Below are 288,358 nucleotides of genomic sequence, written 5' to 3' on the forward strand. Positions count from 1 at the left end.
GGAATCCCAAGCAGGCTCCCCACCAACAGCACAGAACCCCATGTGGGGCTCGAACCCATGAACTGTGAGATCATGACCTAGCGAAAACCAAGAGTCGAACACTTAACTCACTGAGCCACCCAGGCTCCTGATTAGGTGATTTTTCAACTTGCAAGCTTTATGAAGGTTGCCATTTATATGATGTTTCAAATTTTCTAATAATTTGTATCATATGACATTGTTTTTCTTCCTATTGTTTGGTCCTCTGTGAGCCCTTTTACTTGAGGTCACTCATCTCTCTTTAATCCTGGGAAACATTTCCATTATTTTTTTATACATATTTCCATCTTCATTTTTATTTTCCTCTCTTCTTAGACTGTTGTAATCTGGATGTCTGCACCTTTATTCTAGCCATTTTACGTTTAGATTTTCCACTATATATGCTCTTTGTTTAGGACTACTGCTCTCTGGTAAGTTCCTAAACTGAGCTTTTAGTTTAAAATTTATTCATCATCTATGTCTGTCCTACTATTTATCTGAATTATTTTGTTCTCCAATTCAACTGCTATGTTTTTCATACTCAATATTTTTACTGAGTTTAGATTTTGTGGTGTTTTGTTCTTGTTTTCTGTTGCTATTATCGTCCCTATCTCCCAAAGCATACTTATCATGCTGTGTTTAGATTCTTGGTCCATCTGTTCCCATAATTATGTTTCTGATACACATATTGTCTCAAGACTCAGGACTTGGACCTCTTTCTCTTTCTATCTACACTTTATCTCTGGTGATCTTATGCTGTTTAATGGCTTTAAAATATAATTTTTAAGGTTATGAGTTGCAAATTTGTGTATCTGTTAGGAACTTGTCCACTGACTTCCAGACTCAAATACCCACCTGCCTACTTGATAGCTCCATTTGGCTGTCTCATAAGCATCTTCAACCTAAATGTCCCAAACTAATATCCACGCCCTTTCCACATACACCAACTCCTTCTGTAATCCTCTCCATTTCAATTAAGATGTTCCATTCTTGGGGTGCCTGGGTAGCTCAGTTGGTTAAGCCTCTGACTTCGGCTCAGGTCATGACCTCGTAGTTTGTGGGTTAGAGCCCCACATCAGGTTCTGTGCTGACAGCTCAGAGCCTGGAGCCTGTTTCGGATTCTGTGTCTCCCTCTCTCTCTGCCCCTTTCCTGCTTGCACTCTGTCTCTCTCTCAAAAATAAATAAACATAAAAAAAGTATTTAAAAAGATGTTCCATTCTTGGGGCACCTGGCTGGCTCAGCGGATGATGGAGTGTGTGACTCTTGATCGTGGGGTTGTCATTTTGAGCCCAACTTTGGGGATAGAGAGTACTTAAAAATAAAATCTAAAAAAAGAAAAAAAGAGATGTCCCATTCTTTCAGTTGTTTAGACCAAAAATCTTTCCACTCATTGCATCATTGACTCCTTCCTTGCTTACATACCCCACCTCCAGCTGATCAGAAAGCCACCGGCGTTACATAACCAATATATCCACAGCAGGACAGTGTTACACTTCCTCCACGGCCTTATCTATGCCTTTTCTTTTGCCTGTTTGTCAGTCTTTCTATGGGAATCTTGCCCTCTTCTACTCAACATGGTAGACAGAGGTACCCTGTTAGAATGTCAGCCAGATGGTGTCCCGCTCACATGTTCTGCTAGCTTACCATCTCACTCACAGTAACAGTCAAAGACCTACCTGTGACCTATGGGCTTCCATCTGATGCCCCCTCCCCCACACTCTTGAGTCAACTCCCAGACCACTTACTCTGCTTTTCTTCTTCACTCCATTCTACCCACACTGATCTTCTTGTTCTTGCTTATATATGCCAGACTTCTTGCAGGAGATGATCTTAAAAATCATCTTTGCAGTGAGGCCTTCTCTTTCTTCACCCATCCTCAGTGAATTTCACAGTTAGCCGTTTTATGTCTCCTTTTCCCAATTCACTTTTTCTCCCTTACCAACCGTTGCTACCTAATATTATATGTACTCATTCTAATTTTCAATTAAAGTTTCATTTACATGCAGTAAAATTCTCACCTTTTAAAGAACAGTCCTGGAATTTTGACAGATGTGAATAGTAGTGGGACCACCACCAAAATAAAGATATAAAACAGTTCCAATGACCAAACAATTCTTCCATGTCCTTTTGTGGTTAAAATCCTTGCTGGTGCCTCCAACCCTTGGCAATCAGTGATTTGTTCTTCCTCACTATAATGTCACCTTTTGCATAATGGCATATGCATGGCATCATGCTGTCACTTTTTGATTTTGGATTCTTTCACTTGGCATAATGCACTTAAGATCCGACCTTACTATTGCACGCTTCAGTGTGCCACTCCATTTTACTGCTGAGTAGTATTCCGTTGTATGGATGTACCACTGTTTGCTTACCCATTCCCCATTTGAGGGACATTTGGGTTCTTTCTAATATTTGGTGATTACATAAAAAAGCCACTGTAAACATTTACATATAAGCTGCTATGTGAGCACAGTTTTAATTACTTTTGGAAAAATATCTCTGTGTAGAATCTTTAATTATGTGGTAACGACATGCCTAACTTTGTAGGCACTCTTTCTTAAAGTGGTTATAACACTTTTCATTTCCACCAACCATGTACAAAGGTTTGGAGTTTTGGTTGCTCTGCATCTGCAGCACCAGTCAGAACTGTGGGGGGGTTTTTGGTTTGTTTTTCTGTTTCTTAGTCATTCTATTGGTATTTAGTGGTATCTCACTGTTTTACTTTGCATTTCTCTAATCACTAATGACATTGAGCATCTCTTCATGAGCTTATCTGCCATCCTGATATCCTTCCTGATAATGTGTGCAGAGAGATTATCCATTTTCTTCTTTAGAGTTTTTCTTTTCTTATCACTGAGTTTGAAAGTTCTATGGATACAAAATATTGATCAGAAATAGGATTTATAAGTACTATTTCCCAGTGCATAGCATGAATAAAATTATTCTTAGTATTTTTCTTATTTTTTCTTATTTATTTATTTATTATATCTCTTTTTTTCTTTTTTATGCCTATATTTGTTTATTTATTTTTTAATTTACATCCAAGTTAGTTAGCATATAGTGCAACAATTATTTCAGGAGTAGATTCCAGTGATACATCCCCTATGTATAACACCCAGTGTTTATCCCAACAAGTGTCTTCCTTAATGCCCCTTACCCATGTAGCCCATCCCTCCTCCCACAATCCCTCCAGCAACCCTCTGTTTGTTCTCTATATTTAAGAGTCTCTTATGTTTCTATATTATTTTTGCTGTTTCTATATTATTCTTCCTTCCCTTCCTTATGTTCATCTGTTTTATATCTTAAATTCCTCATATGAGTGAAGTCATATGATATTTGTCTTTCTCTGACTAATTTTGCTTAGCATAATTCCCTCTAGTTCCATCTATGTAGTCAAAAATGGCAACATTTCATTCTTTCTGATTGTTGAGCAATACTCCATTGTATACATATACCACATCTTCTTTATCCATTCATCTGTCGATGGACATTTGGGCTCTTTCCATATCTTGGCTATTGTTGATAGTGTTGCTATAAACATTGGGATGCATGTGCCCCTTCAAAACAGCACACCTGTATCCCTTGGATAAATACCTAGTAGTACAATTGCTGGGTCGTAAGGTAGTTCTATTTTTAACTTTTTGAGGAATCTCCATACTGTTTTCAGAGTGGCCACACCAGTTTGCATTCCCACCAGCAATGCAAAAGGGTTCCCCTTTCTTCACATCTTTGCAAAGTCTATCATTGCCTGAGTTGTTAATTTTAGCCGTTCTGACTGGAGTAAGGTGGTATCTCATTGTGGTTTTAATTTGTATTTCCCTGATGATGAGTGATGTTGACCATTTTTTCATATGTCTGTTCACCATCTGGATGTCTTCTTTAGAAAAGTGTCTTTTCATGTCTTTTGCCCATTACTTCACTGGGTTATTTCTTTTTTTGGGTGTTGAGTTTGACAAGTTCTTTATAGAATTTGGATACTAACCCTTTATCTGATATGTCATTTGAAAATATTTTCTCTCATCGCGCCGGTCGCCTTTTAGTTTTGCTGATTGTTTCCTTCACTGTGCAGAAACTTTTTATTTTGATGATGTCCCAATAGTTCATTTTTTGCTTTTGTTTCCCTTGCCTCTGGAGACTTATTGAGTAAAAAGTTGCTGTGGGCAAGATCAAAGAGGTTTTTGCCTGCTTTCTCCTCGAGGGTTTTGATGGCTTCCTGTCTTATGTTTAGGCCTTTCATCCATTTTGATTTTATTTTTGTGTATGGTGTAAGAAAGTGGTGCAAGTTCATTCTTCTGCATGTTGCTGTCCAGTTTCCCCAGCATCATTTGCTGAAGAGACTGTCTTTATTCCATTGGATATTCTCTCCTGCTTTGTCAAAGATTAGTTGGCTATATGTTTGGGGGTCCATTTCTGGGTTCTCTATTCTGTTCCATTGATCTGAGTGTCTGTTTTTGTGCCAGTGCCATACTGTTTTGAGGATTACAGCTTTGTAATACATCTTGAAATCTGGGATTGTGATGTCTCCAGCTTCAAGATTGCTTTGGCTATTCAGGGTCTTCTCAGGTTCCATACAAATTTTAGGATTGTTTATTCTAGCTCTTTGAAGAATGCTGGTGCTATTTTGATTGGGATTGTGTTGAATGTATAGATTGCTTTGGGTAGTATTGACATTTTAACAATATTTGTTCTTCCAATCCATGAGCATGGGATATTTTTCCATTTTTTGGTGTCTTCTTCAATTTCTTACATGAGCTTTCTATAGTTTTGAGTGTATAGATTTTTCACTTCTTTGGTTAGGTTTATTCCTAGGTATTTTATGGGTTTTGATACAATTGTAAATGGGATCAATTCCTTGATTTCTCTTTCTGCATTTCATTATCGGTGTATAGAAATGCAACCGATTTCTGTGCATTGATTTTATATCCTGCAACTTTGCTGAATTCATGAATCAGTTAAAGCTAATGGAATCTTTTGGGTTTTCCACATAGAGTAACATGTCATCTGCCAAGAGTGAAAGTTTGACTTCCTCCTTGCCAATTTGGATGCCTTTTATTTCTTTGTGTTTTCTGATTGCTGAGGCTTGGATTTCCAACACTATGTTGAATAACAGTGGTGAGAGTGGACATCCCTGTCATGTTTCTGACCTTAGGGGGAAAGCTCTCAGTCTTTACCCGTTGAGGATGATATTAGTGGTGGGTCTTTCATACATAGCTTTTATGATATTGAGGTATAATCCTTCTACCCCCACTTTCTTGAGGGTTTTATCAAGAAAGGATGCTGCATTTTGTCAAATGCTTTCTCCACATCTATTGAGAGGATTATGTGGTTCTTATCCTTTCTTTTTATTTATATGATGTATCATATTGGTTGATTTGCAGATATTGAACCAGCCCTGCATCCCAGGTATAAATATGTGATCACCCACCTGATCATGGTGAATAATTCTTTTAATGTATTGTTGAGTATCTTGTTGAGAATTTTTGCATCCATGTTCATCAGAGAAATTGGTCTGTAGTTCTGCTTTTTAGTGGGGTCTTTGTCTGGTTTTGGAGTCAAGGTGATGCTGGCCTCAAAGAATCAGTTTGGACGTTTTCTTTCCACTTCTATTTTTTGAGCAGCTTCAAAAGAATAGGTGTTAACTCTTCTTTAAATGTTTGGTAGAATTCCCTTGGAAAGCCATCTGGTCCTGGACTCTTGTTTTTTGGGAGATTTTTGATTACTTATTTGATTTTTTTACTGGTTATGGGTCTGTTCAAATTTTGTTCAAATTTTCTACTTCTTCCTGTTTCAGTTTTGGTAGTATATATGTTTCTAAGAATTTGTCCATTTTCTTCCAGATTGCCCAATTTATTGGTATATAATTGCTCATAATATTCTCTTACTATTGTTTGTATTTCTATGGTGTTTGTTGTGATCTCTTCTCTTTCATTCTTGATTTTATTTATTTAGGTCCTTTCCTTTTTCTTTTTGATCAAACTGGCTAGTGGTTTACCAATTTTGTTAATTCTTTCAAAGAACCAGCTCTTGGTTTCATTGATCTGTTCTACTTTTTTTTTTTTTATCTTGATAGCACTCATTTTTGCTCTAATCTTTATTATTTCCCATCTTCTACTGGTTTTGGGTTTATTTGCTGTTGTTTTTCCAGCTCTACAAAGTGTAAGGTTTGGTTGGGTATCTGCCATCTTTCTTCCTTCTTTAGGAAGGACTGGATTGCTATACTTCCCTCTTATGACCACCTTTGCTGTGTCCCAGAGGTTTTGGGCTGTAGCACTATCATTTTCATTAGCTTCCATGTATTTTTTAATTTCTTCTTTAATTTCTTGGTTAGCCCATTCATTCTTTAGTAGGATGTTCTTTAGTCTCCAAGTATTTGTTGTCTTTCCAATTTTTTTCTTGTGGTTGATTTTGAGTTTCATAGCATTATGGTCTGAAAATATGCATGGTGTGATCTCAATCTTTTTGTACTTGCTGAGGGCTGATTTGTGTTCCAGTATGGGATCTATTCTGGAGAATGTTCCATGTGCACTCAAGAAGAATGCGTATTCCACTGCTTTAGGATGAAATGTTCTGAATATATCTGTTAAATCCATCTGATCCAGTGGGATATTCAAAGCCATTGTGTCCTTGTTGATTTTCTACTTAGAAGATCTGTCAATTACTGTAAGTGGGGTATTGAAGTCCCCTACTATTATGGTATTATTATGAATGAGTTTCTTTATGTTTGTGATTAACTGATTTATGTATTTGGGTGCTCCCACATCGGGGCATGTTCACAACTGTTAGATCCTCTTAGTGGATAGACCCCTTAATTATGATACAATGCCTTTCTTCATTTCTTGTTACAGTTTTTATTTTAAAATCGAGATTGTCTTATATAAATATGGCTACTCAGCTTTTTTTGGTGACCATTAGCGTGATATATGGTTCTGCATTCCCTTACTTTCAATCTGAAGGTGACTTTAGGTCTAAAATGGGTCTCTTGTAAACAGCATATAGATGGATCTTGTTTTCTTATCTATTCTGTTACCCTATCTCTTTTGATTGAAGTGTTTAGTCCATTGACATTTAGAGAGAGTACTGAAAGATAACAATTTATTGCCATTGTGTTGCCTGTAGAGTTGGTATTTCTAGTGATATTATCTGGTCTTTTCTAGTCTTTGTTGCTTTTGGTCTTTTTTGTTTTGTTTCATCTTTTCCCCCTTCAAAGAGTCCCCTTAAAATTTCTTGCAGGGCTGGTTTAGTGGTCATGAACTCCTTTAGTTTATACAGTCCTAGTAGTACTGAAACCTTCTCCTTTCTCCTTTCTCCCTTTCTTGTTTAGTCAAGAAACTTCTCCTTTCTCCCTTTCTTGTTTAGTCTTGTGGGGGCTTCCACTCTTTCTCTTTCTCTCCAGCTACTTTTGGGGGGAGTGCTTTTCCTAGACTCTCCTCCCTTTATCTGTCCTTTCTCCATGAAAACAGCTATCCTCCACAGCTTCTCTCTCCCCCAGTCCACCTCTCTGCCCCATGTACCTGCTGAGTTCTGGGCTCAAGTTATACAGATTATTATGCTAATCCTCAGATCAATTTTCTAGGTGTGCAAAACGGTTTGGTGTTAGCTGCATTTCAGGGATGAGAGAAGCTGAGAACTTCCACATTGCCCTGCCATCTTGGCCTCTCACTATTTTCTTAGTATTTTTCAGAGAACAGAGGTTCTTATTGATAAAGTTCATTGTTAACTTTTTTCTTTTATAGATTCGGTTAAAGTTTATACACATATAAAGTGTGTATATTTAACAGAAATATACACAGTAAGAAATATATGTATATCTTTACATTTCTTTATCTTTTTCTCTCTCTTTCTCTCATTCACAGCAAGAGAGAACAAGAGAGAATTACTACAAAAATTAGCTCACACAGTTGTGGAGACTGGCTAAGTTATTTCAAAATATGTAGGACAGGCAGTTATGTAGATGATCATAAGCAGTTTTGAATCCACGGACATGGGTGACAGTAGTATTCCATGGGTAGAGTATCTTTTCTCCAATTGTTCATTGCTACCATATAGAAATCTGATTGATGTTTGTGTACTGACCTTATGTTCTGCAACCTTAATAAATTCACTTATTTGTTCTAGTAGGTTTTTGTAGTTCCACTGGGATTTTCTACAAAGACAGTCATGTTGCCTACAAATAGTGACCATTTTATTTCTTTCTTTTCAGTGTGCATACCTTCTGTTCCTTTTTCTTCATTTATTGCACTGGGTGGTACCTCAATTAAGAGGTAAATCAGAGCAGTTTGAATGTCCATCCTTGTGTTGTTGTTAATCTTATTTTTTGAATTCCCTTGCTCTTTGCCAATGTCAATGCCATAAGACAGGGCCTGAAGGTAGGGTTATTTCTTTGTATGAATCTTTGTTTGATCTCCAATGCCAATAATAATGCTCTAGTAATCAAATATTTGATGAAGAAATTATTGTATTGTTTTGTTTGCATTCTTTCTCTTGAGATAGTTTTAGTCCATGTTTTGGTATTTGAGACTAAAAACTCAAATTCTCATGCAGTGTCAAGTACTGAGGACTAGACCCCAGTCAGATGAGTTTAGGAGAAAGAGGGAGGATGATGTCCAGGCTGAAGAGCACAGGCACCCCAGAATCACTGTGTACTAATCAAGCACATCTTGATACCCCTAGAGGAAAGTGGCATGGTGCACACGTAGCCTTCTCAGGTTGACATGCACTCATTCAGGGATTTGGAGGAAGCACGCGGAGGGTGAAGGTTTCAGAGTGGGTGGCTATTCTCACTGACTTTTTTCCCCAGCGGGAATTTCTTGCAATTTTCATCTTACCCCAAGGGTACCTGTATAGGTGTCCTTAATATTTCTTTGTCCTTAATATTTCTGTAATGTAGGCTCATGGAGAGAAAGTTTAAAATTATCTTCCTCAACCCCTTTACTGCTGCATGAAGCTGCTGTGCCTAGCTAATCCCATTCACTTGCCACTCTTGCCTCTTCTCTGCTACGTCCCTTTCTCTTTCCTTTTTTCATTTGTCAAGTAAAAATTTTAACTACAGTAAATTTCAAATGGGTATACAGAAAATAGCATAGTGCCCCTCATATACCCTTTACACAACTTAAAAATATTAGCTGATGGCTCTCTCTCCTGGCCGATTCGGAGAGAAACCTCAGACTTGGTATATGTGGTAGATCTGTATTGTGTCACTTTAGCAAAACCGCTCCAATGCTTTCCAGAATTCTCTGCTCTGCAGAGCTCCAGGTTACTGTGGCCCACAAGAGACACACATTAGATTTGGAAGGTAGAGGAGAAGCTGCAGCCGTATTTATTTTATGTTTGGAGGGCCAGTTCAGATCATGAGGTGCTACTGCTGCTCAGGATGTTGTCACTTTTCTTCTGTCGTGCTGGCAGCTGGGCTTGCGTTCCCTTATGCTCGGCCAGACCCTCCTTCCACTTCTCCCATTTCTGGGCTGGGTGAGCGCCTAGCTGCCCATGAAGGAATCACCTTCTGCAGGGTACAGTGTCATTGAGACTGAAGGCTTGAATGTGGTGAGAGAGCAACATGGCCCTACAAGTTCTGATGTTGTCCTTCTTCACTCACTGTACATCCATGTTCCCTTCTCAACCACCCTTCTCGCTCTGAAGACTTCATTCTCTAGCACCAGCCACAGAAACAACGGCCTCACATAGGCTGTGTCATGTCATAAGGTCAAATGGAAGCAACACTTAAAATGAGCCTTCAAAAGTAATATGCTGAATGAGACAAATTATGGAAGATAGGGCAGGCTGGGCCCTTACTATTTTTATCTTCTAGTGGTCTGCTTCCCTGATTAAACCCCAAATGAGACATCTTTTCATTTATAAGTATCTGTATATGTAAAAATACAAATGAGAAAATTCTGTTAAATAACAAAACTGCTGGGTGCCTGGGTGGCTCAGTCACTTGAGCATCAGACTCTTGATTGCACCTCAGGTCATGACCATGGTTTGTAAGATTGAGCCCTATGTTGGGCTCTGTGCTAACAGTGTGGAGCCCACTGGGGATTCTCTCTCTCCCTTTCTCTGTCCCTCTTCCTCTCTCTCTCAAAATAAATAAACATTAATAAAAAAACAATTCCATGCCATTTTGTAGAACCAAACAAAAATAAAAATGATTTCTCTTGGGGTGCCTGGTTGGCTCAGTTGGTTAAGCGTCCAACTTCAGCTCAGGTCCTGATCTCACAGTTCCTGAGTTTGAGCCCTGGATGGGGCTCTGTGCTAACAGCACAGAGCCTGGTTTGGATCTTCTGTCTGCCCCTCCCCCCTCCTCTCTCTCTCTCTCTCTCTCTCTCTCTCAAAATAAATAAATAAACATAAAAAAAATGAATCCTCTCCAGTTCCTCTCCTGTCCCCCTCCCCACCCCCATTTTGAGAATATATCCTTTTACAGTTTCACCCAGAGAACTGATTTTGGGAAGAAATCCATGCTACTTTGGTCTCTTGCTAGCTCACTAAAATATATATCGTCTGATGAAATTTTGTTAGCATTTGATTGCTTTAAAGATTTCTATCTTCAATGAAAAATAAGAGGCCAGAGAGATTATAATAAGATACAGTATTACAAGTGATTTGTGAAAAGCATTCTTGATTTGCTCCTTTTAAGTCACTTTTCAATGTGTTTATTTCCTAATGATATTAGAAAGTTAAGGCATTAATGTGATGGTATGGGGTATATACCTACACTAGTATAGAAACAATTATGCTGATAACAATAACAACAACAACAAAGAAAACCCACCTCTTTTTAGAAACTCTAATGTATTCATATTGACTATGTTTCTTGATAGAAGTCTCTGGATACTGGTTGTCTACTAATCCTTGACTGTGAATTTATAAGCCCTAAAAAAATAGAATAGAATATGAACCTTTTGACTTAGCGATAGTGATTCTATTTGGCATTAGAAATGATTTTTGAGCAAACCAGATTATAATTACTAACTTGGTAATCAATTGATTATAGTTCATGGAAATTAGGGTAAGATTCCTCCAGAATCATAAACTGAAATAGAAATTTCCCTGGTATCTTTTTATTTTTATCAATACTAGTAATGCCAAACTGATACTTTCTGGCAAAACAAAGCAATAAAACAAAAAGGAAAGGAAGAAAAGAAAAGGGAGGGAAGAGAAGGAGAAGGAAGAGAAAAAAGCCCTTTTGGAGTCTGAAAGAGGTTTTACAGTCAGTACCTATAGTTGAAATAACAATCACAAAAGAACCAAGGATGAGATTAAGCAGCAGGTCAGAGATGGCATTAAGATTCCAGTAAGTACTTAACATATAAATCTTGCCCTGTCTGAAACACTCACATATATCAATAACAATAACAACAAGAACCTGCAGGTAAATTAACTTCTTTGTGATTTTACAAGACACACACACCCACTAACATAGCATATTTGCTTGTAAGCTGCCGGAAGTAGTTTTCTTTGTTTTATAACCAAAACTGGATGAATACCTTGAAATAATTTCCTCAAGGAGGATGAAAATATGTTTATATGGATTGATGTTGATGCTAGTAGTTAAAGACTTGACTCCTAAATCATCATGATATTTACACCATTTCTGTGTGACAAGGACAGCAAGGAGACTGCTCCACAGTCTTCGAGTTCCAGTATGGGACTATATTAGGGTGTTGTCTGAAATAAATAATTATTTATTTTTCACTGGAAGGGGAAAATAGAAACTTTCTGAGAAGCCTTTTCTGAGAAGCCTAGAAATTAAAATTAAGATCCCATAGGGCAACGTAAGATAATTATTTTCCTCCAATATCCATCCCTGATTAAATTTCTAGCCCTATTAAAATGTATGAAAAATTAGCCATCTTATTAATAATTATTTCAACTTGTTCCAGTTTTGAGTTAAACTGATTATGTATAATAATTTTTCCAGTTTTAAATTAGGAGAGTAACATCATCGCTGCTACTAAAAAGCAAACGAAATTCATTGAATCTCCTTATGTACCTGAACAGTTCCAAGCATATATCCTTAAAAAGGAAAGTATTCAAATTTTTTCCTCAAAGTTTTTTTATTTCTGTTTACTATAAACTTTTATAGAACTTAGATAATTTGGCTATATATTCTATTATTTGATTACTCATCAGAAGGATAATGTAAAGTTGATGTTTCAGTATTATTGAAACATAGCACATGTTCTTTAATAAATTAATGGACACAAACATGGTATGATTTTTAAGAGGACCTATGTATATATTTAATTTACCAATTAACTGTTACATAAAAGCATTACATAAAGTGTCATGATGTCAATGTAAATATCTCAAATCCATCTACTTATTAAATTCCTTCAGAAAGATTTTAATTATGTTAATTTATAACATCCAACATCCTTTTGAATTTATTCTAGTTCATTAATCTAAGGACATCCATATTATTAAATACAGGCATCAGCACTGCTCTTGCGGTAAAGTTATAAAGGAAAAAGCTATTGTGTACTTTCCATGGCTAAATAAAACTTATAGAGAACTGGGGATGACTTAATGTTTAGAGGTACATGTGGATAAATAAAAACAGAGTTTCTCTTATGCTTTGCATTATTTTTCACTCAAGTCTAGGGGAATTGCAGCCATCTGATTGAGATTCATTCGCAATACACTATAACAAGGGAAATAGAAAGTTTATTTGGAATGACTTTTCGTTCACAGTTTAATTTACTGTTGTTCACATTTGTATGTCTTCTCTAGCTCATGACATGTCCCTCCAGGTCTAAAGTAGGATCCCCGGGGAAAAGCAAAGTCAAAGAAGATAGATGTTAATGTTCATATTTGCAAATGGGTTGAATTCCCCCAGGGAGAAATGAAGATATACCAATCTTCAATAGTCCAGAGTGGGGTGCCAACATTATAGGGTATCAAGCATAGTTACACTATACTTTGAAAGCTAATAGCCACTGTAGAATTCTATTCACTGTAAGGATAAACTTTCTCCTGTAATATAACATAATGTAACATAACAGCATCACAGAGCATAGCATGCCAATCTATGATCCAAGTAACAGCCAAAGGAACTACTACTTATTTTATATATATATATATATATATATATATATATATATATATATATTTCCTAGATATACAAAATAATTCAACATTCCTAAAAATTTCAAATAGCTCCTAGTTTACAGCAGTTATTTTATTTATTTTTTTCTTAATTTTATTTTTTAAAAAATTATATAAAAATTAGTTAGCACATAGTGCAACAATGATTTCATGAGTAGATTCCTTAGTGCCCCTTCCCATTTAGCCCATCCCCCTCCCACAACCCCTCCTGTAAACCTCTGTTTGTTCTCCGTATTTAAGAGTCTCATGTTTTGTCCCCCTCCCTGTTTTTATATTATTTTTGGTTCCCTCCCCTTATGTTCATTTGTTTTGTCTCTAAAAGTCCTCATATGAGTGAAGTCATATGATATTTGTCTTTCTCTGACTAATTTCACTTAGCATAATGCCCTTCAGTTCCATCCATGTGGTTGCAAATGGCAAGATTTCATTCTTTTTGATTGCCCAGTAATACTCCATTGTATATATATACCACATCTTCTTTATCCATTCGTCCCTTGATGGACATTTGGGTTCTTTCCATACTTTGGCTATTGTTGATCATTACAGCAGTTATTGTAAATATTACATTTAAGTCTGACTGAAAAGTATAATTTTTGATTGCCCAATGCTTTCAAATACGAAGCATTGGCTAAGCCTGCCAGGTAATTTAAAAAAATACAAATGTAGTGTTTTCATTGTGCACAATGGGAACTTAAAAATCATTATATAATAATGATAAATTCTAACTAGATAATTCATATAAATTAGAGTTTTTGATCAACAAATTTTGGGGGTAAAGTGGGTATAGACTATCTCTTTATTAACAAGTTTATTCAAATAAAAATGTAGTGAAGGAATTCTATTATTTTTTAATTCATTCAAGTGTATATATTGATGTCCATGATTGGCAAGTAGTCTGTTAGGAGCTTGATATTATATTACGGTCAACAAATAATTAAAAATTGTAGTTTCTGCTTTCAGTGGAGTTTAGAGTGTAATGCAGTTTATTTACATACCATAATTAGTGGTCTCTGTGTGTGTGTATTGTTTCCCTTCCTTTTATCTAGAACAACCCCACCACCACCACCATATTATCACACTAAAGAGTATACCTTTTTTATTCCTCTTTCCTCATTTCTAAAGGATTTCAGAAAAGTGATGAGGGGCCAATTTAGGGTGACTAACTTCACTGCAAAAGACAAATAGTCACCTGTTCCCATCCTTTGACAAGAGGAAGCACTGTATCCGTTGCATGGGTGGCAGAACCTTTAAAGGGCCGTTTCTCTACTGATTTACTTACTACAGCCTAGGATCCAAACACAGTTTGGATATTTGACTGAGCATTACTAGCTCAGAAAAGTTAATTGTATCTTGCAGAAAGAAACTCAGATCATCATAGATCATTAATTATTTCTATGAAAAACGTTAATATAAAAATAATAACAATAGGGGTGCCTGGGTGGCTCAGTCGATTAAGCGTCCGACATCAGCTCAGGTCATGATCTCATGGTTCTTGAGTTCGAGCCCTGCCTGGGACTCTGTGCTGACCTCTCAGAGCCTGAAACCTGCTTCAGATTCACTGTCTCCCTCTCTCTCTGCCCCTCCCCTACTCATGCTCTGACTCTCTCTCTCTCTCTCTCTCTCTCTCTCTCACTCTCTTGTCTCTCAAAAAGAAACGTTAAAGAAAAAAAAATTTAAAATACAATAACAATAGAAACCTTTTATACTCAATCTCTACTTGTCTAATTTGCTAGATTAAACAAAACTTTCACTTCCTTGAGATGTAAAACAGAGTATCTCAGTATACTGACTTAAGTCTGCAGAACAGTATGTAGGTATGGCTCCTAGACCTCCTCTAAGACTCTCATTCTAGAACCACCTGATGACCAGTGTGCTGATAAGAGTCAGTTTGTTCCCAAACTGATTTGTGCTGGTTAGATTTCATAATTATAAAATTTCATTAAGTATTATGTAAGTAATAAAAAGGAGTTATTTTTATAAAAATCAAGAAAAATTTATTGGAAACATTGGATAATGCAAATAACTAAAAAAAAAAAAAAAAGATTAGAGGTATATGAGACATATGTAAAAGAATAGGAAATGAGTGTTAAATTCCAGACAGATTCTGCACTAAGCTTGCTTCTTACGTGGCTCCCCATTAAAGGAAGCCAAACTTGAATTCATAGATGATGAATTATGGTTTTATTTTATGCTGGAAAAATAACACCAATAAACAATCAGAAATCACATATGAAAAAGGCCTTGGTCCTATGTCAAAAATTTGGCTAATGAATGTGAATTTATTTAAGTTAAAATAATGTGTTTAGGAAATGTAGGTATATAGGTTTTAAATTATCACTGCTTTTACCACATAGTTTCAAATATATATACATATATTTGAAAAATATATATATATATATTTGAAATATATATATAATCATTGAGAGTTTCAAATAAAATTGTTTCAATGAGACAGTCTGAACTAATTTGAATAGTAAAAGCAGTGAATACTTGGATTAGAAATGCTAAGTAGCTACGGTGAATAAATACTCCTGTTTTAGAATTCAACCTTTATGGCTTTATGAGTTATTTGAATCAAAAGGAATTTTCTGTGTCCAAATAAGAGCTTAAAACAAAACAAAATAAATGAAGAAATATGCCATCAAGAAAATGAATTTTCTACATTTCCATCTCAAGAAAGGAAGTCTTGGTAGGTAATTTTAGGGGCGCCTGGGTTGCTCAGTTGGTTAAGCACCTAACTCTATTTGGGCTCATGTCATGATCTAACAGTTTGTGGGATTTAGCCTCATGTTGGGCTTTGCACTGACAGCATGGAGCCTGCTTGGGATTCTCTTCCTCCCTTTCTCTCTGCCCTCCCCAGCTTGTGCACTCTCTCTTTCTCAAAACAAATAAATGTCATAAAAAGAAGATAATTAAAAAAAAAATCTTCTAGAAAACGGACAGTATGAAAGGAAGTTTTTTAGAGTTTGGAAATAGAGTCATCCGAGGAAGGAATATATTTGTGGTGCCTGCTGCTATACAATATTGGAGAATCTAAGGAAAGTAATACAAAATTATAAATTCTAAATTATATATGAAAATGAATATTTATTTTGAGTAGGAAAAGGAATCAGTACATATATATTTTCAAAGTTGACAAATATCACAAGCATTATATCATACAGAGAAAGAACATTTAGTAACTATTTGACACTCCTCCACATTACCATTTCCCCTTGCATTTGTATGCAATGCTATTTATATTTCTTTCCTTTTTTTATTGCTATTTATAGTTTCAAATAAGAATTAAAAAGTATTTTCTAGGGGACAATGGAAAGAATGTCTTGCTTCTTGTCTGATCAAAATTTGATCTTTAGGAAGATTTCTTTAAGTTTCATCATTTGTTATTGGTAATGCCATGTAAAATTTTTAGAACTGTAAACATTTGGAAAACTTGTATCAAATTGTTTTCATATAAGAACTCTGAGATTCAGAACCATTTTGCTGTATCAATAACAGTTTTGCAGGTCTCTTAGCGTCAGACAAAGATGGATCTGAAATGTTGAGATCTGGAAAAATATGTGACTGCTCATATAGTCACACAGTTGTGCTTGCTGTTTGCAGCATTGTCACAAATGTTTGCTTTAGAATTGTAGGAATTCAGATAAATTTTATTTTCTACAATTCCCATCCAACAACAAAAAAATAAGGATATGTTTATAATTGCTTAAAATTGGCCTTTGGGTGCTTGTTTTGACAACACGTTGTACTAAAAATTAGAACGATATGGAGAGGATTAGCATGGTCTCTGTGCAAAGATGACACACAAATCTGTGAAGTGTTCCATCTTTTTATCACTAGGTGATATATGGAATTATTGAATCACCATATTGTACACCTGAAATTAATATAACACTGTATGTTAACTATACTGGAATTAAAATCTTAAGAAGCCAAAAATAAAAAATAAAAAATAAAAATAAAATCGGCCTTTGGAAGTGTACCAGGCAATAGATTGCCCTGATACTCAAGCTTCATTAGATTCAATCACTGAAACCCAGCTCTCAAAGTCAATCATTTACAGATAGTGAGGGAAGGAAGTAGGTTCAGATGAAGAGCATCCAAAGAAACCTCATGTTTTACCAATGAAATATTAACTCATGCTGTTTGCCCAAGGTTGATGGCAATGACTACGACTTTCTTACATTCTGTAGACGAAGCACAATTTAAAAAAAAAAAATTTTTTTTTAACGTTTATTTATTTTTGACACAGAGAGAGACAGAGCATGAACGGGAGAGGGTCAGAGAAAGGGAGACACAGAACTGATACAGGCTTCAGGCTCTGAGCTGTCAGCACAGAGCCCGACACGGGGCTCGAACTCACAGACCGCGAGATCATGACCTGAGCCGAAGTCGGCCGCTTAACCGACTGAGCCACCCAGGCGCCCCTGAAGCACAATTATTTACTGATTGTTTCATTTGATGACAATTATAATTCTCCTTAAAGTCACACAGTGCTTTTTTGATTTTTGTGGGATTTATGCATATCATCTCATCTGGTTTTGCTTTGTTGCTACATCCTTTTCAGGGATGTGGAGTAATGCAGTGAAGTGACCCACCTAAAGTCCTGTGTTTTTTAAAGCAGGGTTTCAAACCAAAACTTTGCAACACAAATCCGGTGTTTGCTCTAGGCCATACTGAGTCCTTTTCTGTACAATATTAATGACATCATGACATTTAAACGCATTCTTAAGTGTTCTGGCATATTAGGCAAGTTAATGTTACCTGATGTCACAAGTAATCTCAACTCTCCATAATTACAATAAATGCGTATTTCCTACTCCAGTGTTTTAAAGTACAATGTGAATATTTTTAATAGGATGGCTTTCAGGGGTGGCTCTGTTGCAAACATTTCCAGAAGGACCCAGGCTTCTTCTGTCTTGTGGTGCTGTCACCTTCCATCTACAGTCTCTGATCGTGCTGCAGAATGGGAAGACAACATGACGTATTAATCCTCATGACATGTGTAGCTGCTGTCACATGACACAATATTAGTAATGTGGCTGCAACTATGTGGAGTGAAACAGGGAAATACATTCCCTGGCTTGACAGCAACTTCCCATCCAGAGAATAAACAAAGAAAAAAATGGTTTATTAAAAAAATAGTTATTGTAGTCAAGTTTTTGAATAGGTAAATGCTATGAGAAAGGGAAGAGACAAAATTATACTTTATTTTCTTCTTGGCCATCACTCTAAAACTCTACTTTTTAAGCTTACAACATGAAGAAAGATTCTCAGAATGTAAGAATAAAGAGATATTCAAAGGACAGATTAAAAAATATAATTCTTTATATTTTTCCATAACTAGTGAAGACATTTGTGGTTTGAAACCTGAGATATAAATTATGAGTTCTACTATAATGGGTATTCTATTTCTTTAGAGACTTTTTACAAAAATGTTTATTTATTATCGAGAGAGAGAGAGAGAGAGAGAGGGAGCAGGGGAGGGGCCAAGAGAGAGGAAGACCGAATCCCAAGTAGCCACCATGCTGTCAGTGCAGAGCCAGATGCAGGGCTCAAACTCACGCACCATGAGATCATGACCTGAGCTGAAACCAAGAGTCAGATGCTTCACCGACTGAGCCACCCAGGCACCCCTATGATGGCTATTCTAACTTTAAGTCATGCATTTGTAGAAACATACTTTTTCTTTCATTTTATTCAAGGTTTTTTGTTTGTTCATTTTACATTTTGGGGGCACGTGATATGTCAGAATCCCCTGTAGGCATTGAATCTCTTTCAAGGAACTCGCAATTTAGTAGGAAATAAGCCACACGCATAGATGCAAATACAATGTGCACAATGAGCTACCCCATGAAAGAGATATACACAGAATACTTTGGAAGTCTGGGCAGGGGCACGTGAAGGGTGAAGGGGAGTTGACAAACTGTGGTGATGATGAGACAGGCTTGGCCATTTTAATCAAGGGCGTTTTCAAGTACTAACAAGTAGGAAAACATAAGTTTGCTGACATGGTAACAAGCTACTTTTCTCCATTTTCTTGAGAAATAATTGACATTTGTTACCGTACAAATTAAACATACAACATGGTGGTCTGACTTATATATACAGTGAAATGGCTACCCCAATAGGTTCAGCTAGCACCCGTTTTCCCCATACAGATGTAATAAAAAGAAAAGAAAAGAGAATAAAGGAAAAAGTATTCTTCTTGTGATGAGAATGCTTGGAATTCACTCTCTTGACAACTTTCCTATATATCATACAGTAATATTAACTAGAGTCATCACATTGTACATTACATCTCTGGCACTTATTTATCTTGTAACTAGAAGTTTGTACCTTTTAAGCCCCTTCCTCTACTTCCCCCTCCCCCTGCTCAGCCTCTGGTAAGAAGTCTGATCTCTTTTCCTATGAAGGTTTTGGTTTTTTAGATTTCACAAAAAACTATTTCTTGATAAAACAAATCACTAGTAATTCTTAATCTGTAAAAGTCCATCTTTCTGGAGAAAAAGATTTAGATGATATGTAGAATAGAAAGTAGGGGGAAAAACATCTTGCGTTGATAAATGTAGAAATTATGTTTGTATCACAAAGATCTTAAAGATAGGTTTACTAGTTTTGTGAACTATTATCACCTTCTCATTGTCTAATATGTGGAAATATTTCAAAATTTTAAAAAGTCAGTATTTAAGATGATGGACAGTTAGCGTGGCAAAACCTAAAATTTGACTGTTCTTTCTTGTCCCTTGCAAGTGTCATTAGAGTTTCTAAGATTGTGGCATCAGTATTCAGGTTTATCACCTGTGCCTCATAAAAAACAAACAAGAATACTTAGGAATAGTTTGGTAGATGGTAGTATTCGATCAGAGTAAAACAAAATGAGAAAGATCCAGGATAAAGGATTAAGTGTGCTGAAACTCCTTGGTTGACTTCTTAACAAGGTTTTTTGTCCTCAGTAGGGTTAATGAATTAATCATATAAAGAAAACTACACATTAAGCTGCACATAAATGAGCTTGGCCAAATGCAAAGCCATCTACTTCTGGCACCTGCCTTATTTCTGACCCCTTTTCCATGTCCTGCTGTGCTAGACTTGCTGAACTGCACAGGCTTCCAGGCTCAGCCCGTGCTGTTTCCTTCCTCTTGTCTGCGTTCAAGTTGTTCCCAGTCTGGAAAAACCCTCACTTACCCTCTGCTTCCTTTGCATCTTGAACTCCCTCTCAAGAGCCAGATCGCACATTGTTTTCTGCCCCTGATTCGACTTCCCTCCTGCTCATTAATTAAATAATTGCTGAGCACCTGCTAGACTTCAAGAGGTGTGTAAGGTGCCAAGGGTCCAATTGCTAATAAGACAGGTGTGTTCTGCTTCCCGGAATGTGGGATCTTGTGGGGGATACTCCTGGTGGCCCACGCCACCGTGAGCTCACTCTTTCTAGGCATTCTTCTGAGGGATTTGCCATAAATTCGCTGGTTTAATCCTCACAGCAACCCCATGAAGTGGGCACCATTCTCTTTTGCATATAATGCATGAGGAAACAACAACATTGCAAGCTGCTACCTGGACACTGTCAGACCCAGGTAGGCCTACCCCTTAAGGAACCCTGGGTCTCTTCATTTCCCAGGGACTTGTTTCACATTTGCTGAATGTCAGGTCCCTTGGATTCTTCTGCTCTTGACCCCTGACACGACGTCAAGCTTCTCATTTTGCTTATAGTGAACCTAGTGAGTGTGCAGCTCCAGCCACCCTGTCCCCGTAGCCAGTCATGCAGGGCTCTCACCACATCACTCTTCCTGTCACACTGTACTTCAGGTATGGGCCCCCTGTCTTCCTGTAACACTATAGAAATGAGACAGGGAGTTTTTTTCAATATTTATTTATTTTTGAGGGAGAGAGTGAGAGAACGTGTGTGAGCGGGGAAGGAACAGAGAGAGAGGGAGAGAAAGAGAATCCCAAGCAGCCTCCACACAGATATGGGGCTCGAACTCAGAAACCGAGAGATCATGACCTGAGCCGAAATCAGATGCTTAATGACTGAGCCACCCAGGCACCCCGGCAGTGATTTTTAATGAGCTCTTCAACAAGTATTTATGGAGGCTGGAGTACTGAAGGCTGGACATCATTCTAGGTGTCACAGATATAGTGGTGAAAAGACAAACAAGTCTTACTTTGTAGAATATGTCCTGGGAGGAAGATTAAAACCAAACCCTTTTGTACCTCATTGCTCCAGGTGAAGTTGTCAATACTGAGTCAAAAACAGAAGTTCTCCAGATTGGACCTAGAATAGTAATAAAAACTAACATTTCTTCTGTGTTTATAATGAGCCTGTCTTTTTTCCAAGACATGTATATTTATTCGTTTAATAATCCCTCAAGGTAGGGACCATTGTCATTCCATTTTTAAAGATTAGGGAACTGAGGTTCAGAGTGGTTTGAAGCCATGTGGCTAGTAGGAAGGTAGGACTTCAGATTCTCTCTCAGACATTGTGCCCAGATCCTGTGTGCCTGGCAAATATCTTTGAAAGCAACAAGAGGAGAGAAGAGGTGAGCTGTGTTGAAGAGAGGGGCCAGAATGATCCCCCTTACACAGAGAAGGGGAGATAGCTTTGCAGGCAGACAAGACCTGCCCCCTTCTCTCTGGGGGTGCCCTGGGAAATTGATAGCAGCTCAGAAAGAAAGTGTGCTGAAGGAGACTGAACTTTGCACAGCTTTTTAGCATTGACTAAAATTCTCATTTGCCCCGCATGGCACAGAGACAGAAAGCCATCAGACTAAAAGGGTCCTCATGACCTTGAAACCATGAAGTTGTCAGCTATGAACACGGAGGCTTAAGTTATGGACCATCCCCATTTCAAGTCACCAATGGGCTTCAGTATGATCCTTCCATGGGGAGAAAGTCCTAAAAATGTTTGTACTTAAATTTCCTACCAGCCCAATAAAATAAAGCCCAGAATAAGATTCACCTTCATTAAAGGAAATGAAGACATGGACATATCTTACATGTTTGAGTTTATGGTTTGAGATTCATAACTCTTATACAACAAGTATTGATGAAGTGCAGATCAGGATCAAGGGCTGTGCTACACGCAGGATGCACAGCAGTAAGTAATAAGGTCTGACTTAGTGAAGTCTACAGTTAAGTGGACAAAAATGGTATTGAATAAACAAATACAAAATTTTAAAAATACAAATTTTGGTAAGTTTTATGAGAATCTAGGACACTATTAAAGGGGATAACACGATACATTGGGCTTAGGTTAGGGACAGCATTTCCAGAGGATGAACATCAGTTACTCAAGCATGGGGTGGGGAAGAAAGATTCTGAGCACAGAGAATAGTACAAGCAAAGAGTAAGAAACACCCAAACGATTGAAAAGGGAGCCAGATGCCTGAGCATAGCAAGGGAGAAGGAAAGTACCATGCGAGTTAGAGCTGAAGACACAGGAAGTAGCCAGAAACTGAAGAACCTTGTTAAAGATTTATAGTTTACCCTTATCTGAAATGGTAAAGTACTGAGGGCTTTATAAAATGGAAGGAACACATTTAGATTTAATTTTTAAGAAATATCATTAGGGCACCTGGGTGGCTCTGTTGGTTAAGTGTATGACTCTTGATTTAGGCTCAGGTTATAATCCCAGGGTTCTGGGATTGGGCCTTGTGTCTGGCTCCACTCTGAGTGTGGAGCCTTCTTGGGATTATCTCTCTCCCTCTCCCTCTGTCTCTCACTCCACTCGCTCTTTCTCTTTCTCAAAAAAAAAAAATATCATTGGAATAGAGAGTGGAAATGGTGAGACCAATCGAGAAATCATTTCCATAGTGGCAGAAAGAGATACAGGCGGTGTGCACCGGGGACGGTGGTAATAGAAAGAGAACTGGGTACCCTAGACATTGATTTTGGAGTAAAACTGAAAGGATTAAGGGAAGTAGGAGGTAGACAAGGTGATGGAAAAGAAAGTATCAAAGAGATACCCAGATATATAATGTAGACAACTGGGACAATGGAAATGACATTTACTGAGGTAGAATAAAAACAGGTTTAAGGAAAAACCAAGAATTCAGAGGTGGACATGCTAGTTTTAAAAATATGCATGCAATGCAAGAAGGCATTTATCATGCTGACCAGCTGGGTAATTCTGCTATGTTAAGGTAAAACCTACAATTAACTTATATACATCACATAGATCTTTTGCTCTTTGTCTAAAGTAGGAGGAATTTGAAGGCCAACCTCATGCCTGCTGATTCTATCTTGTGGTATTGATATAAGCAACTGGAATGAATACATGTCAAATCCAAAAAGCTTCTGAAAAGTCCTAGAAAGGAAGATCTGCATCTGCAGAATCATGTGTACATGAGTCAGCAGCATTTTATTTTATTTTATTTTAAATTCTTTTTAATATTTATTTTTGAGAGACAGAGTGAGACAAAGTGAGACTGGGGGAGGGGCAGAGAGAGAGGGAGACACAGGAACAGAAGCAGGCTCCAGGCTCTGAGCTGTCAGCACAGAGCCCAATGCGGGGCTCGAACTCACAGACTGTGAGATCATGACCTGAGCTGAAGTAGGACACTCCACTGACTGAGCCACCCAGGCACCCCATCCTTTTTTTTTTTTTTTATATTTATGAGTCAGCAGTATTTTAATTGTTTAATTGCCCTACTCATCAGCCCAAGATAGATTTTTAAGTCTAAGCCTTAAAATAAGAATAATTTACAGTTGTTTTTAGAAAAAGAAATAAAAGTGTCCACCATTTGATCATCTGTCCCTAATCTGCCTCACCTTCAAAGCCATAAAATAAGAAAGAACATAAATTAAAAGTTTCCAAATAAATATTCACAGAATGGTGATTCATGCATAAATTTATTTGAATATAAAGCTCCAAGCTGGTTTCCCTCCCAATGTTTAGAATTAATAGGAGCTAGAGGTAGGTCAGCTCCCTTGGGAATGACCAGTAATGTTTTCTTCTATGTTACAATCTCAAATGCCATCTTCATTTAGTTATAAGGATTCTTCTTCCATTTTATGTATTTGCTCTCCTATTTTTATCTCCTTGATCTTAAACTGAATGCTGTGACCAAGTGAGAACTCTAGTTTCCTGTCTTTTGTTATCCCACACCATTTCTGTAACCTAATCAAAATGTGCTATTTTTTCCCAAGACATTGCCATATTTTTCTCTCATCATGACACTTAATTTGAAGGTGGCAGACTGGAAGATGCACTGTCCTGTGACAAATTTGTAAGCCACGAATTGATCTCTGCTCCACACACAGCAATATGCAAGCGTGGTATCTTGCAACTTATCATAAATCATGTTTTACTTCCTTGCTCATAGACTTTGTGAGAGCTGAATGCAATGTGGAGATGGATGGGGGTCAGTTCCTCACTGTCAGCCATAGCGGCTGGTAATTTATAGATAAGATATAACACCTGTGAGTTATGATGTCTTTTGTTTGCTTGAGTTATCCTGTGCTGAGCACTGCAATGCCTACATCATAATGTTTGAGGGTTTCCTATCATGTATTAAAAACAAACAAACAGACAAACAAAAAAACCAAAACCCCAAACCTCCACAACAACAACAACACCACCACCAACAACAACAACACAAACATAAGTCAAGGAAGCATGGCATTATACCCATGAGCTATTAGATTTATCCAATCAAAACGCCATTTCATCTTTTGGCATGATGCCCTAGGACTGATGCACAAGGAGGCTGCAGGTGTAATGACTACAAGTATGGCTGCTTGAACTAAGTCAAATTCTTCATTTCATAATCATTAAAAGAACTGCAAGGAACTTCATCACAAGTCTTCCACAGATGGAATAGTTCTCCACGTCCCCTAGAGATACAAACACACACACACACACACACACACACACACACACACACACAAATAATAAGAAAGAAAGAAAATACTGGCAGGAGGTACTGTGTCCATGTTGTTATGAAAATGTAATTTTTAAAAGTAAACATAAGCAACTGATTAAGAGAGATGGAAGGAAAAAGTATCTTTGTTCTATGAAACATCCCAACTGCCGGTTTATTCTCATCACATCATTTTAATTTGCAGAAGAAAGTACAGTCTGAAGTGTACTGACATTATCATTAATTAATATTAATTGGGTCTTACATAGTCTCCCAAGTGTTCCAGTTCTACCCTGATTGTAAGTTAAGCACTTTTTACATTCTTTATAATCATTAATAGTAGTATGGCAATGTGTATCACTGATCTAAGCAATGAAATGCAAATCGGCCACATCAATTTGGAGATGATGGATTATGTAGTAGTACGGGGGATCAATTGTTTATGAGTGATAGCAGAAAGAAGCGGCAATATGCCATAAACAAATGTTAGCAGCTCTTATTCCCACCCATGTAAGCATCCTCCCCTGGCAAATGCAGCTATGTCTTTCTTTCTGTTTTCATCATACCTGACACACGCATTCACTTTATCATACTAAGAGAAAGTTGTTGGTTTATACATTTGCTTTTCTACTGATACCAGTTTGGAAAGAATTAGGAACAGTCGAGGTAAGAACACTATATATATATAAACTTAAGTTATATATATATATATATAATTATGTTATATATATATTTTAATCTTATTCTTTAGAGTATAACTGAAGACTTTCATACAGTAGGCACTCAATTTTTAAGCAAATAAGAGAACAAATGAATGGAATTGGAAAACAAAAAGAAAAAGGGAAATAGAAGTATATACCTTATATGTTAATGTATAAGTCTATGAAAATGAGTATTAGTTTTCCCAGTTTTGTATAATTTAATACATTCAAAATAGAAACCACATAATGTGTTACATGGATGCCTAAAAAAGTATATGTATATATGCATATATATATATACACTTGTTTTATATATATGTTATACTATATATATATATATTCTGCATTCAAAATGCATATGTTATAAGCTATCAAAGTCAAATATGCTTCCAAAATATATGCTTAAATAGGGAAGTCTGCTAATATATGGAAACAACATGTACATAGTATTAATCACATCTCCTTGGAAACTTTTCATTTGAAAAATCCCAAGTAATCCAAATATCCAAAAAAGTATTGCAAATTCCCTGGATAGGGATTTATTTTTAGGAAAAAACTGCCATAGTTTATATGGGATAAATATGATGAGCTATATTTCTATTTGTTGTTTATTCCTATATTTTATTATCCAAAAAGACATATATGCAGAATAAGTATACTATATCTGATATTGTTTTATTTCAACAGTCGTGTTCTTAATTATAATTACAATAGCAATAACAAAAAATCAAATATAGATTTCCTCGTCTTAAATCACTACACAATAGCCTGATATTTTAATCTAATTACATACTTTATTATTTTTATTATTTCAGTGTATATAAAGGGAAAAAATGGAGGTGTGTAGACAAGAATGATTAGGCTGGTATACTCTTAGTGTGTAAATCTGTTAAAATGCAGGCACTGTGATATTTTCTAAATGAAGTTAATTAAAGTCTTAAGAATTAGCTTATAGAGCTAACCATATATACCATAAAAATGACAACCACTGGCAAGCTTTTATTTCTTTTTTCCATTTCTGGGCCACTTCAGGCTACTTTCCATTTTGGGAATTCCTGGATCCTAAGACACACACTTAGTGATTTCCCAGAACTTAACCTACTGTATAAAGGCATAAAATTATGAGAAATAAGAATGAGAATAAGAAAAGGCAGTAATTTTAAAAAGTAATGATGAGTCTATCTACAAAACATAATATTTCATGGAGTTCAAAGTCATGGTAAAATTCTAGAATGAATTTTTATAATATGGCTTTTGAGCTTTCAGAAAGCAAATGGTAATCATTTGGATATAGGATGGATGGCTAAGATGAAGTAATACTGAATTATCAAAAGTTTCTAAAAATAGTACTCTTGACCAGGAATATTTGGAAAATGCTATAAGCATAGTATATCTGAAATTTGATAAGAAATGTAACATAGAGGGGCGCCTGGGTGGCTCAGTTGGTTAAGCAGCTGACTTCAGCTCAGGTCATGACCTCACGGTCTGTGAGTTTGAGCCCAACGTTGGGCTCTGTGCTGATAGCTCAGAGCCTCGAGCCTGCTTCCAATTCTGTGTCTCCCTCTCTTTCTACCCTTCCCCTGCTTGCTCTGTGTCTTTCTCTCTCTCAAAAATAATAAACATTAAAAAAAAGAAATGTGACGTAGATATTTTTATGTTTATTTATTTTGAGAGAGAGAGAGAGACAGAGGCAGAGAGAGAGAGAGAGAGAGAGAGAGAGAGAGAGAGAGAATCCCAAGCAGGCTCCCTGCTGTGGGCACAGAGCCTGATGCAGAGCTCTCCCACGAACCATGAGATCATGACCTGAGCTGAAATCAAGAGTCAGATGCTTAACTGACTGAGCCACCCACGCACCCCAATGGCATAGATATTTTTGATGGTCTTTTGGGCATGATAATAAAATGTGGACTAGATGGGTACCCAAGTGAATTTATAACTAACTGAAAGACAATATTACATGAAAGTAAATAAAAATAAATATGTTTACCGATGGTTCATTATTATCCTGGACAAATATCTGGGTAGCCTGCTGCAGACCTGTATCCACAGCCTTTTTGCACTTACTATTTCAAGGCATGATAATCAAAAGAAGACATGGAAACACCAAAATAAAAAGCTTGTTCACAGCAAAGGAAACTATTAAACAAAACAAAAAAGGAACCTACTGAATGGGAGAAGATATTTGCAAATGATGTATCTGACAAGGGGTTAATGTTCAAAATATATAAAGAACTTATACATCTTATATATCTGATGAAAAAATGGACTGAAGACCTGAATAGACCTTTTTTCCAAAGGAGACATACAAATGGTCAACAGACACATGAAAAGATGCTCAATATCACTAATCATTACAGAAATGCAAATTAAAACTACAGTGAGATAACACCTTACACCTGTCAGAATGGCTAAAATAAAAAACACAAGAAATAATGAGGGTCAGAGATGATGCGGAGAAGGAATCCTTGTGTACTGTTGGTGGGAATGCAGACTGGTGTAGCCACGGTGGAAAACAGTATGGAGCTTCCTTAAAAATCTAAAAATAGAATTGCCATATCATCCAGTAATTCCACTGTGGGGTATTTACTCAAAGAAAATGAAAATATCAATTTGAAAAGATATATGCATACCTATGTTTACTGCAGCATTATTTACAAAAGTCAAGATATGAAAACAACCCAAGTATCTCCATCCATCGATGAAAAAAGAAGTGGTATATATTCATATATATAAATATATATGTACATATATATCTTTTTATATATATAAATATATATGTACATATATATTTATATATATAAAGAAATATGTACATATATATTTATGATCATGATCACATATTTAGGTCACCTATATTTAGGTCATGATCTCATGGTTCCTGAGTTTGAGCTCTGCGTTGGGCATGGGGCTGTGCCCTGACAGTAAGGAGCTGGCTTGGGATTCTCTCTCTCTTTGCTCCCCCGCCTCTTTCTGCTCACATGCACAAGTACTCTCTCGCTCGCTCTCTCTCTCTCTCTCAAAATAAATAAATAAACTTAAAAAAAAAAAAAGAATCAGGCCTTGCCATTTGCAACAACATAAATGGACCTACAGAGTATAATGCTAAGTGAAATAAATCAAAGACAAATAGCCACATGATTTCACTTATATGTGGAATTTAAGATACAAAAAACAAAGACAAAAACAGACTCTTAAATACAGAATACAAACTGAGGGGAGGTGGGTGGGGGAGGGTTGAAATAGATAAAGGGGATTAAGAGTACATTTATCTTGATGAGCAATGTATAATACATAGAATTATTGAATCATTATATTCATACGTGAAACTACTATAACACTATGTTAATTATACTTGAACACAATTTTTTTAATTAAAGAAAACAAAACATTGAAAAAAAAGATGAAACCAATCTAATGAAATAAAAATAGGATATACACAAAAACAGAGTTGGGTGAATGTAATTTAAGAGTAATACTGTGAAAAATACTTGCATTTTCATACACTTACATACATTTTCATTCTTTTCCAATTTAGGTGCAGAGTTGTTCTTTTTTTCCCCCTTAAACACTTACTTAAGAATAGACCATCTGTTTTCTTGAACTGGCAGTGTTGTAGAAAGGTTAGAGCAAATAGCATCAGCTTCTAGTGTAGCTGACTTTGCGTGAGATTTTTGAACTAGAAAAAATAAAGTGTCATGTGTTTGTACCATTTGGGGAAAGAAGAAAATGTCAAATTCAGATATTTAATCATCCTGGATGATTGTGACTATTCAGGGTTGTGACTATTCTTCCATAATTCAAATGTGACTTCTCTTTTAAATATTATTCTTAATATACACAGTGAGTTTTCATTAAGATAAAATAAAAAGAAAAGAAAACCTTTTCAAGTCAGAGATTTAAGGTAAATTAGATACAAACATTATATTAATAGCTGTATGTACTTATATATTGATGAAACCCTCATAATTACATTGATTCATTAAGGAGAAATAAATAGATTCAGTAGAGTTACATACATTTCTGAAATTAAGTAGAAAGCAAATGTAGTAAAAAATGTTACCTGAAAGTGAGACCAAATCTTTTGCAGTAAACTACTTTTAATGGCTACTCATATTTCATTTTGAAAAAAGAAAATATTACCACATCTTAAATATAGTAAGTTCTAGGAAAATTTAATGAGAAAGAGTAAGTAATATTCAACAAAACTATAAAACCAATGATGTATAAAAACCATGGTGCATAAAATCGTAACACAGATTTTTATTCCTTTTGGTAAAATGCAGTTAAACGAAGAACTATCACATTAAGTTGGATTGGCATTGCCTGCAGGCTTTTCTTTCTTGAGTCAGAGGTTAAAGAAAGAAGTATATTAAGAATTCAAAATTGATTCTGAAGCCAAAAAGCTAGTGTCTCTCAGTAGTATTGACACAATTTGGTCATGTGGGCTGGGTGAAACTTGATTTGACAAAAAAGAGTTATGATTGGTCCAAACCTACATGATTTAGGCAGTAAAAGGTAATGCTAGGGTTTTCAAACATTTCTGATGAATAAAGTTTGAGGGGTGCCTGGGTGGCTCAGTCGGTTGAGCCACTGACTTTGGCTTGGGTCATGATCTCACGGTTTGTGAGTTCGGGCCCCGCATTGGGCTCTGTGCTGACAGCTCAGAGCCTGGAGCCTGCTTCAGATTCTGTGTCTCCCTCTCTCTCTGCTCCTCCCCATGCATGCTCTGTCTCTCTCTGTCTCAGAAATAAATAAACATTAAAAAAAAATTAAAAAAAATAAAGTTGGAAAAATAGGCAGATTGTCTCCAGGTCTACATTTAATTTTTATTTATTTATTTTGAGAGACAGAGAAAGAGAGAGAGAGAGAGAAATGCCAGCAGGGGAGGGATAGAAAGGAAGAGAGAGAAAGAATCCCAAGCAGGCTCTCAGAACGGCTCAAACTTACCAACCATGAGATCATGACCTAAGGTGAAAACCAAGAGTCGAATGCTTAACCAGGTGAGCCACCCAGGTGCCCCTCAAATTCTACATTTAAATGAAGATGAAGTAAAGATAGGAATTTGGTTAAATGCAGATGTATAAGGATGGTTCCATCTTTAAATAGGGCTAATTTCAGCTGCAACATTTTAGACAAAGGGCTGTGGAGAATCAAAATCTAAATCTGTACACAGTATGGCTCTACCTTCGTTTTCATCTCATTTTTGTTTGCTTTTTAGCTTTTGTGAATTTAAACTACATTTTTAATAAAGGCTCATAAATATTATCATAAGTGTATTTTCTTTCCTCCAAGACATCCTTTGACAATCGATTATTTATTATCTAGCTGTGACAAGTTTTTATCCATCTTTCTGACTATTCTAATTTGGATGACATCCTTTAACCTAATTTTAGTGAATTTTAACTTGACAATTAAAAAACAAAACAAAATGAAAGCTTGCATTAGGATGGGATGTAATGAAAAATCTGTGGATTAGCCCACATGTTATTTTACCTTTCATATTCAATTTATTTCTCTACTTCTTTTTTTAATCTACTTCTGAATAATTCAGTAAATTTGTATAAATCACTAGAACGAACAATACCTAAAACACAAGCTAAACACACACACACACACACACACACACACACACACACACACACTGGGGATTTAATAAATAATTCAAAATTTTAAATATAAAATAGCTTTATTGAATAGATTTGTAAGAAATTTGATTAACACAGGGAAATAAGTCACCCCAGTCCAAAGGCTGCCTCATGTAATACTGGTCCCTGAACAGTGCTTGGCAATCTAAGTAAGTAGCACATGAAAATTTTGGCAGGACACCATACTTCTTTTTTTGTTCTGAGCTGTGCCTTATATACCTATTTTGTATGTTTATAGACCGTTTCAGGGTTAAATCCACTTTTATACAGGAATACTAAATGTTTACAGAATTAGCTTCTGTGATTGGGGTACTCTCCAATCAGCTTGCAAGTATAGGCATAATTACAGTGGGGGTTAATCTTCCCTAGATGGCCAGAGCTGACATTTCAGGAGGGAGGATCATAACTGTGAATAGAAACCTAAAAAACTGGTCTCTATCCTGGTTGAGACAGGATGTAAAAGTGAAGAGAGGATGGTGTGGTGTGAAGAAAAAAGGTTTTCTAGTAGTTATGGTAGAAAAGAATATTAGAATGAAATGAAGTGTTACTATTAGTTTAAAGAATAATTGTCATATAGCCATGAGTGGACTTTTAAAAGCTTAATATTTAGAACACCATATTTTTAACACAGTGTTGGAAAGTTCTGGTTAATTGTCTTTTAGCCTTTATCTATCTATCTATCTATCTATCTATCTATCTATCTATCTATTTATTTTTTATTTATTTAAAATATGAAATTTATTGTCAAATTGGTTTCCATACAACACCCAGTGCTCATCCCAACAGGTGCCCTCCTCAATACCCATCACCCACCCTTCCGTCCCTCCCACCCCCACCAACCCTCAGTTCGTTCTCAGTTTTTAAGAGTCTCTTATGTTTTGGCTCCCTCCCTCTCTAACCTTTTTTTTTTTCCCTTCCCCTCCTCCATGGTATTCTGTTAAGTTTCTCAGGATCCACATAAGAGTGAAAACATATGGTATCTGTCTGTCTCTGTATGGCTTATTTCACTTAGCATAACACTCTCCATTTCCATCCACGTTGCTACCAAAGGCCATATTTCATTCTTTCTCATTGCCACGTAGTATTCCATTGTGTATATAAACCACAATTTCTTTATCCATTCATCAATTGATGGACATTTAGGCTCTTTCCATAATTTGGCTATTGTTGAAAGTGCTGCTATAAACATTGGGGTACAAGTGCCCCGATGCATCAGCACTCCTGTATCCCTTGGGTAAATTCCCAGCAGTGCTATTGCTAGCTCATAGGGTAGATCTATTGTTAATTTTTTGAGGAACCTCACACTGTTTTCCAGAGTGGCTGCACCAGTTTGCATTCCCACCAACAGTGCAAGAGGGTTCCCATTTCTCCACATCTTCGCCAGCATCTATAGTCTCCTGATTGTTCATTTTAGCCACTCTGACTGGCATGAGGTGATATCTGAGTGTGGTTTTGATCTGTATTTCCCTGATGAGGCGCGACGTTGAGCATCTTTTCATGTGCCTGTTGGCCATCTGGATGTCTTCTTTAGAGAAGTGTCTATTCATGTTTTCTGCCCATTTCTTCACTGTATTATTTGTTTTTCGGGTGTGGAGTTTGGTGAGCTCTTTATAGATTTTCTGATATGTCATTTGCAAATATCTTTTCCCATTCCATTGGTTGCCTTTTAGTTTTGTTGACTGTTTCCTTTGCTGTGCAGAAGCTTTTTATCTTCATGAGTTCCCAATAGTTCATTTTGACTTTTAATTCCCTTGCTTTGGGGATGTGTCAAGTAAGAAATTGCTGCGGCTGAGGTCAGAGAGGTTTTTTCCTGCTTTCTCCTTGAGGGTTTTGATGGTTTACCTGTCTTACATTCAGGTCCTTTATCCATTTTGAATTTGTTTTTGTGAATGGTGTAAGAAAATTGTCTTTTTGCCTTTCTTCTAATAAGACATTGTTAAGAATGCAGAGAAGGTATGGTATTCATCCTTTCTCTTGTTAACGTGATATAACATGTTGACTGATTTGTAAATATTGAACCACACTGGCACCCCCGGAATAAATTCCACTTGATTGTGGTGAATGATTCTCTTAATGTATTGTTGGATTTAGTTTACTGATATTTTGTTGAGGATTCTTGCATCTATGTTCATTAACATACTGGACTGTAGTTTTCTTTACTTGTATTGTCTTTATCTGGTTTTGGCATTAGCATAATGCTGGTCTCCCAGAATGTATTTTGAAGCTTTCCTCCCTCTTCTATTTATGGAATAGCTTGAGAAGAATAGGTATTAACTCACTAAGTGTTTAGTAGAATTCACCTGTAAAGCTATCTGGTCCTGGACTTTTGTTTGTTGGGAGGTTTTGATTGCTGATTTAATTTCATTGCTGGTAATTGCTTTGTTCAAATGTTCTCTTTATTCCCGATTCAGTTTTGGGAGGTTATGTTTCTAGGAATTTATCCATTTCTTCAGGATGTCCAAATTTTTGCCATATAATTTTTCATAATATTCTCATAATCCTTTGTATTTCTGTGGTGTCTGTTATTACCTCTTCTCCTTCATTTCTGATTTTATTTATTTGAGTCCTCTCTCTTTTTCTCTCAACGGATCTGGCTAAAAGATTCCTCAATGTTGTTGATCTTTTCCAAGACCCAAGTCCTGGTTTTATTAATCTATTCTATTGTGTTTTTAATCTCTATTTCATTTATTTATGCTCTAATTTTTATTATTTCCTTTCTTCTATTGGCTTTTGGCTTTGCTTTTTTTTTTTTCAGGCTCCTTTACGTATATGGTTATATTGTTTATTTAAGATTTTTCTTTTTCTTGAGGTGGCCCAAGGAATTTGGACCATTGTTTTTATTTTCAATTGTCACCATGTATTTTTTGTTTTCCTTTGGTTTTTTGGTTGATCCATTTATTATTTAGTAGTATGTATTTAGCCTCCATGTATTTATGTTCTTTCTGGATTTTTTCCTATGACTGATTTCTAGTTTTATACAACTGTGGTTAAAAAGATACATGATAGGGGCACCTGGGTGGCTCAGTTGGGTAAACCTCTGACTTCAGCTCAGGTCATGATCTATCTCATGGTTTGTGGATCCAAGCCCTGCATCAGGCTCTGTGCTGACAACTCAGAGCCTGGAGCCTGCTTCAGGTCTGTGTCTCCCTCTCTCTCTGCCCCTCCCCTGCTTGCTCTCTCTCTCTCTCTCTCAAAAATAAATAAAAACATTACAAAAAAAAGATGCATGATAGGGGCGCCTGGGTGGCTCAGTCGGGTAAGCGTCCGACTTCAGCTCAGGTCACAATCTCACGGTCCGTGAGTTCGAGCCCTGCGTCGGGCTCTGGGCTGATGGCCCAGAGCCTGGAGCCTGCTTCCGATTCTGTGTTTCCCTCTCTCTCTGCTCCTCCCCTGTTCATGCTCTGTCTCTCTCTGTCTCAAAAATAAATAAACGTTAAAAAAAAATTAAAAAAAGATGCATGATATAATTTTAATATTTTTGAACTTATTGAGAATTGTTTTGAGAATTGGCTTAACATGTCATCTATTCTGGAGAATGCCATGTGTACTTGAAAAGAATTTGTATTCTGTTCTTTTTGCATGGAATGTTCTGAATGTATCTGTTATATCCATTTGCTCCAATATGTCATTCAAAACCACTGTTTCCTTGTTGATTTTCTGTCTGGATGATCTATCCATTGATGTAGGTGGGTGTTAAAGTCCCCTACTATTATTGTATTTCTTTCATTTTCTTCCTTTATATCTGTTAATAGTTGCTTTATGTATTTAGGTGTTTTCATGTTGGAGGCATAAGTATTTTCAATTGTTGTATCCTCTTGTTGGATTATTTCTTTACCATTATGTAATGTCCTTCTTTACGTCTTGTTACGGTATTTTTTTTTTAAAGTTTGTTTAGTTTGGCATAAGTATTACTCCCCCATCTTTCCTTTTGCTTCTATTTGCATGGTAAATGTTTTCCATCCCTTCACTTTCAATCTGCATGTATCTTTAGCTGTAAAGTGAGTCTCCTATAGGCAGAATATAAATTGGTCTTGCTTTCTATTCATTCAGTGAGTCTATACCATTTGGTTGGAGCATTTTGTCCATTTACATATAAAGTAGTTATAGATAGGTGTGTACTTGCTACCATTTTGTTACTTATTTTTTGGTTGTTTTTGTAGTTCTTTGCTATCTTTCTTCTCTTCCTCACTTCACTTGTGATGATGGTTTTCATTTATGTTATGCTTGGATTCCTTTCTTTTCATCTCTTATAGGTTTTTGATTTGTGGTAACCATTAGTTTCATATGTAACATCTTATTTTTATAGCAGTCTATATTAAGTAGATGGTCACTTAAGTTTGAATCCAATATAAAAGCAAAAATTTTTACCTCCCTCCCACATTTTATGTATATGGTGTCATATGTTACATCCTTTTATTTTATGAACCCCTTGACTTATTTTTATAGATAAAATTAATTTTACTTCTTTTGTGATTTAACCTCCAAACTGGTTTTTTAAGTGATTAATATACTACTTTTATTATTCTTTGCATTTACCTGTGAATTTTCTTCCTTCTATAGATTTTTTACTCCTGATAATAACGTTTACTTTCCACTTGAAGAATTCCCTCTAAGTTTCCCATGAGTCTGGTTTAGTGGTGACAAGAGAAAGGATGAAAAACATATGATCATCGCAGTAGATACAGAAAAACAAAAAACAAAACCAAACAAAAACCATTTGACAAAGTACAACAGCCATTCACGATAAAACCTCTCAACAAGGGTTTAGAGGAAACATACTTCAACATAATAAAGACCATATATGAAAATCCACAGCTAACACCATACTCAATGGTAAAAAGAACTGAGAGCTTTTCCTCTAAGATCAGGAATAAGACAAGGATGTCCACTCCATCATTTTTATTCAACACAGTATTGTAAGTCCCAGCCACAGGAATCAGACAAAAAATATATGAAAGACATCCAAATTGGTAAAGAAGAAGTAGCACTTTCACTATTTGTAGATGACATGATACCGTATATAGAAAACCCAAAAGACTGCACCAGAAAACTACTGCAACTGATAAATGAATTAAGTAAAGTTGAAGGATAAGAATTAATATACAGAAGTATATTGCATTTCTCTACACTTATAATGAAGTAGCAGAAAATTAAGAAAACAGTCCCATTTACAATTGCACCAGAAAGAATAAAATACCTAAAAATAAACTTAACCAAAAAAGTGAAAGACCTGTACTCTGAAATTTTAAAACATTGAGAAAAGAAACTGAAAATGATATAAACAATTGAAAAGATATTCCATGCTCATGGATTGGAAGAACCAACATTGTTAAAATGTCCATATTACCCAAAGCAATCTACAGATTTAATGCAATCCTTATCAAAATGTCAAAAAAATTCTTCACAGGACTAAAACAAAGAATACTAAAATTTGTATGGAACTACAAAAGACCCCAAATAACCAAAGCAATACCAAAAGACCCCAAATACCCAACCCAAACATAGCTGGAGGTATCACAATCCAAACATGTAGGAACAAAAACAATGTGGAACTGGCACAAAAATAGATACACACATCAATGGAACAGATTAGACAGCCCAGAAAAAAACCCACATTTACAGGGTCAATTAATCTACAACAAAGGAGACAAGAATATATAATGGGAAAAGACATCTTCTTCAACAAATGGTGCTGGGAAAGCTTGACAGCTATAAGCAAAAGAATGAAGTGCATTTTCTTACACCATACACAAAAGCAAACTCAAAATGGATTATCAATCTAAATGTGAGGCCTGAAACCATGAAAAGAAAACATAAGTGGTCATTTATTTGACATACACTGTAGAAACATTTTTTTCTAGATGTCTGCTGAGGAAAGGGAAACAAAATTAAACTATTTAAATTTTTTTTTTCAACGTTTTTTATTTTTATTTTTGGGACAGAGAGAGAGCATGAACGGGGGAGGGGCAGAGAGAGAGGGAGACACAGAATCAGAAACAGGCTCCAGGCTCCGAGCCATCAGCCCAGAGCCTGACGCGGGGCTCGAACTCACGGACCGGACCGCGAGATCGTGACCTGGCTGAAGTCGGACGCTTAACCGACTGCGCCACCCAGGCGCCCCAAAATTAAACTATTTAAAACTACATCAAAATGAAAATCTTTTGCAGAGTAAAGGAATATAACAATAAAACAAGGAGCCAATTTACTTAATGGAAGAAGATATTTGCAAATGATATATCTGATAAGGGGTTAATGTCCAAAATATATTAAGTACTTATACAACTCAACACCAAACAAACAAAAAGCAAAACCACATAATCTGGTTAAAAAATGGGCAGAGAACCTGAATACACATTTTTTTCCCAAAGGAGACATACAGATGGCCAAAAGACACATGTAAAGATGTTCAACATCACTAATAATTACAGAAATGCAAATCAAAACTACAATGAGATATCACCTTATATCTGTCAGAAGGGTCAAGGTCATAAACACAAGAAATAACAAGTGTTGGTGAGGATGTGGAAAAGAAGAAACCCTTATGCACTGTTGGTGGGAATGCAACTGGTGCAACCATTATGGAAAAACAGTATGGAGATTCCTCAAAATATTAAAAATAGAAATGGGCAAAAGACATGAATAGACACTCCAAAGAAGACATCCCGATGACTAATAGACACATGAAAAGATGCTCAATATCACTCATAATCAGGGAAATACAAATCAAAACCACAATGAGATACCACATCATATCTGTCAGAATGGCTAAAATGAACAACTCAGGAAAAAATAAATGTTGGCGAGGATGCAGAGAAAGGGGAACACTTTTGCACTGCTGATGGCAATACAAACTGGTGCAGCCACTCTGGAAAACAGTATGGAGGTTACTCAAAAAGTTAAAAATAGAACTACCCTATGACTGAGCAATTGCACTAGTAGGTATTTATCAAAGGATATAAAAATGCTGAATCAAAAGTGTACCCTAATTTTTACAGCATCACTATCAACAATAGCCAATTTATGGAAAAAGCCCAAATGTTCATCAACTGACAAATGGATAAGGAAGATGTGATACACACACACACACACACACACACACACACACACACACACACAGGAATATTACTAGGCAGTCAAAAAGAATGAAATATTGCGATTTGCAACAAAATGTATGGAACTACAGTGTCTTATGCTAAGTGAAATTAGTCAGTCAGAGTAAGACAAATATATGATTTCACTCATATGTGGAATTTAAGAAACAAAATAGATGAACATAGGGGAGGGGGAGCAAAATAAGATAAAAAAAGAGAGGGAGGCAAACCAACTCTTAAATATAGAGAACAAACTGAGGGTTGCTGGAAGGATGTTGGGTGGGGGAATGGGCTAAATAGGTGATGAGCATTAGGGAGGGCACTTGGGATGAGCACTAGGTGGTGTATGTAAGTGAGATATCACTAAATTCTACTCCTGAAATCATTATTATACTATATGCTAACTAACTTGGATTTAAATAAAAAAAATAGAATTACCATATGATCCATTATTGGGTATTTTCCCAAAGAAAAGGAAAACTTCAATTTGAAAAGATATATGCACTTCCATGTTTATTGCAGCATTATTTACAATAGTCAAGATATGGAAGCAACCCAAGTGTCCCTCTATAGTTGAATGAATAACAAAGAAGTAGTATATATATACATTCAATGGAATTTTACTCATAAATCTCATAAATAAGAATGAGATCTTGCCATTTGTAATAACATGGATGGACCTAGAGGGTATAATTCTAAATGAAATAAGTCAGTCAGAGAAAGACGAATACCACATGATTTCTCTTACATTTGGAACTTTAGAAGCAAAACAAATAAACAGAGAGACAAAAAAAAATCTCCAAAACATAGACTTTTAAATACAGAGAAAAACTGATGGTTGCCAGGGGGGGAGGTGAGTGGGAGGAGCTTTGAAATAGATAAGGGATCTTGATTAGCACTTATCTTGATTAGCAATGAGCAATGTGTAGAACTGTTGAATCATTATATTTGTACCTCAAACTAATATCACACTTTGTTAATTATACTGCAACTGAAAAAATGCAGGGAGGAAATTTTTTTAGTTTTGGTAGCATATCCTAAGTCATATAATTTCTGAAAAGCATTGACATGTACAAAGCCAAGATGTGGGTTTTGGTGATAATGATGTCTCAAGGTAGGTGTATCTGTTGTAACAAAAGTACCACTCTGGCTCAGTATCTTGATTGTGGGGGTTCTGTGTGGATGTGCAAGATGGCTGTATATTGAAAATGTCTGTACCTTCCTGTCAATTTTGCTGTAACTCTAAAACTGCTCTAAAAACAGTCTAATAAAAAATAAATATCATTGTACCATTTAAAGGTATGTATGCAAATCCATTAACAATCTTGTTCAAGCTGATGCATTATCCAAGTAAACTCTTTCTGGTAGTATTCCTCTTCTCCAGTTTTAAACTTGGCTTCATGCTTTCCAGGCACTTCCCCTACTTGTGTCCATTGGTCCTTAGCTGGAAATAGCACCATCAAATTAAAAAAATTCTCTAGGCTGGGGTAAGTTTCTGACATTTGGATGGACTTGAATAGTGCCAATTACTTTTCCATTTATTGGAATGGTAAGAAAAGTACACATTTTGCTACTTATGTTGTTAAATGAGGTGGATTTAGTTTAACTTCAGCATATCACATTTATCTTCTAACAACAACAATTACTATTCTTTGATACTGCAGTAGATTGTTTTATGTGATTATTTCACTTATTTTTTATGACCAAATGAGTCAGATTCTATGATTTTTTTACAGATGAGAAAACTGAGGTGCAGAACATTTAAATAACTTAGCCAGGTTGGGAATCCCAGCTGGGATTCAAGTTCTTTTTTTTTAAATTTTTTAAAAAAATGTTTTTATTTTTGAGAGAGAGACTGAGCATGAGTGGTGGAGGGGAATAAAAAGAGGGAGACACAGAATCTGAAGCAGGCTCCAGGCTGTGAGCCTGAGGCGGGGCTGGAACTCGTGAACTGTGAGATCATGTCCTGAGCCGAAGTTGAGTGCTTAACCGACTAACCACCCAGGTGCCCCCCGAGCCGGGATTCAAGTTCTGATTTTAACATTAGATTCATTTAACCTAGTCAATAAATAAATAGTGGTTAGCAATATTAATGCTTTTTGCTTATTCTTTTATTCTACACAATTTAATGGGAATCTATCTTATCACAAGAACTATTTACCAGTGTATAACACTGCCAAAAATCTTTGCTTTTACTTAGCATATATTCTAAAAGAGGAAAATAGGCAATAAGAATATTCACAATGAATAAACAGATGGTATAATAAGATACAGGTAACTTATACTACTGATGCTACTGTTGACAATAAAAAACAGATCAGTGAGGCATCTGGAGTGCTGGAGAAGGTGTGGGAGAACAGGTTTCTGGGTTAAATAGAATGATTTAAGAAGGTGAGACTGGAACAAAATTGATATAGATACTTTCCATTATGCTAAAATAAGATTTAAATTGGCCCCCTTAGGCCAAATGCACCTAACAGAACATCCCACCCAACAGGAATAGAATATATATTCTTCTCAAGTGCACATGGAACATTTTCCAGGATAGATCACATGTTAAGTTATAAGCAAAACTTAGCAAATTCTAGAAGATTGAAATTATACCAAGTGTCTTTAAAAATAATTTTTAATGTTTTTTTTTTTTTTTTTTGAGAGAGAGAGAGAGAGAGAGAGAGAGAGAATGGGGGAGGATCAGAGAGAGAGGGAGACACAGAATCCAAAGCATGCTCCAGGCTCTGAGCTGTCTGCACAGAGCCTGACAGGATGGGGCTTGAACTCATGAGCTGTGAGATCATGACCTGAGCTGAAGTCAAACACTTAACCAACTGAGCCACCCAGGCAACCCTGTCTTTTTTTAAATGTTTGTTTATTTATTTTGAGAGACATAGAGAGAGAGCAAGGGGAGGGGTAGAGAGAGAGGGAGAGAGAGAATCCTAAGCAGGCTCTGCACTGTCAGTGTGGAGCCCAATGGGGGCCTCAAGATCATGAACCATGAGATCATGACCTGAGCAGAAATCAAGAGTTGGATGCTTAGCAGACTGAGGCACCCAAGTGTCCCCCAGATGTCTTTTCTGATCACATTGAAATAAAACTAGAAATCATTAGCAGAAGGAAAACTTGAATATTCACAAATGTGTGAAAATATAAGCAACATACTTGAGCAATGAATGAGTCAAAGAAGAAATCAAAAGGGAAATTAGAAATTATCTTTTTAAAAAATTGTTTATTTTTGAGAGAGAAAGTACATGCAGAGAGAGGGCAGAGAGAGGGAGGCAGAATATCTGAAGCAGGCTCTGTGCTGACAGCAGAGACCCCAATGTGGGGCTCGAACTCATCAACCATGAGATCATGTCCTGAGCCAAAGTTGGACTCCTAACTAGGGCCACCTAGGTACCCCTAGAAATTATCTTGAAACAAAGACAAAAAAAAAATAATGCACCAAAACTTAACAGGGTACAACAAAAGCAGTACTAAGAAAAATTTATAGCTATGAATGCTTATTATATTTAAAAAAGAAAAAAAAAAGATGTCAAATAAACAGTCTAACTTTATACTCAAAGAATGGTAGAAAATAAGAATAAACTCAGTATAAAGATAGTAGGAGGAAAAAAATAATAAAGATCAAAGCACAAAATAGAACACAGAAAAAATAGAAAACATCAGCAAATCTAAAAGTTGGTTTTTGGAAAATATAAAAACATTGACAAAGTATTAGCTAGACCTATAACAACAACAAGAAAAGAAGACTCAAATAAATAAACTCAGAAATAAAAAAGGAGACATTACAACTGATGCTACAGAAATAAAAGAGATCACAAAAGGCTACCCTGACCAAATATAGCCCATAAGTTGGATAACCTAGAAGAAATAGATAAATTCTAAGAAACATAGAATCATCTCAACCATAAAGAAATAGGAAATGTGAATAGATCCATAATTGGTAGGGAAATTGAATTAGTAATTAAAAAAAAACCCTCCCAACAAAGAAAAGCCCACGAGCAGATATTTTCACTCTTGATTGTGATCAAACATTCAAAGAATTAATGATAATTCTCAAACTCTTCCAAAAAACTAAAGAGAACACTTCCAAAGTCATGTTATGAGGCCAGCTTTACCTTGATACCAAAGTTAGAGTAAGACATCACAAGACAGGAACACTAAATAAAGCCCAGAGCCAGGAGAAAAAGGAAAATAATAAAGATTAAAGCAGAAATAAATTATATAGAAACAAACAAACAAACAAAGTAGAACAGATCAATGAAACTAAGAGGTGTTTCTTTGAAAGAATTAACAAAATTGATAAACCCCTAACCAGACTTACCAAAAATAAGAGAAAACACCCAAATAGATAAAATCATAAATGAGTGAGGAAAGATCACAACTAATACCACAGAAATACAAACAATTAGAAGAGAATACACATAAAAAATTATATGCCAACAAACTAGGCAATCTCAAGGAATGGATAAATTCCTAGAAATTCACAAACTACACAAACTGAAACAGGAAGAAATAGAAAATTTACATAGACCCATAACCAGCAAAGAAACTGAATCAGTAATCAAAAATCTCCCAACAAACCAGAGTCCTGGGCCAGATGGCTTCCCCAGGGAATTCTACTAGACATTTAAAGAAGAGTTAATACTTATTCTTCTCAAACTGTTCCAAAAAATAGAAATGGAAGGAAAACTTCTAAACTCATTCTATGAGGTCAGCATTACCTTGATTCCAAAACCAGACAAAGATCCCACTAAAAAGGGGAATCACAGGCCAATATCCTAATGAACATGGATACAAAAATTCTCAACAAGATAATTAGCAAAGCAAATTCAATAGTACATTAAAAGAATTATTCACCATGATCAAGTGGGATTTTTTCCTGGGCTGCAGGGCTGGTTCAATATTCACAAATCACTCAATATGATATACCACATTAATAAAAGAAAGGATAAGAATCATATGATACTGTAAATAGAAGCAGAAAAAGCATTTGACAAAAGACACCATCCATTCTTGATAAAAACCCTCAACAAAGTAGGGATTGGTGGAACATACCTCAGGATCATGAAGTCCATTTACAAAAGACCCACAGCTAATATCATCCTGGATGGGGAAAAACTGAAAGCATTTGTCTATGGCCAGAAAAAAGACAGTGATGTCCACTCTCACCATTACTGTTTAATATAAAATACTAGAAGTCTTAGCCTCAGCAATCAGACAACAAAAAGAAATAAAAGGCATCCAAATCGGCAAGGAAGGAGTCAAACTTTCACTATTTGCAGATGATAAGATACTCTATGTAGAAAACCTGAAAGACTCCATCAAAAAATTGCTAGAACTAATATATTAACTCAGCAAAGTCATAGGATTTAAAAGTAACATGCAAAAATAGGTTGCATTTCTGTACACCAATAACAAGGCAGCAAAAAAGAAATCAAGGAATCTATCCCACTGGTAATTGCAACAAAAAACAAGAAATCTGGGGGAGTGGGAGAAGATACCCAGGAATAAACCTAACAAAAGAGGTAAAAGATCTATACTTTGAAAACTATAGAACACTTATGGAAGAAATTGAAGAGGACACAAAGAAATGGAAAAGTATTCTATGCTCATGGGTGGGAAGAACACACATTGATAAAATGTCCATATTACCCAAAGCAATCTACATATTTAATGAAATCCTGTCAAATACCACCAGCATTTTTCACAGAGCTAAAACAAAGAATCCTAAAATTTGTATGGAACCACAAATGACCCCAAATAGTCAAAGCAATCCTCAAAAAGAAAAACAAAACTGGAGGCATCATGATTCCAGATTTTAAGCTATATTACAAAGCTGTAGTTATTAGGACAGTATGGTGCTGGCACAAACACAGACACACAGATCAACGAAACAGGATAGGAAACACAGAAATGGTCCACACTATATGGTCAGCTGATTTTCAACAAAGCAAGAATGAATATCTAGTGGAAAAACGACAGGCTCTTCAGCAAATGTTGTTGGGAAAACTGGATGGTCACATGCAGACGAATGAACCTGGACCATTTAAAAAAATTTTTTTAGGGTTTATTTTTGAGAGAGAGAGAGAGAGAGAGAGAGAGAGGGAGAGAGAGAGAAAGCATGAGCAGTGGAAGGGCAGAAGGGCAGAGAGAAGGAGACACAGAATCCTAAGCAGGCTCCAGGCTCTGAGCTGTAAGCACAGAGCCCAACATGGGGCTCAAACCCACAAACCGCGAAATCATGACCTGAGCCGAAGTTGGACACTTAACTGACTGAGCCACCCAGGTGCCCCAAACCTGGACCACTTTCTTACACCATACACAAAAACAAACTCAAAATGGATAAAGGACCTGAATGTGAGACAGGAAACCATCAAAACCCTAGAGGAGAAAGCAGGAGAAAACCTCTCTGACCTCAGCCGCAGCAATTTCTTACTTGACACATCCCCAAACTAAGGGAAATAAAAGCAAAAATGAACTATTGGTACCTCAACAAGATAAAAAGCTTTTGCACAGTAAAGGAAACAATCAACAAAGCTAAAAGGCAACCAATGGAATGGGAGATGTTTTCAAATGACATATCAGATAAAGCGTTAGTATCAAAAATCTAAAGACCTTAGCATACTCAACAGCCAATAAACAAATAAACCAGTTAACAAATGGGCAGAAGGCATGAATAGAAACTTCTCCAAAGAAGACATCCAGATGACTAACAGACACATGAAAAGATGCTCAACATCACTCATCATCAAGGAAATACAAATGAAAACCACAATGAGATACTACCTCACATCTGTCAGAATAGCTGAAATTAACAACGCATGAAACAACAGGTATTGATGAGGATGTGGAGAAAGAGGAATCTTTTTGTACTATTAGTGGGAATGCGAACTGGTGCAGGCACTCTAGAGAACAGTATGGAGGTTCCTCAAGAAACTAAAAATAGAGCTACCCTACAACCCAGCAATTGCACTATTAGGTATTTCCCCAAAGAAGACAAAATACAGATTTGAAGGGGTACATGCACCCCAATATTTATAGCAGAATTATAAATAATAAACTAAGGATAGAGCCCAAGTGTCCATTGACTGACTAATGGATAAAGAAGATGTGGTGTGTGTGTGTGTGTGTATATATATATATATATATATATATATATATACACACATAATGGATATAATGGAATATTAATCAGCCATCAAAAAGAATGAAATCTTGCCATTTGCAATGACATGTGTGGAGCTAGAATGTAGTATGCTAAGTGAAATAAGTCAGTCAGAGAAAGACGAATATATGATTTGATTCCTATGTGGAATTTAAGAAACATAACAGATGAACATACGGGAGGGAGGGGGAAAAGAGAAGAGAAAGAAACAAACCACAAGAGATCTTAATGATCTTAATTACAAAAAATTGAGGGTTGATTGAAAGAGGTGTGTGGGAGATGGGTTAGATGGAGGATGGGTATTAAGGAGTAAGTACACATATATCACTGGGTGTTGTGTGTAAGTGATGAATCACTGAATTCTACTCCTGAAACCAATATTGCACTGTATTTTAAGTAACTAAAGTTTAAATGAAAAAAAGACACCACAATAAAAGAAAACTGCAGGCCAATATCTCTAATGAATATAGATACAAAATCCTCAACAAAATACTAGCAAACAAAATTTAACAGCATGTTAAAAGGATCACATACCATGAGCAAGTGGAATTTATCCCTGGGATGCAAGGATAGTTTAATGTTTAACATATGAAAATCAATTAGCATGGTATATCACATTAACAGAATGAAGGATAAAAATCACGATTATCTTAATAGATGCAGAAAAAGCATTTGATAAAATTCAACACCTTTTCATGTTAAAATACTCAATAAACTAGGAATAGAGGGGAATGAACCCAACTTACATGAAAAGCCACATCTAACACCATACTGAAAGCTTTCCCTCTAAAATCAGGAACAAAACAAGGATGCTTACTCTCACCACTTCTATCTGACATGGTACTGAAAGACCTAGTCAGAGAAATTAGGCAAGAAAAGAAAAAAAAAGCTCTCCAGTTTATAAAGAAAGAAGCAAAATTACCACTGTTTGCAGATGACATGTATATATGTATATATACATGTAAATAAAACTCTAAAGGTGCTATAGAAACAAAAACAAAAAAGCCCTGTTATAATTAATAATTGAATTTAGCAAAGTAGCAGGATACAAATCAATATACAAAATCAGTTGTGTTTCTTTTTCTTTTTTTTTTATAATTTTCTTTTTTTTTAATTTCTTTTTTTTTTAACATTTATTTATTTTTGAGACAGAGAGAGACAGAGCATGAACGGGGGAGGTGCAGAGAGAGAGGGAGTCACAGAATCAGAAGTAGGCTCCAGGCTCTGAGCCATCAGCCCAGAGCCCGACGCGGGGCTCGAACTCACGGACCGCGAGATCGTGACCTGAGCTGAAGTCGGATGCTCAACCGACTGAGCCACCCAGGCGCCCCCAAAATCAGTTGTGTTTCTAAGCACTAACAACAAACTATCTGGAAAGAAAATTAGGAAAACAATCCCATTAACAGTAGCCTGAAAAATAATAGAATATTTAGGAATAAACTTGGCTGAAGAGATGAAAAATGCATACACTGAAAACTATAAAACATTATTGAAGAAAATTAAAGAAGACACAACCAAATGGAAAAACATTGCGTGTTCATGGATTAGAAGATTTATTATCATTAAAATGTCCATACTACCCAAAGTGATATGTAGGTTCAATGCAATCTCTATGAAGATACTTTACAGAAAGACAGAAAAGAATTCTAAAATTCATACAGAATCACAAAAAATTCCAAAGAGACAAACAAAGAAAAAACAAAGCTGGAGGCATCATACTTCCTGATTTCAAAATATATTACAAAGCTACAATAAATGACAAAATATTAAAAATATAAAAACCATGTGATCCAGTAATTCCACTTCTGGGTATTTATACAAAAGGATTAAAAACAGGATCTCAAAGAGATATTAGTGCTTCCTTGTTCATTGCAACACTATTCACAACAGCCCAAATATGGAAACAACCTAACTGTCCATTGACAGATAAACAGAATAAGAAAATCTGTTATACACATGGAAGATTATTCAGCCTTAAAAGAAAAGAACAAGAATTATGCAATATTAGATAACATGTACTAATCTTGAGGACATTATGCTAAGTGAAACAAGCCAGTTACACAGGACAAGTACCACATGATTCCATTTACGTGGACTATCTACAAGAGCCAGACTGATAAAAGCAGAAAGCAGAACGGTGGTTGCTAGAGGCCAGGGGTAGGGGCAAATGTGGAGTTACTATTCAGTTATATCGAGATGAACAAGCTCTAGAGATTTGCTACGTTATGATATTTAGATAAAAATACTGCTTTGCACACTGAAAAATATGTTAAGGGGGTGGATCTCATGGTCGGTGTTCTTAATACAATAAAACAAAAATGAAAATTAGACAAAAACCACAAAAATCTAATAAACATTCCATTTTTTTCTTGTCAGCTTACCTGTTCCCAGGTTGATCTAGAGGGCAAGCTACGTTTGCCATACTTCTAGGATAGAATGACAAGGTAACAGAGCATTTAAGTGGCTTCTCCTTCCCCAAACAGGACATTTCCACTTGGAAACCTGAGACTGCATGCACCAAACAGTCCTCCCCCCAAGATGTGTTTGGTCTTTCCGTAATGTGTGTCGACTCAGCTCCTTGTTCTTCAAGGTAGATTTTCTGCACCTCCAAGCACAAGATCAATGCCTATGTAATCTTTATATATTCGCATAACCCTCTCCAAAAGTCCCAGTATTTATGCTAACACTTTGTAAATAAGCACTTAGTAAATTTAAATATATTTCAAAAATATATATTTTTCTTTTTTAATGTAAAAAGTTTTTTAAAAACACCATCTTGTGGAAATTTTTCATGAACTCAACTATCAAATTGTGTGGGGAAATATAAATATTAGTTTAATCAGACATGTGCTAGTGTTTTTCTTTTTTCTGGACCAAGGTCTTAAAGTACAAAAGAGAGTGAAAAAGTCCCTAGGGGTTGAGATCACGAGGACAACTTTATTTCTGTGTTCTTCACAGTAATTTTGACTTCACTCTTCTGACTTTGCCAAATACAACCGTTTCCATATTAGGCTACTGTTTCCTATGATGAAACTCTAAAAATCCACCCTTGTATTTATATATAGCTTTAAATGAACTCAGACACATAGTTGTTTTAGAATGATGCAATTAATTCCTATAAAAAGCCATCTACTTCTGTAGCCAGGAAAAACAATGGCTGGAGCCCATGCTGTGCTGTATAAGAGAGCTGCTGAAAATACCCAGCTCTAAATAAGGTCGGAAATTTGTTGATTGGTCTGTTGGGAGTTTTTTTCTCCTTCATTTTCCAAAAGAAGGAGCAGACACATGTTCTGGCAATTTTCTATTTTTTCCTTCTCCCCAGATTTAGCTCAATGATTGCACAATTTTCTCAGGGCTCATCTTCCAGGAAAGTCTATAGCGAACAGGTATTTCCGTGCCAGTCTACATCAGAAGACAGTGGCCTAACAGGGGAATGCGTTACTTGCCCAGGGACCAATCCACTTGACTTAGTTACATGGGTAAATCAATTTAAAGAAGACAATGGTAATTACAGAGATGAATCAATGGTCTAACCCCCATGGTGCCCAGGAAGCACCAAGGAATGCTAAATAATCATCTGATTACTTATAAAAAAATTCCACTCTGAGGACTTTTACACCACACTTCAAATAAAACTATTGAATTACCTTAATGAAACACAGTTTGAACATTTATCCTGTTTTGTATCAATGGGTTCTTTGTTTCAAGCACACCATTTAAAAATTAATGCTAGGGTTCAGTTATGATGATACCTGCTCCAACACATTCTTGCATCAAGCATTTAGTAGTTTCCTACCACGAGCATTGCTTGTTTTTGTCTCCCAAGAGGAGTCATGTTTCTGGACCCCTGATCTAGAAATGAAATTGGATGCACATTTGAGAGTGGATTAGAATGCTGGGTATTTAATTTGTGGCAAGCAACAAAGAATATATATATATGTCACACCAATGGAACATGATAGGCAAGCCTAAGTCAGGGAGTACACAACTCTCTAATTCACACAAATTAAATGTGGTGATAATATAAGATGGCAGCCATGAAAGTCTTAAAATGTGCACACCATAAATTCCATTCTCTTTCCTACCTTAACGTTTTTCCTGGCTACTAGAATTAGAAGTGGAATGGCAAAACTGTAGGCAAATAAATGATGGTGTGTTTAAGACAGTTCCCAAATTTCAAAAAAAAAAAAAAAAGAGGTGGTCACATTTGAAACCATAACTCATCTGGGGGCAGCTGCCTTCTGATTTCCTTCAGGACTCTGGGGGAGAGAGAGAGAGACTGACTTAGAGAAATGCTGAGAGAAATCCTCTCATCTGTCACCTTCTTTGCATTTTTACTGCATTAGTATTAGTTCATGCCTGTGTTCTTTCTCATTTGGGTTTTTTTTCAGACTCCAGATTCTCCTCTTTTGACCCAAGTTTTTATGCAACTCTCAAATACTGCTTTCGGCGGTGGTGGGGCGGGGGGGGGGGGGGCGGGGGGTTGGGACACAGCTATAATAATCAGGTTCCTATTTTGCTTTAAAACCTTTTTTAAAAAATTTTAAATGTTTATTTATTTTTGAGAGAGAGAAAGACAGAGTGCAAGGGGAGGAGGGGCAGAGAGAGAGGGAGACACAGAATCTGAAGCAGGATCCAGGCTCAGAGCTGTCAGCACAGGGCCTGGTGTTGGGCTCGAACTCACAAATTGCAAGATCATGACCTGAACCGAAGTTGGATGCTTAACTGACTGAGCCACCCAGGTGCCCCTGCTTAAAAACTTTTACAAGTGGAAGTACCCACACAAGTATGATACAGATGTAAAAACAAATATAGAATTATAGAATAATTAGAGGAATAATTTATCATCTAGCAACTGAGATTGCTATCACTACGTGATTAACATATTTTTAGTGTTTTTGTACTAATCAAATATTCTACAATAAACTATTACTAATATAGTAATCATATATATAAACATTTAAATATAATTATGCTTATAATATATGTTTTCCTTTTGGGGGTTCTCTTTTATTTTATACAATGGGTGCAGTAAGATGTACCTTTCATATCCCAATCTTTGAAAGACCAAAAGGGTATGGGAGGGAAGAGGGGAAAGAAAAGATGGACTGTAGCTTAGAAACACCAAATACAGTAAATGAGATGTTTAGGGTTTCTAGGTCATTCATTCCAACTTGTACATAAGCAGCTACATAAAAAATTAGGACAGAAAAACGAACTAGTAATGACAAGTGTTCTTTTGCCTGGTGATGTCCTTTGGGCACAGATTCTTAGAGAACCAGTGTTGTGGTGGGGATAGGGAGCTAGTCAGGGATGTGAGTTCATGATCATTTCTTCCTAAGAACCACTACTAACAAGAAGCTTTGACCAACCACAGGGAAGCAAAACACACTTCTATGGAAATGGTATGATAAGAACCAGGAGAATGTGAAGGTCCAAAATAACAGACCAACATTTGAAGAACACAATTTCAGTCCTTAAGGTGGAGTGGATGGAAGACTACATCAGTAAGCATGGAACCCAAACTTGACTAAGAAAGCGTCTTGCAAGATAAGCCTCACCCCAGGGCTGCCATGTTGGACAGCCTCGGGGATATCATTCACATTATAGTTTATGTAACTAGTGCTCCTGAGGTTGTAAAGTGCAGTGGCCATACAGAGCATCCTGTCAAGTGTTATAAATGCAGTTCATGTTTAGGGGAAGGAGTGCTGGGATTGAGAGCTACAGAGTCATAGCCTTGAAGAGAGGAGAGAAGGCAAAGACAAGATTAGCAGTTAACTGTAAATGACATGGCACCAGGCACTGTGCAGTGATGTCAGGGGCACTAGATCCCTTGGTCTGGAAGAATGGTTTAATTCAAGGTAGGAGAAAAAAACCCTTAGATACAGTATATTTAAAAAGAATGATGGCTCTGGTCCCAAATTGCTTGGGATGGTTTTCCAGCTGTGTGACATGCCAAACTTTGTTTGACGTACTTAACATCTCTGGGCCTCAGTTTTCTCACAGGGTTGTTCTTGAATCAGTAAATACCCAGGAAGCACTTAGAACAAAGCCTGAGCCACAAAATGAGTCGATAAATGTGAGCTACCGCCGTCAGTACTGTCCATCTCTTTCAGGCTTTACTTAAGAAGCATAGATGTGAGTCTGTGACTGGACTGTCTCAGAGAGTCCAGCCAGGAGGCATTGGAGAGGAAGAAGCGAGGAAATTAGGTGGGGACTAACACATGAACATTTTACTGTAACACTTCCCCAGGTTCGTCAAGCAGGCTACTGGATCTTTTTGGAAGTTTAGAAAGAAATCTTTCCACTGGTCCTCCTCTACTACCTTGTGCCTTTCTGTGAAGAGAGTAGAACCGATGCTTAAAACTTGATCCAAGACAAGTTCTTTGTCTTCAGATCTTCTGGGTTGATGTTCCCATTTTACGAGTTTGCTGAGAGCAAACACAACTGTCAACATTACCTTTTGCTGAAAGATAATTTTCATAGTTTAATACAAGGTGGTTTATAGTTAATCAAAAGAATGAAGCACTGGGACAAAGATCATCATGTGGACAAGGCACTTCCTGGGAGACTGTGGGTTCTGCCCTAAGTAGTCCCTCTTCAATCCCTACTGCATAGGCTTTCTGGGTGGGCACCCAGCTTCTGTAGTGCAGGGTCCTCTGCTACTGGTGGATCTCTACACATTGGGACCATAGCATCCTCAAATGGTGACTGCTTGACTGTCAGTCAAAATGGCACTTGGTCCCCTAAGGATCGGTGTGTTGACACATATGATACAATTAACCCCCTTTGTCGGTCTTCCAGAAGACGATAACACAGGCTGCTATTGGCTGGATTTCAAGTGCTAGAAGAGCCTGGGATTGACTGCTGCAATTGTAGCATTAGATGGCAGTCAGTTAATGGGAACTAGAAAGATGTCACATAGTTAAAATTACACTCATTACCTTAAGAGTTCTAGGGGAATAGTATATTGCCAATAGTTCTTTCGTTTAAGGATCACTTCATTCTCCAGGTTCAAATGGTCAGAGCCATGGCAAAGGACATTCAGAAAAGGGAAAGGAAAACCTAGTTTATCTCTGTATATGTGTATTATAAGCTTATGAAACAAGAGTTGTGAGCTACATGTCTCTCAGAGTCCCTCTTCACCATGAAGATATAGAGAAGGTGAATTTAAATTGCTCTTAATGTTTATTCATTTTTGAGAGAGAGAGAGAGAGCGGGGGAGGGGCAGAGATAGTAGAGGGAGACACAGAATCTGAAGCAGGCTCCAGGCTGGGGGTTTGAACCCATAAACCATGAGATGGTGACCTGAGCTGAAGTTGGATGCTTAACCAACTGAGCCACCCAGACTCCCCTAGAGAAGATGAATTTAAAACTCCATTTCATATCTTATGGAAAGCTCAATTTTCTCTCCAATAATTCTGTGAATTTGTGGATATGAGTATGTGTGTGTTTATGCAAGGGTGTGTGTATGTGTGTAGGAGGTATTATAATTAATTTCTGAATCCTAATTCTTGCCTCTGTTAGATTCTTTGCTGCCATTCTTTTATTTTCATTTGATCATTTGTGCAAATTTTGAACTCACTCCTAACCTTGGGTTTCCACCAAAAACACAACAAAATGAAACAAAGAAAAAAGAAAAACAGTAACAACCACCAAAAAAGGTCTTTCTTTATATTCGACTATAAGCTTTTCTTGAAGATCTGGTAAGACAGAGGAGGAGTTTCATCACTGTAATGTGAGCAACTCAAAACTCAGCAGTAGGAACCCCTATTCTTAGATTAGATTGGAAGTGGTGCCCATGTTTCATAATGTGCTGTGCTCTTCTCCCTATCCTGCTATGTGGTAGAGCAGTTAAAATTGGTTCCTCTAGGAGAGTCTAGCTAGCTATTTATCAAATTCATTTCATTTTTTCTTGGTCATATGTTTTCTGGATGTCATTTCTCAGCTCCTTTGAAATTAAAGCATTGCTGTTTTATGCTATTGACCAAGTCTCAAATTGCTAGGACTGAAAATACGGCTGTTGTCCAATGCCTTTAAAGTGTTGTTTCATTTATTTTTACTGATTGTCTACTTATTTAAGGAGCAAAAGTAAATTCAGTCCCTATTACTCCATTTTGGCTGAAAGCAGAGGTCCAGTTTGGAATTTCTCAGATGGACCATTCTAGCTCCTGATCTCTCTGTGGCATGAGGTGAGTTGTCTTGGCAACTAATTGCAGTTCAATTTCTCCCTGACCTACTTACTTCCCAGACAGGTGTTACTGGGATCACTTGTTAAAAAAAAAAAAAACACATACATGCAAATCTTCATCTCTAGGTCTGGCCACGGGGGAACTGAACCTAAAATCCTTCTCATACATAACTCTGCATATTCTTTCCCATCCACTTGCTTCACATGAATATAGAAGGCAGGGTAGAAGATGATAGAGGCCAAGAAGAAGGGAACCTGGAAGCCTGAAGGAGAGCCATCTCCTTAATCACAAACAGCTATTTGGACTTGATGTGAATGAGAAACAAACAACCATTGGTGTTTGGGTATACACGAAATACATTTGAGTATAGAGAATACACACACACACATACACACATACATACTGGAATTTGTTAGAGTAACTAGCATTACTTTTACTAAAATAGTACTCAAGTCCCTGTCAGGCACTTGTAAGTGAGTTACAAACTTCTCAGGGACCTCAACTCCATCACTCAGTCACTCAGTCAGTGGCTTCCATTGAGCCTGAGCACTCTGGGACTGGTTCCAGGTTTTCTGGCATGCGTATGTCTCCCCTTTCTGAGATCCCGCCACCTTCCATAATGCTGCATGGGCATGAAGCACAGGGCTCAACACAGAAGAACCGCAATTTGACCTCTTATTCTCCTCCTCTTTGAATTGGGCCACTCCATTTCTGCTTTTTAAAAAATAGATACCCATTTTTTATTTTGTTTGCTTATTTATTATTTATTTATTTTATTTTATTTATTATTTTTTTAACGTTTGTTTATTTTTGAGACAGAGAGAGACAGAGCATGAACGGGGGAGGGTCAGAGAGAGGGAGACACAGAATCTGAAACAGGCTCCGGGCTCTGAGCTGTCAGTGCAGAGCCTGACGCGGGGCTCGAACTCACGGACCTCGAGATCATGACCTGAGCCAAAGTCGGCCGCTTAACCAACTAAGCCACCCAGGCGCCCCTATTTATTTATTTTAAATATTTATTTTGAGAGAGAGAGAGAGTGCACACCTGTGAGGGGTGGGGCAGACAGCGCGGGAGACAGAGAATCCCAAGCAGGCTCAGTGCTGTCAGCGCAGAGCCTGACTTGGATCTCCATCTCATGAACTGTGAGATCATGACCTGAGCTGAAATCAAGAGTCAGATGCTCAACTGACTGAGCCACCTGGGCACCCCTCTTTTCTGCTTTATAAGCAGAGAATCTTCCTCTAGTGCCCTTCCCTCCAAGTTTGATATTTTTTTTTTACTGCAGTCCCATAGTTAAGCATGAACCTGCTAACAAAAACAGTCAAACTTAGCTTCACATCATATTGTCATATGAAATTTCAGGTTCTAATTGGTTATAGATACCTCAATTTTTTTTTTTTTGGCTTGGAAGAAAAATACATGTCTCATGTTTTTGTTTTGTTTTCCGTTAATTATTATTACTTCAGAATCACTGTGCAAGTTAAACAAAAGGTATCTTGAGTTTGTATGAAATTTGCAATCCCTGGCTGAGGCCCTCCACTCATTGAGCCAATAGCTTTCCAGCCTGTTTTGTGGAAGATAGCGTCTTGGGGCTGAAAGTATGGCATGGCACAAAGCAAATGAAATTTCCACTCTTCCCATTTATATTTTAGACATTATAACCCACAAATTTGATTGTACTTGGTTTGCATGGAAAGACTGTGCTGTTGAGTCAAGATTTATCTTTTCATCCATTTCAGTTTCCTATTCTAGCACTAAGAACAAGAAAAGTATGACCCATCTTAATAGACAGTCCCACCTGTGGCTACAAGGACACTGTTTGAGAAGTAAAATTCCAACATAGCTTGGAAGTAGATGGAGAAAATGGAACTTGCTCAAGAAATAATAGCTTTCAAACACTAAATATCAAAGTGTATTTGTTGCTAAAATGTATTGAGTACCTATCAGATGGCAGGGCAGTATATAGACACTAATAACAGCAACCCTGAAGAATAGGAATTATGCTCATTTTCCACATGATGAAATGAAGCTTTTGGATGGCTTTCCCAAGGCTACATAGCTAACAGAGGTGAGGTTAAAACTCAACTTATTTCTAGATATTGCTGACTTAAGGAAAAAACTGAGGAATTTTACAAAAATTATCTAAGTTCATGTGCAACATCTTCCCTAGAGAGGATCTCATATTTTCAAGGAAATGCAGGAGTTCCAAAGACATCCTTTTCCTATCCTTATAAAAAGGCCTAATGGACATTAACTAAAAAGCCATAACTTCCCTCCAGTTTTGATTACATGTTTTTTTTGTTTTTTTTTTTTTTTTCAGCTCAAAGGCCGACAAATCATGGGCACAGGTCAAATCCAGCCCACTGCCTATTTTTCTGTGGTCTGTGGGTTGACACTAATTTTTGCACTTTTAAATGGTTGAACAAAAGTTGCAAAAGAATACATTTTATGACACAGGCCAGCTATATGAAATTCAAGTTTCAGTTCCATAAATAATGTTTTATTGGAACACAGCCATGCTTGTTTGCTTATGCATGGTTGATGGTGGCTTTCATGCTACAATGGCAGAGTTGAATACTTGTAAGAGACCTTATGGCTCACAAAACTTAAAATATTTACTCTTTGGCTTTTTACAGAAAAAATTGTGCCTACCCATACTTTATGAGAATTGGCTTAAGGGCTACTCAGCTCTCCCAAGAGCCCATTCAATCTTATTGCCATTAGTTCACTAGTATCTTTATTCATTTATTCTTCCATCAGAAATGTTCTGAGTCTCACTTTAGTATCAAGAATTATGCTAGGCACTGGGGTTAGAGGAAGAAGGAACAAGTGAAGGCACGGGGTGACAAAACAGTGATAATGATAATGACCATCCTGGAGTAAACAGCTAGAATAATCACTCATAATTTACATGGAACATGAAGCAACCATTGTGTGGAGCTCTTTATGTGATTACCTCATTAAATGCTCAGAGCAACATTTTCAGATAGATTAGGCATCATTTATCCAATTTTTATAGATGAAGAGATTGAAATTTAAAAATGGCTATGTAACTTATCCAAGGCATCTAGCTAACAGAAATTTAATAAGGATTCAAGCTTAGGTCCATCTTATTGCTGGGTAGATGTGTTTTTATAGGTACTGTAATGTCATAAATATCTAACAGAATATGTATTGTTATTAGAATAATTTTTTAATAATACACTAGTAGTCGAGTGCTTTATCAATAGAATCAAATTTTAACATCTGTGATGTCAGAAACGTGTGGGTTTAATTTATGTTTGGATTTATTTGTATTGATAGGGATATCAGGAACCTGAAATGTTCTTTCCTGCTAAGTAAAACCCTGTAATAATGGCAGAAGAGCTCTCCTTCTTTGTTCTATTATTATCTGCCCACATCCAGTCCCCATAGGGTAGAGAAGATGAGCCAAAGCCACTGGAAATGGGATTTTGGAGTATGGGTAAAATCCATATCCTAATTTTTCTGTGTAGATGTTTATAATGATTCCTCTTTTTCATTTTTTAAAATTTATTTTTCAGAATGTTCTAAGTAGCTACATGTGGAATTTCTGTTCTGTTACATCAAATAAGGTATTTTTTTAAGTTTATTTATTTTGAGAGAGGGAGAGAGAGAGCATGCGAGGGTGAGCAGGGAAGGGCCAGAGAGAGAGGGAGAGAGAGAATCCCAATCAGGCTCCGTGCTGTCAGCGCAGAACAAGACATGAGGATAGAACTCATGAACTGTGAGATCATGACCTGAGTCGAAAGCAAAAGTTGGACACTTAACCAACTGAGACACCCAGGTGCCCCAAGTGAGGTATTATTTAATTCAGTTTTATAAATACACCGAAAAATAAGACTCAGAGAATTGTAATAACTTGACTAACATCATACAAACTAGCCAGTAATATAAAAGGGGAGTTAAGACCAGGTTTGATATTATAAAAATTAAATAAAAACACAAACATAAAACCCTTTGTGCCTTAACATGTGATAGGCTGTATTCCATGAACAAAATTATGTAATGGTGAGTGTTTTCATGTGGCAGAGTGAAAGGCAGATGGATAAGAATGGTAGAAAATAAAGCCAGAGAAATAATTGGAGTACTCCATCATCTTCTTAAATCCTACTTTGAAGTTTACCTGGGGAAGCTTTTAATTTCAACTATCAAAACAAAAACCCAACTCATTAGTGAATAGCATTATGTGCATATCTTCATTTCTTTTTTTCCCCAAGTTTTTATTTAAATTCCAGTTAGTTAACATACAGTTTAATATTAATTTCAGGTGTAGAATTTAGTGATTCATCACTTCCATACAACGCCCAGTACTCATCACAAGTGTCCTCCTTAATCCCCATCACCTTTTTCACTCATCCCCACCCCCCACCCAACTCCCCTCCAGTGACCATCAGTTTGTTCTCTAAGAGTCTGTTGTTTGGTTTGTCTCTCTTTCTCCCCTGCCCGTGTTCATTTTTGTTTCTTAAATTCCATATAGTGAGTGAAATCATGTGGTATTTGTCTTTTTCTAACTTATTTCACTTAGCATAATACTCTCTAACAGAATCTTTTCTCCTTCTTTATTTTCAGAATAAGGAATGTTTTCTTTAAGAGTAATGCATTTCTTACCCTTACCTTCTTCATTAGCATTGTGGCTAACCTTGTTCCGCACACTGCTCTCTACCTTTAACAACGTTTAAGACAGGTAATTATGCCATTGATTAGAGGGAAGGGGAAGATTATGCAACCCTTTCCCCTCTATGCCCTGGAAGAATTCATTGTATAATGCTTCTTCTAGTCATTACATAGAAATGAGTTAAGATGTCTCATAAGTCAAGTTAAAACAGAAAGATATGATATGGATGGGATCTGAAGTGTGACTTATTTTAAGAGATCTGTACATCATTAACTAATAGGAAATACCTAATCCTAATTAAGTTTTCTATGGAAGTGTCTCTTGAAAATATGACGAAAGTTACAAAAATATGTTGTGACTACATCAAGTTCATTGTAAACGTTCTTAAGAAGAGGAAAAAAGTTGTAATCAAAGAGACACTGTCTATGTGGAAAAGGAAAAAATTAAAGCACAGATTTAGGAAGGATTAATTCATTTCTGTCCAGTGTAGGCATGGAGTTTCTGGCAGAATTATATCCTCAGCTGTGTCATAAGAATTTTTTTTTTTTTTTAATAGGGGTGCCTGGGTGGCTCAGTCGGTTAAGCGTCCAACTTAAGCCTGGGTCATGATCTTGCCATTCCCAATTTCAAGCCCCATGTTGGGGTCTGTGTTGACAGCTCAGAGCCTGGAGCCTGTTTCAGATTCTGTGTCTGCCTCTCTCTCTCTGCCCCTCCCCTACTCACACTCTCTCTCTCTCTCTCAAAAATAAATATTAACAAAAAAAAGATTTTTTTATTTTCAAATTTCACCATGATAATAAATATCTCTCAAGATTATCTTCCTTAATTTACTTGCAGCCCATGTTGAGTAATAAAGACTTCAAAGATTAATTCCTTTTCCATACTATATTGAGAACCCAGAGAGTGGATATCAGTGTTCAAGTAGCTAAAAGTAGAGAAATTTTCATCCTACTTAACCCTCATAATTCATTAGAGTTCACCTGTCTTATTGAGCTTATTCAATGCGGTGCTTCCTGATGAGTGTTCAGTTTTGGACAGGTCCCTCACGTGTGATGAGTCAAGGAGGGAGTGGCCAGCTGGCAGTGCAGGGCTGATAATGAGATTCCTTCCGTGACAACTCTGTGGCCCCAACAATACACTTTTACAATATTTTGCTTTCTTATCTACGTAGCTCTTTTGAATAACCATATTTAAATACCCACAACACTGCTGGCCAGTGTATTTATTTAGAAGGCCCATATTCTAAATTCATCAAAGAACATAAAAATACAGGACCTACTAATTTGTGCTTATTGCATTACTGATGAAAAAATTAGCAGGTAGACTGATGTATGTTCCATATTTAACTCCAGCTTTACAGACAACAGAATCGTATCTTAGTGATAAAGAGAGAGGTAGGCGGAAAGCGAAAGCAATCAGCTTTCATACTGCATTTCCCACTGAGGTGAAACCAAAGAGGTCAGGAGAACTTCAGCAGCGTTGTTTATATCAGTAGATGAACTATTTCAACAAGTAGCATTTAACTACATCTGTCTATTTCTTAGGATTTGGTATCATTTCAAAGTTCAGTTCGTAAGTTCATTCAATTTTGAACTATCCACATAAACTTGTTTTTAATGAGAGATGACCTCCCAGATCTCCCATACCATCTCACAGGATGTGACTGGAGTCCAATTTGAGATGTTCACATCAGTAAGGACTACTAGTATAGTTCATCAATCTTGTTAATGAGCTGACTATTGGCCTCTCTCTGGTGTCACATCCTGGCACCCTTGATCTTTTACAGAAAGGAATTAGTGCTGGCATTCAGTGGAAAGCTCCAAATGGGCTTAATTGGAAATTTTCAGGATAAGATAGAATGTTCAATTTTTAGCTTAATGATGATGCTGGGACTATAAACATACCAGATTTGAGTTCAGTTAAGGTAATTACGTGGGCAAAAATGAAAGTGCAATTAGGCTACTCCAGCCTCTACTAAGTGCAATTATTGAGAACACTAACCTGGAGAAAATAGGTTCATTCTTTGAATTTGTTCTTTAAATTTTAGCATGCCTCACAGCTTTGCTCCTTCTATTCTTACTCAGTGGGGGTCCCAGAAGGGGAGGGGGGAAGAACTACCCAAGACACTCCCCAAACAATAATTTCAACTGTTCTTCCTTTTACAAGGAACATGGTGCTAAAAAGTTCTAAAAATACATAAAAAAAAAGATAGCTTTCTTAAGTATTGTTTTTTTGTAAACAATGAAGTAAAAAATGAGAGAAGTGTATTTTTTGCGTAGAAGTTATTAGGTTGAAGGAAGAGTCAGGATGTAGAAGAGAAAACAAATTGTCATAAAAGTTGTCAACTTCTGCCAGGTTACTTATTTCCAAGTTAATTTTTTTTTTTTAATTAAAAAAAAATTTTTTTTAACATTTATTTATTTTTGAGACAGAGACAGAGAATGAACGGGGGAGGGGCAGAGAGAGAGGGAGACACAGAATCGGAAGCAGGCTCCAGGCTCTGAGCCATCAGCCCAGAGCCCAACGAGGGGCTCGAACTCACGGATCGTGAGATCGTGACCTGAGCTGAAGTCGGAAGCACAACCGACTGAGCCACCCAGGCGCCCCCCAAGCTAATTATTAATAAATCCATAACTTTGTCATAAAAAATTCTTTCTAAACCATTCCCAGTATCTAGACCACAACATGGTTAGTCTGATCACTTTGATTCTTGGAACAACTGAACGAGGCCGAGTTTATGACAAGACCTGGACGGTGGCAAAGGCTGTAAAGATTAAAATACATACCTGGCCGGGGCGCCTGGGTGGCTCAGTCGGTTAAGCGTCCGACTTCGGCTCAGGTCACGATCTCGCGGTCCGCGAGTTCCAGCCCCGCGTCGGGCTCTGGGCTGATGGCTCAGAGCCTGGAGCCTGCTTCCGATTCTGTGTCTCCCTCTCTCTCTGCCCCTCCCCCGTTCATGCTGTGTCTCTCTCTGTCTCAAAAATAAATAAACGTTAAAAAAAAAATTAAAAAAAAAAAAATACATACCTGGCCATTTTAGTTTGTCATACAAACTAAATTATATCCATTTCTAATGATATGCATTTCTAAATACAAAATTATATCTATTTCTAAAATATCAATTTGACAGAGTTGCTAGTTTAAGAAAATGTAAGTAGACCTTGGCAAGGAATTTTGAACTGTCTAAAACTTGGTGGTTGTAGGGTCTTTTATGGTAAAGGATCAATGCATGAAGAGGACATGGTTCCTCATAATAGTTCTTCTCCAACTATACCTGGTGCCAACCTATGTCTTCTCAGGTTCTTTTTGTTGTACCACCTTCACCTTTTATAAACATGTTTTAGGCGCGCCTGGGTGGCTCAGTCGGTTGGGCATCCGACTTCGGCTCAGGTCATGATCTTGCGGTCTGAGAGTTCGAGCCCCGCGTCGGGCTCTGTGCTGACAGCTCGGAGCCTGGAGCCTGTTTCAGATTCTGTGTCTCCCTCTCTCTCTGACCTCCCCCGTTCATGCTCTGTCTCTCTCTGTCTCAAAAATAAACATTAAAAAAATATATATATAAACATGTTTTATCATGAATTGTCTTATTGGGAGTCCTTTTCATACACCAATTTCAAGGACCTTTCCTAAAATTATATATATATATATATATATATATATATATATATGTGTGTGTGTGTGTGTGTGTATATATACACACATACATATGTGTGTGTATTTATATACATACTTATACATATGTATACATACAGTATGATGCATTTCTGTTTCAAAATTTAATATTCAAAGGAAAATATATACAAGCACATATACATCCACATTTATGTACATATACGTGTGTGTGTGTATGTATATATACATACACACATGTATTGTATCATACTTTTTTTCCCAATAAAATATACATTTGTCAAAATATAACAAGTAAGGAAGTAAGGCTGGGAAGCTAAATTATTACTTCTTCTAGATTACATACAGGAACATTTTTCATTTCACAAAATTTTTCATCCATTTTACTATTTTTCTGACATTATAAAAGATTTTGTTGGGGTGCCTGGGTGGCTCAGTCAGGCGTCCGACTTCAGCTCAGGTCATTATCGCATGGTTTGTGAGTTTGAGCCCCGCATCAAGCTCTGTGCTAACAGCTTGCTAGGAGCTCAGAGCTCAGAGCCTGGAGCCTGCTTTGGATTCTATGTCTCCCTCTCCCTCTCCCTCTGCGCCTCCACGGCTCATCCTCTGTCTGTCTCTCTTTCTCTCTTTTTCAAAAAAAAAAAAATTAAAAAAATATTTTGTCTACTGAATCAACTACATTTACTAAGTAACAAAAATGATAGTTTTCTAATTACCATGCACTGTATGCTTAATTTCATATTATTTTGTTTAATTCATGGAATGATCTTTGAAGGTAAGAAAACAATTTTCATTTTGTAAAGGAAAAAATGAAGGTTTATTAAATGTGTGACTATTAAGAGGCTGAAACAATGGGCCTTTCTTTCTCAGTTTGTGGAAGCACATACGTAGTTAATAGCTTGCACACACACACTGCACACTGTAGTTAGACTGAGATTTGAAATCTTATTCTATTACTTCTAGCTATGCAACCTTGCACAAGATACTTCATTCACTTGTCTAATCCTTTGTGAATTCATCTCTAAAAGGGAATAAATAGCACTATCACCTCCTGGGATATATTCCTAAGGTTTAAATGGGATAATGCGTGCACTTTTTTAAGTGTCATGCCTGGAAATTTTTAAACTCCCAAAAAGTGTTTATATTTTTACAAGCATAAAGGTAGTAGAAATTTAGCCCAAGGAAGATACTTGATATTTTGAATTAGCTTGTGCATGCTTCACATGGGTGCATGTTTATGCACCTCAGCTTTTTGAATGCACACACAAAAATGAAATTAAATCTTACAACTCTTGGAATCCTGAAAGCCCAAGCTGAAAACTTTCCCCAAGAGCATGGCTTACCAGTTACTTTTTAATCTCTTGATCTCTAAAATGTTAACATCACAACAGTAAAGGATAAGTGGGCTAATGACGGAGTCATGCAGAGCATTCTGAAAATGCCCAGATAGTAAACATTTAAAATGGAGCTTTAAGTAGCTTAGTTTTATGTTTTTAACTTATGTCTAGGATAAATTATGACTGGAAATCCTATGAAATGTTTCAGATTACATGATAGATTCAAAAGTCAAAGCAATTATATCAGTTTGCTAAGGCTGACGTAACAAATGAGTGACTGAAGCAACAGAGATGCATTGTCTCACAGTTCTGGAGACCAGCTTGTTGGCAGGACTGGTTTTTCCTGACGACTGTGAGGAAGAATCTGTCATATGCCCCTCCCCTAGCCTTTGGTGTTTTGCTGGACATTTTGGCATTCTTTGATTTGTAGAACCATCACTCCAACCTTTGCCTTAATATTCACGTGTTCTTTTCTCTCTGTGCTATTTGTGCCTATATTTCCCCTTGTTGAGCACACAAGTCATATTAGGGGCCCATTCTATTCTAGTTGATCTCATTTTAACCTAATTATATCCACAATGATCCTATTCTCAAATAAGCTCACATTCTAAGGTACAGAGTTCTAGGACTTCAGTGTATGAATTTGGGGGGAACACAACTGAATCCATAAAAGCAATCATCACACACAGATATGCTGAGTACATCCAAGAAAGAAAAAGTTACCATAATAACAGGGATAATCAAAGTTATGTATTTAAGTTAAAAATTACTTTCAGAAAAATATAATTTATGATTAAATGGCAAGAATGCGTCTGGAAAGGATCTGAGGGATTCGATTAACCACAAGTTAAAAAAAGCTGAGAGACTGATATGATTACTAAGACATTTTAAAGCAAATAGAGCCTGCATTAGAAGAAAAATGAAAATCACCAATAAAACGTGTTCTAGAAGAAACAAGTAATGCTAACTGATGAAAGTTATAGCTGCACTTAAAGAATATTCTAATACACTTCTCTGTTCCATAATGGGTACTGAATTTCTCTCTGATGGAAGTATTTAAGAAGAGCTGAGGAGCCATCTGTTGCAGATAGAAGAGGAATTTGGAAAAGTTTCTTAAGAGTGTTAACGCACCTGCCCTTTTGTTAATTGTGATTAAATGACACCTGTAGGTCTTGACTTCCCTGGGGCTCCCTGGCTTTTATTGCACATCTATAAACCCTGTCTGCCCTCCTTTCTTCCTCTCCCAAGTGCAAGAAGTACAACAGACCACTACATCTTTGGATCATATACTGAGTGTATTTAAAATGAGATATTGCTGTCTTTTGGACTCTTATACTTTTTTTTTTTTTAATTTTTTTTCAACGTTTTTTATTTATTTTTGGGACAGAGAGAGACAGAGCATGAACGGGGGAGGGGCAGAGAGAGAGGGAGACACAGAATCGGAAACAGGCTCCAGGCTCCGAGCCATCAGCCCAGAGCCTGACGCGGGGCTCGAACTCACGGACCGCGAGATCGTGACCTGGCTAAAGTCGGACGCTTAACCGACTGCGCCACCCAGGCGCCCCATGGACTCTTATACTTTTAAGACCTGCCACACATTTGCTCCTTGGGCAACTGGCTAGGTGTGACTGATTGTGTAGCTGACCTTCCAATTTGCCTGTTTCTTCCAGGTGTGTTTCTCTTTTGATTTAGTTGATTAAGTGTCTAACCCGCTATACCTCCAAGACTCAGCTTTTCTGGCTAGACTTCAATCTGGATCCCTTTGGCAAGGAGGGCATCTTTCCAAAGAGGGTTGGAACTCAACTTGTGAGCTAGAGAAGCATTTTATTCTACTAATTAAAAATGTGGGTGCTAGTGTCAGACACGTGGTTTTGAGTCCCAGTTCGTCACCTTATTTTTAGGGAAATCATTAAATATTGTAAACTTACTTAATTATTTCTTCAAAAGTTGAATAAAAATGACAACTACACCATGAGAATTAAGTGACAAAATGCACTTGAGGCACTTCATACAGCAGACAGAATGTCCAGTAGATAGAATGCATTGGTAACTTGTGTGAAAAAAGAACAAGAAGATTTATGGGGGCCAGTTGAGAGGGGATGAGAGAGATGAAAAGGGCATATAAAAGGAGTGACACCAATCAGGAAGCCAAAGCTATGATTTGAATCCAGAGCAGAAGCCTTTTCCATACGGAAGCACACAGGATTTGATGGTTGTAGAATACCTCATATTGGGAGGGGCTGAGACCTGGTATCTAGATATGCCCAGGCTTAGCTGGTAACAACGTTTCCTGCCAGATGGAGCATAGAATCCAGAAGCTACACTGGTAACCTGTAAGTGGTAAATCTTGGTAGGGGATCTAGGTTGGGAGGTCCTATATGGAAATAACGATGAACAAAGAGAGGTGATAGACTGGCAACAGATGGGAATCCAAGCAATTGGGTGGATGGCAAGGGATCTGATCTCAGTAAAGACACTTGTTGTGTGTATGTGTGCGTATGTGTGTGTGTGTGTGTGTGGGCACCCACGTGTAGGATTTCTGTTTTTAATTGAGATATAATACATAACATTGTATAAGTTTAAAGTATACAATGTGTTGACTTAATACACTTACATGTTTCCATATGATTACCACTGTAGTGTTAGCTAACATTTCCATCACATCACTTACTTATCATTTCTTTTTGGTGATAGGAACACTTAAGATCTATTCTCTTAGCAACTTCCAGGTATACAGTATTGTTAACTATAATCACAATGTTGTAGGTCAGATCCCCAGAACTTATTCACCTTCTAAGTTTCTACTCTATGATCTATATCACTTTGATCTACATTTTCCCTACCTACTGAGCCACTTCATTTTGAGTTGAGGGATTGAAAATCAGGTCTTTAATCTCTGGGATGGAAACAAAGCTAGACATAGACTATTAAGAATTTGTACCCCAGAGGTTATAGGTATCTATGTTATACAAATAGAGACTTATATGAGGGCCTAGTTAATGTAAATAGGGGAGTATCTTAAACCATTTGGGCTGAACAAAACCACCAGGATGGATGGCTTAAACAATAATCATTTATTTCTCACAGTTTTGGAGGATGGGAAGTTCAACATCATGGTGCCAGGGGTCTGGTGAGAGCCCGCTTTTTAGAAGAACTTCCATATTTTTTGCTATAATCTCTCAAGGCAGATGGGGGCAAGAATACTTTCTCAGGCTGCTTTTATAAAGGCAGTAATCCCACTCTTCACTCTCATGACCTAAGCATGTCACAAAGTCCCCACCTCCTAATACCATCATATTGGTGTTAAGGCCTTCAACAAATGCATTTGGGAGGATATAAACTTCGGTTCATAGCAGAGGGTCAGTTAAGGAAATAAACTAGATTCCATTGGGTATAGAGTTTTGTCATGAGATTAAATTATTGTGTCTGTTGGAGGAACTCAATAAATCTTTCCTAAACTGTGTCACTGAACTGTTTTAATTTCTCTGCTACTAGGGAGAAGATTGTCCTGGAGGCCTCGGTGAAGCTAAGCCTATTAAAGGGGACTAGGTAATTATCTATTATGGAGGAGAGTGCTCTCAGGCAAGGGGACAGAAAGCCAAGGTCCTTACAAAAGCACTTGAAAACGTGACTGCCCTATGTCATCCTACAAGTTGACTAGAAATAAAAGTTGGGGACAGTCACTCAAATATCTTTGAGCAAAGAAGAGTCAACTCTACAGTTGAACCTATGAAGAGCGCCACATTTTTGGTAAGCTACAAAGTAGATGATGGCCTTGCCTCGCCAGGATAAAGCCAGATAACCCATTATTGGTCCAAAGGTGTAGATGCCAAGGAGGCTTTTGATCTAGTACAATATTCGTGTGTCTCCTAATCTCTTCAGTAGTCAATGTTTCAGACAGAAGTACCTGTAGAGTTAATGCTGTACACCTAGTTAGAATTGTTTTTGTTTTGTTTTGTTTAGGAAAAATGAGTTAGGCGCTAGAGATACTTTGATTTGTTGCTTTGCAAAGAATAATCTTGTCAATGGTCTTCATCTCTGAAGAAGAGCTTAGGAAAGACTAGAAACAAAACCTCTTCCAAATATACCAAATTTGCTCCAATACTTCATTTGACTGCAGGAATGAAAGCAAAGCCAACTTTGGGTAAAATTGAAGGGGACCTTATACCCATTATTCTCTCCTCTTTTTAGATACCTTCTCCTGTGCATTCGATAAGCAAAGCTGTGGGTCTGGCTAAACTCTCTGGAACTCCAGAGTTATGCTTCTAACCTCTCCCAATCAAACAACATGATTTTATGTTTTTCCACCATGAAAAATTTAAAAAGGACTTTCCTATTTAGGCCACAAAGTGAGGGCTTTCTGGTTATTCTTTGGTTCCCAGTATAACATGCAAGCAATTGTCTATTTTATTTATGCATTGTTTACTGTGTATTTTTTAAAGTTGCAAGGAGAAGAAATCATATGTATTTTTAAGCTACTTTTCTTAAAATGCTATACTAATTTATGTAGGCCAAAAGAGCCTATTGACCTATTTATTGATCTCTGAGTCTAAAATGGACACATATATCTGATTATATGGTTATTTGCAATCTTTACAGGAGAAAAAACACACAAAATGCTCCTAGTAGTGACTGTACAACCCTGTTAATTTGTACTTCTTTAAAATTTCCCACAGGTAATATTTTATTTATAACACTAGCAAGATTTTTTAACAAATAACATTTGATTTAAAAAAAGAAATAAAATTGAGCAATTTAATTTTGAAGCATATAAATTTACATGTAGAAGTGAGGAAGAAATTTTCTATTTTATGATACAGAACTCAATTTAAGGAAGGTAATAAATTTGGAATTCACAGTCAGGAACAAGACACAGAATCGTACCCTATAGTTCAACTCTCATTTACCAAATGTTAATTTCATATTATTTCTTCTTCTGATTTTTATTATCTTAAAATTTTTTATTACATTTTAGATATTTTAATATCTTTTATTTAAGTTAAGGCATTAGCATTCATAATTTAATACATGCTAATTTATTATGTAGCACTTTTTTTAAACTCAACTCTCATTGACATGTCTGATACATATTAAGCATCTACTATATTCTTACCACTGAGTCCATAATTGTGAGGCACTGAACAGGCCTGACATGGGGTCTGCTCTCTTGAGCCTTCATTCTACCAAGTGAGGCACTGGATAAGAGACTGGGATGCTCTAGGGACAAGATGACCCAGATGGCTCTCACTGTCTCAGAGACAGGCTTTCCGGAAGGAAGGGAATTCACCCTGAGAAAATGAAGGCTGAGAGGGACATAGCAAAGCAAAGAGGATATGGGGTAGGGTTGGAAAAAAGTATCTCAGGCAGACAAAATAGCATGGAGATCTAGAGCTTTATAGACACGTTAGGCTTGCAATCCTTTAGCCTGGAAAAAAATGGAAGCCATTGAAAGTTTTCGTGATGGGCGTGATACACAGGGCTGCTGCACATTGTACATGTGACTGAGCATGTGGTGCAGTGAACGAAGGCACTGCATTTAAGTGAGCTCTAGTCACACAGGGACACTGCATTTATGCATTGGTTATGGTGATTTACTGGTAGATGGTGATGAAATGTTTTGTTCTCAAGTAGTTTAGGACAATTTTTTTGACAGGTGGAAGTAAATTGTGTTGTGAAGAGTGTCCTTTAAAAGTTCACACAAAGGCAATGCAGTCTGGACAGCAGCAGGCTCTGGTTGTGCCAGTTTGCATTGCAAAAGACCCCTCTGTCGTGAACATGTGGGGAACAAATCAAAGGCAGGCAGAAGCGGATGAGGAAATGCCATTTAGAGGTCCTGATCTGTCCATGTGAGAAATGATGGTGGTTTGGAGTAGTGTGGTGACATAATGGTTAAAGAAGACTAGATGTGGGCAGTATTTGACAAATAGCATCAATAGACCTTGATATTTAAAAAGAAATAGATTGGAGTCTCCCAGATTATTGGCACTTAATTGATCAATTTCATTTATGATTTTAATGGAAATTAATCATTTAGCTCTCAGACTTCCAGTTTCCATTTCTCAATCTGTGAAAACCTTTCTAATTCTAGGTTAAAGAAGTCCCTTCCCAAGACTTGACTTCTTTATTTGGGGTTGAAATACATCTCTTGATATTTTGCTTCAGTCAGCTTTGGCTCTTTTTACTTGCCAAATCAATTGTAACCTGCTATACAGTTGGTGTCTGTTATAATCCTCAGTTTGCATTTGACCATACTGTTTTTCACATTTCTTCAGCCACTGCATAGTTAGGTTTCTGATGATTACATCCTCTCCCTCCTTATGCTCCCAGAAGCTTGAGCTTCTGATTTTCCATGGAAACCCATTTAGTTATCTCCTCTCAATTATAAACTCTTCAATTCCTTTTGAATTTTTCTTCTGTCTCTGACTAGAATTTCATTACCTTCTAACTTGGTAATGGCTGAAAATATCACTAACCTGCTACTGTTTTCTGTCTTTATCATTAATAACAATGTTTAATATTTGGTGACTTGATGCCCACCATGATGAGCTAGGCAGTGTGCATGTGCACACATACATATACTAGCTCACAGGTTTTGCAATTGGAAACTCCTTCTCTTTAGGCCTTTGAAAAGTCATGAGTGCTGATGCCAATCCAATTCGGACTAATTAAGTTTTATTAAAAATTAATAAACATTCAAATGTCAGTATGAATTCCTTTCTTAATTGATCATAAAATTGAGCAAAAAAATCACTTTATCTAAAATGTTTACAGCCCAGCCATTTTGCTAGATTTATGTCTCAACAGCTTAAACATACCAACTTCTCTTCATAATAATTTCTAATTAACGAGAAATTACAAAATGGACTTCTCATTTGGCGTTCGTTTGAGGATTCTACTTTAATGCTAAAGAGAAAGAAATGCTGTCATAATCAATTCTAACCAGGGACTTATTAACAAGTAGAAACAATCTACAAATTTCATGATGGTTTTGTTGGGGTCATGTCGCCACATGACTTGGTGACTCCTATTGGCCAAATGATGATCCAAGGCAGAGCCCTCCATTGCCTGTCTCAGGTTTTGTAGGTTCTTTGCATCATAGATAGCACTTCAGCAATAAGGACCATAAGAAATATCTTTTACTAATAAAATTATGGTTAACACAAAGTTAAAAGATTGCCCAAAAAAGAACAGTATAATTTAAGTATTTCACATAAATGAGCTTTTTATTGCACACAATTCTCCATTGTGAACTCTATTAGAAAATATTTTCCCATTGCAGGTGATCACAGCTTTTCAATTTTCTTCCTCCCATTTTCCTTGATGCCTACTTTTTGTTCATTTAGTCATTAAAGTGTGTCAAATGATCAGATAGGAAAAATAGAAGAAAATGAGACATAAAGCAGACTCATTTCTGGTATGGAATTCTCTAAAAAGAAACATGGCAATAGGGAGATAATTGTCTCAAATTATTTGGAGAGTATATGTAGATTTCTATTATGAATTGCTGTCTAACTTCCATTTACATGAATTGCGAATTCAATTATATTTTAACCACATAAATGAGTATATTTCCTAAAAATTTATTTAGCTTTATCTTTGCTTTCAACTAAGATGTAAGATATTTGTATAATGGGAACCTCTGCATATATTGGTTTACAAGAAAAAGTTACCATGTTGGGGCATTGATTCCAATTCATCAAGAATTCTGGATCAATGATTCCTAGAAAGCAGAAACAAGCTTGTTATAGAAAAGCTTCAGGGATGAACTGAAATCCAGGATCAGGGTTAGAGGAAGAGTATTAGAAAAAGTGTAGTTCAGAATTTGGTTGAACAGATGAAGGGCGGGAGGGACAAAGGTACATTATCCGGGGATAGAAGGACATCTTGAGGTAGTCAGAAAATATCCAGGCCAATAGTTAGATCTTTTGGAAGTTCAAAGAGCAGAGACATGTAACCAAAGACCAGGAATCAGAATCATTGAGCGGTATTTAAGGAAGAGATTTTTTAAAAGTTCCTCAGGAAATTTTGTTGAGTTCTTCTGCTTAAGGGGTCTACCAATGAACTTCAAGAGATTTATAAACCTCCTGAATAGGCAGGGAAAGTGTGTGTGTGTGTGTGTGTGTGTGTGTGAGAGAGAGAGAGAGAGAGAGAGAGAGACAGAGAGAGAGACAGAAAAAGAGAGAGAGAGAGAGATTGAGAGACAGAGAGAGGGGGAATGTTATTTTCCCTGGGGGAAAAAATTTCATAGCTTTAATTAGGTACTTAAAGGGATCCCCAAAATTCCCAACAACTAAAACCTCCAGTGTTTTATTTTATTTATTTTCTTAAGATTTTATTTTTAGGCAATCTTTACACCCAATGCGGGGCTCAAACTCACAATCCCGAGATCCGAGAGTCAGATGCTCTACTACCTGAGTCAGCCAAGTGTCTCCAAAACCACAATGTTTTTTAAAAAGTTTCTGGGAAGCTAAGGATATGAACAGTCATTATATTATGATATTAGAAAGAGAAATATGTGTAAGAAAGAAAGATTTACAGTCCCATATTAATAAAGACTAATATTGAGAGAAATTTAACTGCCTGTCAAGCAAATGTATGACATTGATTTTCTACGTATGGCAAAAACGTACATTCTGTTCACAGTTAATCTACACGTCTGAACATGTCTGCATTCTATAGAAGGTGATTAAATTAGAGAAAATCACCTAAATGTTGCAAGAGGAATTGGTTGCTATAAAATATTATTGTGTGCTAAGTAAATACTTCTATAAAAAATACAAGAAGATATTTCAGTCAGTTTAGTTAGAAATAAAGAAGGAGAAAAAACTCCAATACAGCCTACAGCTGTTAGGTGATTAAATGAAATGTCTTATACGGGGGAATACTGTTAAATTTTAAATTCCCATTATAAAGAGACATTAAATATTTCTATTTTATAGATTTAGTTCACACAACAGCATTGCAAAATGTCCATCTCTCTTAAAATTTCAGCTAAATTTTCCTCCTACATGATATATCTGAATGCAGATTTTTTAGCAAAATTGACATACTTGATATACAAAATAATACTCAGATCTATTTATGTTACGAGACTGTCTTTTCCACTGGAAAATTGGCCCACTATCGATGTATGTTGTTTCCAAGACATGTGTTAGATATTTTAAGTCATTGAATATTGCTCTGAGTTATTGAAGAGTCACCAATATCAGAAACAAATTTAAAGATTAAATTAACTAAATATTATGTGTTTACAGAAAATAGAACAAGAAACAATGTGCATAAGACATTTAACTTTAGCCATTCAATCATTAGTTTACAATAAAAACTCAGGTTTGTGTATGCCACGCTGTATATTTATAGTTGGCACATATTATTATGACGGTTCTCTAATGGTTTAATAAAGGGAATATTTTTTTTTCTAAAAGAGTTACTTCACATCTGTGACATAACTGGCCTGAACTGGCATTACTCAGAGGAGACGGTAAAATACAAAACAATTTAGACTAATTTCTTGATTATTCTGAAGGCCCATGTGGTTAAATAAAACAAACATTTCCAACTAGATCAAACTGATGATTTAAGTACGTTTATCGCTTATTTTTTCCATGGTGTCTCACTAAGGTGTATACCTTTCCCACTATTTGGAAATAAACGGAAATAATACTGAATAGATTTTTATTTAAAAAACAGCAAAATTCTTTATTATTGTTTTATTCTGAAGTTTTATCACATCAAGCTTTAAATGAAGGGAAAACTGAAAAAGAAATAAAGATAATTGATATAGATAGCAGAGAAGAGTAGAAAACAAGAAGACTGCTTTAGGCTACTAATTAACAGAGACAAGATAATTTACAACGGGTGTGGATTCAAGAACAAAGTGAAAAGAATACAATAAATTATTCTTGATGGAAATTAAAACTGCTTTTAGTAGTAATTCTTATATTAGAATGTAAGTATGACTCTAATTAAAATAATACCCACAGTTGTCAAGTAGAAATATGCCTGTGAAATTAGCATATTAACAAGACTCATATTTTTTCCAAAATGTACTTGCACCATTATTCTTGAAACAGTCTAACACATTTAATAGTATTTGGATCCTATTAGAAATGGTGTGTTTCATTCCAAAGGCTATTTAAAGCTTTTCCTAAGAGCATATAATTTCCATAAGATTAGATAAAAAAAAATTTCTTGTCTTATTCTAACTGATGCTTGTTACCTCAGCTTCAAGCAAATGCAATTTACTGTCTCATGCAATGCTGGTTGGTGGTTTTCCCAATTTTAACCAAGTGGCTATATGGTAGGCAGCTCAACTGTGGAATGTGATGGCAGTTTGTGCTATCAGATATCAGAGAGAGATTCATGTGGGAAGAAAAGAACTAACATTTTTAAGTACCAGTTCTCAGTATTATCTTTGTTATCTCCTCTAAAACCCCACAAAATCTTTGTGGAGTCATTATTATTGTTAGTAGTAGCATTAATGCCATTTTACACATGAGGAAACGGACACTCAGAAATGCTATAACATATACAACATTCCTAAGTTGGCATAATTAGTACATGGCAATAACAGCAAACTGAATTTAAAGAGCAAACTTGGCAAACTAAAGAAACAGCCATAAAATGTTTTAGCCTTCCTCCAGGTATTAGAGTAATTGATCTTGAATGAAGTATTAAGTAGCTAAATATCTAACCTCCTTAATCACTCACACACTACAGTAGTTAGAGTATTTGATAATACTTTAAACTATTTTTTAAAAGTTTATTTTGAGAGTGAGAGACAGAGAGAGGGAGAGAATGTGAGCGGGGAGGAGCAGAAGGAGAGGGGAAGAGAAAGAGAGAATCCCAAGCAGGCTCAGTGCTCACGCCATGGAGCTGTATGTGGGGCCTGAACTCAGGAACCGTCAGTTTACAACCTGAGCCAAAATCAAGAGTTGGACACTTAACTGATTGAGCCTTCCAACTACCCCTTGAAAATATTTTTTTTAATTATGCTTCTCCCTTGGGGCACCTGGGTGGCTCAGTTGGTTAGGCGTCTGACTTCGGCTCAGGTCATGATCTCACCGTTTGTGGGTTCGAGCCCCACGTTGGGCTCTGTGCTGACAGCACAGAGTCTGAAGCCTGCTTGGAGTTCTGTATCTCTCTCTCTCTGCTCCTCCCCTGCTCATGCTCTGTCTCTCTCTCAAAAATAAATAAACATTAAAAAAAATTTTTTTTTCTCAATAAATATGTTATGGAAGATGATTAGAACAAATTTAGAAACAAATAAAGAAGGAAAGAAAAACAGAATATTTAAATAATCCAAAGAAAGCCACTCATTGTTTTTGTCACATTTATTTCAGTGTTATCTTTGTTTTCATTCTTTTGTTCTTTCTGCTCTGTATGTCTTGCTTTTTATGTTACATATTTGTGATCACTATGATGGTTGATTTTTTTTTTTTACTCCACTACATATTTAATCCTGATTCCAACTTATTTTAAACACTTGTTTTAAACACTTGTTTTAAACACTATTATTGAATAAATATACCATAGTTTATTTAACCATTGGGGCAATTTTCATATTTAATGGGCTCTCAAGATTTTCTATTATAAATAACACCAAGCTGAATGCCTTGTGCAAGAAGTTATTTTTTTAAAAATTTATCTATTTTGAGAGCATGAGTGCAGAGGGGTAGAAAGAGAGAGAGAGAGTGAGAGAGAGAGAGTGAGAGAGAGAGAGAGAGGGAGAGAGAGAGAGGGAGAGAGAGAATCCCAAACAGTCTCTGTGCTGTCAGCATGAGGCTGAGAAATCATGACCTGAACTGAACTCAAGAGTTGGCCGCCCAACTGACTGAGCCTCCCAGGCACCCCATCCATGAAGTTTTTTAATACGTTATTTCTTTAGAATAGATTTTTCAGAGATGACATCACTGGATTGAGGGTTTTTGATAGATTTAGTCAAATTATTTTTTTTTTAAGTTTGACTAGTTTATAGTAAATAGATATACATTAAAATATACTACCTTTGGGAATGCAACCTGGTTCAGCCACTCTGGAAAACAGTATGGAGTTTCCTCAAAAAACTAAAAATAGAACTACCCTATGACCTAGCAATTGCACTACTAGGCATTTAGCCACGGGATACAGGTGTGCTGTTTCAAAGGGACACATGCACCCCCATGTTTATAGCAGCACTATTGACAATAGCCAAAGTATGGAAAGAGCCCAAATGTCCATGGATGGATGAATGGATAAAGAAGATGTGGCATATATACACAATGGAGTATTACTTGGTGATCAAAAAGAATGAAATTTTGCCATTTACAACTATGTGGATGGAACTGGAGGGTATTATGCTAAGTGAAATTAGTCAGTCAGAGAAAGACAAAAATCATATGACTTCACTCATATGAGGACTTTAAGACACAAAACAGATGAACATAAGGGAAGGGAAACAAAAATAATATAAAAACAGGGAGGGGGACAAAACATAAGAGACTCATAAATATGGAGAACAAATAGAGGGTTACTGGAAGGGGTGTGGGGAGGGATGGGCTAAATGGGTAAGGGGCATTAAGGAATCTACTCCTGAAATCATTGTTGCACTATATGCTACTTTGGATGTAAATTAAAAAAAAAAGAAAATTAAAAAGAAAAAATATACTACCTTAAACCAGGAGCAGTATTCACATTAAAAGAAACAGTTCATTTGCATTTCTTTGATCACTACTGACAGGGAGTATTTGTTTCACAAGTTTGTTAGTCTACTTCAATTCATCTTTTGATGCTTTTTATTTATGTTCCCTAAATACATAATTTGGAAAATTGTCCAGTTGATCAGATGCCTGGGATTTAATCTGCAAATGTTCTTAGGTAAGACCAATTTCTAAAGCAGTTGACTTCTTTTATCCTTTATATAGTTAGATTTTCAATGTTCAACTATTATGTGTCTGGCCCCATGTTACGTGTGAGGATTTAAAGGTGAGTAAATCTTAGTATCAGCAGACATACACTTTAAAGGTGCAGGAGCAGGCAGATCCTTAAAAAGACAACCACTATCATGTGTATATAAATAACTCTTTTGAAGGTAGGCATGAAACTGCTTACCAAGGAATTCTCATAGAAGCACCTTCTATTTTCTTTCTTTTTGTCCATTAATTCTACCAGGAGATAATACTGAAGGAAAACACAGGAAATAACAGAGTTCAGAATTCTCAGTGATAAGATTTTTTTGTATGATAGTTGGGCAAACAAATATTCGTTCTGGGTCAGCAGGAGGCATTTACAGAAATGCAGAAGAATTATACTTTTGTACTTGTTCAAACTTGTACCACTACCAAGGAGGACAGAAATAACCAAGACGGTTTACCTTATAATTAAAACAGTCACCTCTTTCTTCTAAATATGAACTGCCAGCTTCTGAGAGAGAGAATGAGGAGTCTATGACTGTTGTATAATCCTTCAACTAGGAAGCCAGTCATTCCTACCTCAACGTATATTCTTTAGAGAGGGGATCCGTCTAGCATAGGATGCAAATAAAGATCAGTGATAACATGGATGGATGGAAGGTAAAGATTGAGAGCGAGCTTTCACAAATAGATATCTTAAGTAGCTTATTCTTGCTAAAGAGTGGATGGTGGTTAATGCTAGAACAGAATAATTTTACATTCTCTCTCTATATATGTATATATACACGTATACGCATATATGTGTATATATACACATATACATATGTATTTATATATGGAAGAATATACTCAGCATTTGGCATTCAGGCTACAGAAAAAAAAATCTTGAACAAGGTAGACACTAATGATATTTACTACTAATGCTGGGTCCCACAACGTGCGTACCAGAATCCCAGAATGGTACCTGAGCAAGGCTTACTCTTTCTTTTTTTCCCCCCTTTTTGTTATAGTGGTAAGATATACATGACATAAAACTTTCCATCTTAACCATTTATAGGTGCACAGTTCTGTGGCATTACTCACTCTTCCTTGAGTGTGTCAATTTGACATATTATAGTTTTTAAATGGCACACATAAATCGCTGTAAGAATATAAATGACAGCCCCTATTTCTGCTTAGGGAGATCAAGGGAAGCTAGTGAGATGATATGACATTTAATTGGGCCTTACAGAATAAGTAGGAGTTTTCCAGACAGAAAGGAAGGGAGAAATGACATTCTAAGTAGATGGAAGGTATGAACAGTGGCATAATCATAAAAGTGCAAGACATACATTTTCAGGGGCAGCGAGTAATTGGTCTGAGAAGACAAGAATTTAGATTGTTATTGAATTAATAGGAAAGGAGTTTCACCTTAATCTTTCATCTTTTGAGGCTCGTGCCTGTGAGACAAGAGATGTGGGATCTGCCGCCTTTTTTGTACTCTTAACCTCGCCTGACCTCAGTAGCCGCACAATGAGAGGAGCTGGACCCGATTACTGGTTGGCAAACATTGCCTGCAAACGTCCAGGTAGTAAGTATTTTCAGCTTTACAGATCATACGGTCTTCGTCTTCATTGCTACTACTCAACTCTGTTGTTACTGAAAAAGCAGCCACAGACAATCTGTAAACAAATGGTCAAGGCTGGATTTCACCTGCAAGCTGCACTTTGCCAAATCTCAGAGTAGATAATCTCTAAACACCCCTTGTGTTAACATTTAACAGTTCTGTTATTTTTGTTTTCCAAGTTTTATTGTTTCAGATAATTTTGATCATGGAGAAGCATATTTTGGAGTACTGCATTTAAAATAATTAACAATATAGTTGCTTTTTCCGCTGCAAGAGAGTTACTGGATATTATTCCTTAGTTGCTGCAAAAAAACCCATGTGGATGCTCAGCTTTATACACTGAAGGATATGAATCCCAGATTCTTACACCAGACGACAGAAGCAAGAATCATAAAGTAGCGAAAGCTAATACTTATGTAGAACAATGGAAGCCAGCAGAAAATGCTCCCCGAAAATATGCCTTTGGCTTACTGATTATTCTGAGTTAGTTACTTGAGACACAGTAGGTACAAGGACATTGTGGCCCTCCTTCAGAGCCCTGAAAGCAGGAAATAAATCTCCAATGTGAAAGGTACCCTCCCTGTACCAGAGGTAGAGGCATTCTTATCACCAAAGACAGGGAATTTAAGGTGGAGAAGCCTGTGTAAACAAATCTTGTTACTTCTTCACTAATTTACTGCCTCAAAGCCCAAATCGCTTTGTCTTGTCAATTCTTTACAAATTTATTGTTTCTTTATTCAAAAGATGTAAAAGCTGCCTGCTTTGGTCACATCTTTGAGTGTTATATTTTTTTATGGGGCACCCACATGTGCGAAATTAAACTCCTTTTCTCCTGTTAATCTATCTTTTGTCAGTTATTAGCCCAGGCAAAGAACCTAGAAGGGAAGAAGGGAAATGTTTCCTACCCCTACAGGAAGATGATTAATCTTTTTCTACGCAAATCTAGGAAATATAAAATATAAATTAGTAATAATTTAACCTTGACTTATAGCTATAGGGCTTATTTTAATGATAGATGTGCTCTCATTTATTTTGGTTTTGTATGGATCAGTAACAAGGGAGTGCAACTCTCTGATGTACATTCTATTTAGTGTCTTCATTAAATCAAATTAAACACATGTTGGACTAAAGCATAACTAATGAGAATTATCAAGAAAAAATAAGATTATTAGTATTTCCAGTCCAGTATCACCTAAAGCCAGACTTGGAGGTGGAATAAGACAATGAACTCAGTTCTTATCCTACATAATCCTATGGAAGCATAAACTCATTAAAATAGTTTTACTTTAATAATCTTCGGGTGTCTTTCTATAGAGTGAACACATATTGAAGAGTTGCATGGAAGCAATTGTCGGAGGGAAGAAAGTTCTGGATTGATGAAAACCCTTGAAGTATCAGTTAATAGTATCAAAACAAAGAAAATGTCATTTTTAGAACTAGCTTCTTAAGGCTCTGAATGCAAATTATAAGATTATTTTTCTCAGTTTACCTCATAAGAGTACTTTAGAGACACCATAATGTTTAGAAATAAACAACTAAATCACATTTTTGTATTTTAAATTATATGTCTCTTTTTATTCCATCCTTTGTGAGAATAAAAATTCATTGTATGGAGGTAGAAGGTCAGGGTCAGAACTGAGAATAAAGATGCACTAGAGAGTCAATATAAAGAGCTGAGGTTTGGTTTTATTTTCCATTAGAAATAGAGTTTCGACAGAGCACATGGCTTGCCGGCTATTGACTACCTTCATCTCTGTCTCCTGCAGTTTGGAGAGGCCAATCAGCAAAATTCACAGCAATGAATAAGTGTGAATAAGTGTGAATAAGTGTGAAGGAGTGTGCACCACATTCACACTCCTTGCCAGCTGGACAAGCCCAGAGCAAGGTTTGCCCCTGTATTGACCTTGGTGATGCTCCTCTGAGCAGGGTCCCTGGAGGATTCAGGGGGTATGGCTGCTTTACTAGCCTGAACTGGTTACACCAAAGATCATTAAATGGTTCCCATTAAGGGTCACAAAGTAAACACTTCAGGCTTCATGGGTCCATTCAGTCTCTGTCACAACTACTCAGCCCTGCCATAGATAATACATCGATGCCTGAGGGTGGCTGTGTTCCAACGGAACTTTATTTGTGTGAACACTACAATTTGAATTTCATATAATTTTCACGTGTCACAAATATTACTCTTTTGATTTTTTTTCAACAATTTAAAAATATAAAAATCATTTTTTACTTGCAGGTCATGCAGAAACAGGAAGTGGGCCAGATTTGGCCCATGGGCTGCAGTATGTTAAATTATGAGTAGACACTTTTGGGGGAAAAAAAATAAAAATTTTTATAAGTCATTCTATTTTGAGGCCTCTTGGTTACTTTTTTTAATCCATATGTTGTATTTACTTTGTGAATTGAAATATATTTGACATTTAACATTGTGTAAGTTTAAGGTTGCAACATGTTGAACCAATACACTTATATTACTGCAATATGATTGTCATGGTAGTGTTAACACCTCTTATCGTGTCACATAATTATCATTTCTTACCCCTTGATTATTAAAATAGTTTAGCCTTGGATCTAACTTTTACACTATCACTGTCACTTGTATTACTATTCATTCATTCAGAAGTAACTTCTTTCTCCATTCATGCTAGGACTCAGAGAGAAGATGAGCCAAATTACTTGCTTCTCCTTTAATCTCCTCTCCTGCTTCTTTCCCTAATGACTTCGAGTCCTTGAATGGGAGGAACCTGCTAAGCCATTTTTAAAAAGTATGCTAGGGACACCTCCAGGTATCCTTAAATCACTGCACTGGGTTAGAAGTTTTCCTCTTTAGAAGAAAGATAAGAATGATTGATTCATCACAAATTATTTGGGAACAATTAATTTAAGTAATTTATTACTCACTGTATGGATTGAATTATATGTCCCTTCCAAAATGCATATATTGAAGTTCTAACCCTCAATATGACTGTATTTGAAGATAGGGAGACTAAGGAAATAATTAAGATTAATTGAGGAAACAAGGATAAGGAAGAGACACCAGAGGGCTCCCTCTATCTCTCTGTGTATGCACAAAGAAAAGGCTACGTGAGAACATAACCAGACGGTGGCCTTCTACAAGCTAGAGAGAGAAGCCTTATCAGAGGAACCCTGATGCCACCTTGATCTTGGACTTCTAGCTTCCAGAATTATGAGAAAATAAATTTTTGTTGTTTAAGCCGCTCAGTCTGTGGTATTTTGTTGTGACAGGCTGAGCATGCTAATATACCCATATATGGGTCATGATATCTATATATAGGTATGATAATAATTTGCTAGTAAGCTGTATAATTTTTTGTAACTTTACCCTTATCCTTAAGCTTATTGGTCAAACAAAGTCAACAGTTTTCTGTATATGCTTTCCTTGGGGAAATAAATATCAATAACACACACACCGTAACTCAGCTTTGACTTTCAAAATAAACTTTAAAAGGGAACAGATATGAAACATTAGTCTTGAAAACTAGGCTTTCAATTCCAAGAGCCAAGTACTTGAGAGAAAATGGAATTTTCTAAATCCTAAGTTTCCTTTCATTTTTCCCGAGCTTTTATTTAAATTTCAGTTAGCTAACATACAGTGTAATATTAGTTGCAGATGTAGAATTTAGTGAATTATCACTTCGATACAACACCCAGTGCTCATCACGAGTGCCCTCCTTAATACCCATCACCCATTTACCATGTTTCCTTTTAAATATCAAGAGCCACATTTAGGAAGTCTAAGAATATCAAGCTCTTGGTATATGTCAGAGACTATGGAAGGATACAGGGTATGATGTAAGGACAGAGTTCCAGGACAAAACAAAGAAAATAACAAGTTTTTCTGGGATGGGAGAGGAAAGAATTTAGTGGATATGGATCTGGACTACAGAGGTTGCCAGGGCACTTTTGTTCCCTTGCCTGGTGCAGGGAAGAGGAAACCATGGAATCTATGACAATGACAGCAAAGGTGTGTGCTCTGAGGCTCCTACCTTACAGAGGACCCAGCACCAACATGAGCAGCTGCAGCGATCAGGAACGCCTGCATGGTGTTTTTAGGCAGAGAAGAGAAAGCCTCCCAATACTCCTTTGTCTCCGGGGGGGGGGGGGGGCAGAGATATTCTGCAGATCCTCAGAAAATTTTTGAAAATTAAGAAGCAGTATTCATGCCAGGAGGTGCTGCCTTTTGGGATAGTTGTGATGAAGGTCCCAGGAGCATCATAGTATAGTTCATGTGCCAAGAGAAGCGATGTCCCAAGACATTAGCAGCAGAGGCAATAGTGTTAAAGAAGGAAAACTCAAAAACAACTGAGTTTGGACATCTTGTGGTTGGGCTGGGGTGGCAGCAATTACTCAAGGTCAGTATCTTCGTCCCCAACATGCATGATCTCTTATAATCCTTTGGCTCTTGGACACATTCTAAGAGAAAAAGGGAGGTGTCTTTAAAAGTGGGAAACGGTCCAGATACAAAGTTTAAATTTTTAATCATGAGAAACTAAAATACTAAGTTTGTTTAAATGTTTACCCAAAGAGTCTAAATTTTTAACCAGAAATGATTGTGTTACCTTGAAGTAACACGATTCAGGTCTTTTGCACGTTAGGAGAAGCTATGCTATGTGGAACCAGCCTAAATTGAGTTGAATTATGGGAAAATTAAAATTTTATGTCTGCATAACTGAATTGTATCTATAATTTTGATCCTGCTGCAGTTGTTGGCTAATACTTACAAAAAAGAAAATGATTGGGGCTCCAGGGTAGCTCATTGGGTTTAAGTGTCAGACTTCAGCTCAGGTCATGATCTCGGAGTTCATGAGTTGCAGCCCCGAGTGGGGCTTTGTGCTGACAGCTCAAAGCCTGGAGCCTGCTTCGGATTCTGTGTCTCCCTCGCTCTCTCTCTCTGCCCCTCCCCTGCCAGCGCTCTATCTCAAAAATAAACATTTAAAAAAATTTAAAAAAGAAAAAAGAAAATGATTGCCATAGATATTTTTTCTAAACTACTCCATGAAACTGCCCTGGTTAACTTGTAAAGAACCGCTACTGCCAATAGTGACTCAGAAAACCTGCAAGTATCTGAAATTCTCTCTGAATCGTAAAACATTCACATTATGTTCAGGGAGTTTGCGATGTTAAGTCAATACTCCCACACTATAATCATTATAAATTAGTAATGCACATATCCTGTCAGGAAGGACTTTGGGTTGTTAACTGTAACGTTACGCTTCCCAACAACAAACCTATTTTACTGGAACGTTGGTAAAACCTTTTTACCGTAATGATTATTTTTTCTTAGGGGTAGGGTAGTCCCCTCGTTTGTGGTTCAGCTTTCTTTGCTTTTAACCTCCAGCCGCCAAGCCTGGGTCTCACGCCGAGGCTCCCCCTCCTGACGCCGCCAAGCCTGCTCTGAAGCCGAGGCTCCTCCTCCTGACGCAGCGTCATGACGTCCACAGTAGCCAGACGCTGCGCATTGCATCGCTTGCGTCATTTACTGCGTCATCTCTTCATGGAAGCGTTTTACCATGGCCCGTTAATATGAGAAGGTGAGTACAGTATAATAAGATATGTTGAGCGAGAGAAGCCACATTCATAAAACTTTTATGTGTATATTGTTGTAATTCTATTTTATCGTTATCTATTGTTAATCTCTTCCTGTGCCTCATTTATAAATTAAACTTTATCATAAGGGTGTATGTATAGGGAAAAAAAGAATATATAGAGGGCTCGGTGCTATCTGGGGTTTCAGGCATCCAGTGGGGGCCGGGGAAAGTATCCTGGATAGAAAAACGGGGGCTACCGTATTCATATTAATGGGGTGATTGATACATTTCGATCATGCCACTTTTCTAGCACCTTCATTGGTTATCACCGTCTGTCAGTTTTATGAAACCCTTGTTCGTGCACACTTGGGTCTCCATGACACACTTCCAGTGACCATTTTTGCTGTATGCTTTGGTCCACGTCACGAGCGTGCTATAAAGGCACTACACACTTTGTGTCTGTCTTTCCACGATGTTAGCTTATTCACTCATAAAGCAGGGTTCACTCAACTGTAACAGGCTTGGGATTCCGAACTCCTTTCACTTGGCTTCCTACGCATACACAAGACATACAATACAAAGCCACATAATAAACAAAGTACAAGTGTAAGAAGTGAACAAACCAAAGGGAAAATCAGTTGGTGAGCACACAGCTGAAATGAGGACTCCGTCTGGTCTGCATCAGCTGTCAGCACTTAACTGCTGATTATGTTCCGTGGTCAGCCGCGCAGGGCGTTCAGTGGCAGTTGCCTTTCGTACGTGGTCAGATGTGGAAGAGTCGGCATCTGGAAAATCAGAGAGTTTGCTGCAGAAATCCTGCCTTCTTGAAGGAGTTTAATCAGTCGTTAGCCATTTCAGGCCTCTTCTGGTTCTAGTGATTAACAGTTCTTGGTTCTTCCACGTTCTCTTGGCCTTGTTAATTAGCAGTTCTTGGTACTGTCAGCGTGTTCTGATTTTAGCAGTGTCTGTTTCTCAGCTCATCGCCCTTGGCTGCCGTCCTGAATCTTTATGTCACTGCTTGACGTAAGTGACCCCATCATACTCTCTACACTACATTATTTTAATATTTATCCAAAATTGGTTATTGGCTCTTCCCCAGTAACTCTGTGTATCTGCATGTGTCTTTGCTCCTAATTTCTCTCTGGAGTGACTTCCCCAACCTCTCAGTATCTCTGTCTCCTTTACTAATCATTTCATCAATCTCAAATACATCCTTTTTCTAAAGAATACCTTGATCCACTTTATGTCAGTATGCTTTCCTCAATACTCCATAGACCTCTTTTAGACCTCTCCTGAGGTTTATCCTATGCTATTTATATGATACTTCTTGTGATAGTTTATCTGCAACTCATACAATAAAGTTCCTTGTGCATAATTTTTATTTCTTGCTTGCTTTAATCTGTGTCCTCATTACCATATTGAGCATACATAGCCTGTGCTTAATCAATACATTTTTTTTTTTTTTGAGATAATGTAACAATGACACTTAAGTTGCTATCATGCCTTCAATTTAAAAATCTGTGATCGCTCCATAAAAGAATGCTTTGGGGAAAAGAAAAGACATGCATGAATTTGCATGTGATTAATCACATGTCACTCTTTGCTTTCAACTTTCCTTCTAGGTGGGAATAAAAAACGTGCAGTGTAGAAGTTTAAGGACTCCACAGAGCTGCCCAAGGACACGGGGAAAGTGATTAAAGAGGAAGCTTCTAGGGATAGAGTGGACCCAGGGAAGGAGGAGTTACTGCTGATGGCTAAGCTTGTGAGAACAGATTGGTGAATAGGAGAGAAAGCATGTTGTAGGGAGAAAGAGAAGGATAGAACTAAGAATATATCTCCAGGCCACAACCCATGCAGAAAATAGAGGGAGGAAAGAAAATGATACTCATATATTAAAGATACAGTGTAGAAATACAGTGTGTGAACTTAATAAGAGAATGTAATTAGCTTTCCTGATAAAGGAGCTTGAAGTTGAACACTGTGCTATGATGTGCCTGTGGTGGAAATGATTTAGATTTCTTAAATGTATGACACAGCTATGCAGGTGTGAGCAGTGAAGCAGATTGCTGTGCAAAATTCTGTCCAAGTAGGCTAGTTGTCAGATTTTATATATGCCTATAATGGTTTCCCATTTCCTCACCTGTGGGAGAGCTAATCAATAAATAAATTGGTACAAGAAACTAACACTATTTATACACCATATCTTGGGAAATCACCCAAGGCAGCGAATTGGAAGGAACTTCTGTAGATATTAAACAGGCCACTCAGAAATCAGGATGACTAGCAATACCACTGTCGGAGAGCCGTTTCTTGTGCCAGAAGAGGACCGTGATCTTAGGGAATTCTTACAAGCGGAACTGCCAAGAATAGAACTCAGCCTTTTCAAAGGTGTTCTTTTTTGGAGAACTTCAAGGTCATCAGTGGAGAGAGCAATCCCGAGAAATTCTTTGCTTTAGAGATGAATTCTTACTACCCTCACTCCCTGATGCTCCCTTTTATTTTGGGCAAGTGAGAGTTTCCAATGGGCTCTACGTGGTCACTCCATATTTATTTTAAGAGTGGATTAGATAATGTATGATCATGTACTTTGTAAATTAAATTTAAAAAAGCAAGTTTTTTAAAAAATCAATTTCCAAACTAATGAGACCAAGAGTATTTTCACTGAGTATCATGAATCAATGTTTGACTTTTTTTTTTTGAGAAATCATTTGGACAATTGGGATAATTTTCTTTATCGATAAAACATTCATTTAGAATTGACCTCCTCGTTTCCACTTACCATTTTCTCTTTTCAACTCTGTACCCTGTTTTCATCCTGCTGTGGGTGGAAATCACTAATGAATCATTTTCCTCTGTGGCCCCATGTCTAGCTTTTTCTCCAACTACTTTATCTTACAAAGAGATCTATATTTAATGTGTATTTTATCTCAAATAATTAGCTCTCTTCTCTAAGAAACAAAACTGAACCAAACAATATTGGGCACCGGAAAGGAGGAGTAACTGCTGAGGGAAAAGATGTTAAGTTATTGACCTCACTGGATGCCGTTTTCTTTCTATATAATCATTTGATAATTCCTCTCAACTCCTGCCCTAAAGCCCATCCCTGAAGGTGGGATTGAATCAGTCAGAGTGCTCTAGACAAACAGACCAACAGAATCTGTATCTATGTATCCACATTCATATCTCTGTGTATCTATATAGCTGTATCTATTTAATGAGGAAGACTGAGATTTTTTATAAGGAATTGGCTCACATGATTATAGAGGCTGACTAAATCTTATGAAATGCCATCTGCAAGCTGGAGACCAGGAAAGCCATGGTGTAGTTCAATCTGACCCTGAAGGCTTGGGAACCAGAGTAGTTGCTAATAAAATTCCCAGTCTGAGGTTCGGAGAGGACCAGCGTTGCAGCTCAGCAGTCAGGCATGGAGAGAAAAAACCTCACTTGCTCTGCCTTTTCTTTCTATGCAGGCTTGCACAGACTGGATGATGCCCACCCATCTGTTTTACTCAGTCTACTGATTTAAATGCTAATCTCATCAAGGAACTCCCTCACAGAAATAATGAAATAATGAAATAATGTTTAGCCCAATATCTGGGCATCCTGTGATCCAGTCAGGTTGACACTTAAAATCAACCATCTCAGAGATGCTCCAGGGTGAAGCAAACTTAGCTACACAGTGTCCACTCCATTGACAAGAACTCTGTTGCTGGCAGTCCAGCTTGCTTCTTCTCTATCCTCCCACATTCAGTGTTTTACTGTCAAGACTCAGTCACTAGTTACAGCTTCAAAGAAGCCCTGAGACTCTCAAGGATGCCAGTGAAGCTCGCTAGTGCTGTCTTCTTGTAAGCGTATGAAGAGTGCCCATGACTTTTCATAGCTTAACACCAATGCCTGGAGTGACATTCATGTCTCCTAGTGCAGGTAACCCCAGTCACCATGGGGACAGGTATTTTACTTGAATTTGTGGGGAGCAGGAATGGTGATGGAAAAATACCATAGTGCTTTTACTCCTGTGAATTCCATTCAAGGAATTCTCTCTTTAAATGCATCTTCCTTTAGTTTTATTTTCTAGCCCTCTCTTATGTGGCCTAGAGGTAGATGATTAAGATCGATAGAGACTTTTGGGCTACCTGTTCCTTCTTTGAAGATGTAATCACTCATCATCCATGTAGTTATCAACTGAGAGGACCTTGGTGAAACTTGGAGGCAAAAGGAAAAAAAGTCCCATTTGATAATTTTTCTACGTATGCTTCCATGGCATTCTAATCTCATTGTTCATAGCAATTATCACAGTAGTAATTTTACATTTATTTTGACAGTTGTTTGACTAGTATCTATGTTCTCCACTGTTCCGGAACTCCATGTGGGCAAAACCTGTCTTATTATTCTATCTCTAAGGTCTTACACAATGTCTTGTATGCAGCATATTTGAATTAATGATTAGATGAACTGATGACCAGTCAGGGGTCTGGATATATTTATTTTTTCCAGTTACTGTTCTTTCTTTTCTTTCATTGAAGAAATTCTTTTAAGTAAGGGCTGTCTTCTTATGAACTAAAATGCAAACATCCTATAGTCCGTCAAATTTTATTATAATATTAAAAGCTCTTCTAGTGGTCACTTTTGAGTAATAAGTGAAATATACATTTATTCACTCTGTAAAATTAATAACCAATTACTACTCAGGCACTGGGACTTTGGAGATGAAAAAACAGCAGATTTCCTCTAAATATTTACAGTAGCATAGATGTAATAGACAAGTAGTTACAGTAAAATGTGGTCTATTAAGTAATGTATGTGTAAGTAACATTTTTTAAAATAAGTATAATGTTCTAGGTCCTTTACTCACATGTAATATATACATATATATATATATATGTATATATTATTTTTTACAACTGCTTTCTGAGTTATGTTTCATTATTCCATTTTTTTCCAATGAGAAAGCTGAGGTTCAGTGAATTTAAACCTTTTGAAAATTTAATACATTGTTTGGGTTTATGTTTATTTGGTTTCAAAGCAGGCACTCTTTTCTTTGTGGCACATGACAAAGAACCACATCTTTAAGTCTTTATGAGGGGAGCACTCCTAAACTCATGAAGGCTCATAAGTGAGAAACATAATAAACTGTATTACTATTTATTGAGTACCTATGTTGTGCTAAGCATTATGCTGGCATTTCTTTTTAGCCTAAAAATAACTCTAAGATATTGGTATTATCATTCCTATTTCCTATAATGAGACATTGAGTCTCATCAAGTTTAAGTCGCTTGCCCAAGTCATATATATAAGAGGTGGAGCTAGGAATTGAAATCAGTTCTAATGATTACAAATCTGTGCTTATAACATTTTTTAAAAAATGGTTCTTCTGGGACCTTGTTTTGACATTACTATAGGCCACATGAATATAACCTGGTTATGACAAGCAAACAGTAGTTTAAAGGATTTTTAAACCTGCATTTCAACACTAAAGCCTGAAAACTTTTTTTTTTTTTTTTCTTCTGGCGTCATATGAACTCCTGAGCTTTTGGTGTCCCTAAAGATAGGTTTTATATCCTTTACATTGTCATGATAATCCTGACAATATTTACCGCTAATCAACTGATGTGGAAAAATCCAACTGCTCCCTGTGGGATATTATGGAACATTGGTTAGTATGAATATTATCAGCAAGGACCTCACAAGCTCCTCATGTTCCTGTTTCTCCAACCAAAATTCATTCATCCATGGACCAATCTGCTCCTAAATTTGTAAACAGCTGTCCAGTAATAAACTCACTAAAATGAATAATATTCTCAAGCAATTGCATGCAGTTTCACAAATGCTCTTATTGTCGTCCTACCCATCTCACTGCTATTTATGAGCTGTTAAGGCAATGAAAGGGGAGAATGACTTTTTTTTTTTTTTAATAAATGTGAACGTGGTGACTTACACTTCAAGGTTCTAATCACCCTTTGAGCTCTTAAGACATCTATTTGTCTTTCTGATTTAGGTTGTGTGTCTCTTGAGCCCTAAGCACATATTCTTTATGCCTGGTACAGTGCCAGATCCATCAGTGTTAAATAATTAATCTTCATAATGATAGCTTGCAGAGGTGGTCCCACAATTATGGAAGGGCACCTTGATATCCTCAGGAAGTCTGCTTTGAAAAACAGATGTGTGTGGCAGATAACAACTGAATATTAAGGCAAATTATTTCACTTCTCAGATCCTCAGTTTCTGAGTCTAGAAAACAAGGGTGTTGGACTAGCTGCTCAGTTGTTGGATTAGAAATTCATGAAGCTAATCCGCATATAGTCCTTTTTAATCCAAAAATTCTTTTAAGTTTTAGAGAATTACTCTAGTTTTTTGGGTTCCTTTCACTTCCATTCAAATGTGTGCTGTAGGCTGGAATCTGACTAGATCCCAGTGTGTAATATTTGATGTATTTTTATCTTTCATCTCAGCTTCGTGGATTAAATATTGAAGGACAAATATACTTTCTTATAAAATAGTAGCAATGGCCTTGTATACAAGGCTGCAAGAGTCCCACACTGTTTGGCACCTATTTCCTAATAGTATACATAGCAACATAACACCATTTATGTATTCAGGAGGCTATGGCAGAAGGACAAGGGACTTGGGATTCGAGTCTGACCACCATCACAAGGTACACACAGTGCACCTATTTAACAAGCCTGTTAAAGTGTACGCAGAAATACACTGTTTAATGAGCTGGGGGAAATATCTAAGTTTAGTTATCTTACCAACATAATAAGGAGACTGGTAGTGATTTCTAGGACTTTATGAGAATTAATGTATATAAACTGCCTGACATAGAGGAAGTGCTCAGTAAAGGGTGATTTCCTTTTCTCCCCCTTCTCTTTATCCTCTCATCCTGGCTTCATTCAGCAGTCCTTTTTTAGTATGTGCATATTTCCACATTATTTGAAACCTCCCAGAACAAACCTGGTCTGGTGGTACTGTTGTCAGAAATCTGGAAGTGGTGGCATTAAAGTGGTTATATCTATTAACCCATCTTTACAGAACTATCCTCTGCAATTAGCCTATCAATTCTGCCTGTAGTCCCCTTTGGATGAAGGCATTAAATACTGCTGAAATGCAATCATGATGGGTAACCAGTGAGTCTAAAGAGGTGGGGATATTCTTTGTCTTTGGAGAAATATCCATTTGGGGGGGAAATGTTTTCAAACTTCATACTTGACTTGGGGTCTCTGATGTCATTGTGGTGAGCAGTACTGTCAGCATGGGCCATCATTGTTGAAAATGCCCTTCCTTGGTTAGTTGTGTTAGAAAGTTGGGGGAAAGAAGAGCAACATTATAGGAAGCCATAATCAAACCAGTTTATATGTGTTTTCAAAATTTCCTTATGAGGGAGCAGTATGACACAAGGCAGTGAGAATCCAAGTCCATTCAACCCATACCTAAGTGTGCCTACTGTGTCTGAGGCACAAGAATTGGTGCCAACACTAATTCTGTCAGAATATCACAGAGGGAAGTGGGGGAAGGATTAAGATAAATTCTGGGGCACAGGGTAGAAAGCATAGGGACTGCCTTGTAATTCAGAACCTACCCAGCCAGGGCCAGCAAACATAAGGACAGAATTTTAGGAGGTAGGTAGAGTCTGAGAATGAGAAGCGGCTTATACATAAAGAGTAAAAATGAGCGGAATATAAACATTATTAATTCATAATATTCAGTCCAGCCTTGATAAAGATTTATGGCAAGCATCATCCTTTTTTTAAAGTAGAAAGATCACAGGATCAGAAGTATAGAAATCTCTGATGAATCTTAACTCGCTGCCTGCAAGAAAGGTGGTCTTAACGCACATCTCTCAACCTGTCTGAGCATTAGTTTTTTTAGTTGTGAAATAGAATTAATAATTCTTGTTCCGTTTCACAAAGTGGATAGTCGTGAGAATAGAAAAAGGTAAAAAGTAAATTAAAATGTTTTGAAAGTGATGTACTATTTAAATTCCATCCATTATTGTAGACATTTTTAAGGTTAACATCAAAGAGATCTCTCTGAACTCTAAAGTTATGATGTTTTTCCTTCTTGCCTTCAGACACAGAATAAATTATGAAGGATTATTTTAGCTTTGCTTTTCATGTAGGTATTTATTCACACGTGTTTAAGTGTATTAAAGCAAAGGAAGGGTAAGATGCTGGTGATAACTTAGATATTTTCTATATCACTGATTGCTAGATGATTGTTGGTGATACTTTTTTAATAAAAATTATTGCCTGAATACTCTATGAGAGAGATTCGCAGAGAATGTCTTTGCTTTTTTGTCAGTGAAGCATGTATCCTTTTTGAATTGGCCTTACTCAATATTTTGCTCATTCAACAGAAATAAAAAAGACCCTCAAATATGATATTTATTGAGTACTCATTGTGAAAACTGGATTGCCTTAGGTACTGTGAAGGTAGACCAAAAAAGGAATGTTATAAATAAAGAGGATGTTTATGCGTTTTCTAGTGTTTCAATTATTAAGTGTTCCAATTAAATACATTATAATTCTAAAGAAGACATTTACTATGTTCCATGGATGCAATCTTAGGTTCTTGAAGAAGTTTCCCTACGTAAAGATAGCTGCCATTCTAATTATGTTAAGAAGTCCTTCAGATAGCTTTTGCCAATAAACAAGGTGAGGAATCAAAGACTCTGCTATTTTAGTAGAGGCAGCATCTCAGGGTTGCCGACTCATCCTTCTTACAAGTGGAGTAAGAGGAGAATATACCACTGGATACGCAGGGATCAGTGTTCTCACTTTTCTGTTTTCTTGTCAGTAATAGAATGCTGTGTTACATCCTTCCTTTTCTTCCTTTGTCTATACCAGAAAGGAGAAAGTAACTTAAGGAAATGTTTAACGGGGTGGTCAGAAGGAAAATGGAAAAGATCTATGTCAACTTGAGTTTACTTGAATACTGATGAGATGTGGTAGGGTATATGCAGTGGGAGAAGGAAGTAGAGACGGTAAGAAGGAACTCTGAGGATACCAGTAGGACAGAGGACATAGAGAAAGAAAGGACTCAAATAAGATGGAAAGGCTATGGACCAAAATGGTGAGGACCAAAATTGGACCATTTTTTTTTTTTCAGTTCAGCACTCATTGGTGTCTGGAGTCAAATAATTTTATTCTTTTCCTGCTATTGGTTCAGGTGCTTGATTCTATTTTCTCTGAAAGGAATTAAAGTGATATGACTCTTATTTATAGATAAGTCTCTATTGGTAACATTTGCATAAGCCAAATTTGTGAAGTATTCAGTGTGTGTTTTAGGGAACTGGTTCTGCTTTAGGCAATCCTGTATGTACTTCCAAGGAATCTCGGTTTTCACACGCTCTGTCACCCCTGTCTTTCATAGAATCTATTCTAAACAAATGGTCTATGATAGTCACTTGCTTTGAAATAAACATGATTGGTAGGTTCCTTTATTTTCTGGGAAGGCAGGAGACAGATGAATACATATCTTGTTAGAATTCCATGTATCAATACTGTAAGTAAAGTGTTATATCTGATAAGGGACTATCTGATTAAGAGGCAAAATTGGGTAGTAGTCAGGGACATCAATTTCGAATTTGCATTTTATCAATTTGATTTCCTTGAGCTTGTTTTTAGGGGATTGAAAATGGAAGTAATAATAATTATTACCTCATGGATATATTTTAAGAATTTCATAAAAGAATTTTTAACAGAAGAAATAATTAAATATTATTATAATTCAGCTCATTTTGGCTGTGGGGCACTAACCTATAACTGGGATATTCATAGATCCTCAGTTTCTGAGCCAGTTTGGACTAAGTTGCAGACTTACAGATGTAGAATATGGAATTATTATAAGACTGATGTCCATTATGTCTGAAGGAATCTCACTGAATACAGTAGTTCCTAATGTGCACCCTAATTTTCCTTTTAGAGCATAGATTGGCAAGAGTTGTATCTCTGAATCCTGCCACTTATTTTTCTTTTCCTATGGGGTTTCCTGTAAAGGAGAGAGTTGTGCATGCAAAGAGTAATACTCAATGAGATACCAAGTACCAAATTATTTCGTGCTGAACAAATACTCAGTAGACCCTTCGGGAAGCTTTCTGATTAAGGCTGCATTTGAGAACCTGACTTTGGCCAAATGAGGACTCTTATTTCATTTTCCCTCTGCTTAAAGCTAAACTGCTAGGCAGAGGAGGTCCATTCCAGCCTGACCTGCCATCCCAGCCTTAGGCAGAGAAGCTGGAATACAATAGAGGAGCACCAGCACTTCCAGGTTGGTCTTTAAAAAGCAGCCCCCTGGGGCGCCTGGGTGGCGCAGTCGGTTAAGCGTCCGACTTCAGCCGGGTCGCGGTCTCGCGGTCCGTGAGTTCGAGCCCCGCGTCAGGCTCTGGGCTGATGGCTCGGAGCCTGGAGCCTGTTTCCCATTCTGTGTCTCCCTCTCTCTCTGCCCCTCCCCCGTTCATGCTCTGTCTCTCTCTGTCCCAAAAAATAAATAAAAAACATTGAAAAAAAAAAAATTTAAAAAAATAAAAAAATAAAAAAATAAAAAGCAGCCCCCTACTTGACAGCTTACCCTTGAGAAGTCAGAGTCAGAGAGTTATCAGTTATGATAACCATAGAGACTCCCAAAATAGGAAGGGAGCAGGTGAACCCGTGGTGTTCTTTAACCAGCAGTTATATCATCTGTTGCCAAAAGTGGTCCAGTGAAAGACCAAATTGAAAATAAATTATTTCTGTGGGCAGAAAATATTGGATTTGTGAATCCATGGGTTGTATGTATGGAAGGACAGAAAGAACAGCAGAAACATGGTGGCAGAAATTGCTTCCTTTATAAAAACAGTATATTATAGTATCTGAGATATTCTAGCCATCTCAAAATCTGAGTGGATTATTCAAAAAGACTGACTTTAGCTCTATGCTACAATTATTTTAGATAGTCCTATGACTTTGGATTTCATTGTTCAGACAGAAATTTCTCAGAGATGTTACTAAATCACAAAAATATGTGTATACATACATGTGTACATACATAATTTCTTTAAAAAATAGATCTGAACAAAATAAATGAAATGATGAATAGAAACCACATATGTGAAGAGCTATCAATAATGGAGAATGCATAACAATACATTTCTTTATGCTAAATGGCAAGAAGGCACAACTGGAAAAATCAGTAGCAATGTAATATAAACAGATGCCACAATTTATAGCTATTGAGAGATCCTCATTAGATTGTGATTTTATCTATATAATGCATTGGTGTTTACAAAAATATAATAACATTCTGGTGTATATTACACATTTCAAATTATAGCATTAATTAGAATTTGTAGTACTCTGTAATTTTAAAGTGATTAACATAATCTTTTATTTGCATCTTTTAGCTTATCAAAATATCACTTTATCAATTTCCTTAGAGAAATATCTATGCAACTAGCACTTTGGTGTTGACTTTGAGCCTTTATAAGGTTATATACTAATTTTCAAAGGGACAAGTATTTCCACTGTATAGAAAGGTGTTGAGGAAAAAAAAATCTGCTATGGACACAATTTTAATTTCCAAATGCTGAGATGCCCAGACCACAGTCCTAGCTAGTGTGAAGAAAAACCACATCATACAGGGAATTAGCACTAACAAAGGAATAAGGATTCTGAAGGCCATTCCCAAGGCAAGAGCAGTATTGTTGAGGGGTAATCTCAAAGGATTGCTGATTTCAAAGAGCAGTTTTTTCTGCTTCAGGTACAGGATAGAGCACAGAGCAAGGTTGATTGTCACGTTTTAAGTGTAATCAGGGTGAGAGAAAAAGTGAAAGCCTTTTTTAAGACTTGAAGAAGAGACCTAAAGACAAAATCAATGGAGATTAGAGTTTTTGTTTCATAGTGATACCTGCTTTTGTTTATACACATTCCTGTTTAATACAAATGACATGGTTATTTAGTGACATGAAAGTGGCTAATTTTTCTGTTAGTAGAATATACTGCAAAGTGTGCAAATATGAAAATATCCACTGCTTGACTCTTAATTCATTCTGCTAACGTCAGGTTTTGTTTTTGTTTTTATTTTACTATCAATGTGAGCAACTAGCATCTAGACATCTAGGTAGGTCAGCTCTGTTGAACCATTATTGCAATTAATTCAATCAAATGTTCATTGAATACCCTTCACAATTGGACACTGATCTATATGTTAATGACACAGCATTGAGTCAATAGATACAGGCCATGTCCTCCTGATGCTTATTCAGTAGCAGATACGACAAAAAAAAAAAAAAATGAAGTTCAGTAAAGAGTGATAAGCATTCAAACTTTAAATTATAAAATAAATAAGAGACAAAAAGTACCACATAGGGAGTATAGTCAATAATATTGTTATAACATTGATGGTGACTGTACTTCAACGTGGTGAGTGTTGCGTAACGTATAAAATTGTCGAATCATTGTATGTACACTTGAAACTAATATATCCTTGTGTGTTAATTATATGTTAATAATAAATAAAATTTAAAAAAGAGCAGAAAGCATTCACATGCTTTTGGATCATACACAGTGAGGTTTCTTCTTCTTCTTTTTTTTTTTTGTTTATTGTTCATTTTGAGAGAGAGAGAAACAGAGCACAAGCAGAGGAGGGGCAGAAAGAGAGGGAGACACAGTATCTGAAGCAGGCTCCAGACTCTGAGCTGTCAAGAAAGAGCCCAACGCGGAGCTCGAACCCACTAACTGTGAGATCATGACCTGGGCTGAAGTCAGATGCTTAACCACCTGAGCCACCCAGTCACCCCAATATACAATGAGTTTTCTAATGCCTATTGGATCAGGATGGGCCTTTCTGAGATTGAAGTATGAATCAGATTTAAGTATAGCAGGAAGGGGGAGGTAATTTATTTGGTACAAGACAGTGAATTAAACAGGGTAAACAATACAGTTATAAATAATTCTGTACTTATGGAGCTTACAATTTAGTAATAATACTAATAATTTACTAACTCTTCATTACACGCTAGGTATTAACCTTGCTTGTATTAATTTTTTAATCCTCACAACAACTATATGAGGTAGATACCGTTATTAACCATTTTTCGGTGAAGAAGCAAAGGAACAGAAATGTTAACTTATACAGATTTTTGAACTAGCAAGTAGCAGGCCTAGTATATGAACATCATTGTCTGGCTCCAAATCCTGCACTTTTAATGAGTATTTTATTCTAGGAAAAGTTCAACAATTTGCAAATATGCAAATCACTTCAATGTAAGGAGTGACAAGTATTTTTTTTTTTTAATTAAATCCAAGTTAGTTAACATATAATGTAATAATGATTTCAGGAATAGAATTTAGTGATTCATCACTTACATATAACACGCAGTGCTCATCTCACCAAGTGGGGAGTGACGAGTATTGTAAGAGAATCCTATATGGGAACATAGCAGAACACGTAGGGCATGCTGCGTGGCACAGACTGAAAATCTCTGCCTTAGCCTGACCTTTTTAGGCTCTCTCTCTCCAGTGTGCTTTCTATGGCATGAAAGTTAATGTACAGTCTCCCCTTGAAGGGAAGTATTTTTCTTTGAAAGAAGACTCATGATCTCTAGATGACTGCCATGTAGTCTGCAAATAAAAAGACTTGTAAAGAAAACTGAAAACTCACATTTCTCTTGGTAGAAACCCCTCCCTCTTCCTACACAGGAATGGGCAGCAGGAAGTTCTTCTGCTTGGACAAAAACTGTCAAAAGCAGTTTTGAATCTATGGAAAAGCAGCATCACTAGTTGACATCTCAAAGTGATTCTGTAGTGAGTTCTGTATTGCTAAAATTTGGGCAGACTTACATCTTAATGACTTAAAAGTTTAGCTTTGACTAAAAGGACAATGAGGGGATCTTATATAATTTTCAATTATATTGAAATGTTTCACCAATCACTATCTTAAACATTTTATGTGTCTGGAAATACAGGTTATTTGGTAAAATCTAATCTCACTGAAAAGCTTTGATGCTCTATACCAAATTAAAACTAATTTAGCTGAACCATCTATGCTGCACATTAATATTAAGCAATTACATTAAATGGAAGCACTTTGAATATGTTAATTGCTTTCATTAAAAAACTGATTTCCTTAATTACTTTCTAAGCAAATATTCTTTACCAAGCTACTTAAGTATTTGCAACACTCAAATTCAATAGGTGATTGGGATGTCAATTTATATTAAATACATATTTTTAAAAAATCTATTTTGCATTGCAAGTGTTAAAATGTATTTAATCCAGAATTGAGTATGATTTTAGGAGATTATTTTTATTTGAATAATGTTATAAATTTTATTGGGTCAAAATAATATCTCTCCTTCTTCATCCTTTAATACCTAAGGCTTCTGAGGACACCACTTACCCTGTTTCTTTCTTTCTTTTTTTTTTTTAACTTTATTTATTTATTTATTTATTTATTTATTTAAAATATATGAAATTTACTGTTCAATTGGTTTCCATACAACACCCAGTGCTCATCCCAAAAGGTGCCCTCCTCAGTACCCATCACCCACCCTACCCTCCCTCCCACCCCCCCATCAACCCTCAGTTTGTTCTCAGTTTTTTTTTTTTAATATATGAAATTTACTGTCAAATTGGTTTCCATACAACACCCAGTGCTCATCCCAAAAGGTGCCCTCCTCAATACCGATCACCCACCCTGCCCTCCCTCCCACCCCCCATCAACCCTCAGTTTGTTCTCAGTTTTTAACAGTCTCTTATGCTTTGGCTCTCTCCCACTCTAACCTCTTTTTTTTTTTTTTCCTTCCCCTCCCCCATGGGTTTCTGTTACGTTTCTCAGGATCCACATAAGAGTGAAAACATATGGTATCTGTCTTTCTCTGTATGGCTTATTTCACTTAGCATCACACTCTCCAGTTCCATCCACGTTGCTACAAAAGGCCATATTTCATTTTTTCTCATTGCCACGTAGTATTCCATTGTGTATATAAACCACAATTTCTTTATCCATTCATCAGTTGATGGACATTTAGGCTCTTTCCATAATTTGGCTATTGTTGAGAGTGCTGCTATAAACATTGGGGTACAAGTGCCCCTATGCATCAGTACTCCTGTATCCCTTGGATAAATTCCTAGCAGTGCTATTGCTGGGTCATAGGGTAGGTCTATTTTTAATTTTCTGAGGAACCTCCACACTGCTTTCCAGAGCGGCTGCACCAATTTGCATTCCCACCAACAGTGCAAGAGGGTTCCCGTGTCTCCACATCCTCTCCAGCATCTATAGTCTCCTGATTTCTTCATTTTGGCCACTCTGACTGGCGTGAGGTGATATCTGAGTGTGGTTTTGATATGTATTTCCCTGATAAGGAGCGACCTTGAACATCTTTTCATGTGCCTGTTGGCCATCCGGATGTCTTCTTTAGAGAAGTGTCTATTCATGTTTTCTGCCCATTTCTTCACTGGGTTATTTGTTTTTCGGGTGTGGAGTTTGGTGAGCTCTTTATAGATTTTGGATACTAGCCCTTTGTCCGATATGTCATTTGCAAATATCTTTTCCCATTCCGTTGGTTGCCTTTTAGTTTTGTTGGTTGTTTCCTTTGCTGTGCAGAAGCTTTTTATCTTCATAAGGTCCCAGTAATTCACTTTTGCTTTTAATTCCCTTGCCTTTGGGGATGTGTCGAGTAAGAGATTGCTACGGCTGAGGTCAGAGAGGTCTTTTCCTGCTTTCTCCTCTAAGGTTTTGATGGTTTCCTGTCTCACATTCAGGTCCTTTATCCATTTTGAGTTTATTTTTGTGAATGGTGTGAGAAAGTGGTCTAGTTTCAACCTTCTGCATGTTGCTGTCCAGTTCTCCCAGCACCATTTGTTAAAGAGACTGTCTTTTTTCCATTGGATGTTCTTTCCTGCTTTGTCAAAGATGAGTTGGCCGTATGTTTGTGGGTCTAGTTCTGGGGTTTCTATTCGATTCCATTGGTCTATGTGTCTGTTTTTATGCCAATACCATGCTGTCTTGATGATGACAGCTTTGTAGTAGAGGCTAAAGTCTGGGATTGTGATGCCTCCTGCTTTGGTCTTCTTCTTCAAAATTACTTTGGCTATTCGGGGCCTTTTGTGGTTCCATATGAATTTTAGGATTGCTTGTTCTAGTTTCGAGAAGAATGCTGGTGCAATTTTGATTGGGACTGCATTGAATGTGTAGATAGCTTTGGGTAGTATTGACATTTTGACAATATTTATTCTTCCAATCCATGAGCAGGGAATGTCTTTCCATTTCTTTATAACTTCTTCAATTTCCTTCATAAGCTTTCTATAGTTTTCAGCATACAGATCTTTTACATCTTTGGTTAGATTTATTCCTAGGTATTTTATGCTTCTTGGTGCAATTGTGAATGGGATCAGTTTCTTTATTTGTCTTTCTGTTGCTTCATTGTTAGTGTATAAGAATGCAACTGATTTCTGTACATTGATTTTGTATCCTGCAACTTTGCTGAATTCATGTATCAGTTCTAGCAGACTTTTGGTGGAGTCTATCGGATTTTCCACGTATAATATCATGTCATCTGCAAAAAGCGAAAGCTTGACTTCATCTTTGCCAATTTGGATGCCTTTGATTTCCTTTTGTTGTCTGACTGCTGATGCTAGAACTTCCAGCACTATATTAAACAATAGCGGTGAGAGTGGGCATCCCTGTCGTGTTCCTGATCTCAGGGAAAAAGCTCTCAGTTTTTCCCCGTTGAGGATGATGTTAGCTGTGGGCTTTTCATAAATGGCTTTTATGATCTTTAAATATGTTCCTTCTATCCCGACTTTCTCAAGGGTTTTTATTAAGAAAGGGTGCTGGATTTTGTCAAAGGCCTTTTCTGCATCGATTGACAGGATCATATGGTTCTTCTCTTTTTTTTTTGTTAATGTGATGTATCACGTTGATCGATTTGTGAATGTTGAACCAGCCCTGCATCCCAGGAATGAATCCCACTTGATCATGGTGAATAATTCTTTTTATATGCTGTTGAATTCGATTTGCTAGTATCTTATTGAGAATTTTTGCATCCATATTCATCAGGGATATTGGCCTGTAGTTCTCTTTTTTTTACTGGGTCTCTGTCTGGTTTAGGAACCAAAGTAATACTGGCTTCATAGAATGAGTCTGGAAGTTTTCCTTCCCTTTCTATTTCTTGGAATAGCTTGAGAAGGATAGGTATTATCTCTGCTTTAAACGTCTGGTAGAGGGGCGCCTGGGGGGCGCAGTCGGTTAAGCGTCCGACTTCAGCCAGGTCACGATCTCGCGGTCCGTGAGTTCGAGCCCCGCGTCAGGCTCTGGGCTGATGGCTCGGAGCCTGGAGCCTGTTTCCGATTCTGTGTCTCCCTCTCTCTCTGCCCCTCCCCCGGTCATGCTCTGTCTCTCTCTGTCCCAAAAATAAAAAAAAAAACGTTGAAAAAAAAAATTAAAAAAAATAAAAATAAAAATAAAAATAAACGTCTGGTAGAACTCCCCTGGGAAGCCATCTGGTCCTGGACTCTTATTCGGAGATTTTTGATAACCGATTCAATTTGTTCGCTGGTTATGGGTCTGTTCAAGCTTTCTATTTCCTCCTGATTGAGTTTTGGAAGAGTGTGGGTGTTTAAAAATTTGTCCATTTCTTCCAGGTTGTCCAATTTGTTGGCATATAATTTTTCATAGTATTCCCTGATAATTGTTTGTATCTCTGAGGGATTGGTTGTAATAATCCCATTTTCATTCATGATTTTATCTATTTGGGTCATCTCCCTTTTCTTTTTGAGAAGCCTGGCTAGAGGTTTGTCAATTTTGTTTATTTTTTCAAAAAACCAACTCTTGGTTTCGTTGATCTGCTCTACCGTTTTTTTAGATTCTATATTGTTTATTTCTGCTCTGATCTTTATTATTTCTCTTCTTCTGCTGGGTTTAGGCTGCCTTTGCTCTTCTGCTTCTATTTCCTTTAGGTGTGCTGTTAGATTTTGTACTTGGGATTTTTCTTGTTTCTTGAGATAGGCCTGAATGGCAATGTATTTTCCTCTCAGGACTGCCTTCGCTGCGTCCCAGAGCGTTTGGATTGTTGTATTTTCATTTTCGTTTGTTTCCATATATTTTTTAATTTCTTCTCTAATTGCCTGGTTGACCCACTTATTCGTTAGTAGGGTGTTCTTTAACCTCCATGCTTTTGGAGGTTTTCCAGACTTTTTCCTGTGGTTGATTTCAAGCTTCATAGCATTGTGGTCTGAAAGTATGCATGGTATGATTTCAGTTCTTGTAAACTTATGAAGGGCTGTTTTGTGACCCAGTATATGATCTATCTTGGAGAATGTTCCATGTGCACTCGAGAAGAAAGTATATTCTGTTGCTTTGGGATGCAGAGTTCTAAATATATCTGTCAGTCCATCTGATCCAATGTATCATTCAGGGCCCTTGTTTCTTTATTGACCGTGTGTCTAGATGATCTATCCATTTCTGTAAGTGGGGTGTTAAAGTCCCCTGCAATGACCACATTCTTATCAATAAGGTTGCTTATGTTTATGAGTAATTGTTTTATATATTTGGGGGCTCCGGTATTTGGCGCATAGACATTTATAATTGTTAGCTCTTCCTGATGGATAGACCCTGTAATTATTATATAATGCCCTTCTTCATCTCTTGTTACAGCCTTTAATTGAAAGTCTAGTTTGTCTGATATAAGTATGGCTACTCCAGCTTTCTTTTGGCTTCCAGTAGCATGATAAATAGTTCTCCATCCCCTCACTCTCAATCTAAAAGTGTCCTCAGATCTAAAATGAGTCTCTTGTAGACAGCAAATAGATGGGTCTTGTTTTTTTATCCATTCTGATACCCTATGTCTTTTGGTTGGCACATTTAATCCATTTACATTCGGTGTTATTATAGAAAGATACGGGTTTAGAGTCATTGTGATGTCTGTATGTTTTATGCTTGTAGTGATGTCTCTGGTACTTTGGCTCACAGGGTCCCCCTTAAGATCTCTTGTAGGGCTGGTTTAGTGGTGACAAATTCCTTCAGTTTTTGTTTGTTTGGGAAGACCTTTATCTCTCCTTCTATTCTAAATGACAGACTTGCTGGATAAAGGATTCTCGGCTGCATATTTTTTCTGTTTAGCACACTGAAGATATTGTGCCAATCCTTTCTGGCCTGCCAAGTTTCAAAAGAGAGATCAGTCACGAGTCTTATAGGTCTCCCTTTATATGTGAGGGCACGTTTATCCCTTGCTGCTTTCAGAATTTTCTCTTTATCCTTGTATTTTGCCAGTTTCACTATGATATGTCATGCAGAAGATCGATTCAAGTTACGTCTGAAGGGAGTTCTCTGTGCCTCTTGGATTTCAATGCCTTTTTCCTTCCCCAGTTCAGGGAAGTTCCCAGCTATAATTTCTTCAAGTACCCCTTCAGCACCTTTCCCTCTCTCTTCCTCCTCTGGGATACCAATTATGCGTATATTATTCCTTTTTAGTGTATCACTTAGTTCTCTAATTTTCCCCTCATACTCCTGGATTTTTTTATCTCTCTTTCTCTCAGCTTCCTCTTTCTCCATAACTTTATCTTCTAGTTCACCTATTCTCTCCTCTGCCTCTTCAATCCGAGCCGTCGTCATTTCCGTTTTGTTTTGCATTTCATTTAAAGCACTTTTCAGCTCCTCGTGACTGTTCCTTAGTCCCTTGATCTCTGTGGCAAGAGATTCTCTGCTGTCCTGTATACTGTTTTCAAGCCCAGCGATTAATTTTATGACTATTCTTCTAAATTCACTTTCTGTTATATTATTTAAATCCTTTTTGATCAGTTCATTGGCTGTTGTTATTTCCTGGAGATTCTTCTGAGGGGAATTCTTCCGTTTGGTCATTTTGGATAGTCCCTGGAGTGGTGAGGACCCGCAGGGCACTTCCCCCATGCTGTGGTGTATAACTGGAGTTGGTGGGCGGGGCCGCAGTCCGACCTGATGTCTGCCCCCAGCCCACCGCTGGGGCCACAGTCAGTCTTGATGTCCGCCCCCAGCCCACCGCTGGGGCCACAGTCAGACTGGTGTGTGCCTTCTCTTCCCCTCTCCTAGGGGCGGGATTCCCTGTGGGGTGGGGTGGCCCGTCCGGGCTACTTGCACACTGCCAGGCTTGTGGTGCTGGGGATCTGGCGTATTAGCTGGGGTGGGTAGGCAAGGTGCACGGGGGCAGGAGGGGCAGGCTTAGCTCGCTTCTCCTTAGGTGATCCACTTCAGGAGGGGCCCTGTGGCAGCGGGAGGGAGTCAGACCCGCTGCCGGAGGTTTGGCTCCGCAGAAGCACAGAGTTGGGTGTTTGCGCGGAGCGAGCAAGTTCCCTGGCAGGAACTGGTTCCCTTTGGGATTTGGGCTGGGGGATGGGCGGGGGAGATGGCGCTGGTGAGCGCCTTTGTTCCCCGCCAGGCTGAGCTCTGCCGTCTGGGCGCTCAGCAGCTCTCCCTCCCTTTGTCCTCCGGCCTTCCCGCTTTCTGAGCAGAGCTGTTAACTTCTGACCTCCCAGACGCTAAGTCGCGCTTGCTGTCGGAACACAGTCCCTCCGGCCCCTCCGCTTTTGCCTGCCAGACTCAGGGGCTCCGCTTGGCCGGCGAGCCGCCCCTCCGCCCCGGCTCCCTCCCGCCAGTCCGTGGAGCGCGCACCGCCTCGCCGCCCTTCCTCCCCTCTTCCGTGGGCCTCTCGTCTGCGCTTGGCTCCGGAGACTCCGTTCTGCTAATCTCTGGCGGTTTTCTGGGTTCTTTAGGCAGGTGTAGGTGGAATCTAAGTGATCGGCAGGACGCGCGGTGAGCCCAGCGTCCTCCTACGCCGCCATCTTCCCTCCAATCTCCACTTACCCTGTTTCAAAGAAAAGATCTCTCTCACTCCCCTCATTGATGTTGACTGTTGTTCAGAGCTCCATGGTTTCAACCTTGCTAGGCACTAAGGTAGCCCTCCCAACCAAGTTCTTGGAGAAGGAAGGCTTTGGAGATAGAATGGTTTCTCAATATCTTCACAGTTTTTAGTGCTTGTGTGACTAACTTCTGTGCAACTTCTTGATTCACTTTAACAGGATATAGTGGGTTCATGAAATATAACACAAAACATTTCTTTCATGCTCTTGGGCTTAAAAGTTAGAGTGCTAATGGTTCAGGATTTTTAATACAAAGCTATTTTCTAGGTTTATTGCTGAATGTTGTTTAACATACCTAAATAGGAAAGGTATGTTATGCTGCAAAAACATGGATTTGGAGTCGTATGGAAGAAAAGAAGGAGAATGAGAAAAATTACTTCAAATAAATTATAAGGTCTTACTATAACTCCAAAACATCACCCCCCCTTCTCCATAAGGGTTAAATAAATAAATAAATAAATGTAGATTGCATTTCTTAAATGTCATTTTAAAATAATTTTTCTTAGCTATTGTTTGTGTTTTATTTTAAATAGCTTTATTGAAGTATAATATACATACCGTAAATTGCACTAATTTGATAAATTTTGACATACACATACATGCATGAAGTTATCAGTATAGTCAGTGTAATGAGCCTGTTACCCCTCAAATTTCCTCTTGCCTCTGGTAATCTTTCACACTTGATCTTTCCTACCACCTTCCTCTTTATGTGTATAGGGTATACTCATTTTGTCTGGCTTATTAATTTTTTTTAATGTTTTAATTTATTTTTGAGAGACAGAGAAAGAGCACAAGTCACGGAGGGGCAGAGAGAGAGGGAGACACAGAATCTGAAGCAAGCTCCAGGCTCTGAGCTGTCTGCCCAGAGCCCAACGTGGGGCGTGAATTCACTAACCATGAGATTATGACCTGACCCAAAGCCAGCCGCTTAACTGACTGAACCACCCAGGCACCCCTTGTCTGGCTTCTTCTATTGACGATAAACAAAGGTTTATCCATGCTGTAGCATGTTATCAGTAGTTCATGTTTTTAGTGTTAAGTGGTATTTCATTGCATGTATATAACACAGTTTGTTTAACTATTCATTGATTGATGGATATTTGGGTTGTTTCCAGTTTTTGCTATTACAAATAAAGCTGCTGTGAACATGCATATATAAGTTCTTATGTGGACATGAATTTTAGTTTCCCTTGGATACTACTTAGGAACGCGAAAGTTGGAACATATGGTAAAAATACATCAAACTTTCAAAGAAACTGGCAAAATGTTTTCCATAGTGGCAGTGCTATTTTACATTCCCATTGACAGTGTATGAGAATTTCAGTTACTCCATATCCTCTCCAATACTTTCATCGTCTTTTTTTCCTTGAATTTAGACATTCTAATATGTGTGTAATGGTAGCTTGTTGTGTTTTTTTATTTTTATTATTTTTATTTTTTTCTTGTTAGAGAGAGAGCCTGAGTGGGGCAGAGGGGAAGAGAATCTTAAGCAGCTTCCATGCTTACTGCAGAGCCGATGCAGGGCTCAATTCCATGACCCTGGGATCATGACCTGAGCCAAAATCAAGAGTAGGTCTCTCATCCAACTGAGCCATTGTAGTTTTAATTTCTCCAGTGATCAAAGATGTTCAGCATTTTTCATGCAGTTTTTTTGTAATTCATAATATTGTTGGTGAAGTGTATATTCAGAAGTTTTGCCCATGATTTCAGTTATTTTCTTATGGAGCTTTGGGGGTTTCTCATATATTCTGGGGTATATATCCTTCATCAGACACGTGTTTTTCAAAATGTTTCCAGTCTGTGGTTTGTAGTTTAATTTTCTTAACAGTGTCTTTTGATGAGCAAGAATTTATAATTTGGATAAAGTAAAATTACAAGTAGCACTTTTTTTCTTAAACAGATCATCCTTTTATATGTAAGATAATGTTTCATTAAACATGTTCAAGAAGGCATTTTTTTCATAGAAGCTTTAAAATTGTTGATTTTACATTTAGGTATGTGATCTATTTTAAGTTAATTTTTATATATTGTGCCAAGTTATGGATCAAAGGTCTTTTTTTTTTTTTTTTGCATGTGATTATGTAATTCTTCCAGTACCATTTGTTGAAAGGACTCCCTTCTCCACTGAATTGTCCTTACACCTTTATCAAAAGGCAGTTGTCCATACATGTGTGGGTCTATTTCTAAATTATTTGTATTCCATTCATCTGTTTGTCTTGATACTAATATAATCTGTCTTCAATACTGTAGTTTTCTAATCTAAAAATCATTAAGTGTGGGTCCTTTGTTCTAATTTTTCAAAGGTGTTTTAGATATTCTACTTCCTTTTTCAAATGAATTTTAGAAGCAAATTATCAATTTCTACAAAAATGTCATTTTGATTAGAATTATGTTAGATCTATGCATTTTTCTGGAGAGATTGACATTTTACCAATGTTGAATCTTCTGACCCATAAGCAAAATATATCTCTGTATTTAAGTCTTTAATTTCTCACAGCTATGTTTTACAGTGTACATGTCTTTCACATATTTTTTCAGGTTTATCCCTATTTCATATTTTTGAGCTATTAAAAATGGTGTTTTTAAAATTTCAACTTCTAGTTGTTCCCTGCCAGTAAATAGAAATACACTTGGTAATTTAGGCTAAATTATTTTCTGATTTTTAGTAGCTTTCTGCTACATTCCATCTTACTTTATACATAGAAGATAATTTCATCTGCAATTGAAGACATTTTAATTGTCCCTTTATTTGGGGGATGCCTTTTTTTTCTTCTTCATGCCTCACTGCCCTGATAGTGTTAGATAAAGATAATGAAATTTCAAGTGCAAAGGCCTTGTCTTCTCCTGGTCATGGGGGAAGACATTGTCTTTGTCAAGGATGATGTTAGCTGTAAGTTTTTTATAGATGCTTTTTATTAGGTTGAGGAAATTTTCTATGATTCTTAGCTTGCAGAGGTTTTTTTTTTTTTTTTTTATCAGAAGTGAGCACTGTTGGATTTTGTCAATTACTTTTTTTGTGACTATATTCATATGATCACATAATACTGTTAATATGGCAAATTGCACTGATTTTTCAGATGTTAGTCAGACCTTGCATTCTTTTGATAAACACCACTTTGTCATGAGGGATTTTCCTTTTTATTGTTATATTTGATTTCCTAAAAGTTTGTTCAGAATTTGACATCTCTGTTCATGAAGGATATTTTCTTGTAGATTAGTGTTCTCCAGAGAGACAGAAGCAATAGGATGTGTTCATTTATGTACATAGAGAGATTTATTTTAAGGAGTTGGCTCATGGGATTATAGAAACTGGAAAGCTCAAAATTCATAGCATAGGTTAGCAGCCCAGAGACTTAAGAAGAGCTGATATTGCAGTTCAAGTCCAGAGGCCATCTGCTGGCAGAATTCCTTCTTGCCCAGGGAAGGAAGTCCATCTTTATTCTATTGAGGCCTTCAAATTACTGGATGAGGCCCACCCATATTATGGAGGGCAACCTACTTTACTTTAGTCTACCAATGAGATGTTAATCTCAATAAAAAACAAAAACCAAAAAGCTCAGAAAGATCTAGAGTAATGTTTGACCAAATATCTCAATATTGTGGCCCAGCCAAGTTGATATACAAAATTAACCATCACATCTTGTAATGCCTTTGTTTGATTTTGGTGTCAGTATAATACTGGCCTTATATGGTGAGTTGAAAAATATTTCCTCCTTTTCCACTTTCTGGATGAATTTGAGTGTATCTGGTATTATTTCTTCTGTAATTGTTTAGCAAATTCACTAATGAAGCTGTCCAGGCCTGGAGGTTTTGTGGGATGGATTTTAGCAATATATTCCATCTATTTAATAGATAATAGTTTTTTTTTCTGATTCTCTACACATTCTTTAATGAATTTCAGTTATTTAGGCCTTTAAAATAATTTCCTATTTCATTGTCATGGAAATTGTCAAATGTATTTCCATAATATCATTCTTAATATTATTATTCTTTTATTATCTGACAAATTTTGTAGTGATATTATCACTCTGCTTCCTGCTATTGGTAATTTGTGACTTCTCTCTTTTTTTCTTTAAATTTTATTATTTATTTTTTTTTAAATTACATCCAAGTTAGTTAGCGTATAATGCAACAATGATTTCTTTATTCCAGTTCTGTGGTTTTGGGTTGTGGTGTTATCATTTTCATTGACTTCCATATAGTTTTTAATTTCCTGTTTAACTGCTTGTTAGCCCATTCATTCTTTTTTTTTTTTTAATGAAAATAATTTTTTTTAATGTTTATTTATTTTTGACAGAGAGACAGAACATGAGTAGGGGAGGGGCAGAGAGAGAGACACATACACAGAATCCAAAGCAGGCTCCAGGCTCTGCGCTGTCAGCACAGAGCCTGACGCGGGGCTCGAACCCACAGACCGCGAGGTCATGACCTAAGCCAAAGTCGGACACTCAACCGACTGAGCTGCCCAGATGCCCCGCCCATTCATTCTTTTGTAGGATGTTCTTCAGTCTCCAAGTATTTGTTACCTGTTCAAATTTTTTCTTGTGGCTGATTACGAGTTTCATAGCACTGTGGTCTGAAAATATGCACGGTATAATCTCGATCTTTTTGTACTTACTTAGGGCTGATTTGTGTCCCAGTATATGGTCTATTCTGGAGAACGTTCTATGTGCACTGGAGAAGAATGTAAATTCTGCTTTAGGATGAAATGTTCTGAATGTATCTGTTAAGTCCATCTGGTCCAGTGTATCATTCAAAGCCATTGTTTCCTTGTTGATTTTTTGATTAGGTGATCTGTCCATTGCTGTGAGTGGGATGTTGAAGTCTCCTACTATTATGGTATTACTATCGATGAGTTTCTTTATGTTTGTGATTAATTGGCTTCTGTATTTGGGTTCTTCCACATTTGGTGCATAAATGTTTACAATTGTTAGGTCTTCTTGGTCTGCAGATCCCTTAATTATAATATAATGCCCTTCTGCATCTCTTGATACAGTATTTTAAAGTCTCGGGCACCTGGGTAGCTCAGTCGGTTAAGCGGCCAACTTCGCCTCAGGTCATGATCTCATAGTCCATGAGTTCGAGCCCTGCGTTGGGCTCTGTGCTGACAGCTAGAGCCTGGAGCCTGTTTCAGATTCTGTGTCTCCCTCTCTCTGACCCTCCCCTGTTCATGCTCTGTCTCTCCCTGTCTCAAAAATAAATAAAACCTTAAAAAAAATTAAAATAAAATAAAGTCTAGATTGTCTAATATAAGTGTGGCTACTCTGGCTTTCTTTTGTTGACCATTACCATGATAGATGGTTCTCCATCCCCTTATTTTCAATCTGAAGGTGTCTTTAGGTCTAAAGTGGGTCTCTTGTAAACAGCATATAGATGGATCTTTTTTTCTTATCCATTCTGTTACCCTATGTCTTTTGATAGGAGCATTGAGTCCATTGACGTTTAGAGTGAGTACTGAAAGATACGAATTTATTGCCATTATGATGCTTGTAGAGTTGGAGTTTCTGGTGGTGTTCTCTGGTCCTTTCTAATCTTTGTTGCTTTTGATATATATGTATATACGTGTGTGTGTGTGTATATATATATATATATATATATATATATGTATATACACACACACACACGTATATACATACACGCGTATATACATACACGCGTATGTATATACGCGTATATACATACACGTGTATATATATACGCGTGTATGTATATACGTGTATGTATATACGTGTATATATATAAAATTTTTTTTTCATCTTTTCTCCCCTCAGAGATTCTCCCTTAAAATTTCTTGCAGGGCTGGTTTAGTGGTCACAAACTCCTTTAATTTTTGTTTGTCTGGGAAACTTTTTATCTCTCCTTCTGTTTTGAATGACAGCCTTGCTGGATAAAGAATCCTTGGCTACATATGTTTCTGATTCAGCACACTGAATATATCCTGCCACTCCTTTCTGGCCTGCCAAGTTTCTGTGGATAGGTCTGCTGCAAACCTGATCTGTCTTCCCTTGTAGGTTAGGGACTCTTTTCCCTTGCTGCTTTCACGTTTCTCTCCTTGCCTGAGTATTTTGTGAATTTGACTATGATATGCCATGTTGACGGTCAGTTTTTGTTGAATCTAATGGGGATCCTCTGTGCTTCCTGGATTTTGATGTCTGTGTCTTTCCCCAGGTTATGAAAGTTTTCTGCTATGATTTGCTCACATAACCCTTCTTACCCCTATTTCTCTCTCTTCCTCCTCTGGGACCCCTGTGATTCTGATGTAGTTCCTTTTTAATGAGTCACTGATTTCTCTAATTCTTAAACCGTGCTCTTTTGCCTTAATCTCCCTCTTTTTTTCTGCTTCGTTATTCTCTACATGTTTGTCCTCTATATCGCTGGTTCTCTGTTCTGCTGTACCCATCCTTGCCGCCATGGCATCCATCCGTGATTGCAGCTCAGTTATGGCATTTTTAATTTCATTCTATTTTTTACTTCTTTTATCTCTGCAGAAAGGGATTCTAATCTGTTTTTGACTCCAGCTAGTATTCTTATTATCGTGATTCTAAATTCTGGTTCAGACATGTTGCTTGTATCTGTGTTGGTTAAATCCCTGGCTGTCGTTTCTTCGTGCTCTTTCTTTTGGGGTGAATTCCTTCATTTTACCGTTTTGAAGGGAGAAAAGGAATTAATAAGGTAGAAAAATTGAAATCAAAAAAAGTTAAAATTAAAAAATATATTAAAGTTAAAAATTAAACACACACACAAAGTGAATAGATGGTGCTTGATCCTAGGTGTGTTTTGGTCTGGGTGTTGAAAGTGGTTTGACAGATTAGAGAAAAAAAAAGGGTGGGGGGTGGAAGAAAAAAAAGGTTATCGTTTGAGAATTTGAAAAAATGAAGTAGACTAAAATGAGATGATGGGGGTAAAATAGAATTTGAAAAAATATATGCAAATTAAAGAATATAGTAAAAACAATTAAAGAAAAATATTAAAAAAAATTTTTTTAACGTTTATTTATTTTTGAGACAGAGAGAGACAGAGCATGAACGGGGGAGGGTCAGAGAGAGGGAGACACAGAATCTGAAACAGTCTCCAGGCTCTAGCTGTCAGCACAGAGCCCGACACAGGGCTCGAACCCACGGACTGTGAGATCATGACCTGAGCTGAAGTTGGCCGCTTAACCCACTGAGCCACCGAGGCGCCCCAAGAAAAATATTTTTAATAAAAGTTAAAAATAAATATGAATTTTTTCTGTATTCAAGACAAAAGAAAAGAAGTGAAAAAGAGAAAAAAGATTAAAAAAAGAAAAAAAACATTTGAAAATTTGAAGAAGTGAATACACTGTAGTAGATTAAAATAAAATGATGGAAGTAAAATAGAATTTGAAAAAATTTACATAAAAGCAAAAAATATAGTAAAAAATTAAATGAAAATATTTTAATAGAAGTTGAAAGTAAAAATGAAGTTTTTCTTTTTGCATTCAAGAAAAAAAGAAACGAAAAAGGAAAAAAGGAAAACAGAAAAAAGGAAATTGAAAATTTGAAAAGGTGAATACACTGAAGTAGACTAAAATAAAATGATTGAAGTAAAATAGAATTTGAAAAAAATTTACACAAAAGTAAAAAATATAGGAAGAAAATTAAATAAAAATATGTTTAATAAAAAGTGAAAATAAAAATGAATTTCTCTTCCTGTATTCAAGAAAAAGAAAAGAAGTGTGAAAGAGAAAAAGAAAAAAAAAGGAAAGAAAATTGAATAGATAAACCTACTAACAGATTGAGGTAGGACTGAAATTACTTCGTTTTCCCCTAGAAGTCAGTCCATGTAGCTCTTTATAGTCCACAAATTAAGCCAGCGGTGAGGCTTGTGTTCTTGAAGAGTGAAGTTGGCCCAGTCACAGCTCCGCTGTCCACTAGATTGGACAGCTGCTAGCCTACTGGGGTGGATTGTTGCGGTGCTCGTAGGTGCATATGTGCATGTGTGAGAGCAGTGAAAATGGCATTACCCAGCTACCTAGTCTCTAGTATCAGAATTCTGTTCTCCCTGATCATCAATCACACACCAGTCCTTTGTCTTCAGCTTCCATCCACTCCCCACTTCCACACTGTCCGTGACCGAGCCCCAGGCAGTACCTCTCTCCCAAGTTTTGTCTTAGATGTGTTTGTTCTCCCCTGCTCCTTACTTGATAAGGACTGTGGCTTTGACCTGTTCCGCCCCTCTGCAGGAGGGTCTCACTGAGCAATGGCTGAATGAGCAATGGCTGAATGTCAGTTGCATCCAGGAACACCCACTGGACCCTGCTGCTGCCCGTGCCCTGAGACTGGCCAGGTGCCAGCCCGCCCCCAAAATAGTTCACGAGACAGTGTAGCATCAGCGTTTCAGGGATTATGGAAAATCACACCACACGTCTGGCACCAGTCTTCACCCTTAATGACCTTGCCCCAGCAGCAGCGAATGTGGCTGCTTCCGGGGTCTGCTGGGACCAGGTGGCTTCAACAGTCTCTACCAAATGTCTTTCCAGCAGTGGAACCGCTTTTCCCCGTGTGTCCCGAGAACCTCCCAGACCCCACTCTGTTCCTGGGAATTCACCTTTCCCACAAGAGCACCGCCAGGTATCAAGCTGCGGAGTTGCAGCCTTTGTACTCCCCTTGTCTACAGTCTTAATGGAGTTTAAACCCTCTCCTTTCTCCTTTCTCCCTTTTTATTTTAGTCCCTGCGGCTGTTTCCAATTTACCACTTTCTCTCCAGCTGCTTTTGGGGAGGGGTGCTTTTCCCATATTCTCCTCCCCTTCCCAGTCTCTGTCCTCTCTCTGCCCACAAAAGCAGTTCCCTACCCTCTGCCGCTTCTCCTTCCCCAAATTCACCTCTCCATGCCACATACCTGCTGAATTCCGTGGTTCAGGTTGTGCAGATTGTTGTGTTAATCCTCCAGTCAGTTTTCTGGGTGTTCAGGATGGTTTAGTGTTGGTCTGGCTATATTTCATGGACGTGAGACACCCAAAAAACTTCCATGATGTTCTGCCATCTTGGCTCCTCCCGTGACTTCTCTTTTTTTAATAAATATAATTAGAATGAGAATGAAAAATAAAATCTTAATGAGGTTCTTTTTGTCCAGTGAGATTGGCAAAAATTTTTACAAATAAATGTATTGGAAAGAATATGGAGAAGTGGCATTTTATTGTTGGCAAATCCTGTCTGAAAAGCAATATTGTCATACCTGTCAAAATAAACTTGCACATATCCATTGACCTAATCATTCCGCTTTTGGACTCTAAGTAGTTGCACGTTAGTACATGGTTACATATGCAAAGAGAAATGACATTAGGGACTGAGTATTTTATGTTATGTACCTTATTGTAATATCAGCAATGACAATGGATTAATAAATTGATTCTGTAATTTTTAAAATGAAGGGAAAATTATGAAAGTTGCCTTCTATTTAATGATACTTTTTTCATTTTCATTGAGTCTATATTCTTTTGTATCTTTGTAACTGAAGAGTCATTATACTGTGATGGATAAGAAATAGAGTTAAGAGCCAGATGGGCTTGAATTCTAGAGTCATCACCTTGCTATTTGACATCAGACAACTTACTCATCTCATCAATGCCTTTGTTGCTTAACAATTATCTCTGAATGCTTAATATCAATACTAACTCACAAGCTTTTGTCATAAATAAGACAACAAATATAAAGCTCATAGAATAGAACCTGGAACATAGACCTCTAGAAATGCTATCAATTGCAAATGGTTAATGAAATCGTATTGACTGGTCCTTAGTTTATCATAGGGTATCATTGAATTAGTATGCATTGGTATGATGAGTTACTTTGTAGAAGATAATTAGACAAATTTCAAAATTTCCTAATTGTAGGTGAATTTTGTTTATGGATGTCCACAGAGTTCTTTCTTTATCCTTAAAGTTCACATCCAATTTTGTGGTAGAGATAGCTAGTTGTCCTCAAAAATTTACTTTCCTCCTGTTCCATTTGTAATATAAATTTTATATTTGTATTTAAAATGACACGACCATCTAACAAAATAGATGGTTGCTGGGATATAAGGGGAAATACTGAGTAGCAGCTTCTCGAAGCTGTATCTGGACAGCTGGCATGAGTCTTTTGCTGTTCTCATTCTATTCTGTTCTCCATTCAGGACAATGTATGCTTCCTTGGACTATGAGCCAAAAGACTTTGCTGAGGCTGGTAGAGTAGTAAGCTGGAAAGTTCATGGTCCCTAAGGACATTAAGAAACAGAGACCACTTTCACCTTGTGATGCCTGCCTCCACACTTACATACGAGAAACAGACTTCTCTCTTATTTAAGTCATTATAATCTATTTTTCTATCAAAGTTACACTTAATTTTAACTGATAATTCACCAAGCTATATCTTAGTGTGGATTGTTCTCTATTATTTGCCTTCAGAACTGTATGTACTTTTTATTTGTGGATCTTGGTTTCTTACATCTTGGGAAATTTTATCTATTTCTGACTTTGAATATTTTTCATTGCTTTTTATCTTTCTGATGCCTAATATCCATATGTTGGACATGTATTTTCTTATCTTCATATTCTTTCAGAGCTTGTTTTTTGTTTTGTTTTTCCTTTCCCTTCTGTAGTTTATTCTTGTCATTATATTCCCAGTACTAAAACAGTACCTGACATTCTTAATTTGTTGAATGAGTAAAATAATGAGTTAATTAAATGAATTCATCATTTTCTATTTTCAGCTGTATCTATTGTCCTTCAACTGATTCATGATTTCTATTTATTTTATGTTTCATCTTCTTTTGTAATCTCATATTTCTTTGTTCTCTTCTGTTTGTTCACATCTTTAATACTTTTTATTAGTGTTTTCAATGGTATAGTGGAATATTTTTCTAAAATTTTGTGTGGTTTCTTAAAGATGATTTTTCTTCTTTTTGTAGTATCTATTTTTGGTTGGATTATACATTTGTGTTTTTTTCTGTGACCGTATACTTTTTCTTACTTTACTTCAAGTCAATGGTCATATTCTTTTGAATCCTTTTTACTTCAGAAAAGATTTATGTCTCAGGAGTACAAGCAAAGTTGCTTATGCCTCTTTTCTGTTTTATAAGCCTAAAACTGATTAAGGGATTCAGTTTACTGTCCTATAAGAGGACAGAGAAATTATTGAGAACCAGTGTTTGAGGTCATATTTGAGGCTTCATAGGAAAGAGATGGTGGGAGAGAAGAGGGACATTTTTCAAAATGATCACCATCAGTACTCTTGGGATGTATTAAGAACTCAAGAAGGATGCCTTTGACCGCCTAGTGCTATTAGGAAGGTGACTCTGAAGACCTGGGCATTTGCACTTCCTTAAGACTTATAGAAACTAGCAGAAGTAGCAGCCTTTAAGGAATTGGTGAAGGCTGAGATAAAAACCATCTCATTTTTTTAAATGTTTATTTACTTTTGAAAGAGAAAGCATGAGTGGGGAAGGGACAGAGAGAAGGAGACACAGAATCTGAAGCAGGCTCCACGCTCTGAGCTGTCAGCACAGAGCCTGATGTGGGGCTTGAACTCACAAACTGTGAGATCATGACCTTAGCTGAAGTTAGATGCCTGACCAACTGAGCCACTCAGGTGTCCTACCGTGTCAGTTTTCATCAGTGTGAATTGAAGCCTGAGGATGACAGTGGCCTCCCTCACACTCAGAACATTGGTCTGATCAAGGAGCCCCAAGAAAGAGCCAGATTTTCCCATTAACTTCACAGTATGCAGATTGAAGCCAGATCAAATTAATTTAAAGAAAACAAGGAAATGCAATATCTCTTGTACTTCTGATTTTTAATACTGAAATATATATATGTGTGTATATGTATATGTGTGTGTATATGTATGTATGTGTGTATATGTGTGTGTGTGTGTGTGTGTATAAAATATATAAGTTAATTCCAAGTTGTGTAATTTCTCTATATTGTTCTTTTGGAATGGTGGTATAATCAAGGCCTATAATTTATGCTGGAATTGGAGGCAGTGGCCTAAAAGTTGGCACTTTCACATTGAATGTATTGTCTCAGAAAATTTCTCCTCAGCTTTCTAATGACATGTCTTCTCTCAGCTTTCTGTGTTCATGCTTTTTCAGGCAAGAAGTAAGCTAAGTTCACAGTGACCGTTGTGTGTGTGTGTGTGCGCGCGCACACCTGTGAGATGTGGTGGTGCTGTGTTTACTGCAGATTAATTGACTCTGGTAAACAGTTTCAAAGCTGGTAAATATCTTTTTTCTTCTTTTTCATCTCATAGTTTTCTGAGTTAATTATTTGTGCCATAGAAAAATTAATATGGTATATATAAGCAATTCATTGCTATATCAGCTTTCTAGTTTCTCTTTTGACCAAATTCACTATAATTGATAAATATTATTCATAGTTTGCAGTTTGGGATTTGAGCCCTTTCTGTTTCATTACAGGTGGGAGTTTAGTTCCCAGTTTCTGTTCCTTTAAAAAGGTTTCCAGGGGCGCCTGGGTGGCTCAGTCAGTTGGGCGACCGACTTCAGCTCAGGTCATGATCTCACGGTCCATGAGTTCGAGCCCTGCATCGGGCTCTGTGCTGACAGCTCAGAGCCTGGAGCCTGTTTCAGATTCTGTGTCTCCCTCTCTCTCTGACCCTTCCCCGTTCATGCTCTGTCCCTCTCTGTCTCAAAAATAAATAAATGTAAAAAAAATAAAATAAAATAAAAAGGTTTCTATAGGTTTTAAGAATATGGGTTTTAGTCTGTTACTATTTTACCAAAGTCTTTAGCCTCTGGAATATGTATTTGTACTGGTGTGTGTGTGTGTGTGTGTGTGTGTATGTGTGTGTGTGTGAGAGAGAGAGAGAGAGGGAGAGAGAGGGGGGAGGGAGGGAGAATACTACCAGGGACTCAATTTTATTTTTAAAAAGGTATTTTTTCATCCCCCACCAACACCATTTTTCCTTTTCCCAGGTGCAGCCAAAGCCACAAAGTAAGAATTCAAATGTAATTTATAAAATCTTGTCCCTTTTATTTCCCATACTGTAACTTCTGTTCTTACTTGTTCGAGGCATCCTTTCCTCCTTTTCTGTCTGAATCAGTATCATTAGGCAGTACTTGGCCAACACTCCTAATTGGTTTTCTGCTATATTTAAGCTCTCACAGATTAGTAGTCCTCTCCCATGTCTCACATTTACAAGGCAACAGTTGAATAGCAAGTGACTCTAATGAGGTTGAGTTAAATTTCTACTGCATCTTAATATTGGCACCTACAAAATGAAAAAGATAAGGGAGTTATAAAACAAACAAACCAAAGATCATGTCTGGAAGCTATATGAACTGCTTATTCCTGCGGCTGACAACTATTTTACTAATTTCACAAGATCAAACAGAGAGCTGGAATTTGAACACAGGTCTCTCTTATTTCAAGTACATTACCTTAGATTTTCTATCTAGTCTTCTGCTATTATCATGGATGCCAAGGACTGTATCAATTGAGACTGACTTCATGGCTGTAGCTGAGTATAGAATAATAATGCTACTGCTTTTCAACACCTGAATTAATTCAATAAAGAATGATAGATCCTCACAGTTTGGCCATTTTCTGAACAGAAGTTACAAGAAATTATCTTTCAAGAGAGTCTGTCCAACACTTTGATTAAAACAAACATAGCATAATAAATTTTTATTTAAATAAAACTCAGGGCTCAAAACTGTGTATGAAAAATCTGTTAGCAGCTTTTCCAAAACTTTTCCTCTTTCTAAAAACCCATTTAATATCCTTTTCCTCCAGTTAACATCCAGGTATTAAATAAAGCTGACTAGATCCATACCTATTTCTCCAACAAATGCTTGAATACAGGGTAAAACCAAATACAAAATACCGATTCACTTCACTTCACTTACTTACCAATTTTTAAATGATGGGTGATTGGAAAAGTAAAATAAAATAGGCATTTCAAAGACTTTGAATAACTTGAAAATGATGTTGTCAACACTTTATCAAGAGGGAACAATGGTTTGTTTGTTGGTTTGTTTTCCTAGCCAATGAGTTGATCTGGTATTCTAATCATCTCACTTGGAGGAGTGAGACACTTAAAATAAATATTTTTCTTGGTCTAAATATAAGGACTTTAAAATCTCCAAATTATATTGGTTTTGGCTATTTATAAATATGATGTTATTAAACACATTTTTGTAGGGACTTGTGTCTTATAGAACCAGGATAAAAAAGCAATCAATCACATATTTGAAACCAGTTGCACAGAGTATCAGTTTATGGCTTCAAAAGCTCTGAACAGTGAAAGCTGAGTCTCATTCCTGTAACTCATGGACTGTCTGCATGGGCTAAAGCTCATTCAGATGATGCTCCCAAATAAGCTTCCAGTTATAATGGAGGCACATGCAAAAGGGCAGGAATTTCACATTCAGTCAGAGTACAGGAAAAGAAAATTCTTCCTGTATAATGGAAATGATAACCTTGAAATACTTGGGCAATCACCCTTGAGAAAAGCAAAAAGACCCAAATTCTAAAATGTGATGAGCCCGTGAAGCCCAGAATTATAGAGTAGCTTTAATTTCATGGCTTCTGACAGAAGAGCCTCAAATGGTCACTCCAAACTCCTAAGTAGCTTGTTAATCATCCTCATTTTGTATTTAAATTCATATAGTAGGCATCTTTACATGAGTGGACCTTAAATACAGGTAATTTGCAGGCACAATTTGTTACAAACTGTGTAAACAAAATATCTAAAATTATTCGAGGTTTTATCCTATTGCACAGCTAGATTCCATTTCAGTTGCAAAATACATGTCAAGTTGAAAGGTATGAAATTATTTTTTAAGCCAGTACTATAAATTACATGCCAGAAATACAGGGTCACTTTCCCTAGTCATAGCAATGTTCAGGTACCAAGTTAACTTTTAGAAAGCATATTTTTAGAGGATACATGGAAATCAACTGCCACAATGAAGCAGGACCCAAGCAGCCTAAAATATTAATGCATTTTTGATATAGTCAATAATTTCCATACAGCGTAGGGTCTTATTCTAGAGGACAGGCTGCACGTGGAGTCAAAACCAGATCTTTGTTGTAGCTTTGTTAACTTAAAAATCTGGAGTGATATTTAGTGTGTTAGAAATTTACTTTTCTATGTCCAAGATAAAGATAATGATGCACATCATAAAAGGGTATAATGAGAATGCACTGAGTTATGTATAATGTATATGTATATGTATATATGACTGTAGGGGAGGCATCTCCTTTGCTTCATCCCCAGAGAAGAGAAGCACTTATTAGCATTATCAGATTTGAGGACACAGACTGGATCACCTTTGCTAGTGAGGAACACTGTGCTAAAATGTCTCTAGATGGATATGACTTCTTCCCATCTCTGCAATGCAGTGCCTAAAGTCCAGTCATTTTTTTTTGTTTTGTTTTGTTTTGTTTTTTGGGTTTTTTTCCCCAGTGTGGCAGCAGAGAGTATAGGGCTTTTGGGCTTGCTAAGCCTCAGGCTGGTTTTTGCTCTAAGGGGCTCATATGTCCTCCTTTTAGTTAGAAAATCAGACTTCTTTGTGTAGCCTGCGCATATTTGGAATGCTCTCTTTTAGTTAAAAAATAATTTAGGCCTAAGGAGTTTAGGGTAAAGGACTGTGACCATCCCAGCTTATTGAAGTTCTCTGCAGTGGAGGCTGCCTGTCCAAGCCCAACTAATAATAACCCGTGTTCCTTGGTTCATTAAGCACTTTCCAATTGTACATAAAGGCAATATTTTGTGGACCTTATGAAGAGAGATGAATCAGTTATTCCCGGGTCAACTGGCTAAATAAAATACCATTATTTTGAATAAAGTCTCAATCTCTCTATTAATACCAACATGTGTGATAGTGGGTTGCTTTATGTATTCTAGGTGTTAATTATCACTATTGTTCAGTTTACTTTGTGTTAAACTATAGGACATTTGGCTCTTATAAGCCCTTCACCCCCTGAATGTTGAAGTTCATTAATATTCCCTCCAGATCTTCTCTTCATACTTTCTGGAATATTCTCATCCACATCAATGACATTAATTATTATTTCTTCACTGAATATTTTGAAATTCATCTCTATTGTTAATTGTTTCTTTGAGACTCACTTCTGTATTTCTCTGTGACTATTAATGTATCTGCTGGATAGCATCTTAATATGGCTAAAACAGATACACTTTTATTATTACTTATATGTATTTCTCTTCTTGTTTTAGTGATACTAGTTGATTGCATTACCACTTTCCCAACATTCTGTTCTATTCCATCTCATTCCATTCCCTTCTGTTCTATTTCTTCTCCTTCAATTTCACATCCATCCAGTTGCACAATATCAGTCTATTCTGTCTCAGACCTGCCTCTGAATAAAGCCACTATGCTCTTTCATTGTCACTACCTTGCTCTGTGGATACTTATCAAATGTAGTCAGGCCTCTTATGAGAAATTACTCCCTGCCCCTACTCTCCTCCATTCCAATTTTCCTCCACTTTGCTTCCCAGTTATTTTCCTAAGGCAGAAAGCAAATCTTAATTTCTTGCTTAAAATCTGATTGCTTCCCATCATCTACTCAGTGAAATCTACATTACATATTATATTAAACATTGTTTATAATTATCCATTGCCTATTTGGTCCTCTGGCCTCATCTCCATAATACTTATCTTATTCACCAGTGACTCAGAATATGCTGTTCCCAAAGGCTAGGATATTTTCACAGGTGATCCCTTTCCATCTAGGCTTTTCCCTTCTTCCTCTGGCAATTTCTATTCCTCATTTAAGACTCAGCCTAGTGGCTCAGTCGGTTGAGCGCCGACTTCGGCTCAGGTCACGATCTCGCGGTCTGTGAGTTCGTGCCCCGCATCGGGCTCCTGTGCTGACAGATCAGAGCCCGGAGCCTGTTTCAATTCTATGTCTCCCTCTCTCTGACCCTCCCCCATTCATGCTCTGTCTCTCTCTGTCTCAAAAATAAATAAACGTTAAAAAAAAATTAAAAAAAAAAAAAAGACTCAGCCTAATTTCCTCTGTTGTGAAGCCTGTCTTTATTATTCCCTAGCCAGTCAGTCACTCCTTTGGCACTGTCTTTGGACCTGTACTACTGCACTGTGACATCTGCTGACTTATCATTCTGTCCCAGGATACTTTATGGTATTTAATCAAGTATTGGTTTCCAATTATGTTCATAGTTTCTGCAACACAGCAGAAGATAAGGAAATATTTCTTTGTTGGCTGATTGGTCAATCTTCAGTTTTTTGTTCTTGTTTTTGTTTTTTGTTTTTTTTTTGCTTAGCTAATTTTAGAATGCCTTATTTTATTCCCAGGTTCCTGCCCTCTACTTCCTTGTCTCAGCTCCCCAGCTACTCTGCAGATGCTGCTGTTCCTCTTTTTCACAAGGTTACATGGGGCATATGTAGATGTATTTTAAACACTGAAAATAAAGATAAATAATTTTTTGAAATGGATACAAATAAATTCAGGAGAATTTATTTCATTTGGCATTTGTTCAATACATCAGTTTTTTAAAAATCCATGTGTATTTTTCCCCAGGTTTATTGAGATATAATTGAAACATTATTTAAAAGTTTACCAGTATAAAACATGATGATTTGGTGTATGTATTTGTTGAGAAATGATTACCACAATAAGGTTAGTTAACACTTTCATAACCTTATACAGTTACCTGTGTGGGTGTGGGTGTAGTGAGAACATTTAGGATCACATGAGTGAATAAATACATGGATGGATATATCCCAGGATCTGTTCTGGGTCTTAAAAGACTAAGCGCACCTAAGGTGAACTCTCTTACTTTGACAAAGGCTATGTAAATAACTGGTGTATTATGATTTAAACTATTTTTATATACCAGTAAGTATCTGTGTTAATAATAATCAGAACATTTTGTTCTGGTGGCTAAATGGTATTTCCAGTAGAGAACTGACCAGCCTTTGGTGAAATACCTCTAATTAATCTAATTGATTAATTAAATCCATGCTTCAGCGATATTTTTCAACCAAAGCCTCTTAATTGTTTATCAATGAGTGTGATTCACATTCAACTTTATCTCTGAACTTCTTCTTGAGCTCTTTAAAGATAGCCAAAGAGAAGGGGGGAAATGGTTTAGAAATACTTGGCCTCATATTGAATGGACTTGAGCCAGTGAGTAGAATGGAAACTGGTGAGTCACTGCACTTGTTAAAATAGAGTACAGATAATCTTGGCTTTTTGTTTCTTTTTTTGTTCCTTTTTATCGTGGAACCTACTATGTTCAGTCATATGCTCATTCATATATAATTATCAAAGACCTCTTAATCTTTCTAGCTATTCCTGAAACTCTCTTATGTGTGTTTGCCCTGCCTCTTGTTTTTCATCTCATGCACTGTCTTTCACTCTTACAGAGGCACCTGGGTGTCTCAGTTGATTGAGTGACTGACTCTTGATTTGAGCTCAGGTCATGATCCCAGGATTGTGGGCTTGAACCCTGTTGGGCTCTGTGCTAACTGTAGAGCCTGCTTGAGATTCTCTCTCCTTCTCTCTAACAACAAACAAACAAAAAAGCCTTTCCATATTTTCATGATGTATTTTTCAAATTAGCAATTTATATTTTTGAGATTAAAAACAACAAACAATAGATAAATAGTATATCATGTTAGAACTATTGCATTCAAACACACCAGTGGAATGCGGTTACTAACATTCTCTTTGCAACTGGAAATCATAGTTATTATGCATATGAATATGCTTAATATAGTAGTATAAGAAATAATTTCGTTGCTTAAAAATAGCCCTTTGTAGACTTTGGCTCTTTGAACAAAACATAGCACATGGTCCCCTCAGCATCCAGTTTGTGAATCAAAGCACCACAGGGCCTTGTTTGGAGAATCAGGTATAAATTATTTTCTAATTGAATAGACTTATCAAGATTGTCAGTGATTTAAATCCAGTGCTTTTTATTTTGAAATTGACAACTTGTTAGGACATCTATGAATCACTGTGTTTGCTTTAATTGGTAAAAAAAAAAAAAAAAAAATCATCTAGTTTGGTTCTTAAAACACGTGTTGTGAAAGCATGTATTAGCATAACTGAACATCTAGCACTGTGTGAGGAGTTGTTGCTGATACTCAAGAAATACTTTCTGTGTCTTTATGGAGATTATAATCCAGTTGGGAAGAAAAGAGGAATACCTGGGAAAATTAGAAATCAGTTCCAAAAATGTGTATCACCTTCTGGTTTACATTTCCGAAGTCATAGTTCCAGTCTTAATCTCTAAACCATGGTCCAGGCCCAGAAATTCTGCTAACAATAGAATTTTCCTTCCACGCTCTGACATTCTATCACTGACATCCCAACACTGAACAAATAACCTCCTTCTCTCCTTCAAATCTTCCTTAAAAATTTGCTTTCCCATCAATCATAATAGCAGGTTTTTTCAGGTGATTAGACATTTGAGTTTGCTTTAATTCTTAGTCCTTTGTGAATATGGTTGACATTTCCTATGCGGGGGGAAAAAAAAAGATTCTCTCATATCCATCTTGTGGCCTCAGCTATCTCTCCTGTGTTGATGGCACCCAAATTCATACCCCACTGCATTCAGTCTAATGTTCTGAGTTACTGTAAGAAGGCATTTAGTACATGGCTTGGCACATGTTAAGTACTGTAAAGTTTTGGCTCTTACTATCATCATCATCGTCATCACTATTAACACTATTATTATTGTTATATCCCCAGTAGGTTGCCTCAGAGCAAAGCAAATGCACATAATCAAATCTTTTCATCCTCCTGTGTAATGTCTTAATGTATATAGTAGCTTTAACTCTAACATTTATCAGTCTCCTTTCCCTTATTCTCATATTGAATCACTATTGTTTACAACCTCTGTCAAATCTCTTGCATCTTTTTTCCTCTCCTTGGATACCATATTTGTCTTGGTTTGAGTACTCATTTCATTTTGCTTGGATTCTTCTGTAGACTCTTACTTTTTTCTGTCTCCTATACTTGATTTTATATAAGGTAACTGGATAATTTCTTAAAGCATAGTTCCATTTATATTATTTCTATTCTCAGAAACTTTGAACAGTGCTCTGTTGCCTATTGAATAAAGGTCACAGTCCTTAACCTGATACTGAAGTCCTTAATATTCTGCTTCCAGATGATGTTCCTAGCCTTGTCACCTACCATTTCCTCCTATAGTGCAACTAATTTGAATAGTATTTAGTGTTCATTCATTGCAAGTGTGTAGTGAAAGCTTCCTGTAGCGCAGGTTTCATTTTGAGTGTCCTAACACAATGTGAATAAAACAGAGCTGGTCACTGCTCTACAACACATATCACCTTGCTCATTCCTCCACCTCTGAGATACTTCCGTTCTCATTAATCCACATTTTGTTGATCTGATATAAAACAGATAATGGGCCCTCTTACTTGTAAAGCATTCTGGTCATTCTGACGAAAGCTCTCTTTTTATTCTCAATTTTGTATATACTTAATATATTTTTGTTGTACTCCACATTTTCACTCGGTCTGCCTTCTGGTTAGGGAATATTTAGAGATTACCTGAACTCTAAATAAGCACTGTTGAAGCTTTGAATAGTCTTTCTAAATCTGGAGGCTACTTTCTTCAGCCATATGTGCCTTTCACAATTTTCCAACCCTCATATGGAACCTGCTACTACTAAGTTTACTGTAACAGAACTTGTATTGTCAGGTTAAGTGTAGAAATGCTGCTAAACTGGAGGCAACAGCAGACACACTCTAGTATAAGTGGATATTCCATGTCTTCATATTTTTCTATGAGTTTAAAATTTTCCCCTCACACTTCCTCAAATAGAAGACTGCAAAGGAAGTGTAAAAAGGTGAAGATTAGCAACTGCCAAAAAGTTTAAGCCAAAAAAGTATATTGTTTGAAATATCCATATAACTGAAAGGGAAGTAGTATTTTAGCTTGAATTCTCTGTGTAATAGATTCTAATGTCCACCTGATGGAATATATGCAGACACAGCTTATGTTGCAACCCTATCTTAACCACTCATCCTTTTTTATATAGTTTCAGCATTACAAGTATACTTTTTCTCTATTTTCTCTCATATTACCACATAGTTACCAATTTGCTGAAGAAGTAGTTTCAGAAGAATCCTGATTTGCAGAGCCCAGGTTTCCTTAGCTCAAGGTTGTATATGCTCTGAAGTAAAAATGAACTTCTTTTCAATGATTGAACTCAGTGGTGCTGAATTTACAGTTCAGGGAATTTTAATAGCCGTTTCTTGATGGACATAGACCACCTCCTTCTGATGAAGTGTATGTATAAGTAGGTAAGGAGGAGAGAAGTCATGCTTCATCTGCTGTCCAAAGTGACTTAAAACAAAAACAAATAAAAGAAGCCATTGGGTATTGCTGTTAGAAACTTCTGTCTGTAAATATTCTTTTTAAAATATTATAGAGAATTCACTGGAGTGAAGTATTCCAATAGTGTTTTCTTGTTAACAAAAGTTAATAAGATGAATTGATTATAATGGCCAATTATAATAATTTAAAATTGGCCATGGATTCCTTTTTCAACATGGGCTGTCTGTCAAGGACATATCCTGTCAAGCATATGCTGTCCATCAGCATATCCATAGTGCTTAAGTATTCATGCTCTGAAGACAGTGGATTTGAAGGCAGTCCTCAAGATTCCCTACTTGTCTGGCCTTTATCTACACCTTAACTTCCTTTGTAGTAAAATAATAGTTCTAATTTCACAGTAAGTATTCTATAAATTTTAGCTCATGTTATTTATTAAGGAGGCATTAGCATGTAGAAGGAAATTATATCTTTCAACATTTCTTCTAAACTTTATATATGTCTGCTCACTCAATGCATCTTTTTTTTAAATCAAAACACATAACATAACGTTACCTATTAATCTGAGAGCAGAGTTTAAATATACATACTAGTGCTTCTTTCCCCAGGTCATTGGTGAACAATAATGGTCATCCAACAATTAGAAAATATGATTAAGTATCTGATGTGAGGTTTGATTTTAAATGTCAGTCATGTTTTTTTATGTGCCTTTAACAGATGTTATGTTTTAGAGTGGTTTTAGGGAAACAACAAAAATTAAGTAGAAAGTACATGGGATTCCCATAAACACCTCTCCCCATGGGATTCCCATAAACACCTCTCCCCACGTGTACATAGCCTCCCTCACAAATAGCACTTGTAATGAAAGCTTAATTGAGGGTTTCTTGCTTTTGTATAATCTATCATCTATTTCTTTGTTTTTGTGTTTTTTAATCTAAATTGTAAATGTTTCATATATGTTTTAGTTAAAATTATAAAATTATAGTGTTAAATTTGAGGAATAGATTCAAGAGTATTTGTACTTCGGTATAGTTAGAGATACTCATCCAGTCTAAAGAAAATCTGAATCATTAAATTTTTTTAATTTCTGTGTCTGTTGATGATACTCTGTTTATCACAGCATCTCTGTGAACATAACTGAAAACCTACGATCAGATGACAAAGTATCCATATCTATAATCTATGGGTTCTGGGATAAATTAGAATACGAAATGTGGCTGATTATAAAACAGCTTTCATTTTTCACGAAGAAGCAGATCAGCAGTTCTCGTAGAACATATTTGATTAAAGGGAAAGTGCAATACAAATGAGAAAAGAAAAATACAGGCTATGCAAATATATTTACAGATTAGCACTCACAGAAATTCTCCACTAACCAGGGCATGTCTTCTGTCCCACTAGGCATTCCTTCACAGGACAAGCTCTTGACTCTTAGACCATCAGTGATCTCTGCAGCTTTAGTGAAATCAAAAGGGCTAAAACTTAAACCTAGCCATTCCCTCTCATTTTGAAAACACAGTTCAAGAGTGTCTGTGTGTCTCAGTCAGTTACGTGTCTGATTTCGGCTCAGGCCATGACCTCGTGGTTCGTGAGTTTGAGCCCTGCATTGGGCTCTGTGCTGACAGCTCAGAACCTGGAACCTGCTTCAGATTCTGTGTCTCTGTCTCTCTCTGCCCCTCCTTCTCACATTCTGTCTTTCACTCTCTCCCCAAAATAAATAAAAATTAAGGTGGGGGGGGGGAAAGAAAACACAGTTCAACCTCTGGTTTTCAGTTCTGTCACAAATGCCACCTACCTTTTCCTGTGGGGGTCATACTTCTCTGACTAGTAAGTCCCGCTGCTCTTCCTCTACCTCCTGCCCTTGACATTTGTCCAGTGACTTAGACTCTCAGCAGCCTAAGTCTTAGTGCTCATGCTTTGTGAACTTCAACCCCTCATGAAATTTGGCCTGAATCTGTCAGTGGATATAAAGATGGATTTCACATTTAGAACCAGCACGACTATTGGTTACAAACATTTTCCAGAGTGAGGCTTTTTCAAAAGAATGTTTGAGAATTCCCAAGTAGAGTTCTTTGTTTTTCTTTCCCTTTTATGGTTTTGGCAGGGGAACTATGTGATTTAAGTATATGTGTACTTAAATCCATATATATCTGTCTATCTATCTATCTATCTATAGCACATCTATCTATCTATAGCACTGTCCCAGAAAAGAAAAGGACCAATTATTTTCACACAGAACATTTACATGTAAGTGTGCATGCACATGGGCATGTGCACACACACCTACAATACAATGTGTAATTGTGTGATCATTGTAGTGAATAAACAGGACTTTAGGGTGAAGCCGGAAAGCAAACTTACTTTCTGTCCACTCCATTATTTCTTTAAATCTCTTCAGTCAGCCATTTTTCTTCTGTACTTTGGATTTTCATTTAGCTGACTTTTCCAATTATTCATAGATCCCCCTCAAAACTTCCTGGTTACCTTGAGATAGAAATTCTCATTTTGGTCACTGTGGGATCTAGCCCAGTGTAAACATCAGTGCTGCAGATTTTTCCCAAATGAAAGCTTCTAGTCTCTACCAACCTGTTCTACTTCAGGCCTGAAGCCCATGGCAGGTTGAGAAGGGCATATTTTTTCCTTAACTGTCCCAGTGAGCCCTTTCACCCTCTTAACCTGCTGATGAATCAGAGTTGGAAGGAATTGGGAGGAGAAAGAGATGAAAAGCAGAGAACGTCTTACTGCTTGGCATTTGTGTGACCAGGTGCAAGTTTATTCTGGCTGTTGCACAGGTTTAAAGCTCTCTCCTGTGGTCATTTTCATGGGTTTCATGCATATTTCCCTGCTGGGATCTCTGAACTCAGCTCCTCCTACTAAGACCTTGTTCTGCTGCCTGCTTATGGCTGTACTGCAGCTTCTGCAGCAGAAGATTCATCTCCAGCTTCGTTCTGCTGAGAAGGTCTCACTTGTGCAGAATCTCTTTTGGGCAGAATTTCTTTTAACTGTACAAACTAGTGTGTCTATGCAGGTTCGACGTTTAGGCACTGGGGGGATAGACTTTAACTGTACCCAGGAAGAGTATGGTTTCCCCTTGTTTCCCTTCCAGAGGCCACTGTAGTTAGTCTCCTGCTTGCCAACTGTTCTTTAAGTATATGGCACCACTTGCCAGTGTGATATTAGCTCTAGGGGCCACATATCATCTACTCTCCATCAGGTCTTATTGAAACCCTTTTATTAAACCAAGAATGAGAAGAAAGCAATCCTGACAGCTTTTCCAAAGAAATACTCTAATTTCCAACTCATATTCCTCTCCTCTTCTATGTATCTTCAAATTTGAGATAAGTCTGTAAAACAGGTTGCCAACAAAGTCTTCAAGCCCTCTATGGGCAATTTAGCACCTTACTTTGGGTTGTAGGGAATGATATGCTGCTGTTGTCCTGGGGCTTCAGTGGAAAAATGAGACAGAAAGTGTCCCATTGAAACATCCTGTTACAATGGTGTCATTCACTTCCTTTACTGTCTCATTTTTTTCTACTCCGTCTGTTAATTTCTAAGAGAATCTTTGACTTTGCTCATGATTTTTTCATTTTCTTATTATGACTATTTATAGCATGTATAAATTTATATATTTTGAAGTCACATTATTTAATTCAAATGAGTTTATGATCATCATATGTAGTTGGTATATTTTAACTTTTAAAAACATCACGATAAAATATTTAAGGCTCTTGACACTTTTAAGTTTTTTCCCCTTAATGATTTTTTTCCAGCTTTATTGAGGTATGATGACAAATGAAAATAATGTATATATTTAAGGTATACACTGCAGTGTTTTGATATAAGTATACCTTATGTAATAATTACCATAATCAAGATTATTAACAAAGCCATCATCTCACATAGTTACGTGTGTGTGTGTGATGAGAACACTTAAGATCAAGTTTATAGCACATTATTATTAACTCACCACCTGTACATTAGATCTCTAAGAACTTACTCATTTTATAAAAAGTTTATACCCTTAGGCCAACCTTTCTGTATTTCCCCAACCCCCAAGGTGCAAACACCATTCTACTCTTGTTTTTCTAAGTTTGACTTTTTTAGATTCCATATGTTAGTATATCATGCAATACTTGTCTTTCTGTGTCTGGGTTATTTAATTTAGCATGATGTCTTCCAGGTTCATGCATATTGTTGCAAATGCCAGGATTTCTTTCTTTAGGCTGAATAATATTCCCACATACACATTCCCACACACACATTCCAATACACACATGTATGTATATACAGTTGACTTTGAACAACACGGGAGTTAGGGGCACTGGCCTTTGTGCAGTTAAAATTTCACATATAACTTTTGACTTGTCAAAAATTTAACCACTAGGGGCGCCTGGGTGGCTCAGTCATTTGAGCGTCTGACTTTGGCTCAGGTCATGATCTCGCGGTCTATGAGTTCGAGCCCCGCGTCGGGCTCTGTGCTGACAGCTCAGAGCCTGGTGCCTGCTACGGATTCTGTGTCTCCCTCTTTCTCTGCCCCTCCCCTGCTCATGCTCTATCTCTCTGTCAAAAATAAATAAAACATTAAAAAAAAGTTAAAAACAAAATTTAACCACTGAAGCATACTGTTGACTGGAAGCCTTACCAATAACATAAACAGTCTATTAACACATATTTTGTAAATGTGTTATATACTGTATTCTTATGATTAAATAAATTAGAGAAAAGAAAATACTAAGAAAATCATAAGGAAGAGAAAATACATTTACAGTGCTGTATTGTATATGTCAAAAAAAAAATCTGCATATAAGGGACATACCCAGTTCAAACCCATCTTGTTCAAGGGTCAACTGCTTGTATGTACACACACATATATTTATATACATATATATGTATAACATTTACATATGTATTACAATTATATACAATTATATGTAGTATAATATATATAAGTGTAAAAGTTGTTTATCCATTATATATAAAGATAATAGCTTCTTTATCCATTAATTCATTCATGGACATTTAGATTGTTTCCATATCTTGGCTATTGTGAATAATGCTGCACTGAACATAGGAAGTTAGATATCTCTTTGAGATGCTGATGTCATTTCCTTTGGATATATGCATCCAGAAGTAGAATTGCTAGATCCACTCCTAGTTTTAATTTTTTGAGGCACCTCCATGCTGTTTTCCATAGCAGCTACGCCAATTTACAGTCCCACCAATAGTGTACAGAAGTTACCATTTTTCCACATTTTCACCAACACTTAATTCATATCTTTTTGATAATAGTCATTCTGTTACCTCACTGTGGTTTTGTATTTTCCTTATGATTGGTGATATTGAGCAACTTTTCATATCTGTTTTCCATTTTTTAACTGGGTTATTGGTGGGTGTGTGTTTTTTTTTCTGTTGAGTTGTATGACTTCCTTATATATTTTGGATGTTAACTCCTCATCAGATAGATGGTTTGCAGATATTTTCTCTCATTCTATAGGATGCCTTTTCATTTTGTTTATTCTTTCCTTTGCTGTGAGGAAGCTTTTTAGTTTCATATAGTTCTACTTGTTTATTTTTGCTTCCGTGGTCTGTGATTTTTGTGCCATTTCCAAAACGTCATTGCCAAGAACAATGTATAGAAGCTTTCCCCCTATGTTTTCTTCTAAGACTTTCTCAGTTTCAGGTTTTTCCTTAAGTTTGCAATCCATTTTAAGTTGATATTTGTGTTTGGTGTGAGGTAAAGTTTCAATTTTCTTTTTACATGTGGAAATGCAGTTTTCTCAACACCATTTACTGAGGAGACTCTCCTTTTCCCATTATGTATGTTTGGTATCTTTGTTGGAGATTAATTGAACTTAATGCATATGCATAAACTTATTTCTGGCTCTTCCATAGTATTCCACTGGTCTATGACTCTGTTTTTATGTCTGTACCATATTCTTTTGATTGCTAGAACTTTATAATTCAGCTTGAAATCTGAAAGTGTCATGCCTCCAGATTTGTTGTTTATATCTTACATGTAGACTGTTCTTTTATATATATTTAATATATCATCACCACCATCATTATCAACAAAGCAATAGAAGCAACAACAAAGAAATACAATGGACAGAAACTTCTTCAATTATTACTTTCTCAATTCCAAGTAAAAGTGCTATGTTCTCTTCTCTTTTGGCCATACTTATTTTATCCCATTAAAGAAAGAAAGTTAATTGTCATCAAAAGGAACATTAAAACAGTTATACAAAGCCTAATGAAATCATGTGATGTCTAAAAGAAAGCATTAATCCTCTTAGGTAAACTTTTTCAGTCATTCTCTCCATTTTTGGAAGGTGTCACCAAATCACATGGTGGTGTATTTGAAAGAGGTCTCAACAACCTGGTGGTAAAAATAGACCTCTCTTCGTCTTTCCCCTCATAACTTTAAGTGTCTTCAAACTGAAATGGAGTGTGAAAAAATAGAAAGATAGCAAGATATGAAAAGAATATACTTTTCTTGCTTTATGTAATTGTGGTAGTAATAATACTGTGGCACCCTAATAGAGACTGTGCATGTTAAGTAGAAAAAGTTCTGACTTTTATACTAGGATATCTGTTGTTGTTTTACAAAAATAAAATATTTTTTCTTCGTCTTTGCATGGTTATCCTCATGACTATTGATATTATATGTACTCATTTTCTCTCTATCTCAAGTATCCTGTGATTATAAGTGGTAGTCATGTACCTACATATTATAATTTTTGAACATAATCACATGCCATTACTTTGTTGTCTCAGTAAATGTATCTTTAAAAAATTTTTTTAACGTTTATTCATTTTTAAAAATTTTTTTTTCAACGTTTTTTATTTATTTTTGGGACAGAGAGAGACAGAGCACGAACGGGGGAGGGGCAGAGAGAGAGGGAGACACAGAATCGGAAACAGGCTCCAGGCTCCGAGCCATCAGCGCAGAGCCCGACGCGGGGCTCGAACTCACAGACCGCGAGATTGTGACCTGGCTGAAGTCGGACGCTTAACCGACTGCGCCACCCAGGCGCCCCTCATTTTTTTGAGAGAGAAAGGACGTGAGTAGGGAAGAGGCAGATAGAGGGAGACACAGACTCTGAAGCAGGCTCCAGGTCTGAGCTGTCAGCACAGAGCCTGATGTAGGGCTCAAACCCCTGAACTGAGAGATCATGACCTGAACCAAAGTCAGAGGCTCAACTGACTGGGCCAGCACGTGCCCCTGTATCTTATCTTTTTACTTAAACCCCAAGGGTTTGAGGCATACACCTTATCTTGTATGATACTTGTCCTATACAAATTTGGAGGGAAAAAAAATGAATGAATCATCCTTTCATGAAACTATTATGGAACAAAAATAAGTTGCTTACTGAAAACAACATTAGCTTGGAGTTACTTCACTGGAATTCAGCCTCTAAATAGTGCTATTTGATTCACTTCAGTTGGCTTTATAGGTTGAGGAAAAATCACCTATTTCTCTCTGCTTTTATTTACACATTAAAAAATATTTTAATGTTTATTTATTTCTGAGACAGAGAGAAACAGAGCATGAGTGGGGGACGGGGAGAGAGAGAGGGAGATACAGAATCCCAGGCAGGATCCAGGCTCTGAGCTGACAGCACAGAGCCCAATGTGGGGCTCGAACCCACGAATCATGAGATCATGACCTGAGCAGAAGTCAGATGCTTAACCGACTGAGCCACCCGGGAGCTCCTCTTTACTCATTTTAAAATGAGGTCATTTGGTCAGGTTATCTCTAAACTTTCTTTATTTTAAATATTATATTACTTTTGAAAAACAGTCTGTTTCATAGAGAAAAAGAGTAGCTTAAAATCCACATCTGCCCAAAAACAAAAAAGGGACCAAGTTAAATTGTCACTTGAAGTCTTATTCATATAGAGCTCTAACAAATCTTTCTCCTTTTTGATACTTGAGTGTGTTTTCCACATGTCTGAATTTACTGTGTACATATTAGATTATAAAACGATTCATCCCTAGGACAATTCAGTGCCTTAGGATATTTTCTTGATAACCTGCTTATTGAAATTTGACTCTTAATAACATGTGTCAAGAAAATACTTACATAATATGATTTTTAAACCCCAAATAATTAATATTAGATGACAACAGAAGTCATCAGAACCACATTTTGACCACCTTTAAGAAATAGTCTTGAATCACCTTTAGACATGAGTCCTTATAGCTTAGCTACCAAAATAATAAGCACTTTATCAAATCTCTGTTTTCATAATAGGCACTCTTCTAAGAATTATTGGTCTCTAACGACATTCTCAAAGAGCTACCAGGCAAGGCTATTAAAATGCAAACTACGGCAAATGTACTCAGAATATAAAACAAACACCAATTGTCACAGTTCATTTACATCCATTTGCACAATGCATTTATTTTATTTTACAAATAACTGATAGATAGGTTAGTGGAAATAATACTCAACCTTTCATGATTGAAGAAAAGGGAAGTGTAACTTCATTCTCAGAAGAAAATATTTTCCAGAGTTTTTATATCTGATATTATTGTGCTATCATAAGACCTATAATTTTATTTTGCATCTTTATCTGACATTTATCTGGGGTTTATTCAAAGATTCTTTGAAAAACTGCTTATATATTTGGATCTTTAAATACATTTAAATTACATTTGAAGTGATATTTGTGGACGTACTTCTTGCTTCAGATAGAGTTGGGGTCAGGGAAGGTGTTCCTGATGGGATAACAAGGAAACAGGAACTCAAATGGAGTGAAGGGTTATCCATATGATATGTGAGAGAACATTGTTGACCTTGGCATGAAAAAAAGGTATGAAAAGACTCTGAACTGGGTCTGCCCTAGGTGAATTCAAGTAACACACAGAAAAACATAGCAAGGGCAGAGGAGCAAAGGAGAAATTTGGAGGGGGAGCCAGAGGCCGCATTTTTAAAGTTTTGGAGTCACCAAGAGCAGTGAGAGGCCACAGGAGAGCTTTAAGCAAAGGAGTGACATAGTGTGTATTAGGCTTGAACATGCCCCTCTTGCTGCTAATGGGGATCGAGGGAAGGAAAGAGAAATATTAGGCTCAGGGACCCATGAAACATATTTGTGTTGGTTTAGGTCTTCTGAGAAGCAACTGCCAAACAGGATTGGGTGTTACAAGATACATCTAGATCACTGGGAAGGATATAGGGACAGGAAGCAGAAGGAGGCAAGCAGAGCCTTCAGACAGCGGTTACTAAAAACCATGGACCTGAAAGGAGAGGGGTGATCAGATCACAGCATGGCTCTGAGAAGGTGTTGGTCAGACCAGTGGGAGTCCTTACTAGAAGTCCTGTAAACAAATCTATGTCAGGCAGGGATGACCCTGTACTAGTCCCCCCTCCCCTGCTACTGAAGCAATCACTAGAAGAGCCTGAGGAGGCATGGCTTTGCAGACAGAAAAATGTGGCAGCTGGAGGCTGTCAATCGTGATGCTCCTTGAGGGGTGTCCAATCAGGACACCTCTGTGGCCACCACAGTGTGGGTGCTTTGGAGTAGGAGGTGGTGGTGGAGATGGTGAAATTTGGTTGGAGTTCCAATATATTTTGAGAAAAGAAATAACATTATTTACTAAAAGATAGGATGTGAGGTATGAGAAATTTCTGGCTTGAGATCCTGGATGAATTGTTATGACACTTCCTAAAGTGGAAGATATTTGGAATAAATGGGTTCCAAAGTCAGGGAAGGACCAGGGGTGTGGGGAAAGCGAACTGTTTTGGACATGTTAAATCTGAGATGATCATTCAGCATGTAAGTGGATATGTTATAAAAGGCAGTCAGATACATTTCACTGGGCAAATACTGAGCTGCGGGTATTTAACAGTCATCTAGATGGTGAGTACAGTTGGAGAAGAGAAAATGGTCATCCATGAACCCTGGGTTCTTTACAACATCTAGAAATTGGAATAAGAAAAAGGATCTAGCCAGACAGTAGAAATAGCTAGATGAGAGTAATAAGTGGCATATATAAAAAGTGAGGGTCTGAGTCAGAGATGAAGCCACATAGAGAAAAGAAGGGGACAGATTAGAGAAATATCTATGTAGGGTTATCAAGTAAAGTACTTTAAGACAGAGGGAATGGTCTGTCGTTTCAAGTACTGATGAGAGGTTAAAAGGGTGATGACCTCAAATGAATCATTGGATTTAGCAGTGTGGAGGTCAGTGGTAACAGTGTCAAAGTGGCTTCAGTGGAATGCAGGATGGGAGCCTTACTGGCAGGAATATGAGAGAGAATGAGAAGGAAATGGAGACAGTGAGAATGGAAACATTTTGAGGAAATCTGCTATAACAGGGAACAGGAAATGGGAAGTTGTGATTGTTTTGTCAAGGGAGAGGTTTAGGATGGGTGATATTATAGCATGTGTAGATACTTATAGGAATGATCTAACAGAGTAAAATGTGTGCTCCAGCACAGAAAGGGAAGGACTGCATGAGCTAAATTCTTGAATAAATGAAGAGAATAGGATCCAGAACATGAGTGAGACACATTTGGCCATAACAACAAAGGTAGTTCATCTATTTTGAGCAGAGTATACTCAAAGTGTCTGGCTCCCAGACACTCTGAATATTTAATAGATATGCCCTACCAAAAAAAAAATCCCCCAAGTGTAGCATTGAAAGAAAAACTTATTTAGAAAGTCAGAGACATTTACTAAAAGACACAATACACATACATTTACCCACATCCCACATGCACACACACACAGAAAGGTATGTAGTAACATACAGGATCTAGTTTCCTACCTGGAAGGTAAGGAGGAGAGAAAGAGAGATGATTAATCATAATGATAATGTAAAAACTTAAAAAGATGTTTCTTGCACATTCTCCTTTTATACTCGAGATTAATTACCACAAAATACATCCCCTGTCTCTTCACATTTCCTCCCACTGGCACCCATTTGCCAAATGACTCATTTCCAAGGTGTTCCACTCTACTTCTTTTCTTTTCAGAAACATACTTTTCAGGGAATGAGGGCTCAATTGTCCTTATCCAATCTTCTTAACCACTTCTATGCTTTGTAAGATGGCCCATCTTGAATTCTTGTTCAGTGAATGCTAAAAAAACAAGGTAGTGAACAAACACATCATCTTATATCTTTTATATATCCTTCCCTAAGCATCAGGGAAAAAACAGTACTTATTTTTTCATCATAATGGAGGGTTGCATTGTCAGTGCAATGCAATCTGTCTTGTTCTGCCCTGCATTTCTGGATGTCACTACCTGAATCCCCTAAATCTGATGAAACAAGAAAGACTGAAGTCAGAGAGACTTGCATAGAGCGTTGGATTTTATTATTTGACATGAAAGATTCTGATATTCTTGTATGTATGCAGCTGTCTTAGGTGAGTGCCTTAGCCTGGTGGGCAGACGCCTGCTTTTAGGAGTTACCAGGGAGGAATCTACTCCAGCACCTGCTCATAGGCTCAGAGAATCCTTTAAGGTCTCAGGTTTCCTTTCTAGTCCCACTCTGCTCTCTCTGTAAGTTCACTATGATTCTGGATTGTCTTGGTTTGCATTATTGGCTTTCCGTTTTCATTTTGCCCTGCTCTGGGTTTTCTATTTGTGACACCTTGGAGTTGTCTGAGCCCTAGTGCCAAGTCTTAAATCTTAATTTCTTTGTATGTCCGGCATTGCGAATGCATGGGGTGGTTCTGGGGCAATGTTTCTCTGGAACTACAGATTCCAGGTTGATAGTCATGGATGGGGTCAGTGATGCTGCACTCGCTTCTTTCAACAGCAAACAGGATTGATCCAGGTGCATACATCTGAAAAAGGTAATGGTTTATGCAATGTAATCCTTTGTGGACAATCCTTACAAATACCTTTTATTATTGTGTTATCAAGTTACTACAAATGGCCATTTCCCACTATAAAATGTTTTGTTTTGCTTGGTCTTCTAAAGTACTTTGACCACTGGTTATGTACAAGGATTTTGGCTATTCTATTTTCAAACAACAGTGGTCTTTTGGGTCTAACTATCAATTTAATGGCGCCAATGACCATCAAAACAAAGAAAATTACACAGTAAGTCTGTCTGTCTTTCTTAAAGGGAATCATTTGCATTGCATTGTGGCACTGAGCATGGACTTTTTCCCAGTACTTCCGTAACCATCATTCACACAAAAGGGTGAACCAAGAATGCAAAGGGAATTTTATTTTCAATGTCTTTGTTTTTAGTAGGGAAACACTTTTCATAGCACCATTTTTATTATTTGAACATTTATAGTACAGAGTGAACCAAGTAGAAAATAATAGCTTTCTGGAAAGAGAAAGAAAGCGTAAGCCTCATGATGGTGGTGAATGATATGCACACTGAAAAAGAGTACATATACAAGTACACAGGACAGGAAATTTTTTTTTTACTGTACTTTGGATTTACATGAAGCTTTTATTTGGTATATTTCAAAGTGCTTTAAAATAGTGCTTTTATAGAGTAAAGGAAAGGTAGCTTGAACGGGAAATATGTTCATAAAAAGTAAAGAGAATGTCACTTGGTTCAACTGGATATTTTAAGGGGAAAGTTACATGGCTAAATTGTACCAGTGGAAGTTTGGTATAAGATTCCGTTACCTAAGATGGATGTACATTTTTAGAGCACTAAATTATGTGGTAGAAAAAAGAAAGAATTATACCAAACGGAATGGATGCTATATTGTTATTAGTTATTGGGTGCCTTTTAACCTAGAAAGCAACTCAACTTAATTGAAAATTACTTCTTAACAATGTGTTAGAGACTATAACTTTGAGGTTTGAATAGGCAGAATGAAGCTTTTTAACTTCTCTTAATAACTGTGTAATTGTCATATGATTTCCTAAAATTAAAGTCCTTCCATAGTAATTTGAATTTTCTTGATTCTTACTGTAGTTTATGCCTTGGTTGTTTGCCATGTATCTATTTCTCTCTGTATCTATGTTTGTATGTCCATCTATCCACCCACCCACCCACTCACTCACTCATCCAGTACATCCAGAAGGGTAGTTGTTACTTTAAAGTTACTGAAGCCAGTAAAAAGCTAACTTCTATCAATTCATTAAGTTTCTTTTCTTTCCACTTTAAAATGTTTACATACTGCAAACATCCATTTACTCTTTTTACCTACTTTAGAGTATGAGATGCTGATAGTACATTTCAAAAGCAATTCTTCCATCAGTGACTTCCAATCTCTCCCCTTCAACCACCTTAGCAACTTTATGTAATTAATTATCTCTTTCCTCTTTCACACCTCAGATTTTTCCCCCTCAGCTGGCGCCTGTCTTTGTCATTAAGCATGTTCAGGACTTCAGATCCTAAAGTTGTTCCAGGCATCTTTTTTTTTTTCCATCTCACCACACACTTCTAGAGAAAGCAGTCAGTGCTGCCTCCACTGCTCCCCAGCTAGTGCCAGAGGAGCCATGTGTGGTCTGGCTTGCACAGACCTGCTCTTATGAAACCAGTGGCATGTGTTCTATCCTCAGCCTAGATTGCTGGTTTAGAACGTGGCCTCTGGAGCCTGAACTGCAATCCTGGCTCCAACACATATAATCTAGGTTTACTTGGGCAATTTATTTACTCTTTCTTCCTGCTTCTGTTTCTTCAACTGTAAAATGGGAATGCTAATTTTGTAAGTGTAAAGAGCATACTCTTGGAATAGATACCAGTATATAAGGGACATTTTCTCTTTCCTTGTCCTTTCCTTTCCTTTCCTTTCCTTTCCTTTCCTTTCCTTTCCTTTCCTTTCCTTTCAATTCAATTTTATTTTATTCATTCATTCATTTATTGTTATCATCCATTCTTTTTTTTAAATGTTCATTTTTTTTTTTTTTTTGAGAAAAAGGCACACATGAGTGAGTGCAATGGGGGAAAGGCAGAGAGAGAGAAAGAGAGAGTCCCAAGCAGGCTCCACAAACTGAACCATGAGATTGTGATCTGAGCCAAAATCAGAGTTGGATGCTCAGTCAAGCTACCCAGGCGCCCCTGTCATCCATTCTTCATTGCAGCTGCTCTTTTAGCTTCTGTAATACCACACTGTCCTGTGTTTCCCTTGCTTCTCTTGTTACTCCCCTTTCTCTATCATAGGCTTCCTGTCCTAAACTTGTTGCTTTTTTTATGGTGCATTAAGGGTCTGTCTGCCTTTCTTCATTTACCTATGACTACAGCTACACGAGTGACATCCATGCATGATGCCTGAATCATAGTGGTCAGCAGGACCTCAATCCTGTGACCTAGTCTAGTACTTCCAGTTGCCTTCTGGGCCTTTCTTCCTGAATATTTGAATCAACAGTATTGTACGTGACTTTGATTTCATCCTTTCTTCCAAGACTTCTAGTATCTGTGTTAGCACTTGTGTTTCTATTAAAAAAGGAGTCTTGGGATGCCTGGGTGGCTCATTTGGTTGAGGGTCCAACATGAGCTCAGGTCATGATCTCGTGGCTCATGGGTTTGAGCCCCACGTTGGGCTCTGTGCTGACAGCTCAGAGCCTGGGGTCTGCTTCAGATTTTGTGTTTCAGTCTTTCTATGCCCTTCCCCTACTTGTGCTTTGTCTCTCTCTCTCAAAAATAAATAAACATTAAAAAAATTTTTTCAAGTCTTTAAAATATCTTAGAATTATTTTACCTAAAACATAGCAAATTATTATTATTTTTTAAAAAATTTGTAACAAGCACGCTTATAATCTTAAAAGCATAATGCCAATTCAAAATCATATGGGTATCATGTTACAAGTATAGATCTTGCCTAAGATTAATAAAACCTGAATCTTTGGAAGTTTGGAAATCTACATTTTGTCAATTATATCAGGGATTTCTTATACACACTAAAATGGAAGAATCATAATTCTCGGTAACAGGATAATTCTGATATCTGTATTCTATAATTCTGTATATCTGTATATAATTGTGAATAAATAATTTGGTTTTATGGTTTAAAATTAAATATACAAACAAAAAATAATGAGGAAAATAAAAGCTTCTTGTTTGTGTATGATGGGAGATTCAAAGATTTCTACTCTCAAGGGTGAAAATACATACACATATATTATGCATATTAAATAACTTGGGCTGGAGGTAGGAGAAAACCTGATAATTATTTTCTAAATATAAAGTTAATTCATATTTAAAATTTCAAATTAATTTGCATTGTAGAGTGGAACATTTTAAAACTCCGTAAATGAGTGCTAATTGAAATTTTGGTTAAAACTAAAGAACGAGAACACTTATCTTAAGTGGAGTTTCATTGGCATGACCAAATCAACTGACCCAGGACCTGTGCACATATTTTAGGTAATTTTAATTACTTGTATCTGGGGGGATGATTCTACTGAATCTTTCACAGTTTCATAAGTCAAGTGAGCAGAGGCTCTGGCAACTTTTGTTCTAGACTGTCTTTTCAAGGATATTTGTATAGTCAACAGCCTTTGAACTTAGATACAATATCTCTCTCTGGGTTAGAGGGCAAGTTTGCTTGCTGTCAAAGAAAATTAAGAAAATGTCTCTTTTCAGGAAATATTTTGAGCACATTTGCTTGCAGTCTATTATAGATATTAGGGTTTTCTAAGCATGGTGTTCTTCAGCTATGAAGGAAATCCACTGCATGTGCAATGTCCCCATGGTCCACTCCACATTACTCCCATTGGTGTGAACCTGAACTTTATGCTGCATGCTGAATTAGAAAGTCCTTTAAGGTCTTATGGTTTGTTTCCCTCTCTCCTCTTTCTGTGCTCCTTCCCATATGTTCATCTGTTCTCTTTCTGTTCTGTTCCACATCTGAGTGAAATAATATGGTATTTGTCTTTCTCTGACTTATTTCACTTAGCATAATACAGTCTAGTTCCATCCATGTCCTTGCAAATGGCAAGATTTCATTCTTTTTGATCACAAGTAATATTCTGGTATATATATATATATATATATATATATATATATATATATATATACACACACACACACCACATCTTCTTTATCCACTCATCAGTCAATGGACATTTGGGCTCTTTCCATAGTTTGACTATTGTTGATAATGCTGCTATAAACATTGGGGTGCCTGTACCCCTTCAATTCTGTATTTTATAGACCCAGGAGTCTTATGTTTTCTGCCAGAATCCATCAAACAGTAATAATGTAGTTTGTTATATGGCAAATAGAGTAGAACCTTATATGTTTTACAGATGGCACTGCCTCTCACCTGTTTATACAAAACTGAAAATCAAGGTATGTAAATTTTTGTTTCTTTATATTTCACATCTGGGCTTTCATAATAGGCTCCTAACTACTCCTCCTGTAGTATATGATAGTTTCACTTTCACTGGATTCCTGTCTTCTTTTTTTTTTTTTTTTTTTAAATTTTTTTTTTCAACGTTTTTTATTTATTTTTGGGACAGAGAGAGACAGAGCATGAACGGGGGAGGGGCAGAGAGAGAGGGAGACACAGAATCGGAAACAGGCTCCAGGCTCCGAGCTGTCAGCACAGAGCCCGACGCGGGCTCGAACTCACGGACCGCGAGATCGTGACCTGGCTGAAGTCGGCCGCTTAACCGACTGCGCCACCCAGGCGCCCCTGGATTCCTGTCTTCTGATAGACACTCTTCTAGGTCTTAAAATGCAAAGATAAATTAAAAATGTGATTATTGATCTCAAAATGCTTCCAGTGAGTAAAAGAGGCACAAAGACACATACATGACCATAAACAGTATTTTTCATAGTGTTGAATATATGTCATGACAGTAATATTCAAAAGGTGCTCTTTGAGCAAAGAGATGCACTTAATCTCAGCCTCTCTTAAGGGCTCAGGAGAATCAGGAGAGTCAGAAGAAGATGGTCAGGTTTTTTTGTTTGTTTGTTTTTATTGTCAAGTTAGCTATAACATACAGTGTAGTCTTGGCTTCAGGAGTAGATTCCCATGATTCATCACACCTAGTGCTCATCCCAACAAGTGCCCTCCTCAATGCCCATCACCCATTTTTCCCAAATCCTCTCCTCCATCAACCCTCAGTTCTCTGTATTCAAGAGTCTCTTATAGTTTGCCTTCCTCTTTGTATCTTGTTTTTCCTTCCCTTCACCTATGGTCATCTGTTAAGTTTCTCATATTCCACATATGAGTGTAATAATATGATATCTGTCTTTCTCTGACTGAGTTATTTCACTTAGCATAATACCCTCTACTTCCATCCACATTGTTGCAAATGGCGAGTTCGTTCCTTTTCATTGCCAAATGGTATTTCATTGTGTATATATACATCGTGTATATATACATTTCATCGATGTATATATACATCTTCTTTACCTATTCATTAGTTGATGGACATTCGGGCTCCTTCCATAATTTGGCTATTGATAATGCTACTGTAAACATTAGTGTGCATGTGCTCCTTTGAATCAGCACTCCTGTATCCTTTGGATAAGTTCCTAGTAGTGCCATTGCTGGGTTGTAGGGTAGTTCTATTTTTAATTTTTGAGGAACCTCCACACTGTTTTCCAGAGTGGCTGCACCAGTTCACATTCCCATGAACAATGCAAGATGGTTCCCCTTTCGCCATATCCTTGCTAACATCTGTTGTTTCCGGAGTTGTTTATTTTAGCCATCTGACTGGTGTGAGGTGGTATCTCATTGTGGTTTTGACTCATATTTCCCTGATGATGAGTGATGTTGAGCATCTTTTCATGTATCTGTTTGCCATCTGGACATGTTTTTTGGAAAAGTGTCTATTCATGTCTTCTGCCCATTGTGTCACTGGATTATGTATTTTGGGTGTTGAGTTTGGTAACTTCTTTATAGATTTTTGATACTTCCCTTTATCTGATATGTAATTTGCAAATATTTTCTCATATTCCATCAGTTGCCTTTTAGTTTTGTTGATTGTTTACTTTGCTGTGCAGAAGCTTTTTAGCTTGATGAGGTCCCAGTAGTTCATTTTTGCTTTTATTTCCCTTGCCTTCAGAGACATGTCACGTAAGAAGTTGCTGCAGCCGAGGTCAAAGAGGTTTCTGCCTGTTTTCTCCTGTAGGATTTTGATGGTTTCCTATTTTACATTTAGGTCTTTCACCCATTTTGAGTTTATTTTGTGTATGTTGTAAGAAAGTGGTCTGGGTTCATTCTTCTGCCTGTTGCTGTTCAGTTCTTGTGGCACCATTTGCTGAAAAGACTGTCTTTATTCCATTGGATGTTCTTTCCTGCTTTGTTAAAGATTAGTTGGTTGTATATTTGTGGGTCCATTTCTGGGTTCCCTATTGTATTCCATTTATCTATGTGTCTGTTTTTGTGACAATATCATTACAGCTTTGTAATACAGGCTCGGGTCTGGGATTGTGATGCCTCCAGCTTTGGTTTTCTTTTTCAACATTACTTTCACTATTCAGGGTCATTTGTGGTTCCATGCAAATTTTGGAATTCTTCTAGCTCTGTGAAGAATGCTGATGCTATTTTTATTGGGATTACATTGAATGTGTAGATTGCTTTTGGGCAGTATTGATATTTTAATGGTATTTGTTCTTCCAATACATGAGCATGTCATGTTTTTCCATTTCTTTGTATCTTCTTCAATTTCTTTCATAAGCTTTCTATAGTTTTCAGTGTGCAGATATTTTACCTCTTTTTTTTTTTTTACATTTTTTTTAAACTTTTTAAATTTACATCCAAGTTAGCATATAGTGCAACAATGATTTCAGGGCTAGATTCCTTATTGCCCCTTACCCATTTAGACCATCCCCCCTCCTACAACCCCTCCAGTAACCCTCTGTTTGTTCTCCATATTTATGAGTCTCTTCTGTTTTGTCCCCCTCCCTGTTTTTATATTATTTTTGCTTCCCTTCCCTTGTGTTCATATGTTCTGTGTCTTAAAGTCCTCATATGAGTGAAGTCACATGATATTTGTCTTTCTCCAACTGACTAATTTCGCTTAGCATAATACCCTCTAGTTCCATCCACGTGGTTGCATATGGCAAAATATCATTCTTTTTGATTCCCGAGTAATACTCCATTGTAGATATATATACCACATCTTCTTTATCCATTTATCTGTCAATGGATATTTGGGCTCTTTTCATACTTTGGCTATTGTTGATAGTGCTACTATAAACCTGGGGGTGCATGTGTCCCTTCGAAACGCATAGCTGTTTCACTTGGATAAATGCCTAGTAGGGCAATTCCTGGGTGGTAGGGTAGTTCCATTTTTAATATTTTGAGGAACCTCCATATGTTTTCCAGAGTGGCCGCACTAGTTTGCATTCCCACCAGCAGTGCAAAAGAGATCCTCTTTCTCCACATCCTCGCCAACATCTGTTGTTGCCTGAGTTGTTAATGTTAGCCATTATCACAGGTGTGAGGTGGTATCTCATTGTGGTTTTGATTTATATTTCCCTGATGATGAGTGATGTTGAGCATCTTTGCATGTGTCAGTTGGCCATTTGGATGTCTTCTTTGGAGAAGTGTCTATTCATGTCTTTTGCCCATTTATTCACTGGGTTATTTGTTTTGGATGTTGAATTTGATAAGTTCTTTATAGATTTTGGATATAACCCTTTATCTGATATGTTTGCAAATATCTTCTCCCATTCTGTCAGTTGCCTTTTAGTTTTGCTGATTGTTTCCTTTGCTGTGCAGAAGCTTTTTATTTCGAGGAGGTCCCAATAGTTCATTTTTGCTTTTGTTTCCCTTGCCTCTGGGGACGTGTTGAGTAAGAAGCTTCTACGGCCAAGATCAAAGAGGTTTTTGCCTGCTTTCTCCTTGAGGATTTTGATAGCTTCCTGTCTTACGTTCAGGTCTTTCATCCCTTTTGAGTTTATTTTTGTGTATGGTGTAAGAAAGTGGTCCAGGTTCATTTTTCTGCATGTCGCTGTCCAGTTTTCCCAGCACCACTTGCTCAAGAGACTGTCTTTATTCCACTGAATAGTCTTAACTGCTTTGTCAAAGATTAGTTGGCCATAGGTTTGTGGGTCCATTTCTGGGTTCTCTATTCTGTTCCATTGATCTGAGTATCTGTTCTTGTGCCAGTACCATACTGTCTTGATGATTACAGCTCTGTAATACATCTTGAAGTCCGGGTTTGTGATGCCTCCTGCTTTTGTTTTCTTTTTCAAGATTGCCTTGGCTATTCAGGGTCTTTTCTGGTTCCATACAAATTTTAGGATTGTTTGTTCTAGCTCTGTGAAGAATGCTGGTGTATTTTGATTGGGATTGCATTGAATATGTAGATTGCTTTGGGTAGTATCAACATTTTAACAGTATTTTTTCTTCCTATCCAGGAGCATGGAATATTTTTCCATTTTTTGGTGTCTTCTTCGATTTCTTTGATAAGCTTTTTATACTTTTTGGTGTATAGATTTTTCGCTTCTTTGGTTAGATTTATTCCTCGATGTCTCATGGTTTCTGGTGCAGTTGTAAATGAGATTGATTCCTTGATTTCTCTTCCTGTTGCTTCATTGTTGGCGTATAGGAATGCAACCGATTTCTGTGCGTTGATTTTATACCCTGCAACTTCGCTGAATTCATGAATCAGTTCTAGCAGTTTTTTGGTGAAATCTTTTGGGTTTTCCATATAGAGTACCCTGTCATCTGCAAAGAGTGAGTTTGACTTCCTCCTGGCAGATTTGGATGCCTTTTATTTCTTTGTGTTGTCTGCTGAGGCTAAGACTTCCAATACCATGTTGAATAATCATGGCCAGAGTGGACATCCCTGTCTTGTTCCTGACCTTAGGGGGATAGCTATCAGTTTTTCCCCATTGAGGATGATATTAGCGTTGGGTCTTTCATATATGGCTGGTTATGATCTCGAGGTATGCTCCTTCTATCCCTACTTTCTTGAGGGTTTTTATCAAGAAAGGATGCTGTATTTTGTCAAATGCTTTCTCTGCATCTGTTGATAGGATCATATGGTTCTTGTCCTTTCTTTTATTGATGTGATGAATCATACTGATTGTTTTGTGGGTATTTAACCAGCCCTGTATCCCAGGTATAAATCCCACTTGGTTGTGGTGAATAACTTTTTTAATGTATTGCTGGATCTGGTTGGCTAATATCTTGTTGAGGATTTTTACATCCATGTTCATCAGAGAAATTTGTCTGTAGTTCTCCTTTTTACTGGGGTCTTTGTCTGGTTTTGGAATCAAGGTAATCCTGGCTTCATAGAAAGAGTTTTCCTTCCATTTCTATTTTTTGGAACAGCTTCAAGAGAATAGGTGTTAACTCTTCCTTAAATGTTTGGTAGAATTCCCCTGGAAAGCCATCTGGCCCTGGACTCTTGTTTTTTGGCAGATTTTTGATTACTAACTTGATTTCTTTACTGGTTATGGGTCTGTTCAAATTTTCTATTTCTTCCTGTTTCAGTTTTGGTAGTGTATATGTTTCTAGGAATTTGTCCATTTCTTCCAGATTGCCCATTTTATTGGCATATAATTGCTCATAATATTCTCTTAGTATTGTTTTTATTTATGTTGTGTTTGTTGTGATCTCTCCTCTTTCATTCTTGATCTTATTTATTTGGGTCCTTTGCTTTTTCTTTTTGATCAAACTGGCTAGTGGTTTATCAACTTTGTTCATTTTTTCGAAGAACTAGCTTCTGGTTTCATTGAGCTGTTCTACTTTTTTTTTTTTTTTTTTGGTTTCAGTAGCATTGATTTCTGCTCTAATGTTTATTATTTACTGTCTTCTGCTGTTTTGGGGCAGATATTTTACCTCTTTGGTTAGGTTTATTCCTAGGTATTTTATGGTCCTTGGTACAATTGTAAATGACAGTAATTGCTTGATATGTCTTTCTGTTACTTCATTATTGGTGTATAGAAATGCAACTGATTTCTGTGCATTTATTTTATATCTTGTGACTTTGTTGAATTCATATATCAGCTCTAGCAGTTTTTTGGTGGAGTCTTTCGGGTTTTCCATGTAGAGTATCATGTCATCTGTGAAGACTGAAAATTTGACTTCTTCCTTGCCAATTTGGATGCTTTTTATTTCATTTTGTGTCTGACTGCTGAGACTAGGACTTCTAACATTATGTTAAACAGCAGTGGTTAGAGTGGACATCCCTGTTGTGTTTTTGATCTCATGGGAAAAGCTCTCAGTTTTTCCACACTGAGGATGATATTAGCTGTTGGCCTTTCATATATGGCTTTTAGGATGTTAAGGAATGTTTCTTCTATCCTGACTTTCTTGAGGGTTTTTATTAAGAAAGGATGTTATATTTTGTTAAATGCTTTTTTCTGCATCCATTGACAGGATCATATGGTTCTTCTCCTTTCTTCTATTAATGTGATGTATCACGTTGATTGATTTGCAAATATTGAATCAGCTCTACAGCCCAGGAATGAATCCCACTTGATCATGGTGAACAATTCTTTTAATATACTGTTAGAATTTGATTTGCTAGTATCTTGTTGGAAATTTTTGCATCCATGTTCATCAGAAATAGTGTAGTGTAATTCTCCTTTTCAGTGGGGTCATTTTCTGGTTTCAGAATCAATGTCAGTAATGCAGACTTCATAGAATGAGGCTGGAAGCTTTCCTTCTTCTTCTATTTTGTGGAACAGCTTGAAAAGAATAGGTATTAACTGCTTAAAATTTCTGGTAGCATTCCCTTGGGAAGCCATCTGGCCCAGAACTCTTATTGTTGGAAGACTTTTGATAACTGATTCAATGGATTCACTAGTTATGTGTCAGTTAAAATTTTCTATTTCTTCCTGTTTGAGTTTTGGTAGTGTGTGAGAGTCTAGGAATTTTTCCATTTCTTCCAGATTGTCCTGTTTGTTGGCATATAATTTTTCATAGTATTCTCCAATAATTGTATTTCTGTGGTGTTGGTTGTGATTGCTCCTCTTTTATTCATGATTTTATCTATTTGGGTTCTCTTTTTCTTTTTGAGAAGTCTGGCTAGCAGTTTATCAGTTTTGTTTATTCTTTCAGAAAATCAGCTCTTAGAATCCTTGATCTGTTCTACTGTGTTTTTTTTTTTTAATTCTATATTGTTTATTTCTGCTTTAATCTTTATTATTTCTCTTCTTCTGCTGTTTTTGGGCTTTCTTTGCTGCTGCCTCTTTAGTTCCTTTAGGTTTGAGGTTAGGTTGTGCATTTGGGACCTTTCTTGCTCCTTGAGATAGGCCTGAATTGCCATGTATTTTCCTCTTAGGACCGCCTTTGCTGCATCCTAAAGGGTTTGGGCTGTCATGTTTTCATTTTCATTTGCTTCGTATGTTTTTTTAATTTCTTATTTAATTTCCTGGTTGACCCATTCATTCTTTAGTAGGATGTTCTTTCACCTCCATGTATTTGGGGGCTTTCCAAATTTTTCTTCTGGTTGATTTCAAGTTTCATAGCGTTGTGGTCTGAAAATATGTATGGTGTGATCTCAATCCTTTTATATTTGTTGAGGGCTGTTTTGTGACCCAGGATGTGATCTGTTTTGGAGAAGGTTCTATGTGCACTCGAGAAGAATGTGTATCCTGCTGCTTTTGGATAAAGAATTCTGAATATATCTGTTAAGTCCATCTAATCCAATGTATCATTCAGAGCCATTGCTTCCTAATTGATTTTCTGCCCAGATTGTCCATTGTTGTAAGTGGAGTATTAAAATCTCCTATAACCATGGTAATATTATCTATACATTTATTTATGTTTGTGATTAATTGATTTATATATTTTGGTTCTTTCATGTTGGGGGGGGCATAAATATTTACAATTGTTAGCTCTCTTCTTGATAGATACACCCCTTAATTATGATATAATGCCCATCTTCATTTCTTGTTACAGTCTGTGTTTTAAAATCTAGTTTGTCAGATATGAGTATGGCTACTCCAGCTTTCTTTTGACATCCTTATCATGATAGATAGTTCCTTATCCCCTCACTTTCAATCTGCAAGGGTCCTCATGTCTAAAATGAGTCTCTTGTAGGCAGCATAGGTTGATCTTGGTTTTTTTTTTTTTTTTTTTTTTTTTCCATTCTGATACTTTATGTATTTTGATTGGGGCATTTGGTCCATTTACACTCAGAGTTATTGATTGAAAGATACAGATTTAGTTTCATTGTGTCATATGTAGGTTTTGGCCTGTGTTGATGTCTCTGGTCCTTTCTAGTCTTTGCTGCTTTCCACTTACAGAGTCCCCCTTAGGATCTCCTGCAGGGCTGGTTTAGTGGTCATGAACTCCTTTAGTTTTTGTTTGACTGGGAAAGAAAGCCTTTATCTCTCCTTCCATTCTGAATGACAACCTTTCTTGATAAGGGATTCTTGGTTGCCTATTTTTCTTATTCAGCACATTGAATATTTCCTGCCACTCCCTTCTGGCCTGCCAAGTTTTAGTGGACAGGTCTGCTACCCTTCTGTGTCTGTCCTTGTGGATTAAAGCCCCTTTGTCCCTAGATGCTTCCAGAATTCTCTTTATCTTTGTATTTTGCCAGTTTCACTGTGATATGTCGCCGTGTTGACCTGTTTTTGTTGATTTTGAAGGGAGTTCTCTGTGCTTTGTGGACTTGGATGCCTGTTTCCTTCCCCAGATTAGGAAAGTTCTCAGCTATAATTTGTTCACATAAACCTTCTGTCCCTTTTTGTCTCTTTGTTTTTTCTTTTGGAACTCCTATGTTATGAATATTATTTCATTTAATTGAATTACTTAGGTCTCCAATTCTCGCCTCGTAGTCTAGTAATTTACTTGTACCCCTTTTCAGCTTCATCATTTTCCATAATTTTATCTTCTATTTCACCTATTCTCTCCAGGGCTTCTTCCATCCTTGCCGTCACTGTATCTAGTTTATTTGGCATCTAATTTATCACATTTCATAATTCATTGTGACTATTATTAGGTCTTTGATCTTTGCAGCAATAGATTCTCTGCTGTCATCTATGCTTTTTTTCAAGCCCAGCTATTAGTCTTCAAGTCATCTAACAGTCTAGACTGTTATTCTAAATTCTTGTTCCGACATATTATTTATATCTGTTTTGAGCAATTCTCTGGCTGTCATTTCTTCCTGAATTCTTTTGAGGATAATTCTTCTGTTTGGCTAGGTTTCTGTCTTTTATGTGTTTTAATAGCTTGTTATGTGTCCTGCACCTGCAAGTAATACTGTATTAAAAAGGAGTCGTACACTGTCCAGGGCCTGGCACTTCAGGAAGTATTTTTGGAGTATGTTGTGTGCACTCCATTGTTGTGTATTTGGCCACTCTGTCTCACTGGTCAGTCTTCTACAGAACTCATTGTTACTCAGTGGTGGATTGTGTAGGCTTCCCACCAAGTACTTTTATTTGTTCATTGAAGTAACCTTGGAAAAAAGGAAATGGTGGGGGACCTGATCGTATACAAAGAGAAAAATGAAAGGGGGGACAAAAAAGACCTAGCAGAGAATCAAAGAAACTATGTTTAGGAGAGAGAGAGAGAAAGAAGTAGATATAGAACACATGAAAAAAGAGTAAAATGCGTGGTTAAACAAACAAAACAGATAAAGAAAGAAGAAAAAATATATATAATAAGAATTGGCCAAAAATCAAAACCAGACTATGAGCCCGATTCCAAAGGAAAAAAAGAAGTTTGAAAGAAAAAGAGAAAAGAGAAGGAAAGAAAGGAAAAAAAATAAAAAAAAAGAATCAGACTGCAGCTGGTCAGTTTTGAAGGAGATTGAGTTTGATGTATGAAGATAGGTGAAAAGACTGTTTTTGATATAAAGCAAATTAAGGAAATATAGGGAAAGACAAAATAGAAAAATACATAGTGAAGGAACTTACCTGTGTTATTAGGTTGTGAAGCTCATTGGGTAGAGCAGTAGGAAACTGAAGCTGATGCTTGCTTAATGGGCCATGGTAAAGAAATCGATTGCTGGATGCTTACCTCCAGACATTTTAGATCATACATCTATTTTAGTAAAACTTTTTGAACAGTCACCTCTAATATAGCTATATGCTTGTATTTATAAATTTCATACATATTTTGTTGTCTCTGTGCATTAGATCTTAGTAATTCATTTTATAGGATAAAATAAAAATATGTGAGGTCTCATATTTTCTTCTACATCCCAATTGATTATCTTCTTCACTCCCCTTGAGGACATGTAGATTGTTGACAGATTCCAAAGGGGGAGAGGGGTGATCAGATTTGCCTTTTCTGTCACTCATTCTGTCCAGAGTGTGGAGACTAGAAGTTGTGGTAAATAGGACTCATGAATGGAGACGGACAGTCAATGTGCTGCATTGGACCAAACAAGATAAGGTGAGATTCTGTCTCTGAGAGCAGTTATGAGGATAAAAAGAAGGAGATTTGAGAAATATTTGGGAGGTAGAATCAGCAAGACCTGCCCATTGAATGGGACTAGGGAGTGGCTCTGAGAGGGGAGGGTAAAGGCACAGAATTAAATGTGTGCGAGTTTTGTTTCTGTGACTAGGAGAATAGTGGCAGTGTTTTATGAGACAGAGAATGTCATGGATAAAGCAGATTTGGGTGATAAGAAATTGAATGCATCTTTGTATAGATTCATTTGCTTTCCGTTTTCTGCACCCATAATCTTCCAAAATTCATTGCTTTCCTGCTAAACATCCTATAGAAGTCTTTTTTTTTTGAGGTCCCCTTATTTTGGTTCAACTTGTGTTCTTTGGTAAATACACTGTCTTTCTCCTGAAGTACAAGAATGTCTTTTCCAAGTATCTTCTTTATTATTTATAATATTGTTTTTTATTCTAATTCCATAGATGCCTTTTTCCCCCTAATATATTAGTTTTTAGAGCAGGCTCTGTTACTCTTCAAGAGTGGCTTACTTTACATAAAGTTTATTTCTTTCTTGTATATTTTACTTTATTTGATATACTTTTATCCCAACATACATATTAATTTGGGACCCAGACCAAAACAGCAATTCAGGTGCAAGTGGTTTATTTTGCAGGTGATTCCAAGAGAAAAAGTTTAGACAGGGAAGTAAATAAAAGCTTAAAAGCCTTCATTTTGAAGCAAGTAACCAGTATGGACAACTGGAGTTTAGTCTTTCTGTGGAACTTCAGGAGCAAGGGAAAATATGCACCTGAGTAATACTAACCAGAGGTCAAGAAAATTGTGACTTTTATGGCCCAGTTGCTACAGCCGTTGCTTGAGTTAGTACCCATGACTGTTCATTCTTCAGTATTTTATATCTAGAGTGAAGCTGGCCAAGATGGCTTCAGAGTCATAGGAAGTTTTCATGCAAAAAACGCACATGCTGGCATTTGCACATCAGAGAGGTGTGCGCTGGTAAGAGCAAAAGGATTTGGAGAGAAACATGGTAAATCTATAAAGAATAAACAAAGGAAAAACAACTAAAGGATATTGTTGAGATAATTTAATATTTGTACCACCTTTTCTTTCAAAATTTAGCTGAGTCCTCCTATCATTTATTTATGGTAGTTAATGTAGAAATTTTATAGCATGTATTATTCCCCCTCGTCCCGTGTTGTACCTTTTATTCCCATGACTTATTTATTCCATAACTGGAATCCTATATCTCCTACTCCCCTTTAGTCATTTTTCCTAGCCCCCCCCCCCAGCTCCCTCCCCTCTGGTAAGCATCAGTTTGTTCTCTGTATTTATAGGTCTAATTCTGCTTTTTGTTTGTTCATTTGTTTTGTTTTGTTCTTTAGAGTCTACATATAAATGAAATCATATGGCATTTGTCTTTCTTAATCTAACTTATTTCACTTAGCATAATACCTTCCAGCTCCATCCTTGTTGTTGAAAATGATATGATCTCATCCTTTCTCATGGCTGCATAATATTCCTGTGTGTGTGTGTGTGTGTGTGTGTGTGTGTACACAGATCACGGCTTCCTTACTATTCATTATTAATGGACACTTAGTTGGGTTCCATATCCTTGCTTTTGTAAATACTACAATAAGCAAAGGGTTGCATATATAGTTTTGAATTAGCGTCTTCATTTTCTTTGGGTAAATACCTAGTAGTAAAATTATTGGGTCATATGGTATTTCTATTTTTATTTTTTTGAGGAACCTCCATACCGTTTTCCACAATGGCTGTACCAGTTTACATTCCCATCAACAGTGTATCAAGTTTCCTTTTTTTCCACATCCTCACTAACACTTGTTGTTTTTTGTCCTTTTGATTTTAGCCATCCTGACAGGTGTAATGTGATATCTCATTGTGATTTTTATTTGCATTTTCTTGATAATTGGTGACATTGAGCATCTTTTCATGTGTCTTTTGGCCTGTTTATGTGTCTGTATGTCTCCTTTGAAGAAATGTCTATTCAGGTCCTCTGGTCTTTTTTAAATTGGATTATTTGTTATTTTTGGTGTTGAGTTGTAGAATTTTGGATGTTAACCCTTAGTGGATATATCATTTCAACGTGTATTAATTTGAATCCTGTGTTTGTATTAAAACACAATTTATTTTTAATCTCCATACTATTCAACTGTCTCCAGTTTCTTGATGAAATCTGACCCATTTGTCAAGACCTACCTTAAATGATATCCCTTTTATAATGTTTATTTATTTGAAAAGAAAGAGAAATAGAGTATTATTCGGGCATGGGCAGAGAGAAAGGGAGACATGGAATCCAAAGCAGACTCCAGGCTCTGAGATGTCAGCACAGAGCCTGACGCAGGGCTCGAACTCACGAACCATGAAGTCATGACATGAGCTGGTCAGAGGCTTAACTGACTGAGCCATCCAGGCACCCCAATGATATCCCTTTTATAAAGACTTCCCAAAATTCATTCTAAATCAGTCACTCCCTACTGGGCGCTAGAATTTTACTTATGCTTTTATTTCATTGTGTTACTATATCATAACTTATAACATATATCTTTAAAAATTGTGAACATCCTCACGATATGAATTGAACTGTATCTTACTCATTTATACCTATCCTGAAATTGTTACTCAAAAAAGTCTGCACACATTATAAGCAAATACATAAATAGACACAACTCTCATTTCCTTGCAATTAAGAAAGTTAATCCTTCTTTGGCAAAGATAATAACTGCCTCACATTTTTCAATGTACTTGTGGAAATCTCTTATTAACTATGTTTTTGTAAAAATAGAGCATTATTAGGTGAGGGATTTATACATTTTGATGTATAATTACATATATAGTAACTTATATTTTATCAAATGACCTTTATTTTCAAATAATTCTTTAAGAGAAAATTAATTTTTAAATCTCTAATAAATATTACAGTGTCCTTGGGCTGAAACCACTAATGAAATTAAGTTCAAAGGTATTACTTGTGACCCTAAAGACTAAGAAGATCTAATAAAATGTAAGGAGTACATAATTTAAGAGAGTCCACTTCAAATTGTAGACAAGAGTTAACTATGTTATCACAAACTTTTATATCAATAGCACTATGATAAAATGAAAAATTTGGAATATTTGTGAATAAGGCATAAATGAGCAGTTTCAGTTTGGAATGTGTAGTCTGTTAAAAGTACTGGTTCTGCTCAATATATTTGGTGATAAAATTTTTTTAAATTCTGCATAATTTAGAAAGTAAATTCAGTGTACGCGCAACAGTATTTTCCTTTGAGACAATCTGTAATGGGAGAAATTCCACTGGCAAGTCTCATGCAACATTAAGTCACAGGGAACATTCTAAAAAGTTACAGTTTTTAAAGCAACCATTGGGGCTACATTGTCATAATTAAACTTCTTAGGCAGTTTTGCCAACATCTTCAGTGTTCCTTTTTCATAGTAGTATTTGTCATTTATAAAAAGGAATTTCACCCTTTCTTTCCTGTGATATAGTTGGTCAAGGTTCATGGTCAAAATAGATTGCTCCCAGAATTACTGCAAGTGGTCTTTGGACAGCAGCAGAGTTATACCGGTAGACTTATTTATTTATTGTATATATCGCTCTACCCATCTTGAAGGAGAAATGCATGTGCTGGTCTTAATTTTGATGAATGAGGTGTGGTGCACAGATGGAGAGAAGGTGAGTATCTCCCAAAGCCAGACCTCGGAGGCTCATCAATTATTTATAAAATACTTCAGTGTGCTGCAGCAGCAGTGGTCAGGGCTGGTTTCTAATATGGTCACAAGAGCTCTTTAATCACACCCTTCGCCTCAACAGAAAAAGACTGGCATTTAACAGAGAACTATAAGCCAAGAATGGGATACAGTATGACTATGAGGGTAAATCTCCATTTAGAACAGGAGTCGCTTATCATTTACAGACCTTGAGAGTTGACGGCCAATTTTATGCACCTACACAGTAAGAGCAATGACATCTGAAATTTATCTTGTATTTTCTCCATAATATCCTGAAAATAGTTTTAATCTATTGCCAGCCCTTTATAGATCTTTATAACAACAAGTAGAAAAATGGGCATACACTATTTCTATGTTCCATATCAGAAAACGATCACCATTTTCCTGGGTCAAAAATATGTAAGTTAAAAAATTTTGGTGTCAGGCCAGTAGTTAGAATTTACCAGTAACATCTTAAAAGTTAAAAAATACAGTGAGAGACTAAGAAATTGGCTAAGAAATTGAGACTTAAAGTACTCCAGTATCTAGAGGTCTTCTGATCCGAATCTGCAGATAGATGTAAATAATCAGATTATTATTTATATTCCCTAATTTATTTAAAAACTTAATTTCTTTATAAAATAAAGTTTATAAAATAAAGAAAATATCAGTGTGGTCATGCCATAGTTGATAGAATATTTAGGCTTCCCCACAGCAAGTGCAGGAAACAAATGAAATAATCATTTGCTGATTACAGGCTGATTCAACTGCTCAGATTGTTGATGGTGGAGTCCAGTTTCAGGCAAGCACTGCATTCCTTCTTGTTTAGATTCTACCTTAAAAGGTTCATTTGAGTGAAAGCATAGGTAAAAATTTCATCAATAAACATACAGTTTATTGCTTAATGATTTCAACAACCATTAAGAGAGGTTTGATTAGCTGTGCAATCTCTGCCCAAGGGAAGGTTTGAAGTTTTCTCCTAAAATGACCACAAGGAGTAGGAGTCCCCAGGAGTCAAGAGAACACAGTCAACTCTGTACACACTAGTAAGTTGTAGGTGGAGTCAGGGAGCAAAGAGTTAAAGTTGCCTTCTCTGGGGATCTGTCTTTGAAGTTCAAGGTCTGGTGCAATACAAATGGCCTGAGGCTGCCTCCTCCAGAAAAATCCTGCAACTCTAATGTCTCAGAAACAGTTGAGGTTCCAGGGTTGCCTGGGCACAATGCAGCCTGCAGTTGATTTGGGGGGAAAAAAGGTATTAATTATGTCAGCTTCTGGAGGGCAAGGATCTTGTCTGTTTGTCATATGTGTAGGACACTGTCCTGGCATTTTTGTGACTGAGGAAATATTTGTTAAATGGATAAAGGAATAAAGGAAAGCAATTTGTATGTTGCTGCTTTTCAAATATGCCCAAATGACTGGTTGATTTTCTAGCTAATTCTAGCTAATTTTCTCATTGATATTATTGAGCTCATTAATAATTTAGCATCCCAAGCTCCTAAGCTTTAAGAACATATATTTGTAATATTGCTTATCTTTAAAACAGGGATTAATAAAGTACTCTTCATTTCTTTAATTAAAAATTCAGTCCCTAAACATTTGATGTTTTTCTGTAATTGGTCCATTTCCCTAAAAATTTACTTCCCACTAGCGTAGCACAGTGATTCTCAAATAGGGCAGTTTAGCTATGTCTGGATACATTTTCACTGTCACAGCTTGGGAAGAGAGTGTCCTCAGCATCTAGTGGGCGGAGGCCAGGGGCCCTGCGACACAGCTCCAGGACACAGGATGCCCCCACCACAGAGTCCTTCAGCACGAAATGTCAGGAGTGCTTTGGTAGGGCAGAACTAGAAATGAAAGGAAGTGGAAGCCTACTCATTTTCTAGGGCTGCTGTAGCATGTTACCACAAACTGGGTGGCTTAAAGCAACAGAATTTACTCTCTCACAGTTGTGCATCAAGGTGTGGGAAGAGCTGTCCTCCTTCCAGCACATAATCCTCTCTTGCCTCTTCCAGTGTCTGCTCGCTCCCGGTGTTTCTTGGCTTCTTTGGCTTGTGACTGCATTACTCATAGGTTCTGATTTCTGTATCTGAGGTTTAAGTGTCTGGGCCTTTGGTGACGTGAGATAAGGTTGTTTGCATGCAACCTTGGATCCACAGATTCCTCCAGACTATGTAGTCCAAGCAGACATGACCTCTCCCGCACTCGGGAGCAGTGTCCTGTTAAAGATTGTGCAAAGCTTCTCTTGGCTCCTTGGATGAGGTTCAGAAGCTAGGGGATCTATTGCACATTTCTCCATCTGAGATTATCTCTCACTTATTTCTTCCTTTAAACACTTACCTATTTCCTCTAGGTTATACTTTGCAAATAAGGTAGTGAGAAGGCTTACTTATTTCATGAAGTTTCCTTCCAAAGAAGCAGTCTTTGAATTTTTTTAAATTAATGCTATTATTTTGCTTTAGTCATTAAGTTCTTTAATTTTTCTTCTTTTTTCCCTTAGTTTCTTCTATAGTTTGATATTTCAAACATTTTTTTCTTATTTATGATAGTCTGATTAAAGCTAAGACATTTGTTGAGTGTAGGTTTGCAAATATCTTACAGATATTTTATACAGTTGTTTATATTATAGTTCTTTTAAAGATATTCTGTAACTGTATACTTTTTGACTCTTATTGATATAAGAAAGCTTTTCAAAAAAGATAATTGCATTATTGGAGTTTTATTTTTTTTTTTTACCTCAGTGCATTTTATTTAGAGAATATTGTTTATATTTTTGTTAGTTTTTTGTTTTTTATTCTTTTGAAGTCATTATAGTTCTTGTGGTCTGAAATATGGTCCCCTTCTCTCTCTTTTTAATGGAGATGCAGTATTCTGTATTTTTAAGGTGCCAAGTTTGGTATCTGTCAATTAAGAGAACTAATTATCTTATTTAGGTTTTCATAGCCTATTTTTTGCTTTCTTTGGCAGTCAGTCTGATACAAGTGATTTAATTTCTCCTGGTAGCATGCTTTTGTGTCTTGTATACTACATATATTTTGTGTTAAGGATCCTGATGCTGTGTTATTTAATCTCTAGAATAACTGGTATACTTTCACTGTGAATCGCACACTTATTTTTTTCCTCTCATTTTGTTACTTCTCTGCTCTTCTACAGTTATTAAAAATAAGAGAATAAGTGGCCCCAGTCAAATCACACACCTTTCTTATTAGTAATATCACAGCTATATTGATATCATTTGTAGTGCTTCTATGCTTCTCCTGTCACATTTCCCACATTCAACTTCTCCCCCAGTCAGAGAGATCCAGTGCTCATTGCCAGGCCCTTGGCTGCAAATTCACATGTCATGTCAACATGTGGTTCACTGATGTTTGTCCTATAGTAGATGTTTTAAGCAGTTCCCGTGGAAACAATGTTATGTTTAAGCATTCAAAATCATTGTTGCCTTTATACTTAAATAAAACTATGGCTTAGTAAAAAACTATTCCTCCATTGCACTTTCTCATATAAGAGTTTTGTGGGTCTCACTTCTACTGGTGTTGAATGCTGCCCCACCTCCCACTTCTGTGAAGACAGATTCAAGATGGCAGTCAGGCTCACCAGACACAAATAGGTTTTAATCTGATACTGCATTTACCTAGCTTTATAGAAGGATACAGGACAGGGGACCCAGCTGGCACAGAAACTATCTCATTGGCAAACACAGCATTGCTTTTTGCCGTCGCCTCCATATTGGCCATGTGTGGTGGGCACAAACAAAAGTGAAGGTTCTTGGGGGCATTTTGATACTGGGAAGCCACTACCTTAATTTCCCATCAGTCTTTTAAATTTTTAAAAGTTTGTTTGTTTGTTTGTTTGTTTGTTTATTTATTTATTTATTTATGAAATAGAGAAAGCATGCGAGCAGGGGAGGGATAGAGAGAATGGGAGAGAGAGAATCTCAAGCAGGCCCTACACTCTCAGCACAGATCCCGACACGGGGCTTAGACCCACAAAGCATGAGATCATGACCTGAAAACAACAGTCAGCCGCTTAACTGACTGAGCCACCCAGGTGCCCCTTCATCAGTCTTTTAAACTGTTATAGACACAAAAGCACAAGCTGCTGCCAGTTAATAGCTCCCTTGTTTCTGGGACAAAGGAACATGGAAGATGAGTAAGACATTGCACATTTATTTTAAATATGTAATTTCCAAGTGTGCCTGGTAGTTTTCTTGCTGTTTAAGAATTGATCCCAAAACTTAGTAGCTTGAAACAAAAACCATACATTTACTCAGGGGTCTGCTGAATAATTCCAGTGGTCTGGGCTGGGTTGTCTAATTCTAACCACACTGGCTCATGGGTCTGTGATCAGCTGGCTCTTTGGTGGAACACTGGCTAGTTCTGGATGGCCTACCCACGGGCCTGGTGGTCAGCTTCCTCTGGGCTCAGGCATGATGATGACAGGGCCATGAGTCTCATCACCGAGAAGGCAGAAGAGACCTCACTCACTTGGTAGCTCAGAGTCCTAATTGCAAGGAAAGAGGACTGGTTCACTGAACAAGCAAGCATTCTAGACTCTGCTTGTGTCACATTTACTAACATCCTATTGGTCAAAGCAAGTCACGTGGCTCAGCCGAGACTCAAGAGTGGAAGGACACCTCAAAATCACCACACCAAAGAAACAGTAATGTGACAAGACATACCCGGAGACTGTTCCCAGAAGTGACATTTTATGACTGCTATGGAGATGCTGAAGACCACTTGATTCTCACCCTACCCTCTTCCCGCCACACAATGAAACACTATTTTCTTGCCTAGCTACCCAGGGGATTCTTTTCTTAACTTAAAGGTTTACCAATTTTACTAGGATATGTCTTGGTGTGGATCATTCCCAGTTTACTTGGGACACGGTGTTCACTTTTACTATTTTATGCAGATCTTGTATTCCAAGACCATCTTCATTTACTGTATCCTTAAACATGCGTTTGTTCCCTGATTTCTTTTTCTTTAAGATGAGGTTTAGGCTGAATCCCTTTTTCTCCTAATTCCCACCTATTTTCTCTCTAATCTTTTTATTTATTTTGTATTTTTTATTTTTACTTCCCTTAGTTCTGTTTTCATGCCCCTTACTATATTGTCTGCAATGTCTATTTTCCCTTAAGCTACTTCCAATATTGCCATCATTTGTGAGATTTTTTTAGTTTTTCTTCCACTTTTCTCCTGAGTTAACTCCTTCAGATTTCATCCTCTGTTTTCTTTCTTTTTTTTTTTTTAAGTTTACTTATTTATTTTGAGAAAGTAAGCGAGGGAGGAGCAGAGAGAGAGGGAGACAGAATCCCAAACGGCTTTGCACTATCCAGACAGAGCCTGACATGGGGCTTGATTTCACAAAATGTGAAATCATGACCTGAGCCGAAATCAGGAGTCTGACACCTCACTGACTGAGCCACCTAGGTGCCCCTCATCATCTACTTTCTTACCGACTTTTCAGTGAGCTTACATATTCCATCCTTTTGCCTTTTTTGGCTCCATGAGATGACTGATTCTTTAGGTGGTATTTTTTATTACTGTTGTTAACCAATGGCAAAATATTTGGTTACAAGTTTCAGCTACATTTCAGTGATCATATATATATTTTTTCCTGGTGAACTTTCTTTACCTGTTGTATTTTGCTTCTGTTCTCCATCTGTTATGGGTGAGAATCTGCATTGTGTGAATGGAGATCTCATCCTTTGGATCCCCTTGGAGATTTACATGGGGATGTGTGCTCCGAGTAAAGGCAGCCAGCAGAAAAGTAGCAAGCACAAAGCTTGCCAGGAGAGCCTGGCAGTTTCCAGAGGTGGAACAGTAGGCCCCTAAGTTGTTTTGGGATTGAATATTATTTGGTCTCTCTGGGCTGGGAGGAACTCCAACATACAAACAGGGCTTTTGCAGTCATTTGGGAGATGCCTCCCGCAGGTTGGGAGGGGGAGTTTGTGATCCTACCAGGTTTAAACCAGACCCTTCATGACAGCCTTTTTCCGTCTGGTCTGGAATGGCTGCTCCTGCAATGCAAATGCATTATAAATGAGTCTAAGGGTTTCCCTGGGGCAGGGGTGGAAGAGGAGAGCACGTGTTCTGCACCTGTGGATTTTGGTGTGTCAGCCCCAAGGTCTTGGAAGCTACAAGGTCAGGATGTTGTGCCTCCAGGCTTATAATGTGTAGCTTACTTATCACCGTCCTTGCCTCCAGCTCCCGTCTCCTTCATTCCCTTTCAGGGACTCGGGACTCTGTGTTCCTTCCGCTGCTCACGTCTAGCTTCTACCTAACACATCTGTTACACACTTTTAAAAATAAATCCTTTATAATTAGTTCTGGTTACTCATTTTGGAATATGTTTCATTTTTCCTGGATCAGCTCTTCATCGTAGGTGGAAGAAGATATTTTACAGGGAGGTTAAAGCCATGATTTATTTTAGTTTTAGTTTTATTAAGTTTATTTTTAATCTTCTGCTTATTTTTTATTGGGGTATACTTGACATATAATACTGTGTAAGTTCCAGGTAGGTTGGAGGCATGATGAGGATGTGGAAGAGCCGCCGAGTCGTGTCTGACGTGAGGCAGCTGTGCCTGTCCTGCAGCTCCGAAGCCTGGCCGCTTGTGTGTTTGGTCACAAGGCGGGTTGCTTGGTCCTCCTCCTCCCTCAGGGATCGTCCCCTTCCTCTGAATTTATATATGTAGATGTGATTGCATGTTTAACCCTATCTCTGCTTCTGGAATTTCACCCAGGACCAGCAAATATCGGTCGCTGGTCCATGCTTGCCATTCCACTGTTTAAAGCAAGGAATTCACATTTTGCCTTTAGGATGGACACATGGGAAAGCTATTCTTTGCCGGCCCCGACTTTGGCTCTCTGCTTCCGCCCACAAGCAGCCCTGGCCAATTTGCACTGCACTTACCGCCCTAGTTCTATTTTATGTTTTGGTTTTTCACCACACTGTTGTTTTTGATTGAAATGGACTTTTCCTCTGTTTTTAATTCTGTGGGTTGTTTTGGGGGAAATGTTATCTATATCTCGTCTTCAAATTACATATATACCCCTTGTCTTTTTTTCTCCCTACTTTGTGAGAGGTTTCTCAATTGCTTCCAATTCTTTTTTTTTTTTTTTAAGGTATCTGGGGATGTTGTCAGAATTGTATTTTCTAGGAGCACATCTCATTCTGATTGCTCTTTTTGTTCCTTTTTGTTGTGTGTCCATGTATGCGTGTGTATGACATATGATACACATAGAGAAAGGTACACAAAATTTAAGTGTACAGTTTCACAGGTAGTAGTAAAGCCGACAGCAGTAAGCACACAAGTGAAGAAATGAAGCACTGACACACTTACACAGACCCCAATGTGTTCCTCCCCATCAGAACACCCCTTACACTCACTAGGCAACTACTTTTCTTTCCTTTTTTTCTTTTTTTGCAGTTCTAATTGTTTTATCTCAAAAAGGAGGCCGTATTTTCACATTTATGTATCACTTTTGTCCTTTGAATTTTAACAGTGCTTGTTCAGAGTGTTTGTTGTATGAAGTAATTGATTTCTCCTAATGACATTTGACAATTTTCTACAAGAAGGGAAAATAAATCACCTTTTGTTTTCTTTGAAATATCTGTTTTATCTTTTTAAAAAATCTTATTTTTGTAAAGAACCATAAACAGAAGCCAGATCATTGGAAATAATCTGGCTGTCGTGTTCCTTCTTGTGGAAATAAAAACAAGCAAAGCTTTAAAAAAAAAAAAAAAAAGAATAAAGTTAAAATCTTTACATTGGAGTTTTTTTTAATTTTTTTAAATATTTATTTTTGAGAGAGAGAAACAGTGTGAGTGGGGGAGGGGCAGAGAGAGAGGGAGACAGAATCTGAAGTAGACTCCAGGCTCAGAGCTGTCAGCACAGAGCCCAACACGGGGCTTGAACCCATGAACCTCATGGCGTGAGCTGAGGTCGCACACTTAACTGAGTCACCCAAGTGCTCCTACATTGGTTAGTAAAGTAAGGCCTGTTGGTTTTGAATTCAGCAATGGTTTTGCAAAGGTAAGTTTCATTGGTTTTGGAAATTTACATTAGGTTGTGTACACTGGGATCTCCTCACTTGCAAATGACCTAGCCTAGTTTACTTATCCTAGTCCACTTCCTAGTGGATTCTAGTGTATACATGAAAGATTCTTACATTTGAAAGGCACTGCAACAGTCAGGTAAGCCAGTCCTCTTGTGTTCCAGATGAGGAAGCAAAGAGCCAGAGGGGGTTAGGTACTCACCAAGGCCTTACAGATGCAAAGACTTCCAATCCCCTGACTCATGGTGCTGCACTCATCCTGCTTCCCAAGTCAGTGTCTGTCACACTTGCTCACCTCTGCATTTTTAATCACCTACCAAGTATAAATATAGCTAAAGTTGACAAGTCCAAATTTGAACTATTTTATTTAATTTTGTGTATGTGTTTAAATCTTGATTCATGTCTTCCATCCATTTTATTATTTATTTTATTTTATTTTAATTTAATTTTATTTTATTTATATTCTCCAATTAGTTAACATACAGTGTAGTCTTGGCTTTAGGAGTAGAACCCAGTGATTCATCACATATAACACCCAGTGCTCATCCCAACAAGTGCCCTCGTTAATGTCCATCACCCGTTTAGCCCATGCCACCACCTACCATCCCCCCAGTAGCCCTCAGTTTGTTCTCTGTATTTGAGTCTCTTAGGGTTTGTCTCCCTCTCTGTTTTTATCTTATGTTTCCCTCCCTTTCCCTATGATCATCTGTTAAGTTTCTTAGATTCCACGTGAGTGAAATGTCTTTCTCTGACTGACTGATTTCACTTAGCATAATACACTCTAGTTCCGTCCATTTTGGGCAACTACTTTTCTGTCCTTAGTGTAATCATTTCTCAATTTTGTTTCTAATTTTAGCGCCTGTGTGCATTACTTAATGATTTTCTCTCCTTCATATCTTTTCTTGTTGTGGGTTTGTCTTGTATCTTTAAGGGTCTTAGAAACAGTTTATAATAAAAAAAACAAATTTTTGTTTCTGCAGTATCTCTTTTTCTGCTGGGTTCCTTTCATCTATTTGATTTTGTTCCTTTTCTATTACACATTTGTCTCACATGTCAACTGATCCTTAGCTTTCCATTCATAAATAAGCATTATGCACTAGAAAATGTTTGGAAGTTCAGTATGTGAGTGGGCTTGCGGGCAAGTGGATCCTTAGTAAAATGATCTTTTTCTTGTTGGGCATCATTGAACTCCAGTGTCCAGAGTAGAACCTGCCCTTTAGGGGTTATGTCTGACTGAAGCCTTCTAGGGACAGAGCAGGAAGGTGCTTACTTCCATTATGTAAAATGTATATTCTCACTTCATTTCCTAATTCTAGCCTCATATTTCACCCAGTCCACCATGACACCTGGTGTTCTGATGAGGCCTCTTCTGTTAAAATTTTCCAGAAATGGAAACCTAGTGCTCTTGCCTGGAGACCTGAGTATATGACTTCTTTGCATCTAGACTTTCAACCAATCCCCAATTTTTAGCTTCACGTCTTCTGACCTACCAGGTGACTCCAAGTTACAACATTTTCTAAGATTCTTTGGGTGACTCATACTTCTTCTCTTCTGAAACTTAAATTTCAGTTTTCTTTATTTTACTAAATCAATTACCACCAGTCCGTTAAATTCATAAAAAATATTCACCTTCTTATCTCCTATTACCACTTCTCCATTCTTTTTTGTGCTTGTGGGTTTATACATATTTAATTTCCTTGCTCTCCTTTTAGTTGATTTTCTTGAGGGAGAGCAGATAACATATGTACTCAAACTACGATATTTAACCAGAATCTGAGCAGGGATAGTTCAAAGAAAATTTCATGTAAGATTTTCCCTTTTTCTTCCATCCTTTTTCTAGAGGCTCTTTAATACTTTTATTATTTATAACTTGTGTATGTGTGTGTATGCACTAAGATGGAATATTAAAATTTTTCCAGTTCCAGAGTAGTAATATTGACCTATTATTTTAGTAGTCAAACCAAACTTTAACATTAAACTATGTTTGGAAGATATAACGATGCTCTTTTAAATGAATCAATAGAGAATTAATATATTTCCACTGGTAGATATGATATTTTGCAGATGATATATTGTAGAATAGATACCTTCAACCAAAAAATGACAAACTTGTAGAGTTCAGTTACTTTTATACACTTTTCTCTTAATCTAATAAACTCAGTTTATTAAGATTTTGGGATTTACCGATTACTAGTCTGCCCTTTCCTCCCAAAGCGTTTGTTACACTGCCTCATCTTATTGTTTTCAATTACTGACGTCCAACTCTAAAACCACCATTTCCTCAGGTGTTAGCCTCCAGTACTATCCTCCCCACTGTCATCTTCATTCTGTGTGTTCACCTTCTCTTTTCAGGGCCACCCCAAGTTAAGGTTATTAACCTCACATCATGCTTCCCCTTGCCCGCTCATTTTGTCTGGCTTGGGTAATTCCAGTGTAAATTGTTTTCGTCACAAAACCAACCCCTTTGCTCAAAGCATACCTTCAATCTGCTTTTTGTAGTAAGCAGTCCATCCTGGAAGGCATTTTGGAATCTTTCTGTGTCTGATGACACCTGCCTCTGCCATATCAGAACACTGCCTGCAGCTCTTGATCTGAATTTCAGTGAGGCTAGCAGGAATAGTTTTCTTGGGTCACCTGGGTGGCTCAGTTGGTGAAGCATCTGACTTCAGCTCAGGTCATGATCTCGTGGTCTGTGGGTTTGAGCCCGCATCGGGCTCTGTGCTGATGGCTCAGAGCCTGGTTCAGATTCTCTCTGTCTCTCTCTCTCTGCCTCTCTCTCTCTCTCTCTCTGCCCCTCCCTCACTCTCTCTCTCTCTCTCTCTCTCTCTCTCTCTCAAAAATAAATAAACATTAAAAAATTGTTTAAAAACTTAAAAAGCAAAAGAGTGGTTTTCTCTTCTTTGATTGCCCATGTCTCTTAATTATTTTAAAGGTGAAAGAGAATGGTAGGTCTTAAAGTACAGAAATAATTTTTCTCTAGTTCGATTTTAAAATATTAGTTCTGGGTGCTTTAGGACCATTTAGCTGGAAATATTGCTTCTAATTAGAGTGTATTTCCCCCACCATAAACAGCCTAGAGAACTCCTTAGGGAGATGGTCTGTTGTGGAAAGAGTGTATTTTTTGAAATCAGATTGTTGTGGGATTAAAATGGGCCCCATCTCTCACCAGCTGTGATAAAGTAAGAAACTGTCTTTACTTATTTATCTGTACGACATGGATCCTATCTCCAAGCGTTGTTGAAAGGATTAAATGAGGCTATGTACTTAAAGTCCCTGATATGATAAGAAGCACTTCATAAATAGTGGCCATTTTATCATCTGTGTACATACTGAAGTTTTCTAGGATATTCTGGGATTATATCCTCTATAATTCAGTACTGCTTTCCTATATTTAGTCTGATAACACTTCCCTAGGATGCTGAAAAAAGATTTCAGGACTGCCTGAATCCTGCTTAGATACTTTTCAGCTGTTATGGCTCTTAATAAAGAAGGAGCAGCTTATATTTTTAAAAAGAATTAGCTCATTTATTTTTCCAGTTTACTCTCCCTGAGGGAAGAGCCCACAAATCTTCCCTCATCTACAGCTCCAATAACCACGTGATAGATCAGTATGTCTAAGGCTAGGAGGGGGGCTAGGGATTCGGCAGAAATCAGGGCTTCCTGTTTTCCTATGTTCCCAGACATCAATCATCATATAAAATCTTTTTTTTTAATTGAAGTATAGTTAACATACAGTGTTAATTGCTGGTGTACAATATAATGATTCAACAATTCTATACGTCTCCCGTGCTCATCTAGGTAAGTATACTCTTGATCTCCTTTATCTTTTTCTCCCATCTCCTCATCCATCTCTCATCCTGCAACTGCCAGTTTGTTCTGCTTTTCATTGTCTGGGGTTTTTTTGTTTATCTTTTTTTTTTTCTTTTTTGTTCATTTTGTGTCTTAAATTCCACAGATGAGTGAAGATGAGAAGATGAAATTATATAGTATTTGTGTTTTTCTGACTTACTTTACTCAGCATTATACCCTCTAGGTCCATCCATGTTGTTGAAAATGACATGATCTCATTGTTTTTTATGGCTAAATAATATTCCATTGTATATAGCTATACCACACCTTCTTTAACATTTTTTAATGTTTGTTTGTTTATTTAGAAAGAGAGAGAGAGAGTGCAAAACAGGGCAGGGGCAGAGAGACTGGGAGAGAGAGAATCCCAAGCAAGCTCTGGCGATGTCAGTGCAGAGCCAGACACGGGGCTCGATCTCGCAAATTGTGACATCATGACCTGAGCCAAAATCAAGAGTTAGAGGCTTAACTGACTGAATCACCAGGTGCTCCATACCACATCTTTAATCATATATCTATGAGGGGACACTTGGGTTACTTCCACATCTTGGCTAGTATAAATAATGCTGCAAATACATAGAAGTTCATATATCTTTTCGGATTAGTGTTTTTGTTTTCTTTGATTAAATATTCAGTAGTGGAATTACTGGAACATGTGGTAATTTTATTTTTAATTTTTTCAGGAACCTCCATACTGCTTCCCACAGTGGCTGCACCAATCTGCATTCCCACTGACAGTGCACCAGGGTTCCCTTTTCTCCACATTGTCACCCACACTTGTTATTTCTTGTCTTTTTGATTTTAGCCACTCTGACAGTGAGGGGCTATCTCGTTGTTTTGATTTGAATTTCCCTGATGATTAGTGATGTTGAGCATTTATTAATGTGTCTGTTGGCCATCTGTGGTCTTCTTTGGGGAAATGTTTTTTTCAGGTCCTCTGCCCATTTTTTAATCTATTATTTGTGGGGCTTTTTTGGTATTGAGTTGTATAATTTCTTTACATATTTTGGATATTAAACTCTTATTATTGGATATATAATTTGCAAATGTCTTCTCCCATTCAGTAGGTTACTTTGTTATGTAGTTGATGGTTTCCCTTGCTGTACATAAACTTTTTATTTTGGTATAGTCCTAATAGTTTAATTTTGCATTTGTTTTCCTTATCTGAGGAGATATACCTAGGAAAATGTTAGTATGGTTCACATCAAAGAAATAACTGCCTGTGTTTTCTTCTAGGAGTTTTATGGTTTCATGTCTCGCTTTTAGGTCTTTAATCTGTATTGAGTTTATTTTTGTGTATGATGTAAGAAATTGTTACAATTTCATTTCTTGTTTTGGTAGTTCACTTTTCCCAGCACCATTTGTTGAAGAGAATGCCTTTTTTCTCCATTATACAGTTTGTCTCCTTTGTTATTAATTAATTGACCATATAAGTGTGGGTTATTTTGGAGCTCCCTATTCTCTTCCATTGATTAATGTGTCTGTTTTTGTGCCAGTACCATACTGTTTAAACCACAAAATTTTAGTAATTTATCTTTAAATATGGTATTGTGATACCTCTAGCTTTGTTCTTCTTTTTCAAGGTTCCTTTGACTGGTATTTTATGATTTCATACAAATTTTAGAATTATTTGTTCTAGTTCTGTGAAAAATATTGTTGGTATTTCAGTGAGTAAAGCACACGATCTGTAGACTGCCTTGGACAGTGTGGACATTTTACAAATACTTGTTCTTTCAATCCGTTAGCATGGAATATCTTTCCATTTGTTAGTATCATCTTCCATTTCCTTCATGAGTGTTTCATAGTTTTCAGAGTACAGGTCTTTCACATCCTTGTTTAAGTTTATCCCAATTATTTTATTTTGGGTGCAGTTGTAAATAAGATTATTTTCTTAATTTCTCTTTGTGCTAATTTGTTATTATGTGTAGAAATACAACAGATTTCTATATATTCATTTTGTATCCTGTGACTTTACTGAATTCATTTATCAAGTTCAGTAGCTTTTTGGTGGATTCTTCAGGGTTTACTGTATAGAGTATCATGTCATCTGCAAATAGTGAAAGTTTTACTTCTTCCTTAGCAATTTGGATGCTTTTTATTTCATTTTATTTTTCTTATCGCTTCAGCTAGGACTTCTAGTACTCTGCTGAATAAAACTGGTGAGAGTGGACATCTTTGTATTGTTCCTGATCTTAGAAGAAAAGTTCTCAGTGTTTTTACCATTGAGTACAATGTTAGCTGTGGGTTTTTCATACATGGTATTTGTCATATTGAGGTATACTCCCTCTAAACCTACTTTGTTGATAGTTTTTATCATAAATGGATGGCCTACTTTGTCAAATCCTTTCTCTGCATCTACTGATCACAGGGTTTTCATCTCTTCTTTTGTTAATGTGATGTATCAAGCTGATTGATTTGTGAATATTGAACCATCCTTGCATCCCTGGAATGAGTCCCACTTGATGTGGGAATAATTTTTTGAAATATATTGTTGGATTCAGTTTGCTAATATTTTGTTGAAGAATTTTGCATCTTTGTTTATCAGAGATAATGGCCTGTAATTTTTTCTTTTGTATATTTTTATCTGGTTTTAGGATCAAGGTAGATTCCTTGTAGAAGGAATTTGAAATCTTTCTTACCTTTTGTATTTTTTGGAATGGTTTGAAAAGATTGGGTATTACCTGTTCTTTAAATGTTTGGTAGAATTCACCTGTGAAGCTCTGCCATTAATTGGTCTGTTCAGATTTTCTGTTTCTTCCTGATTCAGTTTTGGAAGTTTGCATGTTTCAAGGAATTTATCTATTTCTTCTAGGTTGTCCAATTTGTTGGCATGTAATATTTCATAATATTCCCTTAAAATCCTTTGTATTTCTGTCGTGTTCAGTGTTATTTCTTCTGCTTCATTTCTGATTTTATTTGAGTCCTCTCTCCTTTTTTGTTTAGTCTGGATAAAGACTTCTCATTTTTGTTCATCTTTTCAAGAACTAGCTCCTTGTTTCATTGATCTGTTCTATTCTGGGCTTTTTTTTTTTTTTTTCCTCCATTTTATTTATTTTTGCCCTAATCTTTATTATGTCATTTCTTCTACTACCTCTGAGCTATGTGTTTTTTTTTTTCTTTTTATAGCCCTTTTAGGTGTTTGGTTACGTTATTTATTTGAGATTTTGCTTGCTTCCTGAGGTAGTCCTGTATTGCTATAATCATCCTTCTTAGAACAGATTTTGCTGCATCCCAAAGATTTTGGACCAGTGTTTTTATTTTCATTTGTTTTGTGATTTCCTTGTTGATTTCTTACCCAACCCATTTATTGTTTAGTAGTATGTTATTTAGCCTTCCCATACTTGTGTTGTTTCCAGATTTTTCTTGTAATTTATTCCTAGTTTCAAACTGTTGTGGTTTAAAAAGATGCATGATATGATTTCAGTCTTTTTAAACTTAGACTTATTTTGTGGCCTAACATGTGATCTATTCTGGAGAATGTTCCATGTGCACTTGAAAAGAATGTGTACTCTGCTGTTTTTGGATAGAATGTTCTGAATATATTTGTTAGGTCCATCAAGTTCAATATGTCATTCAAACAAGCTTCCTTGTTGATTTTCTGTCTGGATGATAGATGCATCATGGATGTATTGATGTAAATGTGGTATTATAGTCTGCTATCACTGTATTACTGTGATTTTCTACCTTTATATCTGTTAATAGTTGCTCTATGTATTTAGGCATTCCCATACAGGTTGTGTAAATATTTATAATTGTTATATCCTCTTGTTGGATTATTCCCTTTATCATTACATGGTATCTTTCTTTGTTTCTTGTTACAATGTCTGTTTAAAATTCTATTTTGTCTGACATAAGTATTGCTACTCTAGCTTTCTTTTTACTTTCATTTGCATGGTAAATGTTTTTCCACCCCTTCATTTTCAGTCTGCATGTGTCTTTAGGTCTGATTTGAGACTTTGAGTCATCATATAGATCAGTCTTGCTTTTTTATCCAATCATTCACCCTATGTCTTTTGACTGGAGCATTTACTCCATTTACATTCAAAGTAATGATCGATAGGTATGGGCTTGTTGCTTTTTTGTTATTTATGTTATATGGTTGTTTTTGTAGTTCCTATCGTTCCTTTCTTCTCTTGCTCTCTTCCCTTGTGGATGGCTTTTTTTTTTAGTGATATGCCAGGATTTTTTCTCTTCATTTTTTGTGTCTCTATTGCAGGTTTTTTATTTGTGGTTACTGGTAGGTTCATATATAATGTGTTATGCATATGGCAGTCTATATTAAGTGAATAGTCCCTTAAATTTGAACCCATTATGAAAACCCTAAATTTTTACTCTCCCGTGACTTTTATGTATTTGTCATTCTTTGTATCTTTTTATTTTTATAAATTCCTTAACTGATTTTTATGGATGTAATTGATTTTACTCCTTTTGTGCTTTAGCCTTTATACTATATACTAGGTGTATAAATAATATACCTGTTTGTTATGTGTGAATTTATCTTTCAAATGTTTCCTTTTCATAATTTTCTTACTCTTAATTATGGTTTTATCTTTCCACTGAAAGAATTCCCTTTAATGATTTCTTGTAAGGCTGGTTTAATGGTGACAAACTGCTTCTTCAACTTTTGTTTGGTGAATTCTTTATTTCTTCCTATACTCTGAATGACAGCCTTGGTGGGTAGAATATTCTTGGTTGCAGTATTTTTGGTTTTGTTTTTGACTTCTAGTACTATGAATATATTATGCCACTGCCTTCCTACAAAGTGTCTTCTGTGAAATCAACTCATAGCATTATGGGGCTGTGAAACTGTTTTATTTTCTTTTGCTTTTAAAATTCTCTATCACAGGGGCGCCTGAGTGGCTCAGTCGGTTAAGCATCCGACTCCGGCTTAGGTCATGATCTCCTGGTCTGTGAGTTCGAGCCCCGCGTCAGGCTCTGTGCTGATAGCTCAGAGCCTGGAGCCTGTTTCAGATTCTGTGTCTCCCTCTCTCTCTGACCCTCCCCCATTCATGCTGTCTCTCCCTGTCTCAAAAATAAATAAATGTTAAAAAAAAAAATTAAAAAAATAAAATTCTCTGTCATTACATTTTGTCATTTTAATTAAAATAATATTACATAATTATTCTGTATTTTGCTGTGAAAATCCTTGGGCTGATTTTGTTGGGGATTCCCTTTGCTTTCTGGATCTGGATGTCTGTATCAGTGCCCAGATTAGAAGTTTTCAGTGATTATTTCTTCAAACAAATTTTACGCCCTCTTCTCACTGTCTTCTCCTTCTGGAATCCAAATAATGCAAACATTATTATGTGTGATGATGTTGCTGACTTCCCTTTAACCTATTCTCACTTTTTATTATTCTTTTTTCTTTTTGCTATTCAGCCTGCTTATTTTCTGTTATTCTGTCTTCCAGCTCACTGATATGTTCTTCTGCCTCCTATAATTTGCTATTTATTCCCTCTAGTATCTTTTTTTTATACATTTCCGTTATTGAGGTATTCATCTCTGATTTTTTCTGCATTTGCAGCTCTTTGCTGAAGATCTCACTGAGATCCTCAACTCTTTTATCAAGTCCAGTGAGTCTCTTTATGACCATTACTTTGAATTCTTTACCAGGCATATTGCTTTTTTTTTTTTTTTTTTTTTTCTGTTTCATTTAGCAGTTGTGCTGTGCTTTTATCCTTTTCTTTTACTGGGGACATTTTCCTCTATCTCCTCTTTTTGTCTGAGTCTGTGTTTATGTATTAGCAAAGTCACCTACATCTCCTGATCTTCAAAGTATTGGTTTATGAAGAAGTCCTGTGATGCTCTATTGCATAATGTCCCCTGTTCACCAGAACCACACCCTTCAGCTATGTCTGCTATGTGTGTTGTGTGCACCCCATTGTTGTTGATGAGCCACAATTGTGTTTTGGCCTGTAGCCTGGAATGGCCCACTTTGTTTGTTGCTGGTCCACCGAGCAGGGTTTGGTCCCTGTGCTGTTAAGGGGCCAGTCTGGGGCTGCTGCGGTATGACAGTAGGTAGTGTCAGCGGTCGCAGCAGATGCCAGCCCCAGGCCAGTCTGCCCAAGCTGCAGTCATACCAAGCTATTGGTGCTCTCCCAGCCTTGTCTCCTGAGAGGTTTTTATTGGTAGGCAGAGCCAGCAGTCAGACCAGACCTTGCACCCTTTTTTTTCTGCTGGAGCTTCAGTCACCCCACCCTTCAGGGCTCTCTTTCCGTGCTTTCCCCTAAGAGTGGGTGGGACCCGCAGTCAGACCAAATGCCTACCCCCGCTCTACCTGTTGGGGCTTCAGTTGCACTGGTATATGTTGTTATCTTTCCCTCTCTCCAGGGCAGTTGTCACTAGAGTGATGGCAGTCCCTGCTGGGCTGCTTGCAGGAGGAGATGGGCCTAAGCCACTTTGGAGTGACTTCTGTCAAGTGGACTAGTTTGGATGGAGTAGATCTGAAGGAGAATGCAGGGGTGGTGTGCACAGTGTTAGCAAGTTAGGTGGAGGGTGTTTGCGCCGTTCCTGCAGGTGTCCAGATGTCTCGGATAGGGGGTGGGGGAGAGGTGCCTGCCTGCTCTTTTGTTCTTAGACAGGTTTTCTCAACATCTGTAATCCCACCATGTGTTCTGAGATTAGTAAATAAACCTCCTTCATGTATACCCCAAGTGCTTTTCTCAAACTGCTGCTTCGATGCTGTATCTTCCAGGGGGTTGGTTGTCATGATGTCTTTAACAGTGTGAACTCAGTTTCTTATTGCCCTCTGACTCTTCCAGGCTAAGCCCACTGATTTTTAAAGTATCTGGGGTTAAGCCCCACTAATTGTCAAAACTCATAAAGTGAAGCCCTGATGATTTTCAAACTAAATACTCTGGGGACTCATCTTCCCAGAGCAGGTTCTCTGTGCCGGGGATGCCTGGTGTGGGGTCTGCTCCTTTCCCTTTCCATGCTTGTGGTGCCCCTCCCATTTGAGGTCTCACTGGGAGTTTGGTTCCTGACTGTCTCCGCCCCTCCTACTATTTTCTCTGTGGTCTCCTGTCTGTGATTAACTGTGGGAAGTCTGTTCTGCCGGTCTTCAGATCGTCTTCTGGGTTAGTTTCACTGAGGTAGTGTTCTCCAGGTGTTTGTGAGATGAGGTGAGCTTAGGCTCATCCTACTCCGCCATCTTCCCAGAAGTCCTTATATACAGTCTTGAAGTTTTTCAGTTTAGCGCTGAATATTGGGTTCTGGCTTATCAGCCAGATCATATTTCACTAAAAGGTTACATCTTCTGATTTCAGTATCTAGGATATCAAGTGAAATCTGCAAATCCCTGTTCAGAATGTAATAAAAGTGAAGATGATCTTTTCCCAAATGGATCATCATGATGATCATAGTATTTGGAGAATGAAAGATAGAAATAAAAGCAATTAGCTGATGTGTATGTGTGTTGTATAACTGAACATTAGGTATGTCATTTTTCAAAAAAGACTCTCATTTCTGAAAATTTTTTTCTCCCTCAAGATTGAAAGAGGAATAGCTCATTTCCCTTCAGGATATAATCTGTATTTGGTATTTTAAAATAATAATACCTTTTCAAAAAAAGTTGTGTGTGGAATTTTTTGTTTTGTTTTGTTTTGTTTTTAGTTTCTCAGAGAAAAGTCTGTGCTCTGGAATTAGATTAACCAATACTATTTTTGGTCACATCCTTATATTTGTCTGTGGTACATCTGTGTTTTTATAAAATACATATTTGGGGCGCCTGGGCGGCTCAGTCGGTGAAGCGTCCGACTTCAGCTCAGGTCATGATCTCGCAGTCCGTGAGTTTGAGCCCCGCGTCGGGCTCTGGGCTGACGGCTCAGAGCCTGGAGCCTGCTTCCAATTCTGTGTCTCCCTCTCTCTCTGCCCCTCCCCCATTCATGCTCTGTCTCTCTCTGTCTCAAAAATAAATAAACGTTAAAAAATAAAAATAAAAAAATAAAAAAAATATGTTTAAAAGGGAAAATACATTTACTTAAGAACCTAAACTGTCTTTGCCAAGTTGAACACTTGCTGTGTTCTCATTAAATGTTTTCCTAATTTCTTTTAGGGGTCTTCGATATTTCGTATACTTGTCCCTAGAATACACAGACTTGTCCAACTTGTCTGTCCAGACAAGTCCAGATTGTTATATTTTTCACAGTTGTGGTCATTGTGGTACGTATTTGCCTCCCTGTCTTCTTCAAAACTGCTGCCTAGATCTTGGCTATAGTGTAAGATTTATTGTCTTTGAGCTGCCTCTGCTTCTGAGCTGCTGATGCCCATTAATCAGTTTGACTTACTGACCCTGGTGCTATCTGGAACTGTGTGCTTATATTAGATAGGTTGTGGCTGGAGTCCATCCATTATATTTCCAGGCTCTAACTTCTCTATACGATCCCAGCTTAATCATGCTGGCAAATATCACTCACATATTATAGAACCCCCTTGTATCCCTTATAGGGATACAACCCCTTCACTTAGCTCTGAGGGGTTCTATAAGGGAAAGTTCCACATGGGCTTGGATTATACACCTGATAATTCAGAGCTAAATCTTTAAAAGCTTCAGATGTCATTTATAATCTGTAGGCACTGCAGAACTGTATATTTTAAATAGAGACATATCCTCTGATGGTCTTCTTAAATCATGGAAAGCTAAAACAATGAAACCCAAGTTCAGTGTATCTTTGCCTTAGATAAAAATAAAAAAAAAAACAGATTTGCATGGTTACAATTCACCTCATTCACCTATGGTGCATTGATTCTGACATCTAATTAAATTGATCAGCCACAATGATCACTAAGGCAATTGTTTGCCAAGCATCACTGGCAAAACAAATTTAGCTTATACTTGTGATGTACTCCATTGTTTCTATCCAGAAGTGGAAACAAATAAGGAACAGGAAATTGAACATAATTTGAATTAGGAAACTGAACACAATTCTGTATCATAATTTGTACGTGTATAATAACCACTGTGCATTTTCTTGTTTCTTTCTTTGTGAGTCTCCATAATATTAATTTCAGGAGGCTTGCCATTTTCACAGTTAATTCAATTTTGCCAATGTTTTCTTTCAAAAAAATGTGATATTCAATTTAATTGTCTTTAAGAAAAGACTAGAATGGTCTTTCAACTTCTAACATATGTTTTTGTTAAAATCAATCTTTATTAAAGCAAATATCATTTAAACATTCTTTTGCAAACATTTAATTCAAATAGTTTAAATAATGTATATTTAGTTTGAATATTTCATAACAGTACATCAATACTTTCACTCAGATTCTGATAACATATGTAAAAAATATTCTTCAAAACAATAATGAAACTCCAGAAAAAGCTGTCAGTAGAACTAAGGATGACTTTTTGGCTTCAAGTTTAATATAGAAACTAGATCCAATGGTGAAATCCAAATAATTAGCAGAAATTAAAATAAAATGGAGGGTCTTAATTTTTCTCAAGACTTTTTTTAAAAGTCATTAGTAAAACAGTAAGTTTATTCATGGGCATTTGTATTCTGTCCTTGTGTGAGTTAAGAAAATATGTGTGGGGGCATGTGATATATATATTTTTTCTAACGTCAGGGTAGTCAAGATATGCTTTTTTATTCAGAAACATACACAATAATTGTCACAAAAAATAGTCACTCTCATTCATCAAAATTGTCTTTATGTGGCAGGAGAATGTTTATGCATCTCTTCTATAGTCTTTCTTCCTTTTTTCCTTCAATAGGAAGGGGTCTTTGTTAGAAAGAGTGAAGGGGCCAGCCAAAGCTTCGTGGTATGGCATGCATAGTTCCCAAGACAAATCTTATGGGTGAAAAAGTGTCTATTTCTTCTATAGCTGTATGTAATTTTTATTTTGAGAATCTCATTTCATTAGGTAGCAGACACATTCATTCATTAAGAGTTTTCTCTGACACTTTGGGTACCCTCTTTCTCCAGGGTGAAACCTAGATTCTTGGAAGCATTCTCTATGTCAAGTCTATGATGTGAAGGAACCTCTTGCCCTTGGTCATGATCATCCCTGCACATTGTTGTCTGCAGAGCTATGCATCTTCTCATTTGGATTCCCTGACTACCACTGAACCCTCTCTTCTCTGCCTGTATAGCTCCTTCAGCTGTTCTTCGTCCCTTGTTGGTAAACAGAAGTATTTGGCTATTTAGCCAGTCCTCTAGAAGCCTTAGGCCACCACATACAGATCCCCATGAACTTTGGGTGAGAGAGCTTTAACACAGAATACGGACATCTTACTTTGTAATTTCTGGGGTATCAGACGGGCTGCTCTTTCTCTGGACTCAACTGATGATTAGAGGACCCCTCTGATCTCATATTTACCAAATTTAACTGGGATTTCTATTATATTACTAGGAAGTATGTCCTTTCATGGTAAGCAGAGGAGTAGAAACAATTAAGGGGAGATGGAGGCGGTGGGAAAGAGCTGGGTCAGAGAATGGCAGGGAGCAGTGGCAGTGTCCCATAGACATGACTCCCCATGCTCATTCATGGGGGACTAGTCTCTATGGGCAAACGGTCTTCTTGAGGGGAAAAGTAGGGTCATGTTTTATAGCATCTTCAGGACTCAAAGGTTTTTGTGTGTGTGTGTGATTTGTCTTAATTTCTTTTCCTTTGAAAATTTATACCCTTCCCAAACCAGCCAGTATAACTAAAGAAACTGAGTATACATGTGTGTGTACAGACACATATACATATACATATATAAATATGTAAATATGCTGAACTCTTCTTTCCAAATTAGGTATTTTTAAAGTAGCTGATTCTAAAAAATAGGTCAAAATTCATAAAATTCTATATATTATGTATTGTTTCTATAGACTTATTACCCTTGACATCTTCAAGCTTCCTGTCTACCCTTATTCTAGTTTCAAACTCATACACATATACACATAGGTTCTAGTCACCCTGATTACTTCATGTTATCTCCTATATCAAGGACTTCTGTCTAGAACATTCTTCCCTTCTACTCATAATCAGTGCTTCACTTGGGCCATTTCTATTCATCTTTGGATCTTCATCATGGATGATATGCTCAGGAAGTTTCCTTATCCTTAAGTTTAAGCTAAGAAACCCTTACATGTGTGTGCCCATAGTATCCAATAGCAGTTTGTACTTTATTGTCATAACATGTATAGCATTGCCTGTAACTGTCCAGGTTCTCAAAAAGTCTAAGCTCTAAGGGAAGGTTTTATGTTTATTTTGTTCACTGTTCTAATCTTGTGCTCAGCACAGGGCTTGACAGATGGTATAATTTTTGAAAAATAAATATTGAGTATAGGTGAGTCAATGCAAAAATCAGAATCAAAGAGTCTAAGCAAGTCCTAAGTAAAGTTATATTAGAATAGGTGATCTAATGACATCAAGAAACTGGCCTCAGAGAATGGAAGTGTCCAGGTCTTAGAAATGAAGGACAACTTCTATTTTGTTGTTTACTGAATAGAATATAGTCAACTAAAGGTTGTATTGGTGGCTTAAAATACTTATTAAATCTAGGCCATATAGAAGATGACTTTACAGACAAGTAGTGATTTGACTGGCACCAGTTCAGTTTATCACATGTAAGTAGTTTGGCATAACATAAAAATTATATAAAGAGGATGAAAGCATTTAATAATTTGGTAATTATAAAAGAGACAGTGAAAACAGTGTAAAAATAGTTTTACTACAGTAAACACAATAAACATTTCAGTAACAACCAAGTGAACCAAGAGAAACCTTGTCTAAAAGATGAGAAAAGAAATTGAATGTCCACAATGAATGAAACTTCAAGTAAAATAAAAGAATGAAACGAATGCTTAATTAGCCCTTCATATAATTTCATCCCCATCCAAGTTGTGCAAATAATCATTTATTATCTGTTGTCGCAGATAAGGAGGAAAGGTGCCAAGAATTTATTGCAACTAGAAATGGTATAACAAAAACCATGATGACTTATTGCATTCTTATCAAGTACCAGTCCTCACGTTAAGGGGTTTACAGTCATCATCTAGTATTAGCCTACTAATTATTCAATAATCTAGAACAAGGTTTTAATAAGGCTATTAACTGCCTACAAATACAGCACAAACTTTTATTATAATGTTAACTTTCCTGTCTAAAGTTTTTAATTCTTTGAAACAGTTGTTTGGGTTTTTAAAAAGCATAATATAAACAAAAGAGCCTATGTACAATTAAAGTAATAAGTGTGAAAAATGTGGTATCATTTGAAAAATATCAGTTTTTCTTTTCCTTCTCAAGTATATTACTTCCTTCCCAATTGCCCCAAGGGATCAGTCAGACTCAAGAGAGATCTTGATTTATTACAGAAGGCATGCCAAATTAAAAAGTTAGATATAATTTAACATCTCACATGCAAAATAAGATTTTGCAGCAAAATGAGACTTACAAGCTGGACTCTGGGAAGGAATTTTCTACACTTCTTTAGTTCTCCTTTGGCTAAGCGTAATTCTGAATGATTGCAGTCATGGAGATAATAGAGTTATTTCTCAGTATAGAAAAGCATTTTCCACTCTGACGGTCAAGTCTTAGGTTTGTTGTCTTTACATAGAAGGAATGTATGATCAAGAAGAGTGGGGAAAAGCAAACTCCTTTCTAATCTTGGAGGATGGAGAAGAGAAGAGAAACAGGAAATGAGATGGGAGGAGGAAAGACGTCAGGCAAGGAGGTGTCTCCATGTCTCTTCCTGAGACTCCAGCCCACGTAAAGGTGAGCAAGAGGAGGGTCGGGTAAGCTGAGGGAATGCAAAGGGCAGAGGAGCATCAGTAGGTTTAAGACTTTTGAGGATTTGCTCTTTAGGGTTTCAGCATCATGTGAGATGGGCCACATAGTTAAAAAGAGGATCTGTTGACCCTACAGGGAATGCCTACATTACCTTTGAAGCCTACATCATGGATATGTGTAGAAACTGGTTTAAATGATTTATGTGGAAGTATCCATTTAATCTTCAAAAAAAATTATGAACTTGGGGAACACATTTTTTTAATGTTTTTGTTTGTTTTTGAGAAAGAGACCGAGTGTAAGAGGGGGAGGGGCAGAGAGAGAGGGAGATACAGAATCAGAAGGAGGCTCTAGGCTCCCAGCTGTCAGCACAGAGTCTGATGCGGGGCTTGAACCTACAAATTGGAGATCATGACCTGAGCTGAAGTCGGATGCTCAACAGACTGAGCCACCCAGGTGCCCCAGGAAGACATTTTTTATAAAGAGGAAACTTGCCTTAGGTCACACCACTAAGAGGAGAAACAGGAATTACAACCTATGCCATTTGGAGCTAGAATTTGTACATTTAATCACTGTGCTGCATGAATGGAAACTTGTCACCCCAGAATGTTAACAAAGAGACTCTTTTTCTATTTATTTTTATTTTTATTCCAGTATACAATATACTGATGCAACAATTCTGTGTATTCCTCACTGCTCATCATGATGAGTGTACCCTTAATCACCTTTACCTATTTCACCTATCTCCCCTCTGGTAACCATCCATTTGTTCTCTATAGTTCAGAGTCTTTTGTTTGGTTTGAAAGGATATATGCACCCCTGTTTATTTCAGCATTATTTACAAGAGCCAAATTATGCAAGCAGCCCAAGCGCCCATCAATATATGAATGGATAAAGAAGATGTGGATACACACACGCACGCACACACACATACACACAGTTACAGTGGAATATTATTCAGCCACAAAAAATAAATTCTTGCCATTTGCAACAAAATAGATGAATCTAGGGAGTATAATGCTAAGAAAGATGAGTTAGAGAAAGACAAAATACCATATGATTTCACTCATGGAATTTAATAAATAAAACACAAGGACTGTCGAAATTATTAGATCTAATCTCAGTTTCAACCAATTTAGACATTTAATTTTTTTAGTGCTCCCTCATGAATAAGACCTTATTGGAGTGTAAAATGAATTATAAAACAATAATAGAAAAATGAAATTCCTGTATAAACATGTTTCCTTCACATATACACAGGTGTATATACATACACACACACACATATACACATAGATATTCATACACACACATTCACATATGCCTTCAACTTCTTTTTCCCTAGAACTCTTAGAATTATCTATTTTTCTATTTCTTAAGCAGCTGTTAGCATGGGCTCCTGAGTCACCAAGCACGACTCTATTCAATACAAATTAAACCTCAGAATAATTATTGAGTCTACCTGCCTTGTGTAATGGTGTCCTGGAAGAGTTCAGTGATGCAATTCATCCCCTAAATATTTATTAAGCATCCTTCATGGGAAGGCACATTTCAGACTTTGGGATATATAATCAACATACATTGCAATGTGAGGAAAACACACAATAAACACAATATAAATTATAGAGAATTTTAGAGGGTATGAGTGTGATTGGAAGAATATAGTAAAAGGTAAGGAAGATAGGAATTACACATTTGGGATTTCAATTTCAAATAGAGTGCTCATTTAAAATACTATTTTAGAGTATTGCAAATTAGATAATCTGGGACAGTAACATATATCTGGAATTAAAATAGATAGCTGTAAAATCCAAAATGTATGGGGAATATTTTCTAACTTTTAAGTTATAGCAAAGTCACTAAAATATCTTATTTTCATGAAGGATTGGGCAAGAGGATTATTTTAAATTGAAATATAGTTAACATATAGTATTATATTTTTTGCCTCATTATATATATTTTATTTCCATTAGTAGTTGTGTAATTTAATATATTACATGCTAACTTAGCCATTTTCTTTGAAGCAGAGAAAGAAGCTGATAAACATTCCAGTCCTCACATGACAATGAATAACCTTTTATCAAGGCTGCATCACTTCAAGGGCTCTCACTCTTTAATCAGGGCAAGTAGACTTAAGGAATACATATATGAAGGAGAGTTCCTTTCTTACATTCAATTATGCATTATATATCTTAACATAAGGATAATAGGATCACCATGGATATTTGAGGACCATAACAACCTTGGGTCTCCACAGAGTCCATGATCACTTGAAACATACAGTATTATATTAGTTTCAAGTGTATAATAATTATAATTCTACAATTCTATACATTACTCGGTGCTCATCACAATAAGTATACTCTTAATCCCCTTTATCTATTTTAACCATCCCCCTACCTGCCTATCCTCTGTCAGCCACTAGTTTGTCCTCTGTATTTAAGAGTCTTTTTTTTTGTTTGCTTTTTATTTGTCCATTTGCTTTATTTCCTAAATTCCACATATGAATGAAATCATATAGTATTTGTGTTTCTCTAACTTATTTCACTTAGCATTATACCCTATAAATCCTTCTATGTTGTTGCAAATAACAAGATCTCATTCTTTTTCGTGTGTGATTAAGATTGCATTTTATATATGTTTATACCACAGCTTCTTTATCCATGTATGGTGGACACTTGGGTTGCTTCCATATTGGCTGTTGTAAATAATGCTGCATTAAACATTGGGGTGCATATATCTTTTTGGATTACTATTTTTGTTTTTAGAGGCAGATACTCAGTAGTGGAATTACTGGATCATATAGTAATTCTATTTTTAATTTTGAGGGACCTTCAAACTGTTTTCTACAGAGGCTGCACCAATTTGCATTCCCACTGACAGTGCACAAGGGTTTGTTTTTCTCCACATCCTCATCAACACTTGTTATATCCTGAGTTTTTATTTTAGCCATTCTGAGATATATGAGGTGATATCTCATTGTTGTTTTAATTTCCATGATGATGAATGACAGCATCTTTTCATGTTTCTCTTGGCCATCTGTACGTCTTTGTAAAATGTCACTCAGGTCCTCTGGATTTTTATTTAGATTGTATTTTTGGTGTTGAATTGTAGGAGTTCTTTATATATTTTGAAAAATAGCCCCTTATCAGATACACAATTTGCAAATATCTTCTCCCATTCAGTAGGTTGACTTTTTTGTTGATGGCTTCCTCTGCTTGCGTAAGCTTTTTATTTCAGTGTAGTCCCACTAGTTTAATTTTGCTTTTGTCTCCCTTGCCTGAAGAGACATATCTAGAAAAATACTTGTATGGCTTGTGTCAAGTAAATCACTGCATATGTTTTTTCCAGGAATTTAATGGTTTTAAGTCTCATACTTAGATCTTTAATCTGTGCTAAGTTTATTTTAGTGTATGGTGTAAGAGAGTGGTCCTATTTGATTGTTTTACAGGTGCTTTCCAGTTTTCCCAGCATCATTTGTTGAAGAGCCTGTATTTTTCCTATTGTATATTTTTACCTCCTTTGTCTTACATCAATTGACTGTATAATTTGGGTTTATTTCTGAGATGTCTAACCCTTTGATCAGTGTGTCTGTTTTTGTGCAAGGACCATATTGTTTTGATTATTATAGTTTTGTAATTGATCTTGCAATCTGGGATTGTGATACCTCCAGCTTTGTTCTTTCTCAAGATTTCTTTGGCTCTTTGGGGTCTTTTGTGGTTACTTACAAGTTGTAGGATTATTCTAGTTTTGTGAAAGATGTTTTTGGTACTTTGATAAGGATGGCACTAAATCTGTGAATTGCTTTTGGTAGTATGGACGTTTAAATAATATTGGTTCTTCCAGTCCATGAGCATGGGATATATTTCCACTTGATTGCATCTTCAGTTTCTTTCACCAGTGTTTTATAGATTTTAGCATACTGGTCTTTCACCTCCTTGCCTAAGTTTATTCCTAGTTCTTTTTTTCTTTTTGGTGCAATTATAAGTGGAATTTTTAAATTTCTCTTTCCAGAACTTTTTCATTAGTGTGTAGAAATACAACTGATTTCTGTGTATTTATTTTGTAACCTGTGACCTAACTTAATTCATTTATCAGCTCTTTGATAGCTTTTTGATAGAGTATGTAGGGTTTTCTACACACAGTGTCATGTTATCTGCAAACAGTGAAAAAGTAATTTGGTTGCCTTTTATTTCTCTTTCTTGTCTGATTGCTGTGACTAAGACTTTCAGTACTCTGTTGAATAAGAGTGGAGACAGTGGACATCTTGTCCTTCCTGATCTTAGGGGAAAAGTTCTCAAAAAGTTTGTCACCATTGAGTACAATGTTAGCCTTGAGTTCTTCATATATAGTCTTCATTATGTTGAGGTATGTTTCCTTTAAAACTACTTTGTTGAGAGTTTTTATCATGAATGGATGTCATATTTTGGCAAATGATTTCTCTCTATCTAGTGATATCATCTAGTTTTTATCCCTTCTCTTATTAATGTGATATATACACTGATTGATTTGCAAATATCAAACCATCCTTGCATCTCTGGAATAAATCCTACTTGATTGTGATGAATGATTTTTTAAATGTATTGCTGGATTTGTTTCACTAATATTTTGTTGAGGATTTTTGCATCTGTGTTCACTAGAGATATTTTTCTATAGTTTTCTTTTTTTGTAATGTCTTTATCTTGTTTTGGCATGAGAGTAATGCTAGTCTCATAGAATGAGCTTGAAATTTTCCATCCTCTTCTAATTTGGGGGATGGTTTGAGAATAGGTATTAACTTTTCTTGAAATGTTTGGAAGAAATCACCTGTGAAGCCATCTGGTCCTGATCTTTTGTGTGTTGGGAGTTTTTACATTACTGATTCAATTTTATTGCTAGTAATTGGTCTGTTCATATTTTCTATTTTTTTCTGATTCAGTTTTGGGAGATATTTCTAGGAATTTATTTCTTCTAAGGTGTCCAATTTCTTGGCTTATAATTTTTCATGGTATTCTTTTATAATCCTGTGGTATATTTTATTTCTGTGATGTAATTTCTTCTCCTTCATTTCTGATTTTATTTATTTGGGTATTCTTATTTTTTTTGTTGAGTGTGGCTAAAGTCTTCTCAGCTTCGTTGATCTTTTCAAAGAACTAACTCCTGGTTTCGTTAATCTATTCTACTCTTTTCTTTTTCTTTCTTTTTTATTCTCCATCTCTTTATTTCTTCTCTGGTCTTTATTATAATTTTTTTCCTTCTTCTGGCTTCAGGGTTTGTTTCTTTTTTATTTTTTTCTAGACCCTTCAGGTTTAAATTTAGGTTATCTGAGATTTTTCTTGCTTATTGAGGTTGGCCAGTATTGCTATAATCTTAGAAAAAGCTTTTGCTGCATCTCAAAGGTTTTGGGCCATTGTTTTCACTTTGATTTGGCTCAGTGTGTTTTTAGATTTCCTCTTTGATTTCTTGGCTGGCCCATTCATTGGTTAGTAACATGTTACTTAGTCTCCACATATTTGTGTTCTTTACAAATTTTTTCCTGTGATTAATTTCTAGTTTCATACTGTTGTGGTCTGAAAATATGCATGATATTATTTCAGTGTTTTTGAGTATATTGAGACTGTTTTGTGACCTAACGTGGTCGATTCTAGAGAATGTTTCATGTGCACTTGAAAAGTATGTATTCCATTGTCTTGTTGAATGTTCCTTTTATCATTATGTGGTGTCCTTCATTGCTCTTGTAGTGTTTGTTTTGCAGTCTGTTTTGTTCAATGCAAGTATTGCTACCCCAGCTTACTTTTTGCCTTCATTTGTATGGTAAATGTTTTTGCCCCCTTCACTTTTAATCTGCATATGTCTTTAGGTCTGAAGTGAGTCTCTTGTAGCCAGCATATAGATAGGTCTTGTATTTTTTTTTTTTCTATTTAGTCACCTTATATTTTCTCATGGAGCATTTAATCCATTTACATTCAAAGTAATTATTGATAGGAATTTGTTTTATGGTTGTTTTTCTGTTTCCTGTTCGTTCCTTTCTTCTCTTGGCTCTCTTCCCTTGTGGTTTGACTTTCTTTAGTGATAATGATTGGATATTATTCTCTTTATTTTTTGTGTATCTATTAATAGCTTTTTGATTTGTGGTTACCATTAGGCTCATATATAACATCTTAGGCATATAGCAATCTACATTAAGTTGAGAGTGGCTTAAGTTTTAATCCATTCTAAAAGCACTGAATGTTTACTCTTTCCACCCCACATTTTATGTATATGGTGTCATGTCTTATGTCTTTTTATTTTGTGAATCCCTTGACTTTTTTTTTTAGATATAATTGATTTTACTGCTTTTGTGTGTTAATATTCATACTGGTTTTATAAGTGATTAATCTACTTCTTTCATTATGTTTATATTCACCTGTAAATTTTTTTCCATTCCTAATTTTTCCTTTTCCTAACTTTCTGCTTGATTATGACCTTTATTTGCATTGAAGAAATTTCCTTAACATTTCTTGTAAGGCTGGTGTAGTGATGATGAACTCCTTTAACTTCTGTTTGTCAGGGAAATTCTTTTTTATCTCTTTCTATTCTAATGGTAGCCTTGCTGGGTAGAGCATTCTTTGTTGCAAGTTTCTTTTTTTCCTTTCAGAACTTTGAAAATATCATGCAACTCCCTTCTGGCCTGCGAAGTTTCTGCTGAAAAATCAAGTGATAGACTCATACGGTTTCCCATGTACATAATTGTTCTCTTTTATAGCTTTTAAGATTCTCTTTTCATCACTATGTTTTGCCATGTTAATTATTATAAGTCTTGATGTGGGCCTGCTTTAATTAATTTTGTTGGGGGATCTTTGTACCTCCTGGATAGACATCTATTTCTTTCTTTAGGGAAGTTTTCAGCTGTTTTTCCTTCAAATAACTTTTTGCCTCCTATTCTCTTCTCCTTTTGGGACTCCTTATGATGTGAATGTTACTATGCATGATGATGTAATTGAGTTCCCTTAATCTATTGTCATTTTTAATTTTATTTTTTTTCTTTTTGTTCAGCTTGATTGCTTTCCATACTCTACCAGCGTGCTGACCCATTCTTCTGTGCCCTCTAATCTGCTGTTGATTCCCTTTATTATATTTTTAATTTCAGTTATGGAGTTCTTCAATCTGAGTAGGTTGTTTTTTATATTTCTCATCTCTTTGTTGAAGATCTCACTGAAATCCTCCACTGTTTTCTCAAGTCTGGTGAGTATCTTTATCAGGCATATTGCTTATCTCTGTTTTAGAGCTCTTTTGCTTTATTTTGCCCTGTTCTTTCATTTTGGGATATTCCTCTGTCTCCCCATTTTGTATTAACTCTCGGTATGTGCTTCTGTGTGGTAGGAAAATCAGTTAAATCTCCTGATTTTGAAAGTATGGTTTCATGAAGTGTTCCTGTGGTTCCTTAATAACACAGTATCTCCTGTTCACCAGAATCAGGCACTTCAAGCATACGTCCTATGTTGGTTGTCTGTGTCTGAGTTGTGGCTGAGCCTCATTTGCCTTCAGTCCAGTTGGCTCCCATTGGCCCACTTTGCCTGTTGTTGGTGCACCAGGAGGGTTTTGTCTCTGTGCTGAAATGGGATCTGCCTGGGGCTGTCATGGGCTAGTAGTTTGGTAATATCAGCAATCAGACCAGATACCTGCCCCTTCCCCTATTTTATCTGCAGTAGGACCAATATGCAGGGTGTTCTCCCATGCCTTGTTTCTGGAGAGACTTCCTTGGTGAGTGGGGCTGGCAGTCAGACCAGATGCCTTTTGCCATTCCATTTGCTGAGGCTACAGTTGAACTGATCGGCAGGGTACTTTCTCTGCACTGCCAGCTGTAAGGTTTGGCTGCTGGAACTGCAGGTGCATTAGTGTGTGGTCACCTTCTCCTCTTACCAGGGCAGGAGTTATTTTGGAGTGGTGAAAGCTGGGGCTGCTTGCAGGGTGTGTTGGGGCAGGAGCTGCTTTGGAGGAATGCCTGCCAAGCAGGGTAGGTTGGATGAGGCAAGTACACAGGAGCATGCCATAGCAGGCTATGTGGTTGCAGCAAGATAGGTGGAGAATGTTCACATAGGTTTCTGCAAGTGTCTAGCTATCTAGACTAGCGTATGGGGAGAGAAATGACACCTGCCATCTCTTTTGATCTTGGAGAAGTCTTCTAAACATCACTTCATGTTCTGAGATTAATAAATCTTAGGCAAAAGGATGTTTAAGTCTTCAAAAATACATCTTAGCTCAGTAGAAATGAGAAAGTGATGCATACAGATATTGATAAAGAGTGCTAAAGAAACCAGGACCTGAGCCAGTGCTTCGGCAAGGCTCCAGTATGTTCACACCTCCCTGTATCCATATGTGTTGGTAGTGCCTTCTCATACAGAGTCTGTGGTTGGTAACTGATTACTTTAATAAATATGATATGAGCAAATAAGATGAATGCAGAAACTGTAGAAGTGCTTGTGCATTAATGCTACTTTATTAGTGCTCTTAGACCCCTGAGACCACCAAGCAAATAAGTCCAGACTAGGCCTCTGGAGTATGATAGACACCCAACTAACAGTCATCGACCAACTCAAATATCTGAGAGGCCAGGCTGTCTCCGCTGACCCTCAAGCTGACCACAGTTATCATAGATGCTCAGATGACTGTACCTGAGACCAGTACCTTCCAGCAGAGTCTAGCTCATGTTTCCTACCCATAGGATAATGAGCTAAATAAATGGTTGTATTAAACCAGTCAGTTTGAGACAGTGTTACAAAGCACGAGCCAACTGACACTTATTTAACCACTTCAATGCTGATACCCTTTAGCATATTTTAGCCAGGAATTACTTAACCTCAGTAAGCTTTTAGAATTTCCTCAGTTTGGAAATATTTCATAAAAACAAGCTGGTTGCTATGTAAAGAAAATTACATATCCTTATGCATACATTTTTTGGTTGTTGTTACCTAGGTAGACAACCAGTAAATACAATCAAAGTCTTAGGAATATTTACAAGTTCTAGGTAGACATTTATCAAATTTTCATTATTATCTAGGCACATTCTTTGCCCACCACATCCTATATAGTAGTTACCTGCTAAGTGCACATCTGTGCAATGCATTTGTCAACTCAGAAGAACAAGGCCAGCAGTTATGCTTGATTATACAGAATAAATACATAGTGTGAAAATTGAAATTAGACATGCTTATTAGAAAATGTGATGATTATTTCTATTCCAGGACCAAATTAAATAAAACGCCTTATTGATCTGGATTGAATTTCAATTTGCTAAGGTTGGTGCCAGCCAACTCCTGTCCTGCAATGTCTGAATAGAAATGCTTGCAAGTCCAATAACCTATTCATCACAGGTGATAAAAAAAAAAGTCAATAAATTACTTTTTACTACAGGAGAAATTTCTGCTTTATATGCCAACAAAGAGTTGAAATGCCAGAAGCAGTTGAGGACTAAATTACTAAACACTTATTTTATCACATCAGAACGTTAATGCCACTGCTTGATTACAACAAGCAATCCAATTGCATGAATTTGGACTCTAAGGCACCCAGGCTTTTATATTCATTAGAAAAGTTATTGATTCTGGAAAGTTACCACTAATAAAACTACACTATTTTCTCAGGCATGTTATATAGGCACTGACAGATTATTTGATCAATGATATTGAGCAAAGGCAAAGTACTCATTGCCTCTAATCTCTTTTCCCTCCCTTCTAAATTATACATTGGTCTCAACGGCAGCTTGATGAGTAAACATGGACCCTATGTGAGCCCAGAATGTACCACTCTGTGTACAACAGAAGGTTCTTATTTGGCCTCACACAGCTATATATGATTTTTGATAGTAAAACTGGAGTGTTTTGATTAAAAAATAATAAAAACCTAAAGTTAAAAAGGACAATAAAATAATATGAAATTATATTAGTAAAAATTGTACATTTATACAAAAGAGTAATTTTGTTATTTGGTTTTAGCAAAATCATATATAAGTTATGCACTTGCATTTATCAGCTGCTTGAATGTCAATGGAAAAATACTTCCTTTTTTTCTATTTTCCTATATTTTTTTTATTTTAGAGGGAGAGGGGCAGAGGGATAAAGAGAGAGACAGAACCTTAAGCAGGCTCCACATTGCACAGAGCCTGACATGGGGCTTGATCCCATGACCCTGGGATCATGACCTGAACCGAAATCAAGAGACACTCAACCAACTGAGCTACGAAGGTGCCCCTGAAAAGTTACTGTTTCATCAGTTAAAGAATACTAGGAACTTCTATGAATGCTAGAACTCCTAGGAAATTGGTGAGGTAGGAGGATCCTAGGTTCACCTTATCCCACGGACGGACCTAGAGTATAGCCACATCAAGAGCAGTAGGAGGGGGGAGATGGGGCAGGGAACCAAACTCCTAGTGAGACTAACCACAAACAGAAGGGGCACCATAAGCAAGCAGAGGGTAGAAGAGCAGAACCCAACCAGGTATCCTAGGCATGGGGGACCTGCACTGGGAAGACAAGTCCCTACAATATTTGGCTTTCAAAACTAGCAAGGCTTAATTCCAGTACTTGAAAATTCAGTGGGCTTAGCTCTGGGAGCACTGAAAGCAGTAAGAAATTGAAATTGCCCTTAAAGAGCCAGTATAACAAACAACCCCTTGGAGAAACAGCATAGAAGCAGCAGTTTCAAAAGCACCTGGGGTGTACATGAAGATTATTTTTTCCATTCCCCAAATTATTTAATTCTATTGGATTTTCTCCTCAGCCTATAAGGGTCTTCAAACCTTGATCATCTTAAGGAAAAACAACAACAACAAGCAAATAATACATTTCCAAAACCCTTAACTTGCACTCCACTATATTCTTCCTTCAAGCTATCACATCATATTTCTTCCCTTTTAGCAAAACATCTGAGTAGAATTGCCATTCAGGCAGCTAACTTTGTCAGCCTCTGGACATCAACTTAGCATGCTATATTCTTTTTTCTTGGAGGAGGGGGTTGGGGAGGGAATTATTTTTTCCCATTTTATTGAGAAGTCATTGATATACGTTACTATATAAATTTAAAGTGTACAGCATGATGGCTTTACCTATACTGTGAAATTATTACCTTAATAGGTTCAGTTTCATCCATCATCTTTTCTAGATAGAACTAAAAAAAAATTTTTCTCCTTCTGATGAGAACACTTGGGATCTAGTCTCTTAAAAACTTTCCTCTGTATCATACAGCAATATTAACTATAGTCATCATGTTGTACATTATATTCCTAGCATGTATTTATCTTATAATGGGAAGTTTGTACATTTTGACCACCGTCCTTCGATTACCCCTCTCCCCACCTCCAGCAGCCACAAATCTGATCTCTTTTTCTATAAATTTGTTTTCTTTTAGTTTTTTATTAGATTTCACGTGAGATAATACAGTATTTGTCTTTCTCTGATTTAGAAAAATGTCTTCAAAATCCAACCATGTTGTCACAAATGGTAGGATTTCTCCTTATTTATATGTGTTTATATGTATTTATATGTGTGTACATATATATGTACATATATATAATAGGTTTTAAATTTTAATTCCAGTAAGCAGTGTTATATTAGTTATTAGTTTAGGGTGTACAATATAGTAATTCAATTCTATCATTACTCAGTGCTCATTATGATAAGTATACTCTTATTCTGCTTCACCTATTTCACCCATCCCACCGATATGCTTTATTTTAAGTAAGTACCCCCAGTTAAAGTCATTATTTTTTTTTCAACAAGAACATTTTTTTCACTTGAAACATACTTCAGAATACAGGGTTCTAAAAGATATATATATGTGTGTGTGTGTGTGTGTGTGTGTGTGTATGGCATTCCATCCAAAACAAATAGAATGCACATTTTTTCATGTATACACAGAAGAATTGCCTGGTTAGATCACATGAAAAGAGGCATAACAAATATTACAAATTTAAGGTACATGAAGACTTATTTACTAACCTCAGAATGTGCATTGGATGGGCATGGATCTTTAGGAGAGAGTTTTCCAAGAACAAAAGATCTGGCAGGTGTCATTTCTTCCCTCTAAACCCCCATGGTAGCTAGACACCTGCAGGAACTTGCACAAGCATCTTCCACCTAACTTGCTAACACCACAAACTCTGACCCCACATTCTCCTGCAGATTCGCCCCATCCAATCCCCCCACCACTCCTAGGCAGGAGTCCCTCCAAAGCAGCTTCTATACCATCTCATCCTGCAAGCAGCCTTAGCCAGCACTGCCACCACACCAAAGTGATTCCTGCTTTGGGCACAGGGAAAGATAATGACACACAGAAGTGCGACAGCAGCACCAACAGTGCAGAGTGCCCTGTCAATCAGTGCATCTGCAGCCCAAACAGATTGGCTGGGGACAGGAACATAATCTGACTTCCTGAACCACCCACCAACAAAAACCTCTCAGGGAATAGATAGGGAGAATAGCTCTGCAGTTTGGAGTCACTGCATCTCCCATAAATTGGACGCAGGATATGGTTTGTCTGTAGGACCATCCCACCAATGAAAACCCCTCAGGGCACAACATAGGGAGAGAGTCCTGTGGTTTGGTTTGATCACAGCCTCAGGAAATGTACTGAGGGCAGACATCCTGTCTAAATGCTGATACTGCTCAACTATAAGTCCATGGGGCTGTAGACTGGCTCCTTAAAAGCCCTGGGACCAAAAACCTGGCCCATAACAGGCAAAGTAGGCCATTGTAGCTGAATGGGCTTAAGGCAAACAAGACCCAACCAGAAAAGCAGGGCACATGCAACCTGCATATGACACATCCATACAATGCCTGGTTCAAATGAACAGAGGACATTGCACTACAAGGCACCACATGAACACTTCTTCAGAAGGCTGCTACTTTCAAGATCAGGAGACATAGCTGATTTCCTAACACATAGAAACACTGAAAGTTTTTCAAAATGAGGAGATAGGAATATTCCCCAAATTAAAGAACAGGACAAAATCAAGCAAAAGAGCTAAATGAAACAGAAATAAGCAATGTGCCTGATAATTCAAAATAACGGTCATAAAAATATTCACTGAACTTGAGAAAACAGTGGAGAATCTCAGTGAGACCTTCAACAAAGAGATGGAAAATGTGAACAAGAACCTACCCACGTTGAAGAACTCAAAAACTGAAATTAAAAATATACTAGAAGCAATCAATAGCAGATCAGAGCACATAGAAGAATGGGTCAGCAAGCTGGAAGACAGAGTGATGGAAAGCAACCAAGCTGAACAGAAAAAAGGAGAAAAAAAGAATTTAAAAAAATGACAAGAGCTTAAGGGAACTCAACGATATCAGCAAGCATAGTAAAATTTGCATAGTAGGGATCCCAGAATAGTGAGAATAGGGGACAGAAAAACTATTTGAAGAAATAATAGCTGAAAACTCCTCTAATCTGAGTAAGACATACACCCAAATCTAGGAGGCACAGAGAACTCCCAGCAATATCAACCCAGGGAGGTCCACACCAATATATAATAATTAAAATGGTAAAATGTAGTGATAGGGAATTTTAAAAGAAAAGAAAATAGTTACATACAAGGGAAATTCCATGAGTCTGTCACTTGATTTTTCAGCAGAAACTCTGCAGGTCAGAAGGGAATGGCATGATATATTCAAAGTGCAAAAAGGAAAAAAATAATGCAAACAAGTACACTCACCCATTTAGATTGTCACTCTGAATAGAAGGAGAGACAGAGTTTCCAAAAAATTAAAAGAGTTCATCACCATTAAACTAGCCTTACAAGAAATGTTAAGTAAATTCTTTCAGTAAAAATGATGGCCCTAATCAGGAATAAGAAAATTAAGAAAGGAAAAAATTCACAGGTAATTACAAACACAATAAAAGAGGTAGATTAATCACTTATAAAACCAGTACAGAAATTAAAGCATAGAGAAGTAAAATCAATGATAAAAATCAGAGGATTCACAGAATAAAATGATGTAAAATATAACATCATATACATAACACATGGGGATAGGGGAGTAAAAAATTTAGTGCTTTTAGAATGGATTCAGACTAAGCCACTATCAGCTTGATATAGACTGCTATATGCCTAAGATGTTGTATATGAGCCTGATGGCAACCACAAATCAAAAAGCTATAATAGATACACAAAAAATAAAGAGAAAAAAATATGTCAGTAAGGAAAGCAATCAAACCCTAAAGGAATAGAGTAAGAAAGGAACTAAGAGGAAATAGAAAAACAACCATTAAACAAGTAACAAAATGATAATGAGCATATACTATCAATAATTAATTTGAATGTAAGTGGATTAAATGCTCCATGGAAAAACATAGGGTGCCTGAATGGGGGCGGGGGGGAGCAAGACTTATCTATATGCTGTCTACAAGAAATTCACTCCAGACCTAAAGACACATGCAGATTAGAAGTGAAGGGCAGAATACATTTAACATGGAAGCAAAAAGAAAACTAGGGTAGAAATACTTCTATCAAACAAAATAGACTTTAAAACGAAGACTGTAACAATAGAGAAAGAAGGACACTGCATAATGCTAAAGGGAACAATCTAACAAGAGGATCTAACAATTGTAGATATTTATGGACCCTGCATGGGAGTGCCTAAATACATAAAACAACTATTAACAGACATAAAGGAAGAAATTGGCAGTAATACCATAATAGTAGTGTACTGTAATACCCCACTATCAATGGATAGATCATCCAGACAGAAAATAGATAAAGCAGCAATGGCTTTTAATGATACATTGGACTATACTGACCTAACAAATATATTCAGAACAGTTCAAAAATAGTGGAATACACATATTTTTCAAGTGTGCATGGAACATTCTCCAGAATAGACCACATTAGGCCACAAAACAAGTCTCAACATATTCAAAAAGGCTGAAATTATACCATGCATATTTTCAGACTAGAAAACAAATTAGAAATCAATCACAACAGGGGCACCTGGGTGGCTCAGGTGGTTAAGTGTCCAGCGTCAGCTCAGGTCATGATCTCACATTTCATGAGTTCGAGCCCTGTGTATGGCTCTGTGCTGACAGCTTAGAGCCTGGAGCCTGCTTTGGATTTTCTGTCTCCCTCTCTCTCTCTCTCTCTCTGCCCCTCTTCCACTCATGCTCTGTCTCTCAAGAATGAATAAATATTAAAAAAAAATCAACCCACAAAGAAATCAATCACGAGAAATAACTCCCAAAGAATATAAATACATGGAGGCTAAATAACTTGCTAGTAAACAATGGATTAACCAAGAAATCAAAGAGGAAATCAAAAAATACATTGAGGCAAATAAAAAAGAAAACACAAAGCTCCAAAATCTTTGAGATGCAGAAAAAGCTCTTCTAAAATTTTAGCAATATGGGCCTACCTCAAGAAGTGAAAAAATCTAAACAATCTAACCTTAAACCTAAAAGTCCTATACAAAGAAGAAAAAAACATAACCCAAAGCCAGTAGAAAGAAGGGAGTGATAATAATTAGAGCAGAGATAGATGAAATGGAAATAAAAAACAATAAAATAGATCAATGAAACCAGGAGCTGTTTCTTTAAAAAGATCAACAATATTGAGAAAACTCTGTGGTCAGACTCAACAAAAGAAGAAGAGAGAGGACTCAAAAAAATCAGAAATAAAGGAGGAAAAATAAACTGACACCATGGAAATCCAAAGATTATAAGAGAATACTAGGAAAAAAGTATAAATTGGACCATCTAAAACATGGATAAATTTCTGGACACACATAATCTTCCAAAACTGAATCTGGAAGAAATAAAAAATTTGAACAAACCAATTACCAGCAATGAAAAACTCCCTACAAACAATAGTCCAAGACGAGATGGCTTCACAGGTTAATTCCCCCAAATATTTGAAGAAGAGTTAATATCTATTCATCTCAATCTATTCCACCCCCCAAAAAAAGAAGACAGCTTCCTAATCCATTCTTTGAGGTCAGTTTTATCCCAATGCCAAAACCAGATAAAGACACTACAAAAACAAAACAAAACAAAAAAACTACAGACCATTATCTCTAATGAATGTAGATGCAAAATTCTTTAACAAAATATTAGGAAATCCCCATCAAAAGTATTAAAATAATTTACCATGATTAAGTGGCATTTATTTCAGAGATTCAAGGGTGGTTCAATATTGCAGATAAATCAATGTCATACATCACATTCAGAAGAGGAAGGATAGGGGCACCTGGGTGGCTCAGTTAAGTGTCTGACTTCTGCTCAGGTCATGATCTCACAGTTCTTGGATTCTAGCCCTGCATCAGGCTCTGGGTGGACAGCTTGGACCTGGAGCCTGTTTCAGATTCTGTATCTCCCTCTCTCTCTGCCTCTCCTCTGCTTGCACACGGTCTGTCTCTCAAAAATAAAAAAATAAAAAATAAAGAGGAAAGATAAAAACCACGTGATCATCCCAATAGATACAGAGTAAACATTTGACAAAGTACAACATCTATACATGGAAGAACTCTCAACAAAGTATGTTTAAAGAGAATATACCTCAAAATAATAAAGACCATGTATGAAAAACCCACAGCTAACATTAGGCTTTTTGGTAAAAAAGAATTGAAAGACAACGAGGTCCACTCTCAGCAGTTTTATTCAACATAATACTGGAAGTCCTAGCCACAGCAGTCAGACAAGAAAAAGAAATTTAAAAAATCCAAATTCATAGGGAAAAAATAAAACTTTCACTATTTGCAGATGACATGATGCTTTATGTATAAAACCCTAAAGATGCCACCAAAAAGCTAGCAGAACTGATAAATTCAGTAAAGTCAACGGCTAAAAAGCTAATGTACATAAATCTGTTGTGTTTCTATACACTAATAACAAAGTAGCAGAAAGAGGAATTGAGAAAACAATCCCATTTTCAGTCACAACAAAAAGAAAAAATATAAACTTAACCAAGTTAAGTATAAAGGTCACCAAGGAGGTGAAAGACCTGTACTCTGAAAACTATGAAACACTGATGAAAGAAATTATAGATGACACAAAGAAATGGAAAGATATTTCATGCTCATAAATTGGAAGAATACTGTAAAATGTCCATACTAGGATTTAATGCCATCCTTATCAAAGTACCAAAAATATTTTTAACAGAAGTAGAATAAATATCCTAAAATTTATACAGAACCATAAAAGATGAATAGCCAAAGCAATCTTGAGAAAGAAGACTATAACTGGCACTATCACAACCCCACGTTTCAAGATATACTACAAAACTGTAGTAATCAAAACAATATAGCATTAGCAGAAAAGAGACATACACATTTCTAGAGAGCCCATAAATAAACCTACACTTACATGGTTATTAATCTGTGACAAAGGATGTGAGAATATACAATGGGAGAAAGAGAGCTGTTAAACAAATGGTGATGGGAAAACTGGATAGCTACATGTAAAAGAATGAAATTGGACCTAAATGTGAGACCTGAAACCATAAAACTCCTAGGGGAAAAAAAAAAAACATAAGCAGTCATTTCTTTGATATCAGCAATAGAAACATTTTTAAAAGATATCTCTAAGAAAGCAAAATTATATTATGGACAACACCAAAATAAAACGGTTTTAAACAAGGAAGGAAATCATCAACAAAATGACAAAGTAACCTACTGAATGGGAGAAGAAATTTACAAATGATATATCCTAGAAAGGGTTGTTATACAAAATAAACAACTTTTATAAGTCAACACATACACACAAAATAATCCAATGGGCAGAGGACCTGAATAGACATTTTTCTAAAGAAACATATAGATCTCCAACAGACAGATGAAAAGATGCTCAACCCAATTCTAAGGGAAAGTGAAAAATCAAAACAATGAGTTACTGTCACCTCACACCTGTCAGAATGGCTAAAATAAAAAACACAAGGTATATAAGCATTGTTGGTGAGGACATGGAGAAAATGTAACTATTATGCACTGATGGTGGAAATGTAAACTGAAGTAGCTACTGTAGGAAACAGTAAGAAGACTTCTCAAAAAATTAAAAATAGAATTACACATCATACAGTAATTCCACTATTTACCCAAAGAAAATAAAAACATTAATTCAAAAAATATCACCCCTATTTTTATTGTAGCATTATTTACAGTAGCCAAATATGCAAACAATCCAAATGTCCTTTGGTAGATGAATGGATAAAGAAGTGGTTGTATATAAAATGGAAACAGTGAAATCTTGTCATTTGCAACAACACGGCTGGATACAGAAAGTATAATGCTAAGTGAAATAAGTCAGTCAGAGAAAGACAAATACCATATGATTTCACTGATATGGGTGAGTTAAGAAACAAATGAACAAGAAATTAGAGACAAAGAAAAAAATTATCTCTTAAATATAGTGAGGAAATTTGGTGGTTACCAGAGAGTAGGTGAACTGGAGTGGGTGAGATAAAGGGGATTAAGAGGTACAAACTTCCCGTTACAAAATAAGGGAGATAAAAAGAATAGCACAGGGAATATAGTGAGTGAGATTATAAAAATACTTTGGTGACAGATGATGATTACACTTGCTCTGGTGAGCACTGAGTCATGTATAGAATTGTTGAATCACTATATTATACATCAGAGACTCCTAGCACTGTATGTTAATTACACTTGAATTAAAAAATTTAAATTAATTAATATTAACATAAGGATAGTGTGATACAGTAGATATAATGAATGGAAGTCCCCTAAAAAATCAATATGGATAGCTTAATTACTTTTTATATTTTTTTTAGAAAATATGGTTTTAGTTATTCTGTGGTTATTTTCATTTTATTTAAATATTAGAATCACCTTGCCAATTTCCACAAAAATCCCATTTTAATTGGCATTTCATTGAATCTATAAATGAATTTGAGTAAAAATAATATAAAAATACTGAATTTTCTTTTTTTTTTTTCAACGTTTATTTTATTTTTTGGGACAGAGAGAGACAGAGCATGAACGGGGGAGGGACAGAGAGAGAGGGAGACACAGAATCGGAAACAGGCTCCAGGCTCTGAGCCATCAGCCCAGAGCCTGACGCGGGGCTCGAACTCACAGACCGTGAGATCGTGACCTGGCTGAAGTCGGACGCTTAACCAACTGCGCCACCCAGGCGCCCCTAAAAATACTGAATTTTCAAAACCAGTGAACAAGGACATACCTCATCAGTATTTACCACTTTCTGTTCTCTGTCATGTTTGTAGTTTCCACTATGAAAAATTTTTCCGCATATTTTGTTGAATTTATCTATAAATATTATAATTTTTGATGCTCTTATACAGGGTATGTTTAAAATTTTTATTTTGTAATTATTTGTTGCTCGTATATATAAATGCAATTGATTTTTGTACATTGGGAATGTGTCCTGCAGTCTTGCTACATTCACTCACTAGTTTTAATAGACTTTTTCTAGATTTCATAGAACTTTTTATGTGCATGAAAAAATTTAAGGTATATATTCTTCAGAAAATCAGTTAAGAAAATGAAAAATCAAACCACCTACTGAGAGACAATGTTTGTAACATGTATCTGACACAGGACTTATATCCAAAAGGTATAATGCATTTTTACAACTACTTAACAACCACCACCACCATGATTACGGTAATAAAAAAGAACACTTGCAAATAGGCTAATGTTTTAAACAGATGCATAATGATGTAAGATATATGAACCACAAGCAGATGAAAAGCTGTTCAACATTATTAGTTATCAGAGAAATGCAAATTAAAATCTCAGAGATACCAGTACACACACAATGACTGAAATTAAAAATCCTATAATCACAAGATTTTGCAAGGTTGTAGAGTTGTCAGAACTCCTAAACGTTGCTGATGAATTTGTAAATTGTACAACCACTTTGGGGAGCACTTCAGCAACTTCATACTTTTAAACCAAAGGAAATGGAAATGCACGCCCACTAAAATACTTATATAGAAATGTTCACAGCAGCTTTGTTCATAGTAGCCCCACAATGTCCCTCAAGTCATGGGCACGAAAAAACAAATCATGATATATGCACGCAACGAAATAGTCAATGTAAAGGAACAAAGTATTGATAGTTGCGATGACATGGATCTTAGGTTGTTTCAGATGTCTTTTCTAAGTAGATGGATTTTTCCCAATTCAGTAAAACAATCTTTGCTAGAAAAATGGGCATTTCATTCAGTATGTTTATTTCAATGTTTGGTGTAATAACAGTCATTTTAAATTCTATGTTTTGGTGGTATTTAAAAACGTTGACTCTTTAACTTTTTGTGTGTGTGTAACGTTTATTGATTTTTGAGAGAGAGACAGAGTGCCAGCTGGGGAGGGGCAGAGAGAGGGGGGACAGAGGATCTGAAGCAGCTCCAGACTCTGAGCTGTCAGCACAGAGCCCAACGCGGGGCTTGAACTCACGAACCATGAGATCATGACCTGAGCTGAAGTCAGACGCTTAACCAACTGAGCCACCCAGGTGCCCCCAAAAAACAGACTCTTGAGGCAGACTGCTTAGGTTTGAATCTTGCCTTCTCTTATAGATAATCATTTTCTCTCTCATTGCCTAAGGTTTGTACCTGTAAAATGATATAATAATAATAGGTGCCTCAAAAGATTATTGTATTAAATGAATTGGTATGGTAAAGCATGTTTCAAGCATTGGCAAATCAAAGCACTATTTAAGGTTAGGTTTTTTTTTTTTTTAATTTTTTTTAAACGTTTTTTATTTATTTTTGGGACAGAGAGAGACAGAGCATGAACGGGGGAGGGGCAGAGAGAGAGGGAGACACAGAATCGGAAACAGGCTCCAGGCTCCGAGCCATCAGCCCAGAGCCTGACGCGAGGCTCGAACTCACGGACTGCGAGATCGTGACCTGGCTGAAGTCCGACGCTTAACCGACTGCGCCACCCAGGCGCCCCTAAGGTTAGGTTTTGAATATTACTGAACTTTCCCTGTGTCCCAGTTTTCATGTTTCTTGTTTCATGTTTCATATATTCCTTCTCTGGATCCTTATCTAGTGATTAAAGTTTTTAATTTTCATCTCCTTAACTGTTAGGAAGCTATGTCTTGCATTATAATATTTTAATAGTTAGATTTACAATTTGAGTTTATATATATATATATATATATATATATATATATATATATATATATATATAAATTCTCAAGTTAATAAATATTTTTACCTCTTTTAATTCAAAGACCTAAAATAATTTATTTCCCATCATCCTTCTCAGAGCACATTTACAATTGTCAGATTTTTTAAATTTCTAGCTTGTGTTAGAACCTACAAATAAACATTATTTAAGATTTTATGAAATAAAAAAACCATATAGATTTATCCTTATATTTCTTATTCTCCCTTCTTTGATGGATTTTAGACCTTCTTTATGGGACCATTTTCCTTCCTTTTTGACAGAATTTATTTTGTTGCGGGTTTTTTTTTTTTCAGTTTAAACATAATTGTGTTCATCCTTTTTTCTTTTAATTTTTAATTTAATTTTTTTTAATTTACATCCAAATTAGCATGTAGTGTAACAATGATTTCAGGAGTAGATTCCTTAGTGCCCCTTACCCATTTAGCCATCCCCCCTCCTAACACCCCCTCCATTAACCCTCTGTTTGTTCTCCATATTTATGAGTCTCTTATGTTTTGTCCCCCTCCCTGTTTTTATATTGTTTTTGTTTCTCTTCCCTTGCGTTCATCTGTTTTGTCTCTTAAAGTCCTGTTGGGAGTTTTTTAGAAGCCAACTTACTCAGTTTTCTTCATGTCTATTTTGTTTTCATTTTTGAAAAATACTTTAGCTGTGTAGACAGTCTAGATTGACTATTATTTTCTCTGAAAACATTAAGGACTTTTCACTGTAATCTGTTGAGAAGCAAGCTGTCAGTCTAAATTGTACCTCAGTATTTGTACTTCCTTCTTTCAGGTACATGTGAGCATGACAGTCCCAACTCCACTTAATATTACAATTTCCAGCTTGTATGTTGAAGCTACATAAACAATAAAGATTCAGGCTCCAAACCAATGACAGGGCAGTGGATGTCAGATTAACAGGGGAAATCTATTTTTCCTCCACTGTCATTCAAGTTGAGACAGCAGTGAAGTGGATTGATTTTCCATTTCCCAGTGTTCTGGATTTATGTAGGTGGTCTCAGATAGGAAACTGGGGATTACAGGGATCTCTTTCAGGATATCTTATGGTCCGAGAAGACATACTGGTTCCCTGGTCACTTTTCTCCTTTTCTTCCTGCTTAGCTCCTGCTTAGCTCCTGCTGATAGAGTCTTTCTTGATTTTCATCTATTGCTTTAGAAGTTATGTGTTTATTTCTGTGTCCCAGTCGAGCAGTTTTATTTGTTGTATAGCATGATTCTAGTCACCCAATTCCTCATTTCATCCATTCCATTTCAGTTTATTAGGTTTAAAGGAAAAATATTAACAAATATGCATATGGGGTTGGTCTTAGAAACCATATCTATCTTGGGAGTTAGTGTATCAATTACGTAGCATAAAACATAGCACATCATAATTTCTTTGTCTTAAAAGTGTTCTTAAAAAACCAAAATCCCCATATTCATCCCCTGTATGAGGCAAAACAATGCAAAATTATTTAAATATCATCTTTTCCTTATTTCTCGGAATATTGTTCAGTGTTTGACTTTATCTACACTTACTGCTTTATTAGCTATACCTCTTTGGCTTTTGTGTTGTTGTTGTTGTTGTTGTTGTTGTTTTTTAATAGGTTTTGCCTCTGGGTTTACAATATACATCTTTAATACAGTCTACCTTTGGGGCGCCTGGGTGGCGCAGTCGGTTAAGCGTCCGACTTCAGCCAGGTCACGATCTCGCGGTCCGTGAGTTCGAGCCCCGCGTCAGGCTCTGGGCTGATGGCTCGGAGCCTGGAGCCTGTTTCCGATTCTGTGTCTCCCTCTCTCTCTGCCCCTCCCCCATTCATGCTCTGTCTCTCTCTGTCCCAAAAATAAATAAAAAAAAAAAATAATAATACCTTACCACCTCCCATATAAGACTCTGACAACAGTATGCTTTAACTCTCTCCTTCCCAACTTTAACTTACCACAGAGTACCTTCAAAATAGTTTCACTGACAACCCATAGTAACTTAAGAACCCTGGAACAGCAGGCTTCCATTCCCCCTCTGGGTTTTAGTGTTGCCATACATTTTACCTCTGCGTATGTTATATATTTTGCAGTAGTTTATTCTTGTCTTTAACAATGAATTTTAGGTGCGTCTGGCTGGCTCATTTGGTTGTGACCGACTCTTGATTTCAGCCCAGGTCATAATCCCAGGTCCTGCAATGAGCCCCTCATCTGGCTCCGTGCTGAGTATGGAGCCTGGTTAAGATTTTCTCTCTCTCTTTATGTCTTTCCTCTGCATGTTGTCTCTCAAAAGTTAAAAAAATACTAATTTTTTAAATGAGGAAGGTATTTTACATTTACCTCCCTAGTAACATCCTGGTACTTTTTTTCCTGTACGTAAATACAGGTTTTTGTTTGGTATAATTTTTCTTGATCCCAAAGAGCTCTTGTATTGTTCTTTTAGTGCAGGTCTGCTAGTCACAAATTATTTCAGCTTTTGTTCTTGAAAAAGGTCTTTACTTCACCATCGTTTTTGAAGGATGGTTTTTCTGTTTGCTACTTCCGTAGTTCCAGGTTGACCTTTTTTTTTTTTTTTTTTTTAATGTTGTTTCATTATCTTTTGTCTGGCTTTATTTCTGTTGAGAAATCTCAGTCTTTGTTCCTCCGTGTGTATTTTGTCTTTTTTTCTTTTTTTTTTTTCTCCAGGAGCTTTAAAGTTTTTCTCTTTATTACTGATTCACAAAAATTTCACTATGTGGAGAATTACGGTATTTTTCTGTTGGTTTGTCCTGATTTTAGTCTGCTGAGTTTGTTGGATTAGGGAGTTTATGATTTTCATTAAACCAATGAAATATTCAGTCATTATTTGGTAAATATTTTTCTTCCTTCCCAATTTGTTTTTCCCTCTGGGATCCCAATGACATGTATGTTATATGATTTCTGTTTTCTCACTATTCTCTGAGTGGCTATTTTAAGTCTCCTCGCATCACATGATTTCGTTTTTAATAGTCTCTGTTGTGATATCTTCACATTTATTGTTTTTTCCATAGTTTTTAATGTTCTCTTAAACCTAGTTAGTGAATTTTTCCAATTAGATATTATATTCTTTAGCTCTAGAGGTTCCTTTTGTTGTGTTTTTCAATAGTTTCCATTTTTCTTTTTCACTTACCATGTTTTTTTTTAATTCTTAGAGCACATTTGAAATATCTATCTTGGGGCGCCTGGGTGGCTCAGTCGGTTAAGCGTCCGACTTCGGCTCAGGTAATGATCTCACACAGCTTGTGAGTTCAAGCCCCACATCGGGCTCTATGCTGACAGCTCGTAGCCTGGAGCCTGCTTTGGATTCTGTGTCTCCCTCTCTCTCTGCCCCTCCCCTGCTCATACTCTGTCTCCCTCTCTCTCTCAAAAATAAATAAACATTAAAAAAATACCTATCTTAAGGCTCTTATCCATCATCTCTGTTTTTTCTGTATCTGTTTCTATTGACTGATTTTATCCTAATTATAAGTCATATTTTTTTACCTGCCTAGCAATTTTGATTGAATGCTCTGATTTATTAATGTTATACTACTTAGTGTATGAGTTTTGTTGTCTTTAAAGTATTGACATTATTTTAGCAACTATTTAAATTACATGTAGATCAGTTGTTTGAAAGCTAGTTTTCAAATTTTCTTAGGTTTAGATCTTCATCTCTTAGTATTTCATCAATAACTATGGTAAGTTGCATGGCAGAGAGGCTTTGCAGATGTAATTAATGTTATTAATCAGTTGACCTTTAGATAGTAAGATTATTCTAGATATTCTAGGTGACCTCGAGCTAATCACATGAGCCTTTAAAAGATGAAGCAGAAGAGAATGTAAGATTATAAGTACAAGAAAGATTGAACATGCCATTATTGGCCTTGAATATGAAGGAAGCCACAAGCTGACCATTGTGAGAGGCCTCCAGAAGCTGAGAATAATCCGCATCCACTAGTCAGCACAGGAGCAGAGACCTCCTTCCTACAATGTGGAAATGAAATCTGCTAACAATCTCAATGAGCCTGGAAGCAGATTTTTCCCCAGAACCTCCAGACAAGAGTGCAGATGAGTGGGACGCCTTGTGAGACCATAAGCGGAAAACCTAGTTAACGCACACTATGACCCAACTTGTGATCCATAGAAACTATAAGAAATGGGCATTGTGTTATGCTCTTAAATTTGTGGTAATTTATTATGGCAGCAATAGAAAACTATACTCTCAGCGACAAGTCGTTTCAACACGTGTGGTGAAATTTTACCGTCACCATGGGATAAACAACACACCTACTCACATGCACATGCAGAGATACGTGCAATCTCAGAGCTCTCAATTTGTGGTTGTTTAGAATAGGCTCTTTCTCTGCTTTTCGTGCCTTTGATTCTCAGCATTGTTACTGAGACTTGCTATTAGTTTGTATCATTTTACATTAATCCTCTTTACTGTATGTCACCCTGAGCATTTTCCTGTATTACTTTTTTTCTCTTTTCCCCACTTCTTTCTCTTTCTGTGTATGTGATGCTTCTCACAGTCCCTTGGTTTTCTGTTAATATGATAACATAATTATATACACAGCTAATTAATTAACTCATGTGTATTTTTGTCTCAGTCAAGAAAATACATTGCATTTTGTGAGGTGTTTGTATTTTCATTGCATACTTAACCGCGCAGAGTGACATGTGGATGCTTCTCTAATGTTGGATAACTTAACAGAAAAAAAATCACTAGTGGTGCATGATGCTTGAGAATGAAGAAAAATTGGCTTCTGAGAAGCTTAATTATTACCATATTTGGTTTTTAGAATTAGATTTGATATGGTTTTTATTTTATTACCATCAAGAGAAAGGTTAACACCAACACTCATAATTTAAATGTGGTTTTAAGTGCTTTGTTAACAGAGGGATTATAATGCATCAGTCTGCATGTTTATGTGAATTGAAAATTTTCTTTTTTTCTTTTTTTATGTAGCCTGCTTTATTTTGTAATTACGAATATAAGCCATAAGTTTAAGAGTCACTATAGATTCCATTCTGTCTTTCACATCTAAGGACTGGTCCATCCCTGGGAGAGTTCATGTTTTCCTAGATCTTTACTATTGACCCCAAGGAAGAAAAATAGATTTGATTATTAAGAGCTATATGTTAGCTGCTATACAAAAAAAGAAAATTAACCATATACACTTTACAGAGATCTAACTTGCCCTTTGGAGGAAAATGTTTCTCCTTTTACTGGCATTTGCTGACTAGACACTTGATGGGAGTATCACAGGAAGCATGCTGACCTCAAATGGTTGGTTGAAGGGTCCCTTTCAGACATGGGCATCTCTCGTTCTGTGATCAACCTCACTGCTTACACAGCTGTGAAGAGCTGCCTTTTAAGAGCACCTTGAGTGCTCTCAGAACATGTTTGTTCATTTGTGGATTCTTACACTGGCACAGTCCTTTATAAGGAGAAGGGCCTCAGGAAATAGTTTTGAATAAACTGAATAAACTTTTTAGGCATTTTCACTGATTTGTTGTTTAAAGCATATTTTGAACCTGTTGGGTAAATTTGGCATACAGGAACACTTTGACATTTTAACAGAATCTGATCTGCAGATTCAGTTGACAACTTGAAATAATTGTCACTACTTTATTTTTTTTTAATTTTAGGAGGAACAACACCTTTGTTTTCACAAAATGAAACTTTGAACTATAATGCAATTAATGTAGGATTGAGGCTTTTGCTTCTGATTTATTTGAAACCTGTGTTAGTTTGGCTAGAGTTTGTGGTTGGAGCAAATCGTCAACTAATATAGTGCGAATGAGCTTATCAAATGTAACTCCATGAAATAAAATATTTTATTAAAACTAGATGAAGTCAGAGACATTTGATGTTTTCATTCTCTAAAGAAAAAAAGTCTGTTGAAATCCATGGACCTAAAATGTAGTCTCTTAAGTTATCAAAAAAGCCTATTTTAATACAGCTTGGAAATATTTTATCTACCCAATATTTTTTCTTTTATGAGACTAACTCTGCAGAGAGTCATCTTCTTTTATGAAAATAACTCAGGAAAAGTCATTTTTCCTTCCTGTCAACATTTAAATGTTGGTAGCCCCATCTTTATTGAGTTACATTCAGCTGGTTGTGTTTATGAAGCTAATCTATAAGGTTAAAAAAAAGAAGAGAATATAGGAATAGTACTAAAAGCTAATCTATAAGGTTAAAAAAAAGAGAATATAGGAATAGTATTTAAAACATCTCAAATGCCTTATTAGTTAGAAACTAAATCTATTAATATTGTTCCCAGAAATTCATTATTGCATTGGATTCCTCTCATCTGAGCATAGCTTAGATGTATTATTAAGATATCGGGTGAGAAAATTCTCAGTAGTTAATTTATTCTAATTAATAAAGGCCTGTATTCTAAATGTGTTTATTGGTAGGGCTCCCCAGGCTCTGATTCAGTAATTTCATTCAACAATCGTATATTAAATGACTATTGTCTGTCAAGCCCTTTTCTGAATATTAAGGGAACAATAAAAAATTCAAATTCATACCCTCAGAGAAGCTGTATTGTAAGGAAGGATATAGGCAATGTACAGACATATAGTAATGTCAGGTAGTGATAACTTTGAAAAGAACAACAAACAGACATTAGGGATAGGAACAGGTAGAGGCAAGTAGAGAGACATGGGCATGGCCAGGGAAGACCTGTCTAAGGAGGTGCTCTTTGAGTAGACAACTAGACGTGGGGGAGAGAGCCTGTACACTCCTGAAGAGAGAGGGTCCGGGGGAGGAGCAGCAGCTTGTCAGGCAAGATGGTGTGTCTGAGGATGAGGCAGGAGAGGCCAGCATGGCTAATGCTGAGGGAGAACATGGGAAGAGGGAGATGAGGTCAGCAAGGAAGCCAGGCATTTCTAAGCCATCCTTCCTATAGAGTAAGCTTCCAAAACTTATAAAGAAATTAAGTCATACGCTCATTTCAAACCCATCAGCGAACTTCACTGCTGTCATCTTAAGACCCAAAGACCTCAGCACAGCACATAAGGTTGTTCCTTTCATTAACTTTACTTTACAATTTCCTGACCCAACCTCTCCCTTTTCCTTTAATTCAGTATTGCAGATACACCAAACTAATTATACCTTCAAATGTGGTGCTTTCTTAGTTCAGAGTGCCCTACATCCCCTCTTATTGTTATTACACACTGTTGATTATATTCTTATGAGAAGCTTCTCTAATTTTCCAAGTCTAAGTTAGATGCCCTCCTATGATGACCCAAACCATGTGCACTCACCTATTATAGAAGTATCTCATTGTCCTATAATTGCCTATTGACTTTTATATTTCCTCCATTGGACAATATGTACCCTAAAGCCAGAGACTTTTTTCCCTATAATTTTATCATCAGGACATAGTATAGTACATGGTTCATACTAGGAGCTTGATAAATGATAGAACATTACATGAGTAAATGAAAATTGTTACACAGCAGAGAATAAAGTTCCTACAAAAACTATGTAGAATAAAAAGAGCACAAAGTTTGGGGAGCACCACTATTTAAGGAATGGGGAGGAACAAAAAACATGAGGAAAAATACAAAAGGAATAAAGATGTAAGGAGAATGTGCAGTGTACTGAATTGCAGTGGTCCAGGAAAAATAGAATTTTGAGAAATGGATGATCAATAATGTTAAATGGATATAAAAGTCAAGAATAATGACTTTAAAATGTCCAATAGATTTGACAATTAAACAGATATTAATGATTTTATGAGAGGAGTTTCAGTATGTTCATGGATCCAGAAGACAGACCATGGAGTACTATATGGGACCATGGAGTAGTAAATGGGTCAGAGGAGTTGGGTGACAGCACAGCTTTGCTGTAACATGGAAGGAAACTTTTTGTGTTCTTCGTTATCCTACTCATTGCCTTCTATGGATGATGAATTCTGGGAACTAACTGATGTTTAATTCCCTGAGTGGCTAGGTCATGACTTTTGAACATTCAGGACAATAATGATGGATGTTGCAAATTTGGATGAGCTTGCAGAAGAGACCAGAGAAAGGAAGACATATGGAAAGACTCCAGAGGGGGAGAGTTCCCAAGTAAGAGTAGTTTGAAAGACTAGATCAAAGGAAGGTTCACTGGGTGATGGGTGGCACTTTGCAATGGATCCTGAAACAGAGATTGAGAAGAGATACCTATCCATGGTGGCTGTGAAATTACACCTCACAGGTTTCTAACTAGAGACAGAGTTACTGACCTAGAGCCTGGCTCATGAGCTTTGAAATCCATCTTGTGTTTGTGCTGTGGATGCACATGCTGTGGATTGCTCTCAGCCACTGCTCGAGGGCAGCAGCAGGGACACTAACCAGCCTGTTCCTGGGAGACGTGAGCTCCTCATGGCCGACTGTGGCTCAGGGTCTCCCCAGTGGTTTTGATGCAACTTGCTGAGGCTGGACAACAGTCTAAGATGCTTTCCACAGCCTTCCCTGAGTACTTTATCATTTTCCCTCAATTTTACCTTACCTTTACCATTTTCCCTCAATTTTACTGTAATAAAACCCTTGCATACTTAATCCTGCATTGATAGTTGCTTTCCAGAGGACTCAGACTAACAGGTGAATAGTCTGTGACACTGCCTTTTCAATTCATGTTTCTTCAAAAGATATTTAATATAATGTCAGTTTATCACTAAAGCTCATTGAAACAGGTTCTTCTTTGTCAGGGAGTGATAAAGTGAAATGATGACAACTGTTCAGGAATGTCATAGGTTAAGGATAGAAGCTGCTCACAGCACAGAGTCACATGTAGATTATGCAGTGATATGAAGTCCTCCATATAAGTAAAACTAGGAGTATCAAAGTGATGCTTCTTAAGCTGAAGATGCAATTATGTCATCCAGAAATCTTATTTTATATCTCAAAAGAAATGATGTGTTCCTGATTGTGAAATATCCTAAAAAGTAGAAGGCATATAATAATATAGTAATAGAACAAAATAATACCATATAGGATTCAGCCTCAAAGATATTACATACTAGAACCACAGGGCACTTTTGTGACCACTTACTATCATCTCCTAATTATATATATAAGAAATGAACAAAGGGTAGATGCCTTGCTCCAGGTGTTGCAGACTGCAGTCACTGAGCCAGAAACAGAAGCCATTTCTCCTCCTGTATCTGACAGATAACTATGGTCTAGTGCTCTTTGGAACACACTAGAGAGAGAAACTGTAGCCCATTGAGATTCCACAAGATCAAATATACAAACAAATACGACTGGATCAGGAATAAAGAACTACATTCACATATATTTCCCATTTAAATAATAATATACATTATTGATCAAAGGATAACTATATGCCTTGCCCTTACTATACAAGGACTCAGGAATTCCTCGAACAACTCACAAGAGGTAAATAATATTCTATAAAAATGAATCATCCAAGATTACATGGTACCCAAGGTTACATAGTACCCAAGGTTACACAGGTAAGCCCACTTCCTCTTAACTTCAAAATGGGGACTGGCTAATGAATCTGAGGTATTTTTTGAACTTACCTAATTTTCTATCTGAAAACCTACCTAAATTGACTTTAGATACTTATTATGCATACTTATTTTTTCATATAATTTGTTTTATCACAGAAAAAAAGTAACAGATGCATTTAATGGTTTTGAAAACATTTAAACAGGTGGACCTCAAAATCTATGAAATGAGCATATTGCTGTTGTTTACTCTCGTTTCCCTTTTTTCTGTTTTTTTCCAAAAAACTCAAGTGCCAAGTCCTATGAAAACTTAAAAAGAAGTGGGATTTGTTTTGTTATGTTTCTTAATATAAAAAAATTTAAAGCATTGATTTATGCAGTGACCAAAATAATAATTCTAAACAATAAAAGCAGATGTTACGAACTCTGGACAAGATGTGGCAATGTACTGGACCGCCTTGCAAATAAGCTGCTTTTGTTCAAATCAAGTATAAAAATTAGTTTTAAAGCTTCATTTTAATATACATTTCTGATATGAGCATTACCAGTAAATATTATTTGTAACTGTTAGTTTTCTTTCTGCAACTCTCCTGGTTATATATTTTATTGAAGCATTCACTGTTATCAAGAGAAGAAAGAGTTCAATAAACCATGTGTTCAAAAATGCATGGCCATAGGCCAAGAAGTTAAGTAAACTAATCTGGTTTTCCCATATTTCCTTGTGCTATAGCCTTAATTTTAAAACTCTACTGTTATTCACAATTTATGAGATGGTTAACTCTGTGCACGTTCTGTAGCAAGGTAGACCAGAATGTTCTCATCCTGCATCTCTTATAATGTCACCTTTACTTTTACCTCTTCAGCCATAGATATCTAGGGTAATAAACAAGGTGATTGAAAAGATGAGGAAAGAGCTTAGAGAGATAATATTGTCCTGAAAGTTTGTGTTATCATTTTTGGTCAAAATCAGCAAGAGGAAGTTTCTGTGCCTGGTAGATGTGTCCCTGTAAGTTTTGACAGAAAGAGCAGATGGCTGTCATAGTCTTGTGAAATGAGGTTGGAAGCCATTTCTACTAGGTTTAATAAGGGATTACCCACATGACACTGAATGGGCCTTCTGAGATGGAGGAAAAGAGAAAAAAGTGCAACTCCATGGTGACAGCCAAGAGGCAGAGAGACTGAGGGAGGAAGTGTGAATTGTGGGAGAAAGAAGGCAGGAGCCAATCCACTAGATCTGCTACAGAATAGATAACTTAAGGAAATTCAGGAAAAGGCATTTTGAACTATTTTCTGGATTCTGTGGTGTATTTGATTTTATAATAGATATATGTTTTCCTTCCTGGTATGGGATTCTACCTTCCTTTTTAAAGGTTATGCCCATGAAAGTGTTTCAGAATTGAGACATGAGTTATTTTAAACATAAATGACTTTTCTAAAACCTCATATAATTGAGTAGGACAGGAATTTAGATACCACATCCAACCTTTGGAAAAAACTTATACTCAAAGAAGTGAAGAGATTTCCCCAAATTTGTAATGTCAATATTAGTGAATACAGGACAGGAACCCATCTGATCTCCAATTTGTTTTCTTACTGCCATAAGTTGTCTTGTTTCGGGCTGCTGTAACAGAACACCATGGCCTGGGTGGCTTATGAACAACAGCAGTTTGCTTCTCATGGTTCCGGAGGCTAGAAAACTAGAGATCAAGGGGCTAGTATATTTGGTGTCTGGTGAGAATCCACTTCCTGGTTCATGCATCACTATCTCGCTGTGTCTTCACATCGTGGAAGAGGAGGGAGTTCTGGGGCTCCGTTTAATAAATCCTGTTCAAGAAGGCTCTACTCTCATGACCTAATCATTTGCCAAAGGCCCACATCTGAATACCATCATACTGGGGATTAAGATTTCAGCATAGGAATTTTGGGGGGATACAAACATTGAGTTCATAATAGAAGGTAATTTTTTTTTTCTTTGATGAAACCAACCAGTTAAAACTACCAAACAAGCAAACAAAAAAACCTAGTTTCAAAGGGGATCCACACACTACTTTAAATAATGGAGTAAGGAAAAATAAGACAAGAAGCCAATGAGTCCTCCAGCTGCCTTAGAGAGTTGACACAGTTGGCGAACACAGGTGGAAATACAGGTGGCATGTGAGAATTTAGGGATAGAGTATTCTATCTGGATAGAGTGTCAGAGGGAAAGGGGGAGAGAGAGAGAGAGAAGTAATGACCACAAAAACCAGGAAAGCCTCTAGCAGGTGATATGAGTAAGGCTATTTGGGAAAGAGATAAATGCCAACCAGGCTTCCTATAGAGCTGTCTACACATAGAATGTTCTATGCAAAACACTGGGATGGTTACTGGTCTGGCGTTTCGCTCCAGTACTCCCTTTTTTATGCTGTTTTCTGTATCACAGGGGCAGAATATCTACACACTCCCTTTTCCAGACTCCCCTAGGGCAGATTTCTAGTAAGTTGCTGATAACGGGAGACAATGGCAATAGATTGAGAGGTGGGAAGAAGGGCAGACCCTTATTTTCAGCCAGCACGTGGCAATGCACTTGGCAAGTGACGAGTGCCAGCCTGGGTTTCTGCATTAGCAGCACTGGAGGCTCCAGCAGCTTTGTTAGCCCAGTGCTCCTGGGCTCTGACTCCTGCAGTGTCACAAGGAGTGTGGGCTCCTGGGTCCATCAGCAGTGGCTCTGGAGGAACTCCATTCACAGCAGCACAGCCATGAGGACATGGGGTCACACCATCTCCCTTTTGTGTCCTTAGCCCCGGGAGTAGTAATGGCATCCTACAGTTACTAATAGCAGTAAATTATGCAGTTACCACTGTCTAGGGCAATTTCATCCATTCTTTCTTTCTTCTTTTTGTTGATACATTTTTTTGGTTACTTTTATAACCAGTTTTCTAATCGAATCGGTTTGAAATACGTGGAGTTGGTTTTCTTTTCCTAACTGGACATGGGTAGTCACAAGCAATGTATAATACTCCTACATCCTGCTCAAAAATAATACAGGAAAGTTTTAAATTATTCACCAAGTGTTGTGCTGTTTCTGGGACAATGACAATATACAAAGACTAGTTTATGCCAAGCCCTGGAATCCGCCAGCTTATTTTTTTTAATATGCTGATTTCTGTAGACTATGTAAACAGTGAATGCAAATATTACTCTTATGATTAAGTAACTATGCATTTTCATATTAGAGCTCATTGTGTTACTTTCTTAGTGCAAGTTATTTCTGTAAAGAACTTATGTATATATGTATATACTGTGCAGTATAGCAGATCAGCTCCAGATAGGTTGACAGCAATATACCACATGAACATAAGGACTTCCCTAAATATGTTTACTTGAGCCAAACGTACGCTGCAATTGAACAAGGTTGGACATTTGCTAAGATATATGGAGCACAGAGGGGTTTATCTTTATTTGCTGAGTACTAGAGGAGGGCCCAGTGAGGGACACAGAGAGATGGTAAGAGGTATACAACTGTCATTTGGTTGGGGGGTGGTGAGCAAGAACCAGCATTGAGCAGAGTGGTTCCCTGGAAAGGATCAAGGGAGACTTGTGAAAGGACACACAAACCAACCAACCAAAAAAAACCCAAAAAACAACAAACAAGCGAGGTGAAGGAAAGCCAGGGGCCCTGTTCAGTTTATCTGTGTGATTCAGCATAGACAAGTAGGTATGTAAAGGCATGATAAGAGTTATTTTTTGGCATTGATGATGATTTTGAATACAGACATACTGTGATTATGACGATCTGTTCAAAGATTATGCTGTGAGAAAAAAACACCAATTTTCATGTTCTCTCTCAATGGGAGGTTAAGAAAACTCAGGATATTCCCCCATTTACCTTTTGGTTGATTGAACAATTGAAGAGCAATGAGTATAAAACCTAGTATCTAAATCCTTCATAGCCATAATGATATTTTAAATCTCACTTGGATAAACTTTCATCCCAAACTGTATTCTGTTGCTTCATAGGAATGTATTAAAAGCATTGCAAAGATTAATGAAAATAATGAAGCGTATTTAACTTGAATATACATGTTTCATATTATCATTTCTTGGAAGTCTTATTTCTGAAAACAAACAAAAGGTCCTAGGAGACAACTGTGGTTGATAGCACATTTTGAGCTACTCCACTGTTCCAGGACCCTGCAGAAGGCAAGGTGAAGGGATGGTGGAAAGAGATGCTGTGGTATGGGAAACAGGTACATTTGAGAAGTTCAGAGAACCTTCTCTTAACTGCTCCTGCGTGTTCCCTTCTTCCAAGCCTCCTTTCTCATGTCGAGTCCTTCTCTCAGGTCTGTATCTCTCTATTGGAAGGATAGGAAAGAATTTAGGTTGCTACCGTCAACCTTTTAAAAGAAAAGGTAAGCAATTCAGACAGCAAAATGGAGTTTATTCAGAAATAGCAGAGGAATTGCAATTCGAGACAAGCAGACTATGGCGAACCATTGGCAAGTCCAGAGAACAGAGGAGGAGCTTGTCCTTTTACAGAGGAAAGGAGGAAGTTGGGGGAGGGGGGGCAGTTGTTTGAACAAAAGTTCACTGGAGGAAAATAGGAGTTTGAAGTGGTGACGGTTTTTCATTGGCCGCCGGGGAGTGCAGCTTGCTGCTGCCAAGTGGATAGGAAGTCTTCCTTCTTCCTGCTGAACTGTGCAAGCTGCGATGAGTGATACCTGTGTGAGAGCCCTCCCTTCACGGGTCCCTGCTTCCAAGTTGAAGTTAGGTTTCCTTATACATTTTCACATTGGTAGTCTATCCAGGGATAACTAGCTTGCTTTGTTCCTCAAAGTTTCGGGCCTTAATCCGTAAGCATAGGTGAATGGTAAGCAAAGGCCACAGAGGATAATCCACCTGTGTCTTTCTTACCTACCATCTCAGCACACACCTAAGACATTTCTTGGTGCACTCCTCTTGCACACGCTGAGTAGACTTGGAAAGGAAATTTCAAAGGAGCGACTCATGAAGCAGTTCCCGCTTGGGTGGTAGAAAGCAGACACGGGCTTTTTACTATTTTTGCCTTGGAAGAAGTCCAAGACTTCTTCACTTGTTCAGTGTTTTCAGGCATCTGGCCCACGTGGTGCTGACGGCAACTTCCTCTACTGGCCCTGATGTAAGGCTTTCTCTAGGTAGCATTTTCTACAGCCTTTGTGCAGAGCACAATGGCTCTGAGCATTGTGCTCTTAGAAAGAGAGTCGTCACCGTCACCGTGTTTACCCACTTGAATACTATCTCTGTCTCTTTCTTGTTGAAAGTGGGGTTAGAGGTTAATGAAGGACATTGTGATCTTTAACTCCAGGGTGACTATGTTATCCCCTTGTCTGTGGGTGAACACCTCCACGCCTCCTAGGCTGCACCCCTTACTTCCTGTGTCTCACCATTCCCAAATATTCTAAGAATAGAAAGGTCTTTACAACCTTGACTCTGTGTGACATGAGATAAGGGGTGATGGTCTGTGTAAAGCATACATATATTTTCTTTTTCAGGGGGTGTCTCAACCCCAATCTTGTCCTCCGAATCAGTAGTACAGTGCCTCAAAAAGCCCTCAGAACCACGTCTGCCTGCCAAGGTAATACAGAATATGTCTTCCATTTGTTATTCAGATAGTCAGTTCTTCTTGCAATTGCTATTTACTGATTCCCATCTGTTAGAGGTTTTCCTTGTACCCAATGGCAGTTGAAACAGATTGTGAATGTAACAGAAAATGTTTTCTTGGCACAGAAAAGGAGTATTTGTTTTAATTGACAAGGTGTAACATTTATGAGATAAAAATGAATTTTAGCCATCTCATTTATTTTACTTCAGTCTATTCAAGACAATTATTGGCATTTAGGTATATATAGAGTAATCTTAGGAAATTTTGGAAAAGAGAGAAAAAGAACTCTCAGGAAACTCATTTCAAGCTTGCTGATTTGAAAACTTTCAGGGAAGTAGCAGATTTGGAGAATGGGGAGGGAGACTTAGGGTGGTAGAGGAAATTCTTAGTGTCTTATGTGCTGCTATAATTATCTAGTTTTTTTTTAGAAAATAAAGGAGTGTTATTATTTTAGAAAAGCAATTTCCCCTGCTCGGCAATGATAAATAAATCATTTTATTACAAATGAGCCTGAAGTCAATGCTTTCAAATGAGTAAAAAAAAATCAATCCCCTATTTCTCCTTAAGAATGATCATTTATTTGATGAGTATCTTTCATCTGATAATGATTTTTTAAATCTTATTTCTTGGTACCCTCATGAGTAGTAGAATATATTGAACAGTAAAATGCTAAGCAATTTTTGAGGTTAGGCACTTATCCCAGTTAATAAGTGAACTGAGGGTACCAGATTCATACTGGATTAGACTATTTTAAAGGGATATTAGGAAGATGCCCCCCACCAAAAAGTATTTTTAAAAAGTAAAGTTGAAATGTAGTAAAAAGAATTAAAGTTGAAATTAACTATTCTTATCAATGGAAAGGCCTTGTATTTTTCCCAAAGGAAATAAAGTGATTTCAACCTTATGAGATCATTTTATTAGAAAGAAAAAAGGAACACAAGGGAACATGCTTCTATCCCATTTGTAACCCAGTGAGGCTCATTAAATCATTATATGATGCTAAAATGAGAAAGAAGTATCTATAACGCATCCCGCTTTTCAATTTTGGAAAACATTTGGTACAATTTGAAAGAACCCAAGGCAAAGGTACTATGGTACAGGAAGCATGATTTTGATAGATACTAGTATTTTTAAGCCCCAAGGGACCCATCAAATGTCCTTTGAGAGTCAGAGTATGAGAAAACACCTACTATATATTCTGTCTTCATGTAGCAGTGTTATCCAACCATTTCCCTGCCTCCTTGAAACCTTTGTCTGTCTTCATCTGACCATTTGCCCAGAGCTGTTAACCTACTTTTCTAATTGGTTTAGGAGTGAGGGTGCCAAAGAGGAGCATGAGGATGTAGGACCGCAGGAACCCTCTGAGAAGTGTCCCCTCAGTAATCACTACCTTTCCCGACTAAGCAGACAAATGCCCCTGTGCGTGCATGCTTGCAAATTTCCAAAAGCAAGATTTCTTATACTAAAATAACTTTTCCTAAATGGCATATACAAATACAGGATTTTCCCCCTGTCACTTTGATTAATGCTGTTTGGATTCTCATAAACCACCTAATAATTGACAAAGGGGGAGGGGGAGTCAGAATGTCTACCGGGATGACCCTGCACATTCCAGACCTGGCTTCACGGGGTGCTGGCATTCAGAAAATGTTCTTTAATCTGTTTCCCATTGACCTTTCAAATCCTGTTAATTGCTTGTACAGTAAGCATTAAAAGTCAAGCCTGGCAAAACCAAGAAAGCTGAAAGTTTTCATTCAAAGGATGAAACAAATGACAGGAACCATGTCAAATGTGGGCCAGGTGGGAAACATGGGACATTGGCTAGGAGACTGTTCAGTAGAGAGGAAATGGACTCATTCAGGTTGACCCCAAGGGGAACTCAGGAGACAGTAGTCGTCTCTGGGAGAAATTACTGGGACCCTTGACACCTCAAATCTGTAACAAAGATAAACTATCAATTCATGGAAATACTTTCAAGAAGATTCAAATATCAGATGGTATTGGGTTATTTTGTACTTATTTCTAACTTCAAGCTTCTGTATCCTATTCTGAAATCACTGTTTACTTCAAAACTTATCTTTAACATTCTATTAAAAATTTTGACATGAGTTTGAATTTCAGTTTATAAGGAAAAATCAGGCATGAGTGATTTTTTAAAAAAATCACATATCCTAATCCCTGGTACTTGCCACATAACATTTATAATGTTCCTTCCTATAAATTGGTTCAATATTCCCTATCATTAAAGGGAGAATTAGTGAATGTTTTACCAAATTATTTTGGGCTTAGAGTCTGTTCTGCCAAATTTCAAAATTTGGACAAAATTGACTTTGGCCATAGAAAGTAGATAGCTATTGGGGCACCAGGGTGGCTCAGTCGGTTAAGCATCTGACTTCGGCTCAGGTCATGATCTCATGGTTCATGAGTTCGAGCCCCACATCAGGCTCTGTGCTGACAGCTCGTAGCCTGGAGCCTGCTTCAGATTGTGTGTCTCCCTCTCTCTCTGCCCCTCCCCCAAGAGAGCTTTGTCCCTCTCTCTCTCTCCCACTCTGTCAAATAAATAAATAACTCTGACCCCACATCCCCACTCTGACCTCACTCACCACAACACTGCAGCACCTGGGGATTGTGAATCGGCACACTCAGGCGTGCCCCGCTTCCCTCCCTTGTGCCAAAAGATCAGGAGCCACTGAGCCACAAGGAAGATGGCTTTATTCCTGTGGAGGGAGGAGAATCTAAACACTCAGATAGAAGCATGTTATTGAAATGGAGCTCCAGAAAATTATAGCTTTCCAGATGCTACTCTGTGGAGGCTTTGCTGTGCATCCTCATTAATAATTAGTGGGTAATAGAAGAAAACCATCTGGGCACTGAGACCTATGATCTATGAAAGGTGCTGTGGAAAAGCAAACTGTGATATAGGGATTTGAACTGCCTGTGCCCCTTTCTTCCACCCCCATCCAGGCAAAAGCAGATACAAGAGAAGAGAAGTCACATGGCGTTATCTCCAGAAGACTCTGCTTATCTTGAATACTTGAAAAACAGAATGAGTCTTGATGAGGAAGAATTACAGTCTTAGCATATTCAGGACGCCCTGGCTACCTCAGTAAGGCATGTTGAATAGGGCATCTGGTGAGAGAACAGAAGCAGCCACTGTTCATCTTGCTCCCACCACATGGAAGCCACTATAATAGACATTCAGACAAATAAAGAGGAAGATCGATATGAAAATCTCTGTCTGCAGTGAGTTTCTTTCTTTTCCAATTAGGTAGAGGAGAGAGCAATGTAAGGCAGTAAGTGTAAGAAAGAAAGATAAAAGTTATGCTCTGATACAGGCAAAACAACAAGCAGTGGAAGATCAAAGACGGGAGGTTAATTTCGAATAAGGGTAATGGTGGAAACTTCAGTGAGAACATGCCGTCTGAGAGAGATCTTGCAAGGTGATGTGGAAGAAAAGAGGTAAAGATAGAATAAGGGAGAGCATGAGCAAAGGATGAGTTAGGAGTTTTCTTAACATTTTAAGGAAAAGAAGTTCAGTCCTCTTTTGTGCTGGAACACAGAAGAGCTAGACAGAAGGATCTGGAAAGAAACTTAGAAAGGTAGAGTTAGGGCAAATTATACAAGACCACAAGATCTGGAAAATAAGGCGAGGACTTTCAACATTATACCACAAGCAAGACAAAGCTAATATGGTTTTTTATGCGTGTGTGTGCTGGAAGTTTAGCTTAGCTACCTGATGGTATTGCTGCCTCCGCATTCATTTTATTTGGCCAAGCAGGCTGCGGTGACCTTAACCTGATACTAGCCCCTCAAGCACATGACCTAAATAGCAGCTCTCAGAGTCACCAGGTGGAGAGAGAGGTAGTGAGGGCCAGATGGAGACCACACTAAGGAACACGAGGATTTGAGCCTAAGTAACCAGGCTTGTTGTTACTGTGATAGGCTAAGTAGGGATTAGTGAGGACAATGGTAATGTGACTACCACAGAGAAAGTCAATATTAGGTAAAGCAGAGCCACTGAGATATGAACTCAAGAGAGAAAGGGTGACGCTGAACTTGAGTTTGGGGAAGGACAAAATGGCAGTACCATCAGTTCAAAACCAAACCCCGTGAAAGAGCAGGATCAAAGAGGAAGGTGATCTTTGAACAGGCCCATTCCCCTTACAGTGTTTAACTTCATGCTACAGGATCACCGTTGCTGGAGCCCTCCCTCAGAGTGAAGGGGCACAGCCGCATGGAGTCTGTATACTCCAGTGTATTACGTAAATCTCAAAGAACTAGAGAGAACTGTTATTAAAGAGAAGGAAGGAAGACTGATAGGAAATTTTTAAAAGGAATAGGAAAGTTATAGGTAGGAAAGTTATAAAAATGAACTTGAGTGATTTAAAACTGGTTAAAACCAGCATGCTGAAAATTTTGTTACTAAAAATTTTAAATGAGACCATATTGAGTAGATCTCTCCAAAGCAGAACAAGAGAACCACTGATCTCCCTTCTGATTACATGATTGTATCATTTTGGAGAGCAGGTTAACTTTTGCTTTAAATATAATTGCTGGGTAATAGGAGTATGAACCAAATACGGAGAATTTGAAATAAAAAAGCATCTGTATTCCCAACTCCACAAAATCTGTGCCAACTGATTATAGATAATAAAATATATTATGTATGTATTTAAAAGAAGATAATTAATAGATGTAACAACTATTGTCAAATTAGCCAAATTTATACTCTTGGTTTCCAATTTTCACTTCTCTCCAGAAAGTAGAATTATTCTTAGCAGTTAGTAACATAAGTCTCAAAGGATATATGAAGTCTTTACTTTGATTTATAAGCTTCAGTGTTAATTAAACTAATGCCAACTATGCCAACAGTCTGCAGATCCTCTGACAAATAGCAATGTAAATGACAGACCTGGCTCATGCACAAATAGATGGAGGCTTGCCTGATTTTTAAAAGGTATTTCACAGATTTGGCCATATAATACTTAATCTATAACTGCTCATTTTATCTTGGAAAATGCTGTCTATAAAATCCTGGAGAGAAATCACCCTGGAGTACAGACTGGCTTTATATGGAATAAGCCAATTGTTCCTGAGAAAAAGTGCTATTGAGGATGAAGCCCAGATATTACAGAAGCAACCTGAGTTCCATCAACTCTTCCTCCCATCCTCCCATGCATGTGCCCCTATACACTTCAGTCGTTTTAGCAGTGGCCTTTCAATGAACTCCATCCCAACTTGTGCATCCCTCCTCTTACAGGGACCTACATATCAGGGCAGTTTCATAATTGCCTTTTGCTCCAGCTAACTCTTAAAACATGATCATATATGCCAATTCTTGAATTTACTTATTTTTTTTAAAGATTTATTTCATTTTTGACAGAGAGAGACTGCAAGCAGGAAAGGAGTAGAGAAAAAGGGGATCAGAAGATCTGAAGCAGGCTCTGTGCTGATAGCAGTGACCCTGATGCAGGGCTCAAACTCACGAGTCGTGAGATCATGACTTGAGCTAAAGTCAGCCGCTCAACAGACTGAGCCACCCAGGTATCCCTTGATTTTACTTTTTAAATAGCCTCCTACTGGGGTGCCTGGGTGGCTCAGTCCATTAAGCTTCTGACTCCTGATTTCGGCTCAGGTCATGATTTCACAGTCATGACATTGAGCCCCGTGTTGAGCTCCACACTGGCTATGGAGCCTGCTTAAGATTCTCTCTCTTCCCCTCTCTCTCCCCCTGCCCCACTCATGCAGGTGTGCTCTCTCAAAAATAAATAGCCTCTTTTCTCACCATGTCAGTAGTTATATTCAATATTATATTAATGATTCTAAAAACAGGTTTAGAAAAAAGTATATGCTACATTTTGGGTGGCACAGTGGGGATTTAGTCAAGAAAACTTGTATTGGTTCCTGGGTGTGCTACTTCCTAGAGGTGTAATTAAATCTATTCCATTGGGGCGCCTGGGTGGCGCAGTCGGTTAAGCGTCCGACTTCAGCCAGGTCACGATCTCGCGGTCCGTGAGTTCGAGCCCCGCGTCGGGCTCTGGGCTGATGGCTCAGAGCCTGGAGCCTGTTTCCGATTCTGTGTCTCCCTCTCTCTCTGCCCCTCCCCCGTTCATGCTCTGTCTCTCTCTGTCCCAAAAATAAATAAAAAACGTTGAAAAAAAAAATTAAAAAAAAAAATCTATTCCATCAACCCATCTCTTTATTTTATTATTGCATTATATTTTCCAACTAATAGATATGAACAGAAGTATAAAATAGTAAAGTTAATATAAATACTAATGAACCCTCAAAACTAAGAGTTGGTTCCTCAAACATATCACAAAATTGACAAACCTTTAGCTACAGTGATGAAAAGAGAGGGAGAGGAGACTCAAATAACTAAAGTCAAAAGATTTTAGGGACTTCTGGGGAAGATGACCTAATAGGAGGAGGACCCTAAGCTCATCTTGTCCATAGATACAACTAAATAAGAGCCATATCGGGGTAAATAACCCAGAAAATGCCCCAAAGACTGGCAGAACAGACTCTCCACAGCTACATGTAGAGAAGAGGCCACATCAGAGAGGATAGGAAAGGCAGAGACATAGGCTCTAAAGGGATCCACCAGACGGTCCACAGGAGGGAGGGACACCACAGGTTTAGAAAGGAGGAAGTAACAGACCCTCACCTCACGCACTGGGAGCCCACGTGGGAAAGACAAATCCCGATAACATTTGGACCTGAAAACCAGAGGGGGGAGTTTCATGAGTTCTTACAGTCATCGAGGCTTAAAGCCTGGAACTTTAAAAATCACTGGTCTCACAGGACAGCTGGTAGGGCAAGAGGAAACTGAGTCCCAGCCTTTAAAAAGATAGCACAACTAACAGCCTGTGGAGATGCAGCATAGAAGCACCAGTTTGAAAATCACCCGGGGTATATGGGAAGGAGATATGTTCACTAATCTCAGAGCATGTACTGGAGGGGCAGGAATCATTGGGAGACTTCTCCAGGAACAAAGGAACTGGTAGGCACCATTTCCCTCCCGTGCCGCGCAGCCTACATGCATAGACACTTAGAGGAACCACCATGGTGCCAGCACTTGCCACCTGGCTTGCTGACAGTGTACCCCACTGCCATGTTTTCTTGCAGCTGCCCCCCTTCCAGCCAGGCCTCAGATCCAGGTCCCCAATCACAGCTGACCTGCACAAACCTTCTAACACCATGTGTCCCAGCCCACCTGCTTTTGTGGATCTTCCTTCTACAATCCAGCCTGCCTTGATCCCCTGTGGCTTCAGGTCTCCCCCTGCTGACATGGACCTTCCTGACACTGACCCTGTGCTCTCCTGCAGTTTGGAACTACTGAATCTCTGGCAAATGTCTGCTCTGACTCAGTGTAAGCACAAGGTGGCCCCACACTGGTCCACTGAAAACACAAGGACCAAACCCTATGACAACAGCCAACACATCTGATATGCAAGGTTCTGGTGAACAGGAGACATTGCATTGCAGGGTACTACAGGACCTTTTCTTTACTTTTTTTTTTGTAACTTTTAATGTTTATTTATTTTCAAGAGAGACACACACACACGGAATCCAAAGTAGGCTCCATGCTCTGAGCTGTCAGCACAGAGCCCGATGCGGGACCCAAGCCCACAAACTGTAAGATCATGACCTAAGCCAAAGTCAGACACTTAACTGACTGAGCCACCCAGTGCCCCGAAAGGCCACTACTTTAAAAAAAAATTTTTTTAACGTTTATTCATTCTTGAGAGACAGGCAGAGCATGAGTGGGGGAGGGGCAGAGAGAAAGAGAGAGACACAGAATCCAAAGCAGGCTCCAGGCTCTAAGCTGTCAGCACAAAGGCAGATGCGGGGCTCCAACCACGAAGTGTGAGATCATAACCTGAGCCAAAGTTGGATGCTTAACTGACTGAGCCACCCAGGCGCCTCCACTACTTTTAAAGGCAGGAGATGTAGCTGGCTTTCCTTATACATACAAACAGACACAGAGAATTAGAAAATAATGAGGAGACAGAGGAATACATCCCAAATGAGAGAACAGCACAAAATCACAGCAAGAGACCTAAACAGAGATAAGTATACTCTGATAGAAAAAGTAATGCTCATAAAAATATTCACTGAACTTGAGAAAAGAGCTGAAGACCTCAGTGAGAAGTTTACCAAAAATATAGAAAACATAAAAAGAACCAATCATAAATGAATAACTCAGTAACTGAAATTAAAAATACACTAGATGTATTTTTATGCCTGGGTGGCTCAGTCCGTTAAGCATCTGACTCCTAATTTCAGGTCAGGTCATGATCTCACAGTTTTGAGATTTGAGCCCAGCAATGGGGCTCCATGCTGGATGTGGAGGCTGCTTAACGTTATCTTTCTCCCTCTTCTTTTTCCCCTCCTCTGCTCACATGTGCATACACATGCACTCTCAAAAAAAACCAAAACAAACAAAACAAAAAAACAAAAAACCCACACTGAAATAAAAATACACTAGATGGAAGAAGAACAGATCAGTGACTTAGAGGACAGAGTAATGGAAACAAGCTGAACAGGAGAGAGAAAAAAGTAATTAAAAATGAAAAGACTTAGGGAACTCAGGGACACCATCAAGCATAGTTAACATTCACATTAGAGCGATACTAGAAGAAGAGAGGAAAGGGAGCAGAAAGTTTATTTGAAGAAATTATAGCTGAAGACTTCCTGAATCTGGGGAAGGAAAGAAACAAACAGATGCAGAAGGCACAGAATGCCTCCCAAAAAAATCAACCCAAGGAGGTCCATCCCGAGACACATAGTAACTAAAATGGAAAAAAGTAGTGATAAAGAGAGAACTTTAAAAGCAGCAAGTGAAAAGAAAATAGCTACATACCAGGGAAACTCGATAAGGCTGTAGGCTGATTTTTAGCAGAAACTTTGCCAGCCAGAAAGCAGTAGCATGATATATTCAAAGTGCTGAAAGAAAAAACCTGCAGCCAAGAATATCCAAGAAGAAAATCATTCAGAATAGAGAGAAAGAGTTTCATAGATAAAAGTTAAAGGAATTTGTGACCACTAGGCCAGCCCTACAAGAAATGTTAAGGGGATTCTTTGAGTGGAAAGCAAAGACAATAAGTAGGAGTAAAAAAATTAGGAAGCACAAAAGCAGTAAAAATAAGTATATCTATAAAAATTAGTCGAGGGATTTACAAAATAAAAAGACATATAGTATGACACCATATGCCTAAAACATGGAGGGAAAAGGAGTAAAGAATGGGTTCAAAATTAAGCGACCATCAACATAAGGTAGACTGCTATAAGCAGAAGATGTAATTTGCATACCAAATGGTAACCACATATCAAAGAACAGTAATAGATATACAAAAAATAGAAAGGAATCCAAATATATCACTAAAGAAAGCCAAAAGCCATGAGAAGAGAAAGAGAAGGAAGAAACAGAGAAGAACTACAAAAACAAGTAACAAAATGGCAATAATTGTGTATCTGTAAATAATTTGAAAATAAATACACTAAGTGCTCCAAACAAAAGACATAGGATGACTGGTGTGCCTGGGTGGCTCAGTTTCTTGAGCGTCTGACTCTTGATTTCAGCTCAGGTCATGATGTCATGTTTCATGGGTTCAAACCCTGTTTTGGGCTCCATGTTGACAGTATGGAACATGCTTGGAATACTCTCCCTATCCCTCTCTGCCCCTTCCCCACTTGACTTGTGCTTTCTCAAAATAAATAAATTTCAAAAAATTAAAGAATTAAAGACATAGGGAGACTGAATGCACAAAAAGAGCAAGAGCAAGATCCATGTTTATCCTGCCTATAAGGAACTCATTTCAGACCTAAAGACAAAGGCAGATTGACAGTAAAGCAAGGGAAAAGCTTTTATCATGCAAATTGAAGTGAAAATAAAGCCAGCATATGAATACTTGTGTCAGAAAATGTAGAATTTAAAACAACAAGAAAGACTTTAACATCAAAGAAGAACACCATATGGTAATAATGGGACCGATCCAACAAGAAGATATAATTATAAATATTTATACGCCAAACACAGAAGCACCCACCCAAATTCATAAAGCAGCTACTAACAAACATAAAGGAAGTACTTGATGCAATACATTATTAGTAGGGGCTTTTAACACCCCATTTTCATCGATGGATAGATCACCCAAACAGAAAATCAACAAGGAAGCAGTGGCTCTGAATGACACAGTAAATCAGTAATTGAAAAACTCCCCCACAAAGAAAAATTCAGCCCAGACAGCTTCACATGTGAATTCTACGCAACATTTCAAAAAGACTTAATACCTGTTCTCAAACCATTCCATAAAATAGAAGAGGAAGGAAAGCTTTCCAACTCATTCTATGAGGCCAGCATTACCCAGAATCCAAACCCAGATAAAGACACTACAAAAAAAGAACACCAGGTGAATATCTCTGATGAACACAAATGCAAAAATCCTCAACAAAATATTAGCAAATCAAATCCAACTATACATTTAAAAAATCATTCACCAAAATCAAGTGGGATTTATTCCTGGGATGAAAGGCTGGTTCCATATTTGCTAATCAATTAGTGTTATACATCACATTAACAATAGAAAGGATAAAAACCACATGACCATTTCACAGACACAGAAAAAAGCATTTGATAAAGTACAATATCCATTCATGACATAAACATTCAACAAAGTAAGTTTAGTGGGACACATCTCAAAGTATTAAAGGTCATGTATGAAGAAACTACAACTAACATCAGACTCAATGGTGAAAAACAGTTTTTCCCCAAAGATCAGGAACAAGACAAAGATGTCCACTCTTACCACTTTTACTCAACAAAGTACTGGAAGTCCTAGTCACAGCAATCAGACAAGAAAAAGAAACAAAAGAAAATCCAAATTAGTAAGGAAGATGTAAAACTTTCACTCTTTACAGAGTCTTACACTCTTACAGAGTCTTCTTATATATAGAAAACCCAGAAGACTCCAGCAAAAAACTGCTAGAACTGATAAATAAACTCATTAAGGTTGCAGGATAAAAAATCAATGTACAGAAATCTGTGACATTTCTATATACTAATAATGAAGATATATAAAGACAAATTAAGAAAATAAATTCCATTTAAAATTACACCCAAAAATACCAAAATACCTAGGAATAAATGTAACCAAAGAAATTAAATACCTACACTCTGAAAGCTACAAAATTCTGACGAAAAAAGTTACAGATGAAGGAACAAATGGAAAGATATTCCATACTCATTGATTGGAGGAATAAATATAGTTAAAATGTCCATACTACCCAAAGCAATGTACAGATTTAGTGAAATCCCTGTCAAAATACCAATAACATTTTTCATAGAACTAAAACACAGAATCCTAAAATTTGTATGTAACCACAAAAGACTTAGAATATCCAATGTAATCTTGGAAAAGAAGAATAAAGCCAACAGATAGCAAAATGTGATTTAAAGATATATACTGCAAAGTTGTAGTAATCAAAACAGTATGGTATTGAAACAAAAATAGACACATAGATCAATAGAACAGGATAGAGAGCCTATATATAAACCCATGATTATATGATTAATTTGTGACAAAGGAGGCAAGGTTAGGAAATGGGAAAAAGTCTCTTGAATTAATGGTGTTGGTAAAACTGGACATCTAAATGCACAGAATAAAACTGGGCCATTTTATTATACCATACACAAAAATAAACTCAAAATAGATTAAGGACCTACATGTAAGACCTGAAACCATAAAAGTTCAGAAGACAGCATGGACACTAATTTTTCTGACATCGGCCATAGCAACATTTTTCTAGATAGTCTCCTGAGGTAAGGGAAACAAAAGCAAAAGTAAACCATTAGGACTATATCAGAATAAAAACAGAAGGAAACAATCAACAAAACTAAAAGGCAACCTACTGATTGGGAGAAGGTATTTGCAAAGGGCATATTTGATAAGTGGTTAGTATCCAAAATATATAAAGAACTTAAACAACTCAACACCAAAAAGCCAAATACTTCAATTAAAAAATAGGCAGAAGACATGAATAGACATTTCTCCAAAGAAGACATAAAGACTGCCAATAGATACATGCAAAGATGCTCAGTATCACTCATCATCAGGGAAATGTGAATCAAAATCATAATGAGATTATCACCTCACACCTGTCAGAATGGCTTAAAATACAAAACATAAGAAACAAGAAGTGTTGGGAGGATGTGTAGCAAAAGGAACTCTGGTATACTACTGGTAGGAATGCAAACTGGTATAGACACTGTTGAAAATAGTGTGGAGGTTCCTGAAAAAATTAAAAATAGATCTACCAAATGATCCAGTAATTCTACAATTGGGTATTTACCCAGTGAATGCAAAAACACCAATTTCAAAAGATACATGCACCCCAAATGCTTATAGCAGCATTATTTATAATAGCCAAAATATGAAAGCAACCCAAGTTTCCATTGATAGATTAATGGATACGGAGGAGGTGGTACACATTTGTGTGTGTGTGTGTATATACACACATACAGTAGAGTATTAGCTACAAAGAATGAAACCTTGCCATGTGCCACAACATGGATGTAAATAGAAAGCTAATGAAATAAGAAAGCAAGATAAAGATAAATACCATATGATTTCACTCATACGTGGAATTTAAGAAACAAAACAAAGAGAAAAGGCAAGCCAAAAAAAGAGACTCTTTACCATAGTGAACAAACTAATGGTTACCAGAGGGGTGGTAGGATCAGAGAGATAGTTGAAGGGATTAAGAGTACACTTATTACAATGAACGCTGAGTAATGTATAGAATTGTTGAATCACTATATTTTACACCTGAAGCTAATATAACACTGTATGTTAACTATAACGGAATTAGTAGAATAAAATAAATGAAAAAATAAAAGAGAAGCATTACTAACAATTTTATGGAAATAAAAAAGAGACTACTATGACAATTGTATATCAACAGATTGGGCAACCTAAATGAAATGCACAAACCTACCAAGACTGAATCACGAAGTAAAAGAAAATCTGAACAGACCAATTAGTAATAATGATATTGAATATGTAACAAAAAACTTCCCAACAAAGAGAAGTCCAGGACCACATGGTTTTACTGGTGAATTCTAATTTAAAGAGAATTAATATCAGTGCTTCTCAGACTCTTCCAAAAAATTAAAAAGGAGTGAATACTTCCCAAATCATTCTTTTAGACCAGCATCATTGTAATACCAAAGGCAAAGACACCAGAAAACTATGGACCAGTATCCCTGATAAATAGTAATGCAAAAATCCTCCATAAAATACTTGAAAACAGAATTTCACAGCACATTAAAGGGATTCTGCAACATGAATGAGTGGGATTTATTACTGAATGCAAGCATGGTTCATGATGTGAAAATCAATAACTGTATTATACCACATTAACAGAATAAAGGGGGAAAAACCTACATGGTTATCTTAGAGTAGACAAAGTATTTGACAAAATTCAATACCCTTCCCAGATTAAAAGAAAAAAGTTAATAAAATAGGAATAGAAGGAAGCCACCTCAACATAATAAAAGCATCTTTGTAAAACTCAAATATTATACTCATTGGTGACAAACTCAGTGCTCTCACTCTAAGGACAGGAAGAAGACAGTGATGCCCACTTTTGCCACTTCTATTTAGCATAGTATTGGAAGTCCAGCCAGAGCACTTAAGCAAGGAAATGAAATAAAAGCCATCCCAATTGAAAGGAAGAAGTAAAATTTAATCAGAAAATATTATGTGATATATAGAAAACCCTAGATTTCAACAAAAACCATTAGCATAAATTCAAGAGCAACTGCAAGATACAAAATGAATGCACGAAAATCAGTTACATTCCTCTATGCTAGCAATGAACAATTCCGAAAGGAAATTAAGAAAACAGTTCCCTTTAAAATAGCATTAGGAGGGGCGCCTGGGTGGCGCAGTCGGTTAAGCGTCCGACTTCAGCCAGGTCACGATCTCACGGTCCGTGAGTTCGAGCCCCGCGTCAGGCTCTGGGCTGACGGCTCGGAGCCTGGAGCCTGTTTCCGATTCTGTGTCTCCCTCTCTCTCTCTGCCCCTCCCCCGTTCATGCTCTGTCTCTCTCTGTCCCAAAAATAAATAAAAAACGTTGAAAAAAAAATTTTTTTTTTAAAAAATAAAAAAAAATAAAATAGCATTAGGAATAAACTCAACTAAGAAGGTGAAATGTATGTACACTGAGATTATACAATGTGGCTCAAAGAAATTAAAGACACTGATAAAAAGAAAGCCGTTCTGTATTCATGGACTGAAATATTTAATAATTTAAGATGTTAGTACTACCCAAAATGATCTGCACATTCAATGCAATCCCTATCAAAACTCCAATGAGTATTTTTAAATACATAAAAATTCAACCTCAAAGTGATGTAGAAACTTAAAAGACCCCAAATAACCAAAACAATCCTGAGAAACAAAATTGGAGATCTCACAATTTCTGATTTTATAACTTCCTGCGAAGCTGCAATAAAGCAGTGTGGTGTTAGCACAATAAGTAGTGTGGTATTAGCACAATGACAGACAAAGGACCAAAAGAATAGATAATATAGAAATAAACCATTTTATATATATTATATATTACATATAATATATATATATAATATATTTTATATAATATATATAAAAGCATTATGTATAGATTATAGATTACATATACATAAATAGACTATATATGTAATCTATTTAAATGATTTTCTTTTTTTAACTTTTTTAAAGTTTATTTTGAGAGAGACAGAGTGAGTGGAGGAGGGGCAGAGAGACAGGGGAGACAGAGAAATGCAAGCAGCCTTGAACCCACAAACTGTGAGATCTTGACGTGAGCCAAAACCAAGAATCAGACACTTAACCAACTGAACCACCCAGGCACCCCTATATAAATGATTCTCAGCAAGGGTACAAACAGGTTTCAACAGGAAAAAGATAGTCTTTTCAGTAAACGGCATTGGGAAGACTGGCATATTTACAATTAGCATGAAGTTGGACCCTACTTTACACCATCCACAAAAGTTAACTCAGAATAGATCAAAGATCTAAATGTAAGAGCTATGAGTATATAAATCTTAGAGGAACACAGAAAGAAAGCTTCATGGCACTGGGTTTGGCAGTAATGTCTTAGATATGATAATGAAAATACAGGCAGCAGAGGAAAATGGATAAATGAGGTTGGACCAAAAACACAAACTTCTGCACATAAGAGGACACAATCAACAGAGTGAAAAATGCAACTTACGGAATGGGAGAAACTCTTTGCAAACAGCATTGTATCTGATAGAGTTACTATCTAGAATATATAAAGAACTCCTGTAATTCAACAACAACAAAAAAAACCCAATTAAAAAATGGACAAAGGACTTGAATAGACATATCTCCAAGTAAGATGTACAAATGTCCAATAAGCACAAGAAAAGATGTTTAACATCACTAATCATTAGGGAAATGTGAATTAAAACCATAATGAGATAATACCTCACACCCACTAGTTGACTACTAATGACAATAACAAAAACAGATATAAACAAACCAAAACAAACAGGTATAGGAAAAGATGTGGAGAAATTGGAATAAATGTGTATTATTAATAGGAATATAAAGTACAACTACAATATAAAACAGTATGATGATTTCTCAAAATATTAAAAATAGAATTATCACATGATCTAGCAGTTCTGCTTCTGAGTATATACCCAAAAGAATTAAGAGCAGAGACTCGAAGAGATAATAATATGCCCATGTTCATATCCACATTATTTACAATAGCCAAAAGGAGGAAATAAGCCAAGTATCATCAACTGATAAATAAATAAACTGTGGTCTATACACAATGGAATATTATTTAGCCTTAAAGAGGAAGGAAAATCTGACAAAAACTACAACATAGATGAACCTTGAGGACATTACACTAAATGAAAGAACATAATTACAAAATCACAAATATTGTATGATTCCACTTATAGGATATAAAGAGAATAGTTAAATTCATACAGACACAAAGTGGAATGGTGGTATCTGGGACTGAGGGGTGGAGTTTGCTGAACTGAAATGGTAAAACTATTGATCTCTGAGGCTTGGTTCTTCATGCATCCTGTTAATATCATTTATGTAGTAATTTAATTGTTTAAGTTTTACATTTTGATTTTGTTTCACGAAAATACACTCAAATGCTAAAATTTAACATTGATAAATTATACCTTGGGAAAAGAAATTTTAAAAATTTACATTTACCTGATGTAGTTAACACACTGCAGAATCTTTAGCAGTATGTTATAATGGAAAGAAATTTTGGTCAAGAGTCAGGAAAAGTGCCTTCTCATTCTAGGTTCCAGGATGAGCTCTATTCTATTCAGCTGTCCTTGAGCAGAACATGTAAATGCTTCCTTCTAATGTAAATGTAAATGTAAATGTAAATGTAATGTAAATGTAAATTCTACATTTGCCCAATGGAGATGATAATATTCTATCATCATATGCTACCCATGCTGTAAGCTTGCTTTTTCCAAATCATGAGACTCAGTATAACACAGTAGTTTAAATCACTTACTAGTTTTGTGATCATAGGCAAACTGCTAAACATCTTCATCTGTATAGAGAGATAATAAATAGTACCTGCTTTCCCCAGAAATGGACCCACAAACTTATGGCCAACTAATCTTTGACAAAGCAGGAAAGAATATCCAATGGAATAAAGACAGTCTCTTCAGCAAGTGGTGCTGGGAAAACTGGACAGCGACATGCAGAAAAATGAACCTGGACCACTTTCTTACACCATACACACAAATAAACTCAAAATGGTTGAAAGACCTCAATGTAAGACAGGAAGTCATCAAAATCCTTGAGGAGAGAGCAGGCAAAAACCTTTTAGGTCTTGGCCGCAGCAACTTCTTAACACAGTTCCAGAGACAAGGGAAACAAAAGCAAAAATGAACTACTGGGACCTCATCAAAATAAAAAGCTTCTGTACAGCGAAGGAAACAATCAGCAAAACTAAAAGGCAACCGACAGAATGAGAGAAGATATTTGCAAATGACATATCAGATAAAGGGTTAGTATCCAAAATCTAGAAAGAACTTATCAAATCAACACCCAAAAAACAAATCATCCAGTGAAGAAATGGGCAAAAGACATGAATAGACACTTCTCCAAAGAAGACATCCAGACAGCCAACTGACACATGAAAAAATGCTCCACATCACTCATCATCAGGGAAATACAAATCAAAACCACAATGAGATACCTGTCAGAATGGCTAACATTAACAACTCAGGCAACAACAGATGTTGGCAAGGATGCAGAGAGAGAGGATCTCTTGCATTGTTGGTGGGAATGCAAGCTGGTGCAGCCACTCTGGAAAACAGTATGGAGGTTCCTCAAAAAACTAAAAATAGAACTACCCTACGACCCAGCAATTGCACTACTAGGCATTTATCCAAGGGATAGAGATGTGCTGTTTTGAAGGGACACATGCACCCCCATTTTTAGAGCAGCACTATCAACAATAGCCAAAGTATGGAAAGAGCCCAAATGTCCATCAATGGGTGAATGGATAAAGAAAATGTGGTAGAGAGGTTCCGGAAGATGGCGGCGTAGGAGGACGCTGGGCTCACCGCGCGTCCTGCTGATCACTTAGATTCCACCTACACCTGCCTAAAGAACCCAGAAAACCGCCAGAGGATTAGCAGAACGGAGTCTCCGGAGCCAAGCGCAGACGAGAGGCCCACGGAAGAGGGTAGGAAGGGCGGCGAGGCGGTGCGCGCTCCACGGACTGGCGGGAGAGAGCTGGGGCGGAGGGGCGGCTCGCCGGCCAAGCAGAGCCCCCGAGTCGGGCTGGCAAAAGCGGAGGGGCCGGACGGACTGTGTTCCGACAGCAAGCGCGACTTAGCGTCTGGGAGGTCAGAAGTTAACAGCTCTGCTCAGAAAGCGGGAAGGCTGGAGGACAAAGGGAGGGAGAGCTGCTGAGCCCCCGGACGGACGGCAGAGCTCAGCTTGGCGGGGAACAAAGGCGCTCGCCAGCACCATCTCCCCCGCCCATCCCCCAGCCAAAATCCCAAAGAGAACCAGTTCCTGCCAGGGAACTTGCTCGCTCCGCACAAACACCCAACTCTGTGCTTCTGCGGAGCCAAACCTCCGGCAGCGGGTCTGACTCCCTCCCGCTGCCACAGGGCCCCTCCTGAAGTGGATCACCTAAGGAGAAGCGAGCTAAGCCTGCCCCTCCTGCCCCCGTGCACCTTGCCTACCCACCCCAGCTAATACGCCAGCTCCCCAGCACCACAAGCCTGGCAGTGTGCAAGTAGACCAGACGGGCCACACCACCCCACAGTGAATCCCGCCCCTAGGAGAGGGGAAGAGAAGGCACACACCAGTCTGACTGTGGCCCCAGCGGTGGGCTGGGGGCAGACATCAGGTCGGACTGCGGCCCCGCCCACCAACTCCAGTTATACACCACAGCACGGGGGAAGTGCCCTGCGGGTCCTCACCACTCCAGGGACTGTCCAAAATGACCAAACGGAAGAATTCCCCTCAGAAGAATCTCCAGGAAATAACAACAGCTAATGAACTGATCAAAAAGGATTTAAATAATATAACAGAAAGTGAATTTAGAATAATAGTCATAAAATTAATCGCTGGGCTTGAAAACAGTATACAGGACAGCAGAGAATCTCTTGCTACAGAGATCAAGGGACTAAGGAACAGTCACGAGGAGCTGAAAAACGCTTTAAACGAAATGCAAAACAAAATGGAAACCACCACGGCTCGGATTGAAGAGGCAGAGGAGAGAATAGGTGAACTAGAAGATAAAGTTATGGAGAAAGAGGAAGCTGACAGAAAGAGAGATAAAAAAATCCAGGAGTATGAGGGGAAAATTAGAGAACTAAGTGATACACTAAAAAGAAATAATATACGCATAATTGGTATCCCAGAGGAGGAAGAGAGAGGGAAAGGTGCTGAAGGGGTACTTGAAGAAATTATAGCTGAGAACTTCCCTGAACTGGGGAAGGAAAAAGGCATTGAAATCCAAGAGGCACAGAGAACTCCCTTCAGACGTAACTTGAATCGATCTTCTGCACGACATATCATAGTGAAACTGGCAAAATACAAGGATAAAGAGAAAATTCTGAAAGCAGCAAGGGATAAACGTGCCCTCACATATAAAGGGAGACCTATAAGACTCGTGACTGATCTCTCCTTTGAAACTTGGCAGGCCAGAAAGGCTTGGCACGATATCTTCAGTGTGCTAAACAGAAAAAATATGCAGCCGAGAATCCTTTATCCAGCAAGTCTGTCATTTAGAATAGAAGGAGAGATAAAGGTCTTCCCAAACAAACAAAAACTGAAGGAATTTGTCACCATGAAACCAGCCCTACAAGAGATCCTAAGGGGGATCCTGTGAGACAAAGTACTAGAGACATCACTACAAGCATAAAACATACAGACATCACAATGACTCTAAACCCGTATCTTTCTATAATAACACTGAATGTAAATGGATTAAATGCGCCAACCAAAAGACATAGGGTATCAGAATGGATAAAAAAACAAGACCCATCTATTTGCTGTCTACAAGAGACTCATTTGAGATCTGAGGACACCTTTAGATTCAGAGTGAGGGGATGGAGAACTATTTATCATGCTACTGGAAGTCAAAAGAAAGCTGGAGTAGCCATACTTATATCAGACAAACTAGACTTTAAATTAAAGGCTGTAACAAGAGATGAAGAAGGGCATTATATAATAATTACAGGGTCTATCCATCAGGAAGAGCTAACAATTATAAATGTCTATGCGCCAAATACCGGAGCCCCCAGATATATAAAACAGTTACTCATAAACATAAGCAACCTTATTGATAAGAATGTGGTCATTGCAGGGGACTTTAACACCCCACTTACAGAAATGGATAGATCATCTAGACACACAGTCAATAAAGAAACAAGGGCCCTGAATGATACATTGGATCAGATGGACTTGACAGATATATTTAGAACTCTGCATCCCAAAGCAACAGAATATACTTTCTTCTCGAGTGCACATGGAACATTCTCCAAGATAGATCATATACTGGGTCACAAAACAGCCCTTCATAAGTTTACAAGAATTGAAATTATACCATGCATACTTTCAGACCACAATGCTATGAAGCTTGAAATCAACCACAGGAAAAAGTCTGGAAAACCTCCAAAAGCATGGAGGTTAAAGAACACCCTACTAACGAATGAGTGGGTCAACCAGGCAATTAGAGAAGAAATTAAAAAATACATGGAAACAAACGAAAATGAAAATACAACAATCCAAACGCTTTGGGACGCAGCGAAGGCAGTCCTGAGAGGAAAATACATTGCAATCCAGGCCTATCTCAAGAAACAAGAAAAATCCCAAATACAAAATCTAACAGCACACCTAAAGGAAATAGAAGCAGAAGAGCAAAGGCAGCCTAAACCCAGCAGAAGAAGAGAAATCATAAAGATCAGAGCAGAAATAAACAATATAGAATCTAAAAAAACTGTAGAGCAGATCAACGAAACCAAGAGTTGGTTTTTTGAAAAAATAAACAAAATTGACAAACCTCTAGCCAGGCTTCTCAAAAAGAAAAGGGAGATGACCCAAATAGATAAAATCATGAATGAAAATGGAATTATTACAACCAATCCCTCAGAGATACAAACAATTATCAGGGAATACTATGAAAAATTATATGCCAACAAATTGGACAACCTGGAAGAAATGGACAAATTCCTAAACACCCACACTCTTCCAAAACTCAATCAGGAGGAAATAGAAAGCTTGAACAGACCCATAACCAGCGAAGAAATTGAATCGGTTATCAAGAATCTCCCAACAAATAAGAGTCCAGGACCAGATGGCTTCCCAGGGGAGTTCTACCAGACGTTTAAAGCAGAGATAATACCTATCCTTCTCAAGCTATTCCAAGAAATAGAAAGGGAAGGAAAACTTCCAGACTCATTCTATGAAGCCAGTATTACTTTGATTCCTAAACCAGACAGAGACCCAGTAAAAAAAGAGAACTACAGGCCAATATCCCTGATGAATATGGATGCAAAAATTCTCAATAAGATACTAGCAAATCGAATTCAACAGCATATAAAAAGAATTATTCACCATGATCAAGTGGGATTCATTCCTGCGATGCAGGGCTGGTTCAACATTCGCAAATCGATCAACGTGATACATCACATTAACAAAAAAAAAGAGAAGAACCATATGATCCTGTCAATCGATGCAGAAAAGGCCTTTGACAAAATCCAGCACCCTTTCTTAATAAAAACCCTTGAGAAAGTCGGGATAGAAGGAACATACTTAAAGATCATAAAAGCCATTTATGAAAAGCCCACAGCTAACATCATCCTCAATGGGGAAAAACTGAGAGCTTTTTCCCTGAGATCAGGAACACGACAAGGATGCCCACTCTCACCGCTGCTGTTTAATATAGTGCTGGAAGTTCTAGCATCAGCAATCAGACAACAAAAGGAAATCAAAGGCATCCAAATTGGCAAAGATGAAGTCAAGCTTTCGCTTTTTGCAGATGACATCATATTATACATGGAAAATCCGATAGACTCCACCAAAAGTCTGCTAGAACTGATACATGAATTCAGCAAAGTTGCCGGATACAAAATCAATGTACAGAAATCAGTTGCATTCTTATACACTAACAATGAAGCAACAGAAAGACAAATAAAGAAACTGATCCCATTCACAATTGCACCAAGAAGCATAAAATACCTAGGAATAAATCTAACCAAAGATGTAAAAGATCTGTATGCTGAAAACTATAGAAAGCTTATGCAGGTAATTGAAGAAGATATAAAGAAATGGAAAGACATTCCCTGCTCATGGATTGGAAGAATAAATATTGTCAAAATGTCAATACTACCCAAAGCTATCTACACATTCAATGCAATCCCAATCAAAATTGCACCAGCATTCTTCTCGAAACTAGAACAAGCAATCCTAAAATTCATATGGAACCACAAAAGGCCCCGAATAGCCAAAGTAATTTTGAAGAAGAAGACCAAAGCAGGAGGCATCACAATCCCAGACTTTAGCCTCTACTACAAAGCTGTCATCATCAAGACAGCATGGTATTGGCATAAAAACAGACACATAGACCAATGGAATCGAATAGAAACCCCAGAACTAGACCCACAAACGTAAGGCCAACTCATTTTTGACAAAGCAGGAAAGAACATCCAATGGAAAAAAGACAGTCTCTTTAACAAATGGTGCTGGGAGAACTGGACAGCAACATGCAGAAGGTTGAAACTAGACCACTTTCTCACACCATTCACAAAAATAAACTCAAAATGGATAAAGGACCTGAATGTGAGACAGGAAACCATCAAAACCTTAGAGGAGAAAGCAGGAAAAGACCTCTCTGACCTCAGCCGTAGCAATCTCTTACTCGGCACATCCCCAAAGGCAAGGGAATTAAAAGCAAAAGTGAATTACTGGGACCTTATGAAGATAAAAAGCTTCTGCACCGCAAAGGAAACAACCAACAAAACTAAAAGGCAACCAACGGAATGGGAAAAGATATTTGCAAATGACACATCGGACAAAGGGCTAGTATCCAAAATCTATAAAGAGCTCATCAAACTCCACACCCGAAAAACAAATAACCCAGTGAAGAAATGGGCAGAAAACATGAATAGACACTTCTCTAAAGAAGACATCCGGATGGCCAACAGGCACATGAAAAGATGTTCAACGTCGCTCCTCATCAGGGAAATACAAATCAAAACCACACTCAGATACCACCTCACGCCAGTCAGAGTGGCCAAAATGAAGAAATCAGGAGACTATAGATGCTGGAGAGGATGTGGAGAGACGGGAACCCTCTTGCACTGTTGGTGGGAATGCAAATTGGTGCAGCCGCTCTGGAAAGCAGTGTGGAGGTTCCTCAGAAAATTAAAAATAGACCTACCCTATGACCCAGCAATAGCACTGCTAGGAATTTATCCAAGGGATACAGGAGTACTGATGCATAGGGGCACTTGTACCCCAATGTTTATAGCAGCACTCTCAACAATAGCCAAATTATGGAAAGAGCCTAAATGTCCATCAACTGATGAATGGATAAAGAAATTGTGGTTTATATACACAATGGAATACTACGTGGCAATGAGAAAGAATGAAATATGGCCTTTTGTAGCAACGTGGATGGAACTGGAGAGTTTGATGCTAAGTGAAATAAGCCATACAGAGAAAGACAGATACCATATGGTTTCACTCTTATGTGGATCCTGAGAAACGTAACAGAAACCCATGGGGGAGGGGAAGGGAAAAAAAAAAAAAAAAAAAAGAGGTTAGAGTGGGAGAGAGCCAAAGCATAAGAGACTGTTAAAAACTGAGAACAAACTGAGGGTTGATGGGGGGTGGGAGGGAGGGCAGGGTGGGTGATCGGTATTGAGGAGGGCACCTTTTGGGATGAGCACTGGGTGTTGTATGGAAACCAATTTGACAGTAAATTTCATATATTAAAAAATAAATAAATAAATAAATAAATAAATAAAATAAATAAAAAAAAAAAAAAAAGAAAATGTGGTATATATATATATACAATGGAGTATTACTCGGCAACCAAAAAGAATGAAATCTTGCCATTTGCAACTACATGAATGGAACTGGAGAGTATTATGCTAAGTGATATTAGAGGAAGACAAAAATCATATGACTTCACTCATATGAGGACTTTAAGAGACAAAACAGATGAACATAAGGGAAGGGAAACAAAAATAATATAAAAACAGGGAGGGGGACAAGACAGAAGAGACTCATAAATATGGAGAACAAACTGAGGGTTACTGGAGGGGTTGTGGGAGAGGGCATGGACTAAATGGGTAAGGGGCTCTAAGGAATCTACTCCTGAAATCATTGTTGCACTATGTGCTAACTAATTTGGATGTAAACTAAAAAAAATAAAAAATAAAACAGTTAAAAAAATAATAGTACCTGCCTTCTAGTTTATTATGAGAGTCAAACCAATTAACATATATATGTATGTATATAAATATATATATTTAAATATATATATTTTTATATTTTTAAAAATGTTTATATTTTATATATTATATATTTATATAAAACATAATTTTACATTTATATAAAACATATATTTATATATATTTTATTTATATAAAAACATTTAAAAATATATATATTTAAAAACATATATATACATAGATATAGATAATATATAAAGGCACATAGTATTTGGCACATAGCAAACACTGTATAAGTGTTTGTTAAATAAAAGTTTACATGCACACCTTGAAAAGTATAAAAATGTATTTGTAATATGTAGGTCAGTTAGAATTTTTCCCTTAAAATGCTACTTTAGTTCAGTATATGCATTTCAAGTACTTCAGTCCATTTCCACATTTGAAAAAATGGATTAAATTATGTTTATTTAAGTTGTGTTTCTGTGTTCTTACATCTTCCATGCTCAGTAAGATAGGAGTAAATATAGAAATCTTCCTGATGTTAGAAATTAAGAAGGTACATTTTTTTCTTCCCCATAAAAAGAGGGACACTTTTAACTAGGAAAGAGAGAAGACAATAAAGATGACTGAAACTGACTGGTTTATACAGTGTCTGTTCAGTCCATGAAATTCTCACATGGGCTATTCAGAGTGGCCTTTGAAGAAGAGGAAAGAATCCATGAAAACCACAGTCAATAAAAGATCTTCCTATTTCTTTTTTTCATTAAAAAAATTTTTATGTTTATTTACTCTTCAGAGAGAGACAGAGACAGAGTGTGAGCAGGGGAGGGTCAGAGAGAGAGGGAGACACAGAATCTGAAACAGGCTCCAGGCTCTGAGCTGTCAGCACAGAGCCTGACACGGGGCTCGAACTCACAAACCGTAGGTTCACGACCTGAGCTGAAGTCAGAGGCTTAACTGTCTGAGCCACCCACGTGCCCCAAGATCCTCCCATTTCTTTAACTACACCTGACCTGACTGACCATAGACACAGGCTGCCTTTGGGGAGAAATACCATAGTGTGGCCAGAAGAAGGGAGCGTCTGCCTTGAGCAAAGTATAACTGCCATGACCAACAACAGAGTCCTTAGATGCTGGTAACTAGCCACCACTGTGGACAATACATGGAGATAGTGTTGGGTAAGATTCCTGGATTGGCTGGGAACAAAGACTGACCTCAAAAGAAGAAAGCTTGAGATTTATTTATCAAATATTGAGGTGTGATTTACTCACATAAAAGTTCCTTTAGTGAGCTTGTATCAATTAATATTAATTTTGATGGGTCTGTAATTGTTTTGTCATAGGTTATTTTTTTAGGATATAGCTAAGTTTGAAGGAAAATATTGCTGTGATCATTACATCAAATATGAATCTACCCCATAAAACTAGTTGAAATTTGCAAGTGTATTCCAATACTCTCATGAATATTCATAAAAACTACTTTGACTTTTAATATTTTAAGTAGATATTTCATGATTTCAAATAAAACTTCACTGTAAAAATATGAATTCAAAACCAAATGGAGATGTGATAAATTGTATTTAGTGGACAGCAGAAACCCAGTGAAGTGGAATATGGACTAGATAGTGAAGCAGTGAGGGAAGAGAAATGGTCTCTCCCCTAAAGGTATGTTTAGCAAAATGGGGAGAAAATACAGATAATTTTAAAATGTAGTTCTACAAATGAATAAGCAAACAAAAAAGCAGAATCAGACTTACAAATACCAAGAACAAACTGATGGTGGCCAGAAGGGAAGAGATGAGGGGGTGGGCAAAATGGGTAAGGGGAGTGGGAGATACAGGCTTCCAGTTATGGAATGAATAAGCCACAATAATAATAGGCACAGCATACATAATATAGTCAATGACATAATTGCTTTGTATGTGGACAGAAGGTATCTAGAGGTGTGGTGAAGTGTAGACAAGTTTGATCACTATGTTATATACCTGAAACTAACATTGCATGTCAACTATACTCCAATGAAAACAAATAAAATAAAAATGCAGTTCTAGGAGTTATAAATGTAAAAATGTATTCATGACATTTTAAAGATAAAAAAACCTAAATATTAAAAATATGTTGAGTTGACCTAAAAAAGAAATAAACTGATATATCTCTGTACTATTTTCACATCTAGATTTCTCTAGAGTCATGATACATTTCAACTAATAAAATTACTTAATTCTGAGAAATACCATCAGACCATCAAGAAAATATAATCAAATACAGATTGAATGGTCAGGGTCCCCAGTCATTTAAACTTCAAAGACTGAAAATTCTCTTTAATGATAACTTTAGTCACCTAATAAGAAAAAAAATTCAGGGAAGATGGCGGCGTAGGAGGACGCTGGGCTCACCGCGCGTCCTGCCGATCACTTAGATTCCACCTACACCTGCCTAAAGAACCCAGAAAACCGCCAGAGGATTAGCAGAACGGAGTCTCCGGAGCCGAGCGCAGACGAGAGGCCCACGGAAGAGGGGAGGAAGGGCGGCGAGGCGGTGCGCGCTCCACGGACTGGCGCGAGGGAGCCGGGGCGGAGGGGCGGCTCGCCGGCCAAACGGAGCCCCCGAGTCTGGCTGGCAAAAGCGGAGGGGCCGGACGGACTGTGTTCCGACAGCAAGCGCGACTTAGCGTCTGGGAGGTCAGAAGTTAACAGCTCTGCTCGGAAAGCGGGAAGGCTGGAGGACAAAGGGAGGGAGAGCTGCTGAGCCCCCTGGACGGCAGAGCTCAGCTTGGCGGGGAACAAGTGCGCTCGCGAGCGCCATCTCCCCCGCCCATCCCCCAGCCAAAATCCCAAAGGGAACCAGTTCCTGCCAGGGAACTTGCTCGCTCCGCACAAACACCCAACTCTGTGCGTCTGCGGAGCCAAACCTCCGGCAGCGGATCTGACTCCCTCCCACTGCCACGGGGCCCCTCCTGAAGTGGATCACCTAAGGAGAAGCGAGGTAAGCCTGCCCCTCCCGCCCCCGTGCACCTTGCCAACCCACCCCAGCTAATACACCAGATCCCCGGCACCACAAGCCTGGCAGTGTGCAAGTAGCCCAGATGGGCCACGCCACCACACAGTGAATCCCGCCCCTAGGAGAGGGGAAGAGAAGGCACACACCAGTCTGACTGTGGCCCCAGTGGTGGGCTGGGGGCAGACATCAGGTCGAACTGCGGCCCCACCCACCAACTCCAGTTATACACCACAGCACGGGGGAGGTGCCCTGCAGGTCCTCACCGCTCCAGGGACCATCCAAAATGACCAAACGGAAGAATTCCCCTCAGAAGAATCTCCAGGAAATAACAACAGCTAATGAACTGATCAAAAAGGATTTAAATAATATGACAGAAAGTGAACTTAGAATAATGGTCATAAAATTAATCGCTGGGCTTGAAAACAGTATAGAGGACAGCAGAGAATCTCTTGCCACAGAGATCAAGGGACTAAGGAACAGTCACGAGGAGCTGAAAAGCGCTTTAAACAAAATGCAAAACAAAATGGAAACAACGACGGCTCGGATTGAAGAGGTGGAGGAAAGAATAGGTGAACTAGAAGATAAAGTTATGGAAAAAGAGGAAGCTGAGAGAAAGATTAAAAAATCCAGGAGTATGAGGAAAAATTAGAGAACTAAGTGATACACTAAAAAGAAATAATATACGCATAATTGGTATCCCAGAGGAGGAAGAGAGAGGGAAAGGTGCTGAAGGGGTACTTGAAGAAATTATAGCTGAGAACTTCCCTGAACTGGGGAAGGAAAAAGGCATTGAAATCCAAGAGGCACAGAGAACTCCCTTCAGACGTAACTTGAATCGATCTTCTGCACGACATATCATAGTGAAACTGGCAAAATACAAGGATAAAGAGAAAATTCTGAAAGCAGCAAGGGATAAACGTGCCCTCACATATAAAGGGAGACCTATAAGACTCGTGACTGATCTCTCTTTTGAAACTTGGCAGGCCAGAAAGGCTTGGCATGATATCTTCAGTGTGCTAAACAGAAAAAATATGCAGCCGAGAATCCTTTATCCAGCAAGTCTGTCATTTAGAATAGAAGGAGAGATAAAGGTCTTCCCAAACAAACAAAAACTGAAGGAATTTGTCACCACGAAACCAGCCCTACAAGAGATCCTAAGGGGGACCCTGTGAGACAAAGTACCAGAGACATCACTACAAGCATAAAACATACAGACATCACAATGACTCTAAACCCGTATCTTTCTATAATAACACCGAATGTAAATGGATTAAATGCACCAACCAAAAGACATAGGGTATCAGAATGGATAAAAAAACAACACCCATCTATTTGCTGTCTACAAGAGACTCATTTGAGATCTGAGGACACCTTTAGATTGAGAGAGAGGGGATGGAGAACTATTTATCATGCTACTGGAAGCCAAAAGAAAGCTGGAGTAGCCATACTTATATCAGACAAACTAGACTTTAAATTAAAGGCTGTAACAGATGAAGAAGGGCATTATATAGTAACTACAGGGTCTATCCATCAGGAAGAGCTAACAATTATAAATGTCTATGCGCCGAATACCGGAGCCCCCAGATATATAAAACAATTACTCATAAACATAAGCAACCTTATTGATAAGAATGTGGTCATTGCAGGGGACTTTAACACCCCACTTACAGAAATGGATAGATCATCTAGACACACAGTCAATAAAGAAACAAGGGCCCTGAATAATACATTGGATCAGATGGACTTGACAGATATATTTAGAACTCTGCATCCCAAAGCAACAGAATGTACTTTCTTCTCGAGTGCACATGGAACATTCTCCAAGATAGATCATATACTGGGTCACAAAACAGCCCTTCATAAGTTACAAGAATTGAAATTATACCATGCATACTTTCAGACCACAATGCTATGAAGCTTGAAATCAACCACAGGAAAAAGTCTGGAAAACCTCCAAAAGCATGGAGGTTAAAGAACACCCTACTAACGAATGAGTGGGTCAACCAGGCAATTAGAGAAGAAATTAAAAAATACATGGAAACAAACGAAAATGAAAATACAACAATCCAAACGCTTTGGGACGCAGCGAAGGCAGTCCTGAGAGGAAAATACATTGCAATCCAGGCCTATCTCAAGAAACAAGAAAAATCCCAAATACAAAATCTAACAGCACACCTAAAGGAAATAGAAGCAGAAGAGCAAAGGCAGCCTAAACCCAGCAGAAGAAGAGAAATAATAAAGATCAGAGCAGAAATAAACAATATAGAATCTAAAAAAACGGTAGAGCAGATCAACGAAACCAAGAGTTGGTTTTTTGAAAAAATAAACAAAATTGACAAACCTCTAGGCAGGCTTTTCAAAAAGAAAAGGGAGATGACCCAAATAGATAAAATCATGAATGAAAATGGAATGATTACAACCAATCCCTCAGAGATACAAACAATTATCAGGGAATACTATGAAAAATTATATGCCAACAAATTGGACAACCTGGAAGAAATGGACAAATTCCTAAACACCCACACTCTTCCAAAACTCAATCAGGAGGAAATAGAAAGCTTGAACAGACCCATAACCAGCGAAGAAATTGAATCGGTTATCAAGAATCTCCCAACAAATAAGAGTCCAGGACCAGATGGCTTCCCAGGGGAGTTCTACCAGACGTTTAAAGCAGAGATAATACCTATCCTTCTCAAGCTATTCCAAGAAATAGAAAGGGAAGGAAAACTTCCAGACTCATTCTATGAAGCCAGTATTACTTTGATTCCTAGACCAGACAGAGACCCAGTAAAAAAAGAGAACTACAGGCCAATATCTCTGATGAATATGGATGCAAAAATTCTCAATAAGATACTAGCAAATAGAATTCAACAGCATAGAAAAAGAATTATTCACCATGATCAAGTGGGATTCATTCCTGGGATGCAGGGCTGGTTCAACATTCGCAAATCGATCAATGTGATACATCACATTAACAAAAAAAAAAAAAAGAGAGAAGAACCATATGATCCTGTCAATCGATGCAGAAAAGGCCTTTGACAAAATCCAGCACCTTTTCTTAATAAAAACCCTTGAGAAAGTCGGGATAGAAGGAACATACTTAAAGATCATAAAAGCCATTTATGAAAAGCCCACAGCTAACATTATCCTTAACAGGGAAAAACTGAGAGCTTTTTCCCTAAGATCAGGAACACGACAGGGATGCCCACTCTCACCGCTGTTGTTTAACATAGTGCTGGAAGTTCTAGCATCAGCAATCAGACAACAAAAGGAAATCAAAGGCATCCAAATTGGCAAAGATGAAGTCAAGCTTTCGCTTTTTGCAGATGACATGATATTATACATGGAAAATCCGATAGACTCCACCAAAAGTCTGCTAGAACTGATACATGAATTCAGCAAAGTTGCAGGATACAAAATCAATGTACAGAAATCAGCTGCATTCTTATACACTAACAATGAAGCAACAGAAAGACAAATAAAGAAACTGATCCCATTCACAATTGCACCAAGAAGCATAAAATACCTAGGAATAAATCTATCCAAAGATGTAAAAGATCTGTATGCTGAAAACTATAGAAAGCTTATGCAGGTAATTGAAGAAGATATAAAGAAATGGAAAGACATTCCCTGCTCATGGATTGGAAGAATAAATATTGTCAAAATGTCAATACTACCCAAAGCTATCTACACATTCAATGCAATCCCAATCAAAATTGCACCAGCATTCTTCTCGAAACTAGAACAAGCAATCCTAAAATTCATATGGAACCACAAAAGGCCCCGAATAGCCAAAGTAATTTTGAAGAAGAAGACCAAAGCAGGAGGCATCACAATCCCAGACTTTAGCCTCTACTACAAAGCTGTCATCATCAAGACAGCATGGTATTGGCATAAAAACAGACACATAGACCAATGGAATCGAATAGAAACCCCAGAACTAGACCCACAAACGTAAGGCCAACTCATCTTTGACAAAGCAGGAAAGAACATCCAATGGAAAAAAGACAGTCTCTTTAACAAATGGTGCTGGGAGAACTGGACAGCAACATGCAGAAGGTTGAAACTAGACCACTTTCTCACACCATTCACAAAAATAAACTCAAAATGGATAAAGGACCTGAATGTGAGACAGGAAACCATCAAAACCCTAGAGGAGAAAGCAGGAAAAGACCTCTCTGACCTCAGCCGTAGCAATCTCTTACTCGGCACATCCCCAAAGGCAAGGGAATTAAAAGCAAAAGTGAATTACTGGGACCTTATGAAGATAAAAAGCTTCTGCACCGCAAAGGAAACAACCAACAAAACTAAAAGGCAACCAACGAAATGGGAAAAGATATTTGCAAAAGACATATCGGACAAAGGGCTAGTATCCAAAATCTATAAAGAGCTCACCAAACTCCACACCCGAAAAACAAATAACCCAGTGAAGAAATGGGCAGAAAACATGAATAGACACTTCTCTAAAGAAGACATCCGAATGGCCAACAGGCACATGAAAAGATGCTCAACGTTGCTCCTCATCATACAAATCAAAACCACACTCAGATATCACCTCACGCCAGTCAGAGTGGCCAAAATGAAGAAACCAGGAGACTATAGATGCTGGAGAGGATGTGGATACACGGGAACCCTCTTGCACTGTTGGTGGGAATGCAAATTGGTGCAGCCGCTCTGGAAAACGGTGTGGAGGTTCCTCAGAAAATTAAAAATAGACCTACCCTATGACCCAGCAATAGCACTGCTAGGAATTTATCCAAGGGATACAGGAGTACTGATGCATAGGGGCACTTGTACCCCAATGTTTATAGCAGCACTCTCAACAATAGCCAAATTATGGAAAGAACCTAAATGTCCATCAACTGATGAATGGGTAAAGAAATTGTGGTTTATATACACAATGGAATACTACGTGGCAATGAGAAAAAATGAAATATGGCCTTTTGTAGCAACGTGGATGGAACTGGAGAGTGTGATGCTAAGTGAAGTAAGCCATACAGAGAAAGACAGATACCATATGGTTTCACTCTTATGTGGATCCTGAGAAATGTAACAGAAACCCATGGGGGAGGGGAAGGAAAAAAAAAAAAAGAGGTTAGAGTGGGAGAGAGCCAAAGCATAAGAGACTGTTAAAAACTGAGAACAAACTGAGGGTTGATGGGGGGTGGGAGGGAGGGCAGGGTGGGTGATGGGTATTGAGGAGGGCACCTTTTGGGATGAGCACTGGGTATTGTATGGAAACCAATTTGATAGAACATTTCATATATTAAAAAATAAATAAGGGGCGCCTGGGTGGCGCAGTCGGTTAAGCGTCCGACTTCAGCCAGGTCACGATCTCACGGTCCGTGAGTTCGAGCCCCGCGTCAGGCTCTGGGCCGATGGCTCGGAGCCTGGAGCCTGTTTCCAATTCTGTGTCTCCCTCTCTCTCTGCCCCTCCCCCGTTCATGCTCTGTCTCTCTCTGTCCCAAAAATAAATAAAAAACGTTGAAAAAAAAAAAATTAAAAAAAAAAAAAAAATAAATAAATAAATAAAATAAAAAGTAAGCTGATAAAAAAAAAGAAAAAAAATTCATTCAGAAATCATGTTGGTAACACATCTAGCTCAATAGTGAATGTTCTATACACACCAAGTGCTTTATTTATACTGAATCTCTTCATACACACTTTAAGAGATATAATACCTTTTACTCTGTTAAAACAGACTGCAGTGATTACTTCTGATACGTACATACCTAGGAAAGAACAAGTAAGTTTTTGAAATAATATATTCCTTAGGAATCTGTTTTGGAAAAATATCAGATTTAAATACATATTTCATTTTTTATGTATTTGGCATGGTGATATCAATAATTTTTCACAGTATGCATAAATATTTTGTTGTAATGAATTTATCGTTTCTTTAAAGAAGAAATAGTCATGCAATATTTCAAGAAGAATGTTAACTAATATTCTATGTTCATTAACTCACTTTTGTTGTAATTAACATAGTCATGTTAACAGTAGTGTTGATTTTGGGTTTTGATCAACCAGTGTGATTAATCCAGAAGTAATGGAATTTTTATGTAGTAAAATAAGGAATACTTGAAATTTAAGTGTATTTAATTAAAAGTTAGGTTTAGTTAGAAATATGACTGAATTTTTTTTTGATTTAACTTGTTTTTTTATTTTTTTAAATTTACATCCAAATTAGTTAGTATATAGTGAAGTAATGATTTCAGTAGATTCCTTAATGCCCCTTACCCATTTCGTCCATCCCCCCTCCCACAACCCCTCCAGTAACCCTCAGTTTGTTCTCCATATTGAAGAGTGCCTTCTGCTTTGTCCCCCTCCCTGTTTTTATATTATTTTTGTTTCCCTTCCCTTATGTTCATCTGTTTTGTCTATTAAAGTCCTCATATGAGTGAAGTCATATGATTTTTGTCTTTCTGTAATATCACTTAGCATAATACTCTCCAGTTCCATTCATGTAGTTGTAAATGGCAAGATTTCATTCTTTTTGATTGCCGAGTAATACTCCATTTTATATATATATATATATATATATATATATATATATATATATATATACCACATTTTCTTTATCCATTCACCCATTGATGGACATTTGGGCTCTTTCCATACTTTGGCTATTGTTGATAGTGCTCCTATAAACATGGGGGTGCACATGTCCCTTCGAAACAGCACACCTGTATCCCGTGGATAAATGCCTAGTAGTGCAATTGCTGGGTCATAGGGTAGTTCTATTTTTAGTTTTTTGAGGAACCTCCATACTGTTTTCCAGAGTGGCTGCACCAGCTTGCATTCCCACCAACAATGCAAAAGAGATCCTCTTTCTCCGCATCCTCGCCAACATCTATGACTGAATTTTTTAAATTTTACTTATATTTGCATTATTATACATAAAAACACTAAAAATGTGAATATCTAAATTCCACCTATTCTTAAAAAAAGTATATGGTATAGTAAATAGCAAAACCAATATGAGGCATGGGAGAGAAAAATTTATCACTGAAGGGGTACCTGGGTGGCTCAATTAAATGTCTGACTCTTGGTTTGGGTTCAGGTCATGATATCACAATTTTGTGAGTTTGAGCCCCCATGTCGGGCTCCACGCTGGCAGCACAGAGTTTGCTTGGGGTTCTCTCTCCCACTCTCTCTGTCCTTCCTCCACTCACACTGTTTCTCTCTCAAAATAAATAAACTTAAAAAATTATCACTCAATAAATAAAGGAAAACATTTACTAAGAAACAAGGAAAGGTAAAGTTAATTGGTAAGTAATCAGAATATATAAGAGCATTATGGAGGTCCTTGTTTTCATATGAATTAAAGAAAAATTTTATAGGTTTGTGACACAATGCTTGCCCTCTAACCATGTGGTCCAGTGGTTAACAACCAGTGTTTGGAATCAGGCATATCCAGTTCTGGTACTTGTTACCTGTGTATCATCAAGCAGTGTGCTCATATCCTTAATTTCCTCATTTTTGGTGATAATTAGAATCACTTGTTAAAACCATGAGGATAATAATAAATGTGTATGAATTAAACAGGAATTAGATGAAAAATGTTGTAAACTGTTTCATATTCCTTAGCAGATTTTTCTTGGTCATCCTCCATTTCACTTTTCAGTAAATGCAGACTTAGGGTTTGTGCTGTTGGGAACACTGTAGTATATTCTGTCCTGGGGCAGGTGCCACTAGAGTGAGAAAATAGGGTTAGCATTTATTGCATCCCTCTGCAGAACCAAAGGCCCACACCGGGAGTTTCGCTCACTGCAGCTCTTTCCTTATTCATTCCACATCTGGCCACAATAAAGTTGGTCTAAAAAAAGTTGAAGGAAACACACACACACATACACACCTTTCCTTATTGCCAACATTTCTAAAGTAAAGAAATAGCGACAATAAAACCAGCTATCTAGAAACAGAAGAGAAAGTCTTCCTTACCCCCACTAAATCAGTTGGATTGACATTTTTTTCCTCTTAAAGTGTAAGAGTAATTTGAATAATAAAGCAAAATATTTTAATTTAATTTTATATAGTACTATTTTAACCAATTTCTATTGAGATTTTATGATTTGATAGATACTGAACATTATTATGCTAAGATTCAAATTCTGGCCTAGCTCTGTATTGCTGTCTGTTTTGGACATTAGTACAATGGGAAAATAAGGAAGTAGGTTTATAGTTGGCTCCGAATTCACACAAGATTATAAGAAATAAAGATTTACCTGTTAATTTATTGTCTTAGCAAAATATTTTCAGGTGAAAAAACGTCATCTAAAAATGGCAAGATTCATCACTTTTATTACTTACCTATTAACCACATTAAGTTACCTCTGCTTTTTAATTAGAAGTAACTGGCCTAAGAGCACCTGGGTGGCTCAGTTGGCTGAGTGTCCAACTTTGGCTCAGGTCATGATCTCACTGTTTGTGAGTTTGAGTCCCATGTCTGGCCCTGTGCTGACAGCTCAGAGCCTGAAGCCTGCCTCAGATTTTGTGTCCCCTGCTCTCTTGCCCCTCCCCTGTCATGCTCTGTCTCACTCTGTCTCTCAAAAATAAATTATTGTTAAAAAATTTTTTTAAAGTAACTGATCTAAATATTAATATACCTAATATATCCTTGTTTAATCAAAGTTTGACTTCAGATTAAAAATTATGAAAGTAAAAGATGATAATGTTTAATGATGCCTTCTTTTCTAAAAACTTTTTTTTAAGTTTTTTACTTTTGAGGGGGGTGGGCAGAGAGAGAGGGAGACACAAAATCTGAAGCAGTCTCCATGCTCTGAGCTGTCATCACAGAGCCCAATGTGGGGGCTCGAAACCATGAGCCACCCACAAACCATGAGATCATGACCTCAGTAGAAGTCGGATGCTTAAATGACTGAGCCACCCAGGTACCCCTTAATGATGCTTTCTAAAAATTTTCTTAAGAGTATGAAATACAAAGAGAATTTCATGCTGGGAATATTCTTGAAGAGAATAGAGAAATATTAAATGAAAAATAAATTCCCCTTTGTGGTAATATTCAAAGAACTAAGGTTAGAAGAAATATACCTCAACATAATAAAAGCTATACATGAAAAACCCACAGCTAACATCATAATCAATGATGAAAACTGAGAGATTTTCTCGTAAGATAAGGAACGAGACAAGGATGTCCACTCTCACTATTTTTATTCAACAAAGTACTGAAAGTCCTAGCCACAGCAATCAGACGAGAAAGAGAAATAAAAGGCTTCCAGATTGTTAAGGAATAAGTAAAACTTTCACTATTCACAGATGGCATGATACTATATACAGTAAACACAAAAGAGCACCCAAAAACTACTAGTACTGATAAATTCAGTAAGTTTGCAAGATACAAAATCAAGGTACAGAAATCCATTTTTCAGGGTGCCAGGGTGGCTCAGTCAGTTAAGCGACCAACTTCCACTCAGGTCATGATCTCACGGTTCATGGGTTCAAGCCCCACATCGGGCTCTGTGCTGACAGCTCTGAACCTGCTTTGGATTCTGTGTCTCCCTCTTTCTCTGCCCCTCCCTTGCTTTCTCTGTCTCTCATTCTCTCTCAAAAATGAATAAACATTACAAAATATTTAAAAAAAGAAATCCGTGGCATTTTTATATACTAACAATAAAGAAGCAGAAAGAGAAATTAAGAAAGTAATCCCATTTACACTTACACCAAAAATAATAAAATATCTAGGAATAAATATAACCAAGGAAATAAAAGACCTGTACTCTGAAAAACATAAAATTCTGATAAAAGAAGTTGTAGATGACACAAATGTAAAGATATTCCACTAGAAAAAAATAATCCTAAAATTTGTATGTAACCACTAGAGATCCAGGATAGCCAGAGAGATCTCAAAAAAAGAACAACCTGGAGGCATCACAATCCCAGATTTCAAGATATACTACAAAGTTGTAGTAATCAAAACAGTATTGACACGAAAATATATACACACAGATTAATAGAATAGAGAGCCCAGAAATAAGCCCACAATTATATGGTCAATTAATCTGTGACAAAGGAGGCAAGATTATGCAATGGGTAAAAGTCTCTTGAATAAGTGGTATTGGGGAAAACTGGACAGCAACATGCAAAGAATAAACTTTCTTACACCATGCACAAAATAAACTCAAGATAGATTAAAGACTTACATGTGAGACCTGAAACCATAAAAATCCTAAAAGAGGTCACAGGTAGTAATATCTCTGACAATGGCCATTGCAACATTTTTCTAGATAGGTTTCCTGAGGCAAGGGGAACAAAAAAAAAAGTATTGAGATGATGTCAAAATAAAAAACTGCACAGTGAAGGAAACAATAAAAAAAAAAAAACTAAAAGACAACCTACTGATTGGGAGAAGATATTTGTAAAGGACATATTTTATAAATGGTCAGTATCCAAAATGTGTAAAGAACTTATACAACTCAACATCAAAAGCCAAATAATGCAATTAAAAAATAGGCAGAAGACAGGAAGAGACATTTGTCCAAAGAAGACATACAGATAGCCAATTACACATGAAAAGATGCTTAATATCGCTCACCATCAGGGAAATGTAAATCAAAACCACAATCAGATATCTCCTCACACCTGTCAGAAGGGCTAAAATAAAAAACATAAGAGGGGCGCCTGGGTGGCTCAGTCGGTTAAGCGGCCGACTTCGGCTCAGGTCACGATCTCGCGGTCCGTGAGTTCGAGCCCTGCGTCGGGCTCTGTGCTGACAGCTCAGAACCTGGAGCCTGTTTCAGATTCTGTGTCTCCCTCTCTCTCTCTGACCCTCCCCCGTTCATGCTCTGTCTCTCTCTGTCTCAAAAAAATAAATAAACGTTAAAAAACAATTTAAAAAAAACATAAGAAAAAACATGTGTTGGCAAAGATATGTAGGAAAAGGAGCTCTGGTGCATTGTTGGTAGGAATGCAAACTGGTGTGGCCACTGTGGAAAATAGTATGGAGATTCCCCAAAAAGTTAAAAATAGAACTTCCAAAAGACCCAATTATTCTACTACTGGGTATTTACCCAGTGAATATGAAAACACCAATTTGAAAAGATATATGCACCCCAACATTTATTGCAATATTATTTATAACAGCCAAATTATAGAAGCAGCCCAAGTGTCTACTGATAGATGAATAAAGAAGAGGTGATACATATATGCAATGGAATATTACTCAGCCATAGAGTGAAATCTTGCTATTTGCAACATGGATGGAAATAGAGAGCATAATGCCAAATGAAATAATTCAGTCAGAGAAAGACAAACACCATATGATTTTACTCATATGTGGAATTTAAGAAACAAAAAAATGAACTAAGAAAAAAAAGAGAGAAGCCAAAAAAATAGACTGTTAACCATAAAGAACAAACTAGTGGTTACCAGAGGGAAGATGGGTGAAATATTTGAGCACTGAGTAATGTACAGAATTACTGAGTCAGCATATTGTACACCTGAAACTAACATAACACTATATGTTAATTATACTGGAATTAAAATAAATGTTCCCTTTACTATCATTCTAGCTCTCAGAAAAAGAAAAAAAAAAACAATTGGCTGCATAGGCTTTCAGAATTTTCTATACATCAAAAGCATATTATGCACAATAATATGAAATTTATCATAATTCTTTCAATATACACTGGGAGTTAGTTTTTAAATTAAACTATCTTTCATATCACTAAAATCTGCATTAATACATGTATACATCATTATTTTTTGGTGACATTATCATATGAATGTATTATAATGTTTAAAATAAGTCTCTTTCCAAGGATATATTCTGGTTCTACTTGAGTGAAATCATTGGATAAATGATAACCAAATTGTTTTCTTAATGCAGTGTTTCAGTTTACAATCCTACATGGTAACATGATAGGATAATATCAAAGTGCCAGTTTTACAATAACATTTTAAACATTGTCAGATGAATTCTGTTAATCTTTTTACTTAAATTTCAGTGTTTAAATCAACATATCTCAGTTTATGATGGGAATCTCCTTCTTTCGTATACTGTTTTCCATTTATATATTGCCTAAGTCTGTCTTTTGGCCAGACTTACAACTGGTTATTTTTTTCTCCATTATTTTTATGAAATTTTCAAATATTAAGAAATTAGTTTTGTTCATATAGATTGCACATATATTCTCCACTTATCCCTTTATAAACATACATTAATGTTTTTAACCATATAGATATTTCAGTGGGAAATGTGTGCAACGTAGGGCACTTCAATTTGGATATGTTTTCTCAAAATACTCCTCATTGAAGAATTTAAATCCCTCTTTGGTTTAAGCAGACTTTTTTTTTTTAAGTTTGTTTCTTTGTTTGTTTAGGGATATGGAGCAAGAGAGAGAACGAGAAAGAGGCAGAGACAGAGTCCCAAGCAGGCTTCCTGCTGAGTGGGATCAGGGCGGTGCCCTATATGCCCTATACAGGAATGGAACTCACAAACCGTGAGATCATGACCTGAGCCAAAATTAAGAGCCAGACACTTAATCAACTACGCCACTCAGGTGCCCCTGAGCAGACAGTTTTTAGAGAGGATGTAGGAATGATTTCAATGAAGCTCGTGGGTTCATTTTTTAAAAATTTCTCAACTGATGAATGGATAAAGAAATTGTGGTTTATATACACAATGGAATACTACGTGGCAATGAGAAAGAATGAAATATGGCCTTTTGTAGCAACGTGGATGGAACTGGAGAGTGTGATGCTAAGTGAAATAAGCCATACAGAGAAAGACAGATACCATATGGTTTCACTCTTATGTGGATCCTGAGAAACGTAACAGAAACCCATGGGGGAAGGGAAGGGAAAAAAAAAAAAAAAAGAGGTTAGAGTGGGAGAGAGCCAAAGCATAAGAGACTGTTAAAAACTGAGAACAAACTGAGGGTTGATGGGGGGTGGGAGGGAGGGCAGGGTGGGTGATGGGTATTGAGGAGGGCACCTTTTGGGATGAGCACTGGGTGTTGTATGGAAACCAATTTGACAGTAAATTTCATATATTAAAAAATAAAGAAAAAAAAAAAAAGAAAAAAAAAAAGAAAAAAAAAAAATTTCTCAGCTCAATTGTTTCTACTCAGTGCAAAGCTGGCTGTAATTTTTTTTCTGTTTTCTGTGTTTGACTTCTAGGCAGTTTTTCGTAGAGTTGGAATCTGTGTTCAAGTAAATAATGATACTGATCTCTGGAGTCTCCCCTTAAATCCCAATACCCCATCTCTCTCCCTCCCTCCTTCCCTCTCACCCATCTCATCTCTCTCCCTTGAAGAGCTGAGTTTTCAAAAGGGATGTTCTCTACTTCTCCATAACATTCTAATGCCTCCTAGACCTCACTCTTCCAATTATGGTATTTTTCCGTAGGCTCTCAGGACACTGTAATTCTTAGAGAAATTGGTAGAAAATGTTCCGGGTCTGGAAGGTAATGTTTGCGCTCACTATACTTCTCAGTTTGGCAGATGCCCTTGTATTTGGAAGATATTCTGAAAATATTTCCAAGATTATTTTTTAGTAGACTTTCTTGCCTTTTTCAAATTATTTTTGCTTACATAGGGGATATCAGAGAGGATACAAATTAATATTTTATTCTTCCAGGAGATATATATATACACACATATATATAATCACATAATTTATGATTACTTATAATCATAAATAGATATTTGAATTGGTTTCTAACATTGCCATTAGTAATTTCCTGTTGAGTCACTGCATTCTTGGTTTTCTGTGATTTGGATGGGATAGGGGAGAAAAAGGCATAGCCGGTCAAACATGAAAACTTGGTAGAAAACATACATAGTGTGTGCTGGTTAATTGGTTATAGTCACTTCATGTATTATTATGACAGCTTCTGCTTGTGACATTGTAACATGCTGAGCCTGTCAATAATCAAAGAAGAAAACAGGTGCTCACTCAAAATGCTGACCTAAGCAGTGCCTACTTTTCTGTTTTTCCATCTGAAGCCACCATTTAGAATTTGTCCTCTTTGAATGGTGGAAAAGTCCAGAGACCTCTAAAGCATGAGTAAAGTTCAAATAGGGTCAAATTCCTGAGGGCAAAGCATTATTTTTCCTCCCAGCCCGGTTACATTTGGCCACACATGCTTATATCAACCCATGAAACAGAGAATAGGGGCTGTGATTTTCATTATGATCACTAATTCCTTAAAAGTGCATCTAGAGGGCTGTTAGCCTTCTAGAGTCATGAATTAAGCAGAATAACAGAAGGCAGCATGTCAGAAGACCATATGCAGGCCCCAGGCTGTATTTTCGGTACTAGTTCTGCATAATGTTTCCAGTTGGTATGCAGTCATGCATGAACTTAAGCTTAAAAAAACAAAAAGCTAGAATTTGTTGGCCCGAATCAAATTGTACCTGCAGTTTCAATATACTTATGCCTTTGAAATGGAATTTTAAGGATCCAAAATATATACAGTGTCCTGTATTTTCAATACTTACAAATAAACTTATTGAATGTAAATCTAGGACTCATTGCTAATCTAATTCATATGTACCATGGATCACTATAAACTTTCCTAAAAACATCTAACTTCAGATGTGATTCCTAATTCCTAGTATCATATACATTCAACTGTTTTGATAAAAAAAAAAAGGATCCATGACAATCATAACAAAAGAAAATATATTTCTCAATAAACACAGATTATCCTTAACATTGGTACTTTCCCACAGCTTCAGAAGACACCAGCAGTAGAAGGTTCTGTGGTTAATCTGGGGCTCTGTGTGAGAGCAGAGAGAGAGAGAGCATGATGCTTTGAAGGCTGTTCTGATTTTTTTTTTTTTTTTTTGAGAGAGAGAGAGAGAGAGAGAGAGAGATCAGGCGAGCATGTATGAGCAGGGGAGGAGCAGAGGGAGGGAGAGAGAGAAAGAATCTTAAGTAGGCTCCATATCCAGCATGTAACCTCGAGCGGGGCTGGATCGCCTGACTGTGAGATCATGACTTGAGGCAAAATCAAGAGTTGGATGCTTAACCAACTGAGTCACCCAGTTGCCCCTGTTCTGATACTCTTTATGAAATAGGTATTGATGTTACCTGCTGAGGGTATAAAATGCTGACAAAAGGTAAGAGACTAGAGGAAGAGCTCTGATGTGGTATCTGAAGGTGGTCAGAGAATGTAACTAATCAAATAAACATCCTGTTGTGAACATGTCAAGAAAGCCTCACTGACTGAAAGCAGTACATTTGTAGCACCAGTGTTAGTCCCAGCATGTGTACTTTGCCCCTCTTGTGTTTAGCATCCTGGGACTTAAAGGAGAAGAAAAGTGCAAATATGTGTTGAACAGCTGACATACATAGCATGTAGAATGTGTACACAAACTCATCATGGTTAATTTCTGCAACGTCTCTTGTATTCAATCAATGATAGTCACCATTCTGTGAGGGGATCAATTGAAGATAATGTCACCAACATACTTTGCTAAATAGTAGGTATAATCCCAGTCTAATTGACTCCAGAAATACTCCATTTTTAACTATGCTGGTTCCAGAACTGGAAATTTTCACAAGTACAGTAAAAGACTGAGGACACGGTGGGTTCTAATGTGTGTTTGGATCAAGTAATACATAGGCAATTAGTCCTAATGGGGCGGAGAAACAAGTCAATCCAATAGGAGCTTTGCAGCATGATATACATTGAAGGGAATCAAGAGGCTGGAGGAAAAAGTGAATTCATGGAGAACAAATGAGTATATGGAAGCTGCGAAAGACTATAATAGTTAAGAGGCAAAACCATGGTAAGTGATAAAAAGATTCAAAGTGTGACAGTGGGTTTGGGGGTCTGGGGTGATGAAGAAGAACAGATGTAAAGTTCTTTAAAATAACTAAAGGTAGTGAAGTATTTATCCCATGTGACTCACTAGGGAGGTAGTCTGAAAAAGAATGTGGGTCTTTTACATTACAAAGTTCAATACTTCATGCCATAAAAATGCTCAGTGCCTCATAATCTATTAGGTTCATTAAAACAGAACTGTACATTTATCTTGGTATCTGACCATTATCTTGTGGAATAGTTAAGTTATATTCTCACCACTGATTTGTGATGTGTTGATTTTTGTTTCTAAATTCACAAATTGAGTCTTGATTTTATTGATTAAATATTTTGAAAAATGTAATGAGGTAAAGTTAATGTAGCACACAACTGGAGTTCCAGAACAAAGGTCATATTTTACTCAAAGGTAAATTCAGTTTTGAGAATCAAGAATTATGTGAATGAGTTAACTTTTATATGAGTGATTATTTCTTTCAATTTCAGTAAATTTATGTAACTTACATTTCTTCATTAAAATATTATCAATCACATTGAAGAGATTATAGAAATATGCTTTAAAAGATTCTATTCACATGAAAAGATCTTGGGGCATTGGGTTTGCTTGAGAATTTAATATCATACTTGAAACTTTGTCTTTTTTTAGTGCTCAAGGTAACTATGACACTTTTTTAAAATTATGATACTAGGAAACATTTTTATATTAAAATATATTTCCCTTTAGGTATTCACATGAACACTGAAAAATGAAGGTTACTTACATTTTTTTATGTATCATGCAAGCTAGTTACAAGTAGGTATAATTATTAGAGAAAGTAATTCTTCCTGACTATAAGGGATCAAGAAGATATGTTTTCCATGTATGAAATATGAAAAACTTACAGAACAAATTGCTATTAAATAGGGAAATCTTCTTATGGTCAAAATTTTGTTTTAAATGTTTTGTCCTAAATTATATACTTTTTCTTCCATTATTTATTGTGAGTTACTTTAAAACAAAACAAAATATAGTAAGACAATCAACCAAAAAATAATAATGGTAAAGCTTCTCCTTGGTTCTTTCTTATTCTCCATCTTGCCTTCACAGTTCTTTTTATCTCCAGAGGTAACTAAAACACTCTGAATATTTATGCCCAAGGACCTGTGTCTGTGACACTACAGATCCTGCCAAGTTTAAGTTTTCCCTTGGGAAATATACATCACTGTTGAAGGAAACAGGCTTTTCTAATCCATAGTTCTTAGAAAATTATGATTTTTCTTTCATGCAATGCTTTGTTACCTTTCAATGCACACCCAATTCAGCAAACTTAAATATTATCAAATATCCTTTCATAGTGATCTCAGTCTCAGGGGCTATCTTATAGGTAATGCATACCTTGGTTTTTAGATAATAAATAAAACTCTTGTTACAGTTAGATTTGATAATCAGTGTGCATCCATAAGTATTGAATGTTTCCCATTAAATGACTGCTGTCTTTCAGCTTGGTCTGTACCAGGATATGCTATTGGCCTTGCATTTTGTATATTAACTTTGCAGAGCTCACGTTCACTATAAACATGCTCAGGACCTCTAAATATTTGTTTCTTGTTCATACCATGGATTTGCATACATGTTTTTGTAGACAGGAGACAATGTCAACGTTTAATTGGATTTCAGAAAAATCAATCAGGTCAGACTTTGAAGGTCATAATGACCAATACAGTTGATACATTTAGTATTTACTAAATATTTTCTGAGGCTTTGGTACCATTGTTACAAGTATTCAGACAATTTTCTGGACCATATCCCAGTGACAGTGGGTTCCCTTACATCCACAATTCTGGACGGAGTCTCTTCCTATTGCCATTCCATAAATCCATAAATCCTGCCCCAGAGTGAACATTATTGTAAAACAATCTGTACCACATTGCTACTCTTTTTATGGAGCACCAACACCCATGGAAGAGTAAGAAAAATTTCTGAAATATATATATTATTTAGCATTGTAATTTCATACACATTTAAAGGAATTAGCCTTAAAAAAGACATTAGTTCTTATTAAGATTTAAAAATTTTCACAAAATAGTGAAATGTACCAATTAAATATTTTTTTCTGTCTATTGAGGGACCTTAAATTTCTAAGTCTTATACTTTAAATGTTGGCTTAATTTTAAGAATAGTCTTTTTTTTTAATTTTTTTTAACGTTTATTTATTTTTGAGACAGAGAGAGACAGAGCATGAACGGGGGAGGAGCAGAGAGAGAGGGAGACACAGAATCGGAAGCAGGCTCCAGGCTCTGAGCCATCAGCCCAGAGCCCGACGCGGGGCTCGAACTCACAGACCGTGAGATCGTGACCTGGGCCGAAGTCAGACGTCTAACCGACTGAGCCACCCAGGCGTCCCAAGAATAGTCATTTTAAAGTTGGCCTAACTCATTTGTCCATACTCAATTTAAAAATTCAGGATACCATATCAGCCACCTTTTGGACAATTTCTCATGTGCTTTTCTCTCTGAATATATCCATATTTTTAACTTAATGCAAAGAAATCTCAAATTACAATTGCATATTTCAATATAACATCATTAATTTCCAATGTTTTCCTTTTGGATATAATCTATATAAAAGAATGAAGTATTTATCTCTGGCTTAAATCACTATTTTGCTTCATCTGTGGGTAGTGTGTTTAAGCAAGTCAATATACGATACCTTGTGGGATTTTTTTTCCAGGTGAACTGTATATCAAATAGCTTTGTGGTTTTTGAAGGAACTTTTTGGCATTCAAGACCATTTCCAGTGCTGTGCAAAGCAGTCCTTGGTGCTTTCTGGGGAACATACTACTTAAAATTCATCTGAACATATTAGATGTAATGTGTATATTTGGAATAACCATTGAAATCTTTTTCTATTTAATTGGAGTAGTCTATGCTGACAGGGTGGACACTGTCAGCTATTTTCAATTTACCAATTATCTCTTTGGGAGATAGGGCAAAAAATCTCTGCTTCAGTAAATGTTTTCACTTTCTTAATGCAGTAGTTTTCCCTCCTCCTTCCAGCTCTATCTCAGTGGGCAGAGAGAACAAGAAATGGTAGCTGTCATAATGCAAACATGGCAGAAGGAGACCCACACCTTCCCCCTGCAGCTGAGCAAGTTGGGATACTCCGTTCCAGTGTTTGTTAAGTGGTATAGCCATTACCTTTTTTCTGGTATCGTATGCAGCATATGCACTCAAACAGTCAGGAAATGAAGGCAGTGCTGACATTCCGGTCATGGTGCTAGGAATGCAGGATTGCATCTCTGTGGCAACCACTTATGTCTCCTCTCTCAGCTCCTAGGAATCTGAAGATCCAGCCCTCTCTTGATGTCACCCAGTCCTTCTAGGAAGTCCTCCTGGACAGGATCTAAGGTGAACCCCAGACTGGAACACTATCTTTCTGCCCCTCTCCTCTGCCACATCTTGGGGCAAGATGAAATGGTAACCACTGAGGACTTCAAATGCAAGTCAAAGAGCAAGGGTCATGGACTCTCAGGACAGATGTCATCAAGTCACAACCAAGGGTTAAATGTGACCAGTTGACATCCTCCAGAGTAGATACTCACTATGGATGAATATTTATGTCTTCCCAAATTCATATGTTGAAGCCTTAATCCCCACAATGATGAAATTTGGAGTTGGGGACTTTGGGAGATAATTAGGTTTGGATGAAGGTATGGGAGTAGAACCTCCATGGTGGGATTGGTGCCCTTATAAAGGATGAAAAGACCTGAGCTTCTCTCTCTCTCTCTCTGTCATGTGAAGATTCAGCAAGAATTCACTGGATATAAAGCAGGAACAAAGTCTTCACCACACTCCATATCTGCTGATGCCTTGATCTCAGATTTCCCAGCTTCCAGTTTGTTGTAGAAGCCACCCAGTCTACAGTATCTTGTTAAATCAGTCTGAACTAAGACAACAGTCTGGGACTCTGGGTGAATCCAAAGAGCTGTCTACCTCCTGACATACACATAGAGGGATTCATCCTATACATCTTTGGCCCTCAGAAAATTCCTCAAGGCACAGTAGTGAGAGCACACCAGCATCTCCAAGAAAAAAAAAAAAAATCTGTTCTAATAGTCTGTTCAACATTTAAAAAAAAATAGAAGCAGGTAGTCCTTTAAAGGTCACAATAATTATTGCCAGGCACCTCTTCAGCAAGGTCTGCTTCAGTGGACTCCACATCCTGGTTCGCAACGTGGGCATAATTGACAGTTTCTATCTTGAAGCCTCAGCCAAAACTGAGAAAAGAGATACTCATTTTAATGTACACTACAACAACTAAGGTATCCACAGAAAAAACATAGTTGTGTTATTCTCTAGTATGGCCATGCTCTGCTTTATGACCCAACCTTTCAAAGGTGGCTAGATAATTGAGAACTGCCAGTTAACAGCTGAATTTCCTTCAGTCTCTATTGTTCCCCTTCAGTTTAAATATTGAAACTTAAAAAAAATTTTTTTAACGTTTATTTATTTTTGAGGCAGAGAGAGACAGAGCATGAACCGGGGAGGGTCAGAGAGAGGGAGACACAGAATCTGAAACAGGCTCCAGGCTCTGAGCTGTCAGCACAGAGCCCGACATGGGGCTCGAATTCACGGACCGCGAGATCATGACCTGAGCCGAAGTCGGCTGCTTAACCGACTGAGCCACCCAGGTGCCCCTTGAAACTTTTAATATATTTATTTGAGAGACAGCACATGCACGAGCAGGAGAGGGGCAGAGAGGGAGATGGAAAATCCCAAGCAGGCTCCGCACTTTGAGCACAAAGCCTGAAGCAGAGCTGAATCTCACAAACAGGGAGAGCACGACCTGAACTGATATCAAGAGTCAGATGCTTAACTGTCTAAGCCACCCAGGTGCCCCCAAAATTGAATCTTTTTAAAATACAACTTCCTATTAGATTTTAAATGGTTGCTTTGGATGAGATTTTTTTTTTTTTTTTTTTTTAGGTAAAATACTTAATATTTTACCATTTTCTCACTTCTCTTTTCTGCCCCCAGGTGGTATCTGTGTCTATGATGAAAACTCTGTCTGTAGCAGGAAGTGAGTGGGTACTGGGATGCACACAGCATCTTTGGTGGGGGATGTTACTCTGGGGTTACCACACTGGTATCATTTAAACCTTTGTTGTGATGTGTAGGCATTTGGTCCCAGACCCCATGGCCATACATTTTTTTTTTTCATACATTTTAAGTTATTGCCAGTAGCATTTCTTCATCTTGACACCAGGCCTTTGCTGGTTCACCTGTGTTCTCATCAGGTCTACCTACCTCAGTAGGACATCTTGGATTTTTTAATTATAGTAAAAACATTTATCATAAAATTTACCGTATTTATCACTTTTAAATTTACAGTTCAATAGTGTTAAGTTTATTGACACTGTTGTGAAGCAGATCACCAGAAATTTTTCACCTTGCAAAATCAAAACTTTACTCATTAAACAATAATTCTCCTTTTCCTCCCCAACCCTCAGCCTCTGGTAACTATCACTCTACTGTCTCTTTCTAGAATTGGACTACTTTAGATAGCTTGTATAAGTGGAATCATACAGTATTTGTCCCTTTGTGAATGGCTTATTTAGCATAATGCCTTTCAAGGTTCATCCATGTTGGGACATGTAACAGGATTTCTTTCTTTTCTGAGGCTGAACAATATTCCACTGTATGTATATACTACATTTTTTAATGTTTATTTGAGAGAGAATGCATGAGTGAGTGAGAGGGGCAGAGAAAGAGGGAGAGAGAATCTTAAGCAGGCTCGATGCTCAGTCTGGAGCCTGTCCTGGGGCTTGACTGCACAACCATGAGATCAATGACTTGAGCCAAAATCAAGAGTTGGACACCCAACCGAATGACCCACACAGCTACCCCACTACAATTTTCAAAGTCATTTATCTGCTGATAGACATTTATGTTGATTCCACCTCTTGGTTATTGTGAATAATGCTGCCATGAATGTGGGCATGCAAATATCTTTTTTTTACATATTTTATATATATTTTATATTTTTTTAATGTTTATTTATTTTTGAGAGAGAGAGAGACTGAGTGTGAGCAGGGGAGGGGCAGAGAGAGAGGGAGACACAGAATCTGAAGCAGGCTTCGGGCTCCGAGCTGTCAGCACAGAGCCCAACGCGGGGCTCAAACTCACGAACTGTGAGATCATGACCTGAGCTGAAGTCGGACATTCAACCGTTTGAGCCCCCCAGGTGCCTCGCAAATATCTCTTGAAGTTCCTGTTTTCAATTTTTGTTTTGTTATTTTTGGATAAATACCCAGAAGTGGATTGCTGGATCGTATTGTATTTCCATTTTTATTTTTTTGAAGAACCTCCATACTGTTTTCATAGTGGCTACATTCAACAGTGCACAAAGATTCTAATTTACAGCCTTGCAAACACTTGTAATTTTTAGGGTTTTTTTGTTTGCTTCTTTGTTGTTTTTAATAGTAGGCATTCTATTGGGTGTGAGGTGGTATCTCAGTGTGGTTTTGATTTGAATTTCTCTGATGATTAATGATGTTGAACAATTTTGTATATGCTCGTTCGTCAATCTCTAAGTATTTTTTCTTCATCATACAACAGATATCATTACATTGGCAGAATTCCATATTGTGTGTAATTTCCTCTCAAACCAAACCAAAACAAACTCTGAAATCTAACTCCAAGTTGTCAGGATTACTGGTTTATATCCCGGCTCTTTATAAATCTCTGGAATTAACTACATCTAAATTTTTTTCTTTTCCTTGAAGTTGACCACTCTCCTCACATTGGTAGCCTCTTTCCTTCTTATAACGTTAAATATTTACTTTGTTAGAGGCTAAGTTTTCAACCGTAGCCTGACCTTATGTCATATGCTTTCCTTCGGATATTTAATCCCTTACTTCACAAATAGAAATAGGAATGGGCACCCAATAGGGGCGGGGGAAGAATCCTATTTCTAGAGCACTAGACTGTGCTGTCTGTTACTATATGGATTGGGACGACAACCAACCTGTCGGTCTCAACTGTTGTAATATTTTTTAAAAAAAAGAAGAATAAAAGTCCTATAATTATAACAAATAAGAATAACAATAGCAAATATATCACAAGCTTCTTTAAGTCACTGGTAAAATATGTGAAGTGCCTTCAAAATCTTGTAAATATCCCATGGTGTTTTAAAATTTATAAAGAACTTTCCCACGCAGATCACTCATGTAACTTTTAGAGCAATGTTTTGAGGTGGCAGAGGGAGAAATTCTATTTACAAAGTACCTATGCATATGACAATAATGATAACAGATATTCTCACTTTACATGTGAAGAAAAGACCTTTAAAATTACGACTTTTTTCTAGATCTCAGAGTACATAAGTAAGTCAGTATAATCCTGTAAGTGTTTTGCTTTCTTATCTGGTGTGCCTCACTATTTCCTACACTGTCTTATTATACATTTTTTAGCTTTTATCACTGCTATTTGAGCAGAAGAGTACTGCAGGGGCCACATGGAATATAAAACTCAGTTTCACCTCACTGAAATATACCTCTATTTTTAAAATGTACATTAAATAATTAGCATTGTCTGTATTATTTTTGTCTTTTTTCCATTTTCCTGTTATCAACTCTTTATTAAGCAATAGGTTTTTGGAGGGAGAAAAATTGCCCCCCAAAGATGCCCACATCCTAATCCCTGGAATCTGTGAATATGATGCTATGGCAGAAGGGACTTTCAGAGGTAATCAAAGTTAAGGAGCTTGAGATAGGGAGATTATCTTGGATTATTTGGGTGAGCCCAATGTAACCACAATGGTTGTTCAAAGTTTAAGGAGGAGGCAGAGAATGTTGTAGGAGAGTTGTAGGAAAGAGTTGTTGTACAAATGTGACCACTTGAGAAGATCCAAAGAGATAAAATGTTGGTGGCTTTAAGATGGATAAAGAGGACCGGGAGCCAAGGAATGTTGGTGGCTTCCAGAAGCTGGAAAATGCAAGGAAATACTCTCCCCTAGAATCTCCAGAAAGGAATGCAGCCAATAATATGTTGATTTTTAGCCCAGTGAGATCCTTGGTGACTTCTAACTTACAGAACTGTAAGAGAATAAATTTTTGTTGGTTTGAGCCACCAAATGTGTGGTGATTTGTTATGGCTGCAATAGAAAACTGACACAGGGGCCATTTATGTAAATCTAATTACATATAGGAATATATAATACAAACAGGAGTAATTATGTATTCCTCTTTTGCAAACAAATTTTACTTTTTAAGTTTATTTATTTTGAGAGAGAGTGTGCAAGTGGGGGAGGGCCAGAGAGTGAGTGAGTGAGAGAGAGAGAGACACAGAGGATCCCAAGCCGACTCCGCACCAGCAGCGCAGAGCCCCATGCAGGGCTCGAACTCACGAACCGGGAGATCACGACCTGGGCTGAAGTCAGACGGTTAACCAACTGAGCCACCCAAGCACCCTGACAAATCTTGTATCTAAATTTCTTCTCAACAAATCTTACTTCTTGGTTTTTCAGGGCTATTGTGCTAATTCTCATAAATTCATTTTATGCATACATATATGTATTTATATTTATATATATTTATATGTATTGATACTTAATGTATATGTATAGATACTTATATGTATTGGTATATACATATATATATATATATATATATATATATATATATATATATATATTATTTATTTATATATATATTCCCTCCCCCCTCATTACCTTTCTCAGGAACCTGGAAATAATAGTATGTGATTTGAGACATATATTCTAAATGTACAACCCATAAGGGAAAGTGCTAAATACTCTTTGATACAGTAAAGCTGTCTGTAAGAAACAGCTTTACCTGTTTTACAGGTAATACGAGCTATATGAAATGCTCTCTGGAAAACACTCTGGAGAGTGGGCACCACCAGGTTAGAAGAGCTTCTGCTAATCAAAATTGCTAAATGTTTACCCACCAATAATGGAAAATATCCTCTTGGGGATTTTAGACTTGTTACCATGGATGTTGTTTGCTAACACTGATTGTTTTCCTAACTGCTTATAGAAACTCCATGCTGTCATCCATCTGTTCTCTCATCAAAGTAGCTTTGCGACGGCAGTTAGTTTAGACATTTGTTAATGATTTCAGATGTCTCTGCCTACGACTATACATCGTATAGTTGAGAATGTGATGATTGGAGTTTCAATGCAGGTAGAAATATACAGCTCCTACTTTTCTCCATTTAGCAATGATAGGAGAGAAAGTTAGAATACCTGACTCATTTAAAAATTGTTACAAACCTTGATTTTTCTTTTGTAACATTCATCACACCAAAGGTTTCTTATTGAAAAATGTTATTCCTCATTATTAATTCCTCAGTTTTTTGCGGTGGCTTTTTAATTGCTACTTCCAAGTGGTTAGTACAGTGTCTAGTATATGGGAGATATTCAATGACTGTTACTTGAATGAATATATGAGTAAATGTTTTAATGATATGCTTCTTAGCAGTGTCACTTATTTCTGGTTTAAAATTGATACAGCATTCATTCTTTTACCCTGTACTACTAAATAGTTAATCCCTGTCCTTAAAGGCCCTACATCCATTCTTCCACACATCACTGCCAATTGTGCCTCTGGCTGAGAGAGATTGCCATTCTTCCCTTTGTTCTTGGCTTACCCCCAGACCCTTCAATGTGGATATTGCATCCTGCTTCCTTGGGAAACTTAGCTCATTCATTATGTCCTCTTTCTTCCAAATCTTCAATCTTTCCTTCATTGCTAGATTATTCTACTCAATATAGAAACAAGGTAATGTTTTAATTATAAAACTTTTCTTTCAGCTTACTAATATAAACAAGCTCAAGAATAGCCTGTAATCCCTCCTTTCCTAATTTTCCACTTTTTTCTATTCATTAAAAATTTTTTTTTTCATGTTTATTTCTGAGACAAAGAGAGACAGAGCATGAGTGGGGGAGGGGCAGATAGAGAGGGAAACAGAATCTGAAGCAGGCTCCAGGCTCTGAGCTGTCAGCACAGAGCCTGACGTGGGGCTCAAACTCACAAACTGTGAGATCATGACCTGAGCTGAAGTTGGTCGCTCAGCTGACTAAGCCACCCAGGCGCCCCTCCTCATTTTCCACATAATGTAACTTCCACTCACAGAAAATCCCCTCTCCAAGGTCACCCGTATGATGTCCACCTATTCCAGTGAACGTGAGGCAGTTTACATCCTGGCCATTACATTCAATAGTGTTTACCACTCTTCTGAATTTTGTCATCTTGTTTGACTTCTCAGAACCTTCTTTATGGTCCCTTTCCTTTGCCCCTACTTGCAAAGTTTGATGTCCTTGTCTGGAATTTCTCCTCTGTTTACTCTATGCAATTTATCTTAATGGTTTCATCCATCGCTATGGTTTCAACTACTGTGAAAATGTTCATTGCTCCCAACTGTCTTTCTATAGCCTCACAGATTGAGCTGCTTTTTTGGGGAATTGCCATCATTTATCCCATTGGCACTTCCATCTCAATATATATATAACCGAATATATCATCCTTACAATATGATGCCAATTCCCTTCTTGTAAATTTTCTAAATCGGCCAATAATACCATCTTCTGTTCTGTTGTTGTAGGCAGTGTTGTGGCTGATAAATCTTTTCCCATCCCTCCATATAAAAAGCACCATCTCCTGTTCACCACCACCCCTGCCTGCATCTATGTCATAAATGTCTTTCTAATAAATCATTTTGTCTTTTCTACCTGCCCTTATCCATATGGTTTCCCACCTACTCTGGGACATTGCGTAAGAAAGGACTAGCTGAAGATCACATAGATGTACAAGTCATTCAAAAGATAGTGGGGGTGAGCGGGGAGGGGGTAAAGCCAAAACCGGGAACCACGCACAGCTAGGTCTGAAGGGAGATGCAGACACTACATATAAGGCAAAAGAAATAGACGTATCAGGTGGTGCTCGAAGCTAGGGCAAAGCACACTTACTGTATCTCTAGGAAACCCATATAAGCTGCTTTCAGCAAGTGTACAGCCTGGCTATTAAATACACTAAGAGAGTGTAGACACTTAGATACTTGTCATCCTCTGCCCAGCTTGTGGATATCTGATGATGTTTACACTTTTTTTTTCTGTCTTCCTAATTGGTCTTAGCCTTTTGATACCCTCTCACTGTTCTCTGAGTAACATTTGATATGAATTTCACTCAGTGCTTATGATACAACTGGACTTTTTAAATGCCTTCAAAGGTTGCCTAATTAAGTAGAGGTTAAGGCTCAAATCTTTGCATGTCTTGCAAGAGGGTCTAATATTTGGCCTTTGACTTCATTTCCAGCATTTGTTTTTTCTTAAATCATTTTTGGAACTATCTTGAGCAATATCAATCACCTTTCATTGCTTCTGGTATGCTGTATTTTCTCTATGTTTTGTAATATCCACCCCTTCTCTCTGCATTGCTGCTATCATCCTACTAACCTTGCCAGGATCAACTCAGAAAAGCTTTACTAAAGAAAGCCAAAGCCATAGGCCATTCCTCCCAGGGCCCACCCTATTTGAGTTAGGTTCACTTCTTTGAGTTCTCATCCCTCACTGTATAATGTAATCTACTCTCTGTCCATATTGTACATGGAGGACAAGGATTATATCCTATGTATCTTTCTATCTACCTATCCATTCATTACCTATGATCTATTTTTTTTGTATTTTTATTGCCCTATGCAGCTCCTGATGCACAAAAGGCACTCAATATATGTTGGCAAAATGATAATCAAATATCCTTAAAATTTTTCTGTTGAGTTACATCTTCAGGGACTAGCAAGTTAAACTCTTAGAAAGCAGGGATGGGTCCTAATTAAATTTTTCCTTCTCATAGAACTTAACAGCACTTCATGCATAAAAATTACTATAATGTAAAAAATTAAATGTAAAATCAGAATACTATAGATATTAGAGTATAGTCTTTAGTGACAGAAATTTGAGTTCAAATTCCTATTTTCAATCTATGGAAGATGAATCAGAACCACAAATCCTCTCCATCATTTTCTCTAGCCATCTCTTTCTTCCATACAGGCTTCATTTTCCTTCTTTATTTACTTCTACTTAGCTAATTGTTTTTTTTTTTCTTTTTCACTGTTTTTTTTTAACCACTTGTCTTTCTTTCTCTTCCTCTGAGTATGTGTGTATATACATATATGCACCATGCGTGTTTGGGAGTATGTAAGGGTGGGTGGCTTACCAACCACAAGACCCTATGAGTGTAACAGGAAAGCTATAAGCCATAACTAAGAGTGAATCCAAATGCAGGCCAACAGTGCAAACATAAATAAAAACATACAAAACATTAGAGCAGCTAAACAGCGACAACCCTAAGGTCACTCTAATTTGACTTTTTATTCTTCTAAGTTTTGTACAGTCTTGTTTTGTTTTATTCTTTTCCAGTCTACCTTTTGCTCCTCTCTGCTTTTTCACCCATTCCTCTTCCAGAAACCATCTTTTCAGGGTTACTTTAGCTTACTGTTAAAGCTAAATTTCTTTTAGCCTTTGAATAGTGAGAGAAATGAAAATTGTTCTTTGGAATGGAAATTAGAATAGGCATAAAAATTCACAGAAATGTGCCCAGGTCAGTTGAGCTCCCTTCCATCGCTGTGGGTCCGCAGTAAGTGTGTATGGAGCTAATACTTCATGATCCTTTTCCTATGAATGGGGTTGTGGGGAGGGATAAGAGGAAGGGCAGCATTAAAAGGAGATTTGACCGAGTTTTCCTCACTGTGTCCATGTTCTTATTCCTGTCATGTCATTCGTATATATGCTTACATCAGTTGACGGCTCTTTAAAGTACATCACTGCCATTGTGCATTTATTTTCCATTTTCTCTTGCTACTTTGATGCCATTGGTGGCTGGGCGGGGCGGGGGGGGGAACCTGCTATTGATGGTTTCCCCAGATTAAATAAATTCAGTTAAGCATTTCTCAATACATTTAAGGAACTATTTGAAATCACAGGTTAGTTCAAGGAATATGATAAAGACTATATTGTTTCAGAAGAAAAACAAAGGGATCATTTTGCACTCTTTTTATTTAATTACTCTTCACAGAATGTGAATGCCCAAATAGAGCACCTCAGGGTATTTCTCTGAAAATCAGAAATCTTCCTTGGCTTTCTCTGGATGATATTTTATCCAGTCAGCCTTACTTTATCAACAGGTATTTAGCACTTTACCTTATGGGTTGTGCCTTTAGGAAATGTGTCCCAAATTACTTACTACTCTTCTTTCTACAATCCATAAGGGATGTAGTAGAAATATATATATTATTAATGAATTCATGGGAATAAATACAATAGCAATGGCAAGTCAAAAAGATTGTTTACTTTTTGACCATAATTCCACTTCTAGGAAATAATTATGGACGGACAACTAATTCTATATAAAAATTCTCATTATAATGTTATATATCATAAAATTGGGAACAATCTAAATGTCCACTAACAGACACATGATCAAATAAATTTTGTTAGAGACATTAAATAGAATACCATACATCTATTAGAAACTGTCTTTAGGGGTGCCTGGGTGACTCAGTCAGTTGAGCGGCCTACTTCGGCTCAGGTCACCATCTCACAGCTCGAAGGCTTGTGAGTTCAAGCCCCGCATCAGGCTCTGGGCTGACAGCTCACAGCCTAGTGCCTGCTTCTGATTCTGTGTCTCCCTCTCTCTGCCCTCTCCTGCTCACACTCTGTCTCTGTCTCTCTCTCAAAAAATAAAATAAACATTAAAAAAATTTTAGAAACCACAGTAAATGGCTTGGGGATATATTCATAACTTGTAAAACAGTATTACAATTTGTGGAAAGAAATTACAAGAAAAGACTGGTAGTGATTCAAAATGGCACCCGACTCCACTGGCTTTTGTCCCAGAATTAAGTTTGGAAAATTGTCCTCTAAGTAAAGCCGAGTGTGAACATTGGACTCTGAAAGAAAGTCAGAGTAGAGCTTCAGGTAATGTTGTGCCTCCTTAAAAGACAAGGAGGAGGAAAAAAGGACAATGTGAAGACCAGCGTTCTTTTTAAAAAGGAAATACACTAAAGCTTTTTTTTTTTTTTTTTTTTTTTTTTTTTTTAATTTTTGGGACAGAGAGAGACAGAGCATGAACGGGGGAGGGGCAGAGAGAGAGGGAGACACAGAATCGGAAACAGGCTCCAGGCTCCGAGCCATCAGCCCAGGGCCTGACGCGGGGCTCGAACTCACGGACCGTGAGATCGTGACCTGGCTGAAGTCGGACGCTTAACCGACTGCGCCACCCAGGCGCCCCTACACTAAAGCTTTTTAACCCCAGAGGACAATTCTTTTTAAATTAGAAACTACATGGACTCCCAGTACCGTGTCTGCTCTTCACCCAGCCACCTTACAGGCAAGGCCACTATGATTACCCCGGCTCACTTACAGAGTGCTGCTACCCTGGCCCTCATTCTGGCCAAGTCCTGTGCGGAAGCCAACCTATACAGTTGCCATGGAAACCTCTACCAGTTGCATATACTGTACATTTCAATCACCTGCTAGTAAATGTAACCAACTGACCAATAAACATCCAATCCTTGAGAAAAACCAGCCGTGTTAAAGAAAAAAAATCAAAATTAAAAAAAAAGGAAACTGTACATACCCACCTACACAATTATTTCCCACCTTGAGTTGAAACTGAATAGTTTGATCTCAAAGCAGATTTCTTTTTCTAGGGAAAAACAACCCAAACAACTTAGCCAACTCCTTTTCTCTTAAGACTCGTTTGATGATTTTGATCATCAGTTTAATTCCAACCAAGCCCCAAACAAGGTGGCAGCTTCCTGGGGCACTTAATTGGATTCATAAGAGTTTATGTGCAGGAGGAGTTTTCAGCCTAATGCCAAGTAATTGACAACTAAATTTTTTCCTGGTTTCAATCCAATTATTTATTCTTAACATGGCAAAAGTTTAGGATTTGTGGTATTTACATAATTTCCAACTATCTCCATTGCTTTAAGACATGGACCATATACAAGTCTCATGTGGTAATCACTAACATTTATCTTTGTTATTGTCACCTGCTATCTTCATCAATGTCAAAACAAGAGCCTTAAAAAATGAAGCTCTGCGGTTTTACTGGCCCAACAACAGAGGTTTTACTGAATAAACCCTATCTCTGCATGACAGAGAATGGGCAGCAGAAACATCTCTGACAGCTGTTGCATGATGGAAAAGGATAAAGGTCATTTCCTGCAAATGTTAGGGTTTTTAAGAATCCCACAGGCATTGGAGAAATAATTGGACTCAACAAGCAATCAATCATATTTGAAGCATATGAAGTATATCTAAGGACCAAAGGTGAAGATTTAATGTCCAAATTCATCCAATTGTTCAGATGTCTGGAAAGAAAAAAGATATAAGTTCAGAGAAGTTTACATGGAGTAATTTAATTAATTTAAAACAAGTATAAATTAGTTGAATATAAAATAGATTTTTTCTGTCTTCCTTTGAAAATCTTTGTTGATAAAGACCAATATGATAACTTGGAAACCAAAAGATCTCCCCAAAATTTTATTTCTTATTATTCAAGTAATTTATATAGGCATATTGAAGTTGTTAACTGAACCCTTTCTTAAGAAGGGTTACTTCTTTCATGGGCCAAAATTATTTTATATTGGTTGTAATTGATGTTAATAATTTTAAGAGTGAAATTTAAGAATATGGTAACTAATTTTTAGTATCCTACTAAGATATTTAGTTGGCAATTTAATTTTAAATCACCTGTTTTCTTCTAGGTTCATATTTTATTAAACAATTTTGCCTAAGCTACTATGGTGTTAGGGAAATATGAAATTAAAAGGGTGTGATTCTGTTCTTCAAGACCTTATTTTTAATTGAGTGTGCCAGACTTCTAATTGTCCCTTAATATCCAGTGTCCTCTCCTTTCTTTTAATCAAAGCTTTTTGTTTTGAAATATGTTGCCTTCCAGAAGTTTCAAAATAGTAATGAGCATTCTGGTATATTTTAAAGCAGCTTCACCCAATGACCATATCTTCCATAAGTACAGTACACAGTCAAAACCAGAAATCTGATATTGGTATAATACTCTCAACTCGCTGACAGACTTTACATAGATTTTAAAAATCTAAGAGTCTTAGATTTAAAAATATCTAAATTTTTTTTTTGTTAAATTTTTTTTTCAACGTTTTTTTTTTTTTAATTTATTTTTGGGACAGAGAGAGACAGAGCATAAACGGGGGAGGGTCAGAGAGAGAGGGAGACACAGAATCGGAAACAGGCTCCAGGCTCCGAGCCATCAGCCCAGAGCCTGACGCGGGGCTCAAACTCACGGACCGCGAGATCGTGACCTGGGTGAAGTCGGACGCTTAACCGACTGCGCCACCCAGGCGCCCCTATCTAAATTTTTTTTACTGTCTATTTTTGAGAGAGAGAAAGAGAGAGAGAGACTGAGTGGGGGAGGGGCACAAAGAGAGAGGCAGATACAGAGGCCGAAGCAGGCTGCAGGCTCTGAGATGTCAGTGCAGAGCCTGATGCGGGGCTCGAACTCACAAACCATGAGATCAGGACCTGAGCTGAAGTTGGATGCTTAACCAACTGAACCACCTGAGCACCCCTCACTTTATATAGATTGTAAATGCAATCTTCTCTTTCTCTCTTTTATGTGTACAATTCTTTGAAATTTTATCCCAAGAGTCAATTTGTTTAACCTTTACCACACAGTCCATATTACCATTAGGGTATAGAACTCTTCCATCAGCACAAAGACACTCCCTAAATTCCCCCTTAATTGTTATGCCCTCTTCTGCAATCCTAACTCTGGCAATAACTAACTAGTTATCCATTGCTATAATTTTGCCATTTCAAGAATGTTATATAAACAGAATCATGTCATATGCAGTATTTTGAGATTGACTTTTTCACCCATCATTAAGTCCTTGAAATTCTTCTAAGTCGTTTTGTGTGTCAATAGTTTGTTTCTTTGCATTTATGGTACCACACTTTGTCTATTTACCAGTTCAGTTGTGGGTACTTTCCAGCTTTTGGCTACTCTAAATAAAGTGACTGAACATTTGTGTACATGTTCCTGTGTAATCATACTTTTAGTTCTCTAGGATAAATATCCAGGAGAGTTGGGTTGTATATTGTTAACTTTGTACAAAACAGCCAAGGTGCTTTCCAGAACAGCTATGATATTTTACATTTACATCAACAAAGTGTAAGAAATTCTGTTATTCTGTACCCTTGTCAACATTTACTATTTTCAGTATTTGTTTTTAATTTTTTGGCCATTTCCATAGGTATGCTAATGTATTTCACTGTAGCTTTAATTTGCATTTCCCTAATGACTCATGATGGTGAACGTGTTTTCTCTCATGTGCTTATTTGCCATCTGTTTACCCTTTTGGGGGAAATGTCTGTTAAATTTGTTTTGCCTATTTTCTTCTTTAACATTTATTTATTTTGAGAGAAAGAGAGAGAGAGAGAGAGAGAGAGAGAGAGAGAGCAAGCATTAGAGAGCAAGAGCAGGGGAGGGGTAAAGAGAGAGGGAGAGAGAATTCCAAGCAGGGTCCAGGCCATCAGCTCAGAGCCCTAATGTGGGGGCTCACACTCATGAACCATGACATCATGACCTGAGCCAAAATCAAGAGCCAGATGTTTAACTGAGCCACCCAGACGTCCCTTGCTTATTTTCTAACTGAATGTTTTTTACTTGTTGAGTTTAAACAATTCTTTATATATTCTGGATAAAAATTCTTTCTCAGATATGTGATTTGAAAAAATTTCTGCCAGTCAATGGTAAGCTTGATACTCTTAAAAGACCTTGATCCTCTTACCAGAATCATATGATAGAGTAAAAGTTTGATGATAAGTGTTATCAATTTTTGTCTTTATGGATTGTGCCTTTGGTGTCATGTCTAAGAGCTTCTTGTCTGACCTTAGCAAAGGAAAATTTTTCCCATGTTTTCTTCTGTAAGTTTTATAGTTTTTTATGTCACATTGAGATCTATGATCCATTTTCAGTTAATTTTTAAGAAAGATGTTATGTTTAGGTCTGGTTCTGGAGGGTTGTGTTTAGATATTGGTCAGAGAGGTAGACAAATTTCAGGAGGAGGAATACTGGTGAGTGATAAATGATGACAGTGTGTATAAAACAAAGTTTCAAGACAGTGACAGTGGAATAAAAGAAATTAGAGGGTAGTCAAAATCAAACACATTAGAATACAGAAGAGTAAACAGAGGGAAAGAGACAGGGTTCTTAAGATGAAAATTTTAAGAGTAGGTTCAAAATATCAAAACGCTTTTAGTTCTTAGACTTACCTACAGTTGGACTAGGCTACGTTGGTTGAGAGTTTATATAGATATTCCCATATATATTATCTATCATAGTTTATATAGCTATTCCCATATATATTATCTATCATCCTTAATAGCATTCTGGCAATAATACCTCCTTTGTGCTCAAAAGCATCATCCCAATGGTGAAATTTTAAATCTGTTAAGGAAGTTTATTATAACCTGAAAGCAACATAATAAGGGGAATAATTTTGTCCTCAAGGTGCATTTTGGTGCTTCTGAAATTCTTTTGTGAGGCTTTTTGTTCCAGTGATTATAACCCAAAAGCTAAAGAAGAATAACATTTTGTGATGTGCTCTGAAGGTACTTAATAGCATCAGAAAGGCAAAGAATAGCTTATAAAATACAGACAACTCTTGAACAAAAAGGCAATCTCAATTCTGTTCATAACTTGGGGAGAAATACATTAATTAGGATTTCTTGGGTTACACATTCTCAAAAATAATTATTCTGAAATAAGTACAATTCTTACCGCTAGAAACAGTCAAGCACAGAAACTCTGATCAAGTATCACTTAAAAGCTAGTTATCCAGATATCTGAAATATATGAAATTTAATAGAGTGGCCATGAGGAAGTCATATTTAAGAGGAAGTAAGATAAAGCACCACTAAAACTTGGCAAATTTGTTAAAAATAACAACAAATGGACAAAGGAAGTAAACGTTTCTTTTAAATTTCAAAACCTATTTTCCCAAGACCCATTATCAACATAGCAAGTGTAAATTGAGAACTGATTAATTTATATGGGAAATAGGATAGAAAATTTCTACTTTCACTGTATTTTCCCTCAGTAGATTTAAAATGATGTGTGTTTATATTTCCATAAAGAGTTGCTTAATCCAATAACCTTTCCATTGACATCCCACATCAGATAGGAAATCCATTGTATCACTTGATTTTCCCCATATTAGCTTACTCTTAGAAACTAAAACCAATAGATGTTACTAAAATGTATAGACACACACGCACACCATACCCACAGAGTCTGTTAACAATTGACTGTTTTCCTACCTATATTTTTCAGAAGGAAGAAATGAAAGATGGGCTCATAGACCAACTTTTATCAGAAAAGCATGAAGGTAATTCTCAACCTGAGTATTTCCAAACAGTGTCTTGCTGAAAATTACTAAAGTGCTTCTACAAAATTGTCTTAATTTTGACAGCACATAGAGAGCCATTCCACAAATTTGATTTTTTCTTTTAGTTTCATCAAGATAATTCACATACGTAGCACTGTGTGGTGAGAGTAAGAACTTTTAAGATCTAGTCTTTCAACAGCTTTCAAATATACCACACAACAGTATTAGTTCTAGTCATCATGTTGTAAGCTATATTCCCAGTATTTATTTATCTTATCACTGGAAGTTTGTACCTTTTCACTACCTTTCTACAATTCTCCATGTCCCCGCCCCCGCTCCCCCGATCCCTACCTCTGGTAACTGCAAATCTGATCTTTTTTTTCTCTGTGCTCTTTGCCTTTTTTTTCTTTTGCTGTTGTTTTAGACTCCACATGTAAGTAAGATCATACAGTATTTGTGTTTCGCTGACTTAGTTCACTTAGCATAATGCTCTTAAGATTCATCCACGTGGTATCAAATGGCAGGATTTCCTTCTTTTTTTATGGCTGAATATTCCATATATTCCATTTTCCTTATCCATTCACCTTTGATGGACACTTAGGTTATTTCCATATCTTGGCTATTATAAATAATGCTTCAATGAGCATGAAGATACAGATCTTGCTTCAACACAGTGATTTCATTTCATTTGGATATATAGCCACAACTGGGACTTCTGGATCATACGGTAGTTTTAATTTTTTGAGGCACCTCCATACTGTTTTCCAGTAGTTACATCAATTTACATTCTCACCAACAGTGCCACAGGAGTTTCCTTTTTTCCACATCCTCACCAGCATTTGTTAGCTCTTGTTTTTTCAATGATGGCCATTCTAACAGGTGTGAGGAGATAGCTCATTATGGTTTCAATTTGCACTCCCCTCATGATTCATGATGTTGGGCATCTTTCCCTATGTCTCTTGGCCATCCGAATGTCTTCTTTAGAAAAAAAGTGTAGTTAGGTCTTTTACCCATTTTTAATTGGACTATTTTTGTTGTTGTTGAATTGTCTGAGTTCTTAATACACTTTGGATATTAACCCCTTATCAGATATATAATTTGTAAAATTTTTCTCCCATTCTGTAGGCTGCTTTTTCATTTTGTTGATCATTTCTTTGGTTGTGCAAAAGCTTTTTAATTTAATGTAGTGTCACTCACTTATTTTTTGTTTTGTTCCTTGTGCTTTTGCTATCATCTCCAAAAAATCATTGCAGGACCCACGTCAAGGAACTTTTTTCATGTTTTCTTCAAGGAGTTTTATGGCTTCAGGTCTTTTAAGTCTTTAACACATTTTGAGTTGGTTTGTGTGAGTGGTGTCCACAATGTTTTAAGATTTGTAATAAACGTGAATATATAATCATCCAAATGTATTAGAGCTTATACTAGTCACATCCCTAGCATAGATTAGTTTAAATGAGTAGCTCTCTTAAGACTTTAGAAATTTTCCTTCTCATAGATCTGAACTCCTAAATGTGTAAAGTGAAGCATAAATTATAACAAACACTTTTCAAAGTACTATTTGAGGGGCTCAGTTGGTTAAGTGTCTGACTCTTGGTTTCAGCTCAGGTCATGATCTCATGGTTTGTGAGTTAAAGCCCCACATCAGTAAATGTGCTGACAGTGTGGAGCCTGCTTGGGATTCTCTCTCTCCCACTCTCTCTTCCCTTCCCCCCACCCCTACTAGCTCTCTCTCTCAAAAAGTAAACAAACTTAAAAAAATACTATTTGAGTTAGTTCTGGAATAGCCATAATGTTCAGAAATGGTCCCTTCACTGTTGGCCCTGTTCCAGGTTATTTCATGCTCTCTGAAGGTTTCTGGATTAGGTCTGAGTTATGTCAAACACTAGTTGGGACTGATTTTATTGCTATCTTTCTCACAAACCAAGAGCATAGTTCTGAAGTTGCCGATAGTACTAAAAAAATAGATAAGCAAATTTTGGAATAGGTGACTTCCCTACATTAATTCAAATTGTTTTTGTTCTTCCCAATGATGATAAATACTATTCTGGAGTAACATAGTAAGATGGAAATTCTGTAAACAAGTTTAGTTGAAAACATCCAAAAGATACCCAATAAGTCAATGGAAGATATAAAGGTAGATCTTAGACTTTAGGTTCAGAGTTCCTCTAATTATCTTAATGTTTCTAGTATAATTAAGATTCTGCCTTGACTATATAAGTGACCAATGGAAGAGTTGTAAAATTAATATATATGGACATATGAAATATTTTCTTTTTGCTCACTTTAAAAGGATTTAAAGTTTGCTTCTAAATGAATATCAAATTTGAAAGGCCAAGTGATTTAAAGCAGGTATATCATTACTTTCCCATATGGTTTGTTCAAACAGGTAAAAAGTATGCAAAAATCTGAATGTTCTTTGCAACAGTAGCTTCAATTTTCATCAGCCAAGACTCAATTTGTGTCACAGGGTAAAACTCGCCTGATTAGATCTGTTCAAAAAGCCATTAAACAACTTTCAATGTTCTTGCTCTCTCACATTTAGGACACTGAACTTTTACAGAGACAGAGTGTTTGAAGCCTTCTTAATTATTTCCATTATTATCCAAGAAGGATTACTCACGTTCAGCCTCCATCGGAATTCTCAAAGTTCTCAGTGCCAATTATATGGCAATCTAAAATGCCTTTCCCTGGCTTTATGGCCTGATTATTATTTAGAGTCTCTCTAGCAGTGAACTTGAAGATCATGCAAATGTGCTCTTTGGGAAAGCCATTGTATAGCTGAATAATTTGTTTTGTAGGAAGCCAGCTCAAATTTATCATCAACCGTGAAAATTCTCTATCATTGGTTTTTTATCAAGTAGGCCTATTACTATACCAGTTCCACTTTAACTGACAGAAAGCTGATCAGGAATGCCATTATTAAGCCATAAATTCCTATTTTAAAATATGTTGCCTAATGTTATTATACTGATTGTTGTATCATTAATTCATGTATTATTTCCTTTGGCCTTATTTTCTATGTCATAATCAAAACTGAAATAACTCCTAAAATGTAAAAGCGTATAGCATATATCTAAAGTTGAGAGTCAGAATAAACCTACAGCTTAATATGTATAAACATACAAATTTAACTGGACAGAAGGGACCACGTTCATTCATGACATGCAATATTTACAATGCTCAAGAGCAACTGTATTTGCCAAGATATTCACCATTCATAACATTGTGAGATAAAATTTAACTATAGACATTCATTCACTAATGCAATATTTGTTTGATTATATTACCTATTTCTTAGATTATAAGACATATTGATGAACAAATGTCACTATGTACTTATTAGGAGCCTACAGCCAAGTGGGAACAAAGATAAGCAAATAATTCTAATTAGTGAGACAGGGATTTATTCAGGATACTACTGGCACACCATACCTACCTTTATTTTTCAGGGAAAGTGTAAAGATCAAGTGATACTTAAGCAGGAGCTAACTAGACATGAGTTCCTAGAAGAGAGCGGGTAAGCCAGACAGGAGGAGATACGTCAACATGGGCAGGAGAAGTATGGCTACCACACAGATTTAAAGTCCTGTTATATCAGACTTAATATGGAGTTTGGCCTTCATCTTGATGTGGTGATATATCACTGAAGGAGAGTGATATAATCACGTTTTAGTTTAGAAAGATCATCCTGGCTCAAGTATGAAGAATGTTTTAGAGGGGATGATGGAAATAGACCAGTTCAGATAAGAAATCATACTCTCTTACCCTGTGGTAGTAATGGAAAAGAAAAAATACCTAAACTACATTTGTATCTCAACCTATCCTGTTATGACTATTGTTCTGTAATAGACTTTATAGATGTGACTTTTAAAATACTGTGTTATTCGTGCCTTTTAAAATATTGTATTATTCTGGGGAGCCATTTATTTATAGATCTCCTTGTACTATTTGTAACAATATTGTATTTATCTCTTGAGCACGCATTCTTTACATATCATCTCAAGTTCCCTGGTGGTTTTATCTAATAAAACATTTATCTTAGTTTTACAAAATGTGTCTAAATACTATCTCCAAGTCCCAGAATATTCCATATTTGTGCACACATTTACATTTTTTGTACTGAAAGGTAAATAAAAACAAAGGCTTAGATATTTGATCTTATTGATGTGAAACAATGATAACATGAGGGGTACCTGGGATACTCAGTCAATTCAATGTCCAACTCTTGGTTTTGACTCAGATCATGATCCCAGGGTTGTGGGATCAAGCTCCTCATCAGGCTCTGTGAAGAGTGTGGAACCTACTTAAGATTCTCTCTCTCCTCTCTCCTCTGTCTCCCCCCACCCCATACCTCTCTCCCCTGCTCATGCACTCTTTCTCTAAAATTAAAAAAAAATAATGAAAAAAATGATAACATGAAAGGAGAGGTAAACAGAGGCTAAGAAAATGTAAAATGTATATTGTGACATACTATCTAAACTATTTTAACTATTGCCTACTCATAGCAATGCCATCATTTGAATCATATTATGTATTTATAATCTTCCTAAACTGAAATGTGATCATATCAGTCTCCTTCAGTGATAGGTCTCAAAGTCATGAAGAAGGCTATATATGTATACACACACATATATGTAAATTTATTGTATCATTGCTGTAACACTATATGTATATGATGGGATTGTTACTCTAGAAAGAAAGAAATCCTAGAAATTTTATTCAATTAGAAAAGAGAACATAGGATTTGAATACTGATTCCAGTGCTTCAGGTAAGACACATAACCTCTTTGGGCATCAATTTCCTTATCTGTAAAAGGAAAAAAACATCCTACTATTTTTCTCTTGTGTAAATGTAAAAAAATGAGATGGTAGTTTTGAAAATGGTTTTGAAAAAAACATGTGCAAGGGGTTCTGTAATGATTCATTGTAAAGAGTGACCTTTTTGAAGGAGTCCAAGAAATGTAGGGGGAACAAAATTCATTCAAACTTAATAGGAAAAATATTTACTGACTGGTATGCTTTTAGGATTAAAGTAAGAACCAATTTTACATGAATAAATATCTATACCTATGAAACTTCTCTAGAATATAGGAATCCATAAAGATTTATTTTCAAGTTTTGTAGTCAAAATAACTTCCTTAATATTTCTTACGCATTTTCCATACACATATGCTTCACACATGCCCCCTGTTTTTCAGAGGTCAATGTTTTCATTATATTACATTTATGCTGTTATTATAACTATTTTCTAGTTCTGTCAATAAAATTTGGCCTCACACATTGATAACACATTTTTGTCATTACATTGTAATTTTCACTAGTAATCCTAGCTTTTTTGAATATACAAATCATCTAAACGTATTATATCATAACTGTAACACTTTATACACATCTTGAGACACTTAGGCCACAAAAGATTAGATTTAATATAAAAAGAACCAAATGTAAATAATTCTCAATTACTTATCCAAATGGATAACATACATAACTCAAATGTGTATAGTCTAAATATGCAAATCATCAGAATACACACATTCTTTACCTCGTGCTACTGAATGTTTTCTTGAGTTGCTGTCAGAAGCAGGATTTACAGTGTTGTGCTTTAATTCCCATTTACCCTCTTGTCAAGATGCCAATTAAAGGCAACATGATAACAACTCAGTGAGACCTAAGAGTGATAAACAAAGTGCCAGCATAATTTGGAAACTGGACAATGTGCCCTTGGAAACATATTATTGGCTTAGCTTGTAATGTGTAACAGCAGTATTGATTTTCTCTCCTCATTGCTGGATCAAGACATTGATGGAAGTAGGAGCTGTCAGGGCCAGAAACATATTGTCATTTTGGGTCCATGCAAAGAAGGTGGGAAGGCTTCCCAGAGCCTGGCAAGTATCTCGCCCCACTGGTTAACACTCCTCACTCTGTCACACCGCCTGAGATTTCACCCCACACAACATTAGCTTAGGTGACTAAGCGCAAGTATTTCCAGGAAGCTTAAGCAAGATATGGCAGCCATTCCAACCTCAAGAAAGTTTCCCTCTTAGCTGTGATTAATCAAAAGGAAAGAGGTGGGTTTTGGTGGAAAGCCGAGATGGAATCGAAGCACTGGGGCTTTTTTCAGAGAAGAAAGACCTGGTAAATTTTAGTAACCAACAGGAAACATGAAACATAGTAGTCAGAGGAGAACAAAAAAGGTGATACCAAGGAGTAAATAAAAACAGAAAACAGTGGAGGAGTAAAAATAATAATTTTCATCTCTTAAACTATGCCCGGAACCAGTCCCATTATATTCTGTGTACAGAAAGTATAGGAAAATGTCCAATGTGTAACTAAGATCAATGATCCCTCTGTATAAGACCATGATCTTGCCTAGTCCATGACCTAAAAAACTGGATGGATCCTGAAATCTGCTCCACTTAGGAAAAGGTTGTAGTGGCACAGCAAATGTGCACATCTCTCAGCCTGGAACGTAGGGGTGGTTCTAAAATAGTCTTCTCTTTTGCTTCCACATTGGTCCAGTTATCTAGTTCTATCAATACTGTTACCAGAATGTACTCACAAAATCAGATGACTGACTCTCCACCAGGAAGGTAAGTGTGCTACATAGCACAAAAACAGAAATGGCTGTCAGAGGGAAACAGGGGTCTTTTTCTAGTTTGACATTTTGTTTCTCACAACACAACCTTGCCAACTAACAAGGATGTAACAATTTTTGAAGGGTCACGCTGGGAAAAGAGAACTCTACTTTTGGAGAGGAAAGCACTTAAAAATATATACAGATGCAACACTTTCCAACGCTTGTGCCATAGACAAATTAGCTCTCAGAGTAACCAGGCAAGGGCTACAGTAGCCTGAACCACTGGGTCACTGTCACACACCATGAGAAGCACCTCCTTTTACACTAGAGTGTCTTATAAATATGCCCATTTTCTGGGTGTGGCACAGCACCAACAAAAGATATTTTTGTTGTTCCCCATTCTCATATTGTTAAGAAAACACTGGTAACCTAAATTATAGTTTACCCATAGTATTCCATGGAATATAAACAAGGATGAAAACATTATTGAGGGAGCTCTCTGTGCAAGGATATAGAAAGCATGTCAAAATATATCTTTTAGATAACTGAAATATATATGCACACAATGTTGTCATGTCTGTATAAGTCAGCACATGAAAACATCAAAAACTAATTTATTAAATTAAGAAACACACCTAACTGTACATGTATATGGCTTTTGCCAAAGTTCAAGAGTAACACATCTGAAAGTTAACACCTTTCAGAATCTTTCAGTAAACACTGCAAATTCCTATCCTCAATCCCCTGCCTTTGAGAGTGCTTGTTTCTAACTTCTGCCTTAGAATCTCCAGCCACCATTAGGATAATCTCCTCCTTACTAGCAAGACTAGTACCCTGACACAAATCCCTCATGTCTTCAGCATGGAACACTAGTCTGAGTTATCAGTCTAGAACAAGACCCTTTAATGGAACTTGAGGTCAAGGATTCCAATAGATCATTTTGTGGTTATCTCTGGTCCTTCATGTACCCTCAAATAATATTGGTCATGGGGGGGGGGTTGATACTCCTAATTTCAAAGAAGCATACAACATTAGGCATGAAAGGTACTTAAAGCCTTTTTCTCTTTGAGTATAAGGGTAAGTTACAGACCTTTATCTTCTATTCATTGGTAACTATTGAATCAGATATGAATGCATGTACACACATACCCCTGTATGTCCCAAAGATGAACACTGATCCTTATCTTATCCCGAAGTCCCCTAAATGCTTACTCAAGTCAGAAATACATACATATACACACACATATATACATATACATATGTATATATACACATACACATATGTATATATACACATACATATACATATACATAGAAAGAGGGTTGGAAGGAAAGGGAAGAAAGAGGAAGGAAGGAAGGAAGAAAAGAAGAAAGGAAGACAGGTAAAAGACAGATACACAGACACAAATCTCAGTGGAACAAGCCATGTGTAAGAAGCAAGCTGTGTGGTAAGAATGAAGAACTGGGCACTAAAACACTATCGAGAAACTACTCTTCAGTTCCACTGCCTACTGCCATATGGGAATGAGGATCAGGTTTCTAGAGCTTCCAATTCTTACAGACAAGCCAGAAAGTCTCATGTGGAATTTCTTATATGTGGACTCAAAACAGTTAAATCTTGTTCAGACCAAACAAAATTTTTGTGAGTAGGATTGAGTCAATAGGCAATGAATGTGACCCTTAATCTAAACCAATAAGAAGGCAGGGAAACATGTGCATAACTGCTCTATCACTGGAGGGCATCTCTCCACACCTGTATTAGTCCTTTTAGAGCAGTGTTTTTTTTCCTCCTCTTCAACCAGCTACTTTCAAATCATGTTGCTCCCACGACACTGTCCCTCTCCCCCCCGAAAAAAAACACAAATTGAGACTAGGAAAAGAGTCCACTGCTGAGCCACAAACATATCTCTTAAAGCTACCATATCCCAGTTACAAAGAACCCTGGAGGAAATTTCCTCCACCTGACCTGCTCATGCTTTTTATCTTATCCAAGACTCATTTCCCTGCCAGGCTCACTGGGGAAGCAGAAGAAGGATTCCTCTGTGACTTAAATGTGTCCTGAAACTATTCTCTACTCCCTTCCCCCACCCCACATCTACTCTTTCAATCTGAGTTCAAGTTCTCATTACTTCTCATCTGGCCCTGACATCGATTTACATGAAGTTTATCTCCACCCTGCAATCCAACCTTCCCTCTATTGACAATATCCTTGCTTATGCCTTAGATACGACTGTGGACACACTAAACTCATTCTCTGTATTGCCTTGGACTGTCTTATGGTTACCAACTGTGACCACAAGCTCTCATGCACACTCTGTCCACCTATTATACTCATTCCAGACTTAAATTCCCTCTTAACAATGACCATTGAAATTTGTGTTTGAGTCAAAATCTGTTCAACCACAGTACGATTATTTAAATTGAAAATAACAGAATATGACTATGACAATGACATTTGGGTGAAAAGTGTTGGGGAATCAGAGATGTGATGACAGGAGATAAGATTTTTAAAATGAGGCTTGGCTGATCACTCAACATTCTTCAAGCCATCTTTTTTCCTTCCTTCCTTCCTTCCTTCCTTCCTTCCTTCCTTCCTTCCTTCCTTCCTTCCTTCCTTCCTCTGTCTCTCTTTTTCATTCACAGGTAGCTAATGTTCTATCTATTAAGAAAATGGCTGTAAAGATTACAACCTTAGAAGGAGGAATATATGTATAATGTATTCTTTTATATTTATGGATGTTATCCTCTGAAACCTTTGAATATTACCAACACCGAGGGTATAGAAATGTTTTGACAGGCTCATGGATTTCTCATGTTGTATTTCAATCAAGAATTATGTTTTCACTGCATGTCCTCACACTACAAGTTAACTGCCTTTTCAACATTCTTTACAATCTTTTCCATGACAGAAGATACCATAAAGAAAACTAAAAACAAGTAAATTAATAAGGAAATGACAAAACACTGAATAAGGTTAATGGATAATGACACAAAAAGCAAATTAATATAAAGGCATATAGGGGCACCTGGGTGGCTCAGTCGGTTGAGTGTCCGACTTTGGCTCAGGTCATGATCTCATAGTTTGTGAGTTCGACCCCTCATCAGGCTCTGTGCTGACCACTTGCTCAGAGTCTGGAGCCTGCTTCAGATTCTGTGTCTCCTTCTCTCTCTGCCCCTCCCATGCTCACACTTTGTCCCACTCTGTTTCTCAAAAATAAATCAATGTAAAAAAAA

The 288,358-nt window shown here is 37.1% G+C and overlaps 2 long non-coding RNA genes and 1 other non-coding gene across 5 annotated transcripts; 2 read left to right on the forward strand and 1 right to left on the reverse strand.

The window, feature by feature from the left end:
- Window positions 1-10,793: 10,793 nt before the first annotated feature.
- LOC131506436 (uncharacterized) lies at window positions 10,794-83,277 on the reverse strand. Its single transcript, XR_009258936.1, has 3 exons — window positions 83,162-83,277; window positions 81,886-82,312; window positions 10,794-10,888 (listed from the first exon to the last, which is right to left on the reverse strand). It is a non-coding gene; the product is annotated as an uncharacterized LOC131506436 (long non-coding RNA).
- On the forward strand, window positions 16,850-16,955 carry LOC131508201 (U6 spliceosomal RNA). The gene has a single exon (XR_009259910.1). It is a non-coding gene; the product is annotated as a U6 spliceosomal RNA (small nuclear RNA).
- Window positions 83,278-83,382: 105 nt separating the features above from the next.
- LOC131506437 (uncharacterized) lies at window positions 83,383-219,457 on the forward strand. Of its 3 annotated transcripts, XR_009258938.1 has the most exons (5): window positions 175,499-175,599; window positions 179,985-180,142; window positions 189,358-189,486; window positions 216,214-216,296; window positions 219,288-219,457. It is a non-coding gene; the product is annotated as an uncharacterized LOC131506437 (long non-coding RNA). The 3 variants fall into 3 exon arrangements; XR_009258939.1 differs by lacking the exons at window positions 175,499-175,599; window positions 189,358-189,486 and adding an exon at window positions 83,383-83,430; XR_009258937.1 differs by lacking the exon at window positions 189,358-189,486.
- Window positions 219,458-288,358: the final 68,901 nt, after the last annotated feature.

Source organism: Neofelis nebulosa, chromosome 3, assembly GCF_028018385.1.
Source record: "Neofelis nebulosa isolate mNeoNeb1 chromosome 3, mNeoNeb1.pri, whole genome shotgun sequence".
Taxonomy (NCBI): domain Eukaryota; kingdom Metazoa; phylum Chordata; class Mammalia; order Carnivora; family Felidae; genus Neofelis; species Neofelis nebulosa.